Raw genomic sequence first — 288,358 nt, forward strand, 5'->3', positions numbered from 1 at the left:
TGTGGCCCAGAGTTGCAAAGCTCTTTAGAGGAGTTCCCTGTTCCCTGGATTTAGATTTATTTGGAGGGCAAGAGCCAAATATTGGTTTTCTTGGCCCTTTTAATTTAATTTTAGAGTCTTGATCTTAAACGTCTAGCAAATCAGTCTCACCAGTCTTAAATTAAGAGTACTAGGCTTTAATTTTAATGTCTATGCCTTATAGTCATTTACCCTTTTTATTAATTGGGGTCTATATTATATGTTCTGTAGGTGATGGCTTATTATCTTAAATTAAGCCAGATTGTGTGTTTTTGAAGTAATACCTCTGTAAAACATTAACAAGCAGCATTTAGATAGTTTATAAGAAAAATACAAAATAAAATTAACAAGAGTAAAAATATATTTAGTTTGTGTAATAATTACCTTAAATTTTGGCTGAGTTATATATTATATCTCATGTTTGCGATCCTAGTAATCTTAACAACAAAAATCAATCTTTTGAATATGATTTTAAATGAACTGAATTCTGGCCTACTTTGGAGTCATCTTAACATGTCCTAAGGTGGGAGGTAGAGCCTTATCTCAGGTAGAGTTAAGTGTTCTAGTTCTGCAGCTGATCTTTGCTTCTTATAACATATCACCTTACAAGGTTTACATATATTATTTCTTGAGTTCACATGAATATTCCTAACACAATATGATATTACATTTTAAACAGGAATTAAAGAAAGGCCGAGGGCTTTTAACCTTTTTTTTTTTTTTTTTGGAAAAGTAGCAAAATGCTTATGTTTTACAATATTAACCTTTAAATAGATTAGGCTCTCGTTAATTTAAAAATACATTTAAATTCTATACTAGTGTAAAAAGTAACATAAACCTTTATATATTTTATTATCACTGGTCCAGTTATAGAACATTAAATGATATAAATAAGTCTCCAATATGTTACCTTTATAAGCCTAAAATTACCATACAACTTTAGTTTGGAGAACACTAGCTTGATATAATGCTCTTTTAAACCTTTTAAAGCTTCTACCTTAAAGACTTGTATACCTAGAAGATATGAACACATTTAATATACAAAGAAGAGTAGTAGCATTACCATTACATTGATGTTTTTATATTAGTCAAGTTTAGCTTTTAAAGAAATAACATATTACAATATTTCAAAATAACAGTTGTTTTTAACCACAGTTGTATAGTCCTTAATTCCCTCAAGATTACTTGCTCAAAAAAACAAAACTTACTCAACATAATTTTATGGGTAAATTAATGTTTTAAAAAATCATTGTCCTTTTAACATAATAGATTAAACTTTAGTTTATATCAGTACATTAACATTTGACTTTAGGGAAAAAACCTTAAATAGCTTTGACAGATTGTTTCACATACATATATAACCAACTTACATAGAACTTCTTTATCACTTATTTAACCCCTCTTACTTACTTCATCACATAAAGACGTTCTTATCCAGAAACACTTTATTTCCTTCTATTAAATATGATTTCCATACCTAGAACCTTCTAATTTCTCTGTCCCATTTGTTAATCCTCTTTTCTGTTCACATTCTGAAACAATCCTTGTAAATTTTTGAATTTAGATAAATTATTTCATTTGAATAAAAAGAAATACTTTATGTTATTTACAGTACTCTTAATTGGAACAATTGAAACTTTTGGGCCTTTGTATATAGAAATCTTCTATAAACCTTTGTATATATAATCACATCTTTTGGGGGCTGGGGATGTGGCTCAAGGAGCTGAGGAAAACTGCTGTTTCCTAACCCTGCTCCCAAACTTGCCAGCGTTTCTCAGGTAGGAGAGTGTTGGATAGGATCATGTGTGTTCTTAAATTATATTATTGGGTTAGGTATTGGAACTCCTTAATGTACTTAATTCTGAAGTAATGGAGGTGAAGGACCCTAGCCTCTTTGCATCTGGGAGAGGTCACTAAGGGAGAAAGGGACTTGTACTTGGACAACTCCCTCTGACCCTGCTACTTCATGAAAGGGAAGCAGAGGTGCTGGCTGGGTAGAGGGGGCCATGGGAGGGTAAGAGCGAGTAGCGGGTGAAGAAGGTCCCAGAAGAGTTGGAGCAGAAGGTGGAGAACGGTAGGGGGGACTTCATCAGCTGGGTCGAGGTCTAGGTTTCTGAGGTCATGAAGAGAGGGTTTAAGAGCCACCAGAACCTGGGCTGGAGAACAGGAAGAGCAGAGGGACGATTTGGAAGGAAGAAAAGAGAAGGCCTGAGGGTAGGGGCATTGCTTTCCATTTTCCTGAACACTCAAAATAGTTGCAAAGATCCCTGATAATATTGGGATCTAGAGTGCCAATAAGCAGCCATTTAGAGTCATTATCCAAAGGATATTGACACAAGATCTGATTGCACAAGCAGATAAGTTTGGGGGGCTTTACGTTCAGGGTGAGAGAGAGAGAGACCTAGGTTAGCCAGGAGGCAGCCTAGGGGACCATGGGAGGGAGGAGCCACCCAAGGTGAGACATAGGAGGTGAGTTTAGAGGTGGGGCGTCCCCCAGTCTCTAGTATCATCTACTTGAGAGGTCAGTTAGCTCAGTGGGTAGTCACTACTGCTGGGTAAGTGTCAGGCAGGAGCTCAGAGAGGCACTTGGGTGGCCAACAGGGACTACGTAGGGGCAGAAGCTGTAGAGATTAACCCAAGTCCGAAAGGTCTCAGCAGGAACAACTCCCAATCACCCTTGGTGGTTTTTTTCTCAAAACCCAGGACTCAAATAAAAGACCACCTATAGGGGCTGGGGATGTGGCTCAAGCGGTAGCCCGCTCGCCTGGCATGCGTGCGGCCCGGGTTCGATTCTCAGCACCACATACAAAGATGTTGTGTCCGCCAAATACTAAAAAATAAATATTAAAATTCTCTCTCTCTTAAAAAAAAAAAAACAAAAAAAAAAACACCTATAGACTCGGTTGAGAGTAGGGGTCAGCCTTAGCTATGAAAGCTGTGGGGGTGCACCGGACTCCACGGTAACCCTGGGAATGCTAGACATTCAACAGTAATTTCCTGGGATCCATAGGTCGTTTAGGGCGACCAACCTGAGACAGGGGTCTTATCTGGAATGTCTGGTGGTGGGTGCAGAGAGGGCGTTCGGCAGAATGGAGGGCCTGGTCCCACGATGGAATCCGCATCGGGGCCAGGAATGCTCAGTGACCCTTGAAGAGGGGAGCAGGCACACCTGGGTTTCAGCACCAAAATAAAAGAAAAGTGAGAAAGTAAGAGAAAGGCAAGCGAGAAATGAAGGACTGAGACCAGGCAGAGATCCACATGAGAGCTTATTTGTCAAAGCTGACAAATTAAGGCCATCTCTCCATAGAGAGGAGAGAGGCCCCGAGATGTTCGGGTGTTCAACTTTTGTAGGGTGGGGGTTTGCAGGTGTAGCTGTGGCACTATGGGATAGGCTCGGGTGCTTGCATTAGAGCAGGGTGGGTGGGGAGTAGCAAAGGATTGCTTAGTCAATGATACCATGGGGCTTTCCAGAGTCTAGGGGTCCTGTCCTTCTGGGATTGACTATGGTACCATGGGGTAGGTCAGTAACGGGGGTGGGGGAATTCGGGTAAGAGGAAGTACAGAAAGCGAAACTTATCTCCTAAGATGGCTGTTAACATTTAAGATGGCTGCTCAGATGTTACGTCAAGACTCTATAGGGACCATGTCTCAAAAATTTTAAAAAACATTTTTAAAGGGTGGGGATATAGCTCAGTGATAAAGTACCCCTGGTATCACTCCCCAGCATATGTATGTGTGTGTATACATATATATTATACAAGTATATATATATTTTTTTAAAATGTGTATATATTTTTAACATATATATTTAAGTTGACACAAGTAATCGTATATACTTATAGGGAAGAATTCTTTTTGAAGTGATGAATATGTTCTAAACTATGGCAATGGTTGCACAACTCTGTTAACATACTAAAAACTGAATTTATATTTTAAATAGTGCATGAATTATACAACCATAAATTTGGAGGAGGAAGGCAGAGTAAATATCTTACTCACCAATGAGTCTTATAAGTGTAGCAAAGAAAATGATGTATGAATGAATGAATGAATGAATCAATGGACAGCTATTTCTCTGCAGTTGTCAAAAACCTGTAGTATTTCCAAAGTCTAAAGTGAATTCCCTTGATGTGCTTGCTTTGAGCTCCTAGGAACCCATTAGTGTACTAACAAGAAACCTGAGAACTCAATAAATAATTCCTGAGGTTGCCAGTCCTGCTCCGGAAGAAGAGAGAAATGCATGGACGATTTCTTCCGGAGACACATGTGGGATTGCAGGGTGAGAGGCAGCCAGGATGTTCTGTCTGGAAAAAGGCCCCTGGAGATCCCATCGTGGTCTATTTCCACTTGGCAAACCTTGATCCATTTATGTGGGTTATCAAATGTTTCTGCATTCCCGCCCCCCACCTTACCCTGGAGACTCAGAAGGATTTGGGTAGTGAAACTTTCAGAATAAAAGGAACTCCTGAGATTCTGGAAATAATTTCTTTGCATAGGACCCAAACATTTCAATAGATGTCAATCCCCTGGCAAAGAAGGAGTGCTTGTTCAAAATGTTGATACCTGGGCCTGGTCCCTGAAGGTTCAGATGCTGTAGGACTAGGTAAGGCCATACGATCTGCATTTTAAATAAAGTACCTCCAGCAGAAAAAATGGGTTTATTTAGAGGTCTTGGAGACCCTTGAATGCAATTTGATGGTGTCCATACTGTGTCCTAGAATTGCTTAGGGCTCTGTGGAACACTTGGCTTCTGACTTGGTGGAGGGACAGAGGTGTAGATGGGTCTCTCTCAGCACACACCCGCTTCAGCTGCTGTATGTTTACTTTGTTTGCTACATTGTGAGATTGCACTGTATTGCTTAAAAAACACTAGTTGTGCCCTATCCTCCACATTTCCGTGGAGAAAGCGAGGCCCCAGAGGGGAAAACAGGTTTTCCCAGGGTGACATTAACAACAGCATACCGATGGCAGAACAGAACTGACCCCAGGCCTCTTGTCCCTACCCAGGGCCCTTCCCAATAGGAAATGCCAGTGCAGAGAGCACCCTTTCACTCCTCGGGTACTTCCCTCTCCACCTCCAGCAAACCCCACAGAGAACAGTCAGGCCTGGGCTGGAGGGAGGGGGACGAGGTACCTGTCTCTGGCACAAAATTGAGGAAGGTGCTGAGAAATTTTTTAAAAATCAAGATAAATAATATATTAAAAAATCAAAACTAATGTGAAAAAGCCTGATGAAAAAAAATTATCAAAACTTTAAACACAAGCATTGCTGGTTCTTGTTTATCTTTTGCCACAAGCTCCACTATGGCTTCACCCAATGCTATTATCCATCCTGCCTTTATTTGAGATTTGGGTATTTGGTTGCCATGTGTTTTGTTGTTGTTGTTTGGGGCACTAATTTTGGTTTTACACTTTTTCCTTAAGGACTGTTATTTACCTACATTACTACCTCCCTCCGCTTAGGACTTACCTTGCCTTCTCTAATCTGGGCCACTTTAAGCATTTCTTTAGGCAGACACCTGAAAAGTGACTCATGATCCTCTGAGAATCTTCTCAGATCCTATCACTATTTGACCCGTTTGCACTCTCTCCTGGTGTCATTTCCCGAGTGACCTGACCGGCAGAGGCATTTGCCATCCGCAGTGGATTTTGTGTTGCTGACCCAGCAACCTTCTCCCTCCTTCTGGCGACAGTGGCCAACTTGGCTGGGGAAACACCACCTTCCAGCAGGGGACTGACCTCAGCCCCCAGGGAGGGAGGCGGGTCTGTGACTCACCTCTCCAATCAGAGCCTTTCAGCCCTCTCACAGTGATTGGTCCAGGAGCAGTCATGTGACTCCATTACAGCCAATGAGACTCAATTCTGGGGGTTGGGTCTGAACTTTAAGAAACAGAAACTGAGCTTGAGGTGCAAACCAACTCCAGAGGCCTGATCCTTCTTGAGACTGCTTAGGAGGCAGCAAGTTTTTTTTTTGTTTTGTTTTGTTTTTGCTGTTGTTGGTTTTTTGTTGTTGTTTGATTGTTTATTTGTTTGTTAACCCCAGTGCTGGGGATCAAATCCAGGGCCTCAGGTATGCTAGCCAAGCCCACCACCACTGAACCATACCCCTGCCCCAGACAAACATTGAGCGCTAGCTATTGCCGGGTACCATGCTGAGCACGGGGGATACAACTGTGGATAATATTAGGGAACAGCCCCTGCCCTCAGTGAGCTGAGAGCCTTCTCAGGGAGGCACACATTAAGTAAATAATTGCATGGGTAATTATTTGATAAGCATAATAGGCACTGGGAAGCAAATGCTGAGGCTGTTATGGAGTGTGTAACATGGGCAATTCAAGTCTGTTGACCGACTTGGTAGCTAATCCACTTTATTCACTTGACAGATGTTTTATTGGTTGAACACTGAGTTCTAATCACTGTGTTAAGTTTGAGTGCTGGTCAGAGCAGAGGGACAAGGCCCTGGTCCCAACCTTAAGGTATACAAAGCATACAGTAAATACACAACCTGAGAGGTGGGAATGTAGCTTAGGGTGGAGTACTTGCCTAGCATGAAGCCTTGGGTTTAATTCTTAGTACCACAAAAGAAAAACACATGCGCACACCTGCACATCTGATCAACTTTATGTTCTATTCTTGAACAGGCCAACACTTGGTTCCATATAACAAAGAAGTGTTTTAATGAATTGAGCAGATAAGGTTGTCTTTTAAGATAGAAAAGAACTGGAGAAATCAGAATTTTAAAACATAAATAAAAGTGGGTTGATTATTTTGGGTTCTTTCCTGGTAATGTAGGGACATGGAAACAGAGCAGTGGTAAATAACTGATTAGTTAACAACAAGTTATTTCAGGTTGCCTTTTTAAGGTAAGGTTAAAGCAGAGAATATTTCTTTATCATGGCAGTTAAAACTGGTCCTTCTGAGAAAGTTGGCTGTTATCTCCCTAATCTTAATTTCTCTGGAAGGTTAGATAGACAGCTTGGTTTTAGTTTGGTCTGGTTTGTTGGGTTCCAGTGTAAAAGCCTGGTCCAAAAAATAGGTGTCCTGTAATTTTTATTTAACAGTATCAGCTGTGGAGTTTGGGGATCCTAGGGTATATACAAATTGCTCTCAAAAGTTGTAATTATTTATATTCCCACCAGCTGTGAGAGCTAAACTCATCCCATATCCTTCTCAAACTTTAGGTTTGTCCACTTTAAAATATTTTGTCAGTTGAATGAATGTGAAATGGAATAAATATATTTTAATTCTTCATAATTGAAAAATAGGTTTATAATTAGAATAGTATAATTGAAGGGAAGGCAAGGAACAAGAGATGGGTAAGCAAGAAATGAAAGATAGAGACCAGGCAGAGAAACACACAAAAGTTTATTTTTCAGAGCTGACAAATAAAGGACATCTCTTTGTAGGAGAGAGAGGCAAAACAGGCTTGAGTTCTGGGACTTTCATGGACGAGGTTCAGGAGTCAGAGCCAGGCAGGGCCTAATGCAGGTGGTTAAGGGTTGGGTTGGTAGTGGTGAGCCTTTCTCAGAAACACCCTTGGGTGGGAAAGCAAAACTTCTTCCTTAAAATGGCAGCTGTCACTTAAGATGGCCATCCAGATGCTAAGCAAGGACCATATAATGATGAATTTCTATGTAGTTGTCATCCAATTCAACAATTACCAGCTTCTTACCAATTTTGCTCCCTTTATATCCTTTTCATCATTTTGAACTGTTGGGGTGCAGCGGAGCGTCGGAGGGAGAGACCACACAAGAGACTCACTTCATGCAATCGCAGGGGGGAAATTTATTAGGGATCCGTTCCAGCACGCTGGGACTCTGTGCCCACTCAAGAAGGGAGAGCGACTCAGAGCCCAGAGCAGAGTTCAAGTGGAGCTTAAGTACACTTTTTGGAGAGGGTGGGGGGCTTTGCATACATCAGAACAAATCATCATGAGGCGTGGGAAAATTGAACAACAACCCTGAGTCAGGATTAGTGCATACATTGGCGGGAACAGATTGGACAGGGGTGATTGGTGCTCCTAAGTGGGGTACACATTTAAACTGATTGGTTTAGGTCCTGCAATGCCTACGTGCCAAGCAACTCGGAACCCTTAGCTATTAAACAACCAGAAAGTCAGTGGAAATATTTACTGGGCAGTTCCAGTATTGTCCTAACAACTTTACAGAGATTACAGGTTCCGGGGATAGCAGAGGAATTGTAACAATAGACTTTTACAATTTTAACAATTGTCTTTTACTTTTTAGCCCAGGCCTTATAATCTAGAAGCTTTACAATGCCCTAATCTCTTACACTTTAACTCAAGCTCTTGCAGCTTGGAATCAGCTTAGAATTTTTACCTTTACAGAACCAAATACCATTTCCTTTGTAAGGAGTTCACTATGTATTTCTAAAAGATAAAGATCCTCCCACTTTTCAAGCTTAACCACAGTATATTATCAAACACTTTCAAAGGTCAAGAATAATTCTTTAATACTAGCAAATATTCAAATCAGTGTTCACATTTCTCCAATTACCCTAATCTTTCTTTTTTTCTCTTTGTAGTGGGGATTGAACCCAAGGGATTTTAACCACTGAGGCATATCCCCAGGCCTTTTTATTTTTATTTTGAGACATCATCTGGCTAAGTTGCTTAGGTCCTGGTTAGGTTGCTGAGGCTGGCTTTGAACTTACGATCCTTTTTTTGTTTTGTGTGTGTGTGTGTGTGTGTGTATGTGTGTATGTGTGTAAGTGCATGTGTATATGTACTAGGGATTGAACCCAGAGGTACTTTATCACTTTTATTTTTTTATTTTAAGAGAAGGTCTCACTAAGTTTGTTAGGGCCTCTCTAAATTGCCAAGATTGCCCTGGAACTTGTGATCCTCAGGCCTCAGCCTCCCAAGTCCCTGGGATTTCAGGCTTGTGCCACAGTGCCTGGGTGTCCTAATGCTTTTTACACTTGTTTAAATGAGAATATACTTGCTTGGATTAGAATTGTGATTGGTTGGGCTGGGGATGTGGCTCAAGCGGTAGCGCGCTTGCCTGGCATGCGTGTGGCCCGGGTTCGATCCTCAGATGTGGTGTCTGCCGAAAACTAAAAAATAAATATTAAAACTCTCTCTCTCTCTCTCTTTAAAAAAAAAAAAAAAAAAAGAAGCCCTTCCTTATCTTTCTAAAAAAAAAAAAAAAGAATTGTGATTGGTTACTATTTCTTTGTTTTCTTTTAATCCATTGATATCTGTTGAGAGCCATAGCCAAGTAGGAATGACGCATGGCATTTTTGGTTGAAAGGTGACCCAGCAGGCCATAATAATGATTATGTTAAGATGTGCATTCAATTGGAGATTAGACCCCTGCTGTCTGCCTAGGCCTGCTACTTTGGAGCTGGGGGGGGGGTGCTCCTGGAGAGTTCCCATTGGTTGGGGAAGTGTGGTAGGAGGGAATTCCAGAGGCGGGATTTCCTGTTGGTGTAGTGTGTCCTGGGAGGAGCCCTGTGGCATTTTTCCTGGGAGCGTGTGTGGAGTGTGCTGGTGGAGTTCAGAAATAAAGTTTGTTCCTGCTTCAGTGGCTCATGATTTGTGCCCAGCCAGACTGCAGCAGATATCCTCCTCCATCTGTCTCTATCCCCAATGTCTTGAAATTTATTGGTTAAATATCGACAGATTTTCTTGTTAGTATTTCCCCAGCTTGGATTTTGCTTCATGCATCCCTATGGGATCATTTCATGTGTTCCTTAATGTCTGTGTTTCCTGTAAGGAGGCAAAGAGATCAAGAACAGGGTTGGCAAATTATGCTCTGTCTTCTTTTTTTTTTTTTTTAATTTAAATAGGATTTTATTAGGATGTAGTTACATCCATTTGTTTAGCCTTTTTCTAGAGCTACATTTTTGTGGTCAAATATCAGAATTGAATTGTGACCAGATAAGCAGCAAGGTTTAAGGTCTTTATTACTTATCCCTAGAAGGTTTGTCGGCCTCTGCTCTAAAGGCTTGATCACATTCATGCAAGGTTTGGGGGTATGATTTCTTCCTATTTAATTGCGTCGATTCCATCAGGACGCTCATGTTGTCTGACTGTTGTTCTTTCGGTCATATCATCAGGTCAATTAATTCATGGTACAAAATGGTGATATCCTGAATTCCTCCTTCATTCCTTTTCCGTTTTCCTCCGTGGGATGCTATGTAGAGAGAAATTTCCTCTCATCTGTCTCTGAGGCTCAGTTCTACAGGAAAGACAGAACAAGTGCTTGATTGTTTCTCTTTAACAGTCTTCAAAATAATGAGTTGACTTGCTAACATCTGCCAAAGATTATTGCTGAGGTGTTTTACTTATTTAAATATTATCATTATGGGCCAGGTGCCCTGGAGCACACCTGTAATCCTAGCGGCCCAGGAGGCTGAGGCAGGGGGATCTCAAGTTCAAAGCCAGTCTCAGCAATGGTGAGGTGCTAAGCATCTCAGTGAGACTCTGTCTCTAAATCAAATATAAAATAGGGCTGAGGATGTGGTTCAGTGATTGAGTGTCCCTGAATTCAGTACCCAGTTGTGCTCCCCGCAAAAAAATCATTTGATGTTTATCAATCCTCTGCAATTATTTTCATTATGGAGCCTCCAATTTTTTTTTTTTTTACTTTGATCAAGGATAGTGTCTTCCAGTTTCTTTGACAAGACTTCCTTGATTTGTGATGCTAGAAATTAGCCTCAGTACATATTGCACATTTTATGCCCAGAATCGGCTATTTATCTTTTCAAGGATGCTATTTCCTTTCAGTGGAAAATAGTATTTAGAAACCATAGTCTAGGCACTAGTGGTGCTCACTGTTCACTAAAGGTCTGGCCATTGTTTTTAACCTAAAAACAGTTGACAGAATGAGAAAATATAGTTAACTAGTTTATTTTCAGATCAGATATATCAAAAATGCACACTGAAACTTAGGAATTTTTTGAAACAAATCCAGAATCCTGGGCAGGGGATATAGCTCGTGATGGAGTGCTTCCCTAGCACACAGGAGGAGGGTTCGATCCCCAGCATCCTCAAAAAGAAGAAATAGAAAAGAAGATCCAGAATTATGGGTTTTTTATGTAACCCCTTCTGTCTTTCTTTTTTTTTTTTTAAAGAGAGAGTGAGAGAGGAGAGAGAGAGAGAGAGAGAGAGAATTTTTAATATTTATTTTTTAGTTCTCGGCGGACACAACATCTTTGTTGGTATGTGGTGCTGAGGATCGAACCCGGGTCGCACGCATGCCAGGCGAGCGCGCTACCGCTTGAGCCACATCCCCAGCCCCCCTTCTGTCTTTCATTTGCATCTCCTTCCTGGCCCTCGGCAATGCCAAATGATTCTCTTGCTTTGTGTCACACTATTGTCCGGCAGTCTCAATAATGTCAATGTCACCAATAACTAAGTGATGATTAAATACAGTCAGACTCTTTTGAAAAATCAGAATAGGACCTTCTGTAAATGAAGGTGGAAAGGAACCCAGTAGGAAGGGTCTGTGCTGACCTGTCACTCCCTGGCAGTTTGCATTACCGCTGGAACTTTTCATTCTAAATTCCGATGGTCAGGACTTTGTTCTTCAGTGTGATAGTAGAGTCCTTGCATTCTGGGAGTTTCCACATGTCTACAGAGTGGAAGAGGTGCAAGGTTTATAGCAGTGGAGGCCATCAGAATGTCAGGCCAGTGACCCAAGCCAACTCTAGGCTTCTGTTTCCCTCCCTGATATACATGAGGATAAAGAAAGGTAGGAGAGAATCTTGCACAAGTCACCTCTCTGAATCATTTCCTTTTTTTTTTTTTAAGTTGTTGATGGGCATTTATTTATTTATTTATTTATTTATTTATTTATTTATATGAGGTGCTGAGAATCGAACCCAGGAAGCCACACATGCTAGGAAAGCTCTCTACCAGTGAGCTACACACCCAGCCCTCTCATTTCCTTTGTTGTTGTTGTTGTTTTGGGTACCAAGGATTGAATTCAGGGGTACTCAACCACTGAACCACATCCCCAGCCCTATTTTGTATTTTATTTAGAGACAGGGTCTCACTGAGTTGCATAGCACCTCACTTTTGCTGAGGCTGACTATGAACTCCGGATCCTCCTATCTCAGAACTCTGGATCCTCCTGTCTCAGCCTCCGGAGCCACTAGGATTTTAAGTGAGTGCCACTGGCTTTGAGTCATTTCCTTTTACATTAAAAAAGGGAGCACAGGAATTGGATTATATTGCCCACAGCAGCTTTTTTTTTCTGTTCTCCAAACACATCTGCCCCAGGGCCTTTGCAATTGTGGTTTACTAGGCCTGGAATTCTCTTGTTCTGGCTCTTTCATCATTCAAGTCTTGAGTTTAATATTACTTCCTTAGAGAAGGCCTCCCTGACCATATAATCAGAATATTCCCTTATTACATCAGTCTTTTTTTTGGCAGTGCTGGGGGTGGAAGCCATGGCCACATGCATACTAGGCAAGCATGTTAGCACCAAGCTACATCCCCAGCCCTATTCTTCATGGTGGTATTACCTATCTAATCCATTTGACTTGTTTTTATTTATATCCCTTCTTTTCAGAATGTCAATTTGGCAAGAGTAGGGTCCTTGACTTTCTTTTTCTCTGATGTAATCCCAAGAACTAAAACAGTGGCTGGTGCCTAATGACTGCTGAATAGCAATGGCCGTTGAATGAATGCATGCCTAAATGAGCGAATGACAGTCATCTCCAAAATCCTCTTTAGTTTAAGGATATGCCAAGGATATGCTCTTAATATAGTGAGTGCAGACTCACAGACATGACAGTTCAAAGTCACAGGTAAGGGCTGGGGATGTGGCTCAAGCGGTAGTGCGCTCGCCTGGCATGCGTGCGGCCCGGGTTTGATCCTCAGCACCACATACAAACAAAGATGTTGTGTCCGCCGAAAACTAAAAAATAATAAATATTAAAAGTTCTCTCTCTCTCTCTCTCCCCCTCCTCTCTCAAAAAAAAAAAAAAAAACAAAGTTACAGGTAAGGAAATTGAGGCAGCCAGTGACTACCCTGATCCTCTCTGTGGGTTTTTTGTTGTTTTGTTTTGTTTGGTGCCCAGGATTGAACCCAGGGGCGCTTAACACTGAGATACATCCCAGCCCTTTTTTAATATTTTATTTAGAGACAGGGTCTCCACTTAGTTGCTTTGGGCCTCGCTAAATAGTAGAGGCTGACTTTGAACCCACGATTCAATTCTCCTGCCTCAGCCTCCTGAGCTGCTGGGATTACAGGTATGCACCACCACGCCCAGCTCCTCACTGTGCTCGCTTCGTGCACTCCCCTGTCCACTAGCTTCCAAGAGCTGTGGGAACTGGACGAGTCCCTTCCCCCTCCAGGGACTCTAGTTTGCATCAAAAGAGAAGACAGCCAAATAGCTCCGGTCCAGGGTTACCGTGAGATCAGGCGAGCTGACCAGCTCCAAGCACCTGCAGAGTGCTGGCGGGTTCTACACCCCAGGTCCTTCCCTGGGGAGCTGAGGGGGCGGGGTGCGGAAGGAGCCCGGCCCCGGGGCTGGGGGGAGGGGGCGGAGCCAGCTGGTTGTTTACTCACCTGGGTCCCTGCTCTGCCCCCGGCCAGCTCAGGTTGGGGGGGGGGGAGGTGCTCAGCCAATGAGCTGCAGCAGCTCTCTTAAAGGCACCCAGCAGAGCAGCTGGAGGAAAACCAGCTTGGTAACCCGAGAGCCCCTGGGCCAGGAGGCAGCTGGGCGGTCTGGGCAGTAGCTAAGCTCTCTGTGGCCACACTGCGACCCCCACGGCCTGGTCACTCCCGTCCTGAAAGATAACTTTCTTCAGGGAGATCTCCCACGTCTAGCTGCCCTGGCAGACTCCCAGGGAGGAAAGACAGCATGGCCTTGGCAGCTGCCCCCAGGAAGGCGCCCACAGGTGACAGGAAGAAGCCATTTCCCCATCCTGACCCGATTCAGCAACCCTGGTGAGTCCGGACCCTCTGGGCTTCTTGAACCTCAGGGTGGCGGGGTGTGGTAGAAAGATGCCTTCCCCGAGGGGGAGAAACCTTGGCTGCCGCTGCTGGCCCTGCTGTGTGACCTTGATCCAGTCACTCCAGTTCTCTGAGCCTCTGGGTTTTCCCATCGGGGATAACGAGGAGCTCGAATTCCCACGTCCGCTTTCCTTTTAAAGAGTTTTCTCCTGTCACACCCCCTGTTTTGAATGGTGTTTGCCTGCCAAGTCGTACCTGTTGCATAATAGAGCCGTTAATTGATTTTGAACCCTTCTCGGTTCACTGTGGCCCTCTGGTAGCCAATCAGTGTTCTCTGGTCAGCGAGATCAAACCGCTGAGCTGATGCAAGTTTAGCCCAAAGCAGAGAAATGTGGTGTTTTAGTGTGTCTGTGAGATCTTTTGGGGAGTCAGTATTTGGTTTGCATTTGACCTTCCGAAATCTGAGAAATAGAGCACTTGTGAGTAATGCTCAGAGAATGGGGACCCCAGGTGGGAAACCCCTATATGTTGCCTGCTCAGGGTTTGGGGGACCACAGGCAGAAATACTACCTTCACCTTCACACCCCAGGCTTGGCTTTAGTCTCCACGATGCTGCCTCAAGAGGAAGATGTTTTTTGTTTATTTTGTATTCTTGTTTTGGGTAAATGGGTGACCTTGATCAAGTCGACCTCTGAGCCACATCCTCAGCTCTATTTGTATTTTATTTAGAGACAGGGTCTCACTGAGCTGCTTAGAGCCTTGCTGTTGCTGAGGCTGGCTTTGATCCTCCTGCCTCAACCTCCCCTGTGGCTGGGATTTCAGGCACGTGCGCCACCGGGCAGGAGATCAGTTGTTAAAGTGAAGTCCTTGAACTTTTAAACTTGCTAGGTGTAACTGAACTGCTCCCACGCTGGGTTCACCCCAGCCCTGCAGGAGGCTGGGCAACTCTGGATGGGGGAACTGAGGGCTCCCTCCGGCTTCTGCTAGAGTGTGGCCCTGAGGATACAGGAACGGGTAGACGGGTAGACGTTCTGTGCTGCCTGCACACCAGGGATACGGGGAGGCTCTGCTGGGCTGGGAATCGGGATTCAGGGCTGCGGTCTGGAGCTCTTGGACCTCAAGCAAGTTGCCCAACCTCTCTGCGATATGAGAATTGTAATCTTGGCAATGATCTCTGTGATAATAATTATTATCTGTAATAATTACATGATAAAAAATTGTCTGATGACCATGGAACTGTGGCTTGGCTGCTCCTTGTTTAAATCCTTTTTTTTTAAAAATGCCATTTATAGGTGGTTTTGTTTTTTTTTTTTTTGGTACCAGAGATTGAACTCAAGTGCACGCACCACTGAGCCAGATCCCCAGCCCTATTTTGTATTTTATTTAGAGACAGGGTCTCACTGGGTTGCTTAGGGCCTCGCTGTTGCTGAAGCTGGCTTTGAACTCTCAATCCTCCCCACTTAGCCTCCGCAGGACCCAGCTCTATAGGTACTTTAATTTTTTTGTTGTTGTTGTTATAGATGGACTCAATATCTTTATTTATTTGTATGTGGTGCTGAGGACTGGGCCCGTGCCTCACACGTGTGAGGAAGGCGCTCTACCACTGAGCTATAGCCCCAGCCCCCTCTATAGGTGCTTTTAAAATGTAAAACTGTGGGGCTGGGGTTGTGAGCCAGTAGTAGAGCGCTCCCCTAACATGCATGGGGCACTGGGTTCCATCCTTAACACCACATAAAAATAAAGATATTGTGTCCACCTAAAACTAAAAAATAAATTAAAAAAAATGTAAAACTGTATGAACAAAAAGAATGGGAAAGGTAGCTCCCCAAGTCATGGTACGTTCCCATGAGTATTGGGACAGACACTGGGTGGGGTGCCTGCAGATGGCCTTGGTGCTGGAGGCAGTGCAGTTCGGAGGTTAGAACAGGCCCTTTGAGTCAGATGCTCTCAGGTTCAGAGAGACCTGCTGGTGAACTTGGGTGTGAGTCATTCTCCTCAAAGCCCCTTCTCCTCAGTCACTTGAGTTGACTGCCTGCCTGTCCTCCCCTGCATTGCAGGGAGTTCTGGATTATGGCAGCTCCTTCCCTCTCAGGGAAGGCGATGGGGAATGAGATGGCGTGAAAGCCAGAACAGTGCCCAAGAACAGGGAATCTAATAATTATTATCTGTAATAATTGCTAATTTTGGGGCGAACCATGTGTTTGAGTATTGTGCGCGTGGACACATAGGTGCACCTGATCACACGAAATTTAAAAATCCTCAGACCCCTGAAGGGTCGTGTTAGCCCGTCCCCCGCTCTGAGGCTAGCCTCTTTTCTAACTCACACTGGAAAATTGCAGCTGCACCCCAGGGAAGGCTCCTAAACAATTTTCCTTAGTAACTAGCCTTGGCATCTCAAGACCCTCCCAGGGGGATGCAGAGTGTGTGTGAGTGCCTCGAGCACCTGCGTGACAGTTCCAAGTACACCGAGTACCCAAACCTTGGAGGAAAATAGGTGTGAGATGGATGGACTGAGTGCAGTCGGGGCTGAGTTTCCTCCCATCACTGAGGCATAAAGGCACTTACAGGAGCAGCTATGTCAGGAAGCACTTACTGTGTGCTAACAGTTATGCTGAGTGTGTGAAGCTCATCGTGGTAGCATTTAATCCTCATAGTGGCCCGTGCATTATTCCATTTGACAGGTGAGAGTACTGAGGCTCAGAGCTACAGATCTTGAAACTGGGGGTGGGACTCAGTGGTAGAGTGCATGCTCAGCATGTCTGAAGCCCTAGGTCCCACCTCCAGCACCAAAGAGGAAATAAAGAAAAGCTACGGATTTTAAACAAGCTCATGCAGACAACAGATGGCTGATGGACAACTCAGATCTTTGTCTATCTAAATCCACGGCCAGGGCTCTTTTCCATTCCACCAGAAGTTGTAAATCGAGCTAAATACCGCAGTCCTCAGGTATGTTTTGTCCAGCCTATAGAATTTTTTTTTTTGATTGTTGCTTGTCTTTAATATTTTAAGATTTTTAAATGCCAGTGTTCAAATATGGAATTATTTAATATAAAATCCTAGATTCTAAGTTCTTTTAAAGTCAGAAATAAAAGTTGGGTACAGTGGTGCACACCTGTAATCCCAGTGGCTCTGGAGGCTGAGGCAGGAGGATCGCGAGTTCAAAGCCAGCCTCAGCAACTTAGTGAGGCAACTCACTGAGACCATGTCTCTAAATAATAGGGCTGGGGATGTGGCTCAGTGATCGAGTGCCCCTGAGTTCAATCCCTGGCACCAATATAAATAAATAAATAAGTAGGGCTGGGGATGCAACTCAATGGCAGAGTGCTTGCCTATCATGTGTGAGGCCCTGGGTTCCATTCCCAAGTACCATAAAACAAACAAATAAATAACCAGAAGGAAGATCTGGCCCTCTAGTCTGTATTCTCTTATGCCAACGATCAACTGGAACTGGTTGTTAGTTGCTTCTGTAAATAGAACCTTCGATCTCTAGTTTGCCACAGTCCCTACCACTCCCTTATAACCACCTAGTCCACATTTTCATGTGTGATACCAGCCTGACCCCACAGGCCTGTGGTCATTCAAGCTCTACATGGCACTCTAACACCTGCCATCCCCCCCAACCCCCACTGGCCCTAGTCCTAATGCTGGCTTGAACTGGCTGTGACAGGAAGTAAGTAACAATGGCACCTATCTGGCCTTCAGTTGTAACTTGGGCTAGCTATGCTCTGAAATAACTCCAAAAGTGTCTTTTTTGCATGGCTTACGGAGAAGTCACAAGTTCCCATCACATCCCATATCTTGGCCATCTGACTGTGTGTGATCTGAGTCTGGGTAAATAATACCGGGAGTGTCCAGCGTTGTTCTCTCCGTGTTGCTATCCTTTGCATTGCACACTGGATGGTCCTTGTGACACGGGACACCTGGGAACAAGTAGGGCCTGGTGGCACCAGTTCTGGGAGGATTCCAATTCCCAACCCTTTGATCAAAGACTCTGACTTCCATCTGCCTCCTGTCATCTGTTGCAAGAGGCGTGGTGGAACGGGGAGGATTTGGAGTGTCCTATGCTGACACCGCTTTTGCTGTAGGGTACACGAGAGAGAATATATAGCCCAGCTGAGAACATTCTCCCTTAGCTACACACGTACACACGCCCGCACCTGCCTAAGGGTCAGAGATAGCTTTCCTCGTGGGGCTTCACATCTACCCAGGATCTTACTGGGGCTTCTGAGATCAGATCGTTAGAGTATTGGAGATGGAAATGTGGGTGGTGCCTCCGACATAGATCACCTAAAACAGCAAGAGCAAATGGGTTTCACTTCACTTGCCGTTTTCCATCCGTTGGTATGTGGAAAAGGTGCCTGAAGCTCCCCATGGGCATCAGACCCCCAGATCTATCAGCAGTGCCTGCCACGGACCTGGCAAAGGGGGAGGAGAGCAGCACCAATGCCAGAAATCCCCAATCCTGGCACCCGCCAACCTCCTCCTCGTTAAAGAGATGAGAAAACTGGTCTGGGAAGGGGAGGCAACTGGCCCAGAGTCCTGCAGTGAGGCAGAGGCAGAGGCAGACCCAGGAGCAGGGCCTCTCTTGACCTTGACACCCTCATTAGATCTGCTGTGTTTGCTCTGAGAAGAAAACGGAAGGAACGAGGAAGGCAAATGACCAAAGCAAAACTGGGCCCTAGGAGTCCTGGGGAGCCTGGCAGAGGTGGAAGCTAAGGAATTCGGTTCTGTGCCACTAGACTGAGCCCTGCCAGCCTGTGCCGTTGGCTTCTGCTCCACTTCTCAGAGTCCCTTTGCTCCTGCCCCAGTTTCTTGTTTCATTTTCCTTGGGCAGAGAGTGCACATCTGAGCAGAGGGGCCTCTAGGGACCCTAGGCCCTACATACCCTCTTTGGCAGCCTTCAGTAAGCTCCAAGCCCTAATGCAGGGGTTCTTAACCATACCAATGCCATGGACCCCTTGGCAATCTGGGGAAGCCTTTGAAGCCCCTCTCAGCATGCATTTAAATCCATAACATAAAATACTAGGATGCCAAAGAAACCAATCGTATTGAAATACAGGTAGTAAGACTTTTTAAATGCTTATGATAATGAATACATTAAACATGAGGTCTGGTGGCAGATACATTAACAATTATAACTTTAAAGTAATGCTGAAATATCCCCAAGGTTTTAGGTTTGTGTTTGAATGTAGAAAATCTTCACTTGGCCTCTCTGACCCTTCATAGGGCATAGAGCAAAGCTGAGGCCAAGAGCAGTGAAGGGGTCCCTCAGTGCCATTGGTGGCAGAATTGGGGCTGCAGGGACATCTGGGGAGAGCAGGTGTCCCTGGGTCTCCTCCCGCCAGCCATCTCAGGGAAGCAGACTTCCCCAGCCAAGAGGAAAGAGTTAGGAAACTTGAATTTGAGGTTCCCGTCTGCCATCACCTCAAGTTTCTCATCTACAAAGGGACAAATGAGAGAGATGGAAGTGGAGGAAAGGGGATGTCAGAGGGACTTTAATGTATTTGTGTGCACAGTCGGACACTCTTTTCTCCTCATACTGACAGACCAGATAGTCCTTGTCACACTATCTGTGACAGTGTCCTTTCAGATGGCTTGCACAGTGATGTGAGCATATCTGTGGTTGAACACCCAGCTACCCCCTCTGCCAGTTCACCTCCTGAATACCTCCTCTGTCCCCACTGCTATGTCATCATGTCTCTACGGCTGGACTTTTATGACCCCTGATTGCTCTCTCTCTGCTCTTGTCTGCCTTTCACGGAGCCCAAACCTGTTTTGACCACAAGTCCTGACCATGTCCTCCTCCACAATGTCCTCAGTTGTCTCCTCACTGCCCATGAGACCAAGTCCAGCCCCTGCAAGTAAGGCAACCTTGTTCCTTCCATGTCATCTGCCTCCAGCCTCCTCTGCCTCTCCCTTTCCTTAGCCTCCTGGCTTTCTCCTCCTGCAGTGGGGTTGCAGTCCTCCCAGGTTACCCACAGTTAAGAGTGCAGCCCCAGGGAGCGAGGAGAAGGGATGATTCAGGAAACCAGAGATGCTGCTTTCCCAGAGCCTGGAGTGGTGAGCAGGGGAATCCCACCGAACACAGAGGGATTCAGATGGTGGGGGCAGGGGACGGCTACTTCTCTGTCCTCTGACTGGGCCAGATGGGTTATTTTCAGAGACCAGCCTGTAGCTCCTGGAGAGAGCTGGAGTCACCTGCACAGTCAGAGAGGGCCTATTATTTGCCATGTATATTGGAACCCGGCCTCCAGGAACAGAATACAGCCCAGCAGCCGAGAATTCATAGAATCTCTAATTCTTAGAATGTCAGAGTTGGAAGGGAGCTTGTGGGTCTGTCCTCGGGTTGAAGCCTTCTCTGCTTCAGACAGGAAAGTAAAGCCTGGAGCAGGAGAATGACTTGCCCGAGGTCACGGTGACTTTGAGGCTGAGTTTGGACTGGAGCCAACATCTCATTTTCTTCTTCATCTTCCTGCTCTGGACTCAGAGTTCTGGACTCTCACCGGGAAACTGAATAACTGGTCTAGAACTGATTTACCTACAATGGGTTAATGTGTTATTGATGGTCAGTGTGAGTGCCGGCTCTGACCAGGGTTTCTCAACACCTTAACCCAAGGTCCCTAGCTGGTGGGCAGTGATAGGTTACAAGTTTGCTGAAACAGAGCCCTTGGCCATGAGTGGAGCTGAAGCCTGGGGCAGCTGGAGGCCAGCCATGTTGGGAGTCACCTCTGGTCCCAGATAGCTTCATAAGTTTAGTCCCTCTGGGTTTTCCTGTAATATCCCAGAAGGAGTAAATTGGGAAGCACTGCATTAACCCCAAAGCATGAATAATTTTAGGGGTGCTACCAGCAAGGTAGGGTTCTAATTTTGGCTGGACTTCTCCCTTCTCAGATATATATTCAGGGTGGGAGAAGTACAGGGGAAGAAATAAAAGAGGTCCCTTTGTTGAGCCTCATTTAGTCTTTCAACCAGTGCCGTTAGTACATGCCATTATCAACTCCATGACACAGATTAAAACTCAGAGTCAGGGAAACTAAGGGACTTAAACAAGATTTTATAGTTAGGAAGCAGTGATTTGGGATTTGAGGCCAGGTCTGTCCTTCTTTGGATTCTACACTTTTTTTTTTTTTTTGCACGGGGCGTGGGGGCAGGCACTGCGGATTGAACTCAGGGGCACTTAACCACTGAGCCACATCCCCAGCCCTATTTCGTATTTTATTTAGAGACAGGGTCTCACTGAGTTGCTTAGTGCCTCACTGCTACTGAGGCTGGCTTTGAACTCGAGATCCTCCTGTCTTAGCCTTCCAAACCGCTGGGATTACAGGTGTGCCACCACTATTCCAGCCAGATTCTACACTCTTTTTTAAAAAAAATTTTTTTTTTTTTTAGTTATAGGTGGACACAATATCTTTATTTTTATGTGGTGCCGAGGATTGAACCCAGTGCCTCACACATTCTAGGCGAGCGCTCTACCTCTGAGCCACAACTTCCGCCCCCTGATTCTACACTCTTAACTATTCTGTGTAATGGATTTATTTGGGGACCAGAAGGAGATAGAGATTTGTGGCCTTTCAGGCCTGTTCCCCTGGCATCAAGGCTGCTGATTCTCCCTCCAATCACAAGTCCCCGGCTTTAAGGGAGGCCTTTAGTAGGAGGGATAGGTCCTGAAGACCCCTGAGCAGTAAGGACTTCCCCTCACACCTGCCTTTGTGGTGTGAGATTATCAGTGGGACTGGGGGTGTGCAATGTGAGCCCTGCCTAAGATCCCTTCAATATCCCCTTCAGGAAAGGCAAGATGGTGACCTATCCCTGGCTACTGTGACACCTTGGAAACCCATAGAAAGAAAACTGGGATAAAGGCTGATCCTCCCTTGAATCATTCAGTTGTGTGACCAAGCCTTTTAGACTCATTGCCTCAAGGAATCGCTCCAACAGCCCTATCTTGAGTAGCTCTTATATTATCTTCTCCATTTTACCAGAAGAAGAATCTGAAGCTGTTAGAACTCATGGAACTTATCCAAGGCCACACAGAATGAGGCTCCATGGCAGAGCTGGCATTTAAACTCGGGTCTGCTTGATGCCAAAGCCCATGTTCCCGTCACACTATAGTGCAATCTGGCAGGGTGGGGAGAGCACAGTTCTAGGTCAGGATTCAAGACCCAGCCAGAACTCTGACTTCTCAGTGGATCTGAGTTAGGGGACCTTCAGTTAAGTCTTTTCTGGATCCAGTATCTAGAACTATAGAAAGGCAATTCCTTCTCTGCCTAAACCAACAGATTAAAAAGCAAAAGAAGTATACAAACTATGGCGCTGGGGTTGTGGCTCAAAGGTAAAACACTTGCCTAGCATGCGTGAGGCACTGGGTTTGATTCTCAGCACCACATACAAATTGATAAAATAAAGGTCCATTAACAACTAAAAATATTAAAAAAAGAAATATACAAACTATTACCCATTGAGGACTTAAACAGGGGGGGCCTCGCTCTACAGAATAGCATGCTAGATGAGCAAGTTTTTTCCATTTCCAGTAATTATGGACTAATTTATCAAAGATCAACCTTCTCACTAAAAATTATTAAAAGAGCTTATCAAAATAAATTGTGTGTGTGGGTGGGGGGGATATATGTATATATTTGAAGGCATTAGAGAACTACAAAAGCACCAAGGACCTGATGTGCTGAGCCAGAGAAAAGAGAAAAGCAGAAAAAACAAGCTAAATATTCAGCTGGGTTTGTTAGTACATGCCTGTAATCCCAGTGATTCAGGAGGTTGAGGCAGGAGGATCCAAAGTTTGAGGCCAGCCTCAGCAACTTTGTAAGGCTCTAAGCAACTTAGTGAGACCCTGCCTCAAAATAAAAAATAGAAAGGGCTAGGGATGAGGCTCCATGGTTAAGCACCCCTGGGTTTAGTACCCAGTACCAATATATATATATATATATATATATATATATTTTTTTTTTTTTCCGCACTCTTCCCTCAGAGACTATGCTATTTCTCAAGAAAAGTCAAAGAAGCTGGTAGTGTTGAAAAGATGGGGTATACAAAATTGGATTTCAGTGTCTACAAAAGAGAAGTATCCATAAATACCCCAGGTTTTCAATTATAGTCCCCCAAAGGGCAAAACCCTAGGAATAGACCTAAGATAGCAATTGACCAGCCTTGACAAAACTGAGGTCCAACATATAATCAATTTTTAAAAAAATTTTTATTTTAATTTGTTATATATGACAGCAGAATGCATTACAATTCGTATTACGTATAGAGAACATAGTTTTTCATATCTCTGGTTGTATACAAAGTATATTCACACCATTTGTGTCTTCATACATGTACTTAGGGTAATGATGTCCATCTCATTCCACCATCTTTTTTTACTCCCTTGCCCGCTTCCTTCCTCACTTCCCCTCTTCCCTATCCAGGGTTTGTCTAATCTTCCTATGCTCCCCCTCCCAGCCCCACTAAGCCTCCTTATATCAGACTCCTTATTTCAGAGAAAACATTCAGCATTTGTTTTTTGGGGGATTGGCTAACTTCACTTAGCATTATATTCTCCAGCTCCACCCATTTACCTGCAAATGCCATGATTTTATTCTTTCTTTCTTTTTTTTTTTTTGCTGAGTAATATTCCATTGTGTATATATGCCACATTTTCTTTATCCATTCATCTACTGAAGGGCATCTAGGTTGGCTCCACGTTTAACTATTGTGAATTGTGCTGCAATCAACATTGATGTGGCTGTGTCCCCGTAATATGTTGTTTTTAAATCCTTTGGGTATAGACCTAGGAGTGGGATAGCTGGGTCAAAAGGTGGTTCCATTCCCAGTTTTCCAAGGATTCTCCATACTGCTTTCCATATTGGCTGCACTATTTCGCAGTCCCACCAGCAATGTGTGAGTGTGCCTTTTTCCCCACATCCTCACCAACACTTATTGTTGTTTGTGTTCTTTCTTTCTTTTGGGTACCAGGGATTGAACTCAGGTGCATTCAACCACTGAGCCACAACCCCAGCCCTATTTTGTATTTTATTAGAGACAGGGTCTCACTGAGTTGCTTAGCGCCTCACTATATTGTTGAGACTAGCTTTGAACTCATGATCCTCCAGCCTCCACCTCCCAAGTCGCTAGGATTATAGGCTTGTGCTACCACTCCTGTCCCTTTGTTGTTTGTATTCTTAATAGCTGCCATTCTGAGTGGAGTGAGATGAAATCTTAGAGTAGTTTGATTTGCATTTCTCTAATTGCTAGAGATGTTGAACATTTTTTCATATATTTGTTGATTGATTGTATATCAAAAATTCCACCAGAAAACTTCTAGAACTAGTAAATGAATTCAGCAAAGTAGCAGGATACAAAATGACTATAACAAGAATTTGGAGAGGATAGAAGTCAAGCAAAGAAAAAAGAAATGAAGTAAAGTTAGAAGCAATGTTTGATGATGCTCAGTAATTAAAAATCCCTTTAAACCCTATGTAGAATGCATTTTTTAAAAACTGAGCTAGGACCTAAATCATAGACATTTCTATATATCATGACAAAACCTCTGAAAAGGAAATGAGGAAAATTACCCCATTTACAATAGACTAAAACAAAAACAAAAACAAAAAACAACAACTTGGGAATCAACCTAACAAAAAAGGTGAAAAACCTCTATAATGAAAACTATAGAATGCTAAAGAAAGAAATTAAAGAAGATCTTAGAAGATGGAAAGATCATATTGTCAAAATGACAATATACAGATTTAATGCAATTCCAATCAATATCCCATTGACATTCCTCATAGAAATAGAAAAATTAGTCATGAGATTCATCTGGAAAAATAAGAGACCTAGAATAGCTACAGCAATTCTAAGCAGGAAGAGTGAAGCAGGTGGCCTCACTATATCAGACCTTAAACTATACTACAGAGCAATAGTAATAAAACAGCATGGTATTGGCACCAAAATAGACTGGTAGACCAATGATATAGAACAGAGGACACAGAGACTAAACCACAAAATTACAGTTATAGTATATTAGACAAAGGTGCCAAAAATATACATTGGAGAAAAGATAGCCTCTTCAACAAATGGTGCTAGGAAAACTAGAAATCCAAATGCAACAAAATGAAATTAAACCCCTATCTCTCACCATGCACAAAACTCAACTCAAAGTGGATCAAGGACCTAGGAATTAAACCAGAGACCTTATGTCTAATAGAAGAAAAAGTAGGCCCAAATTTCAATCATATCACATTAGGCCCCAACTTCCTTAATAAGACTCCTGTAGCGCAAGAATTAAAAACCATGAATCAATAAATGGGATGGAATCAGACTAAAAAGTTTCTTCTCAGTAAAGAAACAATCAGTAAGGTGAGTAGAAATCCTATAGCTTGGGAGCAAATTTATACCACTTGCATATCATACACAGCACTAATCTCTAGGATATATAAAGAACTCAAAAAACTAAACACCAATAAATAAATAAATAAAAAAATAAAAATAACCAAATCAATAAATGGCCAAGGACCTGAACTTCTCCATTTCTAATCAATTTAATGCTTTATAATACTTCGGTTTAAATGCCTACAAGAAGCAAAAATAAAAAATCTCTCTGAAGTAATACTAGGCAAGACCTCAAATTTTTCTATAAAAATTTCTTTAATACTTGGGGCTGGGGATGTGGCTCAAGAGGTAGCATGCTTGCTTGGCATGTGCAGGGCGCTGGGTTTGATCGTCAACACCACATAAAAATAAAATAAAGATATTGTGTCCACCTAAAACTAAAAAATAAATATAAAAAAATTTTTGTTTAAAACTTGATGTTCAAAGTTTAGCTGATACTTCAGTAGACAAGACCAAATGGCTGAAAACCAAAAGGAAAAACAGACAAAAACAGTAGTCCCATAGGAGATCCAAATATTGACATCATGAGATATGTAACTAAAAACACATGTGTTTAATATATTTATTATATCATAGGAAAAATAATTTTAGCAGAGAACCAGACTCTATTAAGGAGAATCAAGTGGAAATTCTAAGGTTGAAATACAATAAGTGAACTTAAGAATGCAGTAGATGACTATAACAGTTTATTAACACAGCTAAAGATAGAACTAGAAAATGAAAAGCAAATCAGTAGGAAGTATCCACATTATAGCACGTATAGTACAGAAAAAGAATAATATGGAACATGATGAAAATTACTAAATGTATATAATCAAAGGTCCCAGGAAGAGAGAATTTAGAGAGAAGTCAAGCAAAGAAAAAAGAAATGAAGTAAAGTTAGAAGCAATGTTTGGTGATGCTCAGAAATTAAAAATCCCTTTAAACCCCAAGTAGAATGCATTTTTTTAAAAACTGAGCTAGGACCTATTATGGCATCACTGTCAAAAACCAACTGTACGGGGAAATTCTTGAAGGCAGCTGACAGCTTCTCAACAGAAATAATGGAAATGAAAAAGGAATGGAATAATATCTTACAAAGTGATGAATGGGGATAATATTGTGTGAGCTTAAAGGTTCTTGAGTTTTTATATGTGTCTGAATCACTGGGGAGGTAGACAGAAGTGTTAAAATTTTAGATTCTCAGATTCCACCCCCATACATGTGCATTTAGCATCTCTGGAGTAGCACCAAGACTACTCTCCATGAGCAGTCCGTGAATTCTGATGCAGAGAATTAATGGTAGATAGTTTGCCGTGATGGCTGCAACACTTCCTCCTGTTCCTATATGCATACTCCTTGCAATGGGACTTTGCCACTCCTCCAATCAAGAAATGCAGTCTGGGCCAGGCATGGTGGCACATGCCTGTAATTCCAGAGGCTTGGGAGGCTGAGACAGGAGGATCCTGAATTCAAAGCCAGCTTCAGCAATAGCAAGGCACTAGGCAGCTCAGTGAAACCATCTCTAAATAAAGTACAAAATAGAGCTAAGCATGTGGCTCAGTGGTTGAGTGTCCCTGAATTCAATTCCCAGTACCGAGAGAGAGAGAGAGAGAGAGAGAGAGAGAGAGAGAGAGAGAGAGAGAGAAGAAATAAATAGAGTTTGCTTTTCCTTCTTTTGATTCTTGTCCTTCTAACTTTACTTCATTTCTTTTTTCTTTTCTTGACTTCTCTCCTCTCCTACCTGTGGCTTGGTTTGACCAATAGGCATTGGTTGTGATAATGTTTTTATAGCTAAGACTTAGCCTCAAGTAGTCCTGCATTTTTGATATTCACCTATTTGGAACTCAACTGCAACAAGGGATTGACTAATAAGAAGTGGAGAGAACTCTAAAGAATATAGGAACAGCAGATACAAGGAGCAGCCACCATCCCTGGGGGTGACATAGAACATCCCGAGAAGGCATGCTGCCAGGACTGAGGCCCAGGTACTTTAGGAGAGCACATAGCTGTGATTCACTAAATGGTGGAAACGTTGCTGTGGTGCCATGCCAGGCCCATGGAAGTTGGTAGAAATCATCCTCTGGAAGTTGTTGGAAATGTGTCCTCTCAGGTGCCAGGGAAAGCCATTCAGAGGGAAATGTCTTATTAGAGATAATACTACAAAGTCACTTTAAAGGGATTCTGGGAAGCTGCTGGCTGCTCCTGACCACTGTGCACCCCAGGAGTCTGATACTGGAACCCATGCTGCAGGGGCTGGGCATGGGACACCACCTGCACTTGGGGAGCCTCCACTCAGCAGGAGTCTGCTGAGCCTGCACACCGTACCCAGGAAGCCAAACTCGTCTCTCACTTCAATGTCTCTCCAGCACTTCTGCTGACAAACTGAGCCTCCTGCCTTCTGGCAAAGGAAAAGAAGCATTTCAGAGGCCCAGATCCACTTTAGTGGATCAGGAAAGAAGGGCAAATGTGGAACTGAGACAGTAAATCAATGACCCGCACAGGCCACCTTGAACCAGCCCCAGTCAACCTGCATGAGCACAACTGTGTGAATGACCCTATACAGGACCAGCCAAAGAACTGGCTAGCTGCACCCAGCCCAGATGGCCAAACCTTAGGCAAATGAGCAAATATAAAAAGTTATTTTTGAGTCCTAAATTTTGGGATTTTTTTTTATGCAAAATATCGTCATATCAGCATTGGAAGAAAGCTAGGCTGTTTTCCATTTCCCATTCTTGTGACTTTCTTTGTGCTATTCCTTATGTCCAAAGTGACATTTTTTTTTAACTCTTGCCAAATGAATGGATTTTCCTACAGTTAATTAACTTTTATTTCCTTTCTTTTTCTTTTTTTTTTGTATAAGGGATTGAACACAGGGGCTCTTAGCCACTAAGCCACATCCCCAGCTCTTTTTATTTTTTATTTTGAGGCAGAATCTTACTAAGTTGTAGGACCTCACTAAGTTGCTGAGGCTGGCCTCACTGAGTTGCAGAGGCTGGCCTTGAACTTGTGATTCTTCTGCCTCAGCCTCCCAAGCCTCTGGGATTACAGGCATGTGCCACTGTGCCCAGCAAATTAATTTTTTTAAACCTATAACACATGTAGATAAGTAAACACATCATCAATGAATAGCTTCATAATTTTGGCCAAGTGTTTGTGTTCTTGCAACCAACAGCCATCCATCCCTACCCCAATAACTCTCCCTTCCTGTCACTAACCATGCCCTGCTGCTGAAGCACAGCTCTGACTTCTTATACCATAGTTTAGTTTTGCTTGGTTTGGCACCTTGCATCAGTGGATCACGCAGAACATTCTTCTTTTGTTCAACATCATATCTGTGAGATACATCCCTGTGGCCATGTGTAGTTGCTGTTTCTGTTTGTTGCTGTATCGCTTTCAGTTTTGAACATACCATCACTTGTCCATCCGTTCCCTTGATGTATAGTCAAGTCGTTCATGGACGCCGCTGCTCCCATAGGCCTTGGATGACCATATATGTGCATCTCTGGTTATTCCTCTGAACTGAATTACTGGGGTCAGCATCATCATGCTCACAGTATATTAAAACTTTATAAAAATCAAATAGGAAATAACATGCAAATGTTAATCACAATCGTGCGAAAGGAGGGGGCAAATAAACCACATAACACCTGTGCAAAGAGTGATATGATATCAGAAGAGAAAAAGAAAATGTTGACATGGTTGATGGGTAAAGAAAATAGGAGTGACTTTTCCTCTTGACATTCTGTTTCTCCCACAAGTGTATCATAACCATGTAGTATTTTTATAATCGAAAGAAACATTTAATCCTATTGATCACCAGTGTCTTGCTCAAATGTCACTTCCCTCCAAGTAGCTTTAGCATAACCAAATTGCCATCCCCAGCTAATGTCTCACTGCATTTATACACCCCCTAGGACAGAACCACATTTCTTTTGGAGCAGAGTGGCTTGCCTAAGAAGGTGCCCCCCGAATGTCCAGTCCTTTTCCTATAATCATAGACATTTCGTTAGCAACTCGCTTTTCTTTCTTTTTCTATTTGTTCTTTTTAGATATACATGACAGTACAGTGTATTTGGACATATTATACACACATGGAGTGCAATTTATTCTAAATAGGATCCCAGTCTTGTGGTTGTATATGATGTGGAGCTTCACTGGTCATGTATTCATATATGAACATAGGAAAGTTATGTCCGATTCATTTTATTGTCCTCCTGTTCCCATCCCCCGTTACCTTCCTTCCCCTTTGTCTAATCCAATGAACCTCTATTCTTCCCTCCCACTCCTTATTGTGTGTTAGCATCCACATATCAGAGAGAACATTCCCTTTGATTTGGGGGGATTGGCTTATTTCACTTAGCATGATACTTTCCAGTTCCATCCATTTCCAGCAAATGCCATAATTTCATCCTTCTTTATGGTGGAGTGACATTCCATTGTGTATATATACCACATTTTCTTTATCCATTCATCTGTTGAAGAATACCTTGGTGCGTTCCATAGCTTAGTTATTGTGAATTGAGCTGCTATAAATGTTGATGTGGCTGCATCACTGTAGTATGCTGATCTTAAGTCCTTTGGGTATATACCAAAGAGTGGAATGAGTGGGTCAAATGGTGGTTCCATTCCAAGATTTCTGAGAAATCTCCATACTGCTTTCCATAGTGGTTGCACCAATTTGCAGTCCCACCAGCAATGTACACATGTAGCTTTCCCCCCCACACCTTTATCAACATATATTGTTACTTGTATTCTTGATAATTTCCATTCTGACTGGAGTAAGATGGAATCTCAGTGTAGTTTTAATTTGCATTTCTCTAATTGCTAGAGATGTTGAACATTTTTTCATATATTTGTTGACTGTGTTTCTTCTTCTGTGGAGTGCCTGATCATTTCTTTTGTACATTTATTGGTTGGGTTATTTGTTTTTTTTGGTATTAAGTTTTTTGAGTTCTTTATATGTTCTGGGAATTAGTGCTGTTTAGTTCTGTATGGTGGTAAAGATTTTCTCCCATTCTATAGGCTCTCTCTTCACATTCTTGATTGTTTCCTTTGCTGTGAAGAAGCATTTCAGTTTGATACCATCACATTTATTGACTCTTGATTTTACTTCTTGAGCTAGAGGAGTCTTGTTGAGGAAGTCAGTTCCTAAGGGGACATGGTGGGAAGTTGGGTTGGCCTACATTGTTTTCTAGTAGGCACAGGGTCTCTGGGCTAATGCCTAGGTCCTTGATCCACTTTGAGTTGGCAATTCTCTTTTCTTAAAAGAGCACCCTGACTTGCCATTAAGAGAGGCAAGAATCTGAACCCAGGCTGGGGATGTTGGTGAGGGGTCGAGCTCTTGGCTAGGGTTTTCGAGGCACTGGGTTTGATCCCCAAGACTACAAAAACAAAACAACATGCACATTCACACACACACACACACACACACACACACACACACACAATTACTGACTCCATTTTTTTTTCTTGAGCAATACAAAAGTGTTGAAAGGCCAGTTGTCGCTTAGCAAATCATTGGTACAGATGTTCAAGGGAGCTCACCCTAGAAAAAGGAATCTGGTGTGAATCATAGAATCAACGAAGTATGGTCTGAACAGAGTAAAGAGGCAGGGGTGGAGATTAAGGGAAAAACATGAATTTGGGAACCTCAGCTTTGCATTACAGTTGTGCAGCTTTTGGCAAGTTAATTTACTTCTCTGAAGATCCATTTTCTGTCTGTCACGTTGGAGGGATGATGGTGAACTAATTTCCAGGGTAACAAATAGGATTTGACTCTGATTAATTGGTGGTGGCTTCTAGAGAGCTGCATGGAGAAGGATCTTGGGGACCAGTCCAGGCTTTGTGGGGAACACTGCTGTGATTGATTAATAATTTCCTCCACGTGCAAGGGATTTGAAATGGATATTATACTTACCCAACATGTGTCCTTCCTGGACGCAGTCTGTTCATTCCAGGTTTAAGTCTATCCGTGTGTCTGGTGGGCATACAATTCATCCCACAGGCAATTTTCTTAATTCCAAAGGGGAAGGAATTTTAATTATCTTCTAAAAACCATAGGGTTTGTCTTCAGCAATGGATGTGATATATATTTAAATAATCCGAGAGACTTGCAGAGCTCCTTGAAGGTGGAAGCGTCTGCATACAAAGTGTTAATTACATACTTATAATCATTCTTTTGAGATAAATGATATTATCATAATTTCCATATTTGACAGCCTTCCCTGTCTGTGCATCGCCCTCCCCTCCGTTTTGAAGCCAGTCCCGGGAAGAGGGGATTTAATGGTGGTGGGTTGCATGGGCAGTGGCTGTAGGGTCTAAATGAGTGACCTGAGTGCTGTCCCAGCCCCAGCCACTCAGGGTCCTATCTGAAATGTCATGTGGCTTGAGATTTGTTAATGGAAGTTGGCCTTTGTGTTATCTTTGAAACGATAAGGGGTCAGTGAAAGATATATACTAGTCGTGGCCATCAAGAGAGTGGTGGGGTATTATTTGAGCACATAAATTATGTGATTATGACCGTCAAAGAGACCCATGAACAAGGTGACAGGTAAGTACATCATTTTTTTAATTTTAAAAAATATATATCTATATTTTTAGTTGTTAATGGACCTTTATTTTTTTTATATGCCGTGCTGAGAATCAAACCCAGTGCTTCATACATGCTAGGAAAGCATTCTACCACTGAGCCACAACCCCAGCCCCATATTTTTAGTTTTTGAGGAGCCTCCAGACTGCTTTCAATAGCACTGCCCCATTTGACATTCCCACCAAGAGTGCACATAATTGCAGCTTCTTCGCACCCTTGCCAACACTTGCTACTTTCTGTTTCGGGGTTTGTTCGTTTGTTTTAGCAGCCATCCTAATGTTAGATGAGCAAATGTATTATTTTAATGCAATTCTAGGGGGAATGTTCAGAATACTCAACAACAAAAACAACAACAAACAACCCCTTTTGATAACCTGGAAGCAGGAAAAATTTCTTTTTAACATTACAAACTGTTCCGAAACCTCCAGAATTTCATCTCATGAAACATATTCTGATATACAGCTAATCTCTCTCACCTCTGCCAGTTCTCAAAACCCTTTCCTGCAAGAAACCTCTAAAAACTCACCATCTTTGATCTCCTCCTGCCTTTTAATCTCCTTTTCCTCCTCTGTTCCCCATTCCTGTCCCTTCGCATTATTTTAATTTTTATTTATTTGATGTTATTGCAGTACTAGGGATTGAGCCCTCAATCCCCAGCCCTCAATGGACTATTATTTAGCCATAAAAATGTCAGGAGTGCTTAACCACTGAGCCACATCCACAGCCTTTTTCATCCTTTTTTTTTTTTTTTTTTTTTTTTTTTTTTTTAACTTTGAGACAAGGTCTCTCTGAGTTACCCAGAAAGGCAACTGATCCTCCTGCCCCGGCCTCCTGAGTCATTGGAATTACAGGTGTGTGCCACCACACCCAGCTCTTAAACAAGGTGTCCTCTGTCGGTCTGGCTCCCCAGCTCTGCTCTGGCCCCCTTTTCCTTCCTCTTCCCTTCAGAGTGCAGCAATATCCCCTTCTTTCCTTCCCTACATCTCTGGGTTCCAGACACCCTGGGGACCCTGTGTTCAGCCTCAGAACCTCCTCCTGAAACTTGCAGGGCCCCCTCATGTTTGGTGAGCCCCCTCTAAGCAAAGGGAGTGAATCAGAGGTAGCTGGCATTCAGGTCTCGGTACACACTCTCCCCCCTCACTCTGGGTGAGGTTCAGGATTGTCAAAACACAGAAACCTGCACAAGGAGACTGTCGGCTCTACTAAGCATTTCCCGAGCCCATTAAACCATGTTATCCATTATTTTTGGATGTTGACCTCCTGCGGTAGGACTTGGCTGTATCATTCTACCATCATTATTATTTTTTTAAAATTAATTTTTAGGTGTTTGTTGAGCTGGGAATTGAACCCAGGGCCTCATGCATGCTAGGCAAGTGCTCCACCATGGAGCCACACCCCCATCCCACATTTGACCACTTAAAACAATGGAGTTAAATGTACAATAATATACTGTACAGAGTTTAAGTGTGTAGTTTAATGAGTTTTGTCAAATGTCCTGTGACTCAACAATCAGCTGATTTAGAGAAATTGCAAGATCCCTAAAATTGGTGGAAGGAGCGTGGAGTTTGGAGTGAAGAGATACCCAGTCAGGGTTCTGCCATTGATCTTGGGCAAGTCCTCTCCCCTCTGTAAGCTTCTGTTTCTGATCTGTACAAGGAGAAGGCTAACTCTAGGGGCTCCTTCAGCTGTAGGTTCACATGACAGAGCAGGTTTTGGAAAAAGGTCACTGAAGATCCTGAAGTTATGCAGAACTACTGTGTCCTGCTGACATTGGCAGAGTGAAAACACCTTACCTGGAACTTCCAGGCACCTTCCTGAAGAAGAGAAACTAGAGAAATCACCATCATCCTAATAAACAAAGATGGCGGAAACCAGCAAAACCAAGACCTGTCTCCCACAGTAATGTATCTAAGTTGTTGCCATCAAATCTCTTTTTTTCCTTCCAGTACATAAGGGAAAGATTCTAAAGGGATTAGCTTGAAAATTCACAGCAAGTACCCAAAACACACCGTTTGCCAACTAGGTTGAGTTTAGCCACTTTGCTGTTTGGAAGCTAATGTGCCTTAAAAGAAGTCAGGGCTTTTCCAACAAAATTCAGAGGAATCTCTCACATGCATGTGGCGGTGTTCACTTTGCAAAAGCTTCTCGTCCATTCCTCCTTGGAATGGGCAGAAGTTGTTTTCAGAGGAGCAGACAGTGGTGAGCTCCCCCCCTGTGTTCTTTGGTTTGGGCCCCACTCTCTATTTTGCAAACCAACTAACTCAGAGAACAGTCTGAGTTCAAGAGGATCTAAAAACAACAAGAGCACTCCACAGGTGGCAGCTAACAGGAATTGACCCTTCTTGCCCTCCCATTACGCCTTAACCCTTGTAATTCCTCCAACAGCTCAGAGAAGACTCCGTTTGACAGACAATGAAGCAGAGGCAAAGAGAGGTGTCATGGTTTGCTGGAGCTCCCACGGCAAGTAGGTTAGAGAGGTGCGATTCCACCCAGGCAGCCTGGCTGGAGGCCCGGGCCCTTCACCCCTATGCTACAGTGCCTCACATTACACCATGCTGCTGATTAAAGAACTTTCTAAACAAAGCCATTCATTGGAGAGATGAGCAGCCTGATAGGCAAGCAAGGCCCCTATTTTGAGCCCTTCCCGAGGAATCACTTGGAGGGAGGTTTCAAGGCAGTTAGGTTTAAAGCAAGGATTGAGCCCAGTGTCCTAGATGATCCCTCCTAACCCAGAGATGACAGGATTGGTGAAATCTCTTCAAGATTCCAGCCTGACAGCTCAGGATGGTGACGGACAAGTCCCCCTGCTCTTGGGCTTCCAGATTGAACGTGCTTTCCCAGTCCACCAACCTGCCCACTCTGCTTTTCTTGTGGGCACTGGGATCACTGAGCTGGGTGAGCAGGTGACTGTGCGTGGATCATCCCGGAAAACTGACAGCATGGTCTCTAGCCCAGGGACCAGGAAGGAGGAATGGCAGGACATTTGCTGCCCGATTTAATCAGTGCAGTGTGTGTCGCACAGTGGAAATGCAACACACTCGGCTCACTTCCGGGCCTGAGGCCCAGATGTTAGTCATAGAGCCATAATCAGAGCTCCAAGGACTCTCTGCAGCACCCTGTTCAACTGCTTCATTTCACTCATGGGACTACAGAGGCCCAGAGAGGGGAAGCAACTTGTCAGAGGCCACACAGCATTCATTCAACAACATTCATTCATTCATTCATTCAGCCTTCTGTGCTGAGCTTGGCACGGGAGGTACCAAAGGTGAGAAGAAGATGGAGCCACAGGATGGATGTGACATGAGGCAATGGGCCAAAAGCATCGTTCACATACGAACTCAGATTGTGATCTGGAAGTTCTCTCTGAGAAGGGGCCAGTCGAGCTGAGGCTGTATGAGGCAGCCAGTCACAGTGGAAATGTGATGCCCTAGGACTCCTGGGGATGAGATTGGGGGAGTCAAGAGGGATTGTGTGTGTGTGTGTGTACACATGCACGCACGTGCACAGGGTCTTGTGGGCACAGGTGAGAGGCCTGGAGCTTGTCCTTGTAATAGGAAACTCTTGGAGGGGTTCTTTTCAACAGAGTGGCAGACGCGCTCTAACCATTCCTGTTTCCCAGATGCCGGGTTCCCTGGGTACCCAGGTATCGTGGAAGTTTGCAGAAAACACACCAGTCAATGCTACCCTCACAGACAAGCCTGGTTTTTCCTTGTCTTTATCTGGTGATCTGTGTGCACTGTCCCCACATTAGGAAAGTAGGCCACTCGGGTTCATTGGAAGTTCCTCCTTCCCACCACGTGTCTCCAATAGACCTTGAGATCCAAGTGTGTGGGCAGTGAGCAACGTCTCTGGTCTGGTGGCTGTTGCTGGGACTGGCACTCAGACAGCCCTGCCACTTGCCACAGGCTTTCCCCTGCCTCATCCGGTGGTCAGCCTTCACCTCCATGCGTAGTTAAGGCCCTGAGAGGTCCTGCAGAAAAACCCTTGTTTAATATCGTTCAACCCAACATCAAATGGTTTGATGCCATAGAGGTAAGGAAACATTAGAAACTGCTATCAAGACCGCTAGGACAGCCCGTGGCGCACACCTGTAATCCTAGCTCAGGAGGCTGAGGCATGAGGACCATGAGTTTAAAGGCAGCCTCAGCAACTTAGTGAGGCCCTAAGCAACTTAGCAAGACCTTGTCTCAAAATAAAATATAAAATAAGCTGGGGATGTGGCTCAATGGTTAAGTGCCCCTGGGTTCAATCCTTGGTACCAAGAAGAAGAAGAAAAAGACTGCTAGGATAGGAAGAAATTTCCAGAACATTTAGGCTTTTTAAAAAAATGGGTAAACTGAGGTCTCATCAGGGAAGGGGGAAAGGTCTTTTCTAGGTCTCATAGGAAGCAGCATCAGAGCTGGACCTGGAAAGCAGAACTCCTCCTACACTCCACTGTCTGGTAGTGAGTGGGAGGCCTTGTGACAATGCTGAGCCAGTGTTTCTCAAAGGGTGTTCCATGGAACACAGACGATTTGTTCTACATCTCATGAGTTTGGAAAATGTTGCAATCTCTTCCTCCTTAGAGGAGGCCCTGAGACATCCTACACCAAAACACTGGTTTAACATTGTTTAATTCATTGTTTCCTCAATGATTTGAGGACAGCATACATCTTTTTTTTTGTTGTTGTTGTTATGGATTTGTTCTGGGGGTTGAACCTAGGTTCACCTAACCACTGAGCAACATCCCCAACCCTTTTTATTTTCTATTTTAAGGCAGGGTTTTACTAAGTTGCTGAGGATGGCCTTGAACTTGTGATCCTCCTGTCTCAGCCTCCCGAGTTGCTGGCCCTGAGGTGTGCACGACTACCCCTGGCTAGAATACATCTTGATGCGTATTGATTCATATTCTGGGGAGTTCTCCCTGGGGAGGCCACCCTCCAGGAAAACTCTCCTCTCCACAGGCCCTGGCTCATAGCAATGGCATAGTAAATGTTAGCCATTATCATCATCACCATCACTGAGGGCAGGGACCACATTTTATATTTTGGTTCACGTGACTGCTCCTCCAGGTGCTATGTCCTCAGGGATGGAGACACAGATCAATTGCTCTGTCAATCAGCCAACACTGACAATGTGTGTTGACTCTGGACCTCGTGGATCACGGGCCTCCCCTGAGATAAAGGGCAGCTTACTTCTTTCCTCTTCTCTACCAAAGCAAAGGCCTGGGGAATCCTTGTCAGGAAAGCTCACAAACATCCCTGAAGGTCATCAAATGCCAACTTGACCTGCCCTATTCCCTGCCTTCCTTTTTAGACTGAACAAATCCTCCTTGCCAGATTCAAGTACCAACTCAACTCCAGCCACCTTCAGGAAGGCTTCTCTGGCTACGTCTGCCCTGTCCCTCTCACCTCTCCTTGTAACTGGCCCCTCTTTAGTCTCCTGAACTAGTCTATATCATGTGTTTAGTGACTGGGATGACATCAGTCTGTACAGAGATCTAAATGGGGGTAGTTGGTGGGAGTGACACAGACTAGGAGTGGCCCTGAGGTTCACTAGTGTGGCTGGGCCCATCCAATCCTATTTAAATTCCATTTAAAGAATACTGTATGGGGACTGCGTGTGTGGTTCAGGGTGAGCAAGTGCCTAGCATGTACATAGCATGTACAAGGCCCTGGGTCTAACACCAGGAGAAACACAAAAAGTGTTCTCGGGCCAAAGAAAACACGCCCTCGGGGAAGGACACTAGATGTGGAAAACCTTCAGAAATCCTAGACTTCTAGCAACTAGTAGCAGACTCCAGATAAAACAAATCATCTTTCTGGGCCTCACTATCCTCACCTATAAAACAGAGTAACACCTGTTCCACCATCTTCGTGGGATTTGGAGAACATTTCTCCCGACAGTGCCGACAACCACTGCCCCCCTTAAGACAACAGCGAAGATTTGTGTTTACTATATGTCAGGCCCTGTTCCAAGCACTTTGAGTTCTTTAACTCACTTAGCCCTTTCAATAACCCTCAGGGGTAGGTACTGTTATCATTCCCACTTTACAGCTGAGGAAACTGAGGCAGAGAGAGAGGCAAAGGAATTTGTCCAAGGTTGCAAAGCTGGTGGGTGATGGCGCAGGGACTGTTAAACACCTTCACGAATACTGGTTCATTTAATATTCTAAAGGCATAATGAATTTTATCAAGCAAATGTTTCTCTTTTCACCATTTTACATATGGAGATATTGAAGCTCAGAAAAGCGAAGTGATTTGTCTGAGGACACAGAACTAGGAACTAGGCAATAATAAAAGCTGGCCAAAGCCCAGTTCTTCTGATCTCAAACTCTTGGTCCACCCTTTCTGTGCCATGTGTCAAGGCCGGGCAGGTGGTCTAGGAAGAGAACAGTGTGCTGGGGTAAGGAGTCGGGTTCCCTGGGCAAGGACCATACCTGGTCCTTATCCTTTCCACTCCAGTCCTTAGGGCAGGACCCTTCTGTCCTGGAGCTCAGTGCTGCCGTTTGACTGAGTGACAGTTCTATTGGCCAATCCCATGCTTGACTGGTTATGGTCTTGTGGAGGGGGTGCCTTCCTGCCTTCGTTTTGATGCAGATTTCCATTTGTCTCCATGCACTTGGATATTTCCTGACCCTGGAATGTTTAAAAATGGTTACCTGAATTGTTTGTTTGTTTTTGTATTTTTTCTTTGTGTACTCTGTTTCTTGACTGGCTTAGGGGTCTGGAATGGGGGAGGAGAGATGGGGTTCAAATCTTGATTCTGCCACCCTGGCATCCTGGAACAAGACAATATCTGTGAGTCTCCGTTCTTCACTGCCAACTAGGGGCAATCATGCCTATCCTGCCTTCATGAAGCCTTTTATAAAATATACAATGTGATACAAACAGAAGGTGGGTTACTGTAATATAACCCTTACCATAGGTACTCAAAAGATATTTAATTGACCGAATGGAAAGAATTTGCAATGATGTGGAGACAGCAATCATAAAACAAAGTTAATGAAGGAAAAAAGCAAGAAATAAAATTGCTCTATGTGCAGTATTACATAACTGCTCTATGTGCAGCTATGTAAAATACGATAGAAAAAAGACTAGAAGAAAATAAACCAACATGTGGCCAGTGATTGACTCTAGGTTGGAGACCTATATGTGGATTGTTCCACTAGACTTAACTTTTGTTCGTGTTTACTAAAGTTAGCACATTTTATTTTGACATTATATTTTATCATGTATGTCATGCAAATACATCATAAAATATAAAATATCATAGTTATGTACTTATCATATACAATTAAAAATGTAAATCAAAATATGTATGACTTATCTGTCAAATATAAAGTAGATAAATTATGATGTATAACTTATATATCAAAATATTTATAATTTATCTACATATTGATATCAATCAAAATATGTAGCACTTGGCACTTAACAGTGTTGCTCTCATTACCAAAACTAATGTGATCAGGAGTGATTTGGAATTCATTCATTCATTCTTTTGTTCAGAAAATAGGCCCAAAGTTTCTGTTCTATATAAGGCACCAGTGACAAGTACCACAAGGGACACTGTGAGGAATGAGGTATGATTCCTGCATCAAGACAGAGGATAGAGCATGCACAGAGCTAACCATAGTTCAATGCAGAATGTGAAAAATACTTTATATGCTTCAGAGAAATTTTTGCCAAGAGTTAAGAACAGGGAAAAATCTGTTCTAGGTATGGAGATGAAATAAGATTTTTGTGAAGAAGTTGAAAGGTATGTGGAATTCTGGGCCAGTAGAAATGGAAAGGTATTACTGGTAGTAATAACAATAATGAAAGGTAATTAATATTTCCTTAGCACATACCAGGCACCAGGCATTGTGCTATTAAATTGCATATATTAGGGGCTGGGGATGTGGCTCAAGCGGTGGCGTGCTCGCCTGGCATGCGTGCGGCCTGGGTTCGATCCTCAGCACCACATACCAACAAAGATGTTGTGTCCGCCAAGAACTAGAAAATAAATATTAAAAATTCTCTCTCTCTCCTCTCTCACTCTCTCTTTAAATAAATAAATAAATAAATTGCATATATTGGGGCTGGGATTGTGGCTCAGTGGTAGAGCACTTGCCTAGCATGGGCGGGACCTGGGTTCGATCCTCAGCACCACATAAAAAAAAAAAATGAAGGCATTGTGTTGTGTCCATTTACACCTAATAAAAATTTTTAAAAAATAATAAAAAAAATAAATTGCATATATTATCTCAGTGCTCTCCGAAGAGCTGAGGTAAACAGCATTCTCATCTCTAATTTATACATTGGGGAAACTGAGGCTTAGAGAGGTTTAAATCTGTGCGAGGGTTGCAAGGTGATCAAGATGGCAGACATATTCAAGATCTCACTCTCAACAGCTTTGTTATTTGAACCGAGCAGGAAAACAATTTGCCATAACGAATAAGACAGGGAGCTTCCTAAAAGCTGGGAACATGTGTGTCTTGCACATCTCTCTCTGTTCAGAGCCTGGGCAGTAAACAGCAAGTTGTAGATGCTCAGTGAATTTGTCAACTGAGCTGAGCATGGTGACGCATACCTGTAATCCCAGTAATTTGGGCAGCTGAGGTAGGAGGATTGCAAGTTCAAAGTCAGTGTCAGCAATTTTGTGAGACCCTGTCTCAAGATAAAAAAAAAAAAAATATTAAAAAGGGCTGGGCATGTGGCTTAGTGGTAAATTGCCTATAGTTTTCAATCCCTGGTACCAAAAAAAAAAAAAATGTCAGTGGAAAAAAATGAAAGAAACAGTGAGTGGTTCACTATTGCTGGAGTATAGGGTATGTGGTTAGAAGGCAGTGGGACAGGTTAGGATCAGGCTATACTGGGCGTGAATTTTGGAGATTTTGAGCAGAAGCAGAGCCTGTCAAAGTTCCTCATTGCAAACCTTCCTCCTCCTCCTCTACCACCCCTTACTTCCTCTGAGCCTACTCCATCTGTAAAATGGGGATGGAGAGGCTATTTGGATGGAAAAGGATTATGAATTCTTGCTGTTTATATCTACTTCACAGGAGGACACCTTGGCTGGGCCTCTTCCTGAGAACTGAAATCATTTCATGGCATGTGCCAGAAGATCCAAGAATCTTCAGGGTCTGCCAAAGCCCCTCCCTTTTCAACTCCCCCTCTCTCCTGAATTGTTGGTGTAAAGAAACCTCAGAGCCTGTAATCTCAGCAACTCAGGAAGCAGAGACAGGAGGATCACAAGTTCAAAGCCATCCTCAGCAACTTGGTCAAACCCTGTCTCAAAAAAAACATAGACTGGGGGATTTAGCTCAGAGGTAGAGCACCCTCGGTTCAATCCCCAGTATTCCCCCCACCCAAAAAAAAAAAAAAAAAAGGTAGACTCAAGAGGCTCTGATATCAGGAGTGAGCAATACAGTGCCAGTTCTTCTATAAATATGGGTCCTGTGAAAAATCAAACTCAAAGGGGGAACAGAACTACAGATCCGAGTATTGGGGTTTGAACTCGGGCACTCAACTACTGAGCCACACCCCTGGCCCTATTTTGTATTTTATTTAGAGACAGGGTCTTACTGAATTGCTCAGCGCCTGGTCGTTGCTGAAAGAACCATGCCCCCTTCTTTATCTACTTACCACCCCCCCGCCCCCGCAAGACAGTTTCATGAAAACTTTGTAATTTCCTTCATGCTTCTAAGCTAGACAGGCAGGTATTCATTCCATTTTTTAAAAAATATATGTTTTAGTTATAGATGGACACAATATCACAATATCTTTACTTTTATCTTTATGTGGTGCTGAGGATGGAACCCAGTGCCTCATGCATACCAGACAAGTGCTCTACCACTGAGCTATAACCCTAGCCCCATCCATTTTGTAGCAACCCAGGAAAGCTCAGGAGGCTACCCAGACTCATTCTACAAAGCCAGGAGAGGGGCCTCAGGTTATAAAATAATTCTCCCACCTCTCTAGTCTCTCCCCTGTCTCTCTTTAAGGAAATCAGCACCAGAAAAAAAAAAAAACATATTTAATTATAAAGAGGTTTTGGATCCACTTTATAATTTTTAATTAATTAATTAATTAATTAATTAATTTTTCAGTACTGGGGATTGAACCCAGGAGTGCTTTGCCACTGAGCCACATTCCCAGCCTTTTTTTAATTTTGTGAGAGGTTCTTGCTAAGTTGCTGAGGCTGGCCTCAAACCTGGGGTCTTCCTGCCTTAGTTTCTCAAGTTGCTGGAATTGCAGATGGGTTCCACTGTGCCAACCTATAATCGCTATTTTTTAAGTTGGATTTGTGTCCCTGTGTGTGCGCCTGTGTACTGAATTTGAGAACATGATCTATTTAAGCCTTGGGCACAAGTTAGCTTGATTCTTGTCACAAAAAGCATACTTTGTCGAACCTTCTCAAACCTTCTTGTTTGGCCTGAGGTCATGGATTGTTTAATTCTTTGGTCCCCTAATTAGAGTTTATCTTTTAGAGACACAGGATTCAACATTTTTAGGCTCTTTCAAGGCCTCAGTATTGATGGATATGACAATGAGGGAGGAGAGGCAGGCTGAACAAAGTGGTACATAAGAACAAGGTCTGGGAACTTAGACTGCTCTGAAAAACCCCACACTGACACTCTGCTGCTGCCTATGACCTTGAACATCCCCCTTATTTTGTCACATTTTTATTAGTGCATTAAAATCATATATAATAATGGGATTCATGATGCCATATTCATACATGCACATAACATAATCTAATCAAGCTCATTTCCTAGTACTTTCCCTTTCTCTCCCTTCCTCCCCCTCTTCTACTTGCTCTACTCTTCTGATCTTCCATTATTGTTATTTTAATTAGTGCATCTCATTATGGTGTATTTGTACTTAGACATAGCGTAATTTGGTAGATTTCACTCTCCAGTATTTCCCCATGTTATCCCCTCCTCCCTTTCTCTCAATCCCCTTCCTCTACCATCTTATAAGTGTCCTTCCTTTATAATTGAAGACAGTAACAGCTTCAGGGCTGTCTACTGCCTGGTACCTAGTAGAAACTCAGCTGACATTTAGGGAAAGAATACCTATCTTATTGGGTTATTATAAGAATTAAATGAGTTAATGAATGTTAAGAATGGGGTCATAGAACTCAGAAAAGAATATTTAATAAAAATAGCTATTTTTCACTATTTGGTCATGACTGTCATTTACAAAACAAAAAAAAAAATACACATAGAATGCCACATTGGGTCAGGAATCCAAAACCTGAATTAAATCCCAATTCCATCTTTTTTTTTTTTGGGTACCAGGGATTAAACTCAGAGGAGCTTAACCACTGAGCCCCTTTTTTCATACTTTATTTAGAGACAGGGTCTCACTGAGTTGCTTAGGGCCTTGCTAGGTTGCAAGGCTGAATTTGAACTTTCGATCCTCCTACCTCAGCCTCACAAGTGGCTGGGATTATAGATAATGCGCTACCACACCTGGCCCCAGTTCTGTCATTTTAAACTTGTACTTTCCTAGCAGTGGTGACAAATTTGAATTTTTCTCTCCTTTTATTTATTTATTTATTTATTTTTTAATGGTGCTTGAACCCAGGGCCTGAGCATACCAGGCAAGTGCTCTATCACTGAGCTATGTGCCCAACCCTCTTTTTTCTCTTTCCACATTTTTTTAAATTGTTGCATTATAGTTGTACAACCCTCTGTTTTTAATGTGGGAAAAGCTACTGAATTTAGGATTAACAGATTAAGAGGTGAGGACTGGTTCTTCCTGGAGTGGGTGCATGACCTTGGATAAGTAACTTTATTTCTCTGAGTCTTAAGTTTCCTCATCTACAAAACAAGGAGATTGAGTAATCACTGAGATTATTATTATTATTTTTTTCCCTAGCTTTAACACTCTCTGATTCCAAGATGTAGTCTCTCTCTCTTTTTTTCTCTGGCCCCAGTGTGCCCCTCCCTGGTGCCCGGAAGGTCTAGGGTGTGTGGATCCTAGTTCCCCTCCAGGTTCTACAAAGCAGGGCCTGGCCAGAATCCTTTGGCTGTGACTCTGCTGGGTAACATGAACCACTTACTTGTCCACAAAGAACCCTTGTACTGCTACAATTCCCAAAACAAAAAAAATTTTTTTTCATAGAAAAAAAATGACCAACAATGACAATTACGTGCCCTGTTAACAACAGAGAGGGTCTAGTGTGAATAATATCAACGGGAAATATTTATAAATAAATATAGTGCTTCCAGTGGCAATGTACAATAGTTTGCCTCATGATTAGGGGTATATATAATGCCATTATGTAAAATCCTGCTTAAATTCATTGGCATACCTTTATTTGTTGCCTTCCTCGATACCACTTTTTAAAACGTGCTGTGGATTGAACCCAGGACCTCTTGCATGCTGGGCAAGAATTCTACCACTGAGCAATACATCCAGCATTTTTAATTAAATTTATTTACCTTCAGTCCTTGGGATTGAACCCAAGGCTTAAATTTTGAGACAGGATCTGGGCTAAATTGTCCAGACTGGCCTCCAACTTGGGATTCTCTTGCCTCAGCCTCTCTAGTCTTTAGGATTATAGGCATGTGCCCGGGGCCCTTGATACATCTTTAGAAGCACTGGTCTAAGTGTATATCATTAACACAGCACTTTGTCTAACATTGTCTCACTTGATCCTTCACCCAAGTCCAGAGAGTTAAGAGTTAAGGCATTATTCACCCCCATTTTTCCTTCCGGAGACCGGGCTCGGGGAGTGTGGAGAGTTGGAGGAGACTGAGAAGTTGGAATAAGTTTCAGATTGCCAGGCCGTTCTCACCAGTACTTAAAACTCCTGATTCAGAGCCCAGCCTTGCTGGCTGGGGCACTTTCAAGAGCCTTTTCACTAAGCCTTCCCCTACATCCAGCAGGTGGTGTGTCTAATCCTTGTTTTGGAGATGGCCAACATTCCAGGCTGTTAAGTCTGGGGCAGGTGGATCACTGCCAGTCAGAAGCCAAATCTGCCCCGGGGCCCACCTGATGTGTATAAGCGCTAAGGGGTCTTGTTAGACTCTAGATTTCTGGGTCCAAGCCCAGGCCACACCTAATTCCTAAGGATACTTTGGGATCTGAATTCAAGGATATCACCTTAAGTAAAGTGGCCAGTCTAGTCTCACTTATCACAGCAGTAATTACCGTCCTCATACTGAACAAGCATTTGTTTGTCACTTAATGTTTATTTTCTTTCCCCACTTTAGAATGTAAATTCCAAGAGGATATGGGCTTGTTAGCCTTGTTTTTTGACAAACCCCGTTTCCTAGAACTCTGCAGGCCCCCATAGTAGGAGGACAGTAAATATTTATTGAATTGAATGTACACTGAAATTTGAAACCGCTGTCACACATCGCGCCTTCATTTTACAGTGGGGGAAGTTGAGGCCCACGGAGCTGGAAGTGACAGTAGAGTGGCGGAGTTGGTAGGGGTCAAGGCCAGGATAAAATTCAGATCTCTGGAGAATTGGTTCAACTCTACTCAAAGCAATTCTTTAGAAAACACAAAAACCTTTTGAAAGAAAAGACATTTCCTGCCTATAAATACTCGGTTCCCGGGGCCTGACCAGGTGGGGGGCATTGGTAACTCGTGCCTACTTCATAGACACCCACTGCCCTGAAAGGTTAAGGGCTAGTCTTCCATGCCCGGAGTCGAACCCCTCTCGGGACAAAGTCGTGGCCCGTCCTGGCTGGGAGGAGCAGAGCAGAGCCAGCGGAGGTGAGGGCGGCTCGCCCAAGGTCACCCGGGCGGGGCCTGGAGGGGACCAGGTCTGCAGGGCACCGGACAGGGGACGGCGTTGGCGTTTCTTCAGGTCTTGATGAGGTCCCTTCTTCTGTATGTTCGAAGTCAGGACTGATATCTGATATCCAAGGGTCCTTATCGCGGATCCAGCATTCAAACTAAAGAGCACGAGCAGGCCGGGCCAGCCGCGTGGCGCGTCCCCATGTGCTCCACCTGCAGCAGCTCTCCAGCGCTGGCCCTTTAAGACACCTCCCCTCTTCACCCCCCCTTCTCTCGAGTCCCTCTCGCCACCCCGCCCCCTCCCGAATTGCATCAGGCACGTGCTCGCCCCCGTCAGGTCTGGGCACCCCCACCCCCAGCCCGGGCGGTGCTCGAAGGAATCGGAGGCGAGGGGCGGGGAGAGGGGGCGGGGCCACGGGGCCGTGCGCGCGCGCTCCCGCCGCCCGTCGCCAAGGGCCGGCCCGGCGGGCGCGCCCCCGCTGCGCCGTCCCCTCCCCTCGCTCTCCGCGTCGCGAGGCGCGCGCCCGCCCGCCGCCTGCCGCGGATCGCGTGGTCTGCTCCGCTCACCGCGCCTCTCCCCCGTCCGTCCATATTGCTGCAGCCCCCGAGCCGGGAAGCCCGGGCCGCCCCGGGGGCGGGGGGGAGGGAGGGACGGAACTAGAGGCCTGCCAGGCTCGGGGTGGGGGCGCCCTGCGAGGAACGGGCGGGGGGGGACGCGCGCCGAGGAGGCCTGGACCGCAGAGTGGGGGGCCTTCCTCCCCCCCCCGCCCCGCCACTGGGCCTCGGATCTACGGCGGCTGCATCCGACCGGGAAGGGAGCCGCGCCTAGCGTGAATCCCGATTCTCCTCCGTGGGGACTGGTGCCCGGCGCCCGGGAGGAAGGCGTCGCGGGCGCTCTGCGAGCCAAGTTCGAGGCGGGGGAGGCAACCTCGGGCGCGCCCGGCTTCTCCGGGGGGGCGGGCGCGCAGATGGCCACTCAGGTGGAGCCGCTGCTGCCGGGGGGCGCCCCGCTCTTGCAGGCCGAAGAGCACGGGGGGCTGGTGAGGAAGAAGCCGCCGCCGGCGCCCGAAGGCAAGGGCGAGCCCGGGGCAAACGACGTCGGAGGGGGGGAGCCGGACGGCGGCGCCCGGAGACCTCGGCCGCCCTGCGCCAAGCCACACAAGGAGGCCACCGGGCCGCCGGAGCGCGAGAGCCCGCGGCCACCGCAGCTGCCCGGCGCCGAGGGCCCGGCCGTCAGCGACGGAGAGGAGGGCGGCGGCGAGCCGGGCGCTGGCGGAGGAGCTGTCGGAGCGGCGGGCGCCGGGCGCAGAGACTTCGTGGAAGCCCCCCCGCCCAAGGTGAACCCGTGGACTAAGAACGCGCTGCCGCCGGTCCTGGCCACCGTGAACGGACAGTCCCCTCCAGGTGGGTCTCCCAGTTGGCGTCCGGGGGCCTCTTCCGGGGACTAGGCGTCCCCTCCCCCAGCGGCCTCCGGGACCCGGGGGGTCGGCCACTGATCTTAGTGACTCTGGTGTTTTTAAAATTGTCTCCTGGCTCGTTGGGGTCGCCGTGCCTTCCCCCAGCGCACTCTGGGGATCCTGCCCCTGCCGGAGGGCCAGGCCTCCGGGAAGCCACTGCCACCGCCTGGGCCGCAGCGGTTAGTGGGCAACGGCGTGGTTCGGGCCTACCTCGCCAGGAGAGGGTGGGCGCTGGCCTGGGTAGGGAGAGCAGAGCCGGGGTCGGCTTAACCTTTCAGGAAGGCCCCTCTGCCACCGCGCCCCACGCTCCCGGTTTTGGTAGCCTTGCGAGCGTCCCCATGTTGTAAATGTTTAATGAGCATATGTCATGGGCAGCCCAGCGCCGGCGAGGAGTTGCCGCCGACCGCACGGATTCGGGGTTTAAAGTTATCAAGTTTTGTCCTCGGGAGGTGATAGGCGGCAGGGTCCCCAATTTGGATACGCGTTGGGGGTCAGTTATGGGGAGAGGGGAGAAAAGGAAACCCAGCGTGTCATTGAATTCGGTGGTTTCCCTCCCTGATCCTGGCGTCTTCCGCCTTTAGAGGGAGACCGACGGCGAGTGTGCGGGGGGGAGCCGGTTAGGGGGCTGGCGGAAAATGTGAGGCGGGTGAGGGGCGTGCGGCGACACGAGGGGCGTGTGCGGCGGGGGAGGGAGTGGCCGGCTGGCTGGCGGGTGACAGTTGGGCGCCATGCGCCGCGCCGGCGGCCGGCGGGCTGCTCGCGGCCGCTGGGCCTCGGCGTTCGGTGCGGGTCGCGGCGGTCGGGGCGCGCGGCGGCGGCGGCGGCCGGGTGTGCGTGTTCGCGGTGTGAGTGCGCCCCCTTCGCGGCATTCCTCCGCTGACGGGAAAACGTGGTGCCTCCCCGCGCGGGGAGCTGCATGTGACTGCCTACCGGCGCCTCCCGAGCCCTCCTCCCCCTGCGTTTTTTGGTCGGTTTGGACCCGTCCCTTTCGGGGGAGGAGAGGGTGTAGGAAATCCCAGCAGAGCCGTGTCAGCGTGGGGAGGGAGGCGGTGCAGAATATGGAGTCTGCTCTTGGCCTCCCTTTGCGGAGAACAGATCGGTGGCCAGTTTGGGGGGCGCGCCCTCCGTCCTCCCCTTGCCAGTGCTTTGGGGCACCGTGGGTCTCGGTTCTTCGGTTTTTGTCCTTTTGAAATGGGCCAGTATTAAAACTGGCTGGGTTAGAATGATGGCCTCTGCCAGTAGCCCGAGAGCTTTTCCAGAACTCCTCCCTTACTTCAGTCGCTGTTGAGGCTGACTGGTTTGAACCGTCAGAATGGGTAAAATTGTAGGGGGAGCCTAATGCCTTCGTATTTTAGAGAGGAGACTCACTCTCTGTCCCAGGGAAACCAGATCAATCATGAAAACAGCGTGTTACCTTTTTATTCCTTTTTCTTTCTTTCTTTTTTTTTTTTAACACCCCCGCCCCCTCCGCCAAAGGTTGCTTCATTTAGAGGAGGATTTGGGTTTTACCAGCAGTACCTCAAATCGTGTTTTTTTCCTTTTGCCTCCCTTCCTTTCCCTTCCAGAATCCTCTTTATGCAAAGAGCAGTGCTGGAACCTCCATTTTCTTTCACATCCCTCCTATCCACCCACAGAGTAAGGAAAAACAACTTTAAGACATTCTTTATTCTGTCCTCCTCTTTAAACTCAGAGGTATAATCATCACCAGGAGAGAGCACTCAGAAGTTTAACTGGGGCTATTCATCCTGTCTGCTGCTACTTAACTAATGGTGAACCTGCCTTGTGGGTTTTAAATCAGCCATGACATCAGGTGGTATTGGGTGCCTGAGCTGGCATTTTGTGTAAGTCCAGCGGCCCTTGAGAGCTTGCATCACTGGGGTTATTGATCGTGGGAAGAAGACAGTTTGGCTGGCATCGCGCCTTTCCTTCTAAACGAATAAGCTGACTTGCTTTAACTGCCCAAAGCAAAGTTCTGAGTTGGATAAGATTTGCTCTGTTCTTGTTTTTCTGGAATCTTAAGGCAAGAGAGTGTCTACTCATTGGTTTAGAATCTTTGGAGTAGTCTTTGACAGAGTAACTGAATTTATCCAGTAACTTCTCTGTTTAAGCCTGTCATTAAGACTGATGCTTTTTGAGAGAAAATTATGTGATTGGGTTCTGTTTGGTGAGATTAGGTGGTGGTGGCGGCGGCCTTTTCTCTGCAGCCAACATAGATGTCTGAGGCCCTTTCCAGCTCTGGTTTTATTTGCAGCCTGGACAAGTTTAATGTGACACCAGTGGAGTGACTGTGTGGTCTTGGGAATTTTTGTGTTCTGTGATACATATGTTTTTGGGAGTCTACAGAAATGAATGCCTCATAAGCAAGCTAAAAGCTTTCCAAGGCTTGCTGCAAATGCCTATTTTTAGCCCTCCTTTTGGCTCAGATGTTGGTGTTTTAGTTCTTTAAGGGACACAAGCAGTAACTAGTAATAAAATATGTTTTACGATCTCTCTCCTTTCTTGTGGGGTTCTCTATTCTGGTTTAAGCTTCCAAGCCCTAGGTTTGTAGTTTTTAATTCTTGTGATTTGCTTTTTGGCTTTTTGGACTCCCTTCCACAGAGGTTTTTTTTTTTTTTTTTTCCTTATTCTAACCATAACCCTTCTAAGGATGTCTAAGTTAAAAGAAGAAATGGTATATAGCAAAGGCACTGGAGTCAACTCCCTGGGCTCAAATGCCAGCTCTGCCACTTGTTAGCTGTGTCTCACCTTTCCCATTTATGTAATAGAAATTAATTTATGATGTATTTGCCTTATGGGAACCATTGTGAACATTCCCTGTGATGATACATTTAAATTATTTAGCCCAATACCCAGCATAAGGTAGCTGTTGGGATGCCTGAGAGACTGGGACTTCTTGGGGCTTTTCTCTGAGTTTCATTTTTTCTTCATCTGGGTGTTGGAGAATACAAGCCTTTTTTTGCATCAGTGCCCCTGAAATAAGTGGGTTCTCCTTAAAAATTGACTTTTGCTTCTCCACAGACACAGTATGGGTAATCTCAAGGGTTGGAGAAGCAAAGAATTGGCGATTTCTGCTTTAGAGTATAGTGAGTATTAGTGAGTTTTTTTAAAAAAGAAGTGTTAACATTTTTATTTTTACTTTTGTGAAGACTATGGGGGGTGGGTACACATGTGCTCCAGGGATGTGGAGAAAGGCCAGCCTAATTGGACTGCATGTGCTATGGCTGGCACGCATGTAAGTTCGAACCTTCTCCTACCCAGCAGGGGTAATTGGTGGGTTTGTTGTGTACGGTACCTTTAACTTGGTGTAATAAGAATGCTTAACTAGAGCTGGAGTTGGGGACAGGGTCAGAGACTTAAGCATTTATTCCCTGGACATCATTTTGTGTATGTTTGTTTCCTTTGAAGTGCAGCCGATTTCACAAAATAAAAAAAAAAAAATATCCTGTTGATCCATGGTACCCTAGGGATCCTCGGTACCCTAGGGATCCTCCACCACACTGAGCTGGCCCAGATAAACTTGTACTGTCCCTTCACTTTCTTTTCTGGGAATGGACCCTTCACTGGATTCCTCAGCTGTACTAATTGGCATTGTTATAGATCTGGGGCATCACTATAACCCCACAATGTCAGGGCTACTGCAGACCCTGGCTCCTCTTTTCCCAAGTACAGGAAGTAGCCTGGATAGAAGAAATTTCAAGTTCCTGCCCTAGAATCATATAGTCTGCACTTTGAGTCCTAATTCTCTTCTAACTTGGATGAATTATTCAGAGGAACCCCGTTGCCTCAGTCCTCACAATGAAAATAATGAGTATCTCGAGCCATTTCAGAGTATTGTGAGAATTAAAAGTGGTGTTTATAAATCCCTTAGTGGAGTACCAGGCACAGAGCAAGCAACGATACTGCCTATTTAGTTATTGCTATGTTAACTTTTTTTGTTAATAAATGATGAGCATTATTAGTGTCAATTCCAGTTCTGATCATGCTCCTGACCAGCATGGTGGATGCCAGCACATCCCATGATTTCTCTGCCTTTGTTTCTTCTTCTGCAAAATGAGGGGATTGGTTTTGATATAAATGTCTTCAAGTTTTTTTTGTTTAGTTTTCTCTTTTTTTTTTTTTTTGATCAAAGCCACACTCCCGACCACCACCACCCAAATGCCATTGTGATTAAAATTCCAAGGTCTTTGAGTACCCCAGGGAAACTTTTGGCTTCAGGAACCTAAGTTAATGGATTGCGGGTTCATAATGGAACAGCCAAACAGTGTGTGCCTTAACAGTGTGATAATCAAAAGTACATAGTACCACATATGAAAAATTTCCCCCATCAAATAAAAGTTATATCCAGCTCTAATAGAACCATAGGTCTAACTGCCAGTTTATAGGGAAAATAGGGATAGAAGAACAAATTAATTGTGAGGTAGCAGTTATCCAGTTTCTAAATGTGAGAACTCTAGGAAAAATTATTTTTTCAATCATTAAATTGCATTTTTTAATATTTAGTTTTTAGTTGTAGTTGGACACAATACCTTTATTTCACTTACTTATTTTTACGTGGTGCTGATGATCGAACCCAGGGTCTTGTGCATGTGAGAGGAGCACTCTACTGCTGAGCCACAACCCCAGACCTAATTAAATTACATTTTTAAAGCTGGGAATTGATATAGGTGAAAGGGTTCAGTCATTAATGCATTGTTGTGAATCCTGATTTTAAGAAATGGGACTATGAAAAGACATTGGTGACAATTTTAGGTGATATTAAGTAGTATTTTATAGGGGCTGATAATGATGTGATCATTCTTTTGTTTTTAACTTTGAGAAGTTATTTTGTTAGTGCTTGCCCAATTCTTTGCACTTCTGTTTCAAAAAGAACTGCTAGTTTAGCCTTAGTAAGTGAGGCTTAAGCTACCCCTACCCCCCTTACTTTCTCCTTTCCCAGAGCACACAGTTAGGACACACTCTGCAGGGAGGGGATCACAGCCTTTACCTGGAGCCCTGGGTCACCTTGCCCTTCTCCTTCTAGGCATGGAGTTAGAATTTCACTGTGGCAGGGAAGGGAAGGTATTTCTGACTCTTTAAGGGAGGGGGTAGTCATGAACCCTCTTACCCTAAAGGGGGGGAGGTGTCGTTCTCTTTGCTGATCCACCCCTCTGCAATGGGACCTAAGTTGGAGTAAGCATCTTATTATTATTACTCAGCACCCATTCTGTTCTCCGGGAAGAAGAGCACGAAGAAGAGCACGCCTGAAACCACAAAAATCTCTTTAAAATGGAGAGCTTGGCAGAAGGGAGTGCCCCTATTTGCAAAATCCAAGACAAGCTCAGAGGGGGTAATTAAGGTGTTGGGGTGAGGGCTCACAGTCCCACAGGTACCTTAGCCAGGTTTTCTTCCATGGCTTGTCCAGAATGTGGTCAGGGTGTGACCAGAAGATATGACCTTACCTTGCCTGGAGTTAAAGAAAAGGAATGTCAGACAGATGAAAAACTTGAGAAACAGCACAGTTCTGTGAAGGGAGAAATTTATAGAATTCAAATCAGAGCATGTTTGGAGGACTTCTGCTGTTATGCGCTATGTAACCTTACATAGGTTGCCTAGTCTCTGTTTTCCTTACAGAATGGGGCTAATCTTTGATCAGAGGTCTTTCTGAGGATCAAGTTGATATTGAGTATGGGGTAGCACAATTTATGAATTAAAATGTCCCATACAAATGTAATTCGTTTGTATTCCACAAGATGCATTCCAAAGCCAATATGTAAATTGAGGTAATCACCTGTTCTGAGGGCTTATCTGTGCCTCTCCTAAATGGAGGTTGATAATCAAGAGTTAACTGAAATTTCATTATGGGCTATTTGTGAAGTGTGGATCTACTGATGGATTTTGTAAAGCTGGCCAGATAAAACTCTGGTATATGTTGAGGGACTTCTCTGTCAAGTTTGAGATTAATAAACTCAAACGACCTTGCATCAGAGGTCTTGGTTTATAGAGCTCTTGGTAATAATCCTACAGTTGTATGTGATCACCTTACCCTTATACATTCATTCCAGGAATTTGAACAGCCATTCTTTTCTCTTTGCTTTGGAGTGAAGTTGCAAGCTTCTCAGAGGATTGAAAGTTCCAGAGTAGCTAGGAGCCATCAGGATGGATGGTCTGCCTGGATGCTCTGTATGGCTTTTGCTCTGCCTTTCTCACACAATAATTTATTTAGGCCTTGATAACCCCGAGACAAGTAATAGTGAATTACCATTCACTGAGCATTTCACCTGTTCTAGCGCAGCTTGTCTTGGCAGGTGCTCTTTTATACCCATTAAACACATGAAGAAAGTGGTTAAGCAACTCTGTCCTAGTTGCTCAGAGTAAGGACCTTGGGGTCATACTGCCACGTCTGTTTCTTTGTTACTTCACATCTAATTTGCTAGTACATCCTTTTGACTCATACAAATTGCGTCCAACCTAAACATTTCTTACTGTCTTCTTTGTTGCCAGTCTAGACCACACATTATCACTCACCAGGAGAAATGTGGCAGCCTCTGGTCTCCTGTCACTCCTGCTCAAAATTCTCTGCTGGCTTCTCATAGTAACTGGAGACTTTAGAGTATTCTCCAAGAATACACCTGAGTTGGTCCTCCCTCCCCACCCCCCCATCCTTCACTGTCTGCTCCTTACTTCACTCCTTTTCACCATCCTTTTCCTGAAACTTGTCCTGTGCTCTTCTGCTTCAGGCCTTTTGTTCTGGAGTGCTCTTCCCACAGATCACTGTAGTGGAGAGTCCTTCCCAGACCACCCTATATAGACTAACAAGGCCCAACCTTGGACTCCCTCTCCATTCCTCTTACCCTGCTTCATCTTTCTTAGTTCTTATCTCGAGTGGGTCAAGATAAATTTGATAAAAGACCTCTACTGTATCCCTAGCACTTACAGCAATTCCTGGCCCAATGAGGTAGGCAGCTCAGGGGAATATTTAGTTAGTGAATAAATTGATGAATCTCATACTTTTAGTGACATTCAGTACATTTTGGGCTCTGTTTGTGAGTAAGAAGGTGAAAAGCATAGGGAAAGGAAAGGATGATATTGGAGGGGGAGTACAGCAGGGACATTAAATTCAATCTACATCAGAGGAATCTCCTTGGAGGAAGCAATGGTTAGGCTTGAATGGGAAGGCTGAGTAGGAGTTACTGAGAAAAGCCCTGCTTGATCTGTTCATTATGGGTCAAGAAGAGAAAAGACAGTGTGGTTCAGGGAACAGTTCCCTGTGGTGGTAGTGGACCTGACTGGAAGGTATGCAGTCAAGCCTTGTAGTGAATGCTTAAGTCCAGTCTTAGCTGGAAGGCAGTTGGAAAGCCATTGGAGATTTTAAGTGCCAGAGTGGCATGGTCAAATGTTTTTTCTTTTGAAAGATAACTTCATCTGCAAGGCAGAACCTCTTAGGTTAAGACTAGATGGTTCCGGATTTCTCTTCTGATCCATTTGGGGCAAAGTTCCCAGGTTATAAAAGGATGCAGACTCATAAGTCATTACTAAAATGTAAATTAGCTGTCCCCTTTTAGGTGTGAGGAGTGGCTGGGGTTGATGGGATATCTCTGACTTTCAAGAAGGCTGCATTATCTGGAATGCATCTCAGTTGCTTGAAGAAGCACCATTGTGGATGGACTGTCCTAGACAGAGCACCTCACATGCTTACTCCTGCTGCTGCTGGCTGGATAGAAGGAAGAGGTGATCCTGGAAGTGTAGTGGCTAGAGGCAGGCTTCTGGGTGGCAAATTGTCCCCTACCACCAGGGGCAGCCCCATGGTGGAGGACTTCCTGGGCCCACATGCCAGGCAATCGCTCAGCAGCTGTTCTCTGCAGTTTGCCTCTGGACTTTTATAAGGACAGATAGTCATGTGCACAAGGTTTTCTTCCCATAAAAGCTACCTCTCTTTGGCTGCATCCAGTTCTAGGTACACCCACATTGAGGACAATGAGTTTGCATATGCCCCCAGATAGGCTGCTGGAATGAGATCCTGTGGTGGTGGGCTGGTTAGGCTTACACAGCTCAATTCCTAGTTGTCAGCCCTGTCCCCATTGCTATACCCTCAGGGACTTGCTTTTCCTTTCCTTCCTTTGAGAGAGGTGGGAGTATTTAGAACTGTAAGAGGCCACAGAGATCATTGAATGTAAAACTCTTCATTTATAGGTTAGGGTACTTTGGGCCCAGAAAGAAAATAGGAGTTTCTGAAGCTCACAGTCAATTCAAAGCAAGGCTGCGACTTAAAATCACATCTACTGCAGTTCAGTTTTCATTCCACCTCTGGAGGAAGAAGTAAAATGGAATCGTTGAGCATGGACTTTGGAGTCCATCATAGTTCGAGTTGGCCCTGCCACTTCTAACCTAGTGCCCTTGACAGGTTGCTAACTTTTGGGTGCAGTAAGCGAGGCTATGTCTAGAGTTCCCACCAACCAGGATCACTGTTGAAGGTGAGGTAGGTAAAGATATAGAAGTGTTTGATGGGAGCCTGGCACATAGTAGAAGTGGTAATGGTAAGAGTGCTGTTTTTCTTTTTTGAGGCTTTGAATTTGACCCAGTTCTTAGACCAGCCTTGCTCTGTTGTCCTGGGCCCTCTTGCCCTTGATCATTGCAGTTCGGATCTGAGCATGCATAGGAAGGCAGCCCATGTCACATCTTAGAACCAGTTCTTCTGACCTTGGATTATAGTGGAGGGGAATTTAAGGACTCTGGGGGCCTTGATCCAGCAGTGAGCAGTCGCAGTCAGTGATGTTTGAGAATGCTCTAGTGGGAGAATGTAACAGTGAAAGATAAGCTCAGGTGCTTTGCAGTAAAATTCTGCCACTACAACTTTGGAGTCTTTCTACAGCTTTGGGTTTGTTTAGGAGAACAGAGATCTCTGTTCTTTTGTATGAATATGAGAGAGACCAGTTGGTGTGGAGAGAATAGCCTTGTTTTGGAGCCCATTGTAGGAGTGGGGTTTGGGCATAGTGTGTGAGAGAGACTGCCTCCAGGGAATGTAGGAAGGAGACAGGAAATCCGCAACACAGATAGGTGGCTCACTGAAACTCAGGCACCTATGAGGAAGGAATGGTTGAAGAACCAGGGTTATGTGTACAGGGAATCAGACTTAGGGTAGGTGGGAAATGCCAGTTTTCTTGAAATATAACATCTGAGTAGGCCTACTTCATTATGAGTGTTAGGTGGGAGTTATAGAGTGTTTCTGGATTTTGGCTGTGGTGAAGTAATAACTTTCAACAGTGCCCCTAAATGATTCAACCATCACAGATACTGAATTCCTTGAGTGGTCATATTCTAACCATTTGGATGGTGATTTGCCGTAGGGTCCTGCAGCTGTAAGTTTACAAAGTTCTCTTTACCTTTGTTCATTCGAAATTTTTGAGTATCTGTTAGGGGTCTGAGAATTCAGTGGTAAACAAGACACATTGCTGTTGGGGCAGCGGGATGGGGCTTTACATTCTGAAAGGTAGAAGTCACAAAGGGGCATTCCCCATTGACCTGCTCAGGCCCAGTTTAGCCTGACAAGTTTTGGCTAATTTACATTTAAGAACACTTTAAAATAATCATCTATTTTAAAAATCATGGAAGTTATCTAGAAGCCTAGGGATTTACAAAACTATCCCACTGCATTATATACTTCTAAATGGATGAAGGCAGGGTACTATGAATTTTTATGCTATTATGGTTACAGAAAACTAGAAGATCTAGCCATACCGGCCCTCTCACAACTGCTGTTCAGTGGCACTTAAAGGGTCACTAGAGACTTTTGCCATCCTTGATCCAAACTTTCTTCCAGCACAAGGCCTTTGGGCTTAGGACTTCATAAGTTTCATCATTCAAAGGAGAAACTACAGCATTCTGTCCAGCTCACAAGCCAAGGAGGATCCTTATGAGTAAACCATGAGAAGACTTTAAGGCCTAAGGTCCCAAGGGGGAAGACTGGATACCTTGAGTACAGTGGCCTTTAGGCTCTCCAGCAGTGGTAGAAAGCTCTCTCAGAACCTAGGAATTAGCTTGCCAAGGAAACTGAACTGTATTAGGCTTCTTTATCTCCACTCCTCCCATCTGTGCAATGGGTATAGCATCATTAATCTAAGTCCCTAAGGCCCTTTCCATCTGCAATGCCCCGTAGGTGTGGGAGTGTCTAAGGCAGATGTCAGTTATGGGGTGGAAAGACCTTGGATAGAGGCTGTGGTCCTGCTGTTTGAGGAATGGAACAGAGGATCATTGGATCATTTAATTCTCTCTTGGGACAACGACCCTGGGAAGACTCTTCCAAAACGGCTCAACTCGTGCTCCTGGCACAGTTTTTGGTCTGGAAAAAAAAAAAAACAATCCTAGACAGGGAATCTGGAGACTAAGCCTTTATACCCTACTCTTTGGTTCACTGACTGGGACACCTTGGTCAACCTTCTGAATCTTTTGGACTTCCTTTCCATTTTCCTATAAATGAAATTGGTTGAGCTAGAAGACCCTTCAGGATTCTTTCCCACAAAAATTAAAACTGATACATCACACCAGAGATGAAGACTGCAGTTGTTGAGAGAGATTTCATTCAATAGGATTGGCTTCTTCCACGCAGATTGGACCAATTTGAGGAAGCCATCCCCCTGAGCTTGGTCAAGGCAGCAGGACTCTTTTCCTTACACCTGGGGCATTATGCCTTAGGCTTCTGAGTAAGATGAGCTGTTGAAGAAGGTCTTGAGTACCTCAGCAGTGTGCAAACAGTCGCAGCTCACCGCTTGAGAGCAATGTTAAGATTCTGACATCCTGAACTTGGTTAGGCTGGGTGATGCTGAGACCTTCCCTTCTGGCCCTGAGGGTTAGGCTAGGTCGGGTAGAAGTCAGGGTCAAAGTGTCACCCAGCTCAGTTGAAGGGAAGTAGACCTATCTAAGGGGACTGTCTTCAGTATTACAAGTGCTCCCAGGCTTTTCTAGAGAGCTACCACAGCTTGAGCTTGACCTTTGTGTGAAAGAAGCAAATTTGGCTGCCACCATATTGAACATCGTATTCTAAAGTCCTTTTTTTGAGCAGCGTATTTAAGAGTTAGATCGTTTGACTTATGCTGGAAGCAAGACAGAAACTATCCTGCTTTCCTGGTTTCCACTGGGGAAACAGTGAAATAAAAAATTTGTTGTTGCTGCCTAACAACAAATCACCCCAAAACCTAGTAGCATAGGAAGCAACCATTTTACTCACTAATCTCTTGGGCAGGATTTGGACAGGGCTTGGCTCTGATTCTGTTCATGTGGTGGTGACATGGTCTGGAGGGCCTTGGCTGGAAAACTGAATTCAGGTGGAACTACAGTGTCTTCAACTAGCTTTCCTGAGTGGTTTTAAAGTAGCTATATGGTAGCTTAGTTCTCACAGAGGACATTCCAAGAGGGGGGAAGTAGATACTGTCAGTATTCTAAGACCCTAGGACATTATTATGATAACACTTTTGCCTTATTCTGTCAGTTGAAGTGGTAGTCCTAGATCCTTTTGAGAATCAAGGGAAGGGGACATGGGCTCCATCTTTTAAAGGAAGGAATATCAGTTTGTAGCCATCTTTAGTATCACGTGGTAGTTCAAATAGTGCTAAGGGCTGTGAAAGAGACAGTAAGGCAATCTAGTAGAGAAATGTTGGGGTGTGGGGCAGGCAGTCATGTTGTTGGAAATGGCTTGGAGGGTGAGCCAAGATGGGCTTGATAAGGAGCTGGTGATGAGTATTCTAGCCTGGGGAAACATGCAGGTAGTAATGAATTTAGAGTTCTCCAAGGAACAGAAGGCCTGCGTGAATAGGGGAAAGGGGCTCAAAAAATCAGGAGGCCTTTGGAAGCCAGCTTAGGAAGTCTGGATTCTGTTCTGAAAACAGTGGAAGAGGTGACATGATTTGATTGCTGCTTTGTCATTACTCAGTTTTGTGGAGCTGGGCATGGGTTGGGTAGAAGGAAGCAAGGAGCAAGGTAGGTATAGACAGACGTATTTGTGCAGTAGTCCAGGAAAGAGTTGGAGAGCAGTGGATAGTGGTGCAGTGATATGGACCTTATTTGTTAATTTTAACTCTTTTCCCTGATGGGAGGCCAGCATAAGTTAAACGATCTAACTTTTGGATGGCTATTTCTTACTCGCTTCTCAAACTAGAAACTGACAGAAAGGCAGCTTTAAGCAACCAGATGTTTTTCCCCTAGTTCTGGGTCTCTTGGCCCCAGAGCCAGCTGAATGCTATCACATGCTACATGCCCCTGGGTGGAGATGGAAGAGGGGTGTGTGTGAGTAGCCTGGGGGCACCAGTAGGTTTTTGGTGAGGTGGGGAATGATCTTGGCCCTGAGTGTTTGTATCACAGTTTTTGCTGTGGGGCTTTTGATTTCAGGTTACTTCTTCAGGGTGAGGTCAGAGCAAGCTGCCCAAACTGAAAGTTTAGGGATCTGAGTTCTGACTTCAGCCCTGTTCTCTAATTTCTCCTGGCTAGGTGATCATTTCTCGCTACATGAGGGAATTGGATCCATGATGTCCAGTGCTGTGCTCAGCTGTTGCTGTTGTGCCTCTATGCTGTCTCTGGAATTATCGAGGTGTCCTAGAATCTGCCTCATGGGTGGCAGGGATGCCCCAGGGAACCAGGCCAAAGTGCCAATATACCCTCCATTTCTTTTTTTTTTTTTTTTTTTTAATTTATTTTTTAGTTCTTGGCGTCCACAACATCTTTGTTTGTATGTGGTGCTGAGGATCGAACCCAGGCCGCACACATGCCAGATGAGCGCGCTACCGCTTGAGCCACATCCCCAGCCCATACCCTCCATTTCTTGTGTGCTTTTCAAACCTTCTAAGCCACCACATACATCCCATTCATTATCTCCATTCATTTTCACAACAGCCCTGTGGGATCTAGCTATAGTTGTGATCCTTATTTTGTAGTAAGGAAATGGGAGCTCAGAGAGGCTCTGTAATTTGCTCAAGGCTCTGCAGTAGTTAGTAAGTAGCTGGGATTTGCGCCCATAGCAGATTGACTCCAGAGTTAATGTCTTACATATTGTTTGGCCTTGCATTCTCCATGACCACAGTGTTCATAATCCTGCAAAGAAAACTTTCTTGGGGAGACAGAGGACCCATACATATCTTCAGATTTGATGGCCTTGAAGTCCCCAGCTCTGCCCCTCCTGTGGCTCTCTGGCATTAAGCCTTGTGGGTGTGAGCCAGGCCCTAAAACTTCTGATCCTGCTGGGATCCCTGGCCCTCTTAGAGATGTTCCTCTTCAGCTCTGTCAGGCTACCTGCAGACTTGCTGGAAAGAGCTATCTATACCTTGTGGTTTTTTCAGGCCAGGCCTCAAGGCCATTAGGAAGGGAGGGGGCTCTCTGAGCTTTGGTTTATCACCAAAGGGGATGGAAATACTGTTGGTTTTGGGCTTTTTAACTTTTTTTGAAGAGGAATTTTTTTCAGATTACTCTGCACCAATTCGTTGTAGAAAAATACCCAAATATATATTAGCAAAAAGGAAAACAATCTTGGCAGTCCCACCAACCACCAGTACTGTTAAGCAGTGATGGGATTGTGTATCTAACTAAGTAAGTGCTGCCTAATAGAAATATAGTATAAGCACATAATTTTAAAAATTCAGTAGGCATATTAAAACAGATGAAATCAATTTTATAAAATAACCCAAGATATTCAAAATATCAGTTCAACATGTAACCAGTATGATTATTGATATTTTATATATTCTTCATACTAAAGGTTTGAAGTGTGATGTTTTCATACTTAAAGCACTTTCTAATTTGGTCTAACCACATTTCAAATGCTTAGTATCCACCAAGTATCTAGAGGCTACTTTGTTGGATGACACATTCTGGGTGTGAGAGTGTATACACATATATATCTATTTTAAAAAATAGACAAAATGAGATAATATTTGTGAGCTGTATTTCTGCCCCACGTAGAAATAGGCTTTCAAGGGCACTTATCTTTAACACTTCAAGCAGCCTTGGAAAGGAAAGTAGCATTTTCCTAATGAGAGAAGGGTTAAGGAGCTGGCCCAATGCTCTGCAGAGAAGAAATGAAGGCGTACATGCCCCAGCACTGCTGCCCGCTGTAGGCACTCTGGGGTTGAGCCTAGACCATGAATTTGGGTCAGAATTCACACATACATGGGCACATGCACGCTGCGCTTTGCTGAGGGAAGCAGGCCCAGGCAGGAGAAGCTATTTACCGAGGCTGTTACCCAGTGTTTAGCACACAGGCATCCTAGACTCCTGTGCTAGTTCTTCCACCACATCCACCTGCCCTCTCAGAGCTTGCCCACTTGGTTTTGAAACTTGTTCAGGTACAAAAGGAAACCAGTAGAGGATGAGCACAGGCTCCTTATTGGTTTTTCTTCAGAGTGTCCCCAGGCCTACAGCACTCCCCACCCCCACAGAGCTAGATAGCATTGGTCCAAGTCTAACCAGGAGAACAAAGGCAGATAGATAGGCAGTGGGAAAAAGACTAGTCGTTGGAACAGAGTGGGTGCAATGAGTTGGCCTAAGTGAGGTTAAGCCTTAGAAATCTCTTTAAAAAAAAAAAAAATTGGGGGGGGGGTGTTGAACTCCAGGGATTGAACTCCAGGGCACTCGACCACTGAGCCACAGCCCCAACCCTATTTTGTATTTTACTTAGAGACAGGGTCTCACTTAGCTGCTTAGTGCCCTGCTTTTGCTGAGGCTGGCTTTGAATTCGAGATAATCCTGCCTCAGCCTCCTGAGTGACTGGAATTACAGGCGTGTGCCACTGTGTCCAGCTCTAAATGATTGGTTTGTGAAACAGTCCTGTACTCCTTTGTGGCAAAAATCTATTTTTTATTCTTTGGAGATTGGGAATTGAACCCAGAGATGTTCTACCACTGAGCCACATCCCTAGTCCTTATGTTTTTATTTGGGGATGGCCTCAAACTTGTGATCCTTTGGCTCAGCCTCTGAATCTGAGTCCCTGGGATTTAAGGGGGTGCACTACTGTGCTCAGTTACAATAAACATTTTTAAAAAGTACTTGACTTTGTTGACCTTTCCATCCAGGAGCTGTGACATAGCAATTTACCCTTTGAAGGGGGAAGTTTTCTTGCTAAGAATTGGGAATGAAGCCTGAGGATGGTGTGATGATCCCTTCATCACACTCCCACTCCTGTTGGCTGTGACTGTGATTGTAGTTGCTCTGAGATTCTTGGCCATTTCAGATCTCCCTGCCCTATTCCCTGACTTTGTGATTATAGACTTGAAAAGCCAGAGTTCAAAGGAGATTTGGAAGCCATCTGGTTATTTCTCATTTTAACAAAAAGCCAAGGCGATCTTGACCAAAGTCTCCCAGGTGGCACCAAAGGGCTCACAGTGTCCAGTGCCTGGTCTGTTTTTATTCTGCTTTGTTGCTTTGGGGAAGGAGAGAAAGGAGGCCCTTCAGGTGGTGGCTGCTGCCGGAGTGGAAATAGAGAAGAGACCTAGGCCTGGCAATGTGAATCCCCAAGGCAGATCTAATGTAGATACTGTAGCTTCTGGCTCTCCAGACACATGCCTTCAACACTCTTTCCTGAGTCCTGAGAGGGCCAGGGAAGTCCTGCCCAGATGGAGAAAGTGTTGCCTGGTGATGTTCTGTGTTTCCTGGAAATAGGCTGCTTGCCCTTCTGCTCTGCCTTCCAGATGAGTTTTTGGTGCTAGGGTCAAAATGAAGCATCTGCTTGGGACTCCAGAACACTAAACAGGTATGCAGGGCAAGGAACCCGAAGGAGGCCCACCAATGGGTTTGGGGATAGGGTAGAAAACCTTGTCAAGTGGTGTTCAGAGATTTGTAATTTTCAGAATAATAGCAAGTATTGAGTACTTCCTATGTGCCAGGCACTTTTACAAGAACCTTATAAGTAATGACTAATCCTCTCAATTCCATGAGGTTAGGGCTCTTCCCATTTACAGAAACCCATCATCACCCAGGGAGAAGTGACAGAATCTGGATTCTGACCCTGGGGTTCAGCCCAGATGCACTGCCCTGCTGGTGGGATGAAGGAAGGTGGACCAGGCCAAGCTTAGAGGAAGGGGGCAGTTTTTCACACCCCCAGCCTACACTCTTTCCATCCACAGAGGTACTGTTGTATAATTCTTGCTCATTTCTACATTTTATTCTTCTGGGTCTTTCCTTAATTTCTCTAGAAGAACCCAGGCCTAAGAGTTGTAGGTCTTGCCTGGAATGAGGACAGAGTAGTCCCTGGAAGGAAAGAGCCCACCTTCCCCCTTGGCAATCTTGTCCACTTCTATACTGACAGTAGCCAGCACATAGTGTGGGCTAAATATTTGTCGAGCTGGAGAGCAGTATTCAGTCCTTGACAGACTGGAATTACACATGCTATGTTGTGTGCCATTCTTTCTCCTGCCCATAACAGACTTGGACCCAGGTTTTTCCTGAGCAGTAGGCTGCCTGGGGGTCCTCTGTACAGCACCCTAGGCAAGACAAGCCTTCCCAGGTGGAGTTAAAAAATTAAAGCCCTTATGTAAACTGAGCCCTGGGAGTATAGAGAACTGTCTTGTTCACCAATGCTTCCTTCCTCTGTGCTGACACAGATGGAGTGTTGGGTGGAATTCTCTTTAAGAGCTTCTCAGCCCTCGTCACCATAAGGTAATTTCTCTGGTGGTTTATACTCTGTTTTATTTTTCCCTGTGCCTTGAAGAAGGACCTATAGAACCCCCTGCTTTTTCACCTCCTTTTCCCCCTCTGCTGCCTGTCCTTTGACCTGCAGGGTCTCTTTAGTTTTCTCCATCCATGTTTCCCAGTCTGCTGGAAGAGGTAAAATTCCCCTGGGGCTTTGGTGCTGGCCTGAGCCCAAGGTCTTCAGGTCAAAGGTGGCCTTGGAGTATTGCCTTTGGAATAAACAGTGCTTTGACTCTGATTGTGCTCCCCCTTCTTCCCTGTGCTAAGTGGCACTGTCCTTACCTGGCAGGTACTTATGGGACTGAGAGAAGAGAATTCTCTCATGAGTGTCCTCAGTGCTCTGTATGACTTGCAGGCTTGAGCTTGGAAGTCCTTTAGAGACATAAAGAACCTAGTGTTTGTCACCTTCAGTACGAAGAGGGGTCTGGGGTAGCCTGGGATTTCAGATCTTTGGGATCACATACCTCTCACTGTGTGTCCTTTGATAACAAATAGCTTTGCTTCTTTGAGTCAGGGACTCAAAGGGACAGTAGTTTCTCCACGGTGAGGATTAAAAAAAAACAATGCACAAAAGGCTTGTAGCCGGAGGCCTGACTTCCTGAGGTAAATGTTTAGTAAATGGAAGCCATTATTTTAAGGGACCCAAATGTCAGGGCATTGGGTGAACGGACAGCAAGGTTTAGGGTAGGAGAAAGCAGAGGCTGTTTGGCTGAAAAGAGGAAGCAGATGGAAAGCTCCCTTCAGAAACTTCATTTCTCCTGGCATGGCCCCAGTTTGGAACTTGTAAAACTGAACCCAAGCCCAGCCCAGACTGAGCCACGTGACCTCAAATCTGACAAGACATTCTCTTGACCTGACCATTCTTGGTTTCTGGTGCCGGAGAGGGGACTATGGGTAAACAGGGATGAGCTTCTGAAACACCCTGGCTGCTGAGTGTGTGTAATCAAACAGCTGTAGCCTCCTGTCTGCAGGTGCAAGCCCTTGGACTTGGTGACAAGGTCCTTCCTGGCTCTCTCACTCACTGGCAGTTCAGTTCTCACACATTAGTTGGCATCAGCCTTGTATAGAAGAAGCTTGTTAGGGCTGGAGATGTGGCTCAGCGGTAGCGCGCTCGCCTGGCATGCGTGCGACCCGGGTTCGATCCTTAGCACCACATACCAACAAAGATGTTGTGTCCACCGAGAACTAAAAAATAAATATTAAAATTTCTCTCTCTCTGTCTCTCCTCTCTCACTCCCTCTTAAAAAAAAAAAAAAAAAAAAAAAAAAAGCTTGTTAAAACTCGATGCCCCAGGTTGGCCCACCTCCCCACATTGATTTCTGGAGTTTGGGAAGAGGCAGGAGTCTGTATTTTAGCCAACCCTGCGCCTCCCTGCCAGGTGTTAGCCGGTGCTCCAGTGTCCACAGACGTGAGGTGAGGGTTTTCCACACGGGTTTCTGCTTGGAAACTCCACCTGAGTGGGAGGCAAGTGAGAAGGGGACTCGGAGACCATTTCTCTCAGAAAAGCTCTTGTCATTTTATTCTTTTTTTTCTTTGGTACCAGGGATTGAGCCTAGGAGTACGTAATCACTGAGCCATATCCTCAGTTCTTTTTTAATTTTTAATTTTTTGAGACGGGGTCTTACTAAGTTGCTTAAGGCCTATTTAAGTTGCTGAGGCTGGCTTTGAATTTGTGATCCTCCCACCTCAGCCTTCTGAGCCGCTGGGATTACAGGCATGCACAGCAACACTTTGCTTTATTTTTCTTTTAAAAAAATTCTTAAATATTTAATATAAGAATGTAAATGTACTAGCGCATTTTTATTTTATTCTGTTTTGCAGCGCTGAGTGGGGATTGAACACATGGCCTCATGTGTACTAGGCAAGCATTCTACTGCTGGGCTACACCCCTAGCCCAAGAATGTAAATGTAAATAAAAAGAAATATTAAAACTAGAATCCAAGTACCTACTATTGGCTTAAGAAGTGCAGCCTTGATTTAAAAATGTCAAATGTTGCAGTTCTGGATAATAACCCGTCAGAAGTAACAGTTGAAACTTGTTGGATTGAATCCAAATAACTGATAAATATGTCCAAAGAAAACCTTCCTTAGAATTATCTGGCAGATTCCTGACCCCACTATTCTTGAGCAGAAATCAGGAGGGTGAGATCACAGGATTCTACATTTTGATGAGCTCCTCAGCTGATAATTCTGCATTCAAAATATTGGGGTTGAAGCCCTTTGTAGCCAGTTTCAGGGGACACTTGTCCTCCTGGTAAGCTGGCTGCATTTAAGGGGATCTCTGGTGTAAGGACTATAAAGACACTGCAGATGACAGAATTCCACCCACCCTTACCACAGGCCTCTGAATTGAGAGACTAAAGACACTCAGGGAAATTCGCACCAAGCTTTACATAGAAAGCTTTTTATATAAGATAGCTAGTACTGCAGTACTTGAGCCAGATCTGGCATCCCAGCCCAGAGGTCTGGTCACTCCCCTACTTTGACCTTGGAACATGGAGCAATGGTCCTTCTTTCTATGATAGCCAGATTTAGCAAATAAAAACAGGACACCAGTTAAAATTAAATTTCAAAGAACAATGATTTTTAAGTATAACTGTGTCCCAACTATTACATAGGACATGGTCTTAAGAAATTACTCACTGTTTATCTGAAATTCAGATTTAACTGGATGTTCTGAATTTCATTTGCTAAGTCTGGCAACCCTGTTCCTTCCCCCATTTCCCTTTTTAGGTCCCAGGGAGATTCTGAAATTGCCCCAAAGAAATAAAAAAAGATGACTGTGGGTTTTTTTTTTTTTTTTTGTATATGTGTTCTAAATTTATTTTTAAATTATCTCATTTAATCTGTCAAACAACTCTGAACCATTGTGGATCCTTTTCATAGTTTTGGAAAATGGGTGATTAGATCTAATGCCTAGAATTCTCTCTGTGTGTTGCCTTTTTTTTTTTTTTTTTGGTACATGGGATTGAACTTGGGGGTACTTTACCACTGAGACATATCCTCAGCCCTTTTTATTTATTATTATTTTGAGATAGGGTTTTGCTAAGTTGCTGAAAAGGGCTGGGGGTGTAGCTTGGTGGCACAGCAACCCTGGGTTCTATTTCTAGTGTGTGTTGGGAGTTTTTCTTGAGAGTAGAGGGATACTGAATAGTGTGAGGAACAGTTCTGTGCCACTTTCAAATCCCTGAGCCCCCACCCCGCTCCATGAGTGACTGTGGTTGTGCATAGAGCTTTAGTTGGGGGAGAGTGGGGAAAGCTGTCATTGACTTCCCAACTTCCAACCTGCCGAGTTGGAGGCAGCAATTTGATGATCCATCCCAGGTCTACAACAATTCACTGGTAACTTTGGATGCTGCCAGGTCACTCTTGGATCTCAGTTTTCCTGTGTATATATGATGAAATTTCTCAAGTCCTTTTCTGCCCTAGTGGGGTCTGGGATTAGCTTCTCTGCTTCAGTAGTGGGGTTCATCCAAAATAATTTCTTGAGGATTTGGATGCCTCTTTCAGCAGAGAATACCCTAAGATTTAGGAAATAAAAGTGAGCTTGCTGTCTTGTTTTATCTACTGCACACCCTCTCCATTTCTGTTTTCCCACAGCTGACTTTTGGTGCTTGACTTGAAGTGTGCTGATTCCAATTCCAAGGAGAACTGAACCTAGGTCCAGAGACATGCTGAGAAAACCAGATTGTACTCCTGTGCTGTTAAGTTGTAATGCAAAGGAATAATTAACCTCTCTCTTTCTCTCCCTGGAAGATAATGCTATGGAAATTGAGAAGCAACCATACTTACGTAAATTTCTTCATTAAGTAAATATTTACTGTGGGCCTACCACACACAGACTGCAATCCTTGACTTGGGACTAGTGAACAAGTAGAAATGACTCCTGCCCTCATGGAATTCCAGTAATTTTCTACATAGGGCACACTAAAAACTAGGAAGGTTAGGGATGGGTCGTCAGTTCCATCTCTGCTGCTACTAGTTTGACCTTGGTTGAGCAAGCCATTGAACGCAGAATCTTGGTCTCCTCATCTGTTAACTGGAGATCATTGTCATACTTTCTCTAGTGGTTGTGAAACAAAGGATCTGTCCATGTCAAGAACTTTGGCACTGGACAAGGATGTGGGACCTGAGGATGATTGTGGTCTAGGCGGTTGAGATGTATACAGGTGTAGCCATTTGACGAGGTGATGGGTACTCTGAGACACCACACTAAAGACTGAATTAGAAATTGATCCAGGGTTGTTGCTGGTTGGGGAGCACCTGACACTGGGCAGCTGGGAAGGACTCCTGAGGAGTATTTACACTGAGATCTGTGACTAGGAGGAATCCACCATCTTGCTTCAAAATGTGCTGTGTCCTTATATAAGAGCCTTTCTTACTAGTAAAGGAAACTGTACATAGAAAGCAGCTTATATCAGTTTTTGGCACCTAATCAGTCCAAGGTGAAAAGTAGTTATTAATTTTAACTAGAATCCAATGTGCTCCTTAGAAAAGGCTGGTTAAGGATCTTGGAGGCCAGGGTTTTAATGGCTGCTGATATATTCAGCTGTGATGATTATTAATCAACTTTTGGGCAGGATTTCAGGGACTGCCATAGCCATGGGGTGGCTGTAGGGTTGTAGAGCCCATGTCTGGGCAGGGAGAGTAGAAGCGTGGAGCAGCACCTGGGTCACCACAGGCTAAAGATAGTCGTCTGGGCCTGGGCCAGGCTGGCTAGCATGTGACTGGAGCCTGGCCCGCCCTCTGCCCCTCCTCTATGCTCAAGGGGACACAGACTCCCTGGCTTGGTGGCTGGCCTGAAGCTTCCTTTCACCAGGGCCCCAAGATGGTTTGACCTTCTGAAGGTTTCCCTCCCTTCCTCTCTGCCCACTCCTCTTCCAGACTCCAGAGTGCCTTTCGGCTCTTTCTTGTGTTCCAGCTGCAGGTCTGGGGAAATCTGGGTGGGAGGGCTGGGCAGAGAGAGGCCTCTGAGAAGTGGCAGCAATGGCAGCCGGAGGAAATTGGTGAACAAGCTGAGGAGGGTTAACCCAGCATTCTTTGAACTCTGTTAAAAAGAAGAAGAAGAAGTGGTCCTGTCAAGAAGGTGCTGGGGTCTGTAAGGGTGGGAAGAAAAGCTCTCCAAGTTCCCCTGTGACTCCACCTCATCCCCAGGCTGAGTGACAGCTGAAGGTAGTCAGGCTTTTCATAGACTATGCCCAGACTGGCTTGAGAGGGAGGGACAGGCACAGGTGGGTGACTCTCCGCCTGGTTTCACTGCCTTCCACAGTCAAGGTCCCAGTCTGCAGCTCAGACAGTGTTGGCTCTATCTAGGGAGGCTGAGGGTGGGGCGAGTCCTTGTCAGCTGCATCCCCCACCCCAGCAGCTTCTGGTCTAGGGTGTGGCTGAGGAGCCTCTCTGGGGCACAGTCTTCAGTAGAAGAACTAGGAGGTGGACCTGTAGGGAACATTGCTTTCCTTGTAGGGCTGCCGCAGTGTTAGTTAGCGATTCTGGTGGGGTACACTTGGTGGCAGTTTGCCTTGATCCTCTGTCTGGAGGTGGGGGATGCTTGTCAGGTCATTGGTATTTGATCCTGGGAGTTTCACCCAACTCTGACCTTAGGTAACCTTGCCATTGAGAGCCTGCCCTGTTTATTGCCCAAAGTGAGGTGGTTACATGGACCCTTCCCCGTCTTCTCTTTCACCTCCTCCTGGTGGTTAAGAACACAGGTTTTTGACTCAGAACTATGTAGCTTCAAATCCTGTTGTTCTGCTTGGTGACTGTGATCTTGACTAACCTTTCTACCATGTACCTTGATTTCCCTGCTTGTAAAATGGGACCAATGAAAGGTACTAATTCAGTGTTAAGGATTAAGAATTACAGAGTGTAGAGCAGCATGGAGCACTCTGCATGCCATCTGATGCCATCTGCACTTTTTTTTCTAAATATTTATTTTTTTTAGTTTTAGGTGGACACACTATCTTTATTTTACATTTATGTGGTGCTGAGGGTCAAACCCGGTGCCTCGTGCATGCTAGGCGAGTACTCTACCACTGAGCCACGATCCCAGCCCTGCCATCTGCACTTGTTTGATACTGTCTTCATTGTGCTGCTGGCAACTCTTTCCTTGATACGAAATCTGACACCTTGCCTTTTTTCTCCTCACACCTGTAGAACCAGTATTCCCTTTAATTTTGTTGAGGAATGTGTGGCTCCCTTAGTGCAGGAGGGTCCCCACTGTTACCCAGCTGACCAATGCTCGAGTCTGGACAGGGACTTGGCACTGATTCCAGGCAGACGGTTGTCTGAGAATCAAGTCTGAGATGAGGCCTGGGTTCCTCTGGGACCCTTCAGTGTCTAGACATTTGTTTCTCTGTCCCTGGGAGGACTGTGTTGCCAGGCTCTGAGCTGAGGCACTGGGGTCGCTGTCCACAGGGAGTGCATAGTCTGGAAAGGCAGATAAGTAGCCAGGCAGTTAGCAGTGGGTAGTGAGAGCACACAACAGAGACACTTGACTGCACGTGGGATCTGGAGGATCTCCCTGAAGAGGTTGACTAATAGCCCAGTGGAGGGCAGCAGACTAGTGGTGAATGTCATGCAGCTCTAAGCCCAGCAGTCAGGGTGAACTGGGCCTCTTCAGCTGCCAGTCTCCAGGAGATGATGCTAGCTCCCAAGCCAGCATTCAGGCTTCCCTGTTCTCTGGTGGTACTTAGACCTGAAACCTGGTAGTTCTCTCTGTCTGCTCATTCCAGGTTCCGAAGACTTTCCTAACCAGCCCAGTCTTGTCTCACCTTTGACTACACCGGTCCTTGATTTCAATTCTAGCTTCTCCCTTCCTTTAACCAGTTCTCTACATGACCTGATGAATTTGAATTACCATGTGCCTTTTCCCCTAAAAACCTTTTGCTAGTGTCCCATCACTCGAACTGGAGTACTTTAAAGCCCCTTTGGGTAGCTTTTTGTATTAAAAGGTCAGCAGCTTTAGGATCTCTAGAACAAGATAATGTAGAAAATACTTGTTAAACTTTGTATCTGGGTTTAGACCTTTTGGTAGGCTGGAGAGACTGCTGGAGGCCCTCTCTGCCTCTCCCTACCTGATGTCTTGAAGAATGACTAAATTTTCCCATTACTGTAAAACTCTAGGCCTTTTCCATGTCGGTCTTTCCTTTCCAACAAAGCAGAGTTTGATATCTTGCTTGTGGAATCAGGGAAGATCTGTGGTAAATTCCCTCATTTTTCTTTCTCCATTTAAGACGCAAAATTCTGAAAGTTTTTCTCTTCTGGAAAAACTTGCCCTGGAGCCCTGTCTGCAGCTGTCTCCTGTCTACAGGGCAGTGCAAGGGTGCACATGCCCTGCCCCCGCCCCCCCAACCCTCCATGGATCATTGCCTGGAAGAAGAGCCAAGCTGGGTGGGGATCATTTGTGATCTGGTCTGGGTGAACTGCGCCAGTTGATTCCCAGGAGTTCTTTCGATGCCCTCCGATTCTTAAATGATAAAAAATTGGTGACACTGCTCTTTTTCTCTTGGTAAGGATAATGATTGCTTGGAAATATTAAGCTGCTTTTGTGAATTTGAATTGTAATTCTCAGCAGTTGTTGAGTGTTTACTGTGTGCTAGGCACTCTTACTGTCTTCTAAAAAGTGTTCCAGTGGTCCTGTACAGTAACTGTCTTTGGTTTGTACAAAGGAGGCCTAAGTTCACAGGGCTCTGCAAAAGGCAGAGTAGGCAGGGATTTCAACCCAAGTCTAGTAATTTAAGTCTCTTGTGCTCGACAGCGGGACTATCTGGCTTTCCTAGGGAATGTTTGAATGAAGGGGTGTTCCACACTTGAAAGCTGAGGCTCATCCCCAGGAGTTAGACCATTGAGACTGTATGGTCAGCCACTCTACCCATCTGGGCACCTGCCATGCTTTCCTTCCATCCCCATATTAGCTCCTCTGTCCTGCCATTCCTCAGCCACCTTATTTCTATTCTTTGTTTCCTTTCTTTATTAATCAGCATTAGTGGATTAGTTTCTGCTCCTCACCACTCAGAATCATCTGTTTTTAAGTAAAGATGGTGAGTTTGCCATGCATATACAGCTTCAGGAAACTGCCTCTAGTGCCCCTACCTCTACTAAATTCAGATTGCTTCTTGCACATGGACATTTTGGTGTGCTTCACTTTTAACAAATGCATGTGTGTGTTACGGAAGCCTTTGACCCTAGAGTTAGAGCCAGTACTGGCTCCTGGCTGATGATGGTCCTGTGGGACAGAAAGTGCTTTTCTTCCTATTCCAGATACCCTTTAGCCTCTGATATGCCTTAGTTGAGGAGGAAGACCCTCCTAGGGCCTCTGTCTGCCATCTTCCCCCCTGGAATCCTGGGCCCCAGATCTATGGACAGGTAAGCCAGCTGGGCCCTGCCTGGGCCTGCCTTTCCACACTTGCCCCTCCCTCTCTGAGGACTGCTTCCTTGCCATCGCCAGGAAGCACTCTAACACCAGGGAGGTTTTTGACCCATTCCTGACACAGTGAGCCACTGGAATTCCCAGTGAGCTGGTAGGAGTATTGGCCAGTGAGTGGAGACTTGGAGCTCCCATCCCTGGGAAGCCTCTTCCCCTTTTGCAGCCTCAGTTTTCTGTCTACAAATAGAGAAGATCAGAACTATGGTCCTTTTTGCTGCTCTGACATTCTTTCACCGTTTTCTTGGGCAAATGAATAGTGGTGTTCCTTGAGATGGGCTTGGGTCAGTGGTGGGAGACACAGGTTTTAGAATGTAGAAGTGGAAGGAAAGGACTTGTGTCCTGACTATATGGAATGGCGCTGTTCATGGGGATTGGTGTCTGCACAAAAGAATGGGTTTTGTTGGAAACCATTTCAGATACCAAGCCCTGCTGGACCAGTGTATTCTCTTTGTGGGGGTGAATATGCACACAAGCTTGCACACGCAGTGGGTGGCTGAGAGAGGACCCAGAAAGGGATATATGATTTAAGTCAGAAAACCTAGCCTCCTGTAGTGCTGACAGCAGCTCATCTGAGTCTTCTTGGGTTTTCGTGAGGCCCCACATGATTTTAACAGATCTGTGAATTTTATGCAAGGGCTGAAAGGGTTTTCTCTCGATAGTAGATTTTTCTGCTGCTTTGGGGGCTTTGTTCTCCTTGTCAGGCAGTCTGAAGCTCTAGCTGGAAGCTAAGCAAGAGCAGGGCAGCATGGATCCTAGGGACAGGACTTGGGTATAGAGCTTTTTCAACTCCACATAGGACTCATGTAGGAATATGCCTGCATATACCCAGACCAGCTTCATTCCACTCATTAGTTTAGGATTGCTGGTGGAGGAGAGAATCAGCGGGCCTTCTTATGGCAGGAGGTCCCTTACATTGACTGGAGACTAAACTTTCAGTGCTTTACCATGTTCCATTGTGATCTTGATAAACAAAATGTTGGGCAGGGTGGTCACAATATGTGTCTCTTTTTAGTTTTGAAAGTCTTTTAATAAGAAGAAACAAAAAAGACTATTGACCTGAAAAACTGCCCCACCTTTTCAGGGAAAGTGTTCAGAACACTTTGCCCCTGAACCCGATTCCCTTTCCAAACTTCCTATTACAGGCCCTTTGGCCTGCTTGCATGTGTGCAGTATTGTTGAGGACTGGGAGAAATGACCAGCATGGCATGGATATACACTAGCCTGGCCCTGAGGCAAAGCAGGTGAAGATCTTTAGCCTAATTAGGGAACGGGTGGTTGTAGATTTGTCTGGGTCAACTTAGGAGTTATAGGTCTCAGGGTTTAGAGCTGCCTGCTGGGCCTGAGGCCTCCATCTTCTTGGGACTAAGATACTGTGTTTCTCTACTGCCAGTGCTGGGGGTGAGGGATGCTATGGGTTGGGCCTCACTGCATTAGATATCAGAAGGCATGTGGTATGGGGTACAATGAGGGGGCAGTGACTGGCGGAAGCCAGGAATGCTTGGGCTGCACAATCAGTCTGGCAAGGACACTCTCTACTCATTAAGAGAACATGGGTCTGATCAAGGAGTAGAACATTCCTTTTGAAGCCAGATGAGTAGATTTCTCTGGTCGGGGACCAGGGGCAGCTCTTGCCCTGGCATGGCTGGCCAGCAGTGCAGGCAAAGTGAGGGGAGAAGTGGGTGAGTAGAACCCCAGGATGAATCTTTTCTTGTGGTCTCTGGAGCAGGAAGAGGCAGAAACCCTTGGTCTTCAGACATGCTGAGAAAATAAGTGTGGTTGTATAAGGTACTGTGGACCTTTTAGAACCATTTCCTTTTCAAAAAAGGGGGGAAAAGGACATGTTTCTTTTTTTTAAAAAAAAAAGAGTTCATATCTACTTTTGTGTAAGAATTAAAATCACTGTAAATACACTACATCATTCCTGATAACACTCATGTATCCTCCCTGAGTTTTTACTTTGAGTGTGCAAATGCACATTTTAATTTGTTTAACAAAAAAGAAATGATTCTCATTTATTGTGCTTGTCTTATTGTGCTTATACATATAGAGATATTCTCTTTTTAATGACAGGTGTAAAAATGGATGATCTTAAATTTATTTGGACAGTTACTATCAGATTTATAGAGTGCTTCTAATTTTTTGAAGTTATAAGTAACGCTTTGTTGGGGTCTTTCTGAACCGTTTTTTTTCTGATTTGCCTCATCAGGATAAAATTTTACTGGTGGAAGTACCAAGTCAAATGGGAGCCCACTTTTTCTTTGGAAACTTGAGAGTCTCGCTGTTTATAAGATGTTGAGGACAAATATGGTCCCTGGACTTGATTGCCTTTTTTATCCTGCCTTCCCAATGATCACTAGCTCTGGTCTGTTCACCCAATTACTTCTAGAATGTTAGGGCCAGAGAGATCTTTCAGATTCTGACTCTGAATCTGCTGTGATTTGGGAGCCCTGAATTAAAGTGCTAGTTTGGGCATGGATTTTCCTCAGGCCCAGGCCCCATTTTATAGTAGGGTGTTGACTTGAGCCCTGAAAGGGCTCTCCCACCTCAGAGTCTGGGTTTCTGGGTTTTGGCAGCCAACTCTTTGCATGATCTCTCTTTCCATGATTTCTTCAGGGAAGGACTGGTGCAAATGTTACTGGTGCTTGATCTCATCTCTCCTCTGTCCACTCTGACTTCTTCCTCTGGGAATCTGAAGGTTGCCTGGTTGAATAAGGATGGTGGTGAGGGCGAGGAGTTGGCAGTGGCCCTTCACAGGCTTTGCATAACCATTTTCTCTCTGCCTTGTTCCCACAGAACATTCTGCTCCAGCCAAGGTGGTGAGGGCAGCTGCTCCTAAACAGCGCAAAGGCAGCAAGGTAGGAAATGGCATGGGTAGGCCCTGGGGACTCACTGGTGGCACTGCAGTGCAGTGCATTCTTTACCCTTGTAAAGAGTGCTTCTGGACTGCCAGGTACTGCTGGCTGCTCTACAGATAGCAGGGGAATGCTTTCTGGGCCCCAGGATGGATGGTCCTAATGAATAGACTGATTTGGCTCTTGATCTCTCCTCTCAGTAGAGCTGGACCTTGAGTGAGGGGCTGAATGGCAGAGGCAGGGTCACCCTAGGGCCTTCATAGAATGTTCCTTACAGGTTGGTGATTTTGGAGATGCAATCAACTGGCCCACACCTGGAGAGATAGCCCACAAGAGTGTGCAGGTGAGACCGGGAAGGGATGGGCAGATTTGAACTCTGTTTGGCTTCACAAACTTTCAAAACCTTGGGTTTTACCTTTCTTAATTTTTAAAAAAGGGGGTAGTTGGGGACTGGGTTGTGGCTCAGTGGTAAAGCACTTGCCTAGCATGTGTGGAGTACTGGGTTTGATCCTCAATACAACATAAAAATAAATAAAATAAAGGTATTGTGTCCATCTACAACTAAAAGGGGAGTGGGTAGTTGGTTGGACATGGTGGTAAGCACCTGTAGTCCCAGCTACTTAAGAGGCTGAGGCAGGAAGAGGATCATTTTAGTCCAGGAATTTGAGGCAAGCCTGGGCAACATAAAAATAAATAAATAGTCGTTACTATAATGTGGGCAACATTAGAATAGCTAGGCATTCTCATTATTTGAGCCAGTGCCTTTTGTTATGGACTGCCAGATACTGTCTGATCATCCTCTCTAAGTCTCAGAGAAGTTACTTCAGCTCTTGGTGGCTTGTGGGAATTGGCTATCAAATATGTTGCTGTATTCCAAAGCCTGTCTTCTCCATCACTGCACTTGCATTTCCTATAAGCAACACAGGAGAGGATATATTAGGCCAGGTACTGACCTCCAACTTGGGGAAGCTTATGTAGCTCTTCTAGTCAGTTGTCTTCTTCCTAGCACTTGTAACCTAAATCCCTTGTTCACTGGCTGTGACCACTTTGAGTGGGTGAAGTCCTTATTCTGGAGCTGATATAGGTAGGCCAGGGGCCAGCATCTATTCCACCACACAGACTACCAGAACTACATGGTAGTCCCTATTGCAGGGAATAAACATTAGGCTCCTGGGCATTGTCTTTGACATTAGACACAGGTAAGCCTGAGAGACAAGTTGTCTTTCCCACCTCCTGGCCTGTGTGATCTTGCTTTCAGTAAAGGCATCTTAGGTGTGGAAATAGGGTCTTAGGTTGTATCTAGTTTACCTGCCATCACATGCTGTTGCTCCTCTGCCTACCTTTCTAGTGACAGGAAGCTCTTCCACTCATCCCAAAGGCTCTCCTACACACGCTCACTTCCTATTGCCTTACTTTCTGCTGTAGCCACAGTCTCACAAGCCTCAGCCTGCCCGTAAGCTGCCACCCAAGAAGGACATGAAAGAACAGGAGAAAGGAGAGGGGAGTGATAGTAAGGAAAGCCCGAAAACCAAATCAGATGAATCAGGGGAAGAGAAGAATGGGGACGAAGACTGCCAGCGAGGCGGGCAGAAGAAGAAAGGTGAGTTGAGCAGGACTTGAGAGGAGATGGCCACACAGAAATGAAATGTCAGAACTCTGGGGACTGCTGGGTGCTGTGGCACGTGCCTATAATCCCAGCAACTTGGGAGACTAGGTGAGAGGATCACAAGTTTGAAGCCAGCCTCGGCCATTTATTGAGGCCCTAAGCATTTTAGTGAGACCCTGTCTCAAAGTAAAAAATAAAAGACTGGGGACGGTAACTATGTTGAATCCCCACTACCAGTTAAAAAAAAAAAAAAGAAGAAGAAGAAGAAGAACTCTGAGGGCTGCTGGAGGATTTTTAGGTCCAGCAGAAGGCTGATTGCTGTAGCCATTGAGATAATAGTATTCTCTGTGGCTGTTGGTCCATTAGTTCACCCTCTTGAAGACAGGAATTTACATTGCTTTTTAAGAGTTTCCAAAAAATTGCTGAAATGGTTCAGATACAGATTCGGCTTTTCCAGTAGAGATCCAAAGTAAAAATGGTTTAAATAAGATAAACGTTGGTTTCTCTATGGGTACGGTGGTACATGCCTTGTAATTCCAGTGGCTTGGAGGCTGGAGCAGGAGGATCATGAATTCAAAGCCAGCCTCAGCAAAAGCAAGGTGCTAAGCAACTCTGAGATTCTGTCTCTAAATAAAATACAAAATAGGGCTGGGAATGTGGTTCAGTGGTCAGTGCCCCTGAGTTCAATCCCCGGCCCCCCACCTACCCACCCCCACAAAAAAAAATGTTGGTTTATCTCACAGAACATTGGTGTCAGTCAGCCAGGCCTAATACTACAACTCCTGCCTGCTTTCCTTTTGCAGCAGTGCCTTGGCACTTCAGCATCCAAGATGGCTACCTATTTCCTGCTCACTCTAGCTAGCAGGAAGGGAGAGAGGGAAGGACAGCTCTTTTCCTTGTAGTTACTCCACCTGGAATTGGCTCCTTTATTTCACAGGCAGGATTTTGACATGTGTCTGAAGAGAACCTAGAAAGTGTAGTCTTTATAATCCTGGGTAACCATGTTGATGACTCTAAAAGTTTGTTCTCAGACTCTGTAGAAATCAACATTGAGGGTTAGCCAGGAGTCACCATCACACTGAAGGCCATGGACCTCCTTACTTTAGAGATGAAAAAGAGGTCTGGTGTGTGGGAAAGGAATCTGCCTGAGGTCACCATAATGTGATTTAAGCCAAAGCCCAGGGCAGCGGGAAAGTTGGGCAGCAAAAGCGTCTCTCAAGCTTTTTTCATGTGTTCATGCTGTCCTCCAGGGAATAAACATAAGTGGGTTCCCCTGCAAATAGACATGAAGCCCGAAGTTCCCAGAGAGAAACTTGCCTCACGCCCCGCTCGCCCGCAGGAGCCAAGACATACACCTGCCAACCGCGGGGAGATCAAAGGTACACAACTGTCCACTATAGAGGGCCTGGACTTGGGAGATAACCTCAGGCCTGACCTGTTGCTCACTCTCCCCTCTAGGGTCTGAGCCTGCCACCTATATGCCTGTGTCTGTGGCCACCCCCACCCCAGCCTGGCAACCAGAGACCAAACCGGAGCCTGCCTGGCACGACCAGGACGAAACATCGAGTGTGAAGAGTGATGGGGCTGGTGGGGCGCGGGCTTCCTTCCGTGGCCGTGGACGGGGGCGTGGTCGCGGCCGGGGACGCGGCCGGGGTGGCACTCGAAGTACGTGAGGCCCCTTTGGGCTCCGGGATGTCCAAGGGAATGCGGCGGGGGTGGTGGGCAGGAATATTCTTTCCCTCACAGCACCCATTTCCCCGTAGCCCATTTTGACTACCAGTTTGGCTATCGAAAGTTTGATGGTGCAGAGGGGCCTCGAACCCCCAAGTACATGAACAACATTACCTACTACTTTGACAATGTCAGCAGCACTGAGCTTTACAGCGTGGACCAGGAGCTGCTCAAAGACTACATCAAGCGACAGATGTGAGTGTTGAGGGGAGCAGGGCTGCTGAGAACTGGGCGGGAGGTGAGGGGCTTCCAGAAGGTTACAGCAGGCAGGCAGAGTAGGGAGTGCTCCCTTGGTGGCTAGCACAGCTAGGTGACTTTTCTCTTGGTCTTTCATCTGACTTTTCATAGTTAATTGTTGATTACTGAAGTAAAACCATATTTACTTTAAGGAAATTTGAAACTACCACTAATGAAAAGGAGGAACGATGCCTAGAATCTGCCCACTACTGTGCCTCCATTGGTAACAAAAGCACTGACTGAATGCTAGCAAATGTTTATATAGAGAGTTCTCACTATTGGCCAGGCTCAGTCAAGTATTTTATAGGCATTATTTTATACTGTGATCTTTTTTTTTTTTTCCAACTGCTGAATTCCTGTGAGTTGGGTCTTTTGTCCCCATTTTATAGGTGAGCAAACAGGACCAGTACACAGCAAGTATTTAACAGTGCAGATCAGAATCCATTTCTGTCTGGTTGCAAAACCTTTGCTCTTAACCACTCTAATATATATAGTCTCACTGAGCTTGGAGAACCCATACAAGGAAGTAGATAATTGCAGTATGGTATTATAAGTGTTTTAGGAGCAAAAGAGAAAGTGGCCAACTATATTGGAAACTGGATTTAAAGAGAGATGAGGAGTTTGCCAGTCATGCCAAGGGACTGAAGGGCAGAGAGAATGATTTGATCTAAAGTTAGTGGCCATTGAAGGTATAGCCTCATTTCTTTTCAGCCCTTATATGGTAGGAGAGAGGCAGGACAGGTGAGAGGCAGTGTGAAGGGGGCTGGGGTGGATAATGAAGCAGGGAAGGTGTATTGATGAATTATGCTTCAGTTGCTTAGTGATGCCTCTTCTCCCCTCCACTTAGTGAGTACTACTTCAGCGTGGACAATTTAGAGCGAGATTTCTTCCTGAGAAGAAAAATGGATGCTGATGGTTTCCTTCCCATCACCCTTATTGCTTCCTTCCATCGTGTGCAAGCCCTTACCACTGACATTTCACTTATTTTTGCGGTATGTCTTTCTCCCTGGGGTTAGGGTACTTCGGAAAGAGAGGTCCTTACTTAAAGAGCTGGAGTTTGGAGCTGAGGCAGAATCCTCCGGAAGAGGTCCCTATTTAATACCACTAGATACCGATCAGTTTCAGATTCATCCTAATTGTTCCCCCTCAATTTTTTTGAAAAATAGTTTTTGAATATCAGGATTCATATAAGACCCATATATTGTTTTAAGTTTTCTTCTCCCTCTTTTTTCTTGGCAGTTTATCATTTGAATAAACCAGGTTGTTATCTTGTAGGATTTGCCACAGAATAAAGATGTCATGGGCTGGGGATGTGGCTCAAGCGGTAGCGCGCTCGCCTGGCATGCGCGCGGCCCGGGTTCGATCCTCAGCACCACATACCAACAAAGATGTTGTGTCCGCCGAGAACTAAATAAATAAATAAATAAATAAATAAATATTTTAAAAAATCTCTCTCTCTCTCTCTCTCTCCTCTCTCACTCTAAAAAAAAAAAAAAAAAAAAAGAATAAAGATGTCATTTAACATGTTAATGTGGCCGGGTACAGTGGTGCACACATGATGCCTGTTATCCTAGCGACTCAGGAGGCTGAGACAGGGGGATCACAAGTTCAAAGCCAGCCTCCGGCACTAAGCAATTCAGTGAGACCCATCTCTAAATAAAATACAAAATAGGGCTGGGATGTGGCTCAGTGGTCGAGTGCTTCTGAGTTCAACCCCCAGTACCAAGGGTTTAAAAAAAAAAAAATGCTAATCTGTACTACAGTTTTTTGTAAATTGGTGACCTGAAGGCATGATGAGGTTCAGGTTTTTTGAGTTGTTGTTGTTTTTTTTTTCCCCTCTTGACAAGGGTGTTACATAGATAATGTGTTTGCTTCAGGTGACTCAACATTTCTTCTGTTTGTCCCTCTTGTAACATAAGCTGCTATTAACTATCACTGTGTATTATTTCATGAGGAATTACAAAATGGTGATATTCTGTCAGTATTCATTTATTAGCTATAATACCTTTTTGAGGAGAAACTTGCTTCATCAGTTATTCAGTTACTACGAGGTTGTACAGGGAGGGCAGATTTTTTTAATTGTTTTTCGTTTTGTTAAGTTTACAGAAGTATGAATTGATTTCTAATACACTTGAGGGTTGACTAATGAGAGTTCTTTTTTTAATTTGTTTTTGAAGCATAAGCATGTGAATTTTTATTTTAGTCCATTGCAGTTAATGTTAGATCATATTGTTCCATATTTACTTGGCCAATGGGATTCTCATTCATCTTGTACATCTCCTGTTCCAGACCTAAAATGGCTTTTAAAATTTTTTTTAAATAAAAGAACTCTAGTTCCTTTTGGGTGGGGGAAATAATATTTAGAAACCATGGTCTGAGTTACAGGGATGCTTATTGCTACTTGATTGATAATTTTTTCTAGAGATTTGTTTTTGTAAGAAGTAGTATATTTTGAGAATATACTGTAAAATTCAGGAGTGCAGGATCTTTATCTAATCCCAACAATCTTATATATCTCCTTTCTACTCTGCCAAAAATACCTAATGGTATCAGCATAATTATTTGTTTTATTCCACAGTGTATACACATTCTTACACTAATATCTCTACTACCACTGAATTTTATTTTCCTTTTTCGATTTATGTGACTATTTTCAGTTATATGAAATAACCTGTGTGATTATAAACTCATTCATGAAAGTTTAACTTTAAATTCTTTTTTCCCATATTTTTATTGATACATTATAATAGTACATAATAGTGAGATTCATTGTGTTTGGACATGCACACAATACAGCAATATAATTTGGCCAATATCGTTCTTAACATTCTGTCACTTCCACCTTTTTTTTCTCTATCTTCCCCTCTAGGTAACCTTTTCTGAATTCTTCCAGCACCAGCAAAATTGAGGTGCTAAGCAATTCAATGAGACCCTGTCTCTAAATAAAATACAAATTAGTGCTGGGGATGGGACTCAGTGGTTGAGTCCCCCTGGGTTCAATCCCCAGTACCAAAGAAAGAAAGAAAGAAAGAGATATTTCTCATTTCTGTCCTCACCCATGCTACATGTTTTTTGTTTTGTTTTGTTTTAACCTGTTGCCTTGTATGGACATTTTGTTTCTAGTATTTTTTACTAAGACACAAACTGCATTGGTGTTAACAAATAGTTTTGTGTATTTCATTTTTCATATTTTTACCAGTGTGTCTTTGCTGTAGGTTTCTAGAAGTAGGACAGCTAAATTAAAGGTGAATGCATATGTAAATTTTACTTCCTTTTTTAGGGAATGTGCCTTTTGCATTTTCACCAGCAAGTTATGAATGCACCTTTCCCCACCTTACAAACACACTATATTTTCACAGGTTGAAATTTTCCCTTTTTCACTTTGAAGATTTTTTTTAAATATTTTTTAGTTGTCAGTGGACCTTTATTTTATTTATGTATGGTGCTGAGGATTAAACTCAGTGCCTCTCACATGGCTAGGCAAGTGCTCTGCCACTGAGCCACAACCCCAGCCCCTCACTTTGAAGATTTTTTTTAATGTTTTTTTTTTTTTTTTTTAGCCAATTACAGTGGCACATGCCTGTAATCATAGCAACTAGGGAGGCTGAGGCAAGGAGGATCCCAAGTTCAAGACAGAAGTCATCAATTTAGTGAGGCCCTAAGCAACTTAACATGACCCTGTCTCAAAGTAAAAAGGACTAAAGATGTGGTTCAGTGGTAAAACACTACTAGATTCAATCCCCAGTACACACATTCCCCTGCTCCCCCCCTCAAAAAATAAGCTTTTTAAATAGACAGTTTTCTTCTCCATTCTAATCTTCATTCTTTTTCTCAGAGATAATGCCCATAGCAGTTTACTTGTGAATCCTAGAAAAATTTATGTGTATATCTTTGTTTTTACATAAAAACTGTAAAATGGATCTTGCACATAGTAGCCAACTCCTGCTTTTTCAACTTTAATATATTTTGTGTCTTTCTATTTCTCCATATGTAAAGCTGTTTGTTTAGTGTCAGAGTAGTGTTCCACTGAATGGATATGCCATAATTTATTTGAATTGCTAACATGATGGCAAGTTAAATACTTTTTAGGTATTTTTCCTGTATTACTGTGAATGGCCTCTTGTCTAAATCTAAAACATACAGATCCCTGTGTGTGCAAGTATTTGCTAGATTACTGGAAGTAGAATAGCAAGGTCAGTGGGTAGGTGTGGTTCGAATGTTGGTATCCCCCTACAAATTTGAAGATCTTATCGATCTGCCAGTCAGGGAAGAAGATGCTAGTTTTATAACATTACTGTTTGCACTGGCCTTAATACCTAAGTCTATGGGGACCCAGTTGTCCATCATCTCCAGGATCTCTGACTGTCCTTGTCTTTCCTCTTCATTCCTTTTCCCTCCTCCTTTCCTGCAGGCCCTCAAGGACAGCAAGGTGGTGGAAATTGTTGATGAGAAAGTCCGAAGGAGGGAAGAGCCTGAGAAGTGGCCTCTTCCTGGTCCCCCAATAGTGGATTATTCCCAGACTGATTTTTCCCAGCTTCTCAACTGCCCTGAATTTGTTCCCCGTCAGCACTACCAGAAAGAGACGGGTAGGTACCCTGCTGGCATGTAACTGCCTCCTCCTTGTCCTTGTCCTCTGGCTAGCAGTCCATCCTAGGGCTGGCCTCAGAAAGAGGAGTAGAGGGATGAGGACCTCACTTTTCCATCCTGCAGAGTCAGCGCCTGGCTCTCCCCGTGCAGTCACCCCAGTGCCAACCAAAACGGAGGAGGTCAGCAACCTAAAGACACTGCCTAAGGGCCTGTCTGCCAGCCTGCCTGACCTGGATTCTGAGAACTGGATTGAAGTGAAGAAACGGCCTCGGCCCTCCCCAGCACGGCCCAAGGTAGGCCAGACCGTCCCCTGCCTTGGGTTCTAGGACCCTGGGTGGGAGGGCTTGCAGGGCCGTGGGGTCTCAAATAGGCATAGAACTCTGGCTCTGAGGGTCAAGAGCAATCACAGGTGGTCCAGGGTCGTAATGTGAATTGGAGTAGTGATTGCAAGAAAATTGATATGGCCCATTTCTACAAGTGCTTTGGCTCCTTAAAAGAGGGAAGGGAGAATGAGTAGATGCATGGCCCACATGTGGTGACTTCACTGACTTTGAGTCTGGACTGAATCACAGGTCTTCTGCACTGATGGCTCAGTGATTTGTGAAATGTGTTAAACAGCAAGACTTCAGTTTACCGTAGGGGATGGTGGAATTAAACTGCTCTGAAATATTAAGCTGGGGTACAGTGGGGCAGGGGCAAATAGAATCTACTGTTTGAGAAATATTTCCATCTTAAGCTAAAATACTGCCTGCCTCCTTTCCAGGAGCCAAATTTATCTCTATCTGCTCACCCTATCCACTCTTTGGTGACTCTTTTTTTTGGGGGGGGGGTAGATGGACACAATATCTTTATTTTCATTTATTTTTTTAAATGTGGTGCTGAGGATCGAACCCCAGGCCTTACACATGTGAGGCACGTGCACTCTGCCACTGAGCTACAACACCAGCCCCAGAGATGACCTTGGACTTTGGGTCTAAGGAATTCTGTGCTTTTTATATTTTCACTGGCTCTCATCATCTTCTGTTTCTGTTGGTTCCAAGAATTCCCCACTGTTATGGCTACAGCCCTTTAAAAGATGCTGTAGACAGGCCCGAGGCACAGGGGAAAGGTATTAAGGGAACAAAGGCTTTACAAAGCCCAGGCCCATATACTACAAAGGCTGTGGAAAAAATGGATCCAGTCTAAGTCCCTGTACCAGAATTTGGGCTGAGGTGTAGCTCAGAGGTGGACCACGTCTTAGCATGCCCAAGGCCCTGGGTTCCATTCCTAGCACTACACAAAAAAAGAGAGAGGTAGGTTGTGAGTTTACATGGGGTGCTCTTGGCACAGCAGGCATTACTTTTGGAGGTATGTATTGTGAGGTAGACAAATGGTTTCCCCCAAGAGTATCCAGCGACACTTAGATGCTGGGTTAACTGCCCTTGGGACATGCTATTCTTCCTGACTAGTACACTCTATCCCTGTCTTATCTGACTTACTTATGTTCATCATTTAGTAGCCATTTCTTCCCAAAAGCCTCCCCTAGCAATTCCCACTCCCAGTTGGTTAGGTACCCTCCCATGTGCTCCCACAAATCCTATTTATAGCCTTTATCATACTATTTGCATTTGGCTGGTTTGTTGACTTTTCTCCATTTAATTGAGCTTCCATCTGCTTGATGAACATTAGTTGCTAGGTCCTGACACATGTATGAGTGTCTAATGGAAAACAAGGTGACTTGCCTTGTAGAGCTTCAACTTTATTATGAGGTATTGAATAGTTGGATAAATAGATGAATCAATCTGTGGAATTTCTGCTGTGTGTCTACTTCCAGACTAGGTGCTGTGTAGGATGTAAAGTAAATGAGAGCATAATTATGTTTGCAAGTGACTGCTATGTGAGCTGTGCGTGAAGGAATGTGGGTTCCAATGGACTACCCATTTCTCCATGAAGCTCACTCCAGGGAGGGCAGTCTCATGCTCAGGAGCCAGAGCCTCCCTCTTGTGGGACAACTGCGGAAGCCTGGTCCAAGGACCCCTTGGTGATTCCCTTCTCCACGGTCTGTCCCTGTTTCAGAAGTCAGAGGAGCCCAGGTTCACCCACCCGACATCTCTGCCACAGCAGCTTCCCTCCCAGCAGTTGATGTCCAAGGATCAGGATGAGCAAGAGGAATTGGATTTCCTGTTTGATGAGGAGATGGAGCAGATGGACGGGCGAAAGAATACCTTCACTGCCTGGTCTGATGAGGACTCTGACTATGAGATTGATGACCGGGATGTCAACAAGATCCTCATTGTTACCCAGACGCCACCTTACATGCGCCGGCATCCTGGGGGCGACCGTACAGGCAACCACACCTCTCGTGCCAAGATGAGTGCCGAGCTGGCCAAGGTCATTAATGACGGGCTCTTCTACTATGAGCAGGACCTGTGGACTGAGAAGTTTGAACCCGAGTATTCCCAGATCAAGGTGAGGCTTAGGCAGAGCAGTGTGTGTGTGCTTAGAGTACCTCTAAGAGAGGATGATTGGTTTTGTGATCTCCAGCTGGTCCACCAGTCCAGAGCCTCGTATTCTCCTGTAAGAGAAGCATGGCAATTAAAGCAAGAGGAGATGTGTAGACATAACAAACAACATGGGGTGTGATTTATTGTCTTCCTTGAGCATATTTAATATCATAACAGAATGAGTAGATTATCACATCTATTCCTAAATAATTAGGCATATATAAAAGTTTAAAATCCTTTTAAGGAACTTTCTTTGAGTGTGGAAAATGGAAAAAGATAGTTTTTTGGGAAACAGTCAAGACATCTGTTGCAGTTTTTTGCAGAGTGCCTATGTGGGGTGTTGGGAGGGCCCTTGGTGAGCCTGTGCAGTTAGACGGTGGCAGAGATGTGGGGAGGCACCATACTGCCTAGGGGAGAATCTGTAGTAAGCTTCTGGGGCTCTGCTGTTAGCCTGATCTTGGGCAGGAAAGAGGAAAGGCAGATAAAGCCTCATCTCACACAGAGCCCCTACACTTTCCTGGCCTATTATCTGGGGCTGGGGTCATGCTGCAGGGAGGGCGGGGCTGCACTGCCCTCTCCTAGATTAGCAGCCTCATGCCAAGGCAACTGGGATTGAGGAGTAGTGAGGGGCAGCTAAAAGCTTGGGGACCAGGAGTCCCATGGATGTGGACGTGGGAGCTGTCCTCCCCAACTTCCTGCCGGTCTTGATTCCTAAGCAGGCTGGAGCAGCTTGTTGACTAACATTTTTCCCCACCCACCTCACATCCTCTGCAGCAAGAAGTAGAGAACTTTAAGAAAGTCAACATGATCAGCCGGGAGCAGTTTGACACACTGACCCCTGAACCCCCTGTGGATCCCAACCAGGAGGTTCCTCCTGGGCCTCCCCGGTTTCAGCAAGGTAAGGGGCCAGGCCCTTGAGACCTGGCATGGATGAGAAGGTCTGATGCCCATGTTGGGGGACTTCTACCTCTTGTTGACCCTTTTCTGCTTGTGCAGTTCCCACTGATGCCCTGGCCAACAAGTTGTTTGGTGCTCCTGAGCCCTCCACCATTGCCCGCTCTCTACCAACCACTGTCCCAGAGTCGCCAAACTATCGCAATGCCAGGACACCCCGTACACCCCGGACCCCACAGCTCAAAGACTCAAGTCAGACGTCACGGTTTTACCCAGTGGTGAAAGAAGGACGGACGCTAGATGCCAAGGTGAGGTGCGCCTGCTGGGCTAAGTGGGCCCACTTGATCACCTTCCAGTGCTGTGCTTCTCTCCCTTTCCTTGTCTGCGCCAAGAAAGGACCAGATCCCCACTATTCTTCATATCCTTAACCTGAAGGACTCAACCCCATATCTGCAAAATAGACTGGGTGTGGGAATGGTGGCCTAAAGAGACCCGGAGAGGACTGACTAGGTATGAGTCCTTCAGCAGATTCCTCACTCCCAAGCTGCCATTTCTTCACCTGTGAAACAGATGGATCAGTTACTTAGCTACAGCTTTGACCATTATGTGGGAGAATGGATACTAAAATGCTTTTGTAAAATGTGAGGAATAAGACATATAGAACATCTTACTCCTATAATCTTACTCCTTGGTGCTCCTCAAAATTGTAGGAGTACAAATAGCAAATTCTGGATTCACCTTTACAGATGCCTCGAAAAAGGAAGACAAGGCACAGCTCAAACCCACCCTTGGAGAGCCACGTGGGCTGGGTGATGGATTCCCGAGAGCACAGACCCCGGACTGCTTCCATCAGGTACTGGGGGCCATGGGAGAGAGAGATCTGGTTGCCTAGGGATGAATGAGAGAGTCTTAATCCACTAGACCCAGATTGATCTAAGAACTAAAGGGATCCCCAACCTTCCCCCTACTACACCCCCTCCCCCAATCTAAATTCAAATAACCAGAAATATGGCTCCTTAGCCCAGGATCTGGGTAGGAATGCCTCTTTCTAAAGAGGTGATATCAGAGCCACCTGGAGACCTGATTTTGATATGCTCATAAGAGAATATCTCAGAATTGATTTCAAAACCTGGGTATCTGCTACCTACCTGAAAGAGAATGGCCAAGTCATTGAATAAAAATTTGGGGGTTGGGGATGTTGCTAAGCAGTAGGGCCCATGCTTAGCATGGCTAAAGCTTTGGGTTGGATCCCTAGCACCACCAAAAAACAAAAACAAGGACTGGAGATATGGCCTCACATGCCCAAGGCCCTGGGGTTCAATCCCCAGCACCATCAGAAAAAAAAGAAAACAGAAACAAGATTCCTTGGCCCTGCCCTAGCTCTACTGACCAAACTCTCAGGGTAGGGTCCAAGATCCTTTTTATTTTCCTTAAAATGGCCCCAGTGTTTGTTCCTTGTGTTTTGAAACAAGATTTGAGGGCACCAGATCTGTGCATGGTTTCCTGCACAGATGGCACAGACTGAAAATAGGCAAACTTTTGGGAAAAATAGAGATCAACCCATGATGACTCATTAAGGAAAGTTGAATGTTACAAATTAGGTAAATATTAAAAGCTCAGATTTTGAGCCAGCAGGTGGCACACGCCTGTAATCCCAGCAATTTGGGAAGCTGAGGCAGGAGGATTTCCAGTTCAAAGCCAGCTTCAGTCAGCAAGAGCCAGGAGCTAAGTAATTCAGTGAGATCCTGTCTCTAAATAAGTAAAATACAAAATAGGGATGGGAATGCAGCTTAGTGGCCAAGTTCCCCTGAGTTTAATCCCCAATACCAAACAAACAAACAAACAAAACAAAAAAGGATTTTGGCATCAGACAGATCTCAGTGGTTAAATAGCTCCTTGGCTCTAGATGAGTCTCCCGGTTTCTGTGATCCTTAGTAACCTTCTCTTAAAACTCTGGCTCCAAGATTTGACTCACAGTACATCAGACCACGTGTATAAGTTAGAGCCCAGCACAGTGCAAGAAGCTGGATCTTGGATGATAGAGGGGATCAGAAGAACGGGGCTTCTGTGGGGATCCCAGTGACCTGTAACATCTTATGGCCTCTATAGCTCCAGCCCCTCAGAAGGAACACCTGCAGTTGGCAGCTATGGCTGTACCCCTCAGTCACTGCCCAAGTTCCAGCATCCTTCCCACGAGCTGCTCAAGGAAAATGGTTTCACACAACACGTCTACCACAAGTATCGTAGGCGCTGCCTTAACGGTAAGAAGTCCAGGGGGAGAGGGCAGAGCTTCTGAGTTTGTTACTTAGACCCAGAGGATATGGGCTGGAGGTCAGAAGGAACAGGTGACCATTTTCTCTGATCTTAGAACCAGAAATAATAGGGCATCATTTCAGCAAGGGCTGAAGTTAGATGCAGGCCAGATAATTTGGAACTTCAGGAAGCTAGGGGAAAGCACCACTTGCAGAGTATTTCAATTAGTGTTCTTCCTTCATTGCTACAGAAAAGCTCTTTCTGTCAATGACTCAGACATTGTCCAGTATGACCCACTGTTCATCACAAAGGGTATGCAGGAGGTGGGATATATTCTCTAGAATAGGGATTACAAGTGATGACTTGTGGGCCAAGTCCAGCGAGTGATCTGGAGCTAAGAACAGTTTTTATGTTTAAGGAGTTATGAAGAAAACAAATTTGTGATACACTCATGTCTCCTGCAAGGCCTAAAATACTTACTCTCAAGCCGTTTACATTAAAAATTTTTCTGGCACTTCTCTAGAAGATAGCATGAAGAGAGAGCTTTGATAAATGTTCTTGGGTGTCCCTTTTGTCACAGAGATGCCCTTTCCTTATAGATGTTCTGATAGGTTGGCTGTAGAGATGCCCAAAAGCAATCTAAACTTTGATAGGTTGGCTGTAAAGATGTAAAACTTGGCTACTAAATTCTTGGTTCATCTGCCTTATTTGTCCTTAACTGTGCATTTATGTAAATGTAATAGCAATTTCATTGAGATATAATTCACATACCATGCAATTCATTTATTTAAAAGTATATAAACCTAGTGACTTTTAATATTCTTAAGACTGTTTACTGTAGTGGCAGGACTATTTTACTTTCCTAACAGTAGGATGTGAGGGTTCTGATTCCTCTGCATCCTCCCAAGACTTGTTATTATCTGTTTTTTATTTTATCCAACCTCTAGGGTGTGAAGTGGTATTTCCTTATGGTTTTGATTTGCATTTCCCTGATTGCTAATGATGTTGAACATTTTTGTGTGTGTGCTTATTGGCTATTTGTGTATCTTCTGTGGAGAAATATCTGTTCACATCTCTCTTTAGCAGGATTATTTGTCTTAACCACTAAGTTGTAGGAATTCTTTATATTCTAGATACAGGTCCTTTGTCAGATCATGATTTTCAAATATTTTGTTCCATTGTGTGCATCATCTTTCTACTTTGTTAATGCATAAAAGCTTTTCATCTAAATGTTATCTACTTTACCTATTTTCATCTATTTATTTTGTTGCATGAGCTTTTGGTGTTATGTATTGTTTTTTGATGTTTCCAGTTTGTACTTGTTAATATTGGTAATGAGCAGAATGTAATCTGTTAGAATTCTCAAAAAAGTATTTGTTCATGCTTGGCCTTGTTGTACCTGCGCTTGAAAGGGACAGGTTGAAATGAAGGACTGGAATGAGGGCCTGATCCAGAAGCTGGTGCCACCTGCTTCAGATGGGCCTCAGCCCAGTACCCTGCAGCAGGGACTCAGAGAGAGTAGTAAATGCTTAGTAAACATTTACTGAATGACTGAAGTGGCAGATGATAGGTAAGGGAATTGGGAGGCATAGGAGTAAGGACTTGTTCTTAAATCCCAGCATCCTAAGCAAGGACAGCCTGACCCTGACACATGCCTTTCCTTCCCCCCCCCCCCTGTAGAGCGGAAGCGCTTGGGCATTGGCCAGTCTCAGGAGATGAACACTCTCTTCCGCTTCTGGTCCTTCTTCCTCCGAGATCACTTCAACAAAAAGATGTATGAAGAGTTCAAGCAGCTGGCTCTGGAGGATGCCAAAGAAGGCTACAGGTAAGTGAGGTTGGCCTGGGGGTTCTGGCTGGCGCTTGAGGGCTAATAAAGGGTCCCCAGTGACTCTGCTTTCAGAACTGTGTTTGGAAATCTTTTGCATGTGTGCCTGTTACTTTAAATGGGAAATATATTCACATGGTTCAAATTTCTCAAAGAGTTTTTATTTTGTAGTAAAATGACTTCTTATCCCTGGCTCCTGCCATCTAGTTTTTTTCCTCACAGGTAACCTGTATTGTTACAATGTTTATACGTCCTTTGTAAAAATAGTTTACACCTGTGTAAGCAAGTAGTTCTCTGTTTCCTCTGCCACATCACCATCCGCTCTCAGTCTATACCAGAGATGACCTACATTTTATATGGTATTTTTTTTGGACCTTTTTCTCCCTGCATGCTGGGAATTGAATTTAGGGCCTCAGACATGCAAATAAGCAAGTGCTCTGCCACTGGCCTTTTGTTTTATTTTGATTCAGGGTCTTGTTGAGTTGCCCCAGTTGGCATCAAATTTGCGATTCTCCTGAGTCATTGGGGTTATAGACGTGCACCACCCTTACCACCCTTATGTCTAGCACACATTGCCCTTTTTTCTTTATTTAGTGCATTATCTTGGAGGATCATTTTATAACTGAACATAAATAAATTTTTTATTATAACTGGTCTTGTTTTGTTTAGCTCATATCCTATTAATAGGTAATATAGGTTGCTTATAACACTTTGCTTTTAGAAAATCTCTTTTATTCGTTTCCTCCTCCTCTGATTCCCAAAGTAAAACATTCTCTGTGTAAGCAATTTGAATGTTTGAAGAAGTGGACGAAACATCCTTTACTCCAGAGACAGCAAGTGTTAATGTGCTGTCATCTAGATCATCCTGTGAGTTGGGCACCAGTAATCCTAGCTACCCAGGAGGCTGAGACAGGAGGACCACAAGTTTGAGTCCCATCTGGGCAATTTAGTGAGACTGTTTCCAAAAAAAAGTTGAAAAAAGGGCTGGGGATGTAGCTCAATGAGTAGTAGAATACCCCTGTGTTCAACCCCCCAAGTACCTCAAAAAGAAACAAGTCCTGTGAATGTATTTTTCTTAACTTATTTTTAGCATTTATAAGCATGAGCATTTTTCCATGTTAAAATACATAACTTCTCCTTCTCAAAGAAGTTGTTAAATACCTTTTATAGAAAGAAAATACAGATAAGAAAAATCACTTGGGCTGGGGTTATAGCTCAGTGTAGCTTGACTAGCATGTGTAAGGCACTGGAGTTCGATTCTCAGCACCACGTATCATTGACAACTAAAGAAAAATTTTTTTAAAGAAAAAGATCAGGGCTGGAGATGTGGCTCAGCGGTAGCGCGCTCGCCTGGCATGCGTGCGGCCCGGGTTCGATCCTCAGCACCACATACCAACAAAGATGTTGTGTCCGCCGAGAACTAAAAAATAAATATTAAAAATTCTCTCTCTCTCTCTCTCTCTCCTCTCTCACTCTCTCTTTAAAAAAAAAAAAAAAAAAAAAGAAAAAAAAAGAAAAAGATCACTGGAAAATCCAATTTCCATAGACAACCAATATTAATATTTTTAACTTTGTGCTCTTTCAGACTTTTGCATGCATGTGTAGATGTATAGTTTACATATTTATCTATAAAAATGGGGTCATTCTATTCATGTCCTTTGAAAAATGTCCTTTTTACTTGATGTACATTTGTACTTTTAATTTTTGACAACTTATATCTCATTATGGATTTACCATGATTTTTTCTTAATGTTTCTGTATTTCTAGACACGTACATTTTGTTTAATAATATTGATACCAACAGTTTAATACTTTTGTAAAATCTTAAGTCTGACTTTGGGCCATTTCCTTGGCATGTGTTCCCAGAAGTAAAATTTCTCAAAAACAGGAACAGGCAGAAATTCTATAAAAGAATAGGTGGGAACAAATGGATGTGGGCATTGAGGGATACAGAGAGTTTCCTGACTCCCCACAAGGTGCGAACATTTAATACTGGACCCACTTAGACTACCACTAAATGTCAGCCTTCATAAAGCGTATTTGCCATTTTTTCAGTACAGGAAGAACACATTTTTTAAACTGTTTCATAGTTCCTTTGCTATGCAGGCACATTTCCCCCTCTTACAGATGAGGACACTGTGCCCTGAGTTCACTGACTTGTCCTCCCACAGATATGGTTTAGAGTGCCTTTTTCGATACTACAGTTATGGCCTAGAAAAGAAGTTCCGGTTGGATATATTCAAGGATTTTCAGGAGGAAACCGTGAAGGACTATGAAGCTGGTAAGAGGCGGAGTTGAATTTCTGTGCACCCTGGTCACCTAGGCTTTCTTCCTGTCTTCCCTAGTTCCACCCGGGCTTCACACAAACCTCTCTCTGTATGTGCCCCTTGTCTCTACATTCTCCCCTTTGGTCCAAGCCCTTTCTACCCCTCTCTTTCTCCCTTTCTCTACAGGTCAACTCTATGGGCTGGAGAAGTTCTGGGCCTTCTTGAAATATTCCAAAGCCAAAAATTTGGACATTGACCCCAAACTGCAAGAATACCTCGGCAAATTTCGACGTCTAGAAGACTTCCGAGTAGATGTAAGCAAAAGTCTCCCTAGTGTTCAGGAATCAAGATACCTGGATTCTGGTCCCTACAGTGCCACTAGCCCCAAGGACACTTTCCCTGGCCTTCCTTCCTCTCCCAGTTTGGGTTTCCTTCTTAGTTTCTTCATCTGTGAAAGGGAGGCTGAGGATAAACAGCATCTGCAAGTTAGAGTGGCATTTGCCAGATTTCTTTTCTGGGTCTGTGTTGCTGGGCTGTCATGATACTCTCTCCCTTGTATCTAACAGCCCTCCCTGCTGCCGTGTCAAGTTTCCCACTAATTTTTATCTTGATTAGCTAGCTACAATAAATGTATTCAACTCCAGAAGTTTGTAAATTAATATCTAGCATAGTAACGCATGCCTGTAGACCCAGAGACACAGGAAGCTGAGGCAGGAGGATTGCAAATTCAAGGCCAGCCTGGGTGTCTTAGTGACACCCTGCCTCCTCCAAATTAAAGAATTTTGAAAGAGGTTGGGGGCGTAGCTCAGTTGTAGAGCTCCCTGGATTCAATCCCCAATATCAAAATAAGTCAATAAAATGTCCAGTCCTCCTCCATCTTCTGGAGTGATGTCTCTACAGTGACATCTAGTGGTGAGTTTACTGCCATGGCTGGAATTACTTGTTTAACTGATTCAGCAAATGTCTCTGTGCTAGGAGCTTCAGGGACTCCGGAAATGAGTGAAAGACTCTGCTTCAAAGAGTATAGTGGCTGGGGTGTAGCTCAGTGGTAATGTGTGTGCTTAACATGTGCAAGGACCCAGCACCAAAAAAGAAAAGGACATAAAAAGATCTTTAACCAAATAAGTCCATAATGTAGTGAAAATTTCTGGTGGTTTTTTTGTTTTTGTACCCTGAATTGAACCCAGGGGCACTTAACCACTGAATCATATCCCCATCCTTTTTTAATATTTTTTATTTAGAGACAGGGTCTGGCCACTAGGTTGCTGAGGCTGGCTTTAACTTGTGATCCTCCTGCCTCAGCCTTCCAGTCCCTGGGATTATACACATGCACCACTGCACAACTGGTAATCATCTTAGTCACATCAAACCTTTTAGCAAAAGGTAATAAGTAAATGGTAATAATAGGTAATAAGTAAATGGTAATAATAGCCCTCACATTTATTATTTTAAAACTGCCACTGAGCCGGGCACAGTGGTGCATGTGAATTCAAAGCCAGCCTTAGCAATGATGAGGTACTAAGCAACTCAGTGAGACCCTGTCTCTAAATAAAATACAAAATAGGGATGTGTTCTATCCCTGGCACAAAAAAGTAAATAACTGCCACTGAGTGGTTATTCTCAAGTACTATGCTAGATGATTCTTGTTGACCTCATTGGACACTTTAGTGGTGAAGTAGGAAGGGCTTATTATTATCACATACCCACAGATGGGTACACTGAGGATTGTGACTATCCAGGGGTATAGAAAAATATTTCCCAAGCCTCCTAATATATTCTATCCTTGTGGGGAGGGGTGTACAATTGCAGAGGGTCCTTATATAATTGATTGGTAAACCCCAAAGGTGGAACAGAGGTTTAATTTTGGTACCCCAAAGGGAAGATAATGTTCTTAAGGTCATAGGATCTTTGTTATGGTGATTTATAGTCTTGACATTTCATTCAGTGGTCCGTGGAGGTGCCTGGAAGGGAGTGAGGTGACCTCCAGAAGCATCTAGGCCTTCTGAGCTGAGGCATCTAATATACTGCATGCCACATTCCATACATCATCCTTCAGCAGATCCCAAGCAATATGGATGTGGATGAAAGTCTGGTCTTTGGGAGAGATGGACCTAGATTTTGTGTTTTTCATTTAAACAGCTATGGGATCCTGGGTAAATTACTTTCCTGTGTCTCATTTTCCACATATGTAAAATCAGATCATCAAAGAAAGATGAGGGCCCCACAGGAGAATATGCATTAAATAGCATGGTCTGTGTCATAGAGAAATGCTTAATATCTGGTATTCATTTTTAAGGTCAAATCCATTGTCGACATTTGGAGGTAGATCTCTAGGCAGCCCTGGTAAGAAGTGGATAGTAATCCCCTAATTACCTGTGACTTTCTGCTCTGTTGCAGCCCCCCATGGGTGAGGAGGGCAACCACAAGCGACACCCAGTGGTAGCAGGAGGTGGCAGTGGTGAGGGCAGGAAGCGGTGCCCCTCCCAGTCTTCCAGCAGGCCTGCCACCATGATCAACCAACCCCCTACACCACCTACTGGCCAGCCCATCCGGGAAGATGCCAAATGGACAAGCCAGCACTCGGATACACAGACTTTGGGAAAGTGAAAAGCCCTTTAGCCCTGGGGTTTAGAGTGGGGAAGGGGTGGGGTGGTCGAGGGTCCATGGGGGTGCCCAGTCCCAGGAGAGGGGACAAAGAAGGGACTGGCCTGGAATTAATAGAGCAGGCCTCTGTGCTGAGTAGCAGTGTGTACACCATTTGGGCTATTAGAGGTACCCTGGGCAGAGCCTCCACGTAACTCCCTTCTCCTCCTCTCTCCATGACTCTTCCATCCCAGCTTCTTCTAAGGGGGGAGGGAAAGGGGGGAGATTTTTTTATATATATATACATATATATATATATCAAGTTTTAAATTATTGATAGTTTGTCTGGATTACCAAAATCACTCTTCAGCCCTGCCCTCGGCTGATATGCCGCAACCCTGGTCCCCACCCACAGCCTCTTCTTGCTCCCCCCCCAAGCCAACTATGCAGCCCACCAGAAGGCCCTGTGGGCCCTATTGCCCAGCACTGTCCCGTGGAAGGCTCTGACAGCGCCTGGGCCCTAGGAGCACTAGCCCCTGACTATGTGGGGTTTGCCGTCACCGTGTTCTCTCCCTGCTGTCCCTACCATGCCCTTCTGCCATCTTCTGGGAGAAGGAAACCAAAGGATCTAAAAGTGGGGGTTGGGAGGTTTCAGCCTCTCCCACTCCCCTTTCCCCACACCCCTTACTCCCCAGCCCAGAGAGACGCTGCTCATACCAGAAAAGACTATTGAAAGATGATTTATTTTATTTTTCTCTGACCTTTCCATCCTTGGAAAAACGGAAAAAAGAAAAAAAAAAAAAAGACAAAATAGACCATTAACCAAAAAAAAAGAAAAAAAAGAAAAAAAATCAGAAAACCCCCACCTAATCCATAGAAAGTGATGTCTTTCCCCTCTCCTTGGAAATCTTTTTTGTTTGTTTTGTTCTTGGAAATAATATTTTTTTAAAAGTTGCCTTATTGTGGAGCGGGAATCTGAAATAATACCCAAATGCCTGTTTTCCTCGGTGGAGTCAACCTGAAGAGCTCCCACCTTCTCTGGATGTGCCTGGGCTTGGACTGGCTGGATCTTTCTCTGGACTGAGTTGCATGTACAGTGCCTCCCACCTGGAGGCAAGAGAGTTGGGGGCGGCTGTCAGAGCCGTGCCCAAAATATCCCTGCTGTTGCATCGTTGAAGCTGACGTCCTGTGTCTGTACACTGCTGCCACTTTCGTGTCCTTGCTCTGCTTGCTGTCGCCTCACGCCAGGCCCTGTCCTGCCGTCCTGCCGTGACACCCTTCATCCTACCCTTGGAATCCCAAGGCCAAGTTTGCTTCAAACTGTTGGAAAACAGAGTTGGCCTGGATCTGGAACACACTTGTCCTCAGCCCGAGCGTCTTCCCCATGCCAGAGGGGAAAGGGGAACACCTGGTAGCTGAGGCTTGGATATATTTCTCACATTGTCCTGAAAGATCACCGAGACCTCAAGGAAGCTTTATGTCTCGTGAAAGGTGGAGAAAGGTGCCGTTCTTTTCCGAGGGTCTGGTGGGGTCTCCCCATCTTGCATCCCCCCCTCTGCAAGCCATCTCTGCCCACCCTCTCTCTGATCAACCCCAACTGGGAACGAGACCCCGCCTGGGAACGAGGGATGAGGAGGAATTGGGGGCTGGGGGGAATCCTGCCAGTTGGTGAAGCCCTGTGGCAGGAAGGTATATGTGGACATAGAGTATACCTAACTTCTCTTCTCCAGCCACTGACTGCTTGAGTTGGGCTGTGAATGACAATGGAATGGCTGGAGTCTACTGCCCTCAGAAGCTAGGGAGGGTGACCGACTGACCCGCACAGACTGGGATGTGTGTCAAGTACGGGCATGACTGCATGTTCACCCCCAATGGGAACTGGGCAACACGGAGAAGTTTGCAGTCTTGTTGCTCAATTACTGAAACTTCTTTGGCCCTCCTTTTCAACAGGTTTCTCTGTTGGCCCAAAGGTTGGGAATAGGAGACAGTATCCCAGGCTGACAGGGGCTCACTTGCCCTCTGTCTTTGGGTACCTCATTGCTTTTAGTTTGTGTGCCCCCTCACCTCTGTCATCCCAGTGCTTAGTATGTGGGAAGCCCATCTCACTTCCTGTGACCCAGTCGTCTTGAACCAAGGATGAATGTCTGGTTTCTGCTATGACAATGGGATCTGAGGCCTCTCCCTAACCATTCTGGTGTACCTGCCCCACATTGTCCCAGACACTGGACTCCTGACCCCCTTCTCTCTCCCTTTCCCCCTTTTTTTCCTTTGGGTCACTCAGCCCTGTATTGTATCCAGCACCACAAAAACCTCAGTGTTTGACCCTTGCTGGGTTTGGGGACACAAGGAAGCCTTGGAGGTGGGAAAAGGCTGTTCTCGTCTAGTTACTCCCAGGCCAGGGGCTGCCATCCTCTCCCTGATCCTCTCAGATATCCCTGAAGGAGGAAGCACCTTTGGGGTGAGTAGGTGAGAACTTCATCTCAACATAGGCTGAGGAGGGGTGAGGGGCTATTTTCTTTATATTTTCTTTCTTTCTTTTTCTTTTTTCTTTTTTTTTTTTTTTTTTTTTTTTTTTTTGTAACATGTTAGGAGTTAATGTTGCAAAGAGTAGTTTACATCTTCACTTTCTGAAGACACTTGAATTTAGGACCGATGTATCTGTGACAAGTATGAGTGGCAGGGGCCATCAGGACTAGCCACTTCACATCCACCACCTTCCCATGGGAATCTTAAGACCTGAGACACAAAGCAACAGCCTGCCCCAACCCCCTGTTTATTCTCTGCCCTTCTAAGGTTGGTCCACGCCAGAATGACCTGTAGGTGTCAAACAGAAGGTCTGTGTGTGCCTAAGCCCTGATGAGGGACAGGTTTTTCTTGTGCCCTCTCCAGAACCTGAGACACATGCACTATCAGTAGAGAAGGCTACCCAGTCCTGCCTCAGCCTGGACCCCTAGGGCTCAGAACGACAGCAAGAGGCACTGAGCCCCCATGTCAAAGTTAAATGCTTTTGTTTCATTGTAGCTCTCTCCCCCCCCCCCCCTTTTCTGATGATTGATTTACAAAAGAAAGTAAGCTGCTCAGGAGGCTCTGAAAGTGGGGTGGAGGAAGCAAGAAGACTAGCCTTTAGGAGAGCTAGGGGTGTTTTGCCAAAAGCCTGGGTAGAGTGGTCTGGATCATCTGGCACCCTCCCAAATGGGAATCTCAAAGTACCTCTTGTGTGGAAGGGTTCCTGGATTCTCCCCAGCCCCACCCTCTCCTTCAGCCATGTTGATGGCAGAGGCAGAGAACTTAAGAACTTACAGCCCGATTCTCACTGGAGAGGAAAACTTGTCATCTGGCTTTGCGAAGAAGGTTCCACCTTACGCTCGTAGTACATTATCTTTACCATGTGCTAGGATATCACATTTAAAAGGACAAAAAAAAATGTAAAATACTTGAATGAGCTTGTATTATAACATTAATATTATTGAGAGTATCTGCTTTCCAGGCTGAAGTGATTCATTCATTATTCTAGTCCTGCTTTAGTCCTTTGTAATTTGTGGTAATTATGCTTTTCTTTTTAATACAAAAAATGTATAAAAATAAAAATTTGAAAAGGCAAAATACTGGCTTGTCTCTCATCTGGGGTGCTGCTATTGGGTGTGAGATAGAGCCCAGTTAGGGTTCCCCAGAGCCAGAGGAAACTTGCTCTGCATCTGAGTGGCACCTGCAACGGCATTATCAGTGGACTTTGGGGGAGTCTGCTGAAGGCAGGGCCTCCATTGGGCTGCCAGTGCATCGAGGTGGCTTCCTCAATGGTCTTTAGAGCGTTTTTTTTTTTTTTTTTTTTTTTTTAACCAGCTTTAAATCCGTGTCTTAAGTGAGAATTGGGGGACATAGACTGCCAGATGTGAGTGGGAGCCTATTTGGTGGCACTTGGGCTCCATCCGCTGCCTGGGCCTGGTCTTGTAATCTAAGATAGCCAAGAAGAAAAAGTTAGTGTCCCTTGTAGAGTGTTGGCACAGCCCCTCCCTGAAGAGACTCTTGTGAGAGTGAAGAAGTAACAGTTCAGTAATCACACCTTGTGGAACCTGTGTCGCACAGGGATCCCTGAGACGGGGATGGAACCATGAGCCCCACTCTACAGAGAAAAACCAAAAGTGAGTCATAGCCTCACGTGGTCATCTGACCATTTTCTGTCTCCCATACATGGTGCAGTCCCTAGCAAGTGGTCTTCTAGAGTTGATTTTTTTTTTTTTTATTTCCCCCCACTAGTCTTTGATGGGCACTTAACTTCAGTACTACCCAGGACCTCTACTGGCCAAAGGAAGCTTAGAAGTAGCCAGGGTTCTGTGGATTGGAACTTTGGGAAAGGGAGATGTATTAGTTCAACCTCACTTCCACACATTCCTGTCAGGAATGGTCATCAAAGAGGCTATTGATTGCACTGTCTTAGCTCCCAAATGTTATGATCATGAACATTAGAACAAGTCTTATAGGAGAAAAAAAAATATCAGGAATAAATGGAAGCAAGTTTATTTAAAATGCTTTTTCTTCACATTTTCTGCTGGGACTTCAAGGCTTTTTTCTTTTTTCCTCCAGTCTTATTTATCAACCTCAGGGCCATTCTATTTGATTGAGAAAAGGATAAGTGCAGGTGCCAAACAATGGCAGCCAGGACAATAACAGCCTCTTGTCCCTCTATGCCTTTTGTACAGCACCTTGAAATCTAAAGCAATTCTCATATAGTCTCCTCATCCACCATCCTCTCAAGTGTACTGAGGGACTTGTTTCCAGATGCTTGCTTGTAGGTGGGTGCAGGCCAGCAGTGGGAGAACGTAACAGTTGGATACACTAGACAGGACTGGGCCCATCAAGGCCAGAGGGGGCAGGTGGGGCTTGGAAGCCCAGGGAAGGTGCTGCCTGCTTAGTGTTGACTTGGCCTACTGGGCAAGTCCTCTGCGGTCCTGGTGCTCAGAAGGAAGTAGTTTGGGGTAGTTTTGCTTGGAGGCTTGGCCCTGTGTGATCTTCCTTGTCTCCAAAGAGATGGGGGCTCACTGTTGCAAAGAGGCTGGCCCCAAGCTGGTCCCTCCTGCCTCAGCTCCCAGGTAGCTGGGTCTACAGGTCTGTACCAGCTATGTTAAGGTTTTTGTAAAACCACAATAGGTTATTTTCCATATATATATACTTTTTCCTGGTACTAAGGATTGAACCCAGAGGTACCTTTACCACTGAGCTCTGTCCACAGCCCTTGTACTTTTTTGAGGCAGGGTCATGCTAAGTTGTCCAGGCTGGCTTTGAACTGGTGATCCTCCTGCCTTGGTCACAGGATTACAGCTGTGTGCACCATCTCACCTGGTCACAGTAGGTGGTTTTCTTGGCCCAAAAGAACTGAAAGTCAGTAATAGGCATAAGTACACATATAAGAATTTAGTAAATTAACTAGATGTGGTGGCACATGCCTCTGTAATCTCAGTGACTCTAGGTTGATGGTAAGAGTCTCGCCAGGTCAAGGTCAGTCTGGGCAATATTTTCTATTTTCAAAATAGAAAAATAAAAGGGGCTGGGGATGTAGCTTAGTGGTAGAGCACCCCTGGGTTCAATCCCCAGTAGTGTGGGGGTAAATGATAATGGTAGTAATGGTGACCTTTCAAAAAGTAGTCTGAATTGTTGGGAGCCACAAGGTTCAAGAGCATGTTGCTCCTAAGAGGAGGTAAGGGAGGTAGGTGATTGTTTCAAACCCAGATAGCCCTGTGGCTTTGTTTCAGATAAAAAGGGTCCTGGTTAGATTTCATCTGAAAAATGTATCTGCTAAAACCCAGTCAAATAAACTCTGTTAAGAAAACTGGTTAACCATTTCAGAGAAAAAGAGTTTTGCCCTTTGGCCATTTTTTTCTGGACTCCTCTTGGGGGAAAGAAAGATTCTCACCTCTGGTTTTGGTTCATGTAAGTTAATTAGAAGCCTCAGGTATCCCCAAAGGGTGTGACCCTGATCCTTCTGGGTGAAGGGCACCCAGCTCAGCAGTCCTCGTGGGTGTAGCCTGTGCTTCCTTGTTATCAGTTGATCAGGGAGGAGCACCTGTGGGTGTTTATGTGCAGTGAGGCAGAGTTGAAATGGGACCTCTGTGTGTGTGTGATGGGAGTGGGCGGAATTGGGACTGGCATGTGGCATGTGAAAAACAGACCTGTAACTATTTGCCAGGGACAACTGGCCCTGGCCTGACTAAGGTATGGAAAAGCCTTTTGGGGTAGGAAGAAGCAAAGTGATATCTGATTCCCCCACTCCTTGACACCAGAAAGAGCTCTCCCTGGGGCCCAAATTGCCTTAGTCCTACTGCCCTTTCCATCATTCTCTGCATATTACCTAGGCCACAAGACAGTGGGGAGGGGATGACCTTCCTCCATCCCACAGCAGAGGACCAGAGGGCCTGGCCAGAGCCCTCTTAAAGTGGTTTCCTCCTCTGACTGGCCTCCAGTCTGGGGAACCTTTTTTTCCTTTTCCTTAAGCTAACTCCTGGTCCCATGAAAGGACAGGGCAGAAATTTGGGGGAAGCCCTGGTCCTATCCTTGGCCCTGCTTTTCTAGGAAGCCAGCCTCTCCTCTACCGTAATGGTGCCGTCATTAGAGTGTGTGGCTGAAGGAGGCAAGTTGTTAGGTGCAATCATGAGGCCTCGGTGTCTTGGAATCCCACTCTTGGGATAGGACTGGCAAGGGCCCTTTCACTCCATCTTCTTTGGGGAGTCGGGGATGCTCTCCGAGAGTGGGGTGAAGCCCAGCAGCAGGATGTGCCTCTCATAGGCCTTGGTCTGCTTAAACATGGTGTCGGTCCCATGGAGGTGGTCCAGCACCCCCAATACGCCATAGCATTGGTTGAACCTAGAGGAGAAGAGGGTACTGCAGTGCTGGACGGAGGACCATTTGTGGATCTCTCTGTCCTTCATGCTGGCCTCCTATCCACACCTATCACCACCATCCTGACCACATCCATCAGAACAACCTGGGGAGATCCTATGAGCATATATAAGGGGCCACTCCAGACCTGCAAAATCTGGAGCTGCATCCCCATCTCCCTGCCCCCTTTTTTTGAGACAGGATTTTGGTAAGTTGCTGAGGCTGGCCTTGAACTTGAAGTTCTCCTGCCTCCCCCTCCAGAATCACTGGGATGACAGGCATGTGCCACCACACCCAGCTTGGAGTCTTCCCTTGGAAACCTCACCATGTGACTCTGATGCACATGTGCTTAAGAACCTGACAGGACTATGCTTGCTCAGATATGGTCCAGGGGCCATCTGCTTCAGAACCTCTTGCCACATGTTAAAAATGCAGGTTTCTAGGCTGTGCTCCTGCAAATATTTTGATTTGAGATTTGATTTGAGTGGAACCCAAGAGCTCACATTTTAAACAAACATTTCATGTGACTCTAGGAAGTACAGAGACCACACTTGAAAAAATCCTGGGGGCTTTCAGAAAACACAACTTCCCTGGAAATGCGTGCAAGATTTTCCTGCACACACACATTTTTCTGAAGACTGTCCATAACTACATTAGAGACTCAAAAGTCTCTAAATAAAGGTTAAATTCCCAGCGACAGAAGAGCCCAATGTCACTAGCACCCACACAGTGTACTGAGAGGCTTGAAGAGTGTGGGTGGTGGTTGTTGGTCAAGGACCCCTGTGGGGAGGAGGGCCTTACTTGAGATGGTGATAGTCATGGAATTCAGGCGAAGGCAGGAAGGGTAGGTGGTAGCCACAGTGGGAGATGGTGGTGATGATGAGGGCCAAGGAAAACCACACCGTGATGGAGGACAAATGGGAGCCCATCACAAAGGGGCCTGTGATCACTGGCAGCATGTTGGAGGCCTGGAAGAGGAAGGATGATCGGATGCAGGCCTAGGAAAGGGAGGGGACCCAGGTGGGTGTCCACTTTGCCCCAAGGTGGTACCAGGAGAAGACTTGCTTGACTCAGATCTGGAGAAGATGGAAGTGTCAGGACCTTGTTTTGTTGGAGACACTCACCTTTGTACCTTGGGACATGTTATTAATTATTTGAGCCCCAGCTTTCTTATCAGCAAAATCAGGATTACAGTGGTTGTTGGACGAATTAAGGGATTCAGCTTGTGAGGCTCCTAATATAGTCTGGCAGAGGGCAGGTTGACAATAAATGGCAACTAATTAATTGGAAGAAGAAAGGCCTTATGTGGCCTGATTCTCTGCAGGAGCCCTTAGGGAAGATGGTTGGGACCACCACTCTTCTCTGGAGATCCCGGGGCTGTACTCACCACGTGCTCTATAGGGTGGGCATAGAGAGAGGTCACCCCAATGGGGGCTGTCCACTCGTGGTGTTTCTTATGAATTCTCTTGTAGAATGTTGGGTGGTGAAGGAGCCTGGGAAAATAATTAGTACTTAATCTGCCAATTCTCCTTTCTCCTTTCTCCCTCCCTACCATCAGAAGTCAATGGTAGGGACTAGGGGTGACATCTGTGGAGTCAAGTGGAAAACACTGATTGCACTCTAGGTCTGACCCCACTCCTTAGGCTGTGTGCTCGGGGAATGGGTTACTTGGTCTCTCTCACATTCGAATAAGCTGTGAAATAAGGGTGCTGCCCAGAAAGGATTCAATAAGGCAATGAATGGGAGATCGCCCACCCCCCATACAAATGGAAAAGCTCTTTCTTGGCTGGACATTCCTCACTCGCTTGAAGCCGTCAGTTATGGGAAAAATACTTGTCTCCCTGCCACCCACTAGCGGGACTTGAGATCAGAGGGTGTTGGTCCCACACCAACAGAAGCTTCAGTGCAGAGCCACAGGTAGGGTGGGGGTGAGCTGTGCTCAGGCAGAGCCCCTGCTCACCGGTGGGAATAGTAGAACAAGACTTCCTCAATCAGGGTGAAGATGGTCAGCTCCAGAAGGAACAAGTGGAAGGTCGGCAGCTCTCGGCCGCAGGGGTCTCCCCGCCACTTGAGGAGGGGAAACAAGAAGACTGCCACGGGGAGAGTGATTACGAACTGGTTGAAAAGAACTGTGCGCACAGCCTGGCGGAGTTTCGTGGGGTCTACCTGTTGAGGGAAGGAAGTGTGAGAAGTAGGTCTTTCCCATCTGGAAAAGTGGCTCCACTGTGACCTGCTCACAGGAGCCTGTAACTCAGAGATAAATTTGGGGTGATGTCTGGGTATAGCTGGAAGCTCCTGCCTGACCCCCGACCCTGGGACTGGGGACATCGCAGCAGGAAGGCCCTGGCTGTCGGGTGGATGAGTAACACCACTCCCTTGGAGACTGCCCCACGCAGTGTTCAGGCTGCCCAAGACTGCTTCTCCCTTCCTGGTTCTGCAGATAACACCACTGTCCTCTCCATCTCAGGCCAAGCATCATGTCTTCCTGGCAGGCAACCTGGGGAGCCACCGGCATACTTGGAGAAGGTGCCAAATCCCCTAAGTGGGAGAACCTTGTTAGTGAAGGATGCAGAGACCCGAGTTATCTGCCTCCTGTGTGGGCCCAGGACAGACAGGGAAAACAAGGCAGGGTTGCTCTTCTAGCCTCTTGACTACCTCCTGGTGGTGGTGATGGGCTGTCAGGAGGAAGGCCTGCCCAAGTGTTTTCACCTGGGCCCACTGTTCACAGCTTACAGCCCCCTTTGACCTCAAAATTCACTCATGTTTTATTTCTGTCCCATAATGAGGCCAGGCCTGGCCAGCCTCATTTGAGATCACATGTAAGATGAGGCCATGAATGTCTTCTGGAAATCTTGACCGAGAAGAAGGTGCCAATCTTGTCTGTTTGTCCATCCATGCATACAACTGGTACTTAGTGTTTACTATGTAGCTAGCATTTAGTGTTCTAGGTGATGAAAATCATTAAACACAACAAAAATTCCTGGCTTAATGGATTTATATTCTGGTAGGGAAGACAGGCTTTGCAAATATCAAAATATATATATTGGGTGATAAGTGTTTTAGTGACAAGGAAGTTTAAAGGAGAGAAGGAGAGCAGCAGGAGCCCCAGGTCAGGAGCGAGGCATCTGTTCACCGGGAATAGACCCGACAGGGTAGGCCTCACTGACATGGTAAGATGTAGACACACAAAAGAGAAGGGACCCGGCCAAACAGACACATAGGGAAAACGCCTTCAAGCGAAGGCCAGGCTGGTAAGAAGGTCTAGGACAGCCATATTCCTGGCCTGTGTGGCTGGATAAGAGCGAGGAGGCCGCAGGGTATTTGAGCCTGGAATTCAAGAGAATTCTGTAGGAGCTTCAATGTACAGGTGGTGTTTAAGGTCATAACACTGAAGAGATAAAGAGGGAATGAAGATAAAGAGGAAAAGAGGATCCAGACCAGAGCCCTGGGGCAGTCAACTTTAAGAGGTTGGGGAGAAGGAACCAGAAGGCGTGACTCTGAAGGAGATAAGGGGAGCGCCTGAGAATGGGGTGTCCTTGAAGCCAAGGACAAGGGAATGCACAACTGTGGCGATGCATTTGGGGACTTAATGACACAAGCCTGAGCCTGGATCATTGGTGACCTTACAGAAAGGACTTCTGGTGGAACCCTGTTTGGGGGAGACCACCTATTGGAAGAATGTTTCTAGAGAGGCTGAGCTGATGCTTTTGTGATTATTCCTAGGAGACTCAGGCTGAAGGACTTAGGGCTGAAGTCTTACAATGTCCTGAGCTTACCTTCAAACACGTATATATTTATACATAAAGCAGAAATTGTAAAATGTTTATAATTGATGAATCTGAATGTATGTAAATGAGTGATTATTGTAAGAACTTTTTAACATTTTTGTGTCTGTGTGTTTGGTTTTTTTTTTTCATTATAACAAAATTTTGGGGAAAAAGTTGGACGGGGATGATTGGGAACTGGCTACGGTGCTAGTGATTTGGGGGAGGCGGGGTCAAGGATTGCTTTCTTTTTTATCATGGGAAAAATGAAAAATTATAGCCTATTTATAATGCAGAGAGGAATAATCTGGGGTTGTGGTGGGGTAGAGAGAGAGAGAGAGAATACAAAAAAAGAGAGATGAGCCAGGTGTGGTGGCACACGCCTGGGTTCCCAGCGGCTTAGGAAGCTGAGAAAAAGGGATCCCTAGTTCAAAGCCAGCCTCAGCAACTTATTGAGGCACGAGGCAACTCAGTGAAACCCAGTCTCTAAATAAAATACAATAAGGACTGAGGATATGGCTCAGTGGTTTGGATTCAATCCCCAGTACCCCCCCCAAAAAAAAAAAAAAGAGAGAGAGAAAGGTGACTGGGTGTGGTGGCGCACATCTGTAATCCCAGTGGCTTGGGAGGCTGAGGCAGGAGATTGTGAGTTCAAAGCCAGCCTCAGCAAAACTTAGGGAGGCTCTGAGTAATTTAGGGTGTCCCTGTCTCAAAATAAAATATTTTTAAAGGGGGGCTGGGGATATGGCTCACAGATTAAGCACCCCTGGGTTCAATTCCTGGGACCCCTCCCCCGGCCAAAAAAAAAAAGGTGAGAATTGCTGAAATTGCTAAGGCGTTTTTCTGATGCAAACAAGAGGTGATAGGTGCTGCACACAGAGTGCAAGAAACTGCAGGTCAGAACAGGAAGAGTTCACCTGCAGAACCAGGTGCGCAGGCAGAGGACACAGACACTGTTGCCAGGAGGCCCATGAGGTGTCTGTGAAGCTCTCTTGTGCTTTAGTTCTCTGAGTGAAGCAGGGAGCAAGGCCAACCCCAGGGAGAGAGGTTAGTTGGGGAGGCACTGGTGATTCCAGCTTGCAGATGTGCCCCAGGCATCCAGGGGAGTGGGACAGTAGCTAGACAGAGATGGACTGTGTGAGTGCCAGGTAGCATTTGGCCCCCATTTGAGGATCTGCTTCTGATAGTTTCTCCTGGGGTCAGTCCTTTCTGGAGAAAGCCAAAGACTAAATGGCCCTGGGAGGTTCCTTCCTACCTGTGTACCCACCTGGGCTGCACACAGTACAGGAGCACTGAATTTGGAGTCAGCTGGGATGGGCCCTGGCTCTGTGTCCTAGTCACAGACTGATCTTCAGCAAGTCCCTGCACCTTTCTGAATCTTAGCCTCTGCAAAATGCAATGGAACTTCCCTACTATCTCCTCATTGCAGACTGTCAGGTTGTACAGAGGTTGGTGATGTTCTTGAGCTGATTTGTTGTTGTTGTTGTTTGGTACTGGGGATGGAACTCAGGGGCACTCGACCACTGAGCCACATCCCAGCCCTATTTTGTATTTTATTTCTCAGGGTCTCACTGAGAGACAGGCACTCACTGAGTTGCTTAGTGCCTCGCCATGGCTGAGGCTAGCTTTGAACTCGCAATCCTCCTGTCTCAGCTTCCCAAGCCACTGGGATTACAGGTGTGTGCCATGGTGCCCGGCTTGAGTTGATGTTGACTGGTAGTTAAGAGCATGAGTCCTGGAATCAGGAAGCCCAAGTCTGAATCATGGTTCTACCTATGGAACATTTTAGAGCCTCCATTTCCTCATCTGAATAGTGATGCTAATTATAGTTCTTGGTGGATGCTAAAGAGAGCCATCATGCTGGGAGCTGTGGCCCACGCCTGTACACCCAGGGACTTGGGAGGCTGAGGCAGGAAGATCGCAAGTTCAAAGTCAACCTCAGCAACTTAGTGAGACCTAAGCAACTCAGCAAGACCTTCTCTCAAAATAAAAAATAAAGGGCTGGGGACATGGCTCAGCGGTTAAGCGCCCCTGGGTTCAATCCCTGGTCCAAAAAAAAAAGAGAGAGAGAGAGATCCATCAATGAAAGATGAATATCAGGCTTTGACTCTCTGGGCTCACGTCCTGCCAGGCTGGACCTGGAGGAAGTCTTCCCAGCTGGCTGGTGGTTGTCATCTCAAGAGAAGGGCAGTGTGTGCCAGGCCAGCAGCTCCCTTTCAGGAAGGGGGCATTCTGAAGGGCTGAGTCAAGAGCACAGTTTACCTGTTCTGCCTTTCTGAAGTGCTAGGCCGGGTCAAAATGCCCTGAGAGCTGGGTGATTCACCCAGGCACCTAGCCACATGATCAAAAGATGATTGTTGTTTTAGCAAGGAAAGCAGCCAGAATGTATTTAGGGTGGAGCTGAGGAAAGAATCTGGGTTTCAGAACCAGACTTTTCCCTGTTGTGTAAGAGAAGGTTTGTGGAGCTTGTCAGAGCACCAAGCAGGCCAGCCAGGCCCCTGGAGTGGTGGGACTCCCTTCCTGGTGCCAAGCAGGTTGGAGCTCCCCCTAAGCAGGGTCTGGGCTTTTGTTCATCATAGATTTCCCCAAGTAACTTGCACCATTGGTTCAACTGAATAATTAGGAAGGAGGACCGGCTGAAAATGCAATATCTCAAGCTGGGTTCTGTGGTCCACCACTGTAATCCCAGCTACTCAGGAGGCTAAGGCAGAAGGATGGCAAGTTCAAGGCCAGCCTGGGCAACTTAGTGAGGCCCCCATCTCAGAATAAAACAAAAAGAGCTAGGGATGTATTTCAGTAGTAGAGTGCCTGACTAGCATGTAATAAGGCATGGGTTGACTCCCTAGTACCCAAACACAACAACAATACAACTGCCATCTCTGCCTTCAGAGTCCATACTCCTCTGTTAAGGTGAGATTATTGCTTGTCTTGGTGGCTGTCAGTCTCACTACCTAGGTTCCCACGACAAAGAGGAGCCATCCAACATCCCTGGCATGGCCTAGTACCAGGCTGAGATGACTACTTTTTTTTTTTTTTTTTTTTTTTTGGTGGTGGTGCTAGGGATTGAACCCAGGGCTTTGTGAAAGTGATGCAAGCACTCTACCAACTGAGCTATGTCCCCAGCCCCCTGAGATGATGACTTCTGTCCCTAAAATGCCGACTGTAGGATTGAAGGGCAGCACCCCAGGTACAGAGCCAGGCCTGGGAATCAGGAGACAAGAACACTGGTGTACACTGACCCCTGGCTGAGTGACTCTGAGATTCAGGGCAAATTATTTTCCTCTCCTAATCTAAATTGAGGGAGACTTGCCAATGACTTCTTTGCTCACACTGGCCCCTCTGGGCCGGCAGTAAGAATTCTGAGACTGGCTTTCTGGGCTTTGACCAAGAGAAGTCACAGCAACTCTTACCGGTTCGTTCTTGCCAACCTGAATTCGGTAGCGGGAGATGAAGTTGGGTCTTCCAGTGGTGTCCACCACCAGTAGAAGCCCATTGAAGGCCCAGAAGAGCAGACAAGGCACGTGGGTGGTACCTGCAGTTTGAAAGCAGGAGGGAACAATCAGGGTGGCATTGGGCTTTGCAACACACATATTAACTGAACACAAGAGTTAGGGTGACTGTGCCTGGCTAGGGGGGGTCTTGGTGCTGGACACCAAGGGCCCTACTTAGAGTCCTTGTTGAAAAACCAGCTGTGGGACCACGGACAGGTCACTTAAGGAATATCTGTATTTTTTTTTTATCTTGGCTATAAAATGGGGACAACAATCTTTAAGGTTGTTAGATACACACACACACACACACACACACACACACACACACACACACACATCAAAGGGTGTTCCTGCACATCATATACTCTAACAGAAATGATTTGAAATTGGCCTTTGGGAGGTTGTGCCTACAAAGCCTTTATGAACTAACTGGTGAAGTGCTTGGGTATGGAGGGTTCGCCGTGGGCCCTGGTCTAGGAGTCACCTGGGGAACCTGATCCCTGTTACCTAGCATGGAGGAGTGGGACTTCAGGTGTCATCAGGGCTGCATTTCCTGAAGTGTAAGGCTGTCAGCTCTTTCATCAGAGTCTTCATGCCCTACTCTTTTGGAGAACCCTGTCTGGTCCATAAAAGTGTGTTCATGGCTCGGAGAATTCCTACAGCAGGAAACCTGTTTGATTTTGTTAATATCAATCTTTCCCAGCCTTGTTTGACCCTAGAACTGTTTTCTCAGAACATCTAAAAATAGGATGTCACGATGTCACGTGTCCCTGTTTGCACAGGATGATTTCAATTTATAGCTGGCATTGTAGAATAATTATGAATAACACCTCATTTTACCCTTATGAGTTTCCTTATTTGGATAATAAATAGTATATCCTCTTCCACCTATTAACATTCTACAGCATTGACGTGCTACAGAATATTTCAGAAAATATTCAAAACTTAAAATAAGATTTGAGTGGCGCACACCTGTAATCCCAGTGGCTTGGGAGCCTGAGGCAGGAGGATCACAAGATCAAAGCCAGCCTCAGCAATTTAGCGAGGCCCTAAGCAACTTAGTGAAACCCTGTCTTAAAATAAAAAATAAAAAGGGCTGGGGATGTGGCTCCATGGTTAAGTGCCCTGGTGTTCAATCCCTGGTACCAAACAACAACAACAACAAACTTATATTTGTTTCAAGGACAACTTCACTCTGTGTCTCTGCTCCCCCTCCCCAAGCCCCCTCCATCCTCCATCAGTGTCTTGTGGTAGGTAGGACATGAGAGAGACCTGGCCATCACTGTAGGGGCATAGGATTGGTGCAAACCATCTGGAGGATAATTTGGTAATATCTGAAGTAAAAAAAAAAAAAAAAAAAAAAAGTGAGACAGAGACAGAAAGAGATAAAGAAAGCAAAAACATATAGATTCGTATTCAAACATGTCCATCACAGCATTTTTTTTTAATCATAAGAAAACATTTAAAGCAGACTTAAAGTCCATTAGTAGGGAATGGTTAATATGTTAGAGTCCTTCCATATAATGGAATAGACTGGGCCGCTGAAAATATTAAGTTTATATTGATTGACATAATGATGTGCCCACAGCCTATTCAATAAAAAAAAATGGGTTTAAAAAAATAGTTGGTGTGCTAAGCATGGTGGTACACGTCTGTAATCCCAGCAATTTGGAAGGAGGATCTTAAGTTTGAGGTCAGCCTCAATAACTTAGTAAGACCCTGTCTCAAAATAAAAATAAAAAGGGCTGGAGATATAGCTTAGTGGGAAAGCTCCTCTGGGTTAAATTCCCAGTCTATATATACTTGATGTCTGATAGATATCATATATATCCAATGTATTAGAGATGCACACTAATATATTAATAGTGGTTATTACAAGTTGTCTGATTTTTATTTTTAACAATGAACACATGTATTTTTATACTCAGATATAATAAGTATAATAATATAATAATAAAGTTCTTTTTATGCTGGGAATAAAAATGTTGGGTTGGTAGTTACCCGGGGGTGTAGGGGTGTGTGTGGGATGTCCACTAAAGTTCCCACTTGGAACTGTGAAGGTGAGTGGAGGAAGGCAGTATGCAAACCACTATGTAAAATGCCCTTGAACTTCCTTCCAGCAAATGTCTTCTCTCTCTAGTGTTTTTCTTACCTCCCAGATAATAGGTGGTTTATCTGTTTCACGTCACTGAAACAGAAGCATATAATATGATTTCCAGTCATTTTCCCACACGTCTGTGATCTGTTGTCTCTCAGTGATTGCTTAATATCCCACTGAACCTTGTGAGTTTAATCAGAATTTTCCCAGCTGAAAATGATCCCCAGGGACATTGTTTGTACTTTTGCTTTGGGACAACTGACACTTTTTTTGGTTAACAGTGGGGACTGAACCCAGGGATGCTCTACCACTGAGCTATGTCCCTTTTCATTTCTTGAGACAGGGTCTTGCTAAATTGCCCCGGCTGGCCTCAAAATTGCAAAACTTCTGCCTCAGCCTCCCAAGCAGCTGGGATTACAGGGATGTGCCATCAAGCCTGGCCACATTGTACTATTAATATCATTTGAGTGAATGAATGTGTAATTGAGGATGTTCACTATGACAGGTAATGTTACAAATGTCTAGGTTTAAATGGATTTTTCCTTCCATGATGTTTTCTTAGGCTAGTTTGGAGGCATTTATGCTATCTAAATATTATCAAGTGGCCACTTGCTAAGAACTAGATTGTACCAGGTACAGGAGCACAGTTTAAGACAAAATAGAGTAGTTTTCTGCCCTTGTGGAGTTACATGTAGAAGCAGGATTATGGCTCTGAACATGGATTCATTTTTACATAAAACATTTCTTATTTTTCTATATATATATTTTTTAAAGAGAGAGTGAGAGAGGAGAGATAGAGAGAATTTTTAATATTTATTTTTTAGTTCTCGGCGGACACAACATCTTTTGTTGGTATGTGGTGCTGAGGATCGAACCCAGGCCGCACGCATACCAGACGAGCGCGCTACCGCCTGAGCCACATCCCCAGCCCCTATATTTTCAGTAGAGGGTCTTCAACTTTTTTTTAATAAATTTGTCTCCATTTTTAAAAAGTTGTTCTACTTAGTTATACATGGGGTCTTAAACTTCTTAGCTTCTTTTCTTAGATATCCCGTGTCTGTACTGTCCTCAAGCTTAGTACTCTTTTGTAGCACCCTTGTCAAGTTCTCATCCCTGGGAATAAAGAACTAAGAAGTCTCCAAGTAGAGAACAAAAGAAAAAGAGTGAAACCAGGCTGTGTGCCCTCCCCTAGGCACTGTGGTCTGGAAACCTCACCTATAATGAAGAGGATCCACTCTTTCCCTTCAAAGGTCGACAGCAGTCTCTCCCACTGGGCTTGCCAAAAGTAGCCAGAAGCACCCCAAAATCGCTGAAGATGCCTTGGAAGAAAATCCATTAAGTTTCTGATTAAAGACTGATGGTCGGAGAGTTCCTTCCTCCAAGCTCTGCCCCCGACCACACCACCACTGTCCGCAGGTCCTGGATTTGAGCTGGGCCAAGCCAACTTACCATGTGACTGAGTTCCAGAAGGCCACAAACAAGAGAAGACCGGAGCCCAGGATGAAAGCCGTCCTCCTCATGGAGCCCCAAATGTGTCCCTCCTGGAGGAGGACAAAGAAGCCTCAGACCCAGCAAGCCTCCTGCCTTCCCCCAGTTCACTGCTGAGACACAGATGGGACACCATGGGACTATGGTCACCCCACCAGCTGACTTTCTCTCACATCCTGTGGGAGGCTGTTTGCTATCAAAGGTTCTGGGCCATACCTGGGTGTGTTATATAAAGCAGAGCTTCAGGTTCAGAGAGGGAAGGGAATTATTACCATGACCCTGGAAAAATTGTTTGGCAATTGAACATTCAAAGAGAGACAGGCAAGTCTTCCAGCTATTGTGCAATTTGTCACCAGGCCTCTTGGCACATGGAGATAAACCATCCTCTGCACTTTGGAATCACCATTAAAAAAAAAAAAAAAATATATATATATATATATATATATATATATATATATATATATATATCTCACAATGCCCAGGGTCCTCTCCAACCCAATTACACAAGAGTCTCAGGGAGGGCCCGGATCAACCTTTCCAGTAATTCTAATGAACAGGCAAAGTTGAGACAATCACCAGAGAAGGACCTGCAGAATCTACGAGGAGCAAAACTCTCCTAGGTCAAAGGAGCTCACTGGGTCCATGGGTCAGGCCTGTTTTCCCAGCTCCACCACCCTCTTGTCCTTGAAGAAGAGTGTGTTGAACACACACTCTGACTTTTAATAATCCCTTTGTCTTAGATTAGCCGGGGCTGCCAGCTGGAGGGGAAGATTAGCTGTTCTGAGAGAGGCCATTGTTGGGTGGCCCTCATATGTTCTTTCCAAAAGGTCCTTCTCTGAATCAGAGGTCACTGCGAGTTCAAAGGGCAAAGAGCAAAGTGCCAGACCCAGAGCAGGAAAACACTGGCTTCTAGGTGTGTCACTAATTCCCCTTGCACTATGGATAGGAATGACAAATGTCATACCCATACTGTGTGTCTAAGTCTCTTGGTAAGAGAGAGCTGGAGGTGGTAGTCCCAGCTCATCTACAGTTGGTGAATGAGGTCAGGTACAGAGGGTCAGGAGGGGTTGCTGACTGAATGAGGGCAGGTACAGTTCAATCCAGACCTTCAAGATCTGAGGGTTTTTGAGATGAGGGTCTCCTGTGTGGCCCAAATTGGCCTTAACCTCGTGGTCCTCCTGCCTCAGCCTCCTAAATAGCTGGGATTATTGGTGTGTGCCACCATGTTCAGTTGAGCACATTCAAGCAGTCTGAATTTTCACTGAACCAAATTATTTCTCCTCAACATTACCCCATCAACAACAACAATAACAAAACAAGTCATTTTTCTTTTCCCCATGGCCACTCAGATTTTTGCAGGACTGTGCTTGTCAGGATGCTGAACTCTGGAAACAACTCCTCTCTCTCTCTGCCCCCTGCCCCCTCCTTCTTTCTCTCTCTCTCTCTCCTTCCTGACCCTCCTCAGACTGCAGTGGCCAGACAGATTGCTCTTCCACACAAACCATTCCGAGGTCAACCTGAGTCACTAAACGGGTTACCTTGGACTATTCAGATTATTCCCTTTTTAGGATTCCCAAGACTCTTTTCAGGAACTTTTCTTGGGAATTTTTCATCTTCTGAGTATCATCAAACCAAATTAAAACCTCAATTTCATATACAGGATTACAAATTTATCCGGGATGGTGGGTCTTCTAATCTACCTAGCAGCTCCCCAAAATTGTAGAAAGGAGTGGAGCAAGCTGCGGGCTGTGGGCGGGCAGGGCAGGGCAGGGAACAACAGTGAGACTGAATCCCCTCCTTCCCTCACTCACTAGGGCAGTTATAAGGGAGTTTGGAGTCAGCTGTCCTCTGTTCAGCCAATGAAATGAGACCATCACCTTGTGGTGGCCACCCCTAAACCTTGGCGGAAACCTCAGATCCACACCAGTCTAAATATGGAAAGAGCCCCTGGCTACCGTCTTACCAGTATGCTGGGTGGGGTGCTCACATTGAGCTGCTTGGACTTCCCGACGTTCCCAGCCTCTCCCTTCATCTGGAAAGAGAAAGTACGGGTGAGCGGGTTTCCTTCCACATGCAACTGAGCAAAGGGGGAATGGAAGAAGTCAAGCCTGGCATGCATGGGTTTTTATTTATTTATTTATTTATTTTGGTACAGGGGATTGAACCAGGGGTGCTTGGTTATTGAGCCACATCCCCAGCTCTTTTTATTTATTTATTTTTTTTATTTTGATACAGGTCTTGCTGAGGTTGACCTGAAACTTTGGACCCTCCTGCCTCAGCCTCCCGAGTTGCTGGGATTACAGGCATGCAGCTGGCTAAACTGGCAGCTTTTGTCCCTGGAACCAGACAAATTATTCTAAAATTTATACAGAGAAATAAATAAGCAGGAAATAGCTAGAAAAATGCCAGAAAAGAACAAGAGTGGTACACGGAAGGGCACAAAAATACTAGATCTACCGACTGTAAAAACAGGAAGCTTCTTTAAAAATGTGTTTATTCTCTTGCTGGGTGTGGTGACACGTGCCTGTAATCCCATCAACTCAGGAGGCTGAGGTGAGAGGATCTTAAGTTCAAGGCCAGCCTCTACAATTAAGTGAGGCCCTGAGCAACTTACAGGGTCTTGTGAGACCCTTGCTCAAAATGAAAAATAAAAAGAGCTGGGATGTGGCTCAGTGGTAAAACACCCCTGGGTTCAATCCTCAGTATCATCAAAAAAAAAAAAAAAAAAAGAAAGAAAGGAAAAAAATGTATTCATTCTCTCATTTCTTGCAGTTAGTAAAGAGTTTTTGCTATAAAAGAACAGACTTGCTGGGCACTGTGGCACACGCCTGTAATCCCAGCTCCCTGGGAGGCTGAAGGAGGAGGATCTCGAGTTTAAAGCCAGCCTCAGCAATTTAGCAAGGCTGTAAGAAACTTAGTGAGACCTTGTCTCAAAATTAAAAAAAAAAATAAAAATACAAAGGACTGGGGTTAGGTGCCAGGGGTTCAATTTCTCATACCCACCCCCCCAAAAAAATTCCAGTGTTAAACTTAAAAGCTGATAAACACATGTTAAAAACTGATAACATCTCTAACAGATAGCCCAAATGAGGCACTGTCCAATGTATATGCTGAATTAGATATTTCTTATTTCTGAACATACAGACATATTGAATAAAATTTTCCTCTGCTTATCCCAGTCAACGTGTACATACATAAACTCCTTTGAATTTTAGAAAAACTTTATTCTAAGTAGATTAGGTAGTACTTTGGTACTACAATTTTGGTCTAACTTTGGTAAAGAAAGATTATTTCATAAAAGTTTGTCCCCTACTTTTATATGAGATGTTAATCTGATAACAGACTTTCTGGAATTTCCTGATAGACTTTCTAACTTTCTAACATGTCTATGATGTACACCTAAGCAATATCTCAGAGGCAAGAGATATTTTAAATAAAATTTTGAAAACTGGGAATGTTGCTCAGTGGTAAAGGACCCCTGGGTTCAGTTCCCAGTACTGAAAAAAACCCAATTGCCCATCAAAGCAAAGACCTTTTTCCAGGCTAGATTCTTCCATGGACTCCTATAATCCTGCCTGGGGCGGCTGAGGCACACCCACATTCAGCCATTGCTACTCATAATAGCCCAGGAAAGGAAGCAAGCACATGTCTGAGAATGGCTGAAGAGATAAAATTTGGTATGCACATAGGATAGAATTTTATTTGGCCTTAAAAAAAAAAAAAGAAGCAAATGGGTGAGTGTTACGCAAGTCACAGTAAGTGAAATAAGTCACACAAAGAGAAATACTGCATGAATCCACTTTCTGAAGTAAGGTACATAAGGTAGTCAAATTCATAGAACCAAAAAATTAAGTGATGGTGATACGAGGGGTTGGGTGGGGAGGGAAAATGTGGAATGGTTGTTGAATGCATATGTGCATCAGTTTTGCAAGATGAAAAGGTTCTGGAGATCAACAGATGTGAGCACATTTAGCGCTGCTGGACCAGACACTTAAAAATGGCCAAGATGGTGCCAGGCAGCGGAGGTGGTGCATGCCTGTAATCCTAGCAATTTGGTAGGCTGAGGGAGGAGTTTCGTAAGTTCAAAGTCAGCCTCAATAGCTTAGTAAAAACTTGTTTCAAAATAAAATTAAAAATAGGGCTGGGGAAGTAGCTCAGAGGTAGAGAGTATGCCTGGGTTAAATCCTTGGTACCATAAATAGATAAATAAATAAATACTGACAATTAATTTTATGTTTTATACCACAGTTTGGGGAAAAAAAAGCTTTAATAACTAAAAGTGAAGTGCTAGTATTTATTTTGGTCGGGGGGTATCAGGGATTGAACTCAGGGGCACTTGACCACTGGGCCACATCCCCAGCCCTATTTTGTATTTCATTTAGAGACAGGGTCTCACTGAGTTGCTTAATGCCTCACTTTTTTTTTTTTTTTTTGCTGAGGCTGGCTTTGAACTTGCTATCTTCTTGCCTCAGCGCTGGGATTATAGGTTTATAGGCATGCTCCCCCGTGCCCCACTTTGAGTTAATTTTTGTATGTGGTGTAAGGAAGGGGTCCATCTTCATTCTTTTGAATGTGAATATCCAGTTGTTCCCACTCCATTTGTTGAAAACCATTCTCTGTCATTGAATTGTGTCCGTGTCCACCCCCCACCCCCACCCCGTCACACTGAATTGAATTGTCATTGAAATGTCTATTGGCAACAAGAGTGTTTCTATGTGGTTGAAATGTGGGGCCATATGAATGTGTTAACTGGTCAAAACTTCCAATTCTAATTTTAAAAATTACTATTGATAATCAGAAGGCACTTTCTCCTCCATCATTCTGTCATCTGGGCAGACATCACCCAGCATCTGTCACCTGAGCCTGGACAAAGCTCACAGGCACAGCCACAGCCAGGGCAGGCATGTCAGTCCACAGGAGGTGGCCCAGGTTAACCCCGTGGCACCCCCGGTGCTTAGGGTCATCAGGTGGCTGAAGAGGAGCATTACAGCTCATCAGGGGGCAGGGATGACAGAGCCCAGACTAAGGGAGACCAGGTGTGCTCCCAGAGTCTATAGGTGACATGCCAGAGAGCCAGGATCAGGCCTAGCTTCCACGTGGGACTTCGTGCCCCTTAGTTTCCTTTCTACAGGTATGTATTGTCCTTGGTTTTATTATTTCAGAGGCTGGTGAAGGCGATCCCCCACTCACTGTCTTGACAGGGTCACAGTGAGAAAAAGTGTTGGCAAAGCCGCTCTCCCACTGTCTTGACAGGGTCACAGTGAGGGTGAATGCTGGCAAAGCCACTCTGGTTGGTGGGAAACCGAAACCATGAGACCTTTTTTCATGTAATTGGGACTTTGCATTTTCATGCTTATGTTTCTCACAGGAGGCATGAGTATGTTAAATGCCAAACAAATTAAATTTCAGATGGCTAGAACATAACAGGTAGTTCATGCCTTGGAGGCTGTTCTACTACCCCTCAGCATATCAAGGACAAAGTAGAAGGCTGTTCTTCTATCTCAGTACATTGTGGACAAACCTGATAATGGACAACAATCATCCTTTGAAAGGACATGAGAATTTTAGGCACCACATTGATTATATCAACTAGAACCCAAGCCCATATTTCCAAGCCTCTTAGAAAACCTAATCATTATGCTTATTTTACAAAGTTCACCACATGCAGTCTCATTTTTGATTAAGGAAAGTTATATTATACACTTAGGAAAGTTAAAACATATAAAGATATATTCTTCTCTTTTTATAAACCCTTTCTTACTTTACATAGGGATATATGATGAGCATAGTTAATATTGGTGGAAAGTGGATTGATTTTTAGAACTTACTTTCTATTGAGAAAGATTATAAAGATATGAGAACTAGTGCACCTTGACTGAGAAACAAAGAAACTCTTTGAGAAATCAGCTCAATCAGTTTTATGAGAATAAATTTAGGAATTAATTAAAACAACTTTATAAGACACAGTTTTAGAATAATGTTAGAAATATTATTTTATTTAGATTCTTAAGTTTAGAAATTCTTAACTTTGTAGTTGTATAGGTTTCTGATATGTTTTAAGAATGATTTATAAACTTTAGGATGTTTTAAATATAAGATTTAAAGGGACTTTTTTAGATGGGAATTTTAGATTAGAAATAAAGTACAAGTGTACTTTTAGGTTAATGATTGGTTAGGAGACTTAGAGTCTGGTTACGTAGTTTGGCATTAGTTAATAAGAAAATAACATATCTTGGGAAAAATAGTAAATCTTGGGAAAATCTGAAAAATGTAAATTAGTGACGTATTTTATTAATGAATCTGTACTTTTAATAATTACATAACTGAAGGTCATATCCTGGAAAAATGTAAATTAATGTTACATTGTTTGTACCCCCAATCATGGTTAAGGAAATGTCATGTCTTGGCAAAGTTTTAAATTATATAATCAATGACGTATTCTGAACCTATAATGATGAGAAAAATTGTAATAAAAGATGACCCAGAGAAAGCTGCATTAGCTCTCTCTCTGGAGATTGCTCCAACGGAACGACTCCTGTCTCATCTTTTCGCTGACGCCACTCATCCTTCAGGACTCCCTGGACCCCGCTAGGGCAGGACCCCGGCAAGAGGCATAATGACCAGTTATGACTGTGGGGAATACTGCTCCCCTTGATCCACCATCCTTATTGACTGCTTAGTCTGGGGGAAAAGGCAGAGAGAAGGGAAAGTAGCTTTCCAGTGTGTGAGGAGTTGGGACATCAGAAGGAGGCACCAAGCAAGCTGAATTCCAGGAGGCACATCCTGTCAGCCAAGAGGCTTCCAGGGGAGAACTGCTGATCCCTCTAAACCCACTCAGGGAGGCAGCCTCTGACTCAGGACAAGTCTCCGGATACTTGGTGTGTGGGTCTGACTCCCACTTGGAGCCAGGACAATGGATTTCAGCCACGCCATAGGACAGGGCTCTGTGCCTACCCCTGAGCCTGCTCCCTGCTCTCTCCTCCTACACCCTTCCACACCACTGCCTGGCTGACAGCAACCTGCTGTGGCTTGCCCATGTGCCGCACCTGCCTCAACAGGAGCTCTTACGAAAACCAACAAAAGAGAAGCAAGAGAGTGAAGCTGTGGCCTTGGCTCCCAGTTCTGCTGGGGTAGCAGCTCCTCTGTGCACCTGCACGCCGTCCTGTTCTGCACTGCCTAAGCCTTCCAGAAGGATGGGCGTGAAGCATTTCACCATTCAGCTCCAACCAGCGACAAACACTTCTCCAACACGGGGGTTTATGAGGATTTGGAAGCATACTCCTTTAAACAACAAATTTCTCTGATTTCCTTGTCCTGACAAGTTCCTAGGGCTTCATCCTGAGTTTGGCTCACATCCCCAGGTGGATAGGGGTCTGTCGGAGAAGCTACCCTTCCCATCAGGCTAGGATTCTGGGGTGAGGTGATGCGATTTTTAATCTGGTGGTCAGCTTGCTATCTGGGGTCCTTGAAAACCGGGTGCCTTATACACAAGGGAGATAGTGGTGCTAGTTTTTTTTTTTTTTTTTTTTTTTTGGCTAAGCCAATCAAATGTTTTCAGACACGAAACAAATGTCAAAGGAAACAAAGTGGGGAAATAGTTGGAGATCTGAATGTCCTCAAACCATTTGCAGACAGGCAGAGCCTTCGTTATCATCAGGGGTTTTCCTCTTCCTGGCTTGTTAGAATCTGTGAGAAGGACCTTTGACTCTCAAGTTAGCCATCTTGTTTGGAAAGGAAGCTGAGGGGGGTTTGGGTCTGTTTGTTTTTAACGTGTCCAGGACTCTGATGTCATGTCACATGCCACAAGGAACTTCACTCTAAACTCAGAGTCTCCTCGGGGCGTCTGCCCTGTCTCATCAACCTCAGCATCTTTGCCAAGAGCTCTTGGGACATGGCCTTTGATCTTGGGGGACTCCTGATCCCCAGAAATGTTTGTGAAGAACTCACTATGTGCGTGGAGCTGGGGGAAGCCCTGGAGATGCACAGGAGAATGAGAAACTTGAGGTCTAGATGCACAGATCCACCATCCAAAAGTCTCTCTCAGAAGTACTGAGCTAGAGGTCAGGGCCACAGCTAGGAAATTTCTGAGTAAAACACAGACCTGGCACACCCAAGAAACTCTGAGAGGACAGTGCCCAGGCATTCTCCCTGCTCAGGGATACACTGTAGTCCAACCCCAAATAAACCTTTTCCTCCCAGATTGATTCTAGTTTATCCAAGGAATGCTATTTTTAGTCATAATATATATATATATATATATATATATATATATATATATATATATATATATATATATCTCACACTGAGGATTGAACCCAGCGACATTTTACCACTGAGCTACATCTTCAGTCCTTTTTATTTTTATTTGAGACAGGGTCTTGCTGAGTTGCTGAATACCTCGCTAAGTTGCTGAGGCTGACCTAAACTTGCAATCCTCCTGCCTCAGCTACTTCAGTTCCTGAGATGATAGTTGTGCATCACTCATATATTTTTAAAAATATTTTTTAGTTGTTAATGGACTTTTACTTTATTTATTTATTTATTTATATGTGGTGTTGAGACTCAAACCCAGGGCCTCACACATGCTAGGCAAGTGTTCTACCACTGAGCTACAACCCCAGCCCCACACCTATATTTTAAAATCAAAATAGATGTAAGATTCAGAAATATGAGTATCAAAACTGCCATTAAAGATAATCTTTATTTCATTACTGAGTTTCAGAGAAGCAGCTGTACAATTTTTATGAGGATGTAGATGATAAATTCCAATAAATAAACTAGTGCACATAAGTTCTTCTTTCTGAAAGAAGTGGTACACTTTCCTGTGGAGTGCAAAGTCAACTGGACAAATCATTTTTCCCTTCCTTTTTCATTTTTCTACTAGTAAGCTCAGAGTTAAATTTAATGCTCCATTATACTTCTTGGGATTATTTTTCTGATACATACTCTTGTGTGTTCATTCAACCAAATGAGAAAATAAGACAAATCAAAAACCAGAAATAAATCAAAATGACAGGGAATACAAATCATATCTCAATAATAACTGTGAATGTTAATGGCCTAAACTCATCAATCAAAAGACATAGACTGGCAGATTGGATTAAAAAACAAGATCTAACAATATGCTGTCTTCAAGAGACTCACCTCAGGGACAAAGACATCCACAGGCTGAAGGTGAAAGGATGGGAAAAAACTTATCACTCATATGGATGCGTAAACAAGGAGTTTCCATTCTCATTTCAGATAAAGTAGACTTCAAACCAAAGTTAATCAGAAGAGACAAAAAAGGCCATTTCATACTTCTCAAGGGAAGTATATATAAATAGGACATAAATTGTAAATATTTATACCCCAAACAATGGAACATCTATGAACATCAAACAAACCCTTCTCAATTTGATCCTTCAAGAGTCAAATAGACCACAATACAATAATACTGGGTGACTTTAATACACCTTTCTCACTACTGGACAGATCTTCCAAACCAAAACTAAATAAGGAAACTATAGAACTAAATAATACAATCAATAATTAAGACTTAACGGTTATATATAGACTATTTCATCCATCAATGAGCAAATATACTTTCTTCACAGCAGCACATGGCTCCTTCCCTAAAATAGACCATATCTTATGCCACTAAGCAACGCTTAGTAAATACAAAAAAACAGATAATACCCTGCATCAGAGCACAATGGAATGAAATTAGAAATCAGTGATAAAATAAAAAATAGAAGCTACTGTAACAAGTGGAGACTAAATAATACACAATTGAATGATGAATGGACAGTAGAAGAAATCAAGGATGAAATAATAAATTCTTAGAGGTAAATGAGAACACTGATACAACATATCAAAATTCTGGGACACTATGAAGGCAGTATTAAGAGGAAAATTTATTGCATTGAGTGCATCCATTAAAAGAATAAAAAGTTAAGAAATAAATGACCTAACACAACATCTCAAAGTCCTAGGAAAAGAAGAACAAATCAACACCAAAAGCAGTAGAAGACAGGAAATAATTAAAATCAGAGCTGTAATCAATGAAATTGAAACAAAAGAAATAATTGAAAAAACTGACAAAACAAAAAGTCGGTTCTTTGAAAAAATAAATAAAATAGATAAACCTCTGATCATGCTAATGAAGAGAAAAAGAGAGAAAACTCAGATTACTAAAATACAAGATGAAGAAGGAAATATCACAACAAACATGTCTGAAATACAGAAGATAATTAGAAACTATTTTGAAAATTTATACTCCAATAAAATAGAAAATATCAAAGACAATCAACAAATTTCTGGAGACATACAACCTACCCAAATTGAATGAAGAGGTCACACATGATTTAAACTAATCAATTTCAAGTGATGAAATAGAAAACACCATCAAAAGCCTACCAACCAAGAAAAGCCCAGGACCAGATGGATTTTCAGCCAAGTTCTACAAGATTAAAAAAAAAAAAATTAACATCAATACTCCTCTCAAAGTATTCCATGAAATAGAAAAAGGAGGGAAACCTTCCAGACTCATTCTATGAGGCTAATATCACCTTGATACCAAAACCAAAGACACATCGAGTAAAGAAAACTTCAGACCAATATCCCTGATTAACATAGATGCAAAAATTCTCAATAAGATTCTGGCAAATTGCATACAAAAACATATTTAAAAGATAGTGCACCATGATAAAGTGGGATTCATCCCAGGGATGCAGGATTGGTTCAATAGACAGAAATCAATAAACGTAATTCATCATATTTATATACTTAAAAATAAGAATCATATGAGCATCTCAATAGATGCAGAAAAAGCATTTGACAAAATACAGCACCCATTCATGTTCAAAACACTAGGAAAAACTAGGGATAGTAGGAACATATCTCAACATCGTAAAAGCTATCTATGCTAAACCCAAGGCCAGCATCATTCTAAATGAAAAAAAAAAAGCATTCTCACTAAAAACTGGAACAAGACAAGGATGTCCTCTTTCACCACTTCTATTCAACATCATCCTTGAAACTCTAGCCAGAGCAATTAGACAAAAGAAAGAAATTAAATGGATACAAATAGATAAAGAAGAACTCAAACTATCACAATTTGCTGATGACATGATTCTGTACCTAGAAAATCCAAAAAATTTCACCAGAAAACTTCTAGAACTGACAAATGAATTCAGCAAAGTATCAGGATATAAAATCAATACCCATAAATCAAATGCACTCCTATATATCAGCAATGAATCCACTGAAAGAGAAATTAGGAAAACTACTCCATTCATAATAGCCTCAAAAAAACCAAACCAAACCAAAACAAAACAAAAACCTAGGAATCAATCTAATAAAAGTGGTGAAAGGCCTCTACAATGAAAATGACAGAACACTAAAGAAAGAAATTGAAGAAAACCTCAGAAGATGGAAAGATCTCCCATGCTCCTGGGATAGGCAGAATTAATATTGTCAAAATGGCCATACTACCAAAATGTTATACAGATTTAATGCAATTCCTGTTAAAATCCCAATTATATTCTTCATAGAAATAGAAAAATCAAATCATGAAATTTATTTGGAAAAATAAGAGACCCAGAATAGATAAAGCAATATTTAGCAAGAAAAGTGAAGCAGAAGACATCACAATACTAGACCTTAAACTATACTACAGAGCTATAATAACAACAATGGCATGGTATTGGCACCAAAATAGACTTGTAGACCAATGGTACAGAATAGAAGACACAGAGACAAATCCACATAAATACGGTTGTCTCATGCTAGACAAGGGTGCCAAAAAACATTCCCTGGAGAAAAGATAACCTATTTAACAAATGGTGCCGGCAAAACTGGAAATCCGTATGTAGCAAAATGAAATTAAACCACTATCTCTCACCCTGCAAAAAAAAAATCAACTCAAAGTAGATCAAAGACTTAGGCACTAGAACAGAGACCCTGAACCTAATAGAAGAAAAAATAGGTCCAAATCTTCACCATGTTGACCTAGGATCTGATTTCCTTAATAGACTCCTAAAGCACAAGAAGTAAAATCAAGAATCAATAAATGGGATGGATTCAAATTAAAAAGCTTCTTCTCAGTAAAGGAAATAATCAGTAATGTAAGAAGAGAGAGCCTACAAAATGGGAGAACATCTTTACCATATGCACCTCCAATAAAGCATTAATCTCTAGGATATATAAAGAACTCAAGAAACTTAACACCAAAAAATAATAATAATAATAACCCAATTGATAAATGGGCTAAGGAACTGAACAGACACTTCTCAGAAGAAGAAATATAATCAGTTAACAAATATATGAAGAAGTGTTCAACATCCCTAGCAATTAGAGAAATGCAAATCAAAACCACTCTAAGGTTTCATCATCTCATTCCTGTCAGAATGGCAATCATCAAGAATACAGCAACAATAAATGTTGGCGAGGATGTGGTGAAAAAGGTACACTCATACATTTCTGGTGGGACTGCAAATTGTGCAACCACTATAGAAAGCAGTATGAAGATTCCTCAGAAAATTGGGAATAGAACCATGAATCCCACTCCCTCATTTATACTCAAAGGACTTAAAATCAGCATACTATACTAACACAGCCTCAACAATGTTTATAGCAGCTTAATTCACAATAGCTAGACTATGGAACCAACCTAAGTGTCCCTCAGTAGATGAATGGATAAAGAAAATGTGGTTTTTATATCCAATGGAATATTACTCAGCTTTAAAGAAGAGTGAAATTACGGCATCTGCCAGTAAATGGTTGGAATTGGAGAATGTCATGCTAAGCAAAATAAGCCAATCCCACAAGACCAAAAGTCAAATGTTTTCTCTAATATGCGGATGCTAATTCACAATAAGACAGGGGGCACTAGGGAAGAATATCATTACCTTAAATTAGGTAGAGGGAAGTAGTGGAAGGGGAGGGGAGGGGATATGGGGATAGGAAAGACAGTAGAATGAAACAGACATTATTACTTTATGTATATATGTGACTGCATGACCAATGTGATTCTGCAACATGTACACTCAGAAAAATTAGAAATTATATATGATATATCAAAGTGCATAAATGCATTCTACTGTCATATATAACTAATTAAAACAAATTTAAAAAAAATGATATATCTATAAGGATCTTCATTATGACATTGCTTTTAATAGCTAAAGACTGGGAACAATCTAGATGACCACCAATAAAGGACTGGATATGGGCTGGGGTTGTAGCTCAGTTGGCAGAGCATTTGCCTAGCATGTGTGAGGCACTGGTTTTGATCCTAAGCACCACATAAAAATAAATAAAAATATAAAGTATTGTGTCTGTCATATATATATATATATATATATATATTTGAAAAAGGACTGGATAAATAAATTATAGTGCAGTTTACCACAATGAGATATTACCTCACCTTAGTAAGAATGGCTATTATCAAAACAAGACAAAACAGAAGATAACAAGTTGCCGGGAGCGGTGGCACATGCCTATAATCCTAGCAGCTCAGGAGGTTAAGGCAGGAGGATCCCCAAGTTCAAAGGCAGCCTCAGCAAAAGTGAAGTGCTAAGTAAATCAGTGAGATTCTGTCTCTAAATAAAATACAAAATAGGGCTGGGGATGTTGCTCAGTGGTTAGTGCCCCTGGGTTCAATCCCTGATACCAAAAAAAAAAAAAAAAAAAGTGCTTGGATGTGGGGCAAAAGAGAACCCTTGCACATTATGAAAAGCAGTATGCAGGTTACTCAGGAAGTTACAAATGTAACGAGCCAGGTGTGGAGGCACACACCTGTAATTCCAGGGACATGGGAGGCTGAGGCAGGAGGATCAAAAGTTCAAAGCTGGAATTTAGCAAGGCTCAAAGCAACTCAGCAAGACCCTTTCTCTAAATAATAAATAAAAAAGGGCTGGGGATGTGGCTCAGTGGTTAAGTGCCCCTGGGCTCAACCCTGGGTACCAAAGAATAAAAATGTAACTATCATGATCCAGGAATCCCTCCACTAGGTATATGGCTAGAAAAAATGAAAACAGTATGTCCACAAAACATCTGTACTCCTCTTTTATTACAGCACTATCCACAATTGCCAAAAAAAGGGGGGAGAAGGTTACAACCCAAGTGCCTATCAACTGATGAATGGATAAAGAAAAACCATGGCACATATACACAATGGAATACTATTCCGCCATAAAAAGAATGAAATCCTGTCACTTACAATAATATGAATGGAACTGGAGATCATCATTTTAAGTGAAATAAACCAGATTCAGAAAGACAAGTACTGGGCTGGGGATGCTGCTCAGCAATAGCACTTGCCTAGCATGTACCAGGTCCTGGGTTCTAGCATGTACCAGGTCCTGGGTTCTGTCCCTAGCACCCCTGAAAGAGAAAGAGACAGATAAGCACTGCATGATCTCACTCATATGTGAAATATAAGTGAGTGGATTTCACCGAAACTCAAGAGGCTGGGGAGAGAAGCCGGGAGGGAGGACTGGGGAGAGATTGATGAGTGGGTACTAAGTTAGTTAGATGGCAATAAGAAGTTCTGGTGTGATGTTGCATAGTAGGGCAACTGTAGATAATGATGATTTACAGTATATTTTAAAATTAAGGCTAGAAGAAAGGATTTTGAGAATTTTCACCCTAAAGAAATAATTAATGAGCTGGGCCAAGTGATGCACACTTACAATTCCAGCTTCTAGGGAGGCTGAGGCAAGAGGATTGCAAGTTTGTGGCCAGCCTCAACAATTTAGCAAGATCCTGTCTCAAAATAAAAAAATTTAAAAAGGGCTGAGAATGTAGCTCTGTAGTAGATCATCCCTGGATTTGATGCTCAGTAAAGCAAAAGAAGGAAAGATTTGAGGAGGTAGATATGTTTAACCTAATTTAAACATTACACAATGTATACATGTATAGAAACATCACACACTTATATTCAATGTTTATATTTTATGTATCAGTTAAAAATCATTTTTTTTTGTGTGTGTGTGGTGGGCACCAGGGATTGAACTCAGGGGCATTTGGCTACTGAGTCACATCCCCAGCCCTATGTTGTATTTTATTTAGGGACAGGGTCTCACTGAGTTGCTGCTTAGTGTCTCACTTTTGTGAGGTTGGCTTTGAACTCTAGATCCTCCTGCCTTAGCCTCCCGAGATGCTGGGATTACTGGTGTGTGCCACCATGCACAGCTAAAAATCAATTTAATTAAAAAAAAATAGGTAATAAATTATAGTACATCCAGAAATGAAACACTTTGGAGTCATTAAAGGAACAAGGTAGCTTTGTGTGGATCTCCAGAGGTGTTAGGTAAAGAAAGCAACATTCGGAAGTCCTGCGGGTGTGTGGGTGCTGTTTTATGTACATGCAGGATAACACATAGGATGTGGCTATCCCTGGAAGAATATCTAAGAAGAAACTCGTTATAGTGGCAGCTCCTGGGAGGGTGGGGACAAGGGAAGAGGAAGACTATCTTTTCACCTTTTGAAGTTTGTAACATGAGCATATTTTGCTCATTTAGAAAATTACAGAAACATGGAAAATTTTTAAAATGAATTCATTGTCCTCTTGCAGGCCTTGAAGCCTCCTGGAATAATTATTTCTTCCTTTAATTATCTTGCCCCCCTTTACTGGAAGCCAGATGTTTTTAGTTCTTGAAGGGATTTGAGGAGTCTTTGACTCCATTGACATCTGTGCTACTTTTCCCATGTTTATTTTTCAGAGTAGAAGGATCCATAGCTTTCAGGAGATTGTTAAGGACACTTACGATTAAAATCCAGTGCCCAAGTTGTGGTGACTGCAACTGCTCCCCCCACCCCCAGACTTCTTCTCATTAATAATTTTATGTTGTCCAAAATCAAAGCGATAGCAGTTCAAGCACCAGACTCTTTTCTGTATGGATCACACCCTCCCCTCAAAACCATATAAAAGATATTTAGTGGGCTGGGAATGTGGCTCAGGCGGTAGCGCGCTCTCTGGCATGCGTGCGGCCCGGGTTCGATCCTCAGCACCACATACCAACAAAGATGTTGTGTCCGCCGAGAACTAAAAATAAATATTAAAAATTCTCTCTCTTGCTCTCTCCTCTCTCACTCTCTCTTTCAAAAAAAAAAAAACAATTTAAAAGATATTTAGTGTTTGATGGTTTTTAAATCAGTTTTTATTTCATGGTAGCTATATCCTTTTATTGGAAGCTACCTCAAACTCATCAGATGTACCTGGGAATAAAGTCTAAGTAAACAGAATCAGACATTAAAATCAAAAGCAGAAGTCCGTAGAGACCAGGCTCTCAGTACAATCATAAGACTTTGACCCTGGAATGAGTCAGGCCTGGTGCACTTCAGGTCACTGTGTCTGTGGAAACTGGGCATTGATGCAACTGAGTGATTAGGGACTGATATCCAAGTTCAACCTCTGACCGTGAGGTTCCACAACATCTCTGGCCAAAGGGAGAATGACTTTATCTTCTGGTGGTGAGAAAGTCTGTAGGAGTACGTGTAGGAGTAGCAGCATTTATCTAAGGACATCTGATTTTATTAGCACAACCGAAACATTTTCTAACTTGCCCTTTATTCTTCAGCTTTGCCAGAACGCCTGTAGCCAACTCCTGAGATACTTATCTAGGTGTATGAGTCCTCTAAGATTCACAACAGTATCATTCTGCTGAATATTTTATACCAAACCAACTTGCTTTCTGAGCCTCTCTGCCTTCTTGTTGACACATTTTCAGTTTTTATGTGAACACAGTAAGAAAGTTTCTGGGGGAGATCTCAAAAATGGGGGTGCAGGTGGGTCTTTACCCCAAAAAGCGTTCTTTCCCAATCATAGTATTTAAGTTAGAAAATTTGCCAAGTAAAAGCTGGGCAGGGGGGCTGGGGATGTGGCTCAAGTGGTAGCGCGCTTGCCTGGCATGCATGTGGCCTGGGTTGGATCCCCAGCACCACATACAAATAAAGATGTTGTGTCCACTGAAAACTAAAAAATAAATATTAAAAAAAAAAAAAAAAAAAAAAAGCTGAGCACGGTTCACCTGTAATCCTAGCTACTCAGGAAGCTGAGGCAGGAGGACAGTTCTGGACAACCTAGGAGATTCTGTCTCAAAATAAAATAAAAAGAGCTGGGGCTGGATTTGATGGAGCACACCTGTAATCACAGCAACTTGGGAGACTGAGGCAGGAGGATTGCAAATTCAAAGTCAGCCCCAGCAATTTAGCAAGGCCCTAAGCGACTTGGTGAGACCCTGTCTCTGAATAAAATACCAAAAAAGGGCTGGGAGATGTGGCTCAGTAGGTAAGTGCTCTTGGATTCAATTCCTGGTACCAAAATTAATTAATTAATTAATTAATTAATTAATTAATTAATTAAAAGGGCTAGGGATGTGGTTCAGTGGTAGAGTGATCTTGGGTTCAATCTTAAGTGCAAAATAAAAAAAAAAGAAGAAGGAAGAAAATTTGGTAAGTAAAATTTAAAGCAATTTTGTAAATATTTAAAATATTTAAGTACTACAATCATTATTTTAAAAAAATATTTTTATAGGTTGACACAATACCTTTATTCATTTCTTTTTTTAAATATTTATTTTTTAGTTGTAGTTGGACACACTACCTTTATTTTATTTACTTATTTATTTTTATGGGGTGCTGAGGATTGAACCCAGGGCCTCGCATGTGCTAGGTGAGTGCTCTACTGCTGAGCCACAACCCCAGCCCTATTTCTTTCTTTTTATGTGGTGCTGAGAATCGAACCCAGTGCCTCAGAAGTGCTAGATAAACACTCTGCCACTGAGCCACAACCCCAGCCCATAATCACTATATTTTTATTGGGTTTTCTTTCTCTGTCTTGTCTCCTCCTCCTCCTCCTCCTCCTCCTCCTCCTCCTCCTCCTCCTCCTCCTCCTCCTCCTCTTTTTGAAATCTCCCTAATCTAAGAAGTTGTCTAGAGCTTGTTTCTTCTGATGCCCCCATTTCCCTTCTGAAGAAATGGAGGCTTAGAAATGTTCAGTGTTTGGCTTCAAATTTGACATAGTTAGAGGCAGAATTTGAATTTAGTATTCACTATCACACCTAAGACTGTAGAAAATATAGAATGTGTTGAGGTTGATGAATGCAGGGTGTCAGAGATTGAAAAGTCCACAATGGATAAGACCAGCCATGAATAATGGAGCTGCTACTAAAGTACATGTTTCTGTTTTTCTTTTTAAATCAAAGACTATTTATTTACTTATGGTGCTGGGGATTGGACCCAGGGCCTTGTACATTCGAGGCAAATACTCTACCAACTGAGCTATATCCCCAGCCCTAAAGTACACATTTTCTCTAAAAAATTAATCATTCTTTCAGGAGATATTTATTATGTGCCAGACACAATGCTAGACATGTGGGATACGAGGATAAATAAGATAAGATTTTTTTTGCCTTATTTTATAAAATAATATTATATAATTTGATTTTCCAATGATAAAGTATTGAAGAGGAAAACATGAAATAGTGATTTAAGAAGGAAATGCAGTCAGGGAAGATAAAGAAATAAAATTCACTAAAAGTAAAGTTTCTAATATTTTATAGCTATGGATATCGATAAATTTTATAGCTCCTCAAAGGCAATCTGATATAAATTATGAGAGTATCCAAATTAAATAATCTCTGTGGGTTCTTATTGAAAGTGGATGATTCTGGCTGTGCAAGCTTTTTATTGAAAAATCTCCAATCTAGATCAATGATATAACAAAATCATAGCTGGAGTTCATGATTGTAAGAATTTGAACACAGGTTGGAGAAATAGGGTAAGGGTGGGAGGAGTAGAGACAGTTGAATTTTGAGGTTTTCCTGCATCCAGTCTTTCAGATTCTAGGTTCCTGGCTTGACTGTCTGCATGGTCACCTATTCCTTTTTCATAGGTATGTGATATATCATCTTCATGGGAAGATGTATTGTTTCTTTATAAACATAAAATTATTTTAAAAATTTACCCTTAGAGGACAAACGAAAACAAAAAAACACAAAAAGCCCTCATGATCACCTGGTCCAGCTTTTCCATCTTAGAGATAAGGACATGAAACTTAATAGCAGAGGGGACCCACTCCAAACTCCACACAGTTTCTGGCAAAATCCAGGTTTCCAGCTGGGTGTAGTGGAACATGCCTGTAATCCCAACAACTCTGGAGGCTGAGACAGGAGGATTGCAAGTTCAAGGCCAGCCTCAGCAATTTAAGGAGTCCCTGTCTTGAAATTAAAAAATAGAAAAAAAAAATAGGGCTGGGGATGTGGCTCAGTGGTAAAGCACATCTGGGCTCAATCCCCAGTACAGCAAAGGGGAAAAAAAAAAATTCCAGGTTTCCTAACACTTTGCCTGGTGCTACATGTGGTTTTGGAATAGCACAAATAAGTGGGGAAATGGAGAGACACAGGGAGAAGGCACCTGAGGAGGAACGCCCCTTATGCCTTTGTTCTTAGGCTGTTTGTATTCTAAAAAAGAACCGAGCTTTCTTCCTCCAGAGCTGGGAAATTGAGCTGAAATGCTGGAACACAGCCTAACACCTCTGGTGAAGGTTCTGAGAGTTGCTATGACCCAAGGTCTGTTCAAGTGTGAGGCTCCTACAGAAGGAAGAGCCATAGGTATTGATTCAGGAAGAGAAATGCTTCCAGGTAAAGGTTAGCCTCCAAGACAGAAACAACTCCCTTTGGGCTGTTTTACTCCTTTTGCTGCATGGTCCTTGCAGTGCTAGCAAGGACCTTGCGTTTACTGCCCCACTTGACTGCACTCCTGGGAGGGGACTCAGAGAGCCTGCCTGTCTTGTTTACTATGAGATCACAGGACTGCACCTGGCATGGAGCAGACACTCAGGAAGTGTTTGCTGAATAAGTGAAAGATGAGAAAAAGGAACAAAAAGCATTGCTTTTTGTCCTGAGAATGTGTCCAACGTTTGCTGTTGAGCATTTCAGTGACTTGCCCTTGTGCTACCTACTATTTGGTCCAATATCAGAAGCTTATGCTCAGTGCATTTCTGTTCTAGCAAACTGAATCACATCTTCACATCTCTGTGCTCCAACCAGAGAAATGTAGTTGAACTTCTATATGAAACTGACACAACCCAAAAGTCAGCATCTTGTCTTGCTGATCTGATGCTCCAAAGGGCCTGTAGGGGTACCCTGAAAATACTGGCCTCTGATTTCTCTCCATCTGAGGGCATGCTTCTCACTCCATAACCTTGGTGGGAGTCCTGTAGGTCCCATCAGACCCCTAACAATTCCACACCTGGAACCACTATTGATATATCTTAGAATGTTTCGGGAAACAGTTTTGACCTGGCTGTCCAGCTCAAAGCCCACACATCCTTTCAGAGATTTAAAAGCTGTTATTATTGCCCCATTCCCTCCAGGTGATGTCAGATTAGAGAGGAGCAGCAGTCAACAGTAGCTTCCTAACAGTCTTCCAGTTTGATTTGCCTCTTGGGAATCGCTCATGTGCATGAATCTGAAGCCAAACCCAGTCCATTCGAATTACTTGTCAATTGCCAGGAAAACAAAACTACAGAGGAGATGGATGGTACACACATAGGCAGAGGATTCAGACATCTGTGAGAAACAGGTAGGAAAATGTCCCAGGACAGTATTCGGAGGCAGACCTCACCTGTGGTGTAAGTAGGGAGGACAGGATGGTGGCAGAGGTGGGAAGAGTACATTTTGCCCTTCTGTAGGTGAACTTGAATGTGTCCCGACCTTCCCAAACAGCTCTCCTCCATAGTAGCTCCCACTTACCTCTGCGGTGGGCTGTTCCCAAGCTTCTCCAAGGTCCTGGTGAGAGGTCAAGCCTGGATCTCTTCCCTTTAAAAGTGCTCAAGTGTCTGTTGCCTGCTAACCCTGTTGTTATTCGGGTGGGTCGGGGAGGCTGGCCCTAGAGATCTGATCGCGTTACAGAGCCTCCCACTGGCTCCAGCCAGGCACGTGATGAGAGAAAAAGTTTGGGTCTGTTTGGACTGAAGACAAAATGCCCTTTTTTTCTAAAAGGCATGTCCTTAAAACTGAGAGGACACACGCACTTCAAACAAGAGCCTGAAGAAAGTGCATTTAGTCACTGGTCTGGGTTCCTTTCTTTTTCTTTTCTTTTCTTTTTTCTTTTAAAAAACTCCCTTCCTCTTCTACACTTAAGAAAATGTCCCCATCTTGTAGGGGACAGGTTAATAAAAGACTTGGGAATCAGATGATGGAAGGCAGTCTGCGTTAATAAAAAGAGTTAGAGACCGGAAGATATAACTTTCTTCTTTTTTATTGTTTCTTTTCCTGTGGAGGCAAGCAGGGAGGGAGGGGCAGGAGAGCTGCACACGGGCTCTTGCTACTAGAGACTCCAGATGTAGGAAAGGCAAACCTGTAGAGGGTCTGTGTATTTCACAGGGGAAGTTGGCAAACAGGAGGCACATCACGGAATGGGGAATGCCATTGTAAAAGAACTGAGTTATTTTAAAATTTCTAAAAAAAATCATTTTAAAACTGGCAATATATGCATATGATATAAAACACAAAGGAGTCAGTCCAGGGGTGCTCTACCACTAAGATACATCCCCAGCTTTTAATTTTTCTTTTAAGACAGTCTTGCTAAATTGGCTAGGCTACTCCTCCTGCCTCAGCCTCTCTAGTAGCTGGAATTACAGGTGTGTACCACTGTGCCCTGTTGCCCTGCTTATTTATTTATTTATGTACTGGGGATTGAACCCAGGGGGACTTTACCATTGAGCCATACCCCTAGCCCTTTTAATTTTTTATTTTGAGACAGGGTCTTTCTAAGTTACTTAGGGCCTCACTATACATTGCTAAGGCTAGTCTCAAACTTGCAATCCTGCCTTAGCCTCCCTAGCCACTGGGATTACAGGTGTGAACCACCACTCCTGGCTTCCATGTTCTTTTTAGTGGTGGTATGCTGTGCCACTGTATGGATGTGTCATACTTTATTTGACCAATAAAAGACCATGTCTTGGGGGCTGGGGCTGGGGCTCAGTGGTAGAGTGCTCACCTAGCATGTGCAAGGCCCTGGGTTCGATTTCCTCAGCACCACATAAAAAATAAGTAAAGGTATTGTGTCCAACTACAACTAAAAAATAAATATTAAAAAAAAAGACTAATTCCTGCCTAATTCCTTCTACAAATCCAGGGCTCAGTAAACATTCAATGCTTACTCACAAATGTATTACATTTTATACAGTTTATGTTTTTGCTCAATTCTCTTCTTAGAATATTAATACTTTCTCTCTCTCTCTCTCTCTCTCTCTCTCTCTCTCTCTCTCTCTTTTGGTACTGGGGATTGAACACAGAGGTGTTTTACCACTGAGCCACATCCCCAGCCAGGGTGTTGCTAAGTTGCTTAAGGACTCCCTATAAATTGCTGAGGCTAGCCTCGACCTTGCATTCCTCCTGCTTCAGCCTCCTGAGCCACTAGGAGTATAGATAGGCATGAACAACTCTGCCCGGCTAGAATACCAATCTTTTTTTTCAACATTCTAGATGCTTATGTTTTCATCCCCTGGCAGGCTAAATCTATCTTGTTCACTGATCTAAGCTGACTACCTGACTTCCGAGGCTCTCCTTAGTCTGGCTCCTTTCATATAAGATTATTTCCACTCCTTTCTCCTTACTAATGCTCAAACATCCTAGTCATTCACAATTGTTGTTCACTGATGACAATGCACAGAAACTGTTTTTCTTTTTCTTTTCTATTACCCCTACCTGAATATCATCGCTGATGCTGATCCTCCCTCTTGGAACATCCTTCCTGTTCCTGTCCACTCTTCTATGCCAGTGCTTTTCTTTCTGAACTTTTTTTCTTTCCTTTTTTTTTTTTTTTTTAAGCTTATGAGAACAACATGCAGAGTAGCAGGAACTGTTTTCCTATAATCATTTCATTTAGGACCTTTATGTATTTCCATGGCACTAATAACTTTGGTATATAGTAGATCCTCAGTAAATAGCTGATGGCTGGACAAGAATTACAGGGAAGACTCTCTTTCCAGTGAGAGTATCTCTAGAGCTGTCTTTGGAAGGCTGCTCAGCTTTCCTTGTCTCATGGGATGTGAGACACCCCCTCCTGGATGATCTTCTTGAATGGAAGTGCTCCTGGAGATAGGAGTCTGTCTGAGCTCAGAGCCCTGTCACCAATCAGCTATTGTGACCTCCACCTCACTGAGTCTCAATCTTTCATCTGTAAAGTGAACTAAGCGGATTAGTGGATCTCTTAGGCCTCTCCTGATTATCATGACTGAAGATCTGAAATTGAGATTTATAATCATGTTTATCAATTTCTCTGGAATACGTTCCTTGTGGCCGTTTCTACCAACACACATCAGGTTAGCAACTTCAGAGAAACTCTGAAGCCTTTGGGGTCCCTTTGCTACTAGGACATTATAGAATGTTACAGAAATTTTGAGACAAGATTCTTAATGCTGTTCATATAAAAAAAAATCACAGAAGTTTTTGTGATTGGGCTGTAATATTGAAGACTATGGGTGTTGTATGCATACAGAGCAGAGAGAGAGTTTTAGAACTAGAGAATTCCAAAAGACAAATTTTACTCTTACCTGTAATAATGTACTCTCTTGCCTTCTTTCCATTGGCCTATATTTCCAACTGCCTAGCTCTGTAAAGACAAAGATCATCTTTCTTTGCAAAGTACCAAGTGTTCAGTTAGCAGTCTCAAAGATTTTCCTAAGAACAATAATCAAAAGGATGTAATGACAACTAATTCTCAGTTTTCTAGTAAAATTTCCTAAGTTGTCACCTTATATTTCCATAGGCAACATACTTTCTATGCCTGGAGAAACTAGCTGTCTTTTTCTTCTTATCATGTTTAGTAGAATTAAACAAATAAACAAAAAAAAAAACAAGCTATCTTTATACTATGTCCATGAAGTCAAGGTAACTTGAAAAACATAAAGCAGGATCAGGTCATTCCACTTAGAAAAAATCTTCCAGGGTTTCCACTGCACTTGGAATACAGTCTTTTCACAGGCATTAAGACTGTGCTCTGCAGCCTGGGGTCCAGCCTCTCTGCCTCTGGTCCACCCCACACAGCTGCCAGGGCCTCTTATCTCTACTTCTAACCTGAAAAACTTGTTTCTTATCCTCTGGCACAATTTACTACTTTGAAGTCCTTATCTGTTTCTCTATGATTGGGTGCTTCATGTCTTCATCCCTGCTTATAAGTCACCTCTTCAGTGAGGCGTTCTTTGACCTGCATGGAAGTGATTTCCCCTAATCCAATTATTCTCAGTCACATAATCTCATTAGTTTCCTTCAAGAAAACTACCACAATTTCTCATTATCTTTCATTTCTTACTTGAATGTTTGTTTTGTCAGTCCCTCCCATCAAATGGTCACTGCGAGGAGGCTAAGAACCATGTCTGTTTTATTCACCAGTGTGTATCCTCTAGTGTTACCATAGAGCCCTCGTCACAGCAAACGGGCCATAAATAAAAATGACTGGATGAACATTTAATCCCCCAGACTGACCTGGGAATCAGAAACTCAAATCCCCATTTTATCTCTGGAAGCTGGGTGACCTTGAATAAGTTATTTAATTCCTTTCTGTGAAATTAGGGGATCTGTTGGTTGGAATATTTATATTTTTTTAATTTTTAAAATTAATTACAAATTAATTTAAATTAATTAAAAATGAAATTGTAGTTGGACACATGCCTTTATTTTATTCATTTATTTTTATGTGATGCTGAGGATCAAACCCAGTGCCTCACACATGCTAGGCAAGTGCTCTATCACTGAGCCACAACCCCAGCCCCTGGTTAGAACATTTTTATGAACTCTCTCAGCATTAGAAATTTAAAGGGCTATGATTACTTACTTTTATTTTTATTTGTTTTTGTTTGGGTTACCCGGGTTTGAACCCAGGGGTACTCTGCAACTGAACTACATGTCCTTTTGTTTCTTATTTTGAGCCAGGGTCTCACTAGGTTGCCAAGGCTGGCATCCAATTTGTGATCCTCCTGCCTCAGCCTCCTGAATCACTGGATAAAATAGATTTAATATATATTTGCAGGGCTGGGGATGTGGCTCAAGCGGTAGCACACTCGCCTGGCATGCGTGTGGCCCGGGTTCGATCCTCAGCACCACATACAAACAAAGATGTTGTGTCCGCCGAAAACTAAAAAAAAAAAAAAAAATCAAAAAATTCTCTCTCTCTCTCTCTCTTAAAAAAAATCAGAACCATTAAATATATATATATATTTGCAGATTTAAAAAAGATGAACTGGGGGCTGGGGGTTTGGCTCAGTGGTAAAGTGCATCTATAGCATGCAGGAGGTCCTGGGTTCATTCCCTACAACCAACCCGAAAACCAAACAACAACGGATTAGAAAAACTCTTCAAAGGCATGAAATCATTAGAGATCAGAAAGTGTTTTTGATTGTAATCAAAATAATGCTCAGATGCTTAATTATGAAACATAACATTTGCTCTATTTTTAGGGGAATTTTGATGGTCTGTGGATAATTTCCAAGAGCCAGAAGAGTTTTTCTTTTTTCTATTATGTAGGAAAAACAGGAACACACACTTTCAAAAGCAGGAACTACAAAAAAAAAAAAAAAAAAAAAAAAAAAAAAAGCCACTGGAGACTTCCACAGTTCTATTGTAAGACAAATATAAAATCTATTGAGGGGCTGGGGTTGTAGCTCAGTGGTAGAGTCCTTGCCTAGCATACTTGATGCACTGGGCTCAATTCTCAGCATCACATTAAAAAAATAAAATAAAATCTATTGAAAGACAGCTTTATAAAAAGTGACAGATTTGTCTATGCCAGGGGAGGAGAGGAGAGGAGGGGGTAGGAATTTAAATTAAAAAGAAAAAAAGTAGCCGGGTGCTGTGGCACACAGCTGTAATTCCAGTGGCTCGGGAGGCTGAGGAAGAAGGATCACAAGTTCAAAGCCGGCCTCAGCAACTTAGCGAGGCACGAAGCAACTCAGTGAGACCCTATCTCTAAATAAAATACAAAATAGGGCTGGAGATGTGGCTCAGTGGCCGAGTGCCCCTGAGTTCAATACCTGGTACACTCCCCCGCACCCCCCCAAAAAGAAAAAAAAATGGAATGAATCAACAGGTTTTTGAAATGTGGGCACAGAGAATGACTTCTTTTTGTTATTAACCTGAAATCATTTGCCTCTGCCCCATTTTCAAAATATTTCAAACTCAAATAAATGTTCTAAATATTTATTTTCCTGTACTTAATCACACAAACATATGTAATTTCCTATGTTTATATTTATCTTCCTATATATCGTACTTTTGAGAAGTAGAGCGCTTGCCTAGCATACATGAGAGGCACTGGGTTTGATTCTTAGCATCTCATATAAATAAATAAATAAAATAAAATAAAGGCCTACCAATAACACTCTCTCTCTCTCTCTCTCTCTCTCTCTATATATATATATATATATATATATATATATATAAAGAAGTTCATCCTGCTAGGTTTATTTAGAATTGGGAATAATAGGAAGGCTTGGCTGACCAAGAATATCACCTGACTGGTTATTTTTAAAAAAATTTTTTTAGATGTCAATTAACCTGTTTTTTTTTTAAATTTTTTTTAGATGCATGGACCTTTATTTTTATTCATTTATTTATATGTGGTGCTGAGAATCAAATCCAGTGCCTCACACATGTTAGACAAGTGTTCTATCGCTGAGCCATAGCCTCAGCCCCTTAATTAACCTTTAATTTATGCCTCACACATGCTAGGTAAGCACTTTACCACTGAGCTACAACCCCAGCCCATGACTGGTTTTTAAGAAGACCCATTTTTAAAAAAAAATTTATTTTAGTTGTAGAGAGACACAGTACTTTTTATTTTTTTATTTTACCAGGAATTAAACTCAGGGGCACTCGACCACTGAGCCACATCCCCAGCCCTATTTTGTATTTTATTTAGAGACAGGGTCTCACTGAGTTTGGCTCAGTGGTAAAGTGCATGTATAGCATGTTTAGTTCCTCACTGTTGCCAAGGCTGGCTTTGAACTTGCGATCCTTCTGTCTCAGGCTCCCAAGCTACTGGGATTACAGATGTGTGCCACTGAGTCCAGCAATTTCACTTTTCTTTCTTTTTTTTTTTAGTTGTCAATTGATCTTTATTTATTTACATGTGGTACTCAGAATTGAACCCAGGTCCTCATACATGCTAGGCAAGGGCTCTACCACTGAGCTACAACCCCAGCCCAATTTCTTTTTTATTTATGGCTCAATATGTATACTACAATTTCTTTATCTATCTATCTGTTGATGGACACCTAGGCTGGTTCCATATTGTGAATTATGCCGTTATAAATGTGGTATGCTTGTATGATTTTAATTCTTCAGAAAAATACCGAGAGGTATTATAGCTGAGTCATATGGTGGTTCCATGCTTAGTCTTTTGAGGAACTTCCAAACTTATTTCCATAGTGGTTGTACTAATTTATAATACTTCCAACAGCGTAAAAGTGCTCCCTTTTAAAAAAATATTTATTTTTTAGTTATATGTGGACATAATACCTTTATTTTATTTTTTTATGTGGTGCTGAGGATCTAACCCAGTGCCTCATGCCTGCTAGGTAAGCTGTGAGCCACAACCCTAGCCCAAAAGTATTCCTTTTTTTTCCACAACCTCTCCAGCATTTATTATTGTCATACCTTACTATGTAGTTTGTAGTTCAAAAACAATACTTTTTCCCCCCAACGTATGAAGTTATTTAACTCATTTCCAACTACTCTCTCAGTGGTTTGGGGCCTTTCTTCCATTAAGAATCACTGATTTCCACAAATGTTTTTTTTTTTTTTTGATAATTTTTATTTATTTATTTTTATTAGCTATTCAGCCACAAATGTTCTAGTTTTGCCATAGCATGAGTATAATATAAAAACCATTGTCTATAATGTAATTCTACAATGCCTCTAGGTTTGGTTTATACTTTTCTCCAATAATGAAAAAGGAACACTCAGTTCTAGGAGAGAGGTGGTGGAGGGGATGGAGATGATGTTTCCTGTTTTGACTGTTTCAGTGCATATCAGGCCTAGGACTGCCCTGCCTGACAGGGCTACTCTTTACCGAATCTAATTACAAGTGGGTGAAAAGGACATTAGAAACCCATAGAACTGACAGTGGGCAGCTGTCTTGTTTGCCTTCTCCACCCTAACATGCCTCAACAGAATGACTGTGCCTTGCAGCTGAGCTAATGAATATTGACTGTTTCAGAGAACAGACTGAGACAGGCCAGATACCATTATTTATTTTTCTTCCTTTGTGCAGGGTGTCTCCTCCATTTATTAATCTTCACCACAACTTTGGGAGAGTCATTTTTGTCCTTATTTTATAGTTAAGGGAACATGACACTCATTTGGAGGGAAGGAGTTCAGTTCAGAAATTGCATGTGACACTTGGGGTGGTGGCAGATGCCTGTAATCCCAATATCTTCGGAGGCTGAGCAGAAGGATCCCAAGTTCAAAGCCAGACTCAGCAATTTAGCAAGGCCCCCAGCAATTTAGGGAGCCTGTCTCAAAATAAAAAATAGAAAGGGGCCGAGGGTGTGGCTCAGTGGTTAAAGTACCTCTGGGTTCAATCCCCGGCAAAAAACAAAACAAAAAACAAACAAAAATCAAGAAAGAATGAAAAGCAAGAACATGTGATCTTGTGATGCTTGTGACATTCTTATCCAGGAGGCTGGGGGTGGGGCTCTTTTCCCCAGAGAATAGCTTTAGGGAAGCCATTTGCTGCTTAAGGCCAAGCTGGCATCCAGCATGGGCAAAAGAATTAGGATTTTGGAGAATCAAACCAGGGAGAACTGTGCAATCTGCAGGAGTGAGCGGGAGGCAGGCACTAGGGGTACAGTTGCTGCAGGCATACCAACGTCCCTTTTGAGGCACCTGGGACTAAGACTAGACAGTGTGTGCCCCTCTCGCGGACAGGGGCGGGGTCTTGCAGGAGCGACTGTGAGGGTGGTCGGCTGTAGACAGCTGCGTGCGCCGAGTCGGTGCTTTGTCTTCTTTTCCACCAAGCTCCACGCAGTGGTGCGACCCAGCCTGGCCAAACGCTGCCAAGGGCAGGGCTGGCAAAAAGACCTTTCTCCAGCCAGGACTGAAAGAGGGTCGAGGGTGAGACCTCCTAGGTCCGCTTGGGCCCCGCAGCTCTAGCAACCAAGCTCAGTGCGTCTGCTCGGTGTCGCGCCCACCTTGGGGCGCCTCGGAAGCCGGGGCGATGCCTGATCCCGAAGGCGTAGTCGTCTTTGTGCTCCGGCGGGCCGGGGCGAGCCGGTTGCTATGGGAACGCTCCTCGCAGGAGGTGGGCCTTGGCAGTCGCCCAGACTCGGTTTGGGAGTGCCGCCCCACCCCCAACCGTTTGCCAGAAAGAATCCGTGAGGTAGAGGTTTTGTGAGGGGCCTGGGGGCTGCGTTAATACAGAGGGCGCGACCGGGCTACACCCGCAAACTTCCCTAAGTCCCCTCCTGCCAAGGATTTTAACGGTACTTTAAAGCAGGGAGGAGGGGGCGTTGTAACCTGGGGGGATGTAGTCGGAGGGGACACACCCATCACTAGGCCTTAGGTCTCCCTAGGCCACGCCCACTGGTGGGGACTAGTTGTAGGCCACGCCTCTGCCTTGGGCGCGCGGAAGGACAAGCTAAATAGAGTAGGAATCGAAGAACCTGGGCCGCTAATCGCGCGGACTAGAGCCGGCCGTCCTCCGCATGCGTCTTCCACCCCACCTTTTTCACGGCGCGCGGCTGTTCCAGCGCCTGCGCAGTTCTACCCGCTAGTTCACGAGCTGAAAGAACATGCACGGAATCACTGGGGCGCGCAAAAAGGGAGGAGCCGGCGTGATCCGGCGCGCGCGCGCTCCTGGAGTGACGCAAGAGAGCAGGCGAGTCGGGAGGATCGGGCGGATAGAATGACACAACCAGGTTGTTGGTTGGGCGGTACGTAAGGCCGCTCTGGGAACGAGTGCGCCTATCTCACTGGCCCGCTCGGTTCTAGGAATACATCCGGGGCAGAGGGAGGAGAGCGCAGGGTTAGGGCTTGCTGCCGCTGCCGCTATTGCTGCCCGCGCTTAGCGGGCACTGACAGTCAGGGTAAGTCGGAACCCCTTACTGGGCGGATGATCGTAAAGATGAAGCAGTGTGGGAGGTCAGGGGCCTTGTGGGTGGGAGCAGAGTGGGGGCGTGTGTGTGGGGCAAGGTTCCTGAGAAGGGGCAGAAGCCCGTCGAATAGTAGTAGTAATAGCCAGCACAACAGTCATGTTCTAGTGATATATGCCAGGACTTTACGGAGTACCCTTATATCCTTCATTCTACCTAGCCACTAATGCAGTCTTCCGAGTGCATGCTGCTTTCAGACCCATTGTACAAGATGGGAAAACTGAGGAGTAAGAGATTAAGTAGTTTATTCCGGGTCACACTGCTAGTACATGGTCAGGCTTTGAATTTGGGCTTGTCTGGCCCTAAGGCCTGTAATGTTTAAGTCTTTGCCTTACCAAGGGAGACAAAAAGGAATGAGGTGCTAGAAGCGCGGTGGGCAGGGCGGGGTGAGTGGGAGAGTATGGTTCGAAGTGGAAGGGTGACCCTGAACTGGAAGAGAATGACGGCGGGAGTAGGGGAGCTGACCCGAGTTTGGAACTTTGCGGGCCTCCCCCTTCTAACTCGCTGCCCCTCCTCTTTAGTTCTTGCGGCCTCACTTTTCTTTGCTGTTCTTTGGCTTTGTGAATCAGAGCCATTTTGGAGACGCCAGTGCACAGATTTGGAGCCCTCGGCCGTTTTAAGAACTGAACTGCGGTTTTCAGGGCTGTGTCTTCGGACACTGTTTTGGGAGATGCAGTGAGGAGACGAGGTCAGCGGCAGACCTTGGTGCCGGTGCCGCTCTTTGTACCGTGCGTCTACCACTTCCTTTTTCATCTGTCTACGCACGGCAAAACCTTTGTTCAGTGCTCTCTGGGGAGGTTCAGTCTAGCGAAGTGATGTTTATTTTTTTTTCTTTGCACATATAAATGTCCTTTTCCCAAGCAAGCCTGGTACTCTGGACTACTTGCAGGGGAAACTGGCTGCTGGCTTTATCATGAGTTGCTCTTCAAAGGTTTCCTGGATGAGCAAGAAACTCGTGTTTAGGAGTTTACATTACAGTTCATCAGGAGCGACCTGAGCAGATGACTGTGCGGGTCAGCACAAGGCAGGGATCTTGGTGATTGATTTTGTGTGTGCATGTTTGTGTCTGCTTGTGAACATTTTTTTTTTTTAAGTTTCATATGTAGCTCACGTGGGAGTCAGGTTTTGATGTTAGCTTGTAAGGCAAACATTGCTTAGTGATCAAAATAATTTTCTTTAAAAATTCCTTAGGAAAGTGCAAAGTTTGTAATTGCCATTTTATTTCTGAGTATATCCAGCGCTGTCAGATTTTTTTCTTCTGTTTTGAAACTTGTTACTGTTTCTTTGGTTGTAACCCAGAAAAGTATTTAGGTTACCTTTAAGGGATTGTGCTCTACAAATATTTGAAAGGCATGGAGTCATTCTGCCTGTGAAATGCTGGCATTGAGACGCTTAAAATGAGGAAGATAAACCCCCCAAAACAGCATGTTTGTAGTTCCTATCTCAGACTCATTTTGGAGCAGATGTTCACTGAGTGGAAAGTGGCAGGCCACTTGCTGGTATTCAGTTGCTCTTTCTCTCACCTTTTTACATTACATTACATTCAGTAATTTGACTTGCTAAGTTAAATGTCCATTGAGTGACATGTCTTGTTTTTTAGTGGTACATTTAGGGACTTGGAAGCTATCATTTATTTCCCCACAGATTTTCTAGCTAAAGATTTTTTTTTTTTTTAAAGAGAGAGAGAGAGAGGAGAGAGAGAGAGAGAGAATTTTTAATATTTATTTATTTTTTAGTTCTCGGCGGACACAACATCTTTGTTGGTATGTGGTGCTGAGGATCGAACCCGGGCCGCACGCTTGCCAGGCGAGCGCGCTACCGCTTGAGCCACATCCCCAGCTCCCTAGCTAAAGATTTGATGCAAGAGTGTCTTACAGATTCGATTGGGGGGGGGGCGGGGGGAGGTATTGGGGATTTCCCAATTTTACCATTGAGCTGCATCCCCAGTCCTTATTTTTTATTTTGAGATAGGGTCTCCTGTCTCCCTAGGTTACTGAGAACCTTGCTAAGTTGCTGATGCTGGTCTCAAATTTGTGATCCTTTTGATCCTCTTGTCTTGCCTTTGCCAGTGTTCTCTTGTGTAGTCCCCATTTGTCATATATGTATAATAATGGCATTTTTAAAAACAGTGGTAGCATAGCATTTTAATAACAAATTGATAAAATGAAGGCCACATTTTTTTTCTTTTTCTGTTTTTATTTTATTTTTTTGGCCTCTTTCTCTTTTGTTGCTTTTGCTTTTTGCTTGGGTGGAAACATCTCTCAAAAACTCTAGACTGGAAAAAACAAAAACAAAACAAAAACTAAACAAACCCTATACTGATACCCACTTCCCCTAAATAAGTTGTCTTTGAAATGACACCAGAAAGGAAGTATACTTTTCAGTGAGGGAAATAGGAAGTGGTACTGATTGAACATTAAATGGGGATGGAAAATGGTTTTAACTCCTTTTGCAGGGGAAAATCATAAGCATGGTTAGAAATCTAAAATTCCGAGCATGTTCTTAATTATGGTCAGATAGTGGAATTCCTTCACATTCCGTTTTAACTTCTTTCTTTTTGTCTTTATCAGTTAATTTATTAGCTTTTAATAAAACAAAAACAAGAATAAATGGATTCTCATCTAAGAAGTTTCTCTCTATATTTGTTGGGGAGATATCATATAGTCTACTTACATTTAATAAGTGTAGTTTTGGAAAAACGTGTATAAGTGTAGGACACCTTGAATAAATGTTCTTAAAGGATGGTTGACAAAGTAGTAGATTGGTTTCTTTTTTTTTTTTTTTTTAAAGAGAGAGAGAGAGAGAGAGAGAATTTTTTTTTAATATTTATTTTTTAGTTCTCGGCAGACACAACATCTTTGTTGGTATGTGGTGCTGAGGATCGAACCCAGGCCGCACGCATGCCAGGCGAGCGCGCTACCACTTGAGCCACATCCCCAGCCCTAGATTGGTTTCTTGATGTTTGACAGTGCCATTTTGTTTGGTTCCAGATTCTCATAGTTCCATCTGCCAGTCTTATAGAAGACAGCAAAGATTTTTCTTGCTCTGTCCTTTGGAAACCATTCACATTCATTTTGCTGTTTCAAGGAAATTGCCCTGAATATATACATTAGAACCCACTATTATATTGTGTTCTTGGATTCATGTGATGGGCTTGCCTTAAAAGTAAAGGGGCTGGGACTGGGGCTCAGGCTCAGCAGTAGCGCACTTGACTGGCATGTGTGAGGCAATGGGTTTGATTCTTAGCACTCATATAAATAAATAAATAAATTAATAAAATAAAGGTCTATCAACAACTAATAAAGTATATAAATTAAAAAAAAGCAAAGGCCCTTAGAATAAGCTTCTTACTTGGTCTTTTTTTTTTTTTTTTTCCTTAAGATGAGACCTTGTATGTTGCTCAGGATGGTCTTGTTATAGGACTGGGGCCTTCTGGGATACTGAAGCAGCAAGAATGCCTCCCTTCAAATCCTGGTTCTTGTGATCAAGTCAGAAAGATTTCAGACAGGTCAGAGTAACAGGCATGAATTTATTGTAGGGATAGAAAAAGAGAACGGGGATACTCTCAAGGGAGAGAGTGCTTCCTTTCAGACAACAGCTTTCCACATTTATTGAGATCTCAGAGAAGTTTCCAGAGAGTCCTGCCTAGGACTCTCTTTTGACTGACAGCGAAATGCCATCATACGTTTAAATTTCTACTGCCATGACCACTGTAGGTCACTTTGACCCATGCTGACCAGTTCTAATTGGAACCTGTTCTTACAGATTTTATGGTTAGGGGGTATTATCCTTATTTTCCTGAATTCTAGAGTCTTGTCTGTGAAAGGGTCACAAAAGTCCCTCCCCCATCTTCAAAGTAATTTGAGTTCTTCTTATTGACATTATTTTGGGTCTTCATTTCTCCTGCAGATAACAGGTAGTTTGCTGAGGAATGTGATATATTCTGTCCAGTTTAGCCAGATGGGTCAATGGATAAATTGCTTTTTGGAAAAGAAAGCACATAGGGGTCATTTTACAGAATTATTCCTTTAACCCCATGTTCCCGCTATTCATGTCTGTATGTTTCCTGTCTGTTAATCTCCAACTAGTGATCCTCTGGCCTCAGCCTTCTGAGTAGCTGGCGTTACTGGTGTGGTCCACTGTACCTGGCCATAGTATGCTTTTTGAGTTTTTTTGTGGTGCTGGGATTGATCCAGGACCTTGAACATGTTAAACATGAGCTCTATCACTGAACCCTCTCATGTGGCATTTATTGCAATAATAGCATTACCCTGAGGCTACATGATTTTTAATTTTGTCTTTGGAATATTTCTCTTCCCTAGTTTCATCCTGGAGGCATACCATAAATTATGTATACCTGCCTTCTTCTCTTCTTACCGTTGAATTGCTATTTAGTTTTTTTTTAAAACAATTTTATGTATTTAAAACTAGACATTAATAACTTAAATTTTGATTTTCATTGTGGTTTTTAAGGTTTCAAATTAGCAAGTAGAATTGATTTTTACTGTTTACAGCCTACCTTTTATAATGTAGTTGCATAAATTTAAAGATTTCATTGTCTCCAGTCGTATTTGACTTGGATTGTGTGGAAAAATAATTTCCTTTTTTGGAGAATGAAAGGAGTCCCATGTCCTTCTTATTCATCAGGAGTGTAAAGACAGGAGTGTGGACACTTGAGTGAGAGAGTTTAGGTCTCCCTTTGTTATTTTAGGCTTTCAGAGATTTCAAGTACATTTAAAGGGCTAAAGTGATTCCTTAAGAAATATTTCCATGATTTGCTCTTTGTGCAAAGTGATGTCAGAGTCATGGAAAAGGGCATATTTGTGGACCAAGGGAATAGTTAATCTTTAGTAGTCTGCAGAGTGCTGAAAAACTGGTTTAAGGTAGTGTTTTCAATTTTGTGCTAAAGGACAATTTGGGCATATGTCCTTTAATAACTTTAGTTTCTTCAGGTTAAAGAAATTTTGTGTGTGCCTGTGCTCATGTTTGTCTGTCTTGACAAAGGCAAGCTTTCCTGTCATATAAAATGGAAAATAAATATGCTTATTTTATCCTTTTAGCTTAAACTAATGAAGTCATGGCAAAATGTTGTTTTGATGTTTTTATTTTTGTTGACATACTACTGTACTAACTTACTTGATTTCAAAATATGTTTTTAAATCTAGATCAGATCAAACATTGGATTCCTTTCTCACTTAGTTAGCTAAAAGTGACTTCTCAGGTTTCTTCAGGATGCCTGCAGCACTTGTGGAGAATAGCCAGGTTATCTGTGAAGTCTGGGCCAACAATTTAGAAGAAGAGATGAGGAAGATCCGAGAAATTGTGCTCAGTTACAGTTACATTGCAATGGTAAGGAGCACTATTCTATTTGATTCACTTTCTTGTGTGGACTCAAGAATGTTTAACGTGATATTTTGAGAAGAAATTATTATATTTCTGTAAAGCCCTGGTAAGTTAAACTTCATAGAGTTTTGTATTGTTTTTATGAAACATGAGAGTGACCAGTGGGTCTCTGAGGAGGGTGTAATCTGTAATATAACTGTTTGAAAAGTTAAAGCAGAAATTGTATCAGCCCATATCACTGTTCCAGTGATATGGTGAATTTGACTATAGTGTCTTTGAAGGTTTGTTTCTAGAATTTAAAAATCATGAGCCCTCACTTAAATTCCAGATTTCTGGCATCTCTGGAAAAAAAAAATTGAAGATTTGGAAATAGATGGTATGTATACATTCCTGCCTGACATCCAGTGGCTGGAGAGGACAGGGTATCTTGACAGTTCCTTTTGTAGAGAGGCATGTGCTCTCTATTTTACTCCAGGGCCCATGGTTTGTTGCTGTTTCTTTCTTTCTTTTTTTTTTTTTTTGGTACTGAGGTTTGAACTCAGGGGCACTTGACCACTGAGCCATATCCCCAGCCCTATTTTGTATTTTATTTAGAGTCAGGGTCTCACTGAGTTGCTTAGAGCTTTGCTTTTGCTGAGGCTGGCTTTGAACTTGGGGATCCTCCTGCTTCGGTCTCCCAAGCTGCTGGGACTATAGGTGTGCGCCACCGCACTTGGCCGAGTCCTTACTGTTTTCTTTTTTCTTTTCTTTTTTTTTTTTTTAAAGAGAGAGTGAGAGAGGAGAGAGAGAGAGAGAGAGAGTTTTTTTTTTTTTTTAATATTTATTTTTTAGTTCTCGGCAGACACAACATCTTTGTTGGTATGTGGTGCTGAGGATCGAACCCGGGCCGCACGCATGCCAAGCGAGCGCGCTACCGCTTGAGCCACATCCCCAGCCCCCTTACTGTTTTCTTAGCTAGCTTGGTTTATTCTTTTATGTCAATTACCTGGAGTTTGTGACTCCTGTTTTAAAGGTAATATGGTTAAGTCTTTAGCCTGGTATTCAGAACTCTGTGATTTCTGTTCAGTCTTTTTATTCAAGATAAATGTGGTGGTGTTATTTTTTTCTGAGAGGCTATGTCACTTCCCTGTATTTCTATTTTAATTCATGTGTTAACTATCAATCTAGAATTTTTTTAAAAGAATGTTCTTAATTGATTAACTCTCTGTAGTTATCCAACAACTACTTCTACTTAACATCCTGCCTTGGTTGGTTGGTTATCTGTCTATCTATTTATCTATTTATTTATTTTGCACTACTGGGAATTGAACCCAGGGGTGCTCTACAAGTGAGCTATATCTCTAGCCCTTTTGTTTTTTATTTTGAGATAGAGTGTCACTAAGTTGCTAAGCTGACCTTGATTTGTAATCCTTATGCCACAGCCTCTGGAGTAACTGGGATTCAGGCATGGACTACTGCATCCAGCTGCTTAGGATTTTTAAATAGTTGTGCAAAGCTTTATGATTCTAGTGCTTCTTCAGTAGATATAGAAAGATCACTATTTTAAAATAGATTTTTTTGTGCCTAAGTGTGGGGTTTATCTCATAACTTTTATATATTGAAGCAAAATTTTATTGATGTAAATTTGTATTTCTGAATTATCAATTTGTGAAACCTAATGAGAGACTTTTTCCTTTTCTAGGACACAGAATTTCCCGGTGTTGTGGTCCGACCAATTGGTGAATTTCGTAGTTCCATAGATTACCAGTATCAGCTTCTGCGGTGCAATGTTGACCTTTTAAAAATTATCCAGCTGGGCCTTACATTCACAAATGAGAAGGGAGAATATCCTTCTGGAATTAATACTTGGCAGTTCAATTTCAAATTCAATCTTACGTAAGTTTCTGAGACACTTCTCTGTGTTACTTGTTGATCCTGCTATATCAGTGCAAACTGTGATTTCTACTGATTTTAAGTTTTGTTTCTACTGAACCCAGCTAGATGTTGAACATAATATAGTCAAACAGAGAATGGAATAGGGAACCTTAGAAACCCACTTAAAGAATTCTTAAAACTTAACATGAAAGACAACTTTGGGTTGAGAGTGCCTTTGGGTAGAGACTTGCCTAGCATGCACCCTAGGTGTAATCCCCAGCACCAAAAAAAAAAAAAAAAAAAAAAGACAACTCAGTTAAAAATTGGTGCTGGTCATTGTGGAGCTTGCCAAGCTACTGGGGAGGCTGAGAGATCAGGATCACAAATTAGCAATACCCTAGCAACTTAGTGAAATCCTGTCTCAAAATAAAAAATGAAAAGGGCTGGGGATGTGGCTCAGTAGCTAAGCACCCCTGGGTTCAGTCCTAGTATCAAAAAAAAAGGAAATGGCAAATGATCTGAATAGGGGTTTTGCCAGAGAAGATACAGAAATGGCCAGCTGGTGAGAAGATGCTCAATAATTAGTCAAATCAAAGCCACACTACTGGGCCTGGGGGTTGTGGCTCAGTGATAGAGTTCTCACGTAGCATGCATGAGACACTGGGTTTGATCCTCAGAACCACATAAATGTAAAATAAATATATTGTGTCCACCTAAAACTAAAAAATAAATATTAAAAAACCTCCCACTACTTTACATCTATTGGAGTGGCTATAGTCAAAAAAGATATAATGACTTAGAATAATATTTAATAATTAACAGAATTTAGCATAATGTAATTGAGTGTTGGTGAAGGTGTGAATATATTGAAATCCTTATACATTGCTGTTGGGAAAGGTAGAATTCTTTGAACTATTTTGGATAATAGTTTGACAGTTTCTCAAAAAGTTAAAGAGTTGCCACATGACCCAGCAGTTCCACTGCTGGGGTTATGCACAGGAGAAGTGAAAGTTTTACTTATTTAAAAAACTGTACATAAGTTCATAGCACATTATTCAGAAGAGCCCAAAAAAGGAAATGATCCAAATGTCTATGACTTGGGGAATGGATAATAAAATGTGGTTTGTCCGTGTGAAATAATGTTATTTTATTTTATTTTTTGTGGGTTACTGAGGATTGAACTCACTCAACCACTGAGCCACATCCCAGTCCTATTTTGTATTTTATTTAGAGACAGGGTCTCACTGAGTTGCTTAGTGCCTCGCTCTTGCTGAGGCTGGCTTTGAACTCATGATCCTTATGAAAAGGAGTGAAGTTATGATTCATGGTGCACATAGAGGAAACTTGAAGCATTGTCTGTTTTTTAAGAATAATTTTTTGACTGTTATTCATGTGTTTTGGAAATCTCTTTGAGGTTCAGATAATTTTAGGAAGTGTTTGAATCTTTCAAGATCATAGTGGTTTTTTTTTTTGTTTAAATATTTTTTAGTTATCAATGGATATTTTATTAATTAATTAATTTATTTGCGGTACTGAGGATTGAACCCAGGGCCTCACACTTTGCCAAGCAAGTACTCTCCTACTGAGCCATAACCCTAGCCCTGTAATGGTTTTCTTTATGATTATTTCATGCAATTATATCTGGAAACAAAATTGTGAAATCTAGGTGTTGGGGTTGTGGCTCAGCTATAGAGCGCTTGCCTAGCACCTGCAAGGCCCCTTAGCACCACATAAAAATAAGTAAATAAAATAAGGGTATTATGTCCAACTACAACTAAAAAATAAATATGTAAAAAAAATTTGTGAAATCTAGTGGAAAAAGGAGTTATTTAGCTTAATATATTTTCCTATTTTTGTGGTATTATAAATATTACTCCATTTAAATTGATGAGAATATCTTTACAGTGAAATATTATGCCAGAGTTAAAAAGGAGTTATTGAGTATTGATTTCAAAAGGTAATCTATGGTACACAGATATAGGGATGCAATTATATTTGTGTAGGTAGAGAAAATAGTACTATAAAAATAAATAGTTGGGGCTGGGGATGTGGCTCAAGCGGTAGCGCGCTCGCCTGGCATGCGTGCGGCCCGGGTTCGATCCTCAGCACCACAAACAAAGATGTTGTGTCTGCCGATAACTAAGAAAAAATAAATATTAAAAATTCTCTCTCTCTCTCCCTCTCTCTCTCCCTCTCTCTTTAAAAAAAAAATAGTTATTTCTGTAGGGTAGCATTATATGAACATTAATAATATAATTCTCTCTCTCTCTCTCTCTATATATATATATATATATATTTTACACACAGGAAATTTGCATCTTTTGTAATTAGGACATTTAGCTGGGGCAAAAATCTCATTTTTCCATCTGTCACAGAAATAAGGTTTTTTTGCTTTATATGCTTGCTGAAATACTGGAAGAAATTAATGAAATGAAAGATCTTTTTTTTGGTGGTGGTGGTGCTGGGGGATTGAACCTAGGGCCTTGTTCATGTGAGGCAAGCACTCTACCAACTAAGCTATATCTCTATTTTTTTTTTATTACATGTGCTATTAAAAATAAACATTTATTTGTATATCTCTATTTTTAAATTATGAAAAGTATTTCAAGAATATGTGTACTATAAATACAAGTTGATGGTACTATAGTTGCCTCCTACTTGTTTTGTGATCCACCAGCTAATTAAGAGAACACTTTGTTTTTCAGAGAGGACATGTACTCTCAGGATTCCATAGACCTCCTTGCTAACTCAGGACTACAGTTTCAGAAGCATGAAGAGGAAGGGATTGACACGCTGCACTTTGCGGAGCTGCTTATGACATCAGGAGTTGTTCTCTGTGACAATGTCAAATGGCTTTCATTTCACAGGTCAGTTCTGGAGAATGAGTATCTCTCTCTTGCTACCCTTTAGCAAGAATTGAATTCTTAGTTGTTTTTGCAGTTCTGTTGGCTCTGTTCTATTCATCAGCAGCAGTTAGAAGTTGAAAATCGTAACTGGGCACAGTGGTGTGTTCCTGAAATTCCAGCTACCTCTGGCGGCTGAGGAGGGGGATTGAAAGTTCAAGGCTAACCTGAGCAACTTAGACCCTGCCTCAACAATAAAAAATAAAAAGGGCTGGAGATGTAGTTCAGTGATTGAACCCCTGGCTTCAAACCTTAGTACTGAAGAAAAAAACCCAAAAAAACAAAACTCAAATGGTACTTACTACAAGCTTCAGTTTTTCAGAAAACACTTTGAATGTGTTGGTGCTTATATTGGTTTATGTTACATAGTATTGGACCCATCATTTGGCCATCAAGTGGCTGTGTTTCCAAGTGGAAAGATGGAGGTTGGAAAGGATTACACACTTGGTTGTCTTTGTACTTACTCTGGAATTTCCCAGTTATTCAAAATGCAGATTCCTGTTAGTCTTTTCAGTACTTTTGGATTTTTTTTTTTTTTTTTTTTTGGTACTGGGGATTGAACCCAGAGGCCCTTAACCACCGAGCCACATCCCCAGCCCTTTTTTTAATTTAGAGAGTGCGTCTCTCTAAGTTGCTTAGGACCTCGCTAAATTGCTGAGGCTGGCTTTGAACTTGTGATCCTCCTGCTTCAGCCTCCCAAGCCATTGGGATTATAGGCATGCATCACCGCACCTGGCACTTAAATTTTTGATGAATCAAACCCACATTTATAAATCCTTGGGTTCTCTTGTATTTCTTGCATGATAGCCTGTTATATGTTACTTAGTAGAAAGTTCACATTATAGTAGAGTATACTATTTGGAAGATTGAAAGCTCCTAACATGAGGTAGCATTATAAAGTTTAAGAAATAAAGTGGTTGAACATTGGGATCTGGTAACTGCTGTGTTTTTTTTTGTTTTTTTTTTAAATTTCCTTGCTTTATTCTCTCTTATAGTGGCTATGATTTTGGCTACATGGTAAAGTTGCTTACAGATTCTCGTTTGCCAGAAGAAGAACATGAATTCTTTCATATTTTGAATCTTTTCTTTCCATCTATTTATGATGTGAAATACTTGATGAAGAGTTGCAAAAATCTTAAGGTACAGAATATTTTTCTCAATATTAGCAAAGAGAAAAACAGAAAAGCAGACTTGTCATTTTGCTTTATCCCTATGTGTTCTGCATGCACATGCATTCTTTTTTTTTTTTTTTGGTATTGGGGATTGAACTCAGGGGCACTTGGCCACTAAACCACATCCCCAGCCCCATTTTGTATTTTATTTAGAGACAGGGGCTCACTGAGTTGCTTAGCGCCTCAGCCTCCTGAGCTGCTGGGATTACAGGCATGCGCTACCAAGCCTGGCCCCTGAATCATTCTTGAGTTTCTGCTGGGTGCCAGCATTCTGCTAGATAGGGTGTCACATAGGACTGATTGATTTAGGATTTTTTATTATTATTTTTTTAGTTGTTGATAGACCTTTATTTTGTTTATTTATTTGTGGTGCTGAGAATTGAACCCAGTGCCTCACACATGCCAGGCAAGTGCGCTACCGCTGAGCCCCAGTCCCAGCCCTGATGTAGGATTTTGTTTGGCAGTTGTCCATGCGGGATGACCTGGGCATGAAGGGAGTTCTCTGTTTCTCTCATTCTAAGGCAGTTTTCTTCACCTGAGGCCCACAAAACTAGGGAAATATCTGGTAACATGAGGTGTATGTTCAGTGTGTTAGGGATGGGCTCTGTGTTGTGTCTGATTCTCAGAGGGGTTAGAGATTTGCTATCTAGAACTGGATTGGTGTTTATCATTTATTTAACCCATTTCTATATTAAAAATGTAGAAAAGAAAGGAGTCAGAAACAGAATGTTACACAATGTATCAGTTGGAGTGAAGTAGAGTTAAACACCAAAAAGAGGATTGGGAGGCATATTAAGTAAATGGCCTCACTTTTTGCCACCACAATAAAACAAACTCTTAGTTGAATCCAGTAGGGTAGTGTTGGGTCTATAATATTGTCTGTTCTCTGGACATCTCCAGGGAGGTCTTCAGGAAGTTGCTGATCAGTTGGATTTGCAGAGAATTGGAAGGCAGCACCAGGCAGGCTCAGACTCACTACTGACGGGAATGGCATTCTTCAGAATGAAAGAGGTAAACTCCATTGACTATGAGGACCTCTCTGAAGGGATTTGCTATTTAGAAACTGATTGGCAACTAACTTGCTGAAGGATAAGGAGGTTGGTGATCTTTGTGGGCTGAGTTTCTCAAACCTTTATAGTTTCTGCTGGAAGTTAGTGGCCACTCTAAGAGCAGTTGTTTTGTTTATTATGGTACATAATCAAATGTATTTTGAGAGGCAGAAGCATTCTGAAGTGAACCACTTCAGAATACTCAAGTATTCTTGAGCATACTCAAGTCCAGAGTATATTTCGTGTTCCTAGTTGCTTTAATCCTTTAAGTTGTTTATTTTTCTTATTTTAAGAACAGGAACACATTTGTTAGGCCACTCATTTATGTATTGCTGAATTCTGTTAATTGTTAAATACATGGAGTTTACTCTAACTCATTAATGAACACTGAATATTTCCTTTGATTTCTTTCTTAATTCTAAGTTTTAAAATGTATTTGAAGAGATAGAAGAGTGAAAAACTACTTTGAAAAATTAAAATGATTTTATTGACACCTTTGAGAAGTGAATTAGATTAACTGATACGTTTCTTTGTTTTATTCCTAGTCACAAACCACACTGTTAGCCATGTTCTGGGAAATTATGTTAGTCCACATTCCATCACTGTGATAAAATACCTAAAATGGGCTCTGTGTTGTGTCTGATTCTCAGAGGGGTTCTTAACCATAAAAGTTCAAGAAGTCACTACCCTAATGAATTGTTGGCATACGAGGTTTGTTGTCTAGAACTGGATTGGCATTTATCATTCATTTAACTCATTTCTACATTAAAAATGTAGAAAAGAAAGGAGCCAGAGATATTTAACTTAAGGTGGAGAAGTCAGTTTTGGCTCACAGTTTCAGAAGTCAGTTTTGGCTCACAATTGTTATTGGCTTTGTAGTCTTGGGGCTGTGGTGAGGCAAAAAATCATGTCTGAGAGTGGGTGGTGGAGGAGGCCTGTTCACCTCATGGTGGCTGGGAAGTAGGGAGAAGGAGGCGCTGGAGTCCCAGTACCCCTTCAAGGGCGCCCCCTCAGTGATCTAACTTACTTCCACTAGACCTTACCTCCTAAAGGTGCACCACCTCCCAGTAATGCCACATACTGGAGGCCTTCAACACAGGGCCTTTGGGGGACATTGGAGATCTTATCTGTAACATTCTGCCTTTGACCACCAAAGGCTCATGTCCATCTCACAGTGCAAAATACATTGAGTCCATCTCCAAGAATTTTCAGATTGTTATAGTTACAGCATTCCTCCAAAGTCAGTGTTCAAACTCTCCTGAGACTTAAAGCAAACAGCTTTTAGCTCCAGTAAAAATAAACAAAACAAATTTTCAATTACATATTTCCAAGATAAAATGGCGTAGGGTAAACATTCCCATTCCAGAAGGGAGAAACAGGGCCTAGGAAAGGAAGGATTGAGCCAAAGCAAGACTGAAAACAAGCAGGGCTAACATTAAATCCTATAATTTTGTCCAGCATCCTGTGTACACGGTGGCATGATGTGAATTCCAAAGGACTTGGACAGCTCTGCCTTCATGGCTAGAGACCATGTGGCCACTTTTGGGCTGGTTCTGCTTGTGTTGTGGCTTCCCTTGCCCAGACATTTTGTGGCTTCCTTGAGCAGATGTTTTTTGTTTTGGGCATCTAACTTCCTGGGGTCTCCAGTGCGGCTTTGGCTTTACTGTCAAGAATTCATGTATCACAGCTTTATGTGTCACCCTGTCAGGGGCTGCTTACAGGCATTTGACCCTGACATATACTGCTTGGTTCCCTGGCTTTCCTATGAAATCTTGGTGGAAGCCTTTGGGACCCCATAATTCTTGGCATTCTGCATGCAAAATCAGCATCAAATGGACTACCACGGTTTGAGGCTGGCCTGAGCTATTCCTGGGTCCATTTGAATCCTAGCTGCAACAGCCTTAGTGCCTTGATAGCTGAACAAAGGAAACAAGAAAAACAATTCTATACATACCTTTATGAGCAGGGAACCCAAGGATAGTGGTGGTGGGGTTTTTTCCCTAAATCTTTGAGCCTGCCTTAGGTGGGGTCTTGCTGATCCCTGAGGTGTCCTCAAGGCATCTTTCCTGTTGTCCTTGTATAAAGTGCTTTGCTTCCTTTTTAATGATTTTCATGGCACTAATTTTTTTTGCCCCAACTTTAAATAGACTTCTTTTCTGATCAAATTGCATGTTTTCCAGATCTTTCTGCTCTGATTTTTGCTCCCAGTTTCGTTATAAATCTGGCTAAAAGAAGCTAGCAGTATCCATGCTGTTGCCTGAATGCTCTGCTTTCTTGCGATTTCCTCTGCCACATAAACTTGTCTTTCATTTTTAAACTCAGCCTCCTACAAAGTTTCAGGGCATGAACAAAATGTAGACAAGTTCTTAGCCAGAATGTAACAAAAATGGACTTGAATCCACTTCCCAACAGAGTTCTATTTCTCTGAAACCTCATTAGCACAGCCTTTACTGTCTGCATTCCTATCAGCATTTTGATTTGGGCTCCTATCAGAATTGCCCATTAATCTCCACTCTAGCAAATTCAGGCTTTCTCTCGCCTCTTTTTCCACACTTTTCCAACTTCTTCCTGCAAACCAGTTCTAAAGACTTCTGAGCCATATTGTGAGGAACAGTCACCAGTTTTCTGTTAGCTTTTGATTGCTGTGACAAAATACCCAAGACAATCAAAAGGATGAAAAGTTTATTTTGGCTTATAATTTCAGAGGTTTGAGTTTATTGTTGGTTGAGTATTGTTTTTGGACCAATGGCAGACCAGCTTGACTGGGAATGTGTGGAAGAGGATATTTGTTCACTTCATGGCTGCTAGGAAGTAGAGAGAAGGGAAGAGGCAGGGTTCCAATAAATAGCCCCTTAAGGGAATACCCCTAATGACCTCCTTCCTCACACCAGGCCCCACCTCCTAAATGTTCTGCCACCTCCCAGTAGTACCACAGGCTTGTGACCAAGCTTCATTATGGCCTTTGGGGAAAACATTTAAGATCCAAACCATAACAGAAGTGTTTTGGGTCGGTGGTTCTCAACTGGGAATGATTTTGCTTCTCCCAGTAATGTCTGGGGACATTTTGGGTCACCATAACTTGGTGGGGGAGGATGGTGTGCTGCTGGGCAGGAACACTGCTAAACATCCTGATACACTGTCAAATAAAGAATTATCTTGCCCAGTAGTGACATTGTTGAAATACCCTGCTCTAAGTGCTCAATGTCCATAACTCATGCCTTGTAACAATTCTGTTATCCCATTTTATACATAAGAACCATGGCTTAAAAATACTTGAAATGACATTGCCAGTGTTACAAGGTGAGTCAGTCTGAGTCCAGAGCCCAAAGTCTTAACTGCTGACTCGCCTGTGAAAGAGAAGGGGCAGGGGTACTAAACAGTACAGGGATCCTGTAGTAAGCAAATTCCTGGGAGTTCTGAGTTTGCTAAGAATGAAAAGACTACGTACAGGAAAGGTGTGGAGCCCTTTAAAATTAGTTTCTAGTTTGCTAGATTTTCAGGGTTTTTAGAGAGCTGAGAGGGGTGACGTGGCAGTGTTTAGACTGGTGTGACTCCTGGACTGATTTCTCACTGCAGTTCTCTGTCCTACTCTGCAGTTATTTTTTGAGGACAGTATTGATGATGCCAAGTACTGTGGCCGGCTCTATGGCCTAGGCACGGGAGTGGCCCAGAAACAGAATGAGGATGTGGACTCTGCCCAGGAGAAGATGAGCATCCTGGCGATTATCAACAACATGCAGCAGTGATGGTGGCAGGCTTTGCTGGGTGGGCCTGATCCCAGAGTGGTGCTTCCTGTGCTGACTGTGTACTCATCTTCCCCAAGAGAGAACACTTTTGAGCAAACTGTACCTGCCATCTGCATCGAGCAGAAAGACTTGTTTTACTGAAGACAGAAGATGTCTTTATTTTAGATCCAGAAGAGGGGAATTTGCTCTGAATTTGTAAACAAGTCTTCCCTGTTCCTCATCCCCACGCCTCTCCTCTCCAGTTGCCTCTTACCACCAGCATCCAGGGCTCATTTGACACCTTTTAAAATATCCAGGACAGGTCTGAAACAAACTAGTAAAATGTATATAACTCTTACCTGTTGTCATTCTTTTTATTTTAAATTTGTTGCTGATCTCTAATGAAAGATTCTTGCTATGGTTCTCAGCTGAGCTGAGCGCTTCCAGGGAAAATGGTACAAAATGGTGTTCTTGGGACATGGGTTATACATTTTGAGGTTTTTCCCTTTCCTTTTTTGATCCTTCTTGAGGACATTTACTTTCCTCATACTATGGTAGTCCTTTATGTACTGTTACATGGAAATGAATTGCCCACTGCTGAAATTTGAAGATAATTTTACATCATCTGTCTACCCTTCATTCATGATCAACTCCAGGATGGATATTAAGTTGACCACTAAAGTACCTTGAAGTCTGTTCCACTGTGCCACTGAGATTTGGTATCACTCAGGCATCATCTGAGGTCATTTTAAGTTTTCATATAATGAATTCGATCCTGAAGGAAATGAGTAAGTTCAGATTTTAGGGTCTTATGCATATTGTATTTTTAATAATGTGCTTTCAGATGGTTGTCTGTATTCTCCCACCTCTTCTCCATTTTCCCTGTTTAACTTTCAGCAAACTCCAGGAATTAGATGGATTAATGAGTACCAGGAACGAGACTCAAGTTACAGTAACTTATAAACAGGACAGTAAAGGAACTTGGTTTAGAGAGATTTCTTGGAGTAATATCCCACAAATGGGGATAGAAAGCTCAGGACATTTTTTTTTTTTAAAAACTAATCATTTAAAAAGTACACTGTGATTTTTTGAATGACTACAGAATGGAGTTTTGAAAAATCAAAAACCTCTTTGGAATGGTGGAAATAAAAACCAGTAATTCGCCGAAGTGGATGAATAGTCTTGCATTTTAAAAGCTTATGGAAAACTCAATTTGAAATGATTAAAAAATGTCAAGTATTATAAGCTGGTATTTAAGATGCTTGTAAATATTATTTATGTTTTTAATTTTGTAAAATAAAGATTTTTTTAACCACTGGCATGAAGGTTTGGTCTTTGGAAGATGGAATGACGCGGAAGGGTCTTGCCTTTATTATGTTACGTTCAAAACATTTCATCTGGTAGGAACTTGCTAAGGAGCACCGGTGGACAGAATTGTCTGCTTCTTACCCTGCTGTCAAGCCTTGCTACGAAACCAATTTTATTTTCTGGGGCCACTCATCATCTTTGGTGGATTAGCTTGTTGTTAATTAATGGAATTCTTTAGGATGTATGAATGTGAGGTATGTTAGACTTGGCTCAGGGTATTGTTTCTTTTACTATTCTACTGCATAAAAATGTGTAATTATACATCCAAAACAGAGCTAGTATTTAAAAATTTGTATCCAGTCTGGATTTTGCTGTTGCCCAGGCCAACCCTGAACACCTGGGCTCAAGCTGTTCTACTGCCTTAGCCTCCTGTACAGCTGGGACTACAGGCATGTACCACTGTGCCCAGCAGATTTAATTTTGGCTGGGAGGGAGGTTGTGTATAAGGGCTATATATTACTGTAAGATTTGGAAAGCTGCACTCAGCAGTCAAGGAACCCTGGCACTAATGAGTCTCTTACAAGTGTCCTTCCAAATTTGGATTAAAATAGGGATTTATCTTTTCTACAACTGAGAACAGAATTACATGTCAGGAGAAATGCTGAGATGAAGGGTTGAGGAACCTAAATGTTGAGTAGAGGTCTGGTCACTGCATGGGAGAGGCATGAGATTATTAAAGTGGTTTTAACTAAAGAACTGGCCAGAACTCTGCATAGTGTGTAAGTAGTCATTTTCAGAAAAGCATGGCGTAGACAGGTCAACTTTGGGTATAGTTCAATCCTATATATACTGCCCAATATTTTGAATTCCCGTGTTCTGTTGTTCTGGTAAGGTGGACTGTCAGCCACAAGCCACTGCTGGAATGAATGAAGTCACTTTAGAGCTCTTTTAAGTCCAAGCTACCAGTGAATTAATTTTCTCATTTATTCAAGTCAGCGAATTCTCATTGAGCACCTACAAAGTACTGGACACTTGCTAAGTTCTCTACCCTCCCTGGAGTTTACAATTTCCCTGTGTTGTCAGACAGTAAATAATTCACACAAATACAGTTTAACGTATGAGTCACTGGGGTTGACATTGAGGGAGTATTTTCAGAGAAAGGGCATTTAGGCTGAGAATTAAAAACGGGTTAAGTCATCCAGGGGAACAATATAGGTAAACCCCCAGAGGTGACAGAATTAAAGTTGGTGTGTTCCAGCAATAAAGACTATTGTGGCTGGAATCTAGGAGCAGGATGATAGTGGCCAAGTGGTGGCATGGGAACAGGCTTGCCCATGTAAACTACATTGAAGATTTGTACCCCCCGCCCCCCCTGCAAGACTCATGGGAAAGGTTGTTAAGAAGGGAACTCACAAAGCTAGAGGAAGAATGGAGAATTAGTAATAAGCGTGCATTCAGAGAAACTCTGGAAGGCCACTGCAATCATCCAGGTAACTAGGTGGTGATAACCAGATGTTGATCTGGGATGTTGTAGGGGTAGGGGGAGATTAGAGATGAAGAACCAAAAGATTACTTGGTGATATATCTTTGCCACTTAAGTACCTGAGTCATCTGCTTGGTGCTCTGGCTTATTATGGTTCTAATAATTAGGGAGATATAAATGATAATTATTTTACTCAAATTATAATAAACATACTATACAGTATTAGACTAGGGAAGGAGTTTAAGAGGAAGATGAGTTGTTTTTTGTTATACTTCTGCTATATTTTTTTTTTTTCCTTTTCAGAGAGGAAAGCAGATGCACATTCAAGGGAGAAGGGATATCTCAAGGGAGAGACATCTTTGGGGGTTAAGTTAGAAGTACACATTCAAGGGAGAAATGTGGACCATCGATAGGAGACAGCCTTGTTTTTATTGCAGTTTTCAAGTAGCAATTCTTGGATCTTACCAAGCAGTATTTGTATTTGTGCAGAGCTCCTCCTCCCACAGGTAATGTTTTAGTGAATCACACAGGAGTTTGGAATTTCTAGTTTAATAACTGCTCATTACTCAAGTGGAAGGGAATACATTTTTTTTTTTTAAATTTGTTGTGGAACCTGCCATCTAGTCTGCAGTTAGCCACACCCATTTATCTTTGCATTCAAAAAGATTCTCTACCCTTAGGACCACTGCATCTTCTTATAAAAGTTCAGTTACTATGTAAAGGACTATGAGGATTTAAATTTTACTGTATTTCCTTTTTGTGATTTAGCATTTTTTTAAACATTAAAGCTAGGCACTTACAAAGGTCTTTTAAACAAAACTGTCTCTCAAGCCTTTTTCTTATCTGAGAGTCCCTGTTAATTTCATTCTTGCTGTTTTTACAACTCCAACCTTAGGAATTAATTGAAAAACTAGATACCCAAGCAAAAAAGCCTTCACAATGAATCTTAAAAGAAAACAGTTCAGTTATTGGGAAGGAGTACTCCCTCCCCCACCTGAGATTGTCTAATTTTCCTGTCTTAGTAACTGGATATGAAATATTGTTCAACTTTTAAATCTGCAGAAGGAAGAATAAGAATTTACAGGGGCTGGGGTTGGGGCTCAGTGGTAGAGTGCTTGCCTAGCACACATGAGGCCCTGGCTTTGATCCTCAGGACCACATAAAAATAAATAAACAAAGGTATTGTGTCCATCTACAACTAAAAATATTAAAGAAAAAACCAATTTGTAATTAAATAGTATTAAGGTTCCTTTGTGGAATGTCCAATGTCCAATGATCCAAAACTTATATACATAAAATTAAGAATATGCATTTTTCTCCAAAGAGTATTTGTGGTTTTAATTCTCAAAAGGGTTCTGTGACCACAAAAGATTAAGAATCACTGAAATAATTTCTTCCTGAGCTAACTGATCACCATCAATCATCTGTCATAAAACTGAAGGGATAACACACATTTGAGATAATTACTTGTTCCTGTAAAGCTTTAGTAACTGATTTGTCCAAATAAGCAATTCTGTAAAACAATAAAATCAAACTTTCAACCTAAAGTTCAGATGAAGGATCAAGAGTCAACATGATGAGAAAGGCCTATATCACATTCAAACTTGAGTCTTGGAAAGAGTATATGTGGGAGAGCCTAGGTTAATAAAAATAATTAAAAACAAAACTATACCAATAGTCATAAAATGTGGCAATTCCACCTTCAACAAAAATGAGATGTTTATGATCAGGTGAAGTATTTATAAAGGTAGCTGTGTTCAAGAACATAACACTTTGGGTGGTTACAAAAGTTTCTCCTCTTTGGGTGAAACCTGCATAAGGCTTTAGAGATGACATAATCACTCTGCAGGTATTAGTTCTGAGCAACTATTGCTGGCTTCCCGTGATCTTGAGTTCCAAGTCAGACTCCACTGTGTCTAAGGGTAGACAGTTGATTCAAGCTTAACCCTCACTGTATTAGTCTGGATTACTGCAAACACATCTAGGGATCAGAGTGAATGCCTGGCGAGATGTAACTGCAGAGTTGAAACATGTCAATAATTCTGTGGCACAGTTTCTGCAAGGTCCCTGAAAGTTCACGTGCAGAAGGTCTGGCAGTGTCTTTTGTAAGCTTTAGTATTGCTGTATTTCTGAAGGAGTTCTTGGGCCTGTTGCTGCATTTCTTGGGTCACATAACCAGGGTACTGGGACCCAATATGAAGCAAGACGAGGCAGCACTCCAGCACATCTGGGAAGGGCCAGGTCTGAAAGATGTAAGGATGAATAAAGACATATTTGCAAAAGAGCCTCAGACGACACTACTAATCCAGATTCATCTAATCATTCTTCTCAGGCTGGACTGAGCCATTTCTCTCATAAATGACATGCAAAACTAGGGTGGTTACTAGATTTCCTTGTCAAGTGATCATTTTTCTAGTGGCCTACTAAAATCAACTCAAAAAATGCTGCTGCTCTTCTTCTAGAGCCACAGCCAATTTTCTCATATATTTGTAAGCTATCAAATATGTGGCACCATTTACATTTTACTTCTTACTTCCAATTGTAAAATGTTTGATTTCTCTTTGGACTCAGTTTTCAGACTATCTTGTGTGATCAATAATTCTAGTTTCATTTCCACAAAACATTTTAGCTAACCAGAAACAACTGGATCCTAAATTTTTAAGCACATAAATATTTGGATTTTAGAGACTGAAGAGAGAAGTAGATTACCTTTAAAAATCTGTGGAGTCAAGTGGTAACACCAAAAGTAGTGTCTTATCAGAAAAACTGCTATAGAGCTTACCTTAATGCTCTCAGGAAAGTCAGCCATTCTTTTGTTTGCCTCCGTAAGCCTTTTGGTTAATTCAGGTAGAGAGACCATCTCATTTTTTTCTTCTTTACTAGTAATAATAATAAAGTACAAGTCAGGTGTCTTGCCTTTAACTTTCCCCCTTAATTATTTTTATTATGGTAAAATACACATATCATAAAATTCACTATCTTGAACATTTTTAAGTATACTTGTTCTGTAGTATTGAACACTTTCCCCTGATGTTGTAAAATCATCATTACCATCCACACCCAGAAACCTGTTTCTTTTTATCTTGTAAGATTGAAATTCTACATACATTAAATGATAACTCTCCATTCTCTGCTTCCCCCCTCTTGGCAGCCTCCACTCTACTCTGTCATACAGTTGGAATCATAGTCTATCTTTTTGTGACTGGCTTATTTCACTTGGCATAATATCCTTAAGATTCATTCTCAAGAGCTGTAGATAAGCAAGGAAGGAAATTTTGACATTCTCTCTCTGGATATTTAGGTTGTTTCCTTGTTTTAGCTCTTTTGAATGGCTCTGCTATAAACATGGCTGTACAATTCTGAGACCTTGCTTTTTAATTCTTTGGCTGTATAACCAGAAGTAAAATTGCTAGATCATATGGTAATTCTGTCTTTAATTGGATGAACTGCCTATTGTTTTCCATAGTGGTTGTCTCGTTTATATTCCTACCTTTCTGCAAAAGGTTCTAATTTCTCTATACCCTCATCATCACTTGCTACTTTTTTTTTGGCAGGGGGTGGGGTATTGAACTCAGGGACACTTGACCACTGAGCCACATCTCCAGTCCTATTTTTTGAAAAAATATTTATTTTTTATAGTTGTAGTTGGACACAATACCTTTATTTTATTTATGTATTTATATGTGGTGGTGAGTATTAAACCCAGAGCCTTGCACATGCTAGGTGTGCGCTCTACTGCTGAGCCACAACCCCAGCCCTGTTTTGTATTTTATTTTGAAACAGGGTCTCACTGAATTACTTAGCATCTCACTTTTGCTGAGGCTGGCTTTGAACTTGCCATCCTCCTGCCTCAGCCTCCTGAGCTGCTGTGAATATAAGTATGTAATGCCACCATGCCTGATTATATCTTGCTATTTTTCTTTTTATAGTAACCATCATAATGGATATGATGTGCCTTGTGTTTCACTGAAGTCTTGATTTACATTCCCTAATGATTACTGATGTTGAGTCTATTTCATGTGCTTACTGGACATTTGTATATCTCTTTGGAGGAATGTCTATTCAAGTCCTTTACTTATTTTGAACTGGGTTATCTGCTATGCATGGGTAATCTCCCTCCACCCTCCATGACACTGGGCTACCTCCCCAGACCTTTCATTTTTTTTTTTTTTTTTCATTTTGAGACAGGTTCTCCCTAAGTTGCCTGAGCTGGCCTCAGCTTCCTGAGTCACTGGGATCACAGTGCCACTGAACCTGGTGTGCCTGGATAACTTATCTTACAAATAACTGAGATCAAGAGAGGGCAATTTAATTTGAGGTGATTTACTCAAAGGCAGGGAGGGCCTCATGCATTCCTGGTAAGCGCTCCACCACTGAGATACACCACAAGCCCAGACATAAAATTTTCAAAATGTACTATTGTTCTTCACCATTTTCCAAATCCTTCAGACACACAGCTCCAATAATAATAATTTAGGACTTTTCTGCATTTGACTGAAGTCAAATGTAGGCCTAGGTTTCTCTAGAAGATGGTTACACTGAGCCAGGGCTCCTAACTACAGAGATGTGTGGATGCATTATTTTTTTTCTGCGCAGAGTGTTTCTTAAGCTTCTTAAAGGGGTCCTGTGATTCAACACTAAGCCACAGATTAGAGTCCACCCAGGCCTATAACTTTAGCCCTAACCCATGTTTTCATGGGAGCATTTTGAAAGGATTTAAGGCTTCAAAGTTTATTTTTTTTAAGGTAGTAATAATAGCTATGTTTATTGATTGTTCTAATATTTTCTGGGCTTTGTGCTAGGGAACATAATGAAGGTAAAAGGTACTTAGCATAATAACCAAGCAGAAATTATCGGTCACTGTGAAGCTTCCAGCAAAGCTCTGTAGTGGTCAGTGATTGGCTCCCGTCCTCCACTGGCCTGTTTTCACTGGACATGATTAGGAAGTGACAGCATCCTATAATTTAGATTTTGTCAGCTAAGTGTGCAGTTTTATACACTACTCTTTGTGTGTGTGTTTTAATAGCATAGAATAATAGAATTGTTTTTCATTAATGATGCAGTCATGTGACTCCACATTTTATATGACTGATTTTTTGTGGGGGAGGTAGGAGTTGGTAGCCTCATTTTTTTTTTTTTTTTTTTTTTGGTGGTACTAAAGCTAGGAACTTCTGCCTCTGAGTTACATCCCCAGCTCTTTTTAAAATTTTATTTTGAGAAAAGGTCTTTCTCAGTTAGCCAGGCTAGCCTTGAACTTGAGATCCCCCTGCCTCATCAGCTTCTTGAGTAGCTGGGATTATAGGACTGTGCCTATGCCAGGCTCTGGTATATCCTTGATGAGGAAACTAAAGCTGAGACATTAAGAGGCTTGCCTGAGGTTATTTGGTGGGGCCAGACCCTAGAACTCACATCTCATTTCGAAGTCGGTACCTTTGGAATTTAACTTAAATACTGTATTATGCTGTTTCCAAATGACTCCAATCATTTACATCATGTACTTGAGACATAATGACATGAGAGTCCAGGAGGATAATTTTCATTCTGTGTTGTGCTCAACTCAGTACTTACCACTGGCTCTGAGGACTAGTAAGGTCTTCTTCCTGTTCAGGTTCATTCTTATCGGGATCATTGGCTGTGGATTTACAGAGCTGACTTTTCTGGTGTTGACGGATCATTTCTGCCAAAGTCTCTTGGACTTCAGCAACAGTTCTGCGTGAGTTTTGGAGACTGGCATGCTTTTCTGAAAAGAGTTCCTTACAAGCACTCAGCACTCGCTTACTTTCTTCTGTGAATCTCAATAGTAGTTCTGCAGGTCTGCTTGGCTCTGGCTGAGGAGCAGCTTCAGGGTCAGTCTCTTCAGCCTTGGCACTGTCCAGCTGCTCAACAGAGAGAGTCCTCCCGTGACCAGCCCTCGCCGAGTCACTGGACTCAGGGCAAGGACTGGAGAGAGACCACCAGATTTCATACAGACGCCCATAAATAAAAAAGGCCTCCAAACTTTTGAAAGCTGGTATGGCTGGGGATTGATGGTGAGTTTGTCCCAGTTTGTCTCTTAGGTAGTCACAGCCTAGGAGAAGAAGGAGAGTACCGAGTTGTATGTTTGTCTATTTACCAGAAATCTGGCATCTTGCCCTGTTACCCAAGAGGAACACCCCAAGGAAAAGGACAGCAGGGATCACATGCTTCTCCCCAAAGCCAACTGAAGCTAAGTACTTCCTGGCATGGGACAGTATGCCATCTGTCTTACTACAGGCTCTAGGGCACAGTGACTGAGGTAAGATCACAATGTGCTCTGAAAAAAATCACAATGATTTAGTTCAGTGATGAACTGCGCAGCTCAAGGAAGGTCTTTTACTGTGCTTTTCTAATCTTACTAGCTTGTGTCGCATTAACATTTCTGTTCCTCTTAAACTGGGTGTAGAAAGTGGGAAGGCAGGAAGGTGGGCAGGTAAAGGAAAATAGTGTAGACATCCTGGTTACCTCTTAGGAGCTTGAATCAGAGAATTCAAACTTGCTATCAAATGACACAACTTGGCCAATCTTCATCTTTTAATAACCCTGATACTCCTGGTAATACATAGTTGTATATAGGTTGTCCATTAATGGGTGTGCCCCAGAGGCAGAGATGGGGGTCACTTACCATCAGGGAGAAAGGCCGAGTAGACTTCTTGCATGATGGTGAAGTTCCCAGAGTCATAGCTCCGGATCACAGCCCGAAGCAGTGCTTGCACAGCCTCATCCCAGGAGGCCACCTGTTGGCTCAGCACTGCCAAGGTCAAGTCATGGCAAATATGAAGCAGGAGCTGGAGAGGGGCCAGAGTTTCAGTTAAACCTCCTTTAGTGGCAGGCATTGCATGTAGGTACACTCAAGTCACAATTCTGAAAGGTCCTATTTTCACAACCCATCTTTGCTTCCCTATAAGAAACTTTCATATCTACTTTCATAGCAACATACAATGTCTGCAATTAAAGTGTCACACTGAGAAAATGCCTTTACATTTTCATTTCCTTTAAATAAAAGCTATAATAAAAATCAAAGCTCACAGTATAATTAAGATACAAATCAACCAGTTTTAGATATATAGTCTGATGAATTCTGGCAAATGTATAGTTTGGTACCGTATCACCAAAATCAAGATAGAACACCTTCATCAACCAAAACTATTCTGTGCTCCTCACTCTAGCCCCTGGAAAACACTGATCTGTTTCCTGCCACTTCAGTTTTGTTGTTTCTAGGATTTAGATAAATGGTACCATAGAATCTCATAGTCTTTTGTTTCTTTTAATTAGCATGTTTTCAAGATTCACTGACATTATTTGTGCAGCAGAAATGTGTTCCTTTTGTTTTCTGGTAAAATATTTAATTATATGAATGAACCAGTTTTTTTTGTTTTTTTTTTTTGAGGTACTGGGGACTGATCCAGGAACCCAGGTGGGGGCTTACCCACTGGGCTACAACCCCAGTCCGTTTCTGTATTTTATTTAGAGACAGGGTCTTGCCAAGTAGCTTAGGGATTTGCTTAAGTTGCTGAGGCTGGCTTTGAACTCATGATCCTCCTGCCTCAACCTCTGGAACTGCTGGGATGACAGGTGTGTGCCATCGCACCTGGCCCAAATGCACCTCTGTCTGCATATGGATTTACCAGTGGATGAATATTTGGGTTGTTTCTAGTTTGGGCTATTGTGAACTAAGCTGTTATAAATGACTGTATGCAAGTATTCGTATAGATACCTGATTTCATTTCTTACAGTGAAATATCTAAGCAATGGAATTGCTGGGTCACACGGTACATGTATATTTAACTTTAGAAAAAACTAAGGCAGCCTTGGTGAAACATGCTTGTAATCCCAGCTAGTTGGGAGACAGAGGTAAAGGACTGCAGCCTGTACAACACCACGAAATCCTGTCATTTAGTACCCAGAACTGCAAAAGATAAAAGTAACAACAAAAAACCCTGCCAGACTGTTTTCCAAAGTTTTTTTTTTTCCCCCCTTAAAAATTTAAAAGGATCCTTTCATTTTAAAATGTAGGGGGCTGGCATTGTGGCTCAGTGGTGGAGTACTTGCCTAGCATGTGTGAGGCACTGACTGGGTTTGATCCTCCGCACCACATGTAAATAAATAAATAAAATAAAAATAAAGATCCACCAACAACCAATTAAAAAAAAATATATATATATATATAAAAATGTAGGGGCTGGGGCTCAGTGGTAAAGTACCTGCCTCGCACATGTGAGGCACTAGGTTCGATCCTCAGCACCACTTATTTATATAATAAATAAATAAAGAAAGAAAGAAAGAAAGAAAGATACTGTGTTCATCTACAACTAAAAAAATACTTAAGAAAATGTAGATAGATCAAGGCATGTTCACAAAATGGACATAGGCAATCAAAATAAATAAACTTGATCTCTTTGTATCAAAATGGGTAATTTTACAGTGGCCACTGAAATAAACAAGTCACAAAATAATATATATGGTACAACACAGAAACTGCTTTTGATGAGCCAGGAAATGGGGATGGGGCTGAGAAAAGGAACAACAGCGATTTCAATTTTTTCCTATTTTTGAACCAACCAAAAAACCCCAAATGAATATGTGTATTTACATTATTCTGTTTTTCTCTATACTATTCAGACTTGGAAAAAAAAATACTGACCCAAGACTACTTCAAAGCTAAAGGGCTTTAAGTAATCTGAGGTGTTCTGGACCTGCCTTGTTTTTTTTTTTCTGAAATGCAAACTTTATTTTACCTGCTTCCCTATTATACTGACATGAATTAAGGAAGCCTTGTAACCGAGTGATTAATATCAAGTGCTGGCATAGATACCCGGGTACCTGTTTGGAGGGAGTGTTATTTGTGGCAGATGGATACTGGACGTTTTGCAGCTTCTGAAAGACAGCCTGATACTGCTCTGGGGTGTCCAGATTGAAAATGCTCTTCCATACTTCAGTCACTCTCTGGACAAATGGCCCTTCGGTGCCTGTGGCCCAAGCGTGGTAAGAAGAGAAGCCTTTGCCTTCTGGAAGCTGTTTTTCCTCAAGATGCCTGCACAGTAGCTCAAGCAGGCAAAACACGAGTCTCTGACTCTGGGATCCAACAACAAAGAGGAGAAGCATTACACAGAAAAGCAATTGATTCCCTAGAGAGTTTTCCCCTTTCTTGAAAGTATTCTCCTTTGCATCTGCAGCAACCAAGTCCCATCATTGTGAACTGCCTGTTCAAGTCAAGTCATATATGAGTGGGAAAAAGAGGCAGAGTCTAATAGATATTTTCCAGGGGCCTTTTGGGGGAATTCTATCCTTTGGTCCTTGGAGCCCAAGAAACCATTTTTATAACAAATCCTCAACTATAGTATCTTTTACTATAATTTAAGCTGCATATAAGGCAGCCACCTAAAACTTGTGGCCCAGTTTGAGAAAAGATGGGCTGGGCTTATCAGGTTCCTTCTACTTTCCCAAACCCCAGAATGAAGAATACAGATGTAATGCATAAAGGCTGAAAGTATTGGGACATACAAGCTTTGCAAATCTGAGGGAGGGGCATGGAGCACAGACCATCTCCAAGCAGGTTTATAAAGGAATCATTTGATGCAGAACAAAAGCAAAGACCATACAGTCAAAATGCACTCTTCAGAATATTTAGTACAGCTGATAGGTGAAATAACTGTGCTGACTTTTTTGTTGTTGTAAATTAAAGTCTCTTCAGATTTTGGTCATTTTATAAAAAATAAACTCTGTGGCACTCTTTTTCAAGATATACCATTTGTGCATCCATATTTTATTTGCTCTTTCTAGAAAGCTACTCCCCATGTAGCATTTTCTTTGGACTTTAAATACTCAGCTAGGAAGTGTCTTAAGCCTATTTACTATTGCTAGGGAAAAGGAATTTAAAAAACTCATTACTGGCTGGGTGTGGTGGTGCATGTCTGTAATCTCAGCAGCTCCAGAGGCTGAGGCAGGAGGATTGTGAGTTCAAAGCCAGCCTCAGCAACAATGAGGACCTAAGCAACTCAGTGAGACCCTGTCTCTAAATAAAATACAACACAGGGCTGGGGATATGGCTTAGTGGTTGAGTACTTGAGTTCAATCACCGGTACAAAACAAACAAACAAACAACAACAACAAAAATCCCCCAAAACAAAGAAATAGAAAATCAATACTAAAAACAACCTCATTAGTATCTGACAAGCAGATTTCTAAAAGGGACCAAATGTGTATATTCTTTGGAAACTGGGTGAAGAGTGCCAATGCTTTAAATATCATCTCAGTTTTGATGTGTTAAAAAAGACATTGGTATGTTACTCATCATTATATTTTTATTGCTGCGGATCAAACCCAGGCCTTCAGGCACACTAGGAAGTGCTCCACCACTGAATTACATCTTCTACCAAATTATTAATTTTTAGCTACATAGGGACAAATAAGCATTTAAGAAATAAAACACTTCTATTTCCCTACATATTTTTATAATTTTTTTTATAGCCTACAGCTGACGGACGAGAGGTGTTACAGGAAGAGCACAATGAGTTTTGTTGGAGGCCAACCATGCTCTCCCTTCCAGGATGACCCTGCTGATTACATCAACGCAGAAACACTAGACTATAACCCAGAGGCTGGGGCCTAAAGGCTATTCACAGATTTTTTTGGGGGGTACCAGGGACTGAACTCAGGGGCACTTGACCACTGAGCCACATCCCCAGCCCTATGTTGTATTTTATTTAGAGACAGGGTCTCACTGAGTTGCTTAGCGCCTCGCCATTGCTGAAGCTGGCTTTGAACTCACGATTCTCCTGTCTCAGTCTCCCAAACTGCTGGGATTACAGATGTGTGCCACTGTGCCCGGTTTCACAGATGTTTTGTTTAAACTGATGAGCAAGGGAATTATTATGAATGTCCACATTACCTCTTGTAAGTACAGTAACTGAGAAGACATGGTACTTCAGTGGGATAAAATGGCCAGGGCTTGCTAGACACTTCTAAGGATAAAATTGAGTTTGTGCAATTGGGGTTATTCACTTGCATTTGACTAGAAAAGGATTTGAGACTCATCCCTCTTAATCCCAGGAGAAAATAAGACTGACCTGTAGGCTTTCATGCAGCTGCAAGGCTTCCTGGGCTCCCACCCAGTTCTTGGTTAGAAGCAGCTCTTGGGCACATCTGAGAGCCAGAGACGCAGACAACTCATCCTCTCCTACGATCGCAGCCAGCTCCGCCGCTGTTTTAAGTGATGCTGCATCCCCTTTTTTGGCCAAAACTTTGGCAGCATCATAAGGGGAAGTGGCTCCTAAATAGCTGTAATGTGAAGGCAAACCCCAAACAGGGCATTGTCATCAGAGCATCTATCCCTGCCCCCCCCAGGGTAGTAGCATTACTTCCTTCTGTCCACTTTGCTATGGCCTCAGGTGCCACTGCATCTGGTTGTTTTTGTGAAGGTTCAGGCCAGTGTAACTCAGCACGGTGTGTGACAGACAATAGCTTGAGTTAAGAATATAGGGAACCTGGATGAGAGCCAACCTGAATCAAACAGAAGGGTCATTCTCTCCATTCTCCTTATTGGGAGAGGTATAAAACATCACTAGAAAATGGCAGAATCTCTGGGCCTGCTATTGAGGTTTACAGATGTTATGATGACTTATATAATACCAAATAGGCAGATCCTTCTAAATCTTGTGAAGTTGGGTTTAATACACATTTTTAAACATTTTCTAGCTACTTTGCTTCCACTTCTAGACTTGTACTTTAATTTTGTCCTGCTCTTGCCGGTGGAGGCTGTTCCTGGGTCACCCATGCTTCCCTCGAGCTTACCATTTGGCTGCTATGGCATAATGCCCATCTCTTTCTAGGATGGTTCCCCAGGTGAGGTACAGGTCCTTCAGGACTGGGTCCTCTGGGCGCAACCGAGCCTTGGCAACTGCAATAGCTTCCCTAAAGGCAAGAAGAGACACTTTAGCCAACACCAAAAGGTTCCTTTCTAGGAAGTCCTAGGAGGGAGCAGGGAAGAATAAACTGTCCCTTTTATGTTGTCTGTAATGTTCCAACTTCCTATAAAAAAACGGAACTCCTCCATTACACTAGCAAGTTAAAAACACATGATTTTGTTCAATCTTCATCAAGCCAGAAGTTCTTACTGAATGGTCTATGGATTTCTTAGGGGTCCAAGGTCCTTTTGAGGGTTCATGAGGTCAAAACTATTTTCATAATAGTGCAAAGAGGTTATGTGCCTCTTAAAAAGTGTGCTGACATTTGCACTGATTGTGAAAAGTTATGGTGGATAAACTGGTATCATGTGATCAGGAATCAAGAAAGTGATATTAATTAAACATTACTAATTTTACTAAACCCCTCAAGTCAACATTTAAAATTCATGTGACAAAATGGGAAGAACATTTTATGTTCTTTGCTATATTCCAAAGAATGACTGTCTCTAATAAAAACCTGAACTGCAAGTTGAACAAGCTGCTTTCTTCATGGCACCCCATTTCTTTAAAAAACAACAAAAAAACCTAACAGATCAATGTTATTTAGAGTTGGGTATCTGAAAGATGTTTTCTTAAAAAAGAACAAAGCAAGCCTATTACTGTAGGGAAATCAACAGTATCCATTGCCAGTGATAAAATCTAAGCTTGCTAGTGAAGATTCAAATTTTAGAAAACACTGGGAACCTGATAGCTTCCCAAAAGATAAAGACTTTTCTTATGAGATTGATGGTGATTACAGAGAAATGTGATTAAAAAATATTTTTATAATGAACTGTGCCAACATTTGGAAGATCTGTATAACTCAGCAAACTAATATTTTCCAAATGGCGTACAAATTCTGAGTTGCGGCAAAATAAAGTTATAGCTGGAATAAAAGTGTTTTAGATTAAAGTGATATAAATATTTAAGAAGTATTGTGGCACTTCTATGTATAGTTGAAATGGAGCATTGGGACCAGAATTACTCCCTTGCCATAAAACTTTTTTAAACACCGAGTAGAATTTGTATGAAACAATTGTTTTCTTTTCTTTTTCTTTTTTTTTAAAGAGAGAGAATTTTTTCAGCAGACACAACATCTTTGTATATGGTGCTGAGGATCAAACCCGAGCCGCATGCATGCCAGGTGAGCTCGCTGCCCGAAACAATTGTTTTCAACAGTGAAAAGCTGTCATTTCTAAGAGAAAAGGATAATGTGAGCCCTATTGTGACGACTTCCTATCTAAAGCACTTTCTAAGTGGAATCTTAGTGGAGATACAGCAGACTCAAGAGTTGAGGAGAAACAGAACAAATGGAATTTGAGGGACAGGATACTAGAAAGGAAGAAGCTGTCCAGAGAAAGACTGCCAAAATTCTGCATGGGATTCTGTTTAGTCTCTGGCTAAATACAAAGCCATGATGTGTAGGACATTCCTTAAGGCTGAACAAAGGACATTTAGGGAAGAACCATAAGCTGAGTGATCCCAGAGCTCATTCAGAGCTTGGAGACATCAGATTTGTGAGTTGCTGAATAACACAAAGCAATTCAGTGAAGACTTCAGAAGGTAGAAGAGCTAAACTACTTCTGGGTTATGGATTTCTCTAATCCTGCCCTAAAAAAGCTTAGACCATGTCATGAAAAAAATCTAAATGTCTTCAACTTGCCAAAACAAACTTCAACACTCTCTGAAGGAAGAGAGCAAAACCCAACCAGGATAAGCAAAAGAAAATCTCACCAAAGCACATTATATCAAATTGCTGCAAATTAATGAGAGAGGAAAGTCCTAAAATGAGAAAAACCCACAGTTCCTGCAAAGAGAGAAATAAATTCAGCAGTCAAGTAAAGAACAATTCAAAAAAGGAGAAAATAGAACTGCTGAAGCAGTGATAAGACAAACAAACAAACAACAACAACAACAACAAAAACACAGAATTTGTTGCTGGCAGAACATAGTATAAAAAAGTGTTGGAAGTTCTTCAAGTGAAGACATTGATAGCAAATGGAAACTTGGATCTACGTAGAAGAAGAAAAATGCTTGGGAATAATAAACATGGATAAATATAAATGCTTAAAAATCACTAAAAGGTAAAGAATTATTTAAAGCAAAATATTCTTAGTGTAATGTGGGGTTATTACATGTACAACATATTAAATATTATATGAAAATAGCAGACAGGATGGGAAGAAGGAAGTACAATGATACACATGAAATAGTATAATATTACTTGAAAATAAATTGTCATAAATTAAAAATGCTCAATACAAACTCCAAAGCAACCACTAAAAAGTAAAGTATATACAGCTAATAAGTCAGTGTTACAGTTTTAAATTAGAAATTAAGGGGCTGGAGTTGTGGCTCAGCGGTAGAGCACTCGCCTTGCATGCGTGAGACCCTAGGTTCAATCCTCAGCACTGCATTAAAAATAAATAAAAAATGGGGGTATTGTGTCCAACTACAACTAAAAAATAAATTTAAAAAAATACTTAGAAATTAAAAACACTCAGTTCATCCAAAAGAAAGCTGGAAAAGAAGAAAAAAAAAAGAATGGAACAAATAGAAAACAAATAGCAGGGCAGTAAATTTAAATCAACCACATCAATATTTACTTTAAATATAAATGGTCTAACCTTCGAACTAAATGGCAGTGATATCAGACTGGAAAAAAACAAGACCCAATTGTATGCTATGTACAAGAACTATTTTTCTCATATTGTTTTTGGTAATTACATAAGTATTATAGTGAAACATAATATATATGGGAAAGATCTGTATCATTCTCAGGAATGTTGTTACTTCTAGAGAAGAGGGAATTAGGAGAGAATAGAGGAAAGGCATTTCAACTAAATGTGGATTGTTAGATTTTTATTTAAAAAAAAAGGGGGGGGTGTGTCAGGAGAACTTCTGTAGTGGCTCACAAGATCCTGTTTCATTTCACAGGTGGGCTTCAAAAGGGAGTTCCCACTGTAATAACTTGTTCATCTATTACCTGTTTTGTGTAGTTTCTTCATTTTATATTGCTTTAAAGAAGTTTATATTATGTAAAACTACTGGATAAATTCTAGGACCATACAAACCTGTAAAAGTGGTTTGACTTGAGCAGCTCCACAGCTTCATACACTTTGTGAATAGAAAGCAGATGAGAGGCAGCTTTGACATACTGATCCTGGAAACACAACTGTTTGGCAAAGGCTTCCACAGCCCATAGCCATACATGGTAGCCAGCTGAAAAAAAGGAAAGATAGTGGTTTAAAAAAAAAAAGGTTTATGGAAGGGGAGGAGGGAGCAGGTACATTTGGGCTGAAAATTTTGTTTTCCCAGATAATGCATTAAGCAGAACATTCAGATGTTGATTCAACTGCCATTACAGATCAGTTGCTTCTTTTGCCTCTTTTCACTTCCATGTTCAAAACATAAATAGTTCCTTTGCTTATAATATTCAAGAGACACAAAAAAGTATTAAGTTCCGGAAAGTGGTTACCCCCTTTGGGGTTAAGGGAAAGAGCAACTGGAAGGTAGCATGGGGTAACTTCCAGAGTTTATCTAGTGGTATATTTTCTTCTTTTTTCTCTTTCTTTTTTTGGTACTGAGGTTTGAACCCAGGGGGGCTCAACCACTAAGCTATATCCCCAACACTTTTTTTATTTTTAAGACAGGATCTCCCTAAGTTGTTGAGGCTTGCCTTGAACTTGTGATCCTCCTGCCTCAGCTTCTGGAGTTGCTGGGATTATAGGCATGAACCATCATGCCTCGTTGTAAGGATATATTTTTTGATATGGGTGCTGCTTACGAGAGTACATTCAATTTGTGAAATTTATTGTATACTCAAGATTCTTGCTCTACATATATAGCATAACTGGATAAAAAGTATAAAACAAAACTATACTTTATAGGATGGCATAAAAGGTTTCTTTTTTATCTTGGAACCTTTCTATCATGTCTTGCCCAAATTCCTTTCCCTTTAGGCAATATCCATTACCAAAACTTAGGAAACAGTCTATGAATATGTAACTACATTACTGTGTAAATACAAATGAATACTGCAATATTCCGTTGTGGACCTATACCCTGATTCTTTTCTGTCTGTATTTTGGATGTCCATTCCATGACAGAATGCATATAGCTGCCTCATTCTTTTGGTATGTACATAGACTTAATGTATGGATATACCTGCTGTAATCAGTCTCTTACTGATGCTGATAGACACAGAGGTTCTTGCACTCTCTGCTATTATAAACATCACTTTGATGAAAGTCATTCATGTATCTGAATATACTTAAATTCCTATAATTAGAATTGCTGAGCCAAAGGTTGTTTGTATTTTAATTAATGGTCAAACTGTCCTTCAAGAAGTTTTCACTGGCTATGGTTTAGATGTGTTTTGTACCTGTTCATGTGCTAGAGGCTTGGTCTCTACTGTGGCAGTGGTAAGAGGTGTTAGAACCTTTAAGAGGGGGGCCTAGTGGATGATAATTAGGTCAAGAGGGCACCACACTTGGAAAAGATGTTGATTGTATAGAATGGACTGATTCCTATGACAGTGGGTTCTTAGAGAAAGAACAAACCTTGGGCTGATGATATAGCTCGTATGTATATTCAATATGTGTAAAGTCCTGGGTTTAATCTTCAGTGTGTGTGCTGAAAAAACAAAATCCAAAACCAAAACCAAAAAATCCAAAAAAGGAACAAAAAATCCTCAAGAAGCCGCTTGACCCTCCCCTGATCTCTGGCTTACTGTCTGCCTCTGTTCTGCTTACAGTGCTACCACTATGATGCTTTTGACCAGAAAGTTCTTACCAGAGCTAAACAGACACTGGCATTATGCTTTTGAACCTCTATCCTATGAGCTACATAAGCTCCTTTTCTTTAGGTGTTTTGTTACAGTCACACAGAATGGACTAATGTGTCACCAATTATGCTTTTGGCATTAATGTGTCAATTTCCTGCCCTTTTGTGGGATCTGAGTTGAGGTATTAGCCTATTGTATTGTAGTGAATTGTACCATATTGTATTTAACTGCATTTATAAGTGATTTTAAGGTTGACACTGGTGAGCCATTTTTTAAACAAATATTTATTCTTAAGTTTTAGGTGAACACAATATCTTTATTTTATGTTTATGTGGTGCTGAGGATCGAACCCAGTGCCTCATGCATGCTAGGCGAGCGCTCTACCATTGAGTGCTACATTACTGTGTAAATACAAATGAATATTGCAATATTGCAACCCAAGCCCTGGTGAGCCATTTTTAGTGGTTATATACTAGATGATAGTACTTTTGTCAGAAAGAACATACCTACTGGTGCCATAGCCACAAGATTATCTGTCAGCTCCCCTCTTTCTGCTGCTGTTTGGAGAACACCCTTTAAATCTCCTTTCCAAAGCATAAGCTGGTGAAATAATTCTGGGTGGCCATTTTCCAAGTGACCTTTTCCTGTATGGAAGAGAGACAGTATTTGAAAGATGTTTCAGAAAATCTGTCTTCATTGATTTCTAAAAACAGGCAGAATAAAAGAGGAAATTAAACAGTCACTCACTTATGAATTAGTCACCTACCAGAATGATTTTAAGGGGGCCTGGAACAAGTGTGATGAGTTGCCCACTCAACCATTTTCATGTGCATCCTCTCACCCAAAATGAACATGTTTAGGGAATTATGATAATGCAGGGGATGGATACAAATATCCAAGTCAGGGGCATATTTGCAAATATGTAAAAGCATGGAGTTATGGAAAATAATATTTTTACAAAATAGCCCCCAAAGGAAAATGAAGCAAATGCTGCTTTGGAGGAGGGAGGGAAGTTAGCCAAGCATTAATGTCCCTGGGAATCCTTTTCCAATTACAACAGGCACTGAAGGAAGGAGGCAAAAATACCCATTCCTCACAATCTGGGCTCCTATCTCTCTAAGTAACAATGAGTTTCAGCCTTTTAATCTTTTAATAACTAGCCCCTGACTATCCGACCGGCATACCCACAAGTTCCAATGATGAAACCACCCTAATTGTATCCTATAAACCCCAAATCCTCCCTATAAATGAAGACCACTGTTGCATCCATGGAATGAGCCCCTACAGTGCCCAAGTGCTTGAATCCTCGAATGAATAAACGGCTTCTCTCAATCTGCTGAGGTTTCCCTGAATCTGCTGAGGTGTTCACCCCTCATTTTGCGCTTACAATGACAATAACAGAGAATAGCAGTCACAAAAAGAGGTGCATATAAATGTTAGGGAAGGATGAATACGGAAGGGATTATGTTGACTGGATTTGCCTCACCTTCAGTTTCAATCATTCTGTACAAGGTGGCCCTATCTGTGAAAAGCCCCAGGTGAAATCTTTCCTCAAGATCAGCAGACACATCCTCATTTAGCTCTGTTAATACAAAATAAATAGAGGAAAAAAAATAAGATTAAATCATCACATAGTTTGCTACATCTAAATAAAAAGCATGCAAAACAAAACTAACAAGCAAAGAGTGTCCTTCGTATTCACTGCCACACAGCTGGGTGTGGTGGTACACGCCTATTATACTCAGGAGGCTGAGGCAAGAGGATTCAAGACAAATTCAAGGCCAGCCTTGGCAACTTCATCAGACCCTGTCACAAAATAAAAAATTGAAAGGGTAGAGGGTATAGCTCAGTGGCAGAGTAGCTCTGGATTCAATCCCTAGTACCAAAATAAACAAAACTATACACTGGGACCTACTGCAAAGGTTCATTCTCTGATTTTCAATAAGGGAAACAATGTAAAACTATATCATTAATTAATTAAAGGAGGTCTTTGCAAAGATCCAAAGGCTACGTATAGTAAAAAAGAGCATAAAATATCTATGGCAAGACACAGGAAACTGATGATAATGTCGCCTCTAGGGAGGAAAAGAGAATTGGTTTTTTTTTTTTATAAGAGTGTCCTGTGACGGTGCACTCTTTTTTTTTTTTTAAATATTTATTTTTTAGTTCTCGGTGGACACAACATCTTTTGTTGGTATGTGGTGCTGAGGATCGAACCCGGGCCGCACGCATGCCAGGCGAACGCGCTACCGCTTGAGCCACATCCCCAGCCAGAGAATTGGGTTTTGGGGGAAGATTTACTTTCTTTTTAGACTATTAGAGTCTCATTTTATCATGTACATCTCTTACAACTCAACAAATTGAAAATAAAAAAAAAATAAAGTTGCTCAGATATCAAAATAATGGGCATTAAATGAGGGCTTTTTTTTTTTTAATTATTAGTTGCTCATGACAATACAATGATCTTGACATACCATACATTTAAATCAAATAAGGTGTAATTTCTAATTTTTCCAAAAATAAAAAAACCAAAAATAAAATAAAGGAACTGCCACATTATGAGTGTATTTCCAATAAGGAAAAATGGCACCTAAGATACTGTTCAATCGGGGAAAATGGTGGAAGGAGTTGACTTATGCTGAGATATTAAAGCCAAAATCCTGGTTTGGGCACAGAGATGGCTGGTAGCAGCTAGATGAGATTAATTAAAGCAGAGCACTACATATAAAAGGAACTGAACAGGGAGTCTGACAGCAGGGTGAGGGGGTGAAAGTGGGTGCAAAGGATGCCAAAGAATGCAGAAACACAGAAAACAACTTTAGAATCTGTGTGCTCATTAATTTAACAAATAGTAAGCACCGATACATGCCAGTTCCCAGAAGACTACACATGGGTCGAGGAAATGTATTTCTGTACCTCTGCAGTGCTTTGCAGTTGCTAGCACCAAACAGTCGTGATGAAGCTCTTCTTTGGACCTATGGTCCAGGCTTGTGCTCAGAGGAAGCATGGAACGAGCTTTTCTCTTTTTGATTAAGGCTTCTGAAATGTAATCAAAGTACAGAGCGTCTTAAGAGCAGATCAGAAACACAACAGAATGATTACCTCTTATGGGATTGCAACCTTAGCTAGAGGGATACTACTGGACACACAAGTTCTTACTCCTATAAACAAACTTTCATATTTAATGTGCACACCATGTATAAAATGCCCTTGGTAACATTTATGAAGCAATGTATCAACTATCAACTCCAAAACGTTTCATCAAGTGCTAAAATAATGTTTAAAAAGAATGAACCCGATGGAAACACAATCAGAACACCCACAAATATTTAAAACCTCAACAAACCAATCAACCTCAAATACTTTTTTGAGTTCTCAGTTGCATGTAATATCTTAGGATGGTCTAACAAAGTATTTCAATTATTAGATACTGACCTGGCTTCTCTTTAGGTGGCTCCTTTTTCGGTAAAGTGACTTTGTTATTAATAGTGACTTTTGACTTTTCAAAGCCTGAGGAAACTGGAGTACTAATAACTGGTTCTTTAGAAACTGCACCACAAGGGAAAAACAGGAAAAATGTTTGGGATAAGAATAATGTAGAATTCGTTTATATATTATATATATATATATATATATATATATATATATATATATATATATATATATATATATATTTAATTAAGAGCTTTATTAGGCCTAGCAATGTAATTTTATCTATTACCGAAACATGCTTTGGAAAGGACGTATGGGTGGTCTCTCCTCAGCCTCACCAACTGGCTATTTCAGAAACCTGTACGTTTATTATTCAGAACTTCTGGATAAGAAAAAGACTTCTAGCCTCTTTAACTACGTTATCCTCAAACTCTACTCAGGTGATAAGTTGCTTTCCATATATTTAGGTCACTAAATAGTAATAACATTTATTATGTAAACAAGAAATAACTATTAGAGAATATTAAGTATACATGTTACAGAATCATAACCCATAATCCTAAACATATTTTTTTCCTTAAAAAACAAACAAAACCAACATACAAAAAACCAGGGCTGGGGTTATGACTAGCATATGCAAGGCCCTGGGTTCGATCCTCAGCACCAAATAAAAAATAAATAAAATGAAAGTATTGTGTCCAACTATTCCAAAAAAATAAATATTTAAAAACCAAAAAATGTAAAAACAACAACAAAACAAAACTTGCTGGACAGGGTGGCACAAGCCTCTAATCCCAGTGGCACAAGAGGCTGAGGCAGGAGGATCCTAAGTTGAAAGGCAGCCTTGGCAATTTAGCAAGGCCCCAAGCAACTCAATGAGATCCTGTTTCAAAATAAAAAATAAGAGCTGGGGATGTGGTTCAGTGGTTGGGACCCCTAGGCTCAATCTCTGATATCAGAACAAACAAAACCAAAAAATCCTGTTGACCTATAGGAGTAAAGAACATTTTGTATAGCCATTCGGTGATATGAAGACATTCTGATGAACCTAAAATATAAATTACGTTTTTAGCTTTTTTTTTTAACCCAAACTACGGGTCCAGCAGCCATTCTTTGGGACACAATGAGTCAGGGATGCCTCTATACTATATATTTTGGTTGCACCGATTCTGCCACATTAAAAGTAGTGTTTTAGAATTAAACATAAATCATCAGTTCTATTTATACTGTCTTCTACCTAATCATATTTTTTAGTTGGTAACAGGCATCCGATATTTAAGGTTGTATATAAAAGGATAAAAGTGTTAACACTTTACTTACCCACAACAATTTACTTATCCTTAACAACTACTTCTCTTCAAACATGAACTAGAATACATTATTGAAAATTAGTGATGGAATTTTTTTTGTGTGTGAAAAATCTGAGAACTGCCATATAACTTAACTGGATGGAAGAACTTAACAACTGATCTTCAGTTTCCCTCTGATAGGCAGAAAGGTAGGAATGAGCTCCAGGGAGGATGGGTGGGAACTCCTGAGTTCCCAGAGAGGTAGTGGCTTATATAGTCAGATTTTTAAAGGACAGTGGCTTCTTTGAATAGATATGACCAATAACGTCATACTGTTAAGACCTTTTTCTGGTATTCTCTACAGGGTTCTATTTCCTTTATTCCTTCAGCAAAGATGTTTATTTTAGAGACTTTAAAAGCTTTGAAGAAAACTAATAGTTTTCAAAGGCACCAAAGACACCAACCACAAAGACACCAACCAAGGTTGCTTGCTGGGGAGTTGGGAAATGAGGAAAGAAAGTAGTTGGGAAATAAGGCAAGTCAGAGACAGAAATTTCAGACTGAGTAAGAATCCAGCTCAGTTCCCTAGACATGAGTTAGTGGCACCCAGTATCTGCACACACCCATTAAAGCAAGGCCACAGGGTGACTCTGGCTCCTGTGCTTCCTCTTCCCCTTCCTGGTCTGACACTCCATTTTCAACAGGTCCTGAGTTCTCCTTTATGCCCTCTTCTTCGTTCCCGTCAAATGACTCTTGCTTTACCGGCACTCGGAAGGTGGGCTTTTTCTTCTTTTTGGCCTTTGGCTTAGGTTGAGAGAGCCGTTTTTTCTCTAATTCAATACTTTTTTTGCCTGCAAAAATCACAAAAAAAAACATAGGCTGAACTACACATTCATGGTTAAAAGTGCCCTGGGTGGTTCTCTCTAGTACATCATTATATTACTCTTTGCTCTGACAGCCTTACTCGCCTTACTTTCTTTTCTTCCCAATGAAGTTTTATAGTCTTATTATCACAATGTAATCCAAGCCTTTTGAGATTTCATTAAATCATAAATATAATGCCTGATTACCCCTGAATAAGTCAGTGTGTGTCCTGCTAAGAAAGACATTTTCCAACATCACCATGCCATAGCCGCTGAGGTCAGGAAATCAATGCTGCTACACTATCACTATCTACTCCCCACACTCATTAATCAACTTTGCTAACTGCACCAATGGTATCTTTACAGCAAAAGCAACTGAACCAGGACCACCCACTGCATTGGACGGTCCATGCCTTCAACCTGGAAGAGTTGCTTAGCTTTTCTTTGACTTTTATGACTTGAAATTTGAAGATTACAGAAGAGTAATTTTGTTAATTTCCCCTCAATTTGGGTCTGCCTGCTGTTTTTTAAAGATTCAGGTTATGCATTTTCAGCAGGAATACACAGAAGTGAAGCTGTGTTCATTTCAGGGCAACCTATGAGGTAGCATATAATTTTTATTTGTTCCATTCTTTGGTTTAATCACTTTAGGTTAATAGGGCATACTGTAGGTTACCCACCGAAAAAGTAAACTACTCCTGTTTATTATTAAGCATCCATGGATTTTTTTTTTCTTCTTTTTTCTTTCCCCAGTGTTAGGGATCAAACCTAAGGTCAAACATTGCCACTGAACTACAAACCCGCTGATGTTTCTTGACTAAAAATTGTTACAATGACTGCTGAATATCAATCTGCATTTTTCTCTGAGGAGTTCAATTTCAGAAGGTGCAATGTCCCGTGGGAGGATGCTGTGCTTTGGGGTGTGCAGGCATTCCTGTGGGGATGGCTTCTTTTCAAGATCCCATCATTCACTCTAAAGTCATCAGGTGGCATAAGGAAGTCTTGCCTCCCACTTATTTAGGCACTCATTTATTTACATCAGTATGAATTTCTTCGTTAGATTATAATTTGTTAGTGTTACTCATTTTTTAAGTTTTTATTCTTATTTTAAAATCACCTGTATTGTGGAATGATTTAATACAATAAAATACCCACCTTTTTAATACTTTGATAAATTGTGACAGATCATAATTGTGTAACCCACCACTATGAAATGCATCCCCGCCCCAAGCTATCACTGATCTGTTATTACTCTAGTTTTGCCTTGTGTAGAGCTTCATATAATTAGAATTATATAGTATGTAGTCTTCTGTGTTCAATTTCTTATGCTCAGCATAATTTTTTTGAGATTCACTAATTTTGTTGTTTATCAGTACCTTTCTATTCTTTGATTTGGGGACTGAACTCTGGGTCTCGTGCTAAGCACATGCTCTACCACTAAGCTGTATCTCGCCTGTTACTTTCTCTTTTATGACCAAGTGGAATTCTATTGCAGGGATACTACACGATTTACTCATTTATCAGCATTTGAGCTGTTTTTAGTTTTTGGCAACCACAGATAATGCTGCTATGAGCATTCTTAAAGTCTTTATGTGAACACATAATTTCATTTCCTTTGGAGAAATTTCTAGTTGCTTAATATATTCTAATTTTTCCAGTTGCTTATGGCCAGAGTGGAATTTTCCTTTTACTTATTTTCAAGTTCAAATCCTCTCAGATTTGGTCAAGCTGGCTTCTGTGTCCTTCTGATGTGTCTCCTTAATTCTTTGAGTTCATCTTTCCTTTCTGGCATAAAGGAAGGTTCTAGGTTCATATTTAGCAACCAAGATCTGACCCCTAGGCACACTTGCTACTGTCTGAGGGTGTTGTTCTCAGCCCCCAAAGCCTGCCTGCTTTGCGTGGGCTGCAGACCCCTACTATCCTGTGCTCCTTCCCTGCATGAATGTCTTCCTTGCTTGTCTCTTATAAACTCAATTAAGAGAGCAAGAGAGAGAGGGAATTAGGCAAGCATTGTATGGGTTCCATGTTCTTACTGACCTTGAGGAGGCCGGGAATGAACTTGCATGGAAGTTAGCCATTTGTATACACAGAAGTCATCTGCCCCTGAGTAGATGCAATCCGGATCCAAAGGAGACCATGCCACACAAAGCAGTCGGCCTCGATGTCCTCGGAAATTATAAAGAGGCTCTTCTTGGAGAATATCCCATACCTGAAACCAGAAGTCACATACATGACAATAAATTTTCTGGTTATTCTATTGTTTGGGGGGCATAATTTATTCAATTAAAAAATCCGTGGGGGGTGGCTAGAGTTGTGGTTGAGTGGTAGAGCACTTGCCTAGCATGTGTGAGGCACTGGGTTCGATTTTCAGCACCGCATATAACTAGGTAAATAAAGGTCTATCAACAACTAAAAAACAAACAAAAACCAAAACCTGTGGGCTCTTTATTTCCTCATGTGGTTTGTAATTTCTCTCTTAGGAGTTCAATTTCACAGTACTATTTCACGTGGGAGGCTTATATGCTCCAGTGAGTTTAAGTATTCCTAAGAAGGAGATTCTGAATGGGCTTTTATTGATGCACCATGGATCACACTGTTCCAAACCGGATTTATCTGCTAATATTTGGCCTGGGGCTTCTGGCATCATGAAAAAAAAAATCCATACCTACATTAGAAATTGGAGTTCTAATTTCCCATAGGTAATTCTTTTGTTCCCAAGTCCTTGGACAAATGATTAGCTGCTTTGTTATTTCTTTAGTTATCTTTCTGTCCAGTTCACAGAATGCAGGCCTGTCTTCATGGCTCCCAGTTTGTGCAAACAACTGAATTACAATTCAATACTGAGACAGAGACCAATCACAGATGTTAGTTCCCTAGCTGCTATGGTCAATTCTGGTTTTAACACCTAAACTCCTTCAACATAGCTCTGGCCTGGCAGCTCATCTTTATTTTCATTTTTGGGTTTGAAGAAAGAGAAGTTTTCACATCAATTTATCCTACCATATTCATGGTATGTCACCCGGCTTGGCCTGCTAAGGGTCCAGATAAAACTAAAATGCCTTCTAGAGTTCAGATAATCTCTTTCTGTAGAGGGTGACAGTGGAGATGGAAAACATGTTCACAACTGGATGGGGAGGGGGAAGAGGACAGAGTTTAAATTAGTGAGAGCCCAAGGGGCCAGGACAAAACAGTACCTGGGCTGTACCATCATAGGAAGCAGACACCAGCCTTCCATCATGATGTGGGCTCCATGCCAGACTAGTGATCTTGGCCGTATGTCCAGAGAGGGTCCGGTAGGGCTCTGTAATGGTCACTGGAGCCTCAGGATTGCTCTCTAAAAGGTAAGAGAAAGATGTTACTGCTACCTTAACTAGCAATAACAAAACAAAATAAAACAGACTAGATGAAGGTGTTAACTCTTGTTAACGCGCGAGTCAAGATTTTGTCAGATCTGATTTTTAGCAGATAATACTGTTCGTGGCTAAGTATATGGGCCTATTAACAGGGTCTGGGCAAATACAGGTTTAACACAAAAAGTTTTAGCTATTATTATTTCCTTCCAGAAGCCATCATAATGAAAATAATGCCTTTTAGATGTAATCCTATGAAGTACATATCCTTAATGGTATGGTATTCTAGATAAAAATGTATAATCTCAAGCTAATTATGAGAAAATCCCAGATAAAACCAAATTGTAGGAACTTGTAAAAAACAACTGTTTTGAGCTGGGAATGTAGCTCAGATGGTAGATTGCTTGCTCACATGCACAAGGCCCTGGGTTCTAATCCCCAGCACCACAAAAAAAAAAAAAAAAAAGTTCACTATTCATCAAACATAGCAAAAATGCTAAATGAATCTGGCAAAAGGTAGATGAAAGTCTTTGCATTCTTATTGCAACTTCCTTTAAAAACTGAATTATTTAAAAAAAAAAGAAGATAAAAATATCAAAACTAGGATGGTAGCTGGGTGTGGTGGTACACTCCTATAAATCCAATAGCTTAGGAGGCTGAGACAGGAGGGTCACGAGTCCAAAGCCAGCCTCAGCAAGAGTGAGGCCCTAAGCAACTCAGTGAGACCCTGTTTCTAATAAAATACAAAATAGGGCTGTGGATGTAGCTCAGTGGTAAGTGTCCCTGAGTTCAATTCCTGGTACCCAAAATGAATGAATGAATAAATAAATAAATATTTAAAAAACAAAGATCTGTGCTGCTATGAAAAATAAGTTAATGTCCTTTGCCAAAGTGGATAATCACAAGGACAGGATTGGCTCTTTAACAATGCTCCTTAGTTATAGTGTATCTACTATGTATTATTACAACCCTAATGTGTCTAAACTTTAATACTTTTCCCACATTGCTTTTAATTCAGGAGAGTTACTATTAGAATAAAAAAAATTTTTTTTGTTTTTGTTTCAGAAAACAAAAATTAGTTCAACAGAAATTAAAATCAACTGTTTTCACTATTGCTGAAAGAAATCACTCTGCAACACTACGAACAGTTTAGTGATAGGTAATTTCTATATATTGAGGGAAAATGTAATCCCATTTCCCTGATATTAAAAAGAAAGGTCCATTGGGGCTGGGGTTGTGGCTCAGTGGCAGACCACTTGTCTGGCATATGTGAGGCTCTGGGTTCGATTCTTAGCACCATATATAAATAAATAAATAAAATTAAATTAATTAAAGACAAATAAATTAAAGATAAATAAAGATAACTAAAAAGAAAAAAATAAAGAAAGATCCATTAGGTGAGGTGGCTCACGCCTGTAATCCCAGTGACTTGGGAACCTGAGCCAGGAGGATCCCAAATTCAAGGCCAGACTGGTCAATTTAGCAAGATCCTGTCTCAAAATGGCTGGATATGTAAGTCAGTGAGGATGCTCCTGGGTTTTGTTTAATTACCAATACTGCAAAAACAAAACAAAATAAAACAATAACAACGAAAAGCAAGAGCCCTTCTGACCTTCTGAACTGTGGTTATCAGTAGGTGCTGAAAGGGGCTCAAAGCTGTTTAAGGTTCCTTCAGAGGTAAATCACTCATGAAAAAGTTAAACTACCAGGCAGGAACAGTATTTCCTAGAACACATGCAGACTCTGGGATGAGGCTGTGGGCTTGGATCTCGATTCTGTCGTATACTAGCTGTGGAAGAAGTTAGCTAACCTCTCTGGACTGGACCTCAGATTCTACATGAGTGAAGTGAGGAGAACAACAGCCATCTCACAAGATTATGAGCTTTAGATGTTATCAAAGATGGGAATGGGCTGTGTGTTGAAGGTGTATATAACACAGCAGCCCTGCTGAAGGGAGTATAAACTGGCAGCTTTTTGGACAGCTTTCAGCATTAACTATTTAAAAAACTGTTTTTTAAAAAAATATCTTTTTAGTTATCAATGGACCTTTATTTTATTTATTTATATGTGGTGCTGAGAACTTAGTGCTCTGCCACTGAGCCATAACCCCAACCCCCCCAAAAAAACATGTTTTTAATGTCCACATCTCTTCACATCTACTTCTAGAAATTTTATGTAAGAAAACTAGTCATGCTCCTGAAGATTTCAGAAGTAATATTACTTCTGAAAAAATGTAAATAATTTTAATGATAATCAATTGTGAATGGATAAATTCTGGTGTATTCATATCACATAATGAATACATATTTGCTAACACTAAATTTTCATGTATTGAATTTGTACAAGAAAATTCACAATATAAATATAATATTATATAATGTGTACACATACGTGTATGTGTTCTTTATTCTCTAAATTAACATTTTTGTCATGATTGTAAGACTTTTAGAGTAAGATGAATACAGTGTTTTTGAAAGGAAAAAAAAAAGCCAAAAATAAAGTAAAAACATACAAAGAACAGAATGGAAAGTAGGTGAACGAGCAATATAACCCCCCCAAGTATGAAAGAAACCAAAGTTACCTAGGACAGTTCTCAGATTGTGCACATAAATGACAGCATTGTTGGAGCCAGAGGCCATCAGATAGCTCAGCTCAGGCTGGCTGCCATGATCGTGATGCCAGGAAATGGTATTCACAAGCTTGTGATGCTGTTGGATGGTGCAGATCAGTCTTAAGTTGGGAACCTGAAATATTTCTATTGATCTGGAATAAGAAACACCAAGACAAGAGGGATAATCAAATTACAGTAGAGTGCAGCTCCCTTATCCATCAGTCTAGGAAAGGTGAAATAGAATGAGATAATACTCACCGCAAAGGCCATTCTCTCATGGAGAACCAGATATAAAAGGTTGTTTTATAAAATAAGCATATTCAGCATTTAAAAATTCTAACACTGTCTGGAAAGTTGTATTTGTTAGGCATTAATAAATAATACATGGTGGTGGGAAGCTAAAAGAATTACTGACTGTTGTATGAACTTGGACTATGTATGTCATTGTGACTAACAATGGAAGGAGTGAGATCTACAAAGGATTTCTGCTTATTATTATTAAATATTTTTTTGGTACCAAGGATTGAACTCAGGGGCACTCAACCACTGAGCCACATCCCCAGACCTATATTGTATTTTATTTACAGACACAGTCTAATTGAGTTGCTTAGCGCCTCACTTTTGCTGAGGCTGGCTTTGAACTTGAGGTCCTTCTGCCTCAGCCTCCAGAGATGCTGGGATTACAGGCATGTGCCACTGTGCCCAAGTTAGTATTATTTCTTAAAAATAGAGTGTAATGAAGGCAGTTTAATGAAGGAGATGACCATTTGTGAGGCATAAAATAGCCTAAACATACTATAGGCAAATGCTATTTTTGAACTAAAATTAATCTAAATAATTCTGTTGTTCTCAAAATGCAGAGAGCTCCTGGATCAGTTAAAGATATCAATGATAAATCAGAATATAAATTACAACGGGGCTTCCCTCATTAACATTACAGATGGCATCAGCCAGCTTGTGATTCAAAATACGTACTACTGCAAAGTTATTTCTTTTTTAAGAAAACAAATACATACCCATCTTCATTGCCAAGAGCCATGATTTTGCCATCTGCTTTCCAGCTGATCTCTGTGTGTACAGGCAATTTGTACTAGAAGCAAAACAAACCAATCCTGACTATAAACACTGTTCTTTTCTCCATACATCTTATAAATCAGCGATGACAGGTTGGTGTGTGTGTGGGGGAGTCCCCAGAGTTAAAACATGTTCTAATTATACAACAGCCATTCTCCTAAACAGTCTTCTTAATTAGTTCAAGAATTACGAAGAACAAAAATTCTAATTATGACTTCCTAAATGGGACAGAGAGGCCAGTAACAACTAAACATCTACAATGTTTAATCTTGTGAAATAAAATTAACTGGAGCAACTTTTGTCCCACAGTGAAGAATGAAATGTGCCCACTAGTCTTCCTAGAAGGCTTCTTGGTCCTTAACCAAAGCTTTTCTTGTTTTCTTCTTATCCTTTCAGTTTTCCAGAATTCCCACCCTTGCCACCTTTATATTTTATAGGTCCCTAAGACATCTTGGGTCCTCTTCTGTTTTATTTTTCTTTTTAATCCTATCTCACACACACCCAGAGGTTTTTCATCTATCATTTATGTGAAGGGATTCAAAATTTCTATTTCCAGTCCAGACTCCTTGTATGAACTTTTGATGCATATAACCAATTGCCACTAAACTAAAAACTTGTCAGAACAGTAATTTCTTTTCATTATTGAAGGTTAATGTATAGATAACACTTTAGACAATGAAGGAATATAATTAAATATAATTAATTTATGATTAAGTGATATTTTTATTCTAGCCATACAAAAATATTGAGCATTGATTAAAAAGAATATTCATTTGAGGGGCTGGGGTTGTGGCTCAGAGGTACAGCGCTTGCCTAGCATGCGTGAGGTACTGGGTTCGATCCTCAGAACCACATAAAAATAAAATATATTGTGTCCACCTAAAACTATAAATATTGGAATCTAGGTAAAGGACACAAGAAAATTGTCTGTATTGTTTTTTCAGCTTTTGTAATTCTGAAATTATTTCCTTTAAAAACAAAATTCCAATTCAGTCTTGAGAAAAAAAATATCTGTAGCTGCATTTAGAAACCATATGACAGGGCCATTTTTGCCACAGTATCATTTTGGTTGAAGTGGTTGGCATAAAAAGGATGTTTACTGCCAAGATCCGAAAATCAAGTGGAGCACACCTGTATTCCCAGTGGCTCACAAGGCTGAGTCAGGAGGATCATGAGTTCAAAGCCAACCTCAGTAAGAGTGAGGTGCTTAGCAACTCAGTGAGACCCTATCGCTAAATAAAATACAAAATGGGGCTGAGGATGTAGATTAGTGGTCGAGTACCCCTGAGTTCAATCAACAATACCTCCTAGCCAAAAAAAAAAAAAAAAAAAAAAAAAAGAGAGAGAGATCTGAAAATCATAAATCACTATTGCAATTGAGACACTTTTTTTGGGGGGGGATTCAAGGATAAAGACTCTTAAGATATATATTAGAACCTACAAGTTCACTCACAGCCTGCTTCACAGTATCTGCAATGTCTGACTTGACAAGGCGCCTCTCTCTAAGAATGGCATTTAGTATTCAAGATGGAAAAACCAGAGGAATCCAACAGGAAACTCCAGATCACAATAACTCACTTTGAATGAATTGGTGTCCCTGATGAGTTTGTTGATGTCAAAGGCCTCCCCACTCAACTTCCAAGGGTTATGTTGTAGGACAATTCCTTCCCCTCCACAGCTGTATAAAGTGAGGGAAGGTCTGTCTCCTTCTCCTCCTACATGAGATAAGAAAGCTTATCAGTCTTGAACTTCACCAGTTTAACTATTTGTTATTACAGATTTGACCATGCCCTACTATGAGAATTAAGAATTAAAAAGAATTATGCATTTGAAGCATTCTAATACATGAGAATAAAGTTACTGTTCTTTCCATCTGAAGAGTTATTGGGAGAAGTAAAAAGGTATACTAATTCTATGTTAAATTCTATGATGGAACACATTCACTTGAAACATTCTTCTAACATTCAAAGCTTTAGAGAATTCACATTTTCTTCTACAAATAAGTACTTTACTTTGGGCATTTAAATACATGAAGCTACAGGATTTCCCAGGACTAGCTATAAGGAGGTATCTTCAAAGGAGTGATTTTCTAAGTATTATAGTAATCCTCTTGTTGGATGAACGGAATATAATTCCAATGCTGCTTGAGTTCTGATGATACTATTTATCCTCTCCACAGTAAGGCGATTACTTTGGAAATTTACAGTCGTTTCATTGTAGTTAAGGAAAGTGTATCAGTTAAGGAAAGTGTATCAAAGACTTTCGTTGAATATACTCAAAAAGATATTTTGAAAGACCCATCACTTATGGGAAAGACAAGACTGAGGGGCTAGAAGTGGGAAAGGGGTGAAAAGTAGTAGTCAAAGGCCACGATCCAGCATGAGAAAACTACGTAAAATGAAAAAGTTCAGTTCAAAGACAGTAATGCTTAACAGTTGTGGGGGCAGTCTGGGGAAACTTATAGGTAAATGTTTTCTTCTGTAATTCTAATTTGTAACCTGCCACTACTGCTTTCATGGACCCCCTAGGACTAGCAGACAACCAAGCAGTCTGCACTAGAACATTTATGACTCTTTCTTGCTTTCATATCCTAGAATTAAATTGAAGAAAAGAAATTATATTTGTTAAAGAATGGCTTAGACACTTACCAAGTGACATTGGGGGTACGGGTGGTCCCCAAGCTAACGTGTACACAGTCTTCTTATGATATGTGCTAGAAATCTGGGGAGGTCTTTGCGGGTAAGGAGAGGTGGAGAACAAACAAAGATTTAAACTAAAAGGCAAGGTGAAAAATACACCATATTTTTCTCAAAAGTCCCTATTTATAAATTTAGTTGCTGTATTATAGAAAAACTATTGAGCATCACTCTTCTCCAAATATTCAACTATAAAAAAAGCAAACATTTAAATAACATACAACATAATAATATCCCATCATAACCAAAATGATTAAGCCCTAAACATATTTCACTCAGATAAAAATGTTACTCCCATAGCATCGAGGCCCTGGGTTCAATCCTGAGCATCACATATAAATGAATTAAATGAAGGTATTGTGCCCAACTACAAGTACAAAGTAAATATTAAAAAAAAAAAATTACTCCAATACATCTGGCAAGTTTGGTATGCTTTTTCTCATATCTCCTGCTTTCTTTCTTTTTTGGACTGGGGATTGAACCCAGGGGCTCTTAACCACTAAGCCACATCCCCAGCCTGTTTTGAGACAGAGTTTCACTAAGTTGTTTAAGGCCTTGCTATGTTGCTGAGGCTGGCTTGAACTTGCAATCCTCCTGCCTTGGCCTCCTGAGTCGCTGGGATTACAGGTGTATGCCGCTGTACCAGGCTAAAAGGTAATTTAAAACTAAAATATTTTTGAGATATTTTGTATATTCTTTTCTAATACTAATACTTCAATATATTTTACACTTATAGCACATCTCAACTTGGACTTAGCACTTTTCTGGTGCTGACTAGTCACCTATGACTAATGACTACTGTAAAGGGATAAGGTTGCTTAGCTATGACTTGCAGTTGATAGCAAATATAATAGGGATGATAGGAATACATAAATGAGTTAGAAATCACGTTAAGGGAATAACTAGACAAGTACAAGATATGGAGTAATCAATCTATCTAGGGGCTGGGGCTGTAGCTCCGTGGTAGAGGTCTTTCTTGCCTCACACGCCTGTAATCCTTAGTGGCTTAGGAGGCTGAGGCAGGAGGATTGAGAGTTCAAAGCCAGCCTCACCAACTTAATGAGACCCTAAGAAACTCAGTGAGACACTGTCAAGCACCCCTAGGTTCAATCCCTGGTAAAAAAAAAAAAATCAAAACCAAAAAACCTGCAGAGGAGTGTCACGAAACCTGCGACCTTGTTTCTTGAGAGGGGGGAGTATCACAATTTTATGTTTGAAACTTTGTTTCATGTTTTAGATGAGATAAATACAGAGACACACAGATAAATGGTATGGCTAAAAACTGAGATAAGGCACACAGATGTTCTACTTGTCTTTCAACTTTCATGTCTGCACGAAAACTTTTGTAAAAATAAAAGCAAATGATTTATGTTAGTGGTTCCCCCAAATCAGATGGGCTGAATCAATATCACCTGAAAAAAATTTTAAAAATAAGATTCTGAGTTCTGAACCTCATTCTTCAAGTTAGAATTTTTTGTATATCACGTGTATAAACTCAAATTAAATCCATCACTGACATTTTGGTGAATTGGCCAAACAAGAATCAAGTATTGCTTACTTGCTGGAGTAGGTGTCATACAATCCCACTTTTCCATCATCAGTTCCAAAAGCTAAGCAACCTTCCTTGTTTGGGTGCCAGCACAGCTACAAGAAAAGAGTTTCCAAATGAAAATATATGAGAAAGGGGACACACTGTTATGGGAATCTCAAGCATCTAAGTGTTCAAGTGGGAGACTTTCTTGCTGTTGATTTCTTTTAATTTTCATTGTTTAAAAGAAAAAAAAAAGATGGATTAATAGCAAAGTGAAAGTCATCTGTAATTTCACCATGCAAAACAAAAAATAATTGCCAATTTTGTTATTTTTCTTTTCAGACATTTTTGTGAATAAACTTAAATACTTATGATAGAAAAAACATGACATATTGTAGACTAGGGTAAAAGATTCTAGAATAGGGGCTGGGAATTCAGCTCAGTGATAGAATGCTTGCTTAGCATGCATAGAAACCTATCCCTGGCACTAAAAAAAGAAGAAAAAGATTCTAAAACAATTTAGAAAATACAGTTTAATTAATAATTAATAAATTTGGAATGATGTATCTCAAATTGTCAAGACTATTTCTCTGGGTCATGGTAATAGGGGCATGGAGTAGAGGGAAAAGAAAGTCTACTTTCTATACTTCGTCATTTAGTGTTCTTTTAAAATCACCCATATTTATTGGGTTTAGAGTAAATAGCCAACACAGAGGTATCATTTTAGAGAAAACAAAAAATTAAAACATGTTTTCTACCCTGCATTCCATTTTATAATTTTTATAAATTAACATCCTTCCACAGTTAAAAAAAACTCACTATTTTTAGTAATTTGATACCATTCTAATATGTAGTTATATTATAATAACCTCCCATAAATACACATTTAGGTTGTTTTTAATCAATTTATTTCTGTTAGAAAACATGACAAGTAAAACAAAGCCTTAATAATTTCAAACTCTGAATCTAGGGATGGTGAGTTTGTTTGGAGGATTCTGCTTTCCTAGTTTCAAACTTCATCAAAAATACCTTTAAACAACTTTTGATTTATAACAGAGTTCACTTAAATGAGTGGATATTCTTAAAAAAAAAAAAAAAAAAAAAATTCAAAGAAAGTATCCTTACCGCTGTAACCTTGGATTTGACACCCTGCCAAAAGTTTTTCACATCATAGTTGTTCTTTATGGAGAGAGTATTCCATACACGGATCATGCCATCCCCAACGCCTATAGCCAAACAGCCCACATCCACAGGAGAGAAAGCTAGGCTGTAGGCAAACCCACCGAGGGAAGGCAGGGTCCAGCAGCACTCCAGTGTGGCCAGGTCCCAACATTTTACCTGGAAAGATTAAAAGTTAGGGTCTAAATATTTCAAAAAAGCAGAGAAATAGGAAAAAGACTCCAATATTCCAAATGGGATAAGCTCATAGTGAGCAAGGACAATGTAATTTAACCATTCAGTAGGAACTGGAAAAGCATCTCTTAGGGGAAAAAAATCAGCAATAATCACACAGCTCAACAGGATCTTGGAATATATTTATTCCCAGAGATGTCCAGTGAATTCAGGGTCATAGAATAAACCAGAACCCAGACCTCCCATTTCCCAGAGGTCAGTGGTCTTTCCATTCCTGGTAACCTCCTCATTCAGCAAACTAAATAAGGAGGAACACAGCTCCAGCATGTGGAAAGATCGGAGTTGCAATCTAAAAAGCAAAATGGCTTACAGTCTAGGAGTAGAAAGTTTTTAGTTATTACCTAAATAGAGAGACTTGAGAGAAAATGAAGTTTATGAGCCCAGCTCAGAAGCAGAACAGCAAGGTCATGGGCTCTAAATACAGATAATTCTCCCTCAGAGAGATTTCACCATGAGCAGATGATTCTGCTTCTTAAATTACAGATGCGGATAAGTCAAAGCATGATGATCTTATGCACCCTTCTGAGGACACTTCTACTCATCTTTATCATAGGCACTTTAGCAGAAAAGCATCTTGGTGGTTCCTCACCTTCCTCCTCTCTGTGCATTGCTGATATATAGAGTGCCAACTGGCAATAGCACCTCTAAAACTTTAAGTAGGGAGGTGGTATGAGGACCAAGACTTTCTAATCCCACCCAGATTGCAAATCCCTATTTTACAAAGCTGATGAAATCTAAGCAGTTCTTACATCTCTATCCATTGATGTGGAAAGAAGTAGCTGCTTGTCGTCCTCAGTTTGCAAAGGACATAAATTAAACACGATTCTGGAATGATTCTGTCCTTCTGATGAAGTGCTAAAGAGGGTATATTTCCGTCTCCAAGACTGAGTGAGATCCCAAAGCAGCAGTTCACCCCTGTGAAGAAGAACACAAGCAATCTAAAGCAAGGATTATTGAGTCAGAGTCTGAGTCCACAGTTGTAAAATAATTATTTTTGGTCCTTTGATAAAAGTCAACATGGCTGCAGAAGGGTCAAAAAGAGAGTCATCTTCCTTTTCTGAGCCTTAAGAGATTCGCTGCCACGCAGAAATGTCACAAACCGAATCTGCCAGAGGGAAAATACTTGACTGCCTATTTGCCTCTTGACTTGAACATTCCAAAGGACTGGTAACATTTATGACAACCCTGCTCTGTGACAGTTTCCAACTGCTAGACCTGCTTCAATCCCCCAGACAATGCTAAGTGGCAGGTACCCACTTCTTGTTAGAAAGTACAAACCCATGCATTTCCAATTTGCAAATCTGTTTTGCAGCTGAATAAAAGTAGTTTTACTTTTCTTTTAACCTTGTTTGTGATCTTGATTCACACCTTTAAGGAGAGAAAAGCGGCATTTTCTGCCATATTCACAAAATATCTCTTGGAGAACACACAGAAAATCATGAATGCCTACAGAAAGAGAAGCAAGTAACATGGATGAGAAGTGGGAGGGGTGTTTTATTATGCATGCTTTCATTATTCTTTGAAATATGTAAATGTTCTAGATTAACTTTTGAACAGAGTTCTCTACCAGCTTTAATTATAAAATACTACTATAATCTGAATAGCTTCAAAGCTCAAGAAACAATCTCTTTTTTTGGGTATTGGTGGAAAGTAGGGTCATGGTTAATATTTTGGAAGGACTCTATGTGTTTTACCTGCAAGAACTTGTCTACTAAATTAATTTATCATCTTCAGCAACTATGCTTTTGAAATGTTTATGGCTTGCCTCTCCCACCCAAAGTGCATGCTGGTCCCCTGGGAGCCCTCCAGGGGCTGAGGGCTGCTTGCACCTGTATGCCTTACACAGATCCTGCAGAATTATGTGACACTCTTGTTTCAGTATGATGGACAGGTTGAGCCAGATGCTTTCAGGCTCCAAACTAGATTTGTGAAATATGTATCTGGTCTTTGTTCTTTCCTGGCATATAACTCTTAAAAGCTTTGAGATCTCCAAAGGCATATATATGTTCTTGTATGCTAATAAGTTGACTAATGGTTGGCAGACTTTAGGACAGCTTCATGTTAGGAGTTGGTCACCAGAAAGACTAACGTGGGACTAGATGGTTGGAACTTTGAGCCCTATCCTCAACCTCCAGGGAGAGGGAAGGGAATGAAGGTTAAGTTGATCACCAATAGTGAAGAATTTAATTATCATGCCTATGTAATGAAGCCTCTATAAACCCCTTACACCCAAAGACAGGGCCCTGAGAGCTTCCAGACAGCTGAACATATGAAAGGTTCTAGAGGGTGGCATGCCCAAAGGGCCTATAAACTTCTCCTATATCCCACCCTATGCATTTCTTCATCCGTTTCCTTTAAACTGTGAGCAACATGTGCAAATTAACTGAACCAAAGGAGGGGGTCGTGGGGCCCTGATTACAGTGTGTGGGGCAGAAGTCCATGCAAAACCACCTGGGGCTTGCAACTAGCATATAAAGTGTGTGTGGGAGAGCTGGGGGTCAAACTCTCAACTCGGGGGCATGACATTCTGCCAGAACTGAAGTGGAAGATACCTAGCTGCAGAATTAATCACTTGCTTGCTCGGCAGGAGAAATCCCCATGCCTTCTGGAGTCTCAGAAGTCTTCTGGATTGATAATTGTGGTGTGAAAGCAGAGGAAAAATGGTTTGTATTTTCCCATGGAAAGTGCTCAATCAGTTTTGTTACCGAGTGGTCACAGCCTTGCTAAGGGACAAAAAATAGTATCACCCTCTCTGCCTCTTGCACACATAAGGCAGGTAAGCAGCAGGTTGATTCTGTGTCTGACTTCAGAGTCAGATACTCTTTAACTCCAGGCTTGTTATGTGTGTGTGTGTGTGTGTGTGTGTGTGTGTGTGTGTTTTAAACAATTCTGTTTGCAGGGCGCAGGTCTCATGATTTTTACATTTCAACTGGCCCATCATAACACAAGTCAATACTACTTGGGTCATAATGGATCACTTGTGTGTGTGAGACCCATCTTCTGTGTCTCTAATGAGAAGCCTAGGAATCTTGAGGCCACACAGGAAAACAAAATTTATCAGAAAAAGTATGACCAAAGCAGACTTACCCAAAACAACTGGACACCAGCTGCGTTGGCTGATCCCTGGGCCAGTAGAGAGTCAACCATAGGCGCTCTTTGACGGTTGGGTCTACACCCACTCCTCTTCTCTTCAGAAAAGGTAGTTTCAAAATCATCACTCCTGTAGGTGAAATGGCCAGTGAGCACCAAAACACTGAAACCACGAACTTAAAGACAATGCATGATCTGCAATTTAAAGGTTTGTTAGTTACTGACAATGAATACACTATTTTCCCATGGAAACATTATACATGGTGATTAATACCAGCCCACCTACCTTTAGGTCAAGCAAGATCTTCAGGCTGTCTTGGCAACCCAAACACATTAAGAATATTTCTTTTGGTCTGGAAAAATGAGCTCCCAATTAGACCTGAGAACTCAAGTGGTAATGCAACCCAAATTCAGAGCTGGAAGGACAGAGAGCAGGAATCCTCCTCCTGTTGGTCATAAATCCCTTTGGCAGACAACACATTGTGACAGGGAAGCATCTCTGTCAGCACTAAGCTGGTGGTTCCTAATCTGTACTGGGTGTTAGAACCACAGGTTCTAACCACATGTGTCAGGGTCTAGCACCTAGATTCTGATTCAGTAGATTTGAAGTGGGGTCTAGGAGCCTATATTTTTCCAAAACACTCCAGCTCATTCTGCTGCACAACCAGAACTGAAGGCTACTGTATTACACAGCTCTAAGTTTAGAGGTTACCCTGCTGGAGGGATTCTCATCCAGATACCCACATGTGGATTTTTAGCTTCTTTGGACAAAGTGTTTGTATGGAAATACATATCTACGCTGGAAATACACACACACACATTTATTTATTTAATTATTTGGGTGGTACCAGGGATGAAACTCAGGGCCTTATACAAGCTACGTAATCTCTCTACCACTAAGCCATATTCCCAGAATATATTATTTATTCTGCATTTATACAGTAGAGATCTTTTTTATTCCTTTGCCCCAGGTCTTGCCAAGTACCAACATTCATGTCCTTAAATGTCTTTCTCTCCGTGGCAAATAGTGACCCTTCTATAAAGCAGGGGTCCCTGCCTTCTCTTAGAATGCATCATTATCTAACACTCAAAAAAATTTCAGAGTACAGAGTTCTAGCCCAGGCTAAACAAGGGCAGCGATTTTATACACAGGAAAGTAAAAAACAAATTTCGGACAGATCAGGCACTCTCAGAACAAGAAGACAGAACAAAAGAACAGCTAATTTCACTGGATCAACATAGTTTATATTACAAAAGAAACATCCAACATCAATTTTACCTCGGCCTCGAGAGCAGCTCCAGATTCGAATAGTCTGGTCTTTGCTTCCAGTTGCTAAGTAACAGCCTTTTGTTACTGGAGTTTGAGCTATAAGTTTCCCGTTGGGGATTTCAGGCTCTTCTAAAAGAAAGAGGGTAATTTTGTTTTTATTTTGCATTAAACATGTACTTGTGAGAGAAAAATTAGTTCCCAAGGGTTCCCAAAACTTAGCGATCACTTTTCATAGGTCTGGTATGTGAAATCTCAAGTTTTAAATGTAATTGAGACAATGCAAGTCTACCTACTTTGTTTTTTAGGTCTAAAGAATACTCTCCTTTCATTCATCTCTACCTGAATTTTCCTCTTGGTTTATGGATAAACAGTCTTCACCAGGCAGGGGACACCAGGCTATGGAGTGGATTTCATCATCGTGGCCTCGAAGCCTGTGAATAACTTCTCCTTTCTTACTGATGTCAATTATAACCACTATGCCATCCTTATAGCTAAAAAACAAGAGTTAGAAATATTAGTGAAAAATGAAGACAGATAGTCTCTCTAGTAAATATTCTTGCTTAGGATTTATCACTGTGAACTTTTAAGTTATGTAGGTGCATTTGGGGTAGGGGAGAAAGAGAAAGAACAAGAAATACTTCTGTTGTTTTTCCTAAGTGTTTGATGCTTCCTAGTTTTGTTAACACCCTTCTCCATGTTGCCTTTCAAAAGCTCCAGCAGTGGAGCATACTTTTATTCTAAGGGAACTGACAGGAGTTCCAGTTCTGATAGAAGTCCAGCAACTCCTCTAAATTAGAGATGAATTTATTCTAGTTCTCTGAAAAGTTTCCTTTTCATAAATGACACTACTTTTCTAACTGGAAACTGAAAAGCCAAAGCACTCAATATTCTAGATCTGTATGTTCCATGGTTGCCATTTTATGAATCCAGAAAAAAACAGAGACATTCTAAGAGCTTTAAAAATATGAATTATTTCAGACACATAACAGAGTATCTACCACCTCGCATAAGAAAAAAATAATTACCAAAACATCTGAAATACTTTGCTTTACCACATAGATCAAACCTCTTTTTCCCCTTCCCAGAGATAAATCACTATTTCTTAACTTTGCTAGCCTTTTTTGGTTATATATTTTTAAATACAAAAGAGAAGTAGTCTGTATATCTAAAAACCTCATAGTAAAGGTATCTTGCAGGTTTATTTACTAATTTTTTTGGGGGGGAGCTTGCTTTTTCCACTCATTCTGTTTCTGAATCATCCATGTTGATACATGTAATTCTAGTTCATGGTCAGTCATTCACACTATTGTATATACGAATCCTGTATTATATGACTACATCACAGTTTACTCACTCAGAGTCCTTTTGAAGGGTTTCCATTTTTTCTGGCATTACAAACATAAAAGCTGCTACTAATGTACTATAACAATTTCACATGTGATACCTAGAAATAGGACTGCCAGAATGTAAGATATGTGCACCATTGCTTTACTAGATAGTGCAAAACTGCTTTCCAAAGTGGCCGTATCTACTTACACTCCCTATACAACAGATAATTCTACAGGGAAAAAACAATACTGCAGATTAAAAAACAAGCAAAAAACCCCAAGAATAGATCAATCTTTTGACTACCTGGACTTTGAAGATCATCAAATTATACTACCTAAGTGTCACGAGATCCAGCTGTTTTGAAAACCTGAGTTAAGCTTTCTGGGAATAATGTCTTAAAGATTGTCTATAAACAAATGCTTCTGAGCCAATCTTCTGTGCCTGACGATGCAGTTCCCTCCTCCTTACAGACTTTACTTCTAAGAATTGCTGCTTTTTTCAAGGTTTATTTGATTCAAGTTTCTTTGACCCCCTGGACACTACTACCCTTTCTGCTCATCCTCTAGTACCCTCACTACAACAGTGCTCCCACTTCCTGAGACTGCCCATCTACAGATCCCCGATATTTTCGTTACCACTTGCCCTCACCCATCTTCCTACCCTTCCCTTCATGCAGAACAGATTTCAGGATCCATAACTATAGTTGCTCTTTAAAACACTACAATCTCCCTTTCTTCTCTCCCTCAGGGTTATTTATTCCACAAAACCCCAAACCTTATTGAATCCAAAGATCTCCTTTTTCAATCAGTTTGACTAATTTAAATTCATGACCATGGTCCTTAGCTTGGCCACTCAGCAGTGAACACTGAACCACCAATTTCCCTAAGTTCATTTTCCTATTCTTTGGAGTGTTCATGCCTTCTTCTTGACCCTGAACTTGACTCTACCTCTTTCATTTATGCTTCACAGAGAAAATCTGAAGCCACAGAATGGAATATTCTCTACTTCCAAACCTACCTGTAATTATTTCCATATTCATTTTCTCTTTCAGTACTGAAGACTGAACCAAGAGGCACTCTATCACTGAACTACCTCTCCAGCCCTTTTTACTTTGAGATGGGGCCTCACTAAGTTGCTGAGGCTGGCTCCAACTTGATAACTTCCTGTCTCATCCTCCCAAGTCTCTGGAATGCATGCATTACCTCACCCAGCTTATTTCCATATTTTCAACTGTTTTTTATTCTACTTATATCTAAATCCAATCTCAACTTTTCCATAACAATCTTCTGTATTTATCAGTTTACCAGCAATAAGCTGCATCCCCGCCCCATTATGGCAACATGTCCTTGTATCTTTCATTTAACACTCTCTTGATTCCATACCTCCTCTCTGCCTTCATATCCGTGCACACTTTTACAAGTGTATTAGGATAAGTTAATGGAAATAAAATTTTCACACTTTGAGAAAAATTTATTTCCATTAATTTATCCTACCCCAAAACAATTCTCTAACATCCACTTCCCTCAGACTTTCATCTCTAATATACTAATGGAAATACTTATGTGAAATCTTCAAAATGGAGGGAAATATCTTTGTGTGAGAAGTACATGGACTGGAGAGGGAAGGGGATGCCCACTCAGGCAGCTCAAGTGGAACAACCTCAGTGATCAGGAAGAACACAGATCCCAAGGCCACATCACTTCCCCAACCTAATGGGAATGACTGGAACCAGAGACAGCAGTCCTCTGGGAATCATAAAAGATAGTGAGAAAAAAGTGAAAGAGGACATTTCTAACATTTGAATGTTGACTGGAAAAATCAGATAAGAAGAACAAGGAAAGCAGAGTACAGCAGAAAAGAAGAAAACAAAGAGGGAGGGAGAGAGATAGTAAAGACCTAGAGATCAAAGGAATAAATGATCCCAAGGGCTCAGGGGAGCAGTTAACATCTGTATTCAAGGAGTAAAGACATTGGAGAAGGTAATGCAAATGAAAAATATGAGCAAAAACAAAGTAAACTATCCATACAGATGGCAGAACACTTACCCAATGGCAACTAAATCTTCATGATGAGGTGAACAAGTAAGACAGAATATTGTCCTGGGTTCTATAAAGAGGTGCTGGCTGTCATTTCTGTTGAACCAATAACAGAAAACGATTCCTTTTTCATCCCCAGATACTATTAAGTCCTTTACTCGAGGAGACCAATGCAACGCTGATATTGTATGCTTCAAAACAACAACAACAAAATATTTGTTTCTGATTTGTCAATGCCCAATTTTTACTTATTTTAACCTGTTTCACAAATAAGCATAATGTTAAGCATGATATAGGTACTTCATAAATACTTATTAATGCTACCTGTTTAGCAACACTATATTAACTGTAGAAAAATTTAGACTACTGGGGAATTAAAGAATCATTAATTTTTTTCCTTCCTTCAATGCAAAGTTCTTACAAAGTTTAAGCAGGTCTTTTCCTTTCCTTTGTTCTCTTAAAAGATAGGTACATCATGTAATCATCTGTTTTAGAAATGAGTTTCAGTCACTCATTTATAGTTTATACCAGGTGTCTATTTTAAATGCACAACCAACTATTGAATATTTTAGACTTCACAAATCACATTGTCTCCTTTGCAACAGAATTTTGCTATATGAAAGCAGCCGTAGAAAGATCTAAATGTGGCTGTATTCTAATAGTTCTTTGCAAAAACAGGTGGCATAGTAGTTTGCTAACTTCTGATTTATAAACAAAATATGCAGCCTCTTTAAAAAAGCTTTGAGACAACTTACAATATAGGGCTTCTTATTTAATTAATGAGTACATTCATAAGTTACCCTGCAATGATAAGTTACCAAGACTATTTGAAACAAAAGAACTCTCAAAATATACATAAAAAACATTATAAGAAATCAGCAAGCCATGGTACCTGATGGAGTGCATGTTCTGTCACAACTGTTTTTGTCTCTACATCCCAGATTTTCACAGTCCCATCATCGGAGCTGGTGGCACAGAGGTTGTACTGACCAGGGTGATGAGAAAACGTGAAGCCAGAGACTCTTTCAGTGTGTCCCACCAACTCTCCTATGACTTCAGGTAAAATTACACTTTAGGTTAATTAAATTGCTATCCCAAATTCCAGACAGAATCATCCTGTTGTTGGATGATAAGTTAGCAAATGCTTTGGAGTTACTTAATCTATGTATAATAAAAATACCCACAGACTTATAACCAGAATCCTAGGTGCTTGTACTGGCTCTTCAGACAAGTCATTTTCTCCCTTTGAACCTCAATATTCTCAACTGTAAAATAATGTTGATATCCCTTGCTGTGCTTAGTTCACAGTCTGGGGAGCAACTCAAAATAAGAAATATAAAAGCCATTCAACTTTAGTCTGGCTACAGGTAGTTTGGAATGAAATAAATATATTCTAAAGCATAATCAAAACCTAGTTTGGAGCTGAAAGCATCTGACTCTACCCATTTATCACACGGAACCAAGAGTGTCACATAATTCTGCAAGCAGTCCCCAACTCTTGGAAGGCTCCCAGGGGACCAGCGCGCACTTGGGTCGGGGAAGCAAGCCAAGACATCTTAAATGCCTGGGTCTGGACACTGCTAACTTCAGTAAGCTAGCGGTCCCACGTGCGAGCGTCGGGAGGCGGGACCGCTCGGCCACAGCGTGGTGGGGATCATTCTTGGAGACTCATCGCGACTCATCTTAGTGACTTTGGCAGACCCCTTCTCTCTGCCGCAGTCGCAGACTATCTGGAACTATAGGAAAAGGGGTGACTGGAGACAATCAGCCGGTGTTCCGGGGGAGAGCAGGAGGGCTGCGGCCCAGAAGTGGGGGGAGTTACCTCGAAACGCGGGAGTCCCCGGGGTCGTGCCTGCTCCCGGGCCCACGCGCACAAGGAAGACGGAGGTCCGGGCCGCGAAACCGAAGAGGCCCCCGGGCACTGCATCGCTGCAGCGGGTGCAGTACCAGTTAGGAGAGGGCGGCAGCGTCCGCGGTTCCTGCCCCATAATCACCGGCAGCCGAGGCAGAATGAAGCAGCTACAAGGATGGATCTTTCGCAGCTCCACGCCGCAGCCGGGAAGGGGGCGGGGTCTACTTCAAGACCCGCCTCCTCGGGCCGCCGCTACGGCGCGCGCCGAGGTCCACACGGCATCGCGAGCTCCTTTCCCGCTACCTCTGGGCTGGGAAGGGCGGGGCCGCGCCGCGCTCACTGCGCTAGTCCTCCCAGCCTCGAGGAAGGCAAGAGTACGCCCAATCCGGTTGGAGGGTTCTGTCCTGCCTAAGCTCAGCCCTGAGGTTAGCTATTTTCACTTCCCATAGCAAACCATTTAATTAACGGTTTAGACTGTTGGAGCCACCTCCGCCCACTGCCGCTTTATTCTTTGGCCCTGTGCGATCACTGGCCCATGCGAGGGTACCTTACTAGTTCCAGACATATTTTAAAGACATCTGTAAGAATGTAGCCAACGAAAAATTAAAATATGGATCAGAAATCAGAAAGAGAAGGAATAGTTTTTGCATCTGGGTCGAGATCCTGATCCTGGGATTTTGGTATTCAAAGATTAAAGAGGAATGGAGTCCCTCTTTTGGTTTGCTTGATTGTGCGCCAACTCTGAAGGGAATTGTATGCGGTTAAATTCTGTGGAGGAAAAATAATGGAACTCCTTCCAACTCAAACATGCCAAAACGCTCATATTGTGTTCCACAACTGTGTTGTTTATTGCTTGTTTGCACTGGGTACCTGGTGGCAAACAGAAACCTGAAATACCTATCCTCAGAATAGAGATGTCAAATGTATTGGGATGTCTAGGGGCACTAACTTTGGAAGCTCAGAACCCTACATTGATCACTGGCTTTGCCAGTGCTTAGGCGAGACTTTAACCTCTCCAGAGTATGTTTCCCATTTGAAGATGTTAATCCTTGCTTTGTTGGTTTGCTGAGATGAATACACGAGGTTTAGTGAAGCGGCGGCCAGGTACATCTGGCGGTAAGTGCCCAAGAGTACGGACTCATCTCTTGGAGGGCAAGCTGATTAGTAGGGGTTAGAAGATCATACGTCGTATTTCAGGTATCTATTCTTTAAAAGGGCTTTACACGACTTCCAATGACCTTTACCAACTTGTGCCACAAGGAGTTATTTCTGACAAGAAAACTCAGGTCTATTTCGGGGACTCTGCACCCTACTCCTTTCAGACCACTTGTGAGACGAGGCTTCATGATTTTTCTGAATCCTGGTGAATTTCTACAAATCCACCATTTTTCGGGTTTTTTTTTTTTTTTTTGGCTCTGAAGCTAAAGCCCAGGGACGTTTTACCACTGTTCTACAACCCGAACCATTTTTATTTTGAGGCAGGATCTCTTTAAGTTATAAGGATTTTGCTAAGTTGTTGAGACTGGCTTGTGAACTTGCGATCCTTCTGCCTCGGTCGTTGGGATTGTAGGCTTGCGCCACTGCGCCCAGTTAACTTTGGGTCTTTATTAAGTCATTCAATTTCAAGTCAGGCTGGCTTGGTTATACTTTAAGCCTGGGCCGCGTCTTTGCTGTCTCCATGGCAGCACTGCTTCCGGGTAAAGGGGGGGGCAATCCTGAGTATCGCGCATGCGCCTTGCCTCGCTGGCCTTTGAACTCGGAGGCTTTCGCCGGGGGAGGGGAAAGATGGCGGCGGCCGTCCTTGCAGACTTTGGTAAGAATTGCTTAGTGGTTCAGGGGCAGGAGAAAGGTTAATAGGGGAGTCCGAGTTGACAGTTTGTATTAATGTTGCAGGTGCATCATGGATACAGAGCCTGAGGAGCCGGGGGAAGCTGGCCTTGGGGTAAGTCTCGCTTTGGCATTTCACTGGGGCTCACGGCCACCTGACTAGTCAGTGTCTGCTTCTGAGTAAGTCTGCTTTAGGCAGTCAGGCCACAGAGGTGAACTAGACAGCCTGAGTCTTCCCTGTCGCCCCGTTTTTCCACCGTAGCCCCGCGGGGACCAGGATTACTCGTTGCCCAAGGCTGTTCTAAATGTGTGTTTTTAACGGCCGCCTGGGTCTTTCTGAACGCCATGTGATTTTCCCCCTCTTACCTATGGGAGAGACTAACCTTTCTGCTTACCTCTCTGGTCACTTGCTTACGTGGGCGGGAGCTCTGTTGTGGACAGTCTTGGCTTGCAGGGTATCCGACTTGCTGTGACGCGTTGCATGCGTTATCACTTCCTCCTAACTTTCTGCTTACATAGTAGGTACAGCTTTACCCATTTTTTCGGAGAAAAAAATTGAAGCTTTCAAACGTGACAACTTGCCCAAGGCCACTCCGATATGGGAAATTTTGAAGCTTTGAACTGTACTCCGTAGAGCATTCTATAACCTCAGGACAAAAATGTTCTTTAAAAGTGAGGAAATGTCATGGAATTGGGAGCTGGGAAGAATCCTGTCCTCTTCTGCTTGTCTCTTCTGCAGTACAGAATTGATATTGGAGATGGATAATTTGATTGTAAATTTTCTGATTGGTTCATTTTTTCATGTTTATTAGTTCATTGGTTCTGGAGACAGATGAATTGGGTATGAATTAGGTATGAATCCACCTATTAACTGTGTGATTCAGGAAAAAAGTTACTTATTCTTTGTGTCAATTATCTCTTATGTGATATGAGTGATGTTATCACCTAATGCATACATTTTTTTTTTTCCCTTGCCAAGGATACCTGAACCTAGGCCCATTGGAATGCTAGGCAAGCTCTCCACCACTGAACTACACCCACAGCCCTTGTAATATTTTTGAATGAGGATTAAAGGAGATAGTGCTTATGAATTGTTTAGTACAGTGCATGTAATAATCCCACCCTAAGTCCTAGCTGCCATTAATATTGTCATTACAAGTTATTATTAAGTTTTTATTATATTTAACTCTGTCCTAGGCTCATGAGCCCTAGGTGGATGAAGAGGTAAGCTAAAAAAGGCGAATAAGAAGCACTGGCTCTTAGGATTTGCCACACTTTGCTTTCTTAGATTACTTCTGTTACTTTGCCCCCCAACTATGCTGTTTTCTGAATATTCTGTTCATCTACTTGCTTCTTGGCTTTTTCATGTTGTGCTCTCGCTTCTTGTCTATAATGGCAGGCCTACTCATTACTCAAATCCCTGTTCAGATATTTCCCCTTCAGAAAGTTTTCTCAAATCTTTCTAGAACTGGAGAAATTAATTTTTCCTTTTCTTAGCATGTGTGCCTTGTTTAATGGCTACGTGTAAGTGTGTGTGTGTGTGTATTTCTGTGCCTTTACTAACTTGTATATAAGAGTGGTAGGGACAGTTGACTTGTTTGTCTTTGTAATTCTTATATAGGATCTTAAAATATATTTTGGTAATGTTTGTCAATTTCAATTGTTTTGTGCTGACTTATACTAGGAAACTTTTTTTGGTACTGGGTATTGAACCCAAGGGGGCTTTACCACTGAGCCAATCCCCAGCCCTTTTTAATTTTTTTATTTTTGGAAACAGGGTTTCACTAAGTTGTTTAGGGCCTCACTATGTTGCAGAAGCGTGCCTCAAACTTGAGATCCTTCTGCCTCAGTGTGGGAGACCAACTTTACACGTGACTGAGTACACTCCCTGGCTGGGTGCTGAGGCGCTCAGTTGCAGAAATGTGGCAGAGCTTTCCCCACTCTTCTTGGGTTCGAGGGTCAGTGTCTCGTGCATGGGTGTGTCTTGCTATAGCCCCATGGATGAGGCTACGCTCACCTGTTCCTTTATAATATAACCCCTTACCCTGTTTAGGATAGAATCTTCCATGGAAGTGCCTTGTGTGTGTCCCCTTCTCTTACTGTGCCCTTGGGTGCGGCCTACCCAGGTGTCAGTCAACCTGTTGACAGTGGACATCATGAAGATACTCAGCCCCCTGAAACCTGACCCCTTGCCTCATTTGAATAGCTTCCCTCAATAAAAAGGGTGCTCTCGCTCTCTCTTTCTGCGGACCTTTAAGGTCAGAGGAGCCGTCACAGCGACCCCAAAGAAAAAGGTATTTGTGTCTCTTGTGTAGTTATTTCATGCAGCCCAGTTAGCCCAGTTAGCCCAGTTCAACTGGATTGATCCCTGAGCCTTTTAGTCGTGAGAACAGAAACCTGGCACCTCAGTCTCCTGAGTCTCTGGGATTACTGGTATGTGTCACCAAACCTAGCTTATACTAAAACTTTGAGTAAATAACTTGAGCAATTTGACTTCAGTTTTTCCATTCATGTCATGATACAATAATGTGTTAGGTAATCTGTATGGGTCTTTGCAGTTCTGAAGTTATATAATTTTATGAATCCTCATTCTGGACTTTTTAATCAGGGAAATGACTATATGAAAACTAAGTAAAAAGGGTGTAACTAATGCTCACATTAATCATGTAAAAATTTTTTTTATTATTATTAAAAAATAAACATGACTGTTTAAACCAGGGATTTAACCCAGGGGCACTTTACCACTTAGCTACATCCCCAGCCTTGTTTATTTGGTTAAGAAAATAATATTGTTGGCCAAGAAAAGCTTTTCTATAGTCTGTGTTTAGTAGCAGACTGACAGGTTTTAGTCTTTTAATTTAAAGTCTAATATTTTACTGTTGGGTGCTTTTGGTAAGTTTTGTGACTTATTGAACATTACACAGTTAATTTAGGCAAAGTTAATATTTAAACAAAAAAATTTCTGGCCTTAAGTTGTATTCCATCACATTATAGGGATGGCAAAGTGATGGGCTCAGAAGGAATTTGTCAGGTGGATCTTTTTTGCAAGGGGTGATTTTAAAGTTTAAAGAATGAAATAGTATATTTTGTTGGTTTCAAAATAAAAGGGTTGGTGTAAAAGTGTGAGGGGTCTAGTGTCTAAGCTATGTATAGGTTAAAAATTTCCACAATGAGGGCTGGGGATATGGCTCAAGCGGTAGCGCGCTCGCCTGGCGTGCGTGCGGCCCGGGTTCGATCCTCAGCACCACATACCAACAAAGATGTTGTGTCCACCGAGAACTAAAAAATAAATATTAAAAATTCTCTCTCTCCTCTCTCACTCTCTCTTTAAAAAAAAAAAAATCCACAATGAAAGCCAGGTTGGAATTGACATGATTTAAAGTTTGGAAAAATGATGATAGCAGTATGATATATTTGAATAACCATTGGGCTGCAGGAGGTAGGTCTGGATTTCATATGTATGCCTAGGACATATGTTGTGGCCTTGGGTAATTTGCTTAACTTCTCTGAGGCTCAGTTTCCTTATCTCAAAAATAAAAAAAGAATGAAATAGTATCTACCTTAGAGAATATTGTGAGAATGAGAATGAAGAGGCTAATATGTAAAGATGTCTACTGTAGTATCTGGTCCTGTGGAGATGTGGTATGGGGATGATACTGCTATGAAGTTCTTTAAAGGAACCAGACTTTATGCTGAAGCTATCAATAGCTACTCTGTACTCTTTTACAAGAGATTGCATGTCTTTATTAGCCCTATTTACATAGAACAGTTAGCAAGATGATAAGAACTGGGACATAAATTAGTCTACTTTTCTGTTGAGCCAAGTTACTCTTCAAAGACTTTTCTGAAGTAGAGGGTAGAAGTTTACCTTTAGTTTTCATTTATCTGTGCTTTTAGTATTCTGATTGCCATGATCAATGAATTTTGACAGTTACAATGATTTTGTGTCCTCTTAATTAAATCTTACCTAGTGACCTGATGAGTTGTGTAGGAAAATGGTGCTTACATATGAGTCATACACCTCTTTAAAAGTGTAAGGAAATTGACGAAACATCTTTGTGATAATTGCATTTCTAGTTTTGCTTATAATTTCATAATCTTCCACGTAGACATCATGGATTGTGTTCCAATCTTTATCTGCTATCTTTATGTTGTCTTTTTCTTTGTGTCTGTCTCAAAAGTTCCTTTGCTTCTTGCATAAAGGCTCATGTAGTTGTGTTTAGGGCAAAATAACAACCCAGGATAAGCTCCTTGCTTTTAAGATCCCAAATGGGGTCACATCTTTTGCCATTCAGATCCCAGGGGTCAGGATGTTCACATGTCTTTAGGGCCACATCATTTTGCCCACTGCATTCTCTTTCAAAAGAGGTCCTATGGATCATCTTAAAGCATTTTTTTTTTTTTCCCCACAGAAAGATGCCCTGTAGTCACACCTTTACTTCTGCTACTACTCCAGCCTAGAGTGTACTTCATTTGGTCTCTGTGCAAGTCTGTGGTTTGTTCAACACTCAGCTTGAGTCCCATTTCCTTAAAGTCTTCCTAATTTCAGCCCTTATGTTTTTCTTTTTCTGGCATCTGAATGCCAAATGTACATATGTGGTTGATTAACTGAATCTTAAATCATTTGCGGGTTGCAAATGTTTTATCTCTCTGCATTCTTATCACCTAGAATAGTACCTATAGTATAATAAGAAATAGAAGTGTATGTATAAGTTGATAAAATGTAAGCCATCCTGAAGAGATCCAAGTTTTACTCTGGAAGGTTACCAGGAATTGGGATTCATGTTTTTCTTTTCCATTGCCAAAAAGGAATATTAATTGCAAATTCAGCCTAGTACAGATTTTCAGCTTTATGTAATAGCATAGCTTGTGTGCTTTTCCAAATGGTTTTCACTGTTTCAACTATTCTTTAGAACTAAATGAGGCCTTTAGAAGTTCTGTCTACCCACGCTATAAGTTTCTGATTAGAAAATGACTTAATACTCTGAATAATATACCAGTGATCTGAAAGGGATAATGTCTTATTGCCAAATGATATTTGACACCAAAGCCTTCTCTTTGTTTATATTGTGGGTCTGTGAAATAGGAAGTTGATCAAGAATATATGTATCTCCAGGCATGATGGCACCTGTGTATAGTCCCAGCTACTCAGGAAGCTGAGGCAGGAGGATCACAAGTTCAAAGCCAGCCTGGGCAATTTAGCAAGTCCCTATCTCAAAATAAACAATGAAAAGGACTGGGGATATAGCTCTGTGAGATAGCACACCTGGGTTCAATCTCCACTACTGAGAATGAAGAGGCTAATATGTAAAGATCTCTACTGTAGTACTGAAAAAACCACTGAAAAAAGAAAAAAAGAATATATGTATGTGCTTGTTGATTTAGTCTCAGATTATTTCTTTTTTTTTTTTAAATTTATTTTTTAGTTCTTGGCGGACACGACATCTTTGTTGGTATGTGGTGCTGAGGATCTAACCCAGGCCGCACGCATGCCAGGCGAGCACGCTACCGCTGGAGCCACATCCCCAGCCCTCAGATTATTTCTTAATATTGTTCTGTTGATACTGATTTTTATGATTTGTTCTTAATCCTCTATGGTGGTCCAAAATCCCTGGTATATACGTTATATCATGGAAAAGGAAAGTAACATAGGGGCAGGAAAGAATGGGACATTCTTTAAACTGTTGCTTTAGGGCTATGCTGATTTGTCTCAAGAAGTTACAGACTGAAGATCTATGTGACAAATCACGCTTGCAGATGTGTGTAGTTTGCTCTGCACAGTGTAAAATCTTCTTTTTCTTTTTAATTTTTTTAAATATTTATTTTTTTAGTTGTAGTTGGACACAATATCTTTATTTTATTTTCATGTGGTGCTAAGGATTGAACCCAGGGCCTCACACGTGCTAGGCAAGCACTCTATTGCTGAGCCACAATCCAAGCCCAAAATCTTCTTTTTAAATTGACATTAAAAATGGGCAGTTTTGTCAGATGAGATGTGGTAGCTCTGCTTGTCATCCCAGTGACTGAGGAGGCTGAGGCGGGAGGATCACAAGTTCAAAGCCAGCCTGCAGCTTAGCAAGGCCCTAAGCAACTCAGTGAGACTCTGTCTCAGAATAAAAATTAAAAGGGCTAGGGATGTGGTTCAGTGGTTAAGTGCCCTTGGGTTGAATCCCTAGTACCTGCCCCCCCCCCCCAAAAAAAAAGAAAGAATGAAAGAAAGAAAAAAGGCAAATTTTCCATAAAAAATGAGGTTTCTAGATTCTTTTATCCATTGCAAGGCATAGCAACAATTTTATATAGTTGAAGGATGTGCTGCCTTCATATGGGTCATGTACCCTTCCGTTTTCCACAGTTTTTCTGCCATGTATAAATTTTTTGTAGTTACTCATGCCTAGCCTTCCTACTTTACCTGCGGCCGCCTGTATTCTTTCATTCATTCTACACATATGTATTGTTGTCTGCTGTCTGCCAGAAACGATATCCTAGCACTGGACAGAAATCCCTAGAGCAGCATATAGAGCATAGAATCTTGTGAGAGGTGCAAATGATAAGTACAATATAGTATATATTAGTGACACCTGCTTAGGAGAACATGCATGCTGAGTTTGGAAATGTGGGGATAGGATTATGCAGGGTTTTTTTTTTTTTTTTTTAAATGGTGCTGGGGATTGAACCGAGGGCCTTGTGCTTGCGAGGCAAGCACTCTACTAACTGAGCTATATCCCTAGCCCGAGTATGAAGGTTTGGATAGAGAAGCCTCACTAAGAAGATAATGTTTGGGAACAGATCTGCAGGGAGTAAGGGAGGAAGCTGTGCCAACATCTGAGCAGAAAGCATTCTAGACAGAGGAGACCATAAGTGTAACAGCTTAGAGGAGCCATGTCTGGTGGTCAAAAACAGGGAGTACAAGGCTGGGGATAGTTGTGGGAGGTGAGTTCTGGGATAGGAGGAAAGAGTAGGATATCCTGGAGATCCTTGAGGAGTCATTGAGAATACTTTTGGTTATTCTGAGCGGGATGAGAAAATTCATATAGGAGTAATATGATCTGAATTAAGATTATGAGGGGTCTTTTTGCTGCTGTGTTAAGATTAGGGTGGGGATAGGGAGCAAGGATAAGAGGAGAGATCATCGGATGTTTCAGGTAGAGATTTGCTTTCTGGCAGTAGTGGTTGTGAAGATGGGTACATGGCTGTGTTCTGGCAGCATGTTAACAGAAGCTGGTGGGACTTGCTGGTGGAGTATGAGAAAAGCATGGTGACCCCAGACTTTATGACCTGAACAACTGGAGGGATGGAGTTATCATTTACTGAGGTGGGAAGACTGCCAGAGGAGCAGGTCTTAGGGAGAATATCAGGAGCTCACTTTGGGGCTTGTTAGTTCTGAGATGTCCAGTTAGCAGTTGGGTATAGGAGTTGGGAATTCTGGAAGGGATGTAAATTTGGGTGTCATCAGTGCATGAATAGTACTTAAAGCTTTGAGATGGGTAGTGAGGGTAGATGGGAAACAGAGAGTCCAAGGGCTGATTCCTGTCTGGGACATCAATGTTATGATAGGTCAGAGAGATGAGGAAAAAACAGAGGAGACTGTGGGGTAGTGGCTAGAGAAGTGAGAGGAAAACCCACAGTGTCCTGGAACCCATCTAAAGATAAAGTTTTAAGGAAGGGAGAATGACCAGAGATATTTAGATTTCTCTCAGCTGATGACTGAGAATTAACCGATGGGTTTTACAGTAGATACCTTCAGGGAACTTGATGAAGCAGTTTTGGTGGAATTTGTTTTCCTTGACTGTAGGAGCTAGGAAAATAAATGGCCTAGGGAAATAAAATATAGTAGGACTTCTGGGCAGCCTTAAGGACCATTTGGCTTTATGAACACAATTGTAAAATTTAAGCATTTATCTATCCTTGGCCTGCCCATTGAGGAAATATGACTTATTAACCATTCATCTGAATACCACATGATGATGTCTACCTTTTGGAACAGAGAGATTGTGCTTCTCATTCTGCAACACAGCACTACTTTATTTATTTTAGTGTTACTATTGCTAATAGGGACTTTCATCTGGGGGCAATTTTGCCCCTCCTTGCGCAGGGAACATTTGACAATGTCTGGACACATGTTGGTTGTCACCACTTGGTCAGGCAGTAATACTTTTGGTATCTAGTAAATGTAAGTGCTAAATATCCTATGTTGCCCCGACTGTCAATACCTCAGAGGTTGAGAAACTCTGAGTGTATTTTTGTTCAAAGTTTCTGGAATTTCATTTTTATGAAAGTTTGCTAAACAGTTATTTCCTTGTTTGTCCTTGACTATCCCAAAGTAAAATTATATTGAGCTATGAGAATATACATATTGCTTCAGTCTCTTTATTTCAGATTTTAATTGAGACAAGAGGGAGGATGTTCTTTTTATTCAGTCTCAAGTGTATGATTCACTTATTGTTCTGATAAGTAAATACAGAACAAAGAACCTTTTACTTTGATGAGTGTAATAGCATGGTATTCTTAAGATTGAGCCTGAGGCCCTTACTGTCTTCACTTGGGGCTTGGGCATACCTTGTAGTGAATTTCAAAATGAAACTTTCAGCAATATATAGGAGGTATTATTTCTCTTTCTCAAATTGTGACTTTAGAAAGTCCTCAGACACACTGTCCTATCTGAATTAACTATTAGTCTTAAAATTTGATTTATCTGCTATTCTTCATTGCCTGATGACTGCAGGCAGAACTTAAAAAATGATTCTTAAGTTTATCCATGTGGGCAGGTGGGAAACACCCGGATACTGAGAGTGGAAATCCAGATAGGAGTTCACAGGTACCACTGTCTTGGCAGGCGCTCTGGCATCCTGACTGCTGTTGGCCGGTGTGTGTGTGTGTGTGTGTGTGTGTGTGTGTGTGTTTGCGCGCGCGCGCGCGCGCTGTGTTACAGTCATCCTGGAGACCTGGTTCTTTTTTTTAAACCCAATTTACAAAGATAGTGTGAAACTCAAGGACCTGAGTTTCCTAGTGAATGAAAGGTTAGTGGCTATGATAACGATATTTGAATTTTAAAATGATCCAAGTTGATCCTGGCGTTTTATGAAGTTGTCTTTTGGTACTTTTTTCTTTCTCTTTTTTCTTTTCTTTCTTTTTTCTTTTTTTAACTTTCACTTGTTTGCTTTGTTAGAATAGTAGCAGTGAACTAGAGCTATGAGCAGACTTAAAACTTGGTTGGAAGTTTTGTTTGAAAAAAATCACAGTAATCCCTGCCATCAGATTTAATTCCTTTTCTTGAGTTTGTTTTCTGTACTGACTCTTCTCAGGCTCACTCATGTAAAAAGTCTTATAAGATCTTTACTTTTTGGTTGATTTGTTTTTTTAGCACTGGAGATTGAACACAGGGGTACTCTACCACTGAACTACATCCCCATCCATTTTTATTTTTATTTTGAGACAGGTGGCTAAGTGGCCCAGGCTGAACTTGAACTTGTGATTCTCCTGTCTAAGCCTCCCTGGTAGCTGGGATTACTGACATGCACTACCATGCCTATCTGTCAGAACTACAATTTTGAATTGGTTTGTATCTTTTAAGTTTGAGGTTGCTTCATTTTTATTTAATTTTTTTTGTTTCATTTTATATGCTTTAATTTGGTGTTATTCTAATAATTGGCCAGGAGAGAGCACATAGGAACTTTTGATTCAATACACATTAATTATTATTTGGAATAATATTTTAATTTGATGGCAGTATATTAGCATTTACTTGATAGTTTATGAACATTTGAACCTTGAAAGTATTGTGGGTGTTCAGAAAATTTCTTATTTTTAATTCATAACATTAAATTTATTAAGCATCATACTTAATTCCCAAATATGTATTGAAGATTTAAGGAGTGCAAGGCACTCTGCTGCTATACAGGTTGGGGTTCAGAACGCAAGGACCTTGCCCTCAAGAAATCTCTGATTAGTATAGTCATGGTGTCACTGAAGAATTGAAATCAAAGCCAAGATTTGTATTTCTGCCATCATGCTGTCAGTAATGAGATAGAAGTTAAGTAAGGTTAGGAGAGAACTAGAAATGATACATTGTTTTTACAAAGAAACCAGGCTCCAGGAGGTGACAAACATAGTGTACCCACTAACTGCAACTACATAAAAATATAAATTCTCATGATTACAAATTAAAGAAGAAAGCTTGAAATTGTGTAATGTAAATCTCACACTTGAGAGGATTTATTCTGGGGGTGATGGAGAGAGAAGTATTCATAGTGCTTAATTTTAAAATATACTAGCTATTACTGTTTATCATGCTAGACACCATAAGATGCATCATATCCATCAATTGCACAAGGAGGTAGGTTTTATTTCTCATTTTGTAAATAATTATATTTAAAATTTATTGAGTCCTTTAAAGTATCAGATTAAGTATTTTACTTGCAATATCTCATTTGAGGTAACTTACTGATGGGAAAATTGAGATCTATAAATTTATATGACTTCCCCAAGGTCATTTTCCAAGTGCATTAGAGTTAGGATTTAAGGCCCTGATCTAGCCTCTGCCCTCATCACCTGGCTTATAGATTCATTAGGATATTTCTGCACTGCAGAATCATGTATTCTTATTTTGAACTTTTTTAGTTAAAACATTGGAATCTAAATGTGGATGGCAAAAGTACACATTTTAGTAGGTATTTTGATGGCACTAATTTTGACATTAGGATATGAGATGGCAAACTTGAGGTGAAGTAGAAGAAATGATCTACAGGAAGAGAACAGATTTGTTTGATTTTTAAGTCTGAATGGTTTGAGGATCAAGCAAACAAACAAATAAATAAAACAAAACAAAAAAACCCAACTTTGACAAATGTATCATCCAAGTCCTAGAGTGAGAATCTGCCAGTACACAACTGGGTTAAATGTTTATTCAGCGTCTGTGTGCCAGACAGAGTCCTTGGTGGTAGAATACAAGAATGTTAGACTTGCCTCAAGTTGCTCAACATCTGCACTCTCATTCTAGCATACGATTCTAGTAAGTGAGTATTTGTATTTATTTGAGTGTATGATCCAAGTGGCTGTACTAGGTTGCATACAGTACAGTGGTCAAATCACTGTTGCATGGCTAGCAAGAATGAAATATTAAAACAATGACAGGAATCTCCCTGGGGGAAGGGATCAAGTGAGCTTCATGTAGCATGACTTTTGAGCTGGAACTTAACATAGGACAAGCATTTCATTCTGGAGGTAATGAGAGAGGAGAAAGCAGCCCGAGTAAAGGTGTGAAGGTCTGAAAGTATGCGGCTTATTTAGGAAACAGTGAACATCTGTGTTGAGCCATAAAGTGAATAAGGCTGGGAAGGACAGATTGGGGCCAGATTATAAAAGGTCTTCTGTGTCTTGCTAAGGAATTTGGACTCTGTATTTCAGATAGTATGGAACTGTCAAAGTGTTTGTTAACTTTTTACTTGTATATACTCAGACATACACATAAGTAGACAATATGATGAACTTCCATGTACCCAACATCCAGCTTCAATAATTACTTATGACCTACCTTGTCTGTAATTTTTACTCTTCCTCATCATATTTTTAAAGTAATTACCCATACTATATGATTTCATCCATAAATATTTAACTGTGTGTCGCTTTAAAAAAAGTATAAAATATCTTGTTGATGTTTAAATTTCCATTGGCTTAACTGTCATACTTTTGAAACTGTGATAGTTCACACATTAAAATTGACATTTTTCTTGAGTCTTTTAATCTGTAGGTTTTTTATTCCACTCTCTGTTTTTCTCATGTAATTTATTTGTAGAAGACAATGGGTGGTTTGTCTTTTAAATAGTTTTCTGTTGGCTGGATTTTGCTGTGTGCCTCTGTACTGTATTATTTAACATGGTCTCTTTTATCGGTATTTTCTGTATTAAATCTTGAGTCTTGATCAATACAGGTTAATATTTTGTGGGAATGACAAAGTCAGGGAGAGGAGAGTTCCTGGTGTGTTCTTCTGTCAGGAGGCACTTATGCCTCCATTATCCATTAATTCACTACTAAGGATTATAAAAAATGCTATTAAATTATTCTACTTTTTCATTATTAACTCCATAGAAATCAGACTTTTCTACATATATTGCTTGGCCACTTAGTGATATAGTTTGATTAGAGAAAAGGATAAATGCTTGATTCTGTCTCTTTATTCACCAGTTTTAAAAACATATTGACTCACTAGCATCTTCTGATGGTAACTATTTTTTTTTAAGCTCTATTATGATCTCATGGCTTTGAGTACATTTGCTGTATTTTAACTTGCTGTAGTTATTATTCTTATTAATGCTTAGATTATCCCATTTTTGGCACAAATTAGCTCCTGAGTGGCTTTGACATACTCCTGCTAGTCTGGTAGTTTCCTTGCTTTCTGGTGTGATGAATTGTTCCTTGCTCATCTTATACATTTTCTGTCCAAGATCTGCAATCAGCTGTTTCTCCCAGAAGTTTAGTTCTTTTCAATGGGAAATGAGATTTCAGAGTCATAATCTGGATACTAGAGGTGCTCATTGTTCTTAGTGTTACCGCTGTTTGCCGGTGAGGAGTCCTTGCATCTCCAATGCTGAAGTATAACACCAGAGAAGCACTCCCAGGCAAGTGGAGAGTGGAAAGTGGAAGGTTTATTAAATGACAGCAGAAAAGACTTCTTCCCAGAGGAAGAAGGGGAAAGGTGGGATCTGTGGAAGGGGGAGGTCTTCCTTTTTTTATATTTAATGTCCCCCCACATTCCTGTCCTTTGTTTCCCTCTATCCTGCAAGAATGTAGGTGGGAAGGCCAAAAGGTGGGAGATGGGGGACTGGAGGAGTAGTCTGGGCAGGAAGGGCCTGGGGTGGTTTGATTAGCACCCCCCCCCTTTGCTGGGAGCTACTTTATTAAGAGTTCCTTAGGATGGATTGGGGCCTCAGGGACATTGACATTTAAATTTCCCCTGGTGTTGTTCTGGTTTCCTGGACTCCATTTTCTTTATCTTACTCTATATTAGACCCGATTTACCTAACTACACTAACTACATATCTTTAAATGTGGCTTCACTAGGTTGGTCATTGTTTCTAGACCTCTTCAGTGGAGAGATATAACACTTAGATCTTGGAGAGCATTTTGAACCTTTTATTTTTTTATATGTGTTTGTGCATCTACTTGCTCCCACACCAAGAATCTCAGTTCTCAGTGGCACTGAAAAAAATGTTAAGAGTTAGTATATTACATAATTAGTATTTGCTTTATCCCAACAAAGGTGTCTATGCTGAAGAATGACACGAACAGCTCTATTTTATAGAAGGGTAACTAATTTTGTGCTCAGGCAAAGGAAGATGGTATGGAATAGGTTAGTTGATGGAAGAGGGAGCAATGTAGAGGCTATAGCTGTAGTTCTGAAAGAGAAGAGGTCCTGAGCCAGGGTGGTGGCAGGATTGGAGAAGAGAGAAAGCATTGGAGAAATTTCATGAGAAACATCTGTAAGACTTGGTGGCTCTGGCAGGATAATGTTTGGGAAGTTGAAGATAGGGGACCATTCAGGAATAATTCCAGGGGCTGGGGATGTGGCTCAAGCGGTAGCGCGCTCGCCTGGCATGCGTGCGGCCCGGGTACGATCCTCAGCACCACATACCAACAAAGATGTTGTGTCCGCCAAATACTAAAAAATAAATATTAAAATTCTCTCTCTCCCACTCTCTCCCTCTTTCTTAAAATAAAAAAAAAAAGAATAATTCCATGTAGTGGTTTGGAGGGGCAGAAGGTGCTGCAAGATGGGTGAGGTGGATGAGCATTTGGAGTTGGGGAGATCAAGGAATAGTGAACTTAAGGCCTTCATTATCAAGTCTCTCAGCATATTAGTTTGACTGAGACTTTACCCTTGACTACCTTTTTGATATTTTCCAGTACCTAACAAGATTCTCTGATTTATTTAGACTTCTGTTATTTCTCATCTCTGTACTTCTGCATAGGTGATACATGCCTTTGCCATTGTTGGGAATGTATGTCCTCTGCTTGTTGCAGTCTTGTTTGAGATTAACCTGAAGCCACATGAAATCCTCTACCTCTGTTCCCTGTGTTATAGCTATGTATGGTTTTATGTTGACCTTTAATTGTCTTGTTTATTTATCTTGTGGATTCAACAAAGCTGGGCAACTTCACAGGTTCAGTCAGGAACTCATTATGCCTTTTTCTTTTTCTTTTTTTAAAGAGAGAATGAGAGGAGAGAGAGAGAGAGAGAGAGAGAGAGAGAGAGAGAGAGAGAGAGAGAATTTTAATATTCATTTTTTTTTAGTTTTCGGCGGACACAACATCCCTATTGGTATGTGGTGCTGAGGATCGAACCCAGGCCGTACGCATGCTAGGCGAGCGCGCTACTGCTTGAGCCACATCCCCAGCCCCTCATTATGCCTTTTTCAATCTTACTTGGGTCTGAGCTGATTTACAGTAGAGAGTCAGCATTTATTGGCCAGTCAGGGCAAAAGAATCTTGGGTTAATACATTTTTATTATTTGGCTCAAATGAGTTATTGGTTCTTTTTTTAAAAAATATTTTTAGTAGTAGATGGACATAACTTTATTTATTTTTTTATGTGTTTCTGAGGATCGAACCCAGTGCCTCCCTCATTCTAGGCAAATGTGCTACCACTGAGCCACAACCCCAACTCTTATTGATTCTTTTTAGTTTTACATGACAATTTTGGTAAAATTATATAAGCATGGATTATATCTTATTTTAATTAGGACCTATTCCTGTGGATGTACATGATGGTAGGATTCACTTACATATTTTCATAATGTTTATTCTACTGAACTTCTTTTCTTCTCCTACTTGCCTTTATTATGGTTTAGCTTCCATATATCAGTGAAAACATTCAACCTTAGGTTTTTTAGGATTGGCTTATTTCACTTAGCATTACAGTCTCCAGATCCATCCATTTATTGGCAAATGTCATAAAGTCATTCTTCTTTATGGCTGAGTAATATTCCATTGTGTATATGCACCACAGTTTCTTGATTGACTCATTCATCTGTTGAAGGGCACCTAGGTTGGCTCCATAGCTTACTATTGTAAATTGTGCTGCTATAAACAATGATGTGGGAGGACTGCTCACCTTATCCCACTGTCGTGACCCCTCGCCAGCAAGGAAAACACGACACAGGATTCTTCTTTCAGCAGTTTATTCAGGACCCTTGAAGCATGACGAGAAAACAGGAAAAGAGAGCGAGCGGTAGGTCTGCCCTAGCTTAAGTACCCAGCCCCGCCAATGAACTAGCACCACGTGGAAAAGTCTAATAGGTACAGCGCAGCGGAAGCAGGCCAGAGCCCAGCCCCACAGCCTTACAAGGAGTTGTTTACCTCTAACAACTCTAAATGCTAAAGAAGCAGAAGCAGGAAACCAGTGCCATTTTCAGGGTGCGGTCGCCAGCTCCCAACATCCCACCACACTGGGGCCTAGAGATCTGGAGGAGAGGCCTGACTGCACCACATCCAGAGATCCGGAAAGCAGCCCACCCTGCGCCCTGTGGAGAGCCAACCTGCGCTGGCGTTCCTTATTCACCAAAGCATGGCTCCACAGCTCAATGTCAGGGTACATATAGGCTTGAGACTGCCACCACCACAAAACTGGGATATCGATACTTCTATCAAGGGATAGCAATGACGACCTGATAAAACGTCCCTGTGGGCCTGGCTGCACCAGAGGATCTCTAGTAGATGTGGTAACAAGGAGTCTTGCATGGAGTTGCCTATCTCTTGTTTTTCATACTAACAGCCAACTTCTTCTTTTTTTAATATATATTTATTTTTTAGTTGTAACTGGACACAATATCTTCATTTTTATTTATTTTTATGTGGTGCTGAGGATCGAACCCAGGGCCCCGCACATGCTAGATGAGCGCTCTACTGCTGAGCCACAATCCCAGCCCCAACAGCCAACTTCTTAGGATTACCTTCTCACTAGTCATATAATCTAATACCTCCATATTCTCACATCCAACTCCTGAAACCCCCTTCCACCATTAGAAACTGTAAACCATTACGCAAACCTATTGACTATATGGTAGAAGATAACTGAACTCATCATTTCTAATTATAGTGACAAAACTGTAAATGTAAAAATAGAAGCTAACTCATATATGGCTGCATGTTGGGTACATTGAGTGCTGTGATATTGATCTCTCTCTCTTAAAAATGAGGTAACCTATAGGGACTCTGTAAGATAATAGGGCAGAAGCTGTAATACCATGTAATACACTGCAAGAGAAGAAGACACATAGACATTATGAAAAAAACAAGGGAGGAAAGTGCCCTTAACAAACCAAGACACTACAACAATAAGATCCATCGATAGCGCAGATGGTGAAATGTCAGAGAAGGAGTTCAGAATATACATAACTGAAGTGATTTGGGAATTAACAACAACCTAAGTGAGCAAATACAGGCAAAAATCAATCACTCCAACAAAGAGAAGAGAACAAATACAGGTGACCATTGATTACACCAACAAAGAGATAAGAGAACAAATGCAGGTTGCAAAAGATTACTTCAAGAAAGAGAGATACTAAAAAACAAGTAAGCAAACAAACAAACAAAACCAAACAGAAATCCTTGAAATGAAAGAAACAATAAGCCAATTTAAAAAACTCAATAGATAGTATCACCAATAGACTAGATCACTTGGATAACAGGACCTCAGACAATAAAGACAAAAATGCACAATCTTGAAAATAAAGTTGACCTCACAGTGAAGATGGTAAGAAACCATGAACAGAATATCCAAGAATTATGGGACACCATCAAAGGACCAAATTTAAGATTTATTGGGGGGCTGGAGATGTGGCTCAGCGGTAGCGCGCTCGCCTGGCATGCGCGCGGCCCGGGTTCGATCCTCAGCACCACATACCAACAAAGATGTTGTGTCCGCCGAGAACTAAAAAAAAAAAAATAAAAATATAAGATTTATTGGGTTGAGGAAGGTTCAGAGATTGAAATCAAAGGAATGCACAATCTTTTCAATGAAATAATATCAGAAAATTTCCCAAGCATGAAGAAAGAACTGGAAAATCAAATGCAAGAGGCCTATGGGACACCAAATGTACAAAGTTACAACAGATCTACACCAAGACACTTTATAATGAAAATGTCTAGCATACAGAATAAGGATAGAATTGTAAAGGCTGCAAGAGAGAAAAATCAGATTACCTATAAGGGAAGACCAATTCGGATCTCAGCAGATTTTTCAACCCAGACTCTCAAAGCCAGGAGATCATGGAACACATAACATATACCAAGCTCCAGAAGATAATGGATGCCAACCAGGAATCTTATATCCAGGGAAATTAAGCTTCAAAATTGACGATGAAATGAAAACCTTCCATGATAAACAAAAGCTAAAAGAATTTACAGCAAGAAAGCCTGCACTACAGAACATTCTTGGCAAAATGTTCCACAAGGAGGGAGTGAAAAACAGTGAAAATCTCCAAAGGGAAGAACTACAATAAAGGAAAAGCCAACCAAAGGAGAAACCAAGTCAAGCTAAATACCAAAAATAAATAGAAATGACTGGTAATGCAATTCATGTCTCTTTCAACCTGTTTTGATAAATTTTTACACATAAAAATTTTAACTACAATATCTATTTTTTCAGGTTTTTGTTTATTTCGTGTTTTTTAAATTTTCCATTTCTTTTCAGAAAGTTACACAAAAATTTTCTTTAAAAGTTTTAGCATTTTATATGTTATATTTTAATATATAATTAATCTGGTGTGTGTATATATACATTGCCTGTGATATGAGATGAAGTATATTTTACTTTCTTGTAATTAAAAAACATTATTCAAGATTCAAGGATGAAAAATACCAGTCAGGGTAAAAATTGTTTAATAAGGTAATTATAAAGGTAAGGGCAAGATTGAGGGAAACCAACAAATTTTATGAAGCACCTTTTCTTCCATAGACTTAGAGCAGTAGGAGGTGGAAGAAGAGAGAGCCATTATGAAAACCTCCTAGGAGAAGGCGACCTAACTGAAGTTATTCCCTCCAAAAGCATGAAGAAACCAACTCACAGTCTAATAGGGTCTGACAGGGATGAATAAAGCACCTCGCTCTATTCTTGTATATTCTAAGTTCATCTCTTTGGTGTTCCTTTCTGATGGAACTCAACAAGAAACCACATAACAAGGGGACTTATCATGCAGCCTATAGCATATGTCTCACCAAAAGGTGAAAGATGGAGAAAGGAGCCATTGGTTACATGAGGCTACTGCGTATTTGAAATGTGTCTAGTCTGAATTGAGGTGTCCTATGTGTTAAATAGACATTAGATTCCAAAGAATTACTAGAACAAACAAAATGAACATGAAATATCTTATTAACAATTATTTTCTTTGCAAATTATGTGTTCGTAATCCATTGGATTAAATGAAAATGTATAAAATTAATTTCTTAAATAATTTTCTTTTGAAGAACAAAGTAACATTCTGTATCTTGACTGTAGTATTATATATACATATATATGTTATCATTTTTTATATTTGTGTTGTCAAAATTCATATAACTATAAAATTAAATAAGGAAAATTGTACCATGTATAAATTATAGCTCAACAAACATGACTTTAAGAAGAAAAAAAATTAATCCTGGCATTATTTTGACCATATATTCAGTATGTTGGAAAAATATCTTCTTTATTCCATAAATAAATAAAAGACTATGACACTATTATTTTCAGGACAATCTCCTCAGAACACTAACATCAAATACTCAAATGTAATTTTTCTTTTTTTAAAAATATTTATTCTCCAGTTTTCTACAACATCTTTATGTGGTGCTGAGGATCAAACCCAGCACCGCCCTCATGCCAGGCAAGCGCGTTACCGCTTGAGCCACATCCCCAGCCCTCAAATGTAATTTTTCTGATGATGTTTCATTTGTGTCTTTTTTAAAGCAGATGTTGAAATAACAAGCTGATTTGACTGATATTTGGAAACAGGATTTTTTTTTCCACTTATAAACTTCTAACAATCACTTAGCCATGAATTAAGATTTCTCCATATGCTTGATTAAAATGTTAAATTTCATTTAAAAATAAAAATCATGCATATAAATTAAGTTTATTTTAAATACTTCCTCAATTATTCCAAATTTCAGGGGGTTAATTTGAAAATAATTAGGATGTTACATATTCATAGAACATTTTAATTTTTTTATATTGAATCATGAGTATTTGTCATGACAAATGTTTAAGTAATTCAAAAATTATAAGGCAATGAACAAATTTATAATAAATCTTAGCTGTTTGACAGGAAAAAAAATAACAATGATATGGCTGCATCACTATAGAATGATGATTTTAAAGCCGAGGAGTTACATAACTGGGTCAAATGGTGTTTCTATTCCAAGTCTTCTGAGGAATCTCCATAATGCTTTCCAAAGTGGTTTCACCAATTTGCACTCGCACCAACAATGTATGAGCATACCCTTTCCCTCACATCCTAGCCAATGTTTATTGTTGCTTGTATTCTTGATAGTTGCCATTCTGATTGGAATGAGATGAAATTTCAGTGTAATTTTAATTTGTGTTTCTTTAATTGCTAGAGATGCTGAACATTTTTTCATATATTTGTGAGGCAAGTGCTCTACCAACTGAGCTATATCCCCAGCCCTTCATATATTTGTTGACCATTCGTATTTCTTCTTTTGAGAAGGGTCTGTTCAGTTCCTTTGTCTATTTATTGACTGGGTTATTTATTTTTTTTTAGTTTTAAATTTCTTGGATTCCTAGAAATTAATGCCCTATCTGAGGGACAGGTGGAAAAGATTTTCTCCCAACTATAGGCTCTCTTTTTATGCTCTGGATTGTTTCCATTGCTGTGAAGAATCTTTGTAGTTCGATGTCATCCCATTTAGTGATTTTTGATTTTATTTCTTGTGCTTTAGGAGTCTTGTTAAGGAAGTCAGTTCCTGAGTCAATATGTTAGAGCATTGGGCCTGCCTTCTTTCTAGTGGTGCAGGGTTTTGGTCATTCCTAAGTCTTTGATGCATTTAGAGTTGGTTTTTGTGCAGAGTGAGAGATTGGGGTTCACTTCATTCTATTAAATATGGATTTCCCTTTTTTCCACCACCATTTGTTGAAGAGGCTATCTTTTCTCCAGTGTATGTTTTTGGCTCCTTTGTCTAGTATAAGTTAACTGTATTTTGGGTTTGTCTCTGTATCCTCTCTTCTGTTCCATTGGTCCTCTTGCCTGTTTTTGTTATTCCAACTCTTTAGTATAATTTGAGGTCTGGTATTGTGATGTTTCCTGCTTCATTTTTCTTACAAAGGATCTATTTGGCTCTTTGGGGTTTCCTATTTTTCCAAATGAATTTCAAAACAGCTTATTCTATTTCTATGAAGAATATCATTGGAATTTTGATGGGAATTGCATTGAATCTATATAGCACTTTTGGTAGTATGGCCATTTTGACAATATTAATTCTACCTATCCAAGAACATGGAAGATCTTTCCATCTTGTAAGGTCTCCTTCAATTTCTTTCTTTAGTGTTGTGTAGTTTTTTGTTAGGTTGATTCCTAAGTTTGATGTTTTTTTGAGGCTATTATGAATGGGATGTTTTTCCTAATTTCTCTTTCAGCTAATTCATTGGAATATCATGTTTTTTTTTTGGGTGGGTTGGATACCGGGCATTGAACTCAGGGCTCCTTAACCACTGAGCCATTCCCAGATCATTTTTTTCCTTTAAGAGACAGGGTCTCACTGAGTTGTTAGGACCTTGCTAAATTGCTGAGGCTGGGATTACAGGCATGCACCACTGTGCTTGGCTCATATAGGAATGCAATTGACTTATGGGTGTCAATTTTATATTCTACTACTTTGTTGAATATTTATTTATGAGTTTTAGAAGTTTACTGGTGGAGTGTTTTGGGTCTTCTAAATAGGGTACCATGTTTTCAGCAAACAGAGATAGGTTGACTTTTCCTTTTCCTCTTTGTATCCCTTTAATTTCTTTCTTTTGCCTAACTGCTCTGGCTAGGGTTTCAGGAACTATGTTGAATAGAGGTGGTGAAAGTGGGCATTCCTGTCTTGTTTCTGAGTTTAGAGGGAATGCTTTCAGTTTTTTTGTCCATTTAGAATGATGTGGCATTGGCTTTGTTGTATATAGCTTTTATGGATTTTGAGGAATATTCCTTCTATCCCTGTTTTTTTCTAGTGTTCTAAACATGAATGGCTGTTGTATTTTCTCAAATTTTTTTCTGCATCTATTGAGATAATCATATGGTTCTTTATGTGATGTATATCCATTCTAATTATGTTACATTTATATTATTATTTATAAATTTATTTATATTTATAAATATAAATTTATATATTTATAAATTTATTTATTTATTCAATTATGTTACATTTATATTATTATTTATATTCCATTCTAATTATGTTACATTTCATTGAGTTTGGCTCTGATTTTAATTATTTCCTGTCATCTATTGATTTTGTTGTTGATTTGTTCTTCTTTTTCTAGGCTCTTGAAATGTAATGTTAGATTATTTATTTGGCATCTTTCTATTCTTTTATGAATAAGTTTAATGCTGTGAACTTTCCTTTTAGAACTGCCTTCATAGCGTTCACTATTCTCATTCACTTTTAATTTCACTCCTAATTTATGTATTCATTCATCACTCAATTGTGAATTATTTAGTCTCTAGGTATTAGTTTCTACTTTTTGACTAATTGTTGCTTTCTAATTTCAATTTCTAATGTATTACGATCTTACAGAATGCAGGGCATTTTCTCTCTCTCTCTCTTTTTTTTTTTTTTTCTTTTTTTGCACTTTGCTTTGTGGCCTAAAATATGGTCTAGTTTAGAAAATGTTCCATATATATTGCTCAGAGAAGTTGTATTCAGTCATTGATAAATGAAATATTCTATGTATATCCATTAGATCTAGATTATTAATTGTATTTTTTAGTTTTGTATTTTCTTTATTTAGTTCTTGTTTGGATTATTTATCTAGTGTTGAGAAAGGAGGGTTAAAGTTATCTAGTATTATTGTGTTGTGATCTATTTGATTCTATTTGATTCTTTATTGTTTGTAGATGCTCCATTATTTGGTTCATAAATAAATATTAATGTTGTATGATTCCCTTAAGCACTATGAATGACCTTCTTGGTCCCTTCTTATTAATTTTGGCTTGAAGTTCATTTTATCTGATGTAAGGATGGAAACCCTTGCTTGTTTACAAGATCCATGTGAGTGGTATGTTTTTTCTCATTCTTTCACTTTCAGTCTGTGGATGTCTTTGCCTTCGAGGTGAGTCTCATGGAGAAAGCACATTGTTGATTCTTTTTTTTTTAATTCAGTCTGCAGGCTGAATTTAGACCATTACATTCAATGTTATTATTTAGAGATACTTTTCATTTTCTATCATTTTGATTTATTACTAGTTTTTTGGTTGAATTAGATTCTTCTTTGATTGACTGTGCTTCTAGTGTAACTTCACCCTTTGCTGGTTTTAATTTTTATTCTCCATTTCTTCTTCATGAATATTTTATTTATTTATTTTTAAATACTTATTTTAGTTGTTGCTAGATATTTATTTATTTATTTATTTATTTGTGGTGCTGAGAATCGAATCCAGAGCTTCACACATGCTGGGCAAGCACTCTATCATTGAGCCACAACCCAACCCAGTGAAATATTTTATTAAGTGTGTTTCATAGTGCTGGCTATCTAGTTGCAAATTCTTTTAACTTTTGTTTTTCATGGAAGTTTTTACTTCACCTTAAAATCTGAAGCTTAATTTTACTGATTATAGTATTCTTGTTTGGCATCATTTTCTTTCAGACTTTGGTATAAATTATTCCATGACCACCTAGCTTTTAAGTTCTGGGTTGAAAAAATCAATTGAGAGCTGGATTGGTTTCCCTCTAAATTTGATCAGTCATTTTCTTTAGCTGCTTTAAAAATTCTATCCTTATTCTATGTTAGGCATTTTCATAATAGTATGTCTTGGAATGACTGTTGTATATTTGGAGTTCTGTATGCCTCCTGTATTAGGTTTTCCATTTCATTCTTAAGGTTTGGGGAATTTTCTGATATTATTTCATTGAAAAGATTGTGTGTTCCTTTAGTTTGTATTTCAGAGCCTTCATCTATCCTAATGAATCTCAAATTTGGTCTTTTATATTATCCTATATTTCTTGAAAATTGTGTTCATGGTATTTTAACATCTTTTCTCTACATTCAACTTTATTTTTAAGATTACATGTTTTGTCTTCATTGCTGGAAACTCTTTTTTTCCAAACGCTCTAGTCTATTGGTGATGCTTTTCATTGACTTTTTAACTTGGTTTATTGATTCCTTCATTTTGAGGATTTCCTATAGATTCTACTTCAGAATCTCCATCTCCTGTTCTTTCACTTATTTTTTCTCTCTGATTTCACTCCTTACATCATCTTTTACCTCATAAATCAGTTTAACTATAAACTTTCTAAATCCCATCTCTGACATTTCCTCCGCTGTGTTATCAGTGGATCTGTTGTTGAGGTATTCTGTGTTGTTTGTGATGATCTGTTCCCTTGCTTTTTCATATTGTTTGTATGTCTACCTATCTATCCAGATGGATCTGAAGCAGTGGAATTTTTACCCTACATGCTTATAGTATCTTTGTAGGTTTCTCATGCCTCTCAGATTAGGGATGAACCCAATAATAGCAGCAACCTGTGCAAGTAATATATAGCAGTAGCCTAGGTACTTTGTTCCTATTTTGTTGTCTACAATATTAATTGGCACAATAAGCAGTGCCAAATAGTAGGGTCAGCAACTTCCATCAGTAAATAATCATAGATTATGTCTGGTATAAAACCAAATAGTAGGTGTTGTATTTGATTTCTGCCATATTAATTATTGCTATAGCATTGGCAGTGGGGTTTGGCAGTATATAAACCAATTAGTGTTAAGAGGTGTTAAGGATAGAGTTGATCAAGAGGAAAGAAGAGAAAAGAGGGTAGAAAAGTGTTTGCAATTTTGAGGGGTGAATAGGGCAGGTGTAATGGTGATGTAGAATGTGTTGGTTATGAGAGAAGAGAAAAAATAGAAGTAAAAACTTAAAGGAAGAGTGAAAGAAAAGTAGCCTCACACAAACCAGATCTTTGTGATGTTTTTTGTAAAAGTGGTCTCTATTAGTGATTACTTCTAGAATGTTTCCATTTGTGATCCTTAAATCGTTTTCAACAAAATGGAGCTAGCTAAAGTAGTAAAGAAGATGTATAAACTCTGCAGAAAGGTTCTAAGTTTCTCTTGTCTTGCAGGCTGCTTTCATCTCACAGTGTGTTACCCCAGTCTTCCATCCACATAAGTGCTTCACTTGACATTTCTCGAAAATGGGAGAAGAAGAATAAAATAGTTTATCCTCCACAACTGCCTGGAGAACCTCGGAGACCAGCAGTAAGTTTGTGGGTAGAACTAATCTCTTAAATTTTGATAAAATTATTCCATTACAAGATTTATTCTTCCATGACAAGAAAAGAAAAAATTATACAACAATTTGCATGATCTTTAATATATCAGATTTCTCTCTGTAATTTACAAAGGTCATCACTGCTTTACTTGTTTGTTTGCCTTTAATAAACCTCTTGATAGGCCCTTAGCTCTAAAACTAAGCAGAAAGTTTAAGACACACTGATTTTGATTCCAGGAGGTTTGCTGATGAATTCTTGATGGAGCATGATGAATTGGCAAGAAAGACTTAAACCAGCTGGGCACGGTGGCTCATGCCTTTAATCCCAGCACCTTGGAGGCTGAGGCGGGAGGATCATGAGTTCATAGCGAGCCTCAGCAAAATCGAGGCACTAAGCAACTCAGGGAAACCCTGTCTCTAAAAACAATACAAAATAGGGCTGGGGATGTGGCTCAGTGGTTGAGTGCCCCTGAGTTCAATCCCTGGTACCAAAAAAAAAAAAAAAAAAGACTTAAACCAATGGCCAATATTTAAATATATATGGCTTTCTAATGTTATATATTTGACTAGACATGCTTTTTTTTTCTTTTTGTAGTACACAAACCTTTTAACTTAATGTTGAATTAATCATTGGATTCCTACCAGAGATTTATCCTATTTTTAGCTGTTCAGAATAATTTTACCCTCTCCAAACTGCTAGAGATTATTCTAGTTTGAGATAAAACACTAACTTAACATCTTAATGTGTATTTATTGTGGCATACATACACATCTGCTAAAAAGTCTAAGCAAGTAATAACATAAAACAAGATGAGAACATTTAAATCCTTAAGACAATAAGCCGTGATAAGTACTTTAGAAATAGAATTGTTGTGTTAATTATAGATTATTCAGTTTAGTAGATATCTGTTATTAAGAAGCTTAGTTTTTATATGGACTTGAAAACATAAAAATTTATTTATTTATTTATTTGTAATGGAGATTGAACACAAGGATGCCCTACCACTGAGCCTGCATCTCCAGACTTTTTGTTTTTTTGTTTTGAGACAGGGTCTCGCTAGGTTGTGTAGGCTGGCCTAGAAATGGTGATCCTCCAGCTCCTGAGTTGCTGGAATTACAGGTGTGTGCCAGTGCACTGGACTCTAGACAGCATATGTTTAATAAAGACAGACTGAGTTGCTAAGTGTTGGTCTGCATTAGTACTGCTTTATGTACTGTTTTTTTTTAATCTGATGGAGTTACTTTATTGACTTTTAAAAGAGCTCTCTCTTGGTTAAGAAATCAGAAAAAAGATGCTAATAATTTAAACAAATAACTTTTAAACTTTCATATTTTATCATGATAGCAGAATTTGAAGGTTGGATTTGTTACAGAATCTGAGCTATAAAGTATTGACTTCATTTTATAATTAAGCAAAATTTAGACAGTTACATATTTGATAAATATAATATAATATATAATATATTATATTATTATAATAAAATATTATAATATTTTATTATAATAATATATTATAAATATTTTATTATAATAAAATATTATATAATTAATGTACTTTCTTTACTTCTTAGCTGAGTTCTTTGAACTTAGACATTAATTGGAACTATATCATGATAATAGTATCTATCATCAGGTCCAGAGTCTGAGCTGAATTTTCTACTGTGCAGTGCCATTCTTTTTGGTTACTAAAAAATAGTACTTCAGCATAAATCCCAAATGTCAAAATTCAAATAGTTGATATAGTATTTAATCTGTTTAACTGCAGGAAATGAAGAACAATGTCAGGCTAGTCATTTGTTTTGTATTTATATTTCACCACACATGCTTACATGCACCCGGCCCCCACATGTCCTTTATATAAGTGCCAGTGTGAACATATTTGATTTGATTCCATAATCCTTTTGGAGACAAATTATGACTTTAGGAAAATAATGTTTGGTAAATTGATGTTGATGTACCAGTTAAACCTGTGCATCAATTACATTTATTATGACTATAAAATATTAATATCTTTTGTTATTACCTAGCTTACTTACAAGGAATTATTTACTCACCCAGCTACACACACACACACACACACACACACACACACACACACACACACATACACACATACATACGCTTACTTATTTATTATTTGATACTGAGGATTGAACCCAGGAGTGCTTAATCACTGAGTCACATCCTCAGCCCTTTTTTATATTTTATTAGAGAGAAAGTGTCTCACTGAGTTGCTTTGGGCTTCGCTAAGTTGCTGAGGCTGCCTTAGCCTCCTGAGTCACTGAGATTACAGGCGTGCACTATAGTGCCTAGCTACAAATTTTATAATACTGTACCATTATGCACAATGTTCCTTAGACTTGCTCAAGTGCTAGTTGAAAACTTGTTTTTTTTTTTTTTTTTTAGAATTTATTTATTTTTTATTTTTCGGCGGACACAACATCTTTGTTTGTATGTGGTGCTGAGGATCGAAACCTGGGCCGCACGCATCCCCAGGCGAGCACGCTACCGCTTGAGCCACATCCCCAGCCCGCTAGTTGAAAACTTCACAATTTTTTTCTGTTGAGGATTTGATTCGGAGCCTCTGTGTGCTAGTCAAGAAGTACATCCCAACCTTTTTTATTTTATTTTGAGATAGGGTTTTGCTGAATTATCGGATGGATTTGAGCTTGTGATCCTCCTGCCTCAACTTCCTGAGTAGCTGGGATTACAGACATATGCCATTGCACCTTGCTGTAAACATTGTAAAAATTAGTTTTGTCTTGGTTTAAAAGAGATAATATCTACTACTCTACTTAATTCTGATATTCTGCTTTGGAATACTTAGTTAATAGCTGATAAATAGGGGTAGTAAATAAATTCTGCAGCTGTAAATTAAATGAATGTCACCTATGTAGACATGTTTTAGGCCACTCTCAATATTTTTAAGAGGACTGTTCCTAATATGGCTAGTACCAATTTTCAAACAAAGTAGATTCTTTTTTTTTTTTTTTTTTTTTTAAAGAGAGAGTGAGAGAGGGGAGAGAAAGAGAGAGAGAGAGAGAATTTTTAATATTTATTTTTTAGTTCTCGGCGGACACAACATCTTTGTTTGTATGTGGTGCTGAGGATCGAACCCGGGCCGCACGCACGCCGGGCGAGCGCGCTACCGCTGAGCCACATCTCCAGCCCTGAAGTAGATTCTTATTTAGACTTATATGTGGCTTCATTATGGTAAAGAAAATAAGAGAGAAATTAAAAGGGCTTTGTTCATGAGAGTCATACATTACTTGGATTTGAGTTTTCTTTTGCAGAATTTAGAAAAGATCCATGTGAAATAAATTAAAACTATAGTGAGAGTATATCAAAACTGAACAGCCTCTTTAACAGGCATGATTTTAATGTATGGATTAATCACTATACTGATAATAAGCCACATGTGGATACCATAAAACTTTTTCGTAAGGACTATGTGGCACTTTCTATTTGAATCATTATGTGCATTTAAAAATAAATTGATTTTGGGGTTGGGGGTAAAGTATAGCTCAGTAGTAGGATGTCTAGCATACATGAAGTCCTGGGTTTGATTCTTGGCAAGATACACATGCGCACACACACAATAAATAGATAGATAGATGGATGGATAGATAGATAGATAGATTGATTGATTTTTGAAAAAGCTATTGGTTTAGATAGTTCATGGTTTGGACTTCCTTTTACTTAATTTGAATAACTGTTTTGTGCATCTATCCTCACTCAACTATATCTAGTATATATGTATACTATATTTATCTAGTATATAGTGTATATGCAGTGACCTATAACTGTGTATTCTGACTCCAACTTTGTCACGTTCTCTTTTTGCTATGATAGATGTATATATTGCGACTTTGTCTTGTTATATTTAGAAAGTGTTCTTTAGACTGGGGGTGTAGCTGAGAGATTGAGTACTTATCTAGCATGTCTAAGGTCTTGAGTTCAATCTCACCAGCACCAAACAAAGGAGGGGGGGAGTATTAGTCATTTCACTTTTACAATGTACATGTAGAGTACATGTTTGCTCTTGCTAGGATTACTATCTGTATATTTAGATTATTTTTACACTAACTAATTTTTTTTAATTTTTAATTTTTTTCATTGAACATGGGCACAATACCTTTGTTTTATTTATTTATTTATTTTATGTGGTGCTGATGATCAAACCCGGTGCCTAACATGTGCAAGGCAAGTGCTCTACCACTGAGCCACAACCTCAGCCCCTAAACTAATTATTGATAATTAATTTAAAAATATATATAGTTGAAAATAAGATATATTTTAGATTAATTTTAAACACACATATGTGTATATTATTATATTATTATTATTATTGTTATATTTTATTTTTGAAAATTTTAAGGACAATAACATAAAATTCAGGTTTAAAATATCCTGTCATGGGAATCCATTAATTGAAAAGCTTTTATAGAAAAGATTTTATCAGGTGGATTAATTTTTGCAGATTAGTATTATCAGTCGTGACACTTCTCTTGCGTGCTCCCTAGGATACTTTATTGCTGAAAATGTCATTAGGCTATTGGTATAGTTTTCAACTTGTCAGCTTCTATTGCAACTGAAATGAAATTTGCTATATATTTGTTTTAGTCAGCTTTTTCCGCTGGCTGTGACTAAAAGACCTGACAAGAACAATTTTAGAGGAGGAAAAGTTTATTTCAGGGCTCAGATTTTAGAGGTCTCAATCCATAGACAGCTGACTCAATTCCTCATGGCTGTGGTGACGCTGAACATGGTGGAAGAGTATGGTGGAGGGAAGCAGCTCATATGATGATCAGAAGGAGAGAAAGAGACTCCATTTGCCAGATGCAAAATATACCCCAAAGACATGCCCCCAGTGATCCAATTCTCCAACCACACCCTACTCACCTTCAGCTACCACTTAATTAATCCCATCAGGGATTAATTCACTGATTGGGTTAAGACTCTCATCACCCAATCATTTCTCCTCTAAACCTTCTTGCATTATCTCACACATGAGCTTTGGGGGACACCTAATATCTAAACCATAACGATATTAAAAGATGACTACTTGAGAAAACTGCTATTTCTAAGGCATTTGAAAATTTCCAGCAGGAGTCAGAATGTTAAAAAATTGTGAGATCTTCTCACTCTTGTGTGCCTTGAATCTTTTCTGATATATATATATATATATATATATATATATATATATATATATAAAAGCTAGTAGGGAAAATAGTGGAAAGAAAGTGGATATTAGAGTCAGAAGGGAAACTTCAGAAGGTACACATTCAAGTTACTTCCCTGTTTTTTACTTTGTTTTTCTCTTATAAGTTTTGTGTTCTTAGAGAAGTCATTTGATTTCTCAAATTTTCAATTTACAAAAGGATTATAAAATGTTTCCTTTCCCAAGTCATAGAGTTAGACTAAATGAAATACTGGGAGTGCTTTATGAACTAGAAATTGTTTAACAGAGATTGATTAAAAGAAAAGAAACGAGGTATGTCCACTACTTGAAACAGAAAATTAAAAAAGCTGACCAGCAAAATGTTTCAAGATACTTTCATTCAAACCTTTTACTGTCCTTCTGAACAGAGATGTTGCAAATGTTGGCACATACTAACCATTTTTAGAGTTTCTACTTCTTATTTAGTAATTTTATTTTATTTTATTTTTTGGGACTGGGGATTGAACCCAAGGGTACTTAACCATTGAGCCTTTTTTATTTTTATTTTGAGACAGAGTCTCCTTGAGTTGCTTAGGGCCTTGCTAAGTTGCTGAGGCTGACTTTGAATTTGCCATCCTCCTGCCTCAGCCTCTTGAGTTGCTAGGATTACAGGTGTCCACCATCATCCTGGTTTCTTTAATCTTTTAACATAGTGTGATTTAAGAAAAATCCAACTTTGTAGGGAGAAAGAATCTCCAAATTTTTAGAATGTTTTATTTCTTAATGGCAGCATTTGTATTGGGCATAGAAAGCAGAAACTTGATCAGCGTATATCACTGTTATTTTGATAAACTTGCTACAGTTTATATCATTTTGATAAACTTGTTACAGTTTTTTTTTCTTCCCTAAGGAAGTCTACCACTGTCGAAGACAAATAAAATACAGCAAAGACAAGATGTGGTATTTGGCAAAATTGGTAAGCTAAAATAACTATTACTATATAATGCTTAATAACAAAGCCATGAATCCCCCCCATTATTTGAACAATAAATACATACCTGTCCTGATTTTCCCCAACAGTGAGGAATATAGCTGCATAATACATGTTCAGATAATAAGAAGATAATTTAAAAAGTGATTGTTCAGAGAAGTATCATTTTCGCATGTTTTAATCTTTTTTTCTGAGAAACTAAATCGCATTGATTTAGTTTTCAAAGGCACCAGGAGCTGGCTGTAACCAGAGCATCCAGGAAGCTTACTTGCTTATCTGTAAAAGTTGATTTGATCCATTTTAATACTGTTGATTTTTAAGTTTTTTTCCCCCAAGACATGAAATTAATAAATGAGAGAAAAGCAGCAAATGTAGTTGCAATTTATCCTGCAGGTGGAAGAGATGCATTTAATGCTAATTGCAGTTGTTGCCAATTTGTGATCTTTTTGTCATGCCATTCTCTTTTAATGTACTTAAAACTGTTACATCTCAGGCCTTACAGTTAAGGTGTTTAAGTTCACTTTTGATTTAAAGATGGGTGGTATCCCTCTTCACACTTGTTTTCTTCTTGTTATGTGGATTTAATTCACTGTTTCTAGAAGTTATTCAGATTAATGTAAGCCTTTCTGCTTTTCACTGAAAAGGGAACATTGATTTTATAAACTAATTTATTTATTCTCTCTGGTCTGTCACCCTTTAATTCTAGATACGAGGAATGTCCATTGACCAAGCTTTGGCTCAGTTGGAATTTAGTGATAAAAAAGGGGCCCAAATAATTAAAGAGGTAAGCTTGTCAGGCTGGGAATGGAGGAGATAAGGACATGCAGCTATCTTTCAGGTGTTAGTAAACTCAGCTCAAGTCTAGAATTTCCTGAATCTTCTTGTGTAAGTATTCACTCTATATAATACAGATTTAGATTTAAACTTAGTTTTATTAATTTTTCCCTCAGGAATGTGGTATGCTTTAAGCATTTTTTTCTTAAGATGCTTTTATTTGCACCATACATTTATTTATTTTTAGTCTATGAAGTGATTACCTTATTTTTAATGATTTGGTGTGATTTTTTTAGAAGATTCTTTTGGGAGAGGGGACCAATTCCAAGAGAGAGCCTATGATTGTATAACTAGCTGAATAGAAGGAGCAGTGGAATGGAACTGTGGAGAATTGGAATCTCGTCCTTTCTCTTATATTTTTCCTGTGATCTTGGACAAGACATATCCTGTCCAGTTTTGTTTTGCCTGTGTACACTAAGTGGAATTGGATCTGGTGGTTTATACGGATCATGCCAACTCCTAGTGTAGCTGATTCACTAGGTACAAATGTGCCAATGTCAGTGGTGCTGACTCATTCTAGGCCCTGATGTTCCTTTTTCAAAAAGCTGAGTCACCATTATCCCTTATATAGGTATTTCAGCATTATTTTTTCTCTCTTCAGTTAATTCGCCTCTAAAGTCAGTTCTTACTTTTCAGGTTGTAGTTGACTAGTTGAGATTGGTGGATTCAGGCCTCCCATATAGAGCTTGGTCTTGCGTGAACCAGTTCAAAATGCATTCGCCAAGTGTCTGTTGCTCAGCATTGGACCTCATTCTTTAAAGGAGTAAAAGATCTAGTTTCTGTTATTTCTGACAAATTGTCCTATTTTTTAAAAAATGTGAGGAAGTTAACTTATTTGAAAATATCTATGGAGCAATAATTTATAATTTTAGCTTTTTTTAAAAAAATAATTTTAGCTTTTTGATTTTTGTGAACTGATGTTGTTTATAGTTACTTTGGATCCAAAGTTTAGAATTTTCAGTAAGATGTAGCTCTTGAATTTCCTGGACTTTTTGACGAGTTCCTGACTGAAAGGCATCGTGTGCCTTGTCATGAGCACTGCTTACAAGCACTGCCGTGTTCCTTTATGGCTTACACATATCACTTAAAATCCAGCAGGTTAGACTGCATTCCTGCAATAGCTATTCTTATCTGAGGAGGGAAAGCTCACTGTATCCCTTATCCTTAGTACTTTCATCATTTGATTTTCTCTTTTTAAAACTGACTATAAAATGGAGGCCTGTGATTAGCAGTCATATTAACAGAGATAACAAGAGATGAGAAATTTAATTCTGTTTTAGTTCAGGATTAGCCATATGAGAATGCCTTTCTTTTCCTTGTTTAAGGTTCTTTTAGAAGCACAAGATATGGCAGTGAGAGACCACAATGTGGAATTCAGATCCAATTTATATATAGGTAAGATTTTTAATATTCTTAGAATTAAAAGTGTCTTTCAGTGCTGATGCCATATTCCCTATCTAACGACAGTCTTTGATATCTAACTACTTAGGTTGCTTTGACAGTGAAAATTGCTGCCAGTGGCTTATTCTTCAACCTTAAACATATTGATGCTAATCTGTTATAAGTAATATTAACTACTGTTTTATTCTTGCTTGTTCTGAATGAGACTAGATCATGAAATCTCTTGCCAATAATTATTAAATAACCCATTTCAAGATGGGTACTACCATGATCCTTTAATCATACAAAAACTAAGAAAGAACATAGGTGATTAAAAAAAAAACATTAAATTCTTTGTCGACTGGAAGGCAGTGAGTAATCACATGTGGACTTAAAATATCTTTATATGTACCATGCCAGGTTCCTAAGCCATAAAAGTGTCTATAATTTAACCTTCAAGTTATCAGAATGGAAAATCTCTTGAACTGTCAAAGCCAAGGGAACTTGGAAGGTTCACTTGACCCAGATGTTTGTATCCCTTTGTTATTATGTCCTAAACCATTATCTCTGCTTTTATGTGTTTGTTCCACATCAGATTCGATAAGTGTAGATGGAAATGTTTGGGAATCGTGATGTGCTATACAAATAAATGTAGGGGATTCTTTGCAGCATACCTTCACATAGCTCTTGACTTATGAGGAGATCAACAGTTATGACAGAGCCATGGTAAAATGGACACTAGCTGGACTTATTTTTTCCTTTCAGTTCAGCAGCAGTTACTCCTAACATCAGCAGTTTTCTGATCAAAGATGTTGCTCTTGAGGCAGAATTTTCTTCATCTGTCAAACCTACATATCAAAGAAGGATTATTTTATCTAAAGATATTCTAATTCAGATCCTGGGAACTGTTATTCTTCAGAAATTGGAGGGTTGGATAGGGCTGATACATTACAGGTGGAATTAGTTGTACTTTTAATTTTTCCAGCAATTAGATTAAAAAGAAATAATCTAAAATGTACTATATCACATAATCTCTGCCCTACTGGAGATATTTTGCTTAAGTTAAAAAATCTCATCTCGGGCTGGGGATGTGGCTCAAGCGGTAGCGTGCTTGCCTGGTATGCGTGCGGCCCGGGTTCGATCCTCAGCACCACATACCAACAAGGATGTTGTGTCCACCGAGAACTAAAAAATAAATATTAAAAATTCTCTCTCTCTCTCTCTCTCTCTCTCTCCTCTCTCACTCTCTCTTTGGAAGAAAAGAAAAAAAAAAAGTTTTAAAAAAAAAAAAAAAAAAAAAATCTCATCTCTGCTTACCCTAGAATTAATGCCAGCAACCACACCTCCTCCTTAAATTCAAATTAGTTATGGTTTTCAATTGAAATGTCTTACTTTAAAGCTGACTTCTTTATAACTAATTTTATTCTGATACATGCACAAATGTAGAGGGAAATCAAATTGGCAACTCAGAAGATGCAGGGCCACAGTAGTTCAAAATCATGAGCATTTTCTTCTGGAAGCAGCGTGCATAAATACTAGGAAAGAGCCCAGAATCATTAGATGGGATGAAAAGGATAAGGAGTCAACCCATTTGCTTAAAACCTTGGTGACCTTTCCTGCTCTATGATTCTGAATATCAAATCAAATTTAATTAATTTTATTCAATTTCATAGGGATATGAGATACTTAGCAGTTAGACTTTGTAATGGATTCAGATACAAATGAAATTGGGATTGTCTTTAAATCTTTTTCACAAACTTTCTTTAAATCCTTTTCAATAATTATAGTAAAGAGAGTCTCAGTAATTATGGTAAAGAGAGAGAGAGAGGGAGGGGGAAAAGATAGGCAGGGGAGAGAGGGGTGCGCTGAGGAGCTTAAGTGAAAGAGCAAAGTCTAGTGTTGCCTTTAAGCAAAAATATACTTTACCAGTCCTATACAGATGGGCCTTTAATTCTGCTGAAAATCTCTGCCCCACCTACAGTCTGTTGAGTTTTGTGTATAAATAATTTTTCTTCAATAGGATTAAGAAGTTTGGATTTGTCTTAAAATTTTAAAAATTTATTAAGTCTTTTGATATGCCTACTTCCATAATCAAGAGATGAATACCCTCAGGCAGATGAAATATCTTTTTTTCCATGTCATGTAGATATTCTATCACTATTTTTTGCCAAACTTATTAATAAGAATCCTATGAGGTTCTTACATACTCAGACCTTGCCACAATCCTAATGAACCAGAAACCCTAGGGGGCAGACCTGGGAAACTTTAATAAGTACCCTAGTGATTCTTATAAAATGTGGGAAACCAGTTATTTCATTTTGTTCTTGGAAAGGTATAGTCATTTCATTTCATAGACTTCTCTTAGAATTTTGAAAGACTAATTACTTATTGGCTGCCATTTTGGTTTATTAATGCTCTTTCAGGGCCCTGAAATAAGTGTACATATTTAAAGGAAAATGCTTTTTTGGTTCTCATTATAAGGTGATTCCTTCAGATGTCTGTCATTGTTCTAAAGCTGATATCTGGTGTTGCACAACTACAGATTTAGAAAGTTCATTTCCTTTTCAAACTTATAAGGATGACTAACGACATTGTGAACAGAGCTTAACAAGTGGACTGATGGCACTGTGTAGTGATTCATGGCATCTAAAATGATTCACTTTAGAGAAAGTGATCAGCTGCCTTTGTACATCAGTCTTCTGGGATTAGAGTGATGAAATGGGAGTTGGGAGGGCTTCTAATGTTAAAATGTTTAGATTCACATACAATCAAAACATTGACAATATTTTAAATATATGATACCTATTGGGTATTATCTTAGAAGCATAGGTCATTCCCATTTTTGTGATGTTTTAATGTTTTCTTTTATTTAAAAATTATTTGAATACTTAAACTGTGCATACCACCTACATAATTGGTAATGATAAACCTTATATATCAGTTTAAAACATCTAGCACATGTAATTTTGTTCTTTGACAGTAGTATTCTTTTGGAAGGATACATAAGTTCTAAGTTGGAACAAAACCATATATACCATTAGCATTATATGTATTTTGGAAAACTTTGAAACTTGTATCAGAATTTGAGTAAATTTCTAAGGATATAATTATTTAATAATGATATTAATTAGCAGAGGATGATTTTCACAGTAATTTCTGTTCTTTGTGGATTTTTTGGCGGTAGTACAAAAGGAATGTAAGTGGTTGAGGAAGAGATTTCTACATTTGAAAAATAAGCATTTATAAAGATAGTGTTTTATTTGGGACCTAAAAGAGTAATACAGAGACATGCTATCAGTATGGGTTAGAGTAGTCATGGATATTTTCCAGGAAAGTTTGGCCTTTGTGGGTAGGTTTTGGGAAACTGGAGTAGGGTCTAGGAGAAGAGCATATTTTTAAAGTGAGGTAACCATTTAAGCAAAGGCACATAGACTAGAAGGAGCAGAAATTGTGTGATATAACTATGAGTGGGACAAAGTGAAGGAGGTGGAGTAGATGTTATTGGAAGAATAGAGTAGGCTAGGCCCAGGTTTCTAGGGGGCTGAACATGGTAGGTTGTGGCATTTGCTTGAAGCTACATTGAAGAGGAATCACAGGAAGTTTTTGGGCAAGAGATTTATGTTATTAAAGTTAAGTTCACTGAGACTGTTAACTATAAGCAGTGGTTTTGAAATTGTCCTCAGAGGGGCCTTTGGGATAGGGCCCATGATATCTTGGTCATGTTATACCCTTGGAGCCCATTAATGAGCCTGGTACCCAGTGGGAACTCAGTAAATATTTGTCAAGTGGAGTGGCACCATTGTGAGTCTTTCCCCACCTGTTTCAATGAGAACAGATTCACATGACTGTGGTGTCTATCTCTATATTGTGCCATTTTAGTTGCAGTGGTTCCATAACAAAGGCAGTTTGAAACCCCTAACATAGAGGATTAGTAGAGGAGAGATTAGTCAGCTTTTCATTATTGTAAGAAACATCTGAGACCAGTCAGTTTAAAAAGAGGAAAGTTTAATTTTAGCTATAGTTTTGGAGGTTTTAGGCCATGGTCATCAGGCCATGATCCTATTGCTTTTTGGCCACTTGTAAACCTGCACATCATGGTAGCAGCATGTGGTGAAACCTTTTACCTCAGGGCTGGAGGTGAAGAAAGAATGAGACAGGTTCCTGCAGTACTTTCAAGGGCACGCCCCCAACGACTGGAAAACCTAGGCTTCATCTCCCAAAGTTTCTGTCACCTCCCAAGAGCACCAAACTGGGGACTAATCCTTAAACATGCATGGGCTTTTGGGGGACATTCCAGATCTAAACCATAGCAGTGGCTGTTGTGAGCATTCCTGTTACTGGATAATAAAGAATATTGGCTTTTCAGAAGAATTTGTTTTGACACAAAGAAATGATGGCATTGTGTGGTGAAAGATGGGTAGGTGACCTTTCATGGCTTTGTGATGGAATCATGGCTGGTACTTGGCAGGTATTGTGTTTCTGTTCTTGTGCAGACCTGCTCTGAAGTTTGTGCTTGTGGGGAGATGGAAGGAAAATGGGAGTTTAAACATCTGTAGGGTTGATCATTGTATTTTGATGGATTGTATAGTGTGCGCAGTTGACTAGTTTCAGTGCTTCTTCGATAGAGTTGTGTTCCTTATCTTCAGTGTATTTGGAGATTGGTGCTCTCGTAGGGTGCAGTAGCAGATTTAGATAGAAGTAGCCATCTTGTTTGTAAAATGCTTTTTAGAAATCTCCTGCTCACTTCTGTTTCACCATTCTTATTTGTAGGTTTCCACCAGGCAGGTTGATCCAGGGAATCTAGTGCTTACTCAAAGTGTGTAAGGCTGCTATTTTTGTTGTTTGTTTTTAAATATGTTCTAATTAATTACACATGACAGTAGAAAATGCACTTTGACATGTCCTACATAAATGGAGTATAACTTCTCATTCTTCTGGTTGTACATGATGTAGAATCACACCGATCATATAGTCATATATGTACATACAGTAATAATGTCCAGTTCATTCTACTGTTCTTCCTACCGCCATACCCCTTCTCCCTTTACTCCCTCTGTCTAATCCAAAGTATCTCTATTCTTCCCTAGTCCCCCACACCCTTATTGTGAGTTAGCATCCACTTATCAGAGAAAACATTTGGCTTTTAGTTTTTTTGGATTGGCTTTTTTTCGTGTAGAATGATATTCTCCAGCTCCATCCATTTACTGGCAAATGCCATAATTTCATTCTTTTTTTAAGGCTGAGTAATACTCCATTGTGTATACATACCACACTTGATCCATTCATATGTTGAAGGGCACCTTGGTTGGTTCCACAGTTCAGCTATTGTTGAATTGAGGTCCTATAAACATTGATGAGGCTGTTATCACTGTAGTATGCTCATTTTATATTCTTTGGGTATAAACTGAGGAGTGGAATAGCTGGGTCAAATGGTGGGTCCATTTCAAGTTTTCTGAGGAATCTCCATATTGCTTTCCAGAGTGGCTGCACTAATTTGCAGTCCTATCAGCAAGGTATGAATGTACCTTTTCCCCCACATCCTTGCCAACACTTATTGTTGCTTGTATTTTTGGAGTGAGATGATGAGTGGAGTGAGATGATGAAGTCTTAGAGTAGTTTTGATTTGAATTTCTCTAATTGCTAGAGATGTGGAACATTTTTTCATATACTCATTGACTGATTGTATTTCTTCTTCTGTAAAGTGCCCATTCAGTTCCTTAGCTCATTTATTGATTGGGTTATTTCTTTTTTTTTTTTGTCTTTATTTTATTTATTTATTTTTATGTGGTGCTGAGGATCGAACCCAGGATCTCACATGTGAGAGGCGAGTGCTCTACCCATGAGCCACAACCCCAGCCCCCTGATTGGGTTATTTAAAAAATTTTTTTGGTCTTAAGTTTTTTGAGTTCTTTATATATCCTGGAGATTAATGCTCTATCTGAGGTGCATGTGGTAAAGATTTTCTCCCATTCTGTAGGCTCTCTCTTCAGGTTGTTGATTGTTTCCTTTGCTGAGAAGAAGCTTCTTAGTTTGATTCCATCCCATTTATTGAATTTTGATTTTATTTCTCACACTTAAGGAATCTTGTTAAGGAAATCAGTTCCTAAGCTGGTATGGTGAAGATTTGGACCTACTTTTTCTACTATTAGGTGCAGGGTCTCTGTTCTCGTGCCTGAGTCTTTGATCTGCTTTAAGTTTTGATTGTGCATGGTAAGAGATAGGGGTTTAATTTCATTTTGCTACATGTGGATTTCTAGTTTTCCCATCACCAGTTGTTGAAGAGGCTGTCTTTTCTGCAATGTATATTTTTGGCACCTTTGTGTAGTATGAGATAACTGTGTTTATGTGGGTTTGTTTCTGTGTCTTCTATTCTGTACCACTGGCCAAGTGTCAGTTTTGGTGCCAGTACCATGCTGTTTTTGTCATTATGGCTCTGTAGTGTAGTGTAAAGTCTGGTGTTGTTATGCCTCCTGCTTCACTCATCTTGCAAAGGATTTCTTTGGCTCTTTGAGTCTCTTATTTTTCCAAATGAATTTCATGAAGCTGTTTTCTTTCTGAAAATTCTTACTAATGTTTTCAGTGCTGAGTAGATGGAGTTGGTGTAAAGGCAGTGACACTTCACTGAGAACCCTAGGCAGCTTTCTTAATCACTTTCATCCTTAGCTTTCTCTCTGGCAAAGCTCGGAGGAGCTTTTGCTGGAACCCACTCCAGAACAGGGTGTTGTGGTTACAGGGTTGTCCATATTACTTAGATATCGTCCTTGTATTTATAAAGTTAGATTACAGTAAGAATGTAGGAATACCAAGTGTTGAAATGGATGGGTTGATATACATTCTGTAAAATTTACTTTCTTAAAAGGCTTATTAACTCAAAAAGTAACTGACTAAATATATTTAGGAAATAGTAGAAGGTGGCTACTACTAAGAGTGAACAAGTGATCAGTCTCTTATGTACTATTTAAAAGATTTCTTCAGAATTCCGAGGTTAGACTTTGATAGGCCACATGACAGAGGGGAGCTGAGGGTGAGGTTGTGCTGTCCACATTCCTAAAACTGGCTGTGAATCAAAATTTCAGATGGGAGTATTTGCTAGGGATTTGATTTCGAAGACCCACTTTAAATATACTAAATTAGAATCCCCAGAGATGGGGGTATCAATGTCATATTTTAAATGTGTTCCTTAGGTTAGTCTGGTATAGTCTTAGGGGCAAATTTGGGAACCCCTGGCTCCAGTGGCTTGTCATCACAAGTATAGAAGAATCAATTAGAACTCTTGACCCCAGCCTGCAGGGCCCTGCATAACCTGTCCCTGTCTTCATCTCGGATTTCTTTCTCTTTTTTGTGCCACACTCACCCTTGCTTAATATAGTTTAGCATGCTGGTCTTTTTTTCTTCCTAAAACAAGCCAAGTACATTCCTTCCAAATGTTCCCTCTGCCTGGAATACTTTCTCCTTAGACATTTGCTGCAATGACTCATTCTCACCTTAGATCAAATGTTTCTTCCTCAGGGATGCCTCTTGACATCCTCAATGTGAAGTTGCCCCCACCATCGCATCAATCTCTGTCACATCTCTGATTTAATTAATTCATTGTACTTGCCACCAACCAGAATGACTGTGTTTTCCCCCTCCAGAATGTGAGTGGTGTGGAGGTAGGGGCCTTTCCTTATCTTGTTTCTTCAGCACCTAGAATAGTGCTTGGCCCTTGGTGCTCAGGAAGTACTTGTGTAGAGATGAGCTTACTTCAGCCAGCCAGTGAGGCTCATGTAATGAATGCTAGGATCTAGGTGAGGAAAGGTCACGGGTTGCTCCACTGATCAAGCTGTGGTCTTGTGAGGAGCAGTCATTTCCTATAACTCTCTTTTTCCTCCCTTGTAGCTCAGTCCACCTCAGGGCGAGGCCAGTGCCTGAAACGCATCCGTTACCATGGCAGGGGTCGCTGTGGGATCATGGAGAAGGTTTATTGCCATTATTTTGTGAAGCTGGTGGAAGGACCCCCACCTCCACCTGAGGCACCAAAGACAGCAGTCGCCCATGCCAAGGAGTACATTCAGGAGCTTCGCAACCGGACCATCATTCACACTCTGTGATGGTGAAATTCAGACTCCACAGTGTATATATTTTGTCATTTATTTTTTAAAAATAAAAATTAAAGACAACTGCTTTTTACGATTTGTCGTGGAATTATTGAAACGTGGTATATAACTGCATATGAATATTTATAAGGTCTTGCCCATCTCTCTTGAGCCTCTGGGTATGTTTTGTGCATTTGGAAGCTAGAAGGGGAAGTTAGCTTTCAACTTCAGTCGCAGACTGTATTTCAGAAGGGTTTCTGAGTGTCTTTTGAAGGGAATATTAGCTTTTCAACCAGTGTCCTGCAGATGGCAGCTTCTGTACAGGGATTGAATAGAATGTTCTAAGAAGCTCGTCCTAATTCACTTGATTTCCCCTTGGGGCCAGGGGAGGGTATCGTGGGGTAAGTGTGGCTGCATGTTGCTTCTTTATAGTATTTTAGGGCACTTTCAGCAGTTCTGTTTTCCTTTCACCCTCAGTGTAGACTGGTGTGGGAATGATTATATATTCCTTTACTGTTCTAGCAGTAACTTTAAATTAGAGGAGTTAAGTATACTAATCGAAAACTCCATAAACTCTTCAAATTTCAAGCTTGTTTAAATAAAGCCCATTTTCCTCTCCTAGCAATAGTACTTTGGATATCTTGTTCAAGACTGATTTATTTTTCAAGGTGAATTCAATTGCCGAGAAGGGACTTGAACCAACCTCAGCATTGCATTCTAAAATGAAACAGTAGGTGGCACTCACCTCCTTTTTAGCAGAAAATTGATCTTATCAGATTAAAATGTTCAGCACTACCTGGTTTCCTTTGATATGCATGTTTTCATTGACAAGAGTCACTCTTTGTCCATAGCTATGTGGGTAATGTATCTCATACTTTTGTAGGCAGAGAAGGGTTTCTAAGGTGCTTGCTTGTTAATGCAGACTTGTGGGCCCTACTCCAATGATTCTGATTCATTAGGTCTTATGGAGGGGCTAGTTCCAAAAATCTATGTTTTAAACAGGCACTTCCAGGCAATTCTGTTTTAGGGGACTACGTTCTGAGAACACTCCTGTAGGAGAACGAAGAATGTAGTTTAGTGCCATTTGGAATCAGTACTAGCCAGTACTTACTGCAATCCCTTTATTGGCCAAGCTCTGTGCTAGTTTTGTAGTAACTCTTCACAACATCCTGCAAACCTAAATATTGTTTTGCCACTTTATAAAGGAAGAAACCAAAGCATACAAATAACTATCAGAGTCACACAGTGTGTGTATTATGTGTGTGTGTGTGTGTGTGTGTGTGTGTGTATATATATATATGTATATATATGTATATATACATGTATGTATGTATATATATGTATGTATATGTATGTATGTATATATATAATTTAAGTCACAGCACACACACACACACACACACATATATAATATATATATATTAGTAACAGTATATATATATATATATATATGTGCTGTGACTTAAATTAGGTTTCCAAAGAACCCGGCTCTGCATTCCTAACAAAAGCTGGGTTTTTGTTTCTCTCCAGTTAAAGTAAAAGGCTTCAGGGCTCAATGGAAGAAGCCAAAGTTTAGGGTGGACTCCCTCTGGATCCTGAGCCTTACAGTATGGAGTCATGGAAATAACACTGGTGTGTAAAGGCCAGTCTTCATTCTAGTTCTTGGGTGTTCCTTACCTACAAAGAAGACCCTCAGCAAGTCCTTTCCCTGCTGGTCTCCATTTCGCTCATCTATAAAACGAAACTTAGTGTTCTCTGAGGAATTACTTGAAGAATTTGTTAAAAAATGCAAATTCCTGGGTTCTGCTCTGAAACTAAGTGAATCAGAATCTTTGGTGTTGGAGACCAGGAAACACCTGTCCCAGTGATTTGCTTGTTGAAAGACTGGGCCAGAGGATCCCTGTTCTGTTTCAGCATAGGTACTCCATGATTCTCAGCCTTGGAGCTTAGAGTTCCTCAGATTTGACTGAAATAAACCAGATGGTGGTGTGAATGCCATAACTGTAAATTATGTAAATGAAAGTATTGCTTCAGTCAGGCTATGAAAGCTGTTTTGAAAAAGGTAGGGGAAAAATTGAGCTTTTTTTTTTTTTTGGTGCTAGGGATTGCATGATAAGCACATGCTCTACCACTGAGCTTCACTCCCAGACCTCTCACCCTGGATTCTAATGAAGAAAATTTGTTTGTGATCTAAGGTTAAAGCCTTAGATTTTGGAACTACTGTGGTGTGTTTTGAAGTATTTATAGCTAACGTAGCATTTACCATGTATGTGGTGCCATTTTAAGCACCTTATGTGTATTGTCTCAGTGGACTTTTCCCATTGTGACTGTGATGTGGTAGAAAACATCTGGTGAGTTTCCATGGCTGAGCATGTACTGACTGACATAAAAAAGCATTGTGGTCCCCAGTCGAAGTTTAACTTTAGTTTTCAGAACTGATGCCCAATATTCTTGATTAATGTCAGTCACTGAATCCTTGTAATTTCCTTTATCAAAAAATTTTGACAGATTTAAATTTTGTTGCTTGAGTGGGTCACATTCAGAAGCACACAGACCCCACAAGCATACATTTCAACCAGTGATCAGCTGGTGAAGGAAGGTGTCCATGTAACCTCCACTAGGTCAGAAAAGAACATTCATAGCGACTCTGGTACCCTTCCTGCCCCCTCTAGGCACTGCCCACTCTCTGCTCCCCAAAGGTAACCATTATTCTAACCTGGTATGTATATTTTTCTGAGTTGTCAGCTTTTTTTTTTTCTTCAACTTGGCAAAATTCATTGGAAAATCATCATACCTGTTGTGCCGAGGTATAGCCAGTGAAAAGAGTAAAGCTGACCACTGCCCAGTGGAGCTCACACTGTGATGGAAAAGACTGTAAATCAGTCATAGCAAGTGTTTGCTGTGTTGCATATGAATATGAAGGGATCAGAGACGGGAACAGACTTAACTGGTGATCTGGAAAACAGTTTTTTGTTGTTCGTTTGTTACTTGAAGAGGCAAGGGTCAAAACAGCCAATGTGTGAATCAGTGAAGAGTTATATTGACTGGAAAGATTTTGCTGTTCAGAGTAAGGCTCATTTCTTTCCTTCACAAGATATAGGATATAGTATGGTGTATATACTATTTTTGTAGCTTAGTTGGATTCACCAAATTTTATAAGGTTTAAATCCCAGAGAAAGTCAGGTGAAATGTACCACAAACATTGCAAGTAAAATGAATGTGTTTAACTGACAGTTAAGAGAAATTAGATCTTTTCCATTCATTTTGTTTTAACCCAGGCTGCAAAAACAGTTTAGTTGTTTACAAGGACTTCAGTCACATGTAGTTTTAAGATGAAATGTTTTTGGAGCATGTGAGTATCTAGACAGATTCCTAAGCAGGAGAAGGGACACAGGTGACATGACATTAAGAAAACCGGCACCTCTTAGGCCTCTGTTCCTGGTGTAACTGTCCAGGATCAGATTTCTTTTTGAAAGGTCTATGCTTTATTCTTATATTAAACCAACCTAGTGTGAATTCTCTTAATGTATAATTTAGAGCCAGGTGCAATGGTGCACGCCCGTAATCTCAGCTACTGAGGCAGGAGAATTGCAATTTCTAGGCCAGCCTTGGTGATTTAGTGAGAACTTGTCTCAAAAAATGAAAAGAAGTGAGCACTGAACTTTATAGTTCAGTGTTGGTGTGGGAGGCCCTGGCATCAATCTCCAGTCATGAGGGGGGGAAGTATAATTTTAGGATATGTCTATTACAGTGGTGTAAATAGTTTGAATAAAAGAGGAAATACTGGTAGATGAATTTTACTTGTATACTAATTTTTTTTTTCTTTTATTGCTTCTTCATTAGAGATTTGAATGAACAAATCATTGTTATTCCACTTTGGAAAGCAAGGGATGGCAACATGGAAAATCTAAAGAAAAATTGTTAAAATGAACTGACTGTTATTTAATGTAAATGTGGAGGAACATTCTGCAATCAATTTGAGAAAATTTCTAAACCTCTTAAAGGTCACCCAAAGGACTTAAAAAGAGCATACTATAGGGACACAGCCACATCAATGTTTATAGCAGCACAATTCAAATTAGCTCAACTGTGTAACCAACCTAGATGTCCTTCAGTAGATGAATGGATTAAAAAATGTGTGATATATATATATATATATATATATATATATATATATACACACACACACACACACACACAGTGGAATATTACTCAGCAATAAAAGAGAATAAAATCATGGTATTTGCAGTTAAGTGGATGGAGTTAGAGGAGATAATGCTAAATGAAGTTAGCCAATCCCAAAAAACCAAATACTGAATGTTTTGTCTGATTTAAGGAGGCTGATTCATAGTGGGGTAGGGAGAGGGAGCATGGGAGGAATAGAGGAACTCTAGATAGGGCAGAGGGGTGGGAGGGGAAGGGAGGGGACATGGGGTTATTAATGATGGTGGAATGTGGTGATCATTACTATCCAAAGTACAGGTATGAAGACACAAATTTGTGTGAATATACTTTGTATACAACCAGAGATATGAAAAATTTTGCTCTATATGTGTAATAAATATTGTAATGCATTCCACTGTCATATATAAATAAAAGATCATTTATAAATTCCAGGTGCCTGTGGTGGACCCTACAGTAAATAGTTGTGATTTTAATGATTTAAGTGTGTCTAGCCATAGTTCTTCACTCCTCCCTATGTCCTTGCTGTTTGCACTGACTTTGCAGCTGCTCTGGAGGAAAGAGTCTTTGAATCTGGGCTGGCTTTGTGACTTCTTTAGCTTTGCATTAGGAGTGATGGTTGACAGGTTTAAGTCTTGGCTTAAGAGACTTTGCTTGTTTCCTCTTTCTTGGATCTCTGTTTCTGCTGTGTAAATATGCCCAGGCTCCCCTGCTAGAGGATGGGAGACCACATGGAAGAGAATAGTGGGTCCCTGGCTGAGAGCCAGCCAACCCCTCAGTGGCAGAGAAGCCGGCCTATGGGACCAGAATTGACTACAGAAACGTGAGAATCCCAGTTGAGGCTAGAACTCTCCCACCCCTTGCCATGATGATAGACTCATGAACAATAGTAACAGCTTATCGTTTAAGCTGCAGAGATTTGAGGTGGTTTGATAAACAGTAATTACTCTGGTAAATATTTCAAAGTTTGTACCCCACAGAAATAGTCTGTCCTTTTCAAATGACTGTAAGAGTCTATAAAATTGATCCAAAGCTTATCACACAGAGAGTCATCCAAATTTAGGTAGGCAACTTTTAAAATTTATATTGTCCTAAAAATAGAAAGTTGTTCTGTTTTAATAAAGTTTAAACATTATTCAAGCTGTTGGATAATAGAACTCTCCTTACTCTTGGTTCTTTGGAGGACAATCATTGAAATGCCCAGACCTGTGAAACCAATCAAGAAATACAAATGAAAAGATTAGGAGTGGGAAAAGGGCACACAGAGAAGATTATGACTCCTGTGTTGGAATGTGCTGGATCATTATTGTCAGCTTGGCTGACCTGGAAGTACATTTCCCAGAACCCCCTTTCCTATTTTGTTTTGGATTAGAGTTGGCCAAAAGATGAACTAGAGTAAGAGCGAGCAGTTGGAAGTGATGCTCTAGCTGTCGCTGTGGCATCCTGCTATCTAATATAGTGGTGCCTCAAAGACCCCAAAGCAGCAAGTGTCTGTGTCGCGTCCGGCCCAATTATGCCAGGGCAGTGGGGTAGGTCACAGACAAGCCAAAGAAAGTGCCCAGAGACAGTATGGGAATCACCCTGGAGAGGTAAGCTTACAAGAGACCAGCGACTGCTCCAGTGGGCGTTCAGTGCAGAGGCTGACAGCATCTGAGCTCTGCTAGGCACCACCGCTTCTCCCTCATTGTGCTCTGATCAGTGGCAGCTGACTGGATGAGTGTCACATGTCCTTTCCACAGTGCCCTCAGTTTTACAACTGTCCCCAGGAGTGATATATGTTAGGCCTCAGAAGACGTGGCATCATCAGCATTATCTTGCTCGGTTTGCTTTTTTAATTTTTAGTTGTAGATAGATACAATACTTTTATTTTATGTAATTTTTTTTTTATTGATTGTTCAAAACATTACGGAGCTCATGATAAATCCTCTTTCATACGTTTGACTCAATTGGGTTTTGAACTCCCATTTCTACCCCAAATACAGATTGCAGAATCACATCTGTTACATACTCACATTTTTACATAATGGCATATTAGTGACTGTTGTATTCTGCTACCTTTCCTATCCCCTACTATCCCCCCTCCCCTCCCCTCCCATCTTCCCTCTCTGCCTCCTCTGCTGTTGTTCAATTCTCTCCCTTTTTTCCCCCTCCCCCTTGTAACCTCTTATAATTTTGTGTATCATTGAAGGTCTCCTACCATTTCCATATGCTTTCCCTTCTCTCTCCCTTTCTCTCCCCCCATTCGTCTTTGTTTACCGTTAGTCTTTTCCTCATGCTCTTCCTTCCTGTTCTGTTCTTAGTTGCTCTCTTTATATCAAAGAAGACATTTGGCATATGTTTTTTAGGGCTTGGCTAGCTTCACTTAGCATAATCTGTTCTAATGCCATCCATTTCCCTGCAAATTCTATGATTTTGTCATTTTTTAGTGCTGCATAATACTCCATTGTATATAGATGCCACATTTTTTTATCCATTCATCTATTGAAGTGCATCTAGGTTGGTTCCACAGTCTAGCTATTGTGAATTGTGCCGCTATAATCATTGATGTGGCCATATCCCTATAGTGCACTCTTTTAAGGTCCTCAGGGAATAGTCCGAGAAGGGCGATAGCTGGGTCAAATGGTGGATCCATTCCCAGCTTTCCCAGGAATCTCCATACTGCTTTCCAAATTGGCCTCACCATTTTGCAGTCCCACCAGCAGTGTACAAGTGTACCCTTTTCCCCACATCCTCGCCAACACTTATTGTTGTTTGACTTCATAATGGCTGCCAATCTTACTGGAGTGAGATGGTATCTTAGGGTGGTTTTGATTTGCATTTCTCTGATTGCTAAAGATGGTGAGCATTTTTTCATGTACTTGTTGATCGATTGTATGTCCTCCTCTGAGAAATGTCTGTTCAGGTCCTTGGCCCATTTGTTGATTGGATTATTTGTTATCTTATTGTTTAATTTTTTGAGTTCTTTGTACATTCTGGATATTAGGGCTCTATCTGATGTGTGAGGGGTAAAAATTTGTTCCCAGGATGTAGGCTCTCTCTTTACCTCTTTTATTGTTTCTTTTGCTGAGAAAAAACTTTTTAGTTTAAGTAAGTCCCATTTGTTTATTGTTGTTGTTAACTCTTGGGCTATGGGAGTCCTATTAAGGAATTTGGAGCCTGACCCCACAATATGTAGATCGTAGCCAACTTTTTCTTCTATCAGACGCAGTGTCTCTGATTTGATATCTAGCTCCTCGATCCATTTTGAGTTAACTTTTGTGGCTGGCAAGAGAAAGGGATTCAATTTCATTTTGTTGCATATGGATTTCCAATTTTCCCAGCACCATTTGTTGAAGATGCTATCCTTCCTCCATTACATGTTTTTAGCCCCTTTATCAAATACAAGATAGTTGTAACTTTGTGGATTAGTCTCTGTGTCCTCTATTCTGTACCATTGGTCCACCCGCCTGTTTTGGTACCAGTACCATGCTGTTTTTGTTACTATTGCTTTGTAGTACAGTTTGAACTCTGGTATCGCTATACCTCCAGATTCATACTTCCTGCTTAGAATTGCTTTTGCTATTCTGGGTCTTTTATTTTTCCATATGAATTTCATGATTGCTTTATCTGTTTCTACAAGAAACGCCGTTGGGATTTTGATTGGCATCGCATTAAACCTGTAGAGAACTTTGGGTAATATTGCCATTTTGATGATGTTAGTTCTGCCTATCCATGAACAGGGTATGTTTTTCCATCTTCTAAGGTCTTCTTCTATCTCTCTCTTTAGGGTTCTATAGTTTTCATTGTATAAATCTTTTACCTCTTTTGTTAGGTTGATTCCCAAGTATCTTATTTTCTTTGAGGATATTGTGAATGGAGTGGTTTTCCTTATTTCCATTTCAGAGGTTTTGTTGCTGATATACAGGAATGCCTTTGATTTATGCATGTTGATTTTATAACCTGCCACTTTGCTGAATTCATTTATTAACTCTAGCAGCTTCTTTGTAGACCCTTTTGGGTCTGTTAAGTATATTATCATGTCATCCGCAAATAGCGATAATTTAAGTTCTTCTTTTCCTATTTTTATGCCTTTAATTTCTTTTGTCTGTCTAATTGCTCTGGCTAGTACTTCGAGAACTAAATTGAATAGAAGTGGTGATAGAGGGCACCCCTGTCTTGTTCCAGATTTTAGAGGGAATGCCTTCAGTTTTTCTCCATTTAGAATGATGTTAGCCTGAGGTTTAGCATATATAGCTTTTACAATGTTGAGGTAAGTTCCTGTTATCCCTAGTTTTTCTAGTGTTTTGAACATAAAGGGATGCTGTACTTTGTCAAATGCTTTTTCTGCATCTATCGAGATGATCATATAGTTCTTGTCTTTAAGTCTATTGATGTGGTGAATAGCATTTATTGATTTCCCTATATTGAACCAGCCTTGCATCCCAGGGATGAATCCTACTTTATCATGGTGCACAAATTTTCTGATATGTTTTTGTATTCAATTCGCCAGAATTTTATTGAGAATTTTTGCATCCAAGTTCATTAGAGATATTGGTCTGTAGTTTTCTTTCTTTGAGGTGTCTTTGTCTGGTTTCGGAATCAGGGTGATGTTGGCCTCATAGAATGAATTTGGAAGAGCTCCTTCTTTTTCTGTTTCTTGAAATAACTTGAAAAGTATTGGTATTAATTCTTCTTTGAAGGTTGTGTAGAACTCCGCTCTATACCCATTCGGTCCAGGGCTTTTCTTGGTTGGTAGTCTTTTGATGGCTTCTTCTATTTCTTCCTTTGTTATTGGTTTGTTTAAATTGTGTGTGTCTTCCTGTCTCAATCTGGGCAAATCATATGCCTTAAGAAATTTATCGATATCTTCACTATCTTCTATTTTATTGGATTATAGGGTTTCAAAATACTTTCTAATTATATCTGTATTTCTTTAGTGTCTGTTGTGATATTGCCTTTTTCATCCCGTATATTAGTAATTTGAGTTCTCTCTCTTCTTCTTTTCATTAGGATGGCTAAGGGCTTGTCTATCTTATTTATTTTTTCAAAGAACCAACTTTTAGTTTTATCTATTTTTTCAATGTTTTTTTTTGTTTTAATTTCGTTGATTTCTGCTCTAATTTTAATTATTTCTTGTCTTCTACTACATTTGCTGTTGTTTTGCTCTTCCTTTTCTAGATTTTTGAGGCGTAGTGTGAGTTCATTTATTTGTTGGTTTTTTCTTTTTTTGAGGAAAGAACTCCAAGAAATGAATTTCCCTCTTAAAACTGCTTTCATTGTGTCCCATAGATTCCGGTATGTTGTGTCTGTATTATCATTTGACTCTAAGAATTTTTTCATCTCCTCCTTTATATCTTCTGTAACCCATTGATCATCCAATAACATATTGTTCATTTTCCATGTGGTGTAGGGTTTTTCCTTCCTTCTTTCATCATTGATTTCCAATTTCATTCCATTATGGTCAGATATGGTGCATGGTATTATCTCCACGCCTTTATATTTACTAAGAGTTGCCTTATGGCATAATATATGGTCTATCTTTGAGTAGGATCCATGTGCTGCTGAGAAGAACGTGTATCCACTTGATGATGGTTGGTATATTCTATATATGTCGGTTAAGTCTAGGTTGTTGATTGTGCTGTTGAGTTCTATAGTTTCTTTAATCAGTTTTTGTCTAGAGGATCTGTCTAATGGCGAGAGCGGTGTGTTGAAGTCACCCATAATTATTGTGTTGTGGTCTATTTGACTCTTGAACTTGAGGAGGGTTTGTTTTGTGAACGTTGCAGCACCATTGTTTGGTGCATACAAATTGATAATTGTTATGTCTTGTTGATGGATGGTTCCTTTTAACAGTATATAGTGACCTTCTTTATTCTTCTTGATTAACTTAGGTTTGAAGTTGATTTTATTCGATATGAGTATGGCCACTCCTGCTTGCTTCCGAGGGCCATGTGAGTGGTATGATTTTTCCCAACCTTTTACCTTCAGCCTGTGTATGTCTTTTCCTATCATATGAGTCTCCTGAAGGCAGCATATTTTTGGATTTGTTTTTTTGATCCAGGTTACTAGCCTATGTCTCTTGATTGGTGAGTTTAGGCCATTAACATTTAAGGTTACAATTGAGATATGATTTGTACTTCCAGTCATGCTTCTTTATTTATTTATTTTAGTTTGGCTAGTTTTACTGTTTGGTTATTTTCCTCCCCCTTTACTGAGATACCTCCTGCTATTGGTTTTGGGCACTATTTTTCAATTCCTCTTCTTGTAGTATTTTGCCCAAAATACTTTGCAGTGCTGGTTTTCTTGCTGCGAATTCTTTTAGCTTTTGTTTATCATGAAAGATTTTAATTTCGTTGTCAAATCTGAAGCTCAATTTTGCTGGTTACAGTATTCTTGGTTGGAATCCATTATTTTTCAGCGTTTGAAATACATTGTTCCAGGATCTTCTCGCTTTCAACGTCTGTGATGAGAAATCAGTCGTTAACCTAATTGGTTTACCCCTGAATGTAATCTGCCTCTTTTCTCTCGTAGCTTTTAATATTCTCTCCTTGTTCTGTATGTTGGCTATCTTCATTATTGTGTGTCTTGCAGTTGGTCTATTATGGTTTTGAATGTTTGGGGTCCTGTAGGCTTCCAGGATTTGGCAATCCATTCTATCTTTCATCTCTGAGAAATTTTCTACAATTATTTCATTTAATATGCTGTCCATTCCTTTGGTTTGAATCTCTGTGCCTTCTTCTATCCCGATGACTCTCAAATTTGGTTTTTTTATGACATCCCGTATCTCTTGAATAGATTGCTCGTGGGATTTAAGCATCTTTTTCTGTGTTGACTATACTCTTTTCAAGTTGATAAACCTTGTCTTCATTATCTGATGTTCTGACTTCTACTTGATCAAGTCTATTTGTAATATTCTCGTTTGAGTTTTTAATTTGGTTTATAGTTTCCTGCAATTCTAGGATTATTGTTTGATTTTTTTTTAAGATCTCTATCTCCTGGTAGAGCTCGTTCTTTGCCATTTGAATTTGTTTGTTTAATTCATTTTCAAAATATACTTTTATTTCTTGGACTTGCTGTCTCATGTCTTCTCTAATATTCCTTTCCATTTGAGTTAGGTATGCCTTTAGTTCTTTCCCTATCCCTGCTTCTGATGTTTCTATGTCCTCCTGTAGAATTAAATTGTCTTGCATTGTTTGTACTCCTTTTTTCCCTTGTTTTCTCATGTTGTCCACGTTACTTCCCAGCTCTTTTTGATTGTTGTGTTTCTGCTCTCTTCTATAGCTTTGTTTTGGTTCTGTATTACTCTGATGTCTCTCCTTTGTGTTGTTAAACTATGCCTGCTAACATGGATTCCGCTGGGAAGGAATTCCGATGTCCGAGCTCCAGTGACGACACTACTCTGCTATGGCGGGCCCCAGGCTCCTTGCCGGGGTGTCCTAATGGGGGGGGGTGTGACTGGACTATCTCTGTTTGGTTTCAGTTCCCGGTCTCCAGCCGCCCAGTATCACAGGCCGCTGGCGGGTGATCGGTTGCCTGCGGGCGGCGTTCTCCTACCACCCAGTTACGCAGGCAGTGGGTGAACTGTCGCCGGCGGGCCTGCGGTTCCCAGCCGCCCAGTCTTGAGGGCCTTGCCTCTAGTCTCCTGGTTTCTCCTGCTAGTCTTGGTTTCTCCTGCTAGACCAGATTTCCCCTGAGTGATGGTTCTTGGCAGTTCAAACTGTACTCTGGGCCTGCCGTTTGTTGGGTGTGGAGGGTGACTATTGGGAACCCGGGCACTCTATTGTTTTGTTTCTGTTGTGGGGGATGGGACTGTACCGCTTCCTTCCCCCTCTGAAATCTCGTACTCAGCCCGGGGGTCAGTGCTGGCTTGGCTGGCGGGATTCCACCGACTGGCAGCCACTTTTCTCCCTGCTTGCTAATTAATCACTTCTCTGGGGCGCCATGCCTTCTGTAGCCGCGGGGCAGGCCTCGCAAATCAGTCGGCCTGGATCTCGGGGGTCTTGCTGTTGGCTATTGGGATGCCCGGCACTCTATGGCTTTGATTTTTTCTGTTTGCCCCTCCCCCAGTGCTGGCTAGCCAGGTTTCGTTTTGGCTGCTGATGGGAGGAGGGGTTGAAGGTCAGGTGTCTCTAGTTTTCCCCTAGTCTTTATGCAGGCTCACTCTGATACTCCCTCCCCTGGAAAGCCTAGGAGAGATTTTATGCGAATTCCCCGATGTCTGGGGGGTGAGCTGAGTGACACACACCTGTTTTGATGTTGCAATCTGTCGGAGAGTGGCGGTGTATAGTTCAGCTTTCCAAGATGGTGGCTGCTGATTGCCCTATTTTATGTATTTATTTTTATGTGGTGCTGAGGCTTGAACCCAGTGCCTCACACATGCTAGGCAAGCACTCTACCACTGAGTCACAACCGCAGACCTCCGTTTGCTTTTTATTTTATTTTTTATTCTTCCTCCTTTCCCAAGGTTTCTTTGGCTTTGCAAAATTGGCAGCCTCAGGTTATTCTTATAGACTTTATCAACTCTCCCGTTAATCCCAACCCATAATATCAACGTCTACATTTAAACACTTGAGCTCTACCTATATATGCAAATATAGAAAATATATGCACACGTATATACAGATATATGTGTATATATAAGTTTTATATATAAAAAATAGTTAAGGTTTTTATATAAGACCTAGACACACATATACTCATATATGTATGTGATACATGTATTTCTATCCCCAAGAAAACTAAATGATGACTGACTCAATGATGAGCTCAGAAGTCACTGTGTACCCCATTTTTAAAGTAATGGAGCTAGGGTGCAATCACTTGGCACATGGTACCCTTTGGTATACTTCAGTTTGCTTTTTTGACAGCTTCTAAGGAGCAAGAAAATCTCTTCCTACAGATGACACTAATTTGCCCTAGTTACCAGCATAAGAGAAAGCCATTGTCCTTTAACATTACAGGTGCTTGGACTTAAGCACAAGCTTGCTCTCATTGTTCCCTTAACTTGGCTGGGTTTTGGAGAACAGAAAGGGAGCATTCAGGGACATGATGTTACACTGTCCCCCTTTGTTTTAGGGGTGACACAGCATCCCATTCCAGTATCTTCTAAGAGTAATCTAAGATAAAGTTAATTAATAAGCAATAATAAATAGCTCAAAGAATTGAGAGGGCCCAAGAACTTGGCTTTAAAGCTGCATAGCCAGGAGCACAACCCTCCCTCCCCACAACGGGACAGTTCTAGAGAAAATGTCACCCATGATGCTGTGGACTTGATACCAGGATTCTGCCATAGCTGCACAAAAGGACCCCTGCATTGTCTTGCTGGAATGTACTGTCTCCTGGTCTGTGATGACCTCATTCTCTTCTCCTCCCATGTTTGAAACTTGGATAAGTAATTGTTATATATCACCTATGGCTGAACCTTAGCTGTAAGGAGTCTAGAAAGTACCTTTTAGTTTTTTTTTTGTACCGGGGATTGAACTCACAGGTGTTCAACCACTGAGCCAATCCCCAGCCCTTTTTGTATTTTATTTAGAGACAAGGTCTCGTTGAGTTGCTTAGGGCCTTGCTAAGTTGCTGAGGCTGGCTTTGAACTCAAATCCTGCCTCAGCCTCACAAGTTGCGGGGATTACATGCATGCATCACCACTGTGCCTGGCTAGTATTTTAGTTTTATAAGCATGCCAGTATCCTCCAGCCAAGGATATCCTTCTGCATGAATGCAACTGTAGTTGAGCCAGTTTGCTTTATTGCTTTTGTGGTGGGGAGAATATACATCATGAGGAGTTGGGGTTTGGGGTATCTTATTGAGAGGGCATTAGAACCGATGGCCAGATTTGGGCATTGTTTGGGTGATTTGTGGAGAGTCTAAGGAAGCAGGGGTTCATTCTGGATTGAATGCTGTCAAAAATGGGGCAAATCTATTGATTTATTTCAAATTGAAGGGGTTTGTTGAATAAGCTAATTTATCCTATCTACTGCAAGTCACATTACATTTAATGGAGAAGCTCTGGTGTTACACTGAAGTCAGGTACAGTGTGCCCGCTGTCCACAATCATTTAATATTTTCTGAGAGTTCAATCAAAGCAGTAAAGCAAACGAAATAAAGAAAAAAAAATCTTTGAAAGGAAGAAACAAGTTTTTACTTGCATATAATTGTCTACCTAGCAACCCACGAAAACCAACAGAAAAATTATTAGAAGGAGAATTTAGTAGGACAATTAGTTATGAAATCACTGTGTAGAAATTGATGCTTATCTTTTAAAATCAATAATCAGCAAAAAGCACAATTTTAAGAAGGCATTAAAATAAGAGATGAAAGTATCTAGGAATAAACAAACATAAGTGAAGGCCCGTATAAGTAAAACTGTAAAGCCTTATCGGGGAGCTTGAAGGAAAGCTTGACTATATGATAAGGTGTAGGGCACTTGTGGGTGGGATAACTCAGTAATTATGTCATTTCAGGTGTAATAAAAACCTCTATATGTGTGTATGTATGTGTGTGTGTGTGTGTGTGTGTGTTTATTTATTTATTTATTTTTGTACCAGGGATTGAACCCAGGGACACTTAACTACTGAGCCACATCCCTGGCCCTTTTTATTTTTAATTTTGAGACAGGAATGTTTCTGAGGCTGGTCTTGAACTTGTGATCCTCCTACCTCAGCTTCCTGAGTCATTGGGATTACAGGCAGGTATCACTGCTTCTGGTTAGATGGCATATTTTATATATATATATATATATATATATATATATATATATATATATATATATATATATTTTTTTTTTTTTTTTTTTTTTTGGTACCAGGGATTGAACCAGGTGCGCTTTAAACCACTGAGCCACACCCCCATCCCTTTTTGTAGTATATTTTGGGACAGGGTCTCACTGAGTTGCTCCTAAGCAAGTTGCTAAGTTGCTGAGCCTGGCTTTGAACTCATGACCTGCCTGCCTCAGCCTCCTGGGATGCTGGGATTACAGGCGTGCACCATCTAGACAGCATAATTCTAAGGTCATCCCAGAAGGATGAAGAAATTTTGGAAGGTTAAGGAGTGATTTACACAGCTGGAAGGGAAGATTTATTATAAAGTAGCATAATTTGGGGCTATTGAATAACAATAGCCCCAAGACAGGCTTAAGTCAATACAACTGGTATAGGATAAAGGCAGAATTTAAATGTACTCACACTCTGCTGAGGATATAGGAAGCTGCAGAACGCACCACTCCCACCCCAACTACAAGAAAAATGACAAATAGCAAAATCGTTAATTTTGTTGGGCCCATGAGATAGATGAAGTTGTGAGGCAACCATGTCACTTCAAGAGACAAACTCCTCTAAGGACAGAGGAGCTGTGCAAACTCCTAGCCTGGCAGAGCACAAGAAGAGGGGGCACCATGATGCACAGGGGTGAGAGGAAACCAGCTTGAGTGCCCAGCACTGCCCATCCACGCGCAGGTGAGAGTGTGAACCTGGAGGAGCTGAGGCGCACTCAGCTGCAGACTCTTTCCCCAAGATTTCCACAGGGTGCTCCCAAGAACTACAGAGACAGTAGGAGACTGGCTCCCCCCAGCCCACATCCCTGGTGCCAGCAGGTAGGTGGCACTCAAAGCTTGCTCGGAGCACAAAATGCCATGTATTTCCCTGGATTCCTCCCTCATAGGAATCAACATCCTTAAGCCACTGTGGGTAGGTAGCAAATTCACTCTCCCACAGAACTTGAAGAGGTCAGTGGGTATGGAAGAGGCACAAAACCTCACTCCTTGGACAGTTTTCCCTGGACAGTAAACGAAGGCCTCAGGAGACTCGAATGGCAAAGTATTCCAGGGCAGACTGACAAGGATACAAAGCTCAAAAGATGCATGAAAAGCATTTGATAAAAGTGAGCATCCATTTATGGTAAAACTCAGCTAACTAAAGCTTCTCACTCTCAAAAAGGGCACCTACTAAAGACCTATAGCCAGCATTGTGTTTAGCACTGAAAGATTGAATCTAAATTGTGGTACATCCATGCAAGGGAATACTACTCAGCAAGAAAAAAAAATACAGCCAGCATTGTGATTAGCACTGAAAGATTGAATCTAAATCGTGGTACATTCATGCAAGGGAATACTAACTACTCAGCAAGAAAAAGGGTGAACTACTGATGCACCTGGCAACATGCATGAATCTCTGAAGGATCATGCCAGGTCAAAGGAGCCAGACTCAAAGGCTGTCTACTACAGGATCATGTATGTTGATATTTGGGAAAAGGCAAAACTATAGAGCAGGGAGCTGATCAGTGGTTGTCAGGGGAGGGGGGTGGGGCAGAGGAGGGGGACAAGGGATCAACTCCAGAATGATACAAGGGAACTTTTTTTAAAAAAATTTTTATTATTAATTCAAAATATTACATAGTTCTTGACATATTATATTTACAAGGGAACTTTTTGGAATGATGGAAATATCCTATCTATGTATCTTGAATGTGCTGGTGACTGTAAATTGTGTATATTGACCAAAATTCAATACTCTTAAGGGACAAAATTTTCTCTATGTGAATCATATATTAAGAACCTTAACTTTTAAAAATGGTTCAGAAAGAAAGTGTCATTCTGAATAATGCTGAAATTATTGGCAAACCATTTGGAATACAATAACTTTCCATTTCTCTCATGACATAAAAAGATGAATTCTAAATGGATTATAGATATGTATGAAAAAACTATTAAAAAAACTTAGAAGTAAGCAGAAAATATCGGTGATGATTATGTAGGAGATAAAAGCATAAACAAAACAAAGGAGGGAAGAGGTTAATGTGACAGGTTGCCAGAAGGTACAGGGGATGCATCCTTGAGACAGGACCCACTGGAGTCCCCCGCTGCTCTCCCTGCCTCCTTCCGAGTGTGAATGGTAGGTAGTTATGTGGACATTTACCAGTTATTCACCACACTGTGTAGTCCTCTGTGTGTGACCCATATTTTACAATAAAAGGAAGAAAAAAAGAAGCTAGGGGTAGCACATCTGTAATCCCAGCACCTCGGGAGGCTGAGGCAGGAAGATTGCAAGTCTGAGGCCAGGCTGGGCAACTTAGTGAGACTCTACCTCAAAAAGGGTTGGGGGTTTGTGACTCAGTGATAGAGCATCCCTGGGTTCCATCCTTGGACCACACACAAGAAATGCAAGAGGCAAATTTGGGGTCCACTTATAATTTCCTGCATTTTACACACAGGGGTATATAGGCTAGGGAGGCCAAAAATGTCTCCCATTTCTTAGGTCAAGTTTCCATTCCTTATCCATGTCCTTACAGCCAAAGCAGCTGCATGATTTAGCAAAAGTTAACACACTCTGAACTTTTTTTCAGGTGTGCGTGTGTGGTGCCGGGGATTGACCTCTGGGCCTGGCACATGCTAGGCAAGCATTCTACCACCGAGCCACCAAACACCCATCGTTTGAATTTTTTTTGTTTTGAGACAGGGTCTCACTAAGTCGTCCAGGTTGACTTCATACTTGCGATCCTCCTGCCTCAGCCTCCTGAGTAGTTGGAATTGAAGGTGTGTACCTCCACTCCTGGCTGACTGAACTTCTAAAAATTAAGGTCAGTTTGAAAGAACCTGGGTTGCAGATATGAGATATTTAATAAAAAAGAATAAATATTTATGAAATCTATTGACCTGGGACAGAGAAAGCCATTTTATAAAGCAAAGGCAGAAACCATGAAGAGAAAGATGGGTATTTTGAGAGTGTTACAAGCCATATGTGGGTGATCGGATTATTATGTTTTTCTGATTTTTGATATTTTCTAGGTGGAATGTATATCATCTAGGTGACTGGAAAAAAAAACACCAGTGAAATTAAAAATAAGTCTCATTTTGAGAACAGTGAACTGGAGCATCACGGAGGAAGGCAGCTAACCCAGGAGAAGTGAGGGCTTCGGGCTGCTCTCAACGCTGAGTTTTCACATGAAACCTTATGGGTTTTAAAGGTGGAGAGCAATTGATTAAAGGACCTTGAGTGGATGTTGGTGAGAATATGGCCACATTAGGATGTTGAAAGAGGATGGGGCTTTGACACCTGCCAGCCTTGGACGTGCAGGTTGTAACCTGAACAAAACTGTTTTCCGACCCTGCCTTGATCATCACAGATGTTAAGGTCCAAAGAAGGCCCAGCACCAGGTGGAGGACAGATGGAGAGCACAGCAGGAAGCCTGGGCCCAGTCAGAGAGGCGAGGGGAGCCCCTCCACCTTCCACCCAGTGACTTGTGACTTACGCGGGAGGATAGGAGACAGCGGACTTGGTGGCATTCCTGCTGGTGGCTCCCGGCACTGCATCCTGCAGCTGGGTGCTCCTCTGTGTCTGAGTTCCCTGTTCTGAGAATCTGTTGGTGTGAAGCGAGAGTGTCCAGCGATGATCGTCCCCTGGTTAAGCTGTGTTAACTGTGTTCATGGGACAGAGAAAACCTGTGACTGAATGAAATGTACAGAGGTCTGTACCCCGAAAACCCTGGCCTAGTTTTACTCCCCTCTCTGCTCTCTAAATATTTCACTGCACCGTTTCTGTCACTCCAGGGGCCTTCGGGACAGTGGTTACTCCTCACCGTGGCACATAAAGACCTGCTTTTCCTTCTACAGAGCAGCGCCCTCATTACCACATACTCCAGTGTACAAACCAGCTGAGTTCTCTGACACTAGACACGCTATTTCATGGTTCTGGGCGTGTATAGTCTGGTCAATGTTATCAGCTGTCTACTGTGTGCCAGGCGCTGTGCTAAACGTATGACCCCTCCTCAGAGCATCCTGTTGAAGTCTTGGTTGTTGTCTCCATACATGAGAGGACTGAGGTTCAAAGAAATGAAATAATTCGCCTAGGCTCACACAGCAAAGTGACAGAGTTGGGATGGGAATACAGGTTTAACTCCAAAGCCTGACTTTTTCTTGTTAAAATATAGAAAAAATGTATCACATAGCCCTTTTAAAGTGTATCATTCTGCAACATTAAATACGTTCACTTTGTTAGGCAGCTATCACTACTATCCATCTTCAGAATTTAACTTTTCCCATCTAAGACTCTGTATCCATCAAACACTAATTCCCCATTTCCCTCCCTGTTGTCCCTGGAACTACCCCCCTAATCTTGTCTATGGATTTGACTGCTCTGGTTAGCTTGTGTAAGTGTAGTCAACCGAATTTGTCCTTTTGTGACTGGCATATTTTATTGAGCTACTAGTATTTTTATCTTTGATCACTACCCAGGCCGGCAGCTGGCAGGTGTCTTTACTGTAAAGTTATTCTTTATTCTCCTTGTAAAAATAAATATCTTTGAGTCAGTACATCTCTCTTTCCTCACCAACCCTTCACTCACTAAATTCTCAGCATCCACTGATGTTTCTTTACTGAATTAACTACTATTATAGTTGCTGAATGGCGACTTTTTAGTGTAGTGTTATTGACATTTATTTTGCATCTAGTAGTTGTATTTGTACTATAAAGTACTTTCTCTTTCCATTTATTTTTAACAGCATGGATTTATGAGTGCATATTGTATTCAATAGTTTTTTCGGGGCAGGGGATTGATCTCAGGGGCACTCAACCACTGAGCCACATCTCCAGCCCTATTTTGTATTTTATTTAGAGTCTCACTGAATTGCTTGGCACCTTACTAAGTTGCTTTGAACTCGCGATCCTCCTGTCTCAGCTTCTGGAGCTGCTGGGATTACAGGCATGGGCCACCATGCCCAGCTATTCAATAGGTTTTAACATGCTACTGTCAGTATTTTAATGATCAGAATTTTCCAGTTTGCCCAGTAGGAGTCACTTCAAAGTGGTTTCTGGTTTTTATTTTTTATTTTTATTTTTTTTTGGAGTACCAGGAATGGAACCCAGGTCACTTCCCACTGAGCTACATCTCCACTTCTTTTTATTTTATATTTTCAAATAGGGACTTGCTCAATGGCTGAGGGTCTGGCTATGTAAGTTGCTGAGACTACCTTGTATTTGTGACTGTCGTGCCTCAGCCTCCTGAGTCCCAGGGATTAGGGGTGTGCCACCAAGCCCAGCTTCTGGGTCCTTTTAACATCACTTCATGATTGCCTGAGCATTTCCTTACTTTATGACATAAAAGGTGCCCCAAGCTCATGTTAGTTTCAACCTAGATTCAACAATCCGAATACAGTAGACCTAGGATGGTGGTGCACACCTGTATTCCCAGTGGCTGAGGCAGAAGGGTCTCGAGTTCAAAGCCAGCCTCAAGTGGTTGAGTGCCCCTCAGTTCAATCCCCAGTATCCCCCTAAAAAGTCTACCCCTAAATGTTTAAAATGCAAAAACAGAATAAATTATTCAGGTTGCTTCTTGGGCCTATTCTCACGCCTGTGCCTGTTTGAGACTTTACCCAGTTTGTTACCAGATTCGTTAAGTGTCAGCCCCCAAGGAGGAAGTGTGCATTTTATGGCCAATTAAGCCTTAGCTGTGAACCTGAGCATCCTTGAGAGGGGATACAGAGAGGAGCAAACACTGATGTGCATTGCAGGATTGCGGGGCTTTCTCCTCTCAGACACTAAGGGCCTGCCAGTGTGGGAGCTCTGTCTGGAGGGAGGAGAGTTTTACATATTTCTCTCTAATGGTAACAGAAGTGAGATTGTTGTTGTGAAAAGACACGCGGTTTAGAATGCACCATATGGCTCTGAGAGGTGTTCATCACTGCAGCCTCTCATGGCTGAACTCAGAATGTCTCATATTTCTGCATTGATGGAGGATGAGCCACTGACTGCCAGGAAATACCCATTGTAGCAGCTCTTCAGCCATGTAATTTAAAATAATTACTAATTAAATGAAAATAAAATAGAGTCCATAATAACAATAATAACCACTGTAGCATTGGTCATTACCCAAGTACTGCTTGCTGGAGCGTTACCTAGGAGAAGATCGCCTGCGAAAGGAGAGGGACTTCCAGGCAGCCGGCGGCTTTGTCGCTGCTGTTGAGCAAGGAGGAGGAGCCGCCTCTGTGTGTGGTGTCCACAGACCTCATTTTCTATTCCCCCTCTATTGCTGATCTCATATGGTTTCAAGGAATTTGTTCACTAGTACAGAAGGCAGGACGCTATTGAAAAATCAAGGCAAAGGGACAGCCATGGGGCACTTGGTGAGGGATTAATATTGTGGCAGGAAAAACTCAGACAATTACCTTGTATTTGATGGGCATCTCTCTGATCCTCATCTAAAGGCAAGGCCCTTTTGCAAGAAGGCCTTTGAGTGCGTGTCTTCTACATTAAGTGGCTGGGAGCAAGGGATGTGCAACAGTGTCCACGGAGCAGGGTCCTATGACTTACAGAGGTCTGCGGGTACTGAAGAAAGGAAAAGGTGGAGGCTGTTCAGCAGGTTTTCTGGTTTTCTTTTGGGGTGGACTAAAAGAATGTGCATTCTCTTCTTCATTCATCCATGCAACAGATGTTTATTAAGTATCTACTATGTGCCAGATGTTGTTTGAAGTGCTGGGAATATTAATCAAGGCAGACATGGCTGCTGACCTCAGGATCTGACAGTCTGCTAGGTAGGGAGGAATATATTAATATGAAAGCAGAAAAGTATTACAGAGGGAAAGAAGAGAGAGCTTGGGAGGATAGCAGAGAAACTGTCAGCAATGGGCATTTCTGAAGGACAATTTGAGAAAGCGCCATTTCTGCTGAAGCCTGAAGTCAAAGGAGAGTTTGGCTAGGTAACTGCTGAGAGGAGAATGTTCCAGGCTAAGGTATGGCTATGGGAAAAGGCCCTGAATGAACATGCAACTTAATTTGTTTGAGAAACTAAAGAAAGTCTAGGGTGTATGGATTTCATTCCAAATTCAATGGGAAGTCTCAAAGCCAGGAAGTAGCAACACCTGGTTGATATCTGTAAAAGTTCAGCCTGGTTGCTGGTGGGAAAGAGCCTCTGGGGATCAGGGCCTGAGCAGAGGCAGGAAAACCAGGGAGGAGTTCCTTTAAGAATTCAGGTAAGAGAGGAAGGTCACTTGCACTAGGAAGATGGCAGGAGATGACCGGAAGGAGAGAGATTGGGTGTTTGTTCATTTAGGCAGCAGAATGGACTTGGAATGCTCAGGAGAAGGGAGGAATCGGGGCACAGATACCTGGCTTGAGCACTAGGGAGAATGGTTGCACATATCAGAGGACAAATGAACCTGGGGATTAAAGTATTTGGATTTTAAATATGGTTAAATATACGTAACATTAAACTTACCATTTTGACCATTTCTAAGGGTGCAGCTCAATTGTATTTCTTGCACAGTCATCATTATTCTCCGTCTCCAGAACTTTATCATCTTTCCTACAGATGTCCCCTGCCCTTCCCCAGCCTCCACTCAGCATTCTGTTTTATGAGTTTGGCTGCTTCGGATGCCTCCTAGAGGCCCCATCCTGGATTTCAGAAGAGACCTCCTGCTTAGTCTGAATCCTACAGGCCAGGGTGCGAAGCAAGCTCTTTAGGAATAATTTATCATGGTGGACCTGCCATGTTTATTATTATTATTATTATTATTATTATTAAGCACTAGAGATTGAACCCACAGATGCTTTACCACTGAGCTACATTCCCAGTCTTTTTTAATTTTTTGAGACTGGGTCTCCCTAAATTGCTTAAGGCCTGGATAAGTTGCTGAGGCTAGTCTTGAACTTGAGATCCTCCTGCTTCAGCCTGCGGAGTCACTGGGATTACAGTCATGCAGCTCCATGCCTGACTCCATGTTTGTTCTTAAAGGTTCCTGTTCCTACCCGGCTGCTCACTGTTTGAGGTTATGACATTCTGGTGAACACTCTGCACCTGGTTCTCTCCTTTCTAATCCATGTTGTTGCTTAGTAGAAAATTAATGAAGAATGACCAAATATGAGCTGCAAACAAAAGTGATGGGAAAAGGGAAGTTTATTGTCATTTGGGGGGAAGGTATATCTAGTGAAAATCAAATACTTTTGACAATCTTTAGAGTGCATGGAAGCATTTTGTTTGTTTTTCCTTTTCTTTTTGGTAACAAAGAAAATGCAGTTTTGAAGTGTTTTCCAATTTCTCTCTGAGCTCCCTTTCGTTCTCTGATTTCTTAACTCCTAATGGGGTAATATAAACCAGTTTTCTGTCGTCTTATTATTCTTCAAAGCTGTCGATTTACTCTGAACACAACGAAAGCAAAGATGTTATTAAAATAAAACAACTTCCAATTGAGCTGCTAATAAATGCTGAAATGCATCCACATTTTGCCTATTGATTATCTCCAGCCGACAAAAGCAAACACAAGCTTGTACGGCATGCTGCCTGTGGAAATGAAAGATTTAATTAGATGAAAACCGAATGAGCTGGAAGATCTACTGCACTCGGGCCTCCAATGATTGTTATTCATAATTGGCTGTTTGAAATGTGCCCCCTTCTTGAGCCTTTTCACTTAAAAAATTCCCCACAGTGCATTAAGACAAGCTCATTGTTAGACTCTTTCCCCCTGTGCGTTTCCCCAGCTCAAGGTTGTGGACTAGAATGAGCCCTGTCAGGCCATAAATCAGGTATAATAGAACATCTTAAAATTGAGAATTAGCAAGCAAGAGCGGGGAGATTGGTTCCTCTCCATCTCAGGCCCATCTCCAAATGCTGGAGGTGGGAAAGAGGTGCTGGTGGAAGATGTAAGAAAAGGTCCATAAACTCGGAGAGTGGAGTTCTTTAGAACTCACTGGCTCTGTAAGTATCTGCATTTAAAGTTTAGTGTCTGGTAAATGCACTGATAGTTGGCGGCGGGAGTGTATTAAGAAGTTGGTATTTGCTGTGCCAGGAATGTTTCAAACACCTTTCAGGCATCTTGCTTTTGGGAACTCCGTCTAGACAGGTTTCCTGCTTGGAAACCCAAGCATATGGCGAGCCCTTGAAGGCTCTGCTTTCTTTCTTCACACAAGGGGGATGTGGATTGTGCCTTTCTCATGGGTTAGTTATGGGGTAAAGCTTTTGGCACAGCGATGGGGCAAATGGGAAGTACTAAATGACCGTCAGCTCTGACCGATTGTCCCTTCCACATCTGCAGGTCCCAAGAAGAAGATAACATTTCTTTTATTTCCCATAGCACCTTGGCCAACGTCATATACTTCTGCCCACCATAAAAATTAAAGGCCATATCAGTGGCTCAGTATTTAGATTCTCAGAGATTTGGGTGGGAGTTGACATTCAACTAGTAAATATTTAAAATCTTCAATTGTTTTAAAAATATCACATTGTGCCAGGCACAGTGGCTCACACCTGTAATCCCAGCGGCTCGGGAGGCTGAGACAGGAGGATCATGAGTTCAAAGCCAGCAACAGCAAGGTGCTGAGCAACTCAGTGAGACCCTGTCTCTAAAGAAAAGCCAAAATAGGACTGGGGATGTGGCTCAGTGGTCGAGTGCCCCAGAGTTCAATCCCTGGTACCCTCCAAATAAATAAATAAATAAATAAGCACTTTGTTTTTCTGATTACGAAGCAATAACAACTGCTCCTTGTTGAGAATGGTGGTCAGAAGGGCAGGTACATGGAAGCTAGACTACGGGTTGTAGGGCAGGCCTAAGAGGGCTATAGTTAGGCTCCCTTTCTGAGGCTTCTGGCAGGCTATGTTTTTAGTATGTGGTCAAGGTCATGAACGCTCAGATTCAGCATATGGACTCAAAGTCATAAACATCTGCTCATGCACCTATCCCTTATGTAACCTGTTGGCACTCTGCCTTCTTGGTCTGGCCTGCATATAAAAAGACCTATGACAAGACTCAGCGGGGAGGGGCTGCTGCCACATCTGAATAAAGCATGTCTACTATCCTAACTGTGCCTCTTTTTCCACCTGCCAAGATCCCAAATCTGTTTCCCAGGGTCTAAGCCCCTGTAGGACCCTGGTGCATGGTTCTGCTCCCCACCAATGGAATCAAAGGACTGTATGGAGATTCCATGAGTTAGTATGTATGCAACATTTGGAATGGGGTCTAGGACATAATATGAGCTCAATAAATACTGACTAGTATTAAAATATAGCCCCCCAAAATAACAGACCACTCATTCTAATGGCCCTCAGATAATTGGCATATGTGTGTGTGTATGTGTATACGTATATATATGTATGTATATATACATATATATAAAATTTCTTTTATAGCACCATATATATATATATATATATATATATATATATATATACACATACAGACTATTTATTTAGTTCTTAATGCCATTGCATACTGTGCTCAGTGATTTGCACATATTATCTCATTTAATTAACATAGTAGTCCTATAAGGTAGGTGATACTATTATCCTTTTGTTTGTTTGAGATGAGTAACCGAATCAGTAAGGTTAGGTAATTTTTCTAAGGTAATATAAGTGAAGGAGCTAAGATTCAAATGCAGGTCTCTGATTCCAGAGTTTCTGCACTACTTTAGAAGCCTGACACTGAATTCAGACAAGGCAGCTTGTGTGAAAAAGACAGAAGCGTGATCTAAATTGACTCCATGCTATGACTGCAGCTCTGATAATCAGGCCCCATATTCTATCTTGCCACAGTAATTTGGACATTAAAACAAAGCTGGCACAGGAGGAGAAACCCTGTCATCTCCAGCACAATGCCACATGTTAAACAGACACTCAGGAAACTTGGATGGGTTCTTCTAAGAAATCTCTATTGAGCGCTTACATGTTCAGGTCTGATTCTTTGTGTCTTATTATGCTGCGTTTATGTGGCCCTAGAATCTCAGGCTACATATTTCCCTTTAATATCTAGCCCCTTTAGTCACTACTACTGTTTAAAACTACTGTGATGTGTTCTTGTGTCTCAAGTGCAATTTCCAGTCAAGTCAAGCAGATAAATAATGTCAATGAAAATATCTTTTGCAGATGTTGGCAGTACTTATCCATCCAGAAATGAGGAGATAAAGGATGAATAAATGTTTAATTCTATTTTGCATGTTAATGTAACCATGGAGCATTCTTGGTCACCAAGCAAATTAATTGTCACAAAATGAGAGTCAGTGACACACTGTCTGTGCTGAACCGTTGTCCGTTGAATCAGCTGCCCTGGGCATGGTATTGTAGGAGAAGCAGGCTTCCTCGGCCAAATCCATGACCAACTGTGTTGCATTAGCATATTGGAAGGGTCCTTGGAAAAGCCAGGGCATTGTTTCCTAGCTTCCTGTTGGTTCTTGGCACGGTGTGGAGTTGGTTATGTAGTGAAGTTTCCCTTCCCTTGTGAGGGGAGGTGCAGGGCAAGAGTTAGAGGCTCTGACGTGGAGGCTAGTTTCCTCAGCCCCCAGCTTTGTGACTTTTACAAGTCACAGCCTCTCTGAGCTTTACTTGGTTCATCTGCAAAATGGAATTGTGACTAATAATTATACATATTTTAAATTAAGATAAAATACACATAAACTAAAATGAAAACTCCTGACTATTTCTTTTTTTTTTCCCACACCAACCTGCTTTCACTTTATTCTCCTGTTTATACATTCTCCTGCTTCCAGATTTGAAAGCAGAACATGATGTGAGCGCAGCAGTCCAGCTCAGAGTTGTGCACCATATTTTCTCTGTTTTACTTTCTCCCCCAGCCTCACCACTGGTTAGGCCCCTTGCCTGTGTACTGGGGTAAAAGAGCAGAGAGAAGACTGAGATAAGGATCCTCATCCCTGGTACCCAACTATCAAGGGCAGCCCTGGATAGAAAGGATGAACTTCCAATGAGGGATAAGAGCTTCTTTCCAAGGCACATGGAGCCATCTCAATGTGGCCACTGGTTAGTTCAGATTTGAGTGGTGTGCTGGCCTGGAGCTGGGGGTTGCATTGCCTCCAATTGACTGAGGAGGAGAGGAATGTGAGGGCGTTGCTGCAGGTCCACAGTCATCATGGAGGCCAGCAGCTGTCGAAGTGCTGAAGAATGCCTGGGGCTTTGTGGGATGCTGAGTTGGTTCTGCACAGCAAGGGCCACACTGTCATCTTTCTGAAACACCATGTCATAAGGGCCTTCCCATCATGGCATAAAGCACACAACCTAGGGACCAGACATCAGTCCGTTCATTGATGACACAGTGACTCTGCACAGAGAAGAGCTCCGGGGCCCGGCAGGAGATGGTGCACAGCTGGGCTGCCCAGTCCTGCAGGGTCAGAGCCTGGCGGGAACCCTCCACTTGGTTACATGCTTGATTCATGGAACCCAAGTCCATTAAAACTGGCTGTCCCTCATCTCCAAGCAAGATATTGGTGGGCTTCAGGTCCCTGTGGGCATAACCTTTGGTATGAATGGCCTCAAGGCCATTCGGCTGCAGATACCCAACAGCAGCCGAAGGATTTGATCCTCAGTCAGGAAGTTGCCTTTATCTTTCAGCCTTTCTATCTCATTCCACAGCGTACCTCTCTTGAAGAAAGGTAGCAGCAGCCAGGCCTCATGCTTAGCACCCAGCTCTCTCAGACAGTAAGCCACCAGGCAAAGAATGTTGGGGTGGTGGAAGAGGCGATGCATGTCTGCTTCCCGCTGAGCCTCCTCCCAGTCCTGCTGCTGGTGACACAGGATTCGCTTCAGGGTGTAGAAGTGTCCGTCATGTAACCCCTCCACTAGGTCCACATAGCTGAACCCACCCTCCCCCAGTTTCTGGATGAAGAGGTAACGCTTATTGTCAATGATGACAGTTCCACTAGAACAGACACACAGGGCGTGTCCCATAATGTCTCAGTCATCCTTCTCAAGGACAGACTTTGGCTGCCAAAAGGTTCGTCCAGAGTGAATGGGCTCTTCTAGGTGATGGCCTGGGGGCCCAGTGGATCATGCTGGAAAGAAATCCACCGCAGGTCTCGGTCCGGCATAATCCAGATGGCCCTGAAGTACAATTGCGGACAGCTCAGGCCCAGGTCTCGGAACTTAGATTCCCGTCTAAAGAAAACAGACCCTGGCGACAGCAGCTCCAGAAGGCTGAGTCAGGTGCCCTAAAGCCTCTGGCCACGCAGCGACTACCAGGTCGCTTCCTCCAACCCCCGGCCCACCTTTGGATGGATCCGGCTCCCAAGCTCTTGGGGCCGCAAAGGCAAGGCACAGGGTAGCTCCCCAGGAAGTGAGAGGCTCGGGCCCACCTCTGGCAGAGCCCACCCTGGGCTGCGGAGCCCAGGGTCTGCCAGCCGAGACTCCCCCACTCCTGACTATTTCTAAGGGCACAAGTTCAGGAGACTAATAATTATATCTAAATATAATTGTAATAGTACCAATATCACCATCACTTGCCTAGAAGAGTCATCATGATGATTAAATAAGGAAAAAGGATGGGAAAATGCCTAGTAAAAATAAAGTCTCTTGCAGATACCAATTGTTAGGGTAGGCATGACCTCATCCCCTCCCTTGACTCAGTTTCCCCACTGGGGACTTAGACTTTATATACCTCACTCCTAGCACTTTGTGAAATGTGAATTCTTACCTGGCAGACGTTTCCGTCTCAGTAGGGAGACAAGCCTTATGCAAGAAGACTAAGTTTTCTCTAGCGACACAAGCTTCATTATGCACATGGAGGTTTTATTACTTTATCACCCGGGGGAGGGAGTCACAGGTAAAATCAGTGTGGCTTTTTGTGATTCCCCATATTTCTCTCCATCTATCTCTATCTTTATCTCTTTCTCTATCTCTATCTACACCTATATCTATATCATATCTTTCTAAATCTATATCATCTATATCTGTATCCATATTCATTTATTTAAAAAGTATTTATCCATTACCTCCAAAGTGCTAGGCACTATTTGAGGTCCTAGGGATACAGCAGTGAATGAGAGAGCAGAATCCCCTATGGGGCTTACATTTCAGTGCAGAAGGCAGACAACAAGTCAGTAGATATAAGTTATCAAGTAGGAAGTGGCAGATACTATAAAGAAAAATGGCACAATGTAAGGACATGGAGAGTGAGAGGTGTTGAGAGCCACAGCCGAGTCGGGATGGCTCCTGGCATTTGCCAGAAGGAGTGGTTGAGAGGTGAGCCATTAAGATGATGATAATTAAGTTAAGCTGTGTATAATTGCTGTGACTGGATGATGCTGGATTGAAACAGGCTGTGTATTCAGTTGTATATAGACCCCTGTTGTCCGACAATAGGGTGGCTCCTGCTGCCTTGGGTGCCCGCTACTTTTGAGTTCCCGTTGAGTTCTCGTGGAGCCCGGTGGAGGGCGGGGAGAGTTCCCGAGGAGTGCGTGTGGAGTGCCAGTGAGAGTTTGGGCAATAAAGTAGTTCCTGTTTGAACCTACAAGTGCCTCCTGGCGGCTCCGTTATTTTGTGCCCAGCCAGACTGCGGCATTTGGTGGCCCTTACGGGAATGAACCCGTGACCTTGGCATTATCATACTCCTGAATGAAGTAAGGAGATCAGCATGTGCAAGTCTTCGGGGTGGGGGTGGGGGAGCAAATCAAATCCAACAGCACATTAAAAAGATTATTCACCATGACCAAGTGGGATTCATTCCAGGGATGCAAGGATGGTTCAATATAGGCAAATCAATAAACATGCCACATCACATGAACAGAATGAAGGACGAAAGCACCTGATCATCCCAATGGATGTAGAAAAGACATCTGATACAATTCAATGTCCCTTCATGATAAAAACTCTCAAATTGGGAATAGAAGGAACATACCTCAATGTAATAAAAGTCATACATCACAAGATAGAATCGTACTGAGTGGAAAAGCTGAAGGATTTTTCTCTAAGATCTGAAATAACACATGGATGCCCACTTTCACCACTTTTAATCAACAAAATACTGAAAATCCTTGTGAGAGCAATCAGGCAAGAAAGAAATGAAAGACATCCAAATTGGAAAGCAGGAAGTCACATTATCACTGTCTGTGGATGACATGGTTTCACATACACAACCAAAGATTCCACCTAAAACTGTTAGAAATAATAAACTTGGCAAAGTTGAAGGATACAACACACAAAAAGAATAAACAGGATTGTTATAAATGGCTAGAAAATGATGTGAAGTAGAAATCAAGAAAGCAATCCTGTTTACAATAGCTAAAAAATTTAAAATACCTAGGAATAAATGTAACCAGAGACTTTAACCAAAAAGAGTTCTACAATGAAAACTATAAAACATCAATGAGTGAAATTAAAGTGGGCATACCAAAAATGGAATGACATCCCATGTTCATGGATTGGAAGAATCAATATAGGCAAAATGCCTATGCTACACAAAGTGCCATATAGATTCAGTACAATCTCTATCAATCAAAATACCGGTGACATTATTCACACTACTAGAGAAAACAACCTTAAAATTTATATGGAAACACACACACAGAGAGACACCCACCCCCAATCAAACCCAAATAGCTAAAGCAATCTTAAACAAAAAGGACAAACAGGAGACATTACACTACCTGACTTCAAAATACATTACAAACCTACAATAAAAGCTTTAATAATCAGTGCTGGGAAAATTGGATATCCACGTTCAGAAGAATGAAACTAGACCCCTACCTCTCACATATCCAAAAAACCCCAAAAAACAAAAAAACCCAAACCACTCAAAATGGAGTCAAGACCTAAATGTAAGACCCCAAGCTGTAAAACTACTAGAAGAAAATAGGGGAAATTCTTCAGGGCATTGGAAAGGACAAAGTTTTTTTTGGATAAGATTCCTAAAGCATGGGAAATAAAAGCAAATGAAATTATATCAAACTAAAAATGGAAAATAACCAACAAAGAAAATAAAATCAACAGAGTGAAGAAACAACCTGCAGAATGGGAGAAAATATTTTCAAACTACACAACTGACAAGAGGTTAATTAACCTGGATATATATAAAGGATTCAAACAACCCAATAACAAAAAGAAAAGCTAAACCAAGTCACCGAATGTTGGGCCCATGAGTTGGAAAGTAGTCTATGCTGCCTATGTGAGGGGCTCTCAGGGCTCAGCACACTGAATCCGGATATTTGTGGTTGGAACACTGACCAGGCTCGGCCCCATCACCATGGTAACCTGGCCACTTTCAGGTGCACAGCGTGTTCCTTCCCTTCTGCTTTTTTACCACTGATTTATTTATTAGCCCCTTGGTTGCTGCTCATAAATGTGTTGCTAGCTGTGCATAAAGGCTTGCCTATGAATAATAAAGTGGATCGAGTTCCCTGAAACTGCTCTGGGTGGTCCTCTGGGGCCTGGGCTCCCTCTATTTTCTTTCTGTGTATATCCTAGAGACAGCCCTGGGCCATGGGGTCAAGATGACACACAACACCTACCATTGTGTTCTGTGTTCCAACCAGCAGGAAGGGGAGAGGAACCGGAGGGCAGGCTGGTTAGTTTTAAGGGTGTGACCTTAGAATCATAGACATCGTTTTATCTTCCATCGGCAATAGGGTTGCCAGATTTAGCAAATTCAAAAACCAGTTAAATTTGATTTTCAGCTCACAATCAGTTTTTTTTTTCCAAATGAGACTAAAAATGGAAAATAACCAACAAAGAAAATAAAATCAACCAAGTGAAGAAACAACCTGCAGAATGGGAGAAAATATTTTCAAATCACCGGACTTTTAATTTGGGACGTATTTATACTCAAAAGTTATTGTTGTTTACCTGAAATTCAAAGTTCACTGGGGGTCCTGCTTTTCACCTGCAATTCCACTTGGCCATAACCTGGTCACAGGAATCCACCTCTTTGCAAGACAGTGGGAAACGTCACCTTGAGCTGGTTGGTAATGTGTCCATCCACCACTTGGTGCTTCAATTGCTTTGAAGGAAGAAGGGAAGAATAAATGGGGCGGGGGAGGCGACGTGTATCGATTAGGAGTCTTTGCCACAAGGGACATGGTCTCATTCATCTTACGTTAGTATTTATCAGGCACTTCTCAGAGTTCAAGTACTGGATAAAGAAGACCAAAAAAGCCTCCTGCTCTCAAAAAGTTTATATATTAACATAAGCCGCAGTAACATTGTAACATGTAGAATTTCAGGTAGTAATAAAGAAGTTCCGAAGAAAAATATGGCCAGGTTCCAAATTTGTTAGGGAAGCTGCTTTTTATATATTTATTTTTATTTTTAAAGATTTTTTTTTTTAGTTGTCAATGGACCTTTATTATTTTTTTTAAATTTATTGATATGAGGTGCTGAGAATTGAACCCAGGGCCTCATACTTACTAGGCAAGTGATCTACCACTGAGCCACAACCCCAGCCCTGGGAAGCTGCTTTTTAAACGGGGAAGTTTCCTTGGGGAGAAGATACTTGAGCTGAGACCTGGCCACATGAGGGGACAGCCAGGGGCATGGACGTCTTCTGGACCAGCTGGTACAGACGCCTCAGCCTTGGCATGCTTCAGGAGCTAGGGGAAGTCCCACGTAGCTGGCACGCAGGGCCTGAAGGGGACGGCTTAGAAGGCCATGACAAAGAATTTTTTTAAATTCTAGGAAAATTACAAGCTCCTGGAGGATTTGGAACAAGAAAGTCATGTGCTTTGACTTTCAAATTTTAAAAAGCTCACTGTGCGCAGGTGCAGACAGTGGGCTGCATCAATAAGAGGGGAAGGAAGGAGAAGCAGTAGGCGGATCTTCCAGAGCTGCCATTTGGATAGGGCCCTGGGGCAGGGGGAGGGAGAAGTGGCAGGAGCCAAGAAGTGCAGGTAGGCACCTGGGTCCTCACCTTACAGAAGAGAGGCTCGGAGCTGGAGCTGGACTCTGGTGGTGGCGGGGCACGTGGTCTTGCTGCTTTGAGAGTGGCAGCCCAGATTCTGACATTGCAGTAGGAATAAGAGAGAGAACAGGGGAGCGAAGAACAGCGTTCTCCCTTCCACATGTAGTTCTCTCCAGCACCCAACTCTGAGACTCCAGAGTAATCTTGTCATTGGCTTCCTTAGAACGACGTCTTATCTCACCCTCTACGGAGAAAAAAAGCGTCTGTGCCAACTGCATCATAGTTGGCAACTCTGATACCAGTAGAAATGTCAACTCTGGCAAGAAGGAGGTGATGGGTTTTATTCTTTGTGGTCATCAGGCCCTGGGATGTAGAGGAAAGAGACTCTGACACAGCAGCCACACCTGGTTCTGAATCTCTTTTACCAGCCTTGTTTTTTTTTTTTTAATTTTAATTTTTTTTTGCATCTGCAAAGTGGGACCGTGGAACAGCTGCTCCACATAGCTGCTGAGCTCTTGAAGAGAGAGGGAAATGTACCTGAGGGGACTCGCAGCCAGTACATGGGATTCCACTTCCCTTCTTTTGCACAACCAGGCAGGCATGGTTGCTGGATATGAAAGGTTTTATGGGATTGTAGTTGCTCTCAGCACTCTTCTTTATCTTCCCACCAGCTCCCTTAGGATCCTAATCTTTTCAACATTCCCCACCCCCTTCCCTCCTCTTTCTATCCTGTCCTGAGGCCTGGAGCCGCAGACCCCGTGGCCTACTTGGAAACTGGAATGAAGAGCAGAGGAGGAAGGCTGGGAGGAGGGGTCGGGAGATACGGAAGGCCCTTCCATTAGCCTGATCCCTACAGGAAGGCAAAATATTGATTAAAGGGAAAGGCCTTATGAACTTATTGTTCTCTCTTCCTTCCAGAAGCACACAGCTGATAAGAAGCAAATTAGGAGTGTAAGTTCCTCCCCACCAAGTGCTATAGAGACAGAGCTGGCCTTCTCCTGTTGGCCAGTTAGGCTCAACCCACAGCCTTAACACAGGTGGAAGTCATCACTGCCCTCACTGAGGCTGAGAGACCAGAACCAGAATCTTCAAAAGGGACGGGGAGAGGCCACAGGGCCTCTGGCTGCTGCTGAGGGTGGGTGGGGAGTAGACCTCATTTACTGGGTTTCAAATGTAGGCCAGCTGGCCAGAACTTCCTTGGATGTAAAGATTCATAGAGCTGTGGACTCACAGCAGGAAGAAGAGCTTTAGAAACCAGGAGAGCTCTTTTTTTCTACAAAGAGGGTGGCAAAATAAGGAACTTGCCCCAAATCATACAGCTCAAAGCTCTTGGTGGTCTTTGGGGTCTCTCTCTCTCTCTCTCTCTCTCTCTCTCTCTCACACACACACACACACACAGAGAGAGAGAGAGAGAGAGAGAGAGAGAGAGAGAGAGAGAGAGGTATTCAAAATTTCAATCTATCACTATATTTCTTGGTTAAGTTACTTATTTTTCTAAAGGTTTAGATTCTCACTTAAAAGGTGGTGCTAAGGGCTGAGGCTGGGGCTCAGCGGTAGCATACTTGCCTGGCATGTGTGAGGCACTGGGTTCGATTCTCAGCACCACGTAAAATAAATAAAGGTCTATCAATGACTAAAAAAAAATAAAAAAATAAAAAATTTTTAAAAAGGTGGTGCTAATAATAGTCCCTACTTAATACGGCGATTATGAGGTCTAACAGGGAAACCCATTCGTTATGGCTTAGATATTAGGTGTCCCCCAAAAGCTCATGTGTGAAACAGTACAAAGAAGTTCACAGGTGAAATGATCGGGTTATGAGAGTCTTATCTAATCTGTGCATTAATCCACTGATAGGGATCAACTGGGTGGTAACTGTAGGCACTTAGGGTGTGGCTGAGGGAGTGAATCATTGGGGTATGACTTTGGGTATATATTTTGTCTGTGGTGAGGGGAGTCTCTCTCTCTCTGCCTCCTGATGTGATGTCCTCAGCTGCTTTCCTCCGCCACACCCTTCCACCAGGATATTCTGACTCACTTCAGGCCTGTGGACTGAGACCTCTGAAACCATGAGCCCCAAATAAACTTTTCCTCCTCTAAAATTGTTCTTGTCAGGTCTTTTAGTCACAGCAGTGAAAAAGTTAACATACCCTAGTAGGGAACTCGGTGCTTGACACTTAGTAAGTGCCGAGTAAATATTGCTGCTTTTCTTTTTTGTGCTGTTAATGATTATGTATTTTGGGGGTCTCAGGGATGGGTCAGTAGGATAATCCTTCTATTGTTAACATGCTTCATTCGGCCTCTGTAAGGATGTGGGTTGATTTGCGTTCCCCCTTAAGTGCTAACTCCTGGTGCCTGGGAACCTATTTGGAAATAGGGTCTTTGCACATGTAATTAAGCTAAGATGCAGTCCTAGGAGTCCCGTCAACCTTCACCCAATGACCAATGCTAAAGAACTGGATTTCTTTCTTCTCTATAAGAAGTGGGAAGCCTGGATTCAGACATCTGGGAAAACCTGTGTGGAGACAGAGGCAGAGATTGGGATGACGGTGCCACAGACCAAGGTGCACACAGAAGGTGTTCTGTCTTCAGGTGAGGTGAGGGCCGGGAGAGTATCGGTCTCCCCACACAGAAACAAGGAAGGGTTCTGTCTAGAGCTTTTAAGGGGCCTGCCAGCCACCTGATTTAGGACTTTTAGCTTCCCCTCTGGGCAACACTCCGTTTCTGTAGTTTTGAGCCACCCGTTAGTGGTGATCTGTTATGGTGGCCCTAGGAAACCAGTACAGAGAATCTCAGTGAGAGGGATCCTGCTTTGCGCCTCCCATTTAGGCATCTGGTGGATACTGTGAGCATTCATGTGTGAATCAGCCACTGAGCAATAACTCCCCACAGAGATCTTGGAATTTGCCTCCTGACTTGGTGATGCCCAAGGCCCACGCACATGTTGGTTGCAGGGGACACAAGTGCCACAGTTGAGGAGAGCCAGAGTTGTCATGGCGGGCCAGATGTTGGAGATCACAGAATGGCAAGCGCACACTTGGAAGAGACCAAGGGGACACTATTGGTCAGAGGACAAAGACGTCTGTGGCTAATCTGTCCCAGTTGTGTTAACCCCCTCTCCTTCCCTGTTGAGTGGGTGTTGCGGGGAGACTCAGAGACACTGGGGTTGATACAGGTGAGGTGAGGGCCGGGAGAGTGTCAGTTCTCCACACAGTGAAATTACACCAGGTGCCTGAACTTCCCAGCATCAGCCAGGTGTTTGTGAGTTCCTTTGTGTTGCCCCAGGAAGGTCCTGGGAGATGGAGGAGTCTTTTTCTGGGACAGAATCCCACCACCCCTGATGCCCACTAGCGCCTTCTTCTCTGCCTCTTTTTTTCCCAGCCATGGGGCTGGCAGGTGCACGCCAGGTCCTCCCCCACAGAGCTGCACCTCCAGCACCGAGCAGCTCTGAAGTTCTCTCCTGCCTTCTTCAACCAGGAGGGAAACAAAATTCACAGACAGAATCCATAAATCAGTTTCATGATTCACTGCCAAAGCTACTACTATGGGAAGTATTAGGATTAGCTTTGAAAGAAGAGATAATAATACATCAGGAGAAGGTAGGCAGTTTTCCCAGTTCCTGATTCAGGGATGAAGGCCAGTGGGAGGTGGGGGCAAGGGCCTGTTCAGTGAGGGGCCCATCCACCAAGGACTTCTGTGCCTGGGCTGAAGTTTGTTGTTTGGACTGCTGGACTCCAACCAAAACCAGTGCCATTTTGACTCTGAACCTTTGCAACCCAAATCAAAAGAGTTACATCATTAGGATTTCCTAGGCCATCCACTCAGGGGAAGGCTCGATTCTTAGCCCATTGATGGAGAAGCCTTGTTAGGCGAAAGTGTGAGACAGAGAAGTGATCAGTCAAGGAGGCAAGAGTTCAGTGGCAGCACGTGGCAGGCTGGGCGGTCAGGGAAGGCACTGAGAGGTCAAGAGTCTCTGCCCTGTGCTTTGAGAATTGGACTCTGGCCTGCAGGATGAGGGGCTTTTGAGGATTGCTGCAGAAGAGAGTCCCCTCACGTGGAGTGTCCACAGCTGGCAATTCCAGGGAGACAGAGAGAGGATTGATGGTTTCTAGAGGATGGGGAGAGGGAGGAATGGCAACGGGTTTTCTTTTAGCGTGGAGTGAATAGGTAGAAGTGGTGAGAAACCAGGTGGACTGTGGTGGTACAACATCGTGTTACTAAATAGCCCCAAATTGTAGACTTAAAGCAGCACATTTTATATTATGTGAATTTTAGTTAAAAAAAACCAGAAACTCAGGCAGAACTCTTTTTCTGGATGGCCTCTGTGGACAGACAGCTGGCTGCGCTGTGAGCCAATGCAGTGCCCTCTATGTGGATACCTCTATCTTCTGGCCTGCCCTGTCCTTCCCACTCTGAGAAGAGGCCACAGAGCTGCCTCCACCAACCCCACCTGATAATGAGCATGGGCTTCCTGGGACCCTCACCCACGTGTAAGTCCTGATCCTGCCACCCACAGGGTGGATCTGAAGCCACATGTCCCTGGGCTTCAGTTCCCTTCTTTCTTAAGTGGGGATGACAACGTCTACCTCACAAGGTTGTGGGGGAATGAACTAAGTGTGTCGAGTATTTATCACAACGCAGGACACATTGTCACCACTCAGTAAGTGGAAGCGGCTAGACAAATAATAATCCTGTTGTCTACACCATCTGCCCCAGCACCGTTTGGATTGCCAAGAACCAGGTGTAGAAAGAATTTTTTTCTAATGGGGTGACTATTTCATGCACAACCAGAGAAGTGAAAAATTCTGCTCCATTTGTGTACAATGAATCAAAGAAGAGTTTTCTACTGTCTTGTATAACTGGTTAGAACTAATGAATATATTTTTTAAAAAAGAATTTTTTTCTTTGGCTTTAAACAGAATCCTCAACCCCACAGCGTTTTGTTTTCCACCCTGGCTGAGAGAATCTTGAACCAATTGAAAAATAAGACAGAAGTCCAAGGAGAGGGTTAGGAAGGTGTCACCTTCATACGGATCAAACTGATTCTGGGGTTTAAAGGGATTTCTTCCAGTTGAACCCCAGATCGTGACTTCTCACCCATCACAGAAAAAGCCAGGGCTGCCCAGACCAGCGTCTGCTCCTGCTGAATGTCATCCTCTTAGCTCAGGGAATGCAGTAGCCAGCTCTTAGAAAGAGAGCTTATTCCGAAGCCCACCTCCCAGAGCAGGGATGGGCCTCCAGGAGGGAGGCCAGGAACGTGGCCACCAGGGGGCAGCCTTCCGAGTGCAACCAAAGGAGGCAGGGCCCTTGGCTGGCTGTGGGCCCATGAGTGTCTCCATAGGGAGCAGGGGGAGGCTCCTGGGCCATAGGCTGGTGATCCCACCATGTCCTGCCTGGTCTGCCATGGGAGTGCACATTCTCCAGGGGGTGACTCCTTCCTTTACTTCACTGAGCCCTTCTTCATTACCAGAGGAAGAAGAAGAGCACACACACACACACACAAAGCCTGCAAGGAGCCTCATTCTGTCCAACCTTAGGGCAATTCCAAAGCACAGTACAGGCCGTCCGCTCAATGGAATGTTAGGAAGCCATTTAAAATGGCGGGTCTGCAAAGAGTGTGTTACCGCGTGGGAATCATGTAGCATCATGTTATGATGAACTGCACACAGCATGTGAACTCAGCCATGTTAAGATTTGCCCAAGGAAACTGAAAAATTTGAGGGGAAATTTCTAAAATAGTCATCGTTTTCCCTCTCCCTAGAGTGTTTCTGCAATAAGCATGTATTTCCTTTGCAATGGGAAAACCCAACTTTATTAAAAAAAATAGAACTAGTTATACAATAGCAAGGGTTATATATTACCAGTCAAACCAACAATTAGAACTCTATGGATTCATGAGATTCAGAATGCTAATGTGGCAAGGAACTCTAGAGATTTTCCTAGTTTGAGGATTTTTAAATAGCTTATTTTTATTTATTTAATATTATTTTTTAGTCACAGATCCTTCTGAGAATCTTCTAGAAACTATGACTTTTTTTCTCAGAACATATATATATATATATCGTCATTTAAGTGACTTTTTGTTTCAAGTTACACAAAGCTCTAATCAAAGCATCTTAAATAATGGAGGAAATTCATTGGCTCATATAA

General features: G+C 41.6%; 5 protein-coding genes and 1 pseudogene across 14 annotated transcripts; 3 read left to right on the plus strand and 3 right to left on the minus strand.

Moving 5' to 3' along the window:
• The first annotated feature begins 13,746 nt into the window (after positions 1 to 13,746).
• Larp1 (La ribonucleoprotein 1, translational regulator) lies at positions 13,747 to 98,605 on the plus strand. Of its 4 annotated transcripts, XM_026388281.2 has the most exons (21): positions 68,495 to 68,807; positions 71,701 to 71,760; positions 71,981 to 72,085; positions 74,940 to 75,001; positions 75,276 to 75,341; positions 76,424 to 76,598; positions 77,855 to 77,983; positions 78,063 to 78,269; positions 78,368 to 78,530; positions 79,420 to 79,564; positions 82,984 to 83,158; positions 83,283 to 83,452; positions 85,215 to 85,607; positions 86,417 to 86,540; positions 86,639 to 86,844; positions 87,283 to 87,389; positions 88,646 to 88,797; positions 90,470 to 90,614; positions 92,786 to 92,895; positions 93,068 to 93,195; positions 95,279 to 98,605. In XM_026388281.2, exons 6-21 carry the CDS (start codon positions 76,475 to 76,477, stop codon positions 95,486 to 95,488), a joined length of 2,688 nt encoding a protein of 895 aa, XP_026244066.1. In that variant the 5' UTR covers positions 68,495 to 68,807; positions 71,701 to 71,760; positions 71,981 to 72,085; positions 74,940 to 75,001; positions 75,276 to 75,341; positions 76,424 to 76,474; the 3' UTR covers positions 95,489 to 98,605. The 4 variants fall into 4 exon arrangements, with proteins under 4 accessions (XP_026244065.1, XP_026244064.1, XP_026244066.1 ...); XM_026388282.2 differs by lacking the exon at positions 71,701 to 71,760; XM_026388280.2 differs by lacking the exons at positions 68,495 to 68,807; positions 71,701 to 71,760; positions 71,981 to 72,085 and adding an exon at positions 13,747 to 13,940.
• A 1,850-nt stretch (positions 98,606 to 100,455) lies between these two features.
• Positions 100,456 to 134,042, minus strand: Faxdc2 (fatty acid hydroxylase domain containing 2). 2 transcript variants are annotated; one of them, XM_026388350.2, is made up of 9 exons: positions 133,920 to 134,042; positions 115,139 to 115,207; positions 113,137 to 113,228; positions 112,903 to 113,006; positions 109,509 to 109,630; positions 104,295 to 104,500; positions 103,722 to 103,827; positions 103,136 to 103,302; positions 100,456 to 100,834 (listed from the first exon to the last, which is right to left on the minus strand). In XM_026388350.2, exons 2-9 carry the CDS (start codon positions 115,205 to 115,207, stop codon positions 100,795 to 100,797), a joined length of 906 nt encoding a protein of 301 aa, XP_026244135.1. In that variant the 5' UTR covers positions 133,920 to 134,042; the 3' UTR covers positions 100,456 to 100,794. The 2 variants fall into 2 exon arrangements, with proteins under 2 accessions (XP_026244135.1, XP_026244134.1); XM_026388349.2 differs by having other exon boundaries at positions 100,456 to 102,319.
• Positions 134,043 to 143,138: 9,096 nt separating this feature from the next.
• Positions 143,139 to 160,678, plus strand: Cnot8 (CCR4-NOT transcription complex subunit 8). 6 transcript variants are annotated; one of them, XM_026388345.2, is made up of 8 exons: positions 143,139 to 143,254; positions 146,702 to 146,828; positions 148,542 to 148,669; positions 150,345 to 150,538; positions 153,223 to 153,384; positions 154,416 to 154,560; positions 155,493 to 155,603; positions 159,238 to 160,678. In XM_026388345.2, exons 3-8 carry the CDS (start codon positions 148,553 to 148,555, stop codon positions 159,385 to 159,387), a joined length of 879 nt encoding a protein of 292 aa, XP_026244130.1. In that variant the 5' UTR covers positions 143,139 to 143,254; positions 146,702 to 146,828; positions 148,542 to 148,552; the 3' UTR covers positions 159,388 to 160,678. The 6 variants fall into 6 exon arrangements, with proteins under 6 accessions (XP_026244130.1, XP_026244131.1, XP_026244127.1 ...); XM_026388342.2 differs by having other exon boundaries at positions 143,140 to 143,254; positions 148,486 to 148,669; XM_026388346.2 differs by lacking the exon at positions 146,702 to 146,828 and having other exon boundaries at positions 148,552 to 148,669.
• Positions 160,679 to 161,649: 971 nt separating this feature from the next.
• On the minus strand, positions 161,650 to 206,939 carry Gemin5 (gem nuclear organelle associated protein 5). Its single transcript, XM_026388277.2, has 28 exons — positions 206,710 to 206,939; positions 205,780 to 205,940; positions 204,897 to 205,078; positions 201,862 to 202,013; positions 201,532 to 201,651; positions 200,250 to 200,382; positions 197,912 to 198,077; positions 196,875 to 197,087; positions 195,777 to 195,862; positions 194,171 to 194,253; positions 193,101 to 193,237; positions 191,465 to 191,538; positions 190,419 to 190,600; positions 187,682 to 187,821; positions 186,525 to 186,696; positions 184,248 to 184,475; positions 182,339 to 182,452; positions 181,820 to 181,942; positions 180,390 to 180,485; positions 179,410 to 179,547; positions 177,192 to 177,339; positions 173,966 to 174,085; positions 173,242 to 173,452; positions 170,996 to 171,247; positions 168,798 to 168,960; positions 167,726 to 168,224; positions 164,940 to 165,036; positions 161,650 to 164,400 (listed from the first exon to the last, which is right to left on the minus strand). The coding sequence occupies exons 1-28, from the start codon at positions 206,873 to 206,875 to the stop codon at positions 164,233 to 164,235; spliced, it is 4,524 nt and encodes a 1,507-aa protein (XP_026244062.2). The 5' UTR covers positions 206,876 to 206,939; the 3' UTR covers positions 161,650 to 164,232.
• A 1,567-nt stretch (positions 206,940 to 208,506) lies between these two features.
• Positions 208,507 to 249,553, plus strand: Mrpl22 (mitochondrial ribosomal protein L22). Its single transcript, XM_026388276.2, has 7 exons — positions 208,507 to 208,552; positions 208,633 to 208,681; positions 232,870 to 233,005; positions 239,090 to 239,155; positions 239,877 to 239,954; positions 241,330 to 241,399; positions 249,263 to 249,553. The coding sequence occupies exons 1-7, from the start codon at positions 208,525 to 208,527 to the stop codon at positions 249,472 to 249,474; spliced, it is 639 nt and encodes a 212-aa protein (XP_026244061.1). The 5' UTR covers positions 208,507 to 208,524; the 3' UTR covers positions 249,475 to 249,553.
• Positions 249,554 to 276,332: 26,779 nt separating this feature from the next.
• LOC113182421 (serine/threonine-protein kinase 16 pseudogene) lies at positions 276,333 to 277,360 on the minus strand (annotated as a pseudogene).
• Between the last annotated feature and the right edge of the window lie 10,998 nt (positions 277,361 to 288,358).

The sequence above is a fragment of the Urocitellus parryii genome, chromosome 1 (assembly GCF_045843805.1).
Source record: "Urocitellus parryii isolate mUroPar1 chromosome 1, mUroPar1.hap1, whole genome shotgun sequence".
NCBI lineage: Eukaryota > Metazoa > Chordata > Mammalia > Rodentia > Sciuridae > Urocitellus > Urocitellus parryii.

Excerpts from the sequence above, each read along its gene's own strand:
- Mrpl22 (XM_026388276.2), top strand. The coding sequence starts at position 208,525 with ATGGCGGCGGCCGTCCTTGCAGACTTTG. Across the intron at positions 208,553-208,632 it reads GGCCGTCCTTGCAGACTTTG|GTGCATCATGGATACAGAGC; the intron begins GTAAGAATTGCT and ends TTAATGTTGCAG. Across the intron at positions 233,006-239,089 it reads GAGAACCTCGGAGACCAGCA|GAAGTCTACCACTGTCGAAG; the intron begins GTAAGTTTGTGG and ends TTCTTCCCTAAG.
- Cnot8 (XM_026388345.2), top strand. The coding sequence starts at position 148,553 with ATGCCTGCAGCACTTGTGGAGAATAGCCAGGTTATCTGTGAAGTCTGG. Across the intron at positions 148,670-150,344 it reads GTTACAGTTACATTGCAATG|GACACAGAATTTCCCGGTGT; the intron begins GTAAGGAGCACT and ends TTCCTTTTCTAG. Across the intron at positions 153,385-154,415 it reads AAATGGCTTTCATTTCACAG|TGGCTATGATTTTGGCTACA; the intron begins GTCAGTTCTGGA and ends TCTCTCTTATAG.
- Larp1 (XM_026388279.2), top strand. The coding sequence starts at position 46,589 with ATGGCCACTCAGGTGGAGCCGCTGCTGCCGGGGGGCGCCCCGCTCTTG. Across the intron at positions 83,453-85,214 it reads CCTCCCCAGCACGGCCCAAG|AAGTCAGAGGAGCCCAGGTT; the intron begins GTAGGCCAGACC and ends TCCCTGTTTCAG. Across the intron at positions 86,845-87,282 it reads GACGGACGCTAGATGCCAAG|ATGCCTCGAAAAAGGAAGAC; the intron begins GTGAGGTGCGCC and ends TCACCTTTACAG.
- Faxdc2 (XM_026388349.2), bottom strand. The coding sequence starts at position 115,207 with ATGAAGGGAGAGGCTGGGAACGTCGGGAAGTCCAAGCAGCTCAATGTG. Across the intron at positions 113,229-115,138 it reads GCACCCCACCCAGCATACTG|GAGGGACACATTTGGGGCTC; the intron begins GTAAGACGGTAG and ends GTCCTCCTCCAG. Across the intron at positions 103,303-103,721 it reads CCCACCCTATAGAGCACGTG|GCCTCCAACATGCTGCCAGT; the intron begins GTGAGTACAGCC and ends TTCCTCTTCCAG.
- Gemin5 (XM_026388277.2), bottom strand. The coding sequence starts at position 206,875 with ATGGGGCAGGAACCGCGGACGCTGCCGCCCTCTCCTAACTGGTACTGC. Across the intron at positions 181,943-182,338 it reads GCCACCTAAAGAGAAGCCAG|AAGCCTTAATCAAAAAGAGA; the intron begins GTCAGTATCTAA and ends ATTACATTTCAG. Across the intron at positions 171,248-173,241 it reads AGCTGCATGAAAGCCTACAG|AGTCAGAGACTCGTGTTTTG; the intron begins GTCAGTCTTATT and ends GTTGGATCCCAG.